The following is a 247,827-nucleotide window of genomic DNA, read 5'->3' as shown; positions in this document are numbered from 1 at the left end:
TAATACCCCACCTGCCCACCCTCACTGTCCCTCTGCCCAGAATCCGATGCCCAAACCAGGCAAGGGCTATGGCAAGGTGTGCCAGCCACGGAGAAAGAGGGCAGGCTCTACACAGCTGAGCTCTCCCTGCTGAAACTCAGGAGATTTGACTCTTAGGGGAGATTGTAGCTGCAACACAGTCAACAGCACGTCAGAACAGGGATCAGTTTTGAATACAGCAGCAATTTTAAAACAATCCCTGCACCTATCTCACCCACCATGTTTTATAATGCAGTGTTCGTCCCAGAAAGCAGCAAGATGCTTGGTACTGGCAGCTGGTGACAGACAATTAACTGCAGGATATTAACTGCAAAGGAAAAATTAATTTAGAGAATAACAGATACTGGGGAGTGAGTTACAGACTGGAATCTAATCGAGGGTTCGAGGGGGTTTATATATAGAATAACAGATACCCGGGAGTGAGTTACAGACTGGAATCTAATCGAGGTGTTCGGGTGGTTTATATATAGAATAACAGATACCCGGGAGTGAGTTACAGACTGGAATCTAATCGAGGTGTTTCGGGTGGTTTTATATATAGAATAACAGATACCCGGGAGTGAGTTACAGACTGGAATCTAATCGAGGTGTTCGGGTGGTTTTATATATAGAATAACAGATACCCGGGAGTGAGTTACAGACTGGAATCTAATCGAGGGGTTCAGGGTTGTTTATATATAGAAATAACAGATACCCGGGAGTGAGTTATAAACTGGAATCTAATCGAGGGTTCGGGTGGTTTATATATAGAATAACAGATACCCGGGAGTGAGTTACAGACTGGAATCTAATCGAGGGGTTCAGGGTGTTTATATATAGAATAACAGATACCCGGGAGTGAGTTACAGACTGGAATCTAATCGAGGGGTTCGGGGGTTTTATTTATATAATAACAGATACCCGGAGTGAGTTACAGACTGGAATCTAATCGAGTGTTCGGGTGGTTTATATATAGAATAACAGATACCCGGGAGTGAGTTATAAACTGGAATCTAATCGGGGGGTTCGGGGGGTTTATATATAGAATAACAGATACCAGGGAGTGAGGTACAGACTGGAATCTAATCGAGGGTCGGAGGTTTATAGATAGAATAACAGATACCCGGGAGTGAGTTACAGACTGGAATCTAATCGAGGTGTTCGGGGGTGGTTTATATATAGAATAACAGATACCCGGGAGTGAGTTATAACTGGAATCTAATCGGGGGGTGTCGGGGGGTTTATATATAGAATAAACAGATACCCGGGAGTGAGTTATCAGACTGGAATCTAATCGAGGGGTTCGGAGGTTTATATATAGAATAACAGATACCCGGGAGTGAGTTACAGACTGGGAATCTAATCGAGGGGTTCGGAGGTTTATATATAGAATAACAGATACCCGGGAGTGAGTTATAACTGGAATCTAATCGAGGGTTCAGGGTTGTTCTATAAATAGAATAACAGATACCCAGGGACGTGAGTTACAGACTGGAATCTAATCGAGGTGTTCTGGAGGTGGCATTATATATAGAATAACAGATACCCGGGAGTGAGTTACAGACTGAATCTAATCGAGGTGTTCGGGTGGTTATATATAGAATAACAGATACCCGGGAGTGAGTTACAGACTGAATCTAATCGAGGGTTCGGATGTTTATATATAGAATAACAGATACCCGGGAGTGAGTTATAAACTGGAATCTAAGCGAGGGTTCAGGGTTGTTTATATATCGAATAACAGATACCGGGAGTGAGTTAGACTGGAGATCTAATCGAGGGTTCGGGTGTTTATATACAGAATAACAGATACCCGGGAGTGAGTTACAGACTAGAATATAATCGAGGGGTTCGGGGGGTTTATATATAGAATAACAGATACCCGGGAGTGAGTTACAGACTAGAATCTAATCGAGGGGTTCGGGGGTTTATATATAGAATAACAGATACCCGGAGTGAGTTACAGACGGAATCTAATCGAGGGGCTCGGGGAGGTTTATATATAGAATAACAGATACCCGGAGTGAGTTACAGACTGGAATCTAACCGAGGGGTTCGGGGGGTTTATATGTAGAATAACAGATACCCGGGAGTGAGTTACAGACTGGAATCTAATCGAGGGGTTCGGGTGGTTATATATAGAATAACAGATACCCTGGAGTGAGTTACAGACTGGAATCTAATCGAGGGGTTCGGGTGGTTTATATATAGAATAACAGATACCCGGGAGTGAGTTACAGACTGAATCTAATCGAGGGTTCGGTCGGGGTTTATATATGGAAGTAACAGATACCCGGGAGTGAGTTACAGACTGGAATCTAATCGAGGGTTCGGGTGGTTTATATATAGAATAACAGATACCGGAGTGAGTTACAGACTAGAATCTATCGAGGGTTCGGTGGTTTATATATAGAATAACAGATACCCGGGAGTGAGTTACAGACTGGAATCTAATCTAGGGGTTCACGGGGGGTTTTATATATAGAATAACAGATACCCGGGTGTGAGTTACAGACTGGAATCTAATCGAGGGGTTCGGGGGGTTTATATATAGAATAACAGATACCCGGAGTGAGTTACAGACTGGAATCTAATCGAGGGTTCGGGGTTTATATATAGAATAACAGATACCAGGAGTGAGTTACAGACTGGAATCTAATCGAGAGGGATTCGGAGTGTTTATATATAGAATAACAGATACCCGGGAGTGAGTTACAGACTGGAATCTAATCGAGGGGTTCGGGGGGTTTATATCTCGAATAACAGATACCCGGAGTGAGTTACAGACTGGAATCTAATCGAGGGGTTCGGGGGTTTTATATATAGAATAACAGATACCCGGAGTGAGTTACAGACTGGAATCTAATCGAGGGGTTCGGGGGGTTTATATATAGAATAACAGATACCCGGGAGTGAGTTACAGACTGGAATCTAATCGAGGGGTTCGGAGGGGTTTATATATATAGAATAACAGATACTCAGGAGTGAGTTACAGACTGGAATCGTAATTGAGGGGTTCGGGGGGTTTATATCTCGAATAACAGATACCCGGGAGTGAGTTACAGACTGGAATCTAATCTAGGGGTGCTCGGGGGTTTATATATAGAATAACAGATACCCAGGAGTGAGTTACAGACTGGAATCTAATCGAGGGGTTCGGGGGGTTTATATATGGAATAACAGATACCGGGAGTGAGTTACAGACTGGAATCTAATCGAGTGGTTCGGGGTTTATATAAAGAATAACAGATACCCGAGAGTGAGTTACAGACTGGAATCTAATCGAGGGTTCGGGTGGCTTTATATATGGAATAACAGATACCCGGGAGTGAGTTACAGACTGGAATCTAATCGAGGGGTTCAGGGTGTTTATATATAGAATACCAGATACCCGAGAGTGAGTTACAGACTGGAATCTAATCGAGGGTTCGGGGGTTTATATATGGAATAACAGATACCCGGGAGTGAGTTACAGACTGGAATCTAATCGAGGGGTTCGGGGTTTATATATGGAAATAACAGATACCCGGGAGTGAGTAACAGACTGGAATCTAATCGAGGGGTTCGGGTGGTTTATATATAGAATAACAGATACCCGGGAGTGAGTTACAGACTAGAATCTAATCGAGGGCTTCGGGTGGTTTGTATATAGAATAACAGATACCCAGTGAGTGAGTTACAGACTGGAATCTATCGAGGGGTTCGGGGGGTTTATATATAGAATAACAGATACCCGGAGAGTGAGTTACAGACTGGAATCTAATCGAGGGGTTCGGGTGGTTTATATATAGAATAACAGATACCCGGGAGTGAGTTACAGACTGGAATCTAATCGAGGGTTCGGGTGTTTATAGAGAGAATAACAGATACCCCGGGAGTGAGATACAGACTGGATCTATCGAGGGTTCGGGTGGTTTATATATGAATAACAGATACCCGGAGTGAGTTACAGACTGGAATCTAATCGAGGGGTTCGGGGGTTTATATATAGAATAACAGATACCCGGGAGTGAGTTACAGACTGGAATCTAATCGAGGGGTTCGGGGGGGTTTATATATAGAATAACAGATACCCGGAGAGTGAGTTGCAGACTGGAATCTAATCGAGGGGTTCGGGTGGTTTATATATAGAATAACAGATACCCGGGAGTGAGTTACAGACTGGAATCTAATCGAGGGGTTTGGTGGTTTATATATAGATAACAGATACCCGGGAGTGAGTTACAGACTGGAATCTAATCGAGGGGTTCGGGGGGTTTATATATGGAATAACAGATACCCGGGAGTGAGTTACAGACTGGAATCTAATCGAGGGGTTCGGGGGGTTTATATATAGAATAACAGATACCCGGGAGTGAGTTACAGACTGGAATCTAATCGAGGGGGTTCGGGTGGTTTATACATAGAATAACAGATACCCGGAGTGAGTTACAGACTGGAATCTAATCGAGGGTTCGGTGGTTTATAAATAGAATAACAGATACCCGGGAGTGAGTTACAGACTGGAATCTAATCGAGGGGTTCGGGTGGTTTATATATAGAATAAACAGATACCCGGGAGTGAGTTACAGGCTGGAATCTAATCGAGGGGTTCGGAGGTTTATATATAGAATACAGATACCCGGGAGTGAGTTACAGACTGGAATCTAATCGGGGTGTTCGGGTGTTTATATATAGAATAACAGATACCCGGAGTGAGTTACAGACTGGAATCTATCGAGGGGTTCGGGGGTTTATATATAGATAACAGATACCCGGGAGTGAGTACAGACTGGAATCTAATCGAGGGGTTCGGGTGGTTTATATATAGAATAACAGATACCCGGGAGTGAGTTACAGACTGGAATCTAATCGAGGGTTTGGGTGGTTTATATATAGAATAAACAGATACCCGGGAGTGAGTTGCAGACTGGAATCTAATCGAGGGGTTCGGGGGTTTATATTTGGAATAACAGATACCCGGAGAGTAGTACAGACTGGAATCTAATCGAGGGGTTCGGGGGGTTTATATATAGAATAACAGATACCCGGGAGTGAGTTACAGACTGGAATCTAATCGCGGGGTTCGGTGGTTTATACATAGAATAACAGATACCCGGGAGTGAGTTACAGACTGGAATCTAATCGAGGGGTTCGGGTGGTTTATATATAGAATAACAGATACCCGGGAGTGAGTTACAGACTGGAATCTAATCGAGGGGTTCGGGTGGTTTATATATAGATACCCGGGAGTGAGTTACAGACTGGAATCTAATCGAGGGGTTCGGGGGGTTTATGTATAGAATAACAGATACCCGGGAGTGAGTTACAGGCTGGAATCTAATCGAGAGGTTCGGGGTGGTTTATATATAGAATAACAGATACCCGGGAGTGAGTTACAGACTGGAATCTAATCGAGGGGTTCGGGTGGTTTATATATAGAATAACAGATACCCGGGAGTGAGTTACAGACTGGAATCTAATCGAGGGGTTCGGGTGGTTTATATATAGAATAACAGATACCCGGGAGTGAGTTACAGACTGGAATCTAATCGAGGGGTTCGGGGGGTTTATGTATAGAATAACAGATACCCGGGAGTGAGTTACAGGCTGGAATCTAATCGAGGGGTTCGGGGTGGTTTATATATAGAATAACAGATACCCGGGAGTGAGTTACAGACTGGAATCTAATCGAGGGGTTCGGGTGGTTTATATATAGAATAACAGATACCCGGGAGTGAGTTACAGACTGGAATCTAATCGAGGGGTTCGGGTGGTTTATATATAGAATAACAGATACCCGGGAGTGAGTTACAGACTGGAATCTAATCGAGGGGTTCGGGGTGGTTTATATATAGTATAACAGATACCCGGGAGTGAGTTACAGACTGGAATCTAATCGAGGGGTTCGGGGTGGTTTATATATAGTATAACAGATACCCGGGAGTGAGTTACAGACTGGAATCTAATCGAGGGGTTCGGGTGGTTTATATATAGAATAACAGATACCCGGGAGTGAGTTACAGACTGGAATCTAATCGAGGGGTTCGGGTGGTTTATATATAGAATAACAGATACCCGGGAGTGAGTTACAGACTGGAATCTAATCGAGGGGTTCGGGGTGGTTTATATATAGTATAACAGATACCCGGGAGTGAGTTACAGACTGGAATCTAATCGAGGGGTTCGGGGTGGTTTATATATAGTATAACAGATACCCGGGAGTGAGTTACAGACTGGAATCTAATCGAGGGGTTCGGGTGGTTTGTATATAGAATAACAGATACCCGGGAGTGAGTTACAGACTGGAATCTAATCGAGGGGTTCGAGGGATTTATATATAGAATAACAGATACCCGGGAGTGAGTTACAGACTGGAATCTAATCGGGGGTTCGGGGAGGTTTATATAGAGAATAACAGACACCCGGGAGTGAGTTACAGACTGGAATCTAATCGGGGGTTCGGGGGGGTTTATATATAGAATAACAGATACCCGGGAGTGAGTTACAGACTGGAATCTAATCGGGGGTTCGGGGGGGTTTATATAGAGAATAACAGACACCCGGGAGTGAGTTACAGACTGGAATCTAATCGAATATAAAAGCAAAATACTGCGGATGCTGGAAATCTGAAATAAAAACAAGAAATGCTGGAACCACTCCGCAGGTCTGGCAGCATCTGTGGAAAGAGAAGCAGAGTTAACGTTTCGGGTCAGTGACCTGAGACTGGCTGCTTTTTTTTGGGAATCCTGCTGATGAAATGTGACTGCCTGCCGATTGCAACAATTCCTCAGTACTGACCCTCCGACATTGGAGCAGATGGGAGTGATGGAAACGGGAGGGTGGGGAGGAGAAGAGGGGAGATAATAGATCGAGAGGGGAGCGGAAAGGCGACAGGTGAGGGGAGGGAGGGACTGGGAGAGTTATGGGGAGGGTGGCTGGGAAGAAGGGAGGGGAACCAGCTGGAGGAGAGGGGAGAGGGAGAATGAGGGTGCGGTGAGCAACGGAGTTGAGGGGCTGGAGGGGAGAGGGTGAAATGGATAAGGGGAGGGTCGAGGGGATGGGGGATGATTGCTTGGGAGGGGATGTGGGAATAGGGGGTGATAGGAGAGGGAGGATTGGTTCCCTCAGTCGGGGGACTGGGATAGAGCACTGATGATGAAATGATAAGCTTTCAGGTGATGGAGGAGGATGTGGTCAGCTCAGAGCAGCTGCAGTCTCACAGTTTCCTGCACACATAGTCACAGACGTCCCCATGTAGGAAGATAGAAACAGGAGATGGGCCTCAAAGCTACTTCCTCTGTTCAAGGGAGCACTGCACTGTCAGAGGGTCAGTACTGAGGGAGCGCCGCACTGTCAGAGGGTCAGTACTGAGGGAGTGCCGCACTGTCGGAGGGTCAGTACTGAGGGAGTGCCGCACTGTCAGAGGGTCAGTACTGAGGGAGCGCCGCACTGTCAGAGGGTCAGTACTGAGGGAGCGCCGCACTGTCAGAGGGTCAGTACTGAGGGAGTGCTGCACTGTCGGAGGGTCAGTACTGAGGGAGTGCCGCACTGTTGGAGGGTCAGTACTGAGGGACACCGCACTATCGGAGGGTCAGTACTGAGGGAGCGCCGCACTGTCAGAGGGTCAGTACTGAGGGAGCGCCGCACTGTCAGAGGGTCAGTACTGAGGGAGTGCTGCACTGTCGGAGGGTCAGTACTGAGGGAGTGCTGCACTGTCGGAGGGTCAGTACTGAGGGAGTGCTGCACTGTCGGAGGGTCAGTACTGAGGGAGTGCTGCACTGTCAGAGGGTCAGTACTGAGGGAGCGCCGCACTGTCGGAGGGTCAGTACTGAGGGAGCGCCGCACTGTCAGAGGGTCAGTACTGAGGGAGTGCTGCACTGTCGGAGGGTCAGTACTGAGGGAGTGCTGCACTGTCAGAGGATCGGTACTGAGGGAGTGCCGCACTGTCGGAGGGTCAGTACTGAGGGAGTGCCGCACTGTCGGAGGGTCAGTACTCAGGGAGCGCCGCACTGTCGGAGGGTCAGTACTGAGGGAGTGCCGCACTGTCAGAGGGTCAGTACTGAGGGAGCGTCGCATTGACGGAGGGTCAGTACTGAGGGAGTGCCGCACTGTCAGAGGGTCAGTACTCAGGGAGTGCCGCACTGTCAGAGGGTCAGTACTGAGGGAGCGCCGCACTGTCGGAGGGTCAGTACTGAGGGAGTGCTGCACTGTCAGAGGATCAGTACTGAGGGAGTGCCGCACTGTCGGAGGGTCAGTACTGAGGGAGTGCTGCACTGTCGGAGGGTCAGTACTGAGGGAGTGCTGCACTGTCGGAGGGTCAGTACTGAGGGAGTGCTGCACTGTCAGAGGGTCAGTACTGAGGGAGCGCCGCACTGTCGGAGGGTCAGTACTGAGGGAGCGCCGCACTGTCGGAGGGTCAGTACTGGGGGAGTGCTGCACTGTCGGAGGTGCCGTCTTTCAGATGAGACATTAAACCGAGGCCCCCGTCTGCCCTCTCGGGTGGGTGTAAAAGATCCCACGGCCACTATTGGAAGAAGAGCAGGGGAGTTCTCCCCGGTGTCCTGGGGACAATATTTATCCCTCAACCAACATCAGTAAAAACAGATGATCTGGGTCATTATCACATTGCTGTTGGTGGGATCTTGCTGTGCACAAATTGGCTGCCTCTATTTATTGGTATTACTTGTTGGTCATTCTGTTGCTGGGGAGCTTTAACCTTTACCCTTTGAACCCAGCCTCCTTCCATAGAGAGTTGCTGACTCCCTCTCTCCCCTCGTTCCCTCCCTGCCCAGAAATGGCCGACTTTTCACATCTCCGTCCTTCACACATCACCCTCTGTCCATCAACACCTCCATTTAAAAATTCTCATCCTTGTGTTCAAATCCCTCTGTAACCTCCTCCAGCCCCTACAACACTCCCTATCTCTGTAACCTTCTCCAGCCCCTACATCCCTCCCTATCTCTGTAACCTCCTCCAGCCCCTACAACCCTCCCTATCTCTGTAACCTCCTCCAGCCCCTACAACCCTCCCTATCTCTGTAACCTCCTCCAGCCCCTACAACCCTCCCTATCTCTGTAACCTCCTCCAGACCCTAAAACCCTCCCTATCTCTGTAACCTCCTCCAGTCCCTACAACCCTCACTATCTCTGTAACCTCCTACAGCCCTTACAACCGTCCCTATCTCTGTAACCTCCTCCAGCCCCTACAACCCTCCCTATCTCTGTAACCTCCTCCAGACCCTACAACCCTCCCTATCTCTGTAACCTCCTCCAGCCCCTACAACCCTCCCTATCTCTGTAACCTCCTCCAGCCCCGACAACCCTCCCTATCTCTGTAACCTCCTCCAGCCCCTACAACCCTCCCTATCTCTGTAACCTCCTCCAGACCCTACAACCCTCCCTATCTCTGTAACCTCCTCCAGACCCTACAACCCTCCCTATTTCTGTAACCTCCTCCATTCCCTACAACCCTCCCTATCTCTGTAACCTCCTCCAGCTCCTACAACCCTCCCTATCTCTGTAACCACCTCCAGCCCCGACAACCCTCCCTATCTCTGTAACCTCCTCCAGCCCCTACAACCCTCACTATCTCTGTAACCTCCTCCAGCCTCTTCAACCCTCCCTATCTCTGTAACCTCCTCCAGTCCCTACAACCCTCCCTATCTCTGTAACCTCCTCCAGCTCCTACAACCCTCCCTATCTCTGTAACCTCCTCCAGCCCCTACAACCCTCCCTATCTCTGTAACCTCCTCCAGCCCCCTACAACCCTCCCTATCTCTGTAACCTCCTCCAGCCCCCTACAACCCTCCCTATCTCTGTAACCTCCTCCAATTCCGCCCTCTTGTCCATCCCCCGATTCCCATCGCTCCACCATTGGAGGCCGTGTCTCCAGCTGCTTGGGGCCCTCAGCTCCCCACACGGCCTCTTCGCTGCTCACAATCTTCACACAGTCAGCAGGAGATGAACACTGAAGCACTTAAGTGAAATAAAATGTAGTGATGACTCACCGGCAGCCTTGTATTAATAGCTGGTGAATGTGATCCAGGGTCTGTGCTGTGTGAGGCCGTCAAAGTTAATGGAAGCGTTTGCTTCCCATCCTGTGTTTTAATTCGCTCCCTGTTCCCTCTTGGAGGTAAACCTGCCCCAACTCCTTGCTGCATCTGACTGAGTGCCTCAGTAACCATCTCACCTACACTGTGGGTGCTGGGGGAGGGGGTCCGTCAGGACAGCTCTGCTTCTTCACCCTCACTCTCTGAACCCAGCCCCTCTCCTCTTCCTCTTCAGTCATCAGGATCCCTCTGAAACCTTGGCCAATCAGCCCATCACTTGTCTGCTAGTCCTGATAGAACATTTGCCAACTCTGCCTGGGTTATTCCAGATTACAGAGTAAAGCTCCCTCTACACTGTCCCCATCAAACACTCCCAGGACAGGTACAGTACGGGGGTTAGATACAGAGTAAAGCTCCCTCTACACTGTCCCCATCAAACACTCCCAGGACAGGTACAGTACGGGGGTTAGATACAGAGTAAAGCTCCCTCTACACTATCCCCATCAAACACTCCCAGGACAGGTACAGGGGGTTAGATACAGAGTAAAGCTCCCTCTACACTGTCCCCATCAAACACTCCCAGGACAGGTACAGTACGGGGGTTAGATACAGAGTAAAGCTCCCTCTACACTGTCCGCATCAAACACTCCCAGGACAGGTACAGTACGGGGGTTAGATACAGAGTAAAGCTCCCTCTACACTGTCCCCATCAAACACTCCCCAGGACAGAGACAGTACGGGGGTTAGATACAGAGTAAAGCTCCCTCTACACTGTCCCCATCAAACACTCCCAGGACAGGTACAGTACGGGGGTTAGATACAGAGTAAAGCTCCCTCTACACTGTCCCCATCAAACACTCCGAGGACAGGTACAGTACGGGGGTTAGATACAGAGTAAAACTCCCTCTACACTGTCCCCCATCAAACACTCCCAGGACAGGTACAGTACGGGGGTTAGATACAGAGTAAAGCTCCCTCTACACTGTCCCCATCAAACACTCCCAGGACAGGTACAGTACGGGGGTTAGATACAGAGTAAAGCTCCCTCTACACTGTCCCCATCAAACACTCCCAGGACAGGTACAGTACGGGGGTTAGATACAGAGTAAAGCTCCCTCTACACTGTCCACATCAAACACTCCCAGGACAGGTTTGGATTTGATTGCAAATTGATTTTGTTCTTTTTCTGTGTTTTGCTTACATATTCAGGGTTAGAGGTCGATTGTGTGGCAGTGGGAAGATGGCGAAGGGGTGTGACCTGCTCCAAATGCTTCCGGCGGCCAGCCTCCTCTTGGTCCTACTGGGTGGCGCTCGGCTGTGCAGTGGCCAGCCCGGGAAGGCCGCGGACGGCGAGCCCCCGACCCCGGCCTCCGCTAACAATCTGAGCTGCCTGGGTCTGTACGAGTGCGAGGAGGGGGTTATCCTGCCCGTCTGGCAGCCCCAGGACCCCTCAGTGGGTGACACGGTGGCCCGAGCCATCGTGTACTTTGTGGCGATGGTCTACATGTTCCTGGGGATGTCCATCATTGCGGACCGTTTCATGGCTTCGATCGAGGTCATCACCTCGCAGGAGAGGGAGATCACCATTAAGAAGGCCAACGGGGAGACCATGACGGCCACGGTCCGGATTTGGAACGAGACGGTTTCCAACTTGACCCTGATGTCCCTTGGCTCCTCTGCCCCCGAGATCCTCCTCTCGGTCATCGAGGTCTGCGGCCACAACTTCGAGGCGGGCGTGCTGGGCCCAGCCACCATCGTGGGCAGTGCCGCTTTCAACATGTTCATCATCATCGCCATCTGCATCTACGTGGTGCCCGACGGAGAGAACCGCAAAATCAAACACTTGCGGGTCTTCTTCGTCACCGCCAGCTGGAGCATCTTCGCCTACATCTGGCTCTACCTGATCCTGGCCGTCATCTCGCCGGGCGTGGTCGAGGTGTGGGAGGGCCTCCTCACCTTTCTGTTCTTCCCCACCTGCGTCATCCTGGCGTGGATTGCTGACCGCCGACTCCTCATCTACAAGTACATGTACAAGAGATACCGAGCAGACAAGAATCGGGGGCTGATTATCGAGACGGTCGGCGAAAGGCCACTGGACAAGTTGGACGTGGAGATGGACGGGGTCTACAAGGGCTCGCAGGACGGCTTGGATTCGGAAAGCGGGGAGAAGGACCAGGACGAGGAGGCCCGGAGGGTGATGGCACGCGTCCTCAGGGAGCTGCGACAGCGTCACCCTGAGAAAGACACCGAGCAGCTCATCGAGTTGGCCAACTACCACGCTCTGACGCAGCAACAGAAGAGCCGGGCCTTCTACCGAATCCAAGCCACCCGTCTCATGACCGGGGCGGGCAACATCCTCAAGAAACACGCGGCCGAGCAGGCCCGCAAGGCCCTGAGCCTGCAGGACCTGGGGTTGGAGGTCAGCAAGCTGGGCGGGAAGGTCTCCTTCGAGCACGCGCAGTACCAGTGCTTTGAGAACTGCGGCACGCTCAAACTGGCCGTGACCCGGGAGGGCGGCGACTCCACCCGCACCGTCCAGGTGGACTACCGGACGGAGGACGGAACTGCCAACGCCGGCTCGGACTATGAGTTCGCCGAGGGCACCTTGGTCTTCAAGCCGGGTGAGATGCGGCGGGAGCTTTCGGTGGGCATCATCGACGATGACATCTTCGAGGAGGACGAGTATTTCTACGTGCGCCTGTGCAACCTGCGGGTCAGCCACTCCGAGGACGGGCACGACGCCAGGCCCCCCGGGTTCAGCCTGGGCGAGCGCAACACCGCCACTGTCACCATCTTCGACGATGACCACGCGGGCATCTTCTCCTTCGAGCACGAGTCCCAGCGGGTCAGCGAGAGCGTGGGCGTCATGAGGGCCAGAGTGCAGAGGACATCGGGGGCGAGGGGCACTGTGCACGTCCCCTTCAAGATGCTCGAGGGGGCAGCCAAAGCCAGCGAGGACTTTGAGCAGTACAGCGGGCACCTGGTCTTTGAGAACGACGAGACCCTGTAAGTCACTCTCTGCTTGATCTTTGATAAAATGTCTCACTCTTTCCTGCCCCCCCGCATTTCCATCTTCCCCCTTTACGTTCCAAACACCTGGCCATTTCCTTCTGCACCAAAGCTTAACAGAGAAGCAGCTTATTAGAGAATCCTACAGCACGAGGAGGCCCATTCGTCCCATCGTCCCTGTGCTAGCTCTCTGAAAGATCTCTCCAATCAGTCCCACTCCCCCCCTGCTCTTTCCCCCACAGCTCTGTAAATTTCTCCTTTTCAACTATTTATCCAATTCCCCTTTTGAAAGTTACTATTGAATCTGCTTCCACCGCCCTTTCAGGCAGCGCGTTCCAGATCACAACAACTCACTGTGTAAAAAAAATTCTCCTCATCTCCCCCTCTGGTTCTTTTACCAATTCTCTTCAATCTGTGTCTCTCTGGTTACCGACCCTCCTGCCACTGGAAACAGTTTCTCCTCGATTAAATCTCCCCCTTAACCTTCTCTGCTCTAAGGAGAACAATCCCAGCTTCTCCCAGTCTCTCCACATTAACTGAAGTCCCTCATCCCTGGGACCATTCCAGTAAATCTCATCCGCACCCTCTCCAAGGCCTTGACGTCCTTCCGAAAGTGCGGGGCCCGGAATTGGACACAATTCTCCAGCTGGAGCCTCTGTCAACAATTCAAATGGAGATTCCCTATGTAAACGGTTGACTGTAACGGCCCAGTTACGGGCTGTGGCCAGGAGGCGGCGCCACGGAGCACACGCCCCTGTGCGCGGAAAAACGCGTCGTGGTTGGGAATTCTCCGCACTTTCCCCGTCTCCGTAACCGTCGGTAACCTCGGTTAAGCAGGATGGATTCTCTGCCAGATTCCAGCCGAGAATTCCGATTTCTCTCCAGAATATTCTCGCCCACGTTTAAGGTTGCGCCTCCTCGTTCCGGGCCTCCCCCCTCCGCCCCACACCAGAGGAAATAGTTTCTTTGTGTCCAACTTACCAAATCCTTTTGACATTTTCTCGCACCTCAATCGAATCCATCATTAATGTTCTCAAATGTTTAGCTGGTTGCTTAATTTTGAGAAGGTTTTTCATTCGTGTCAAGTCAATAGATTTAACGCAGAACTGTATAAGAGGTTTCTTGAGTAGTATGTCAAGAAAGCTGGTTGAACTGCCAATTCCAGCCTCTTGTCCATCCCCCGATTCCTATCGCTCCACCATTGGCGGCCGTACCTTCAGCTGCCCGGGGAGCCAGTGTCGGTCAGCGAGCACCAGGGGGTAATGGGTGAACGGTACTCGGCGCGTGTGAGGACACGGTGGGTGGGGGGCAGCAGCGTTTTCGGAGACTTTCATTCCTTCTCGAAGGTCTCCACCATCCATCGACTGGTCCCTCTGGCGAGTGGGGGAATTAGCCAGCGTTTCTACATTCAAAAGGAGAAAGTTCTTCCGCGTGCAGGTAACGGACTAAAAGCAGGGGCGTGGGGCTGAACCCCGGGGCTGTTGCAACGAGCCAGCCCAGGTGTGATGGACCGAGTGGCCTCACTCAGCATGTGCTGTGAGTTTGTATGATGTGCGACGGCCTTTTGAAACTCTGCCAGGCGTACTGACGCATGGTTCTGGATTGGGTAGTCGGAGCCCAGGCAACTGCAGATGCGACTGTGGGGGAAAGTCCCTAAGGCTGTGTTGAAGGTTGTAAGTAGAGCAAGCTTCTGTGTCTGCAGTAGGTTCTGCTAGAACTGGAGACTGATTTCCAACAGGAGAAAGCGTTTCTTCCTCACTGACCTTCACAAGTTTTTATTTCCATCTTGTTCTTCAATTTCCCACTGCCAACAGAGTACAGACGTCTGGTGTACAGGAGCACAGGAATAGGATCAGGCCACTCAGCCCCTCGAACCATTCCAGCCCCTCGAGCCTGTTCCACCATTCCAATGAGATCATGGCTGATCTGCATATTAACTCTATTCACCCACCGTACAGTCCCTCAATCCCCTTGTCGAGCAAAAATCTATCGCTCTCTGATTTAAAATGATTCATTCAGCTAACACCTACTGCTTTCCATGGGACTGAGTTCCACACTCCGACCACCCTTTGTGTGAAGAATTGTTTCCTAACTTCTCTCCTGAAAGGGCTGCCTCTGATTTTCAGGAATTGTCCCCCCGTGTCCTAGACTCCCCCAAATGTTTCTCTCGATCTATCCTGTCAATTCCTTTCAAAATTCCAACAAACCTCAATCAAATCACCCCCTTCTATACTTTCCACTAGCTCAGCACTGACCCTCCGACAGTGCGGCACTCCCTCAGTACTGACCCTCCGACAGTGCGGCACTCCCTCAGTACTGACCCTCCGACAGTGCAGCACTCCCTCAGTACAGACCCTCCGACAGTGCGGCACTCCCTCAGTACTGACCCTCCGACAGTGCGGCGTTCCCTCAGTACTGACCCTCCGACAGTGCGGCGCTCCCTCAGTACTGACCCTCTGACAGCGTTCAGGTTGGGTTGAGTTGGGATGTGCTGGAGGTTCGGGTTGGGTTGAGTTGGGATGTGTTGGAGGTTCGGGTTGGGTTCAATTGGGATGTGTTGGAGGTTCGGGTTGGGTTGAGTTGGGATGTGTTGGAGGTTCGGGTTGGGTTGAATTGGGATGTGCTGGAGGTTCGGGTTGGGTTGAGTTGGGATGTGTTGGAGGTTCGGGTTGGGTTGAATTGGGATGTGTTGGAGGTTTGGGTTGGGTTGAATTGGGATATGTTGGAGGTTCGGGTTGGGTTGAATTGGGATGTGTTGGAGGTTCGGGTTGGGTTGAATTGGGATGTGTTGGAGGTTCGGGTTGGGTTGAGTTGGGATGTGTTGGAGGTTCGGGTTGGGTTGAATTGGGATGTGTTGGAGGTTCGGGTTGGGTTGAGTTGGGATGTGCTGGAGGTTCGGGTTGGGTTGAGTTGGGATGTGTTGGAGGTTCGGGTTGGGTTCAATTGGGATGTGTTGGAGGTTCGGGTTGGGTTGAGTTGGGATGTGTTGGAGGTTCGGGTTGGGTTCAATTGGGATGTGTTGGAGGTTCGGGTTGGGTTGAGTTGGGATGTGTTGGAGGTTCGGGTTGGGTTGAATTGGGATGTGTTGGAGGTTTGGGTTGGGTTGAATTGGGATATGTTGGAGGTTCGGGTTGGGTTGAATTGGGATGTGTTGGAGGTTCGGGTTGGGTTGAATTGGGATGTGTTGGAGGTTCGGGTTGGGTTGAGTTGGGATGTGTTGGAGGTTCGGGTTGGGTTGAATTGGGATGTGTTGGAGGTTCGGGTTGGGTTGAGTTGGGATGTGCTGGAGGTTCGGGTTGGGTTGAGTTGGGATGTGTTGGAGGTTCGGGTTGGGTTGAGTTGGGATGCACTGGAGGTTCGGGTTGGGTTGAGTTGGGATGTGCTGGAGGTTCGGGTTGGGTTGAGTTGGGATGTGCTGGAGGTTCGGGTTGGGTTGAGTTGGGATGTGCTAGAGGTTCGGGTTGGGTTGAATTGGGATGTGTTGGAGGTTCGGGTTGGGTTGAGTTGGGATGTGTTGGAGGTTCGGGTTGGGTTGAGTTGGGATGTGCTGGAGGTTCGGGTTGGGTTGAGTTGGGATGTGCTGGAGGTTCGGGTTGGGTTGAGTTGGGATGTGCTGGAGGTTCGGGTTGGGTTGAGTTGGGATGTGCTGGAGGTTCGGGTTGGGTTGAGTTGGGATGTGCTGGAGGTTCGGGTTGGGTTGAGTTGGGATGTGCTGGAGGTTCGGGTTGGGTTGAATTGGGATGTGCTGGAGGTTCGGGTTGGGTTGAATTGGGATGTGCTGGAGGTTCGGGTTGGGTTGAGTTGGGATGTGCTGGAGGTTCGGGTTGGGTTGAATTGGGATGTGTTGGAGGTTCGGGTTGGGTTGAATTGGGATGTGTTGGAGGTTCGGGTTGGGTTGAGTTGGGATGTGTTGGAGGTTCGGGTTGGGTTGAATTGGGATGTGTTGGAGGTTCGGGTTGGGTTGAGTTGGGATGTGTTGGAGGTTCGGGTTGGGTTGAGTTGGGATGCGCTGGAGGTTCGGGTTGGGTTGAGTTGGGATGCGCTGGAGGTTCGGGTTGGGTTGAGTTGGGATGCGCTGGAGGTTCGGGTTGGGTTGAGTTGGGATGTGCTGGAGGTTCGGGTTGGGTTGAGTTGGGATGTGCTGGAGGTTCGGGTTGGGTTGAATTGGGATGTGCTGGAGGTTCGGGTTGGGTTGAATTGGGATGTGCTGGAGGTTCGGGTTGGGTTGAGTTGGGATGTGCTGGAGGTTCGGGTTGGGTTGAATTGGGATGTGTTGGAGGTTCGGGTTGGGTTGAATTGGGATGTGTTGGAGGTTCGGGTTGGGTTGAGTTGGGATGTGTTGGAGGTTCGGGTTGGGTTGAATTGGGATGTGTTGGAGGTTCGGGTTGGGTTGAGTTGGGATGTGTTGGAGGTTCGGGTTGGGTTGAGTTGGGATGCGCTGGAGGTTCGGGTTGGGTTGAGTTGGGATGCGCTGGAGGTTCGGGTTGGGTTGAGTTGGGATGCGCTGGAGGTTCGGGTTGGGTTGAGTTGGGATGTGCTGGAGGTTCGGGTTGGGTTGAGTTGGGATGTGTTGGAGGTTCGGGTTGGGTTGAGTTGGGATGTGTTGGAGGTTCGGGTTGGGTTGAGTTGGGATGTGTTGGAGGTTCGGGTTGGGTTGAGTTGGGATGTGCTAGAGGTTCGGGTTGGGTTGAATTGGGATGTGCTGGAGGTTCGGGTTGGGTTGAGTTGGGATGTGTTGGAGGTTCGGGTTGGGTTGAGTTGGGATGTGCTGGAGGTTCGGGTTGGGTTGAATTGGGATGTGTTGGAGGTTCGGATTGGGTTGAATTGGGATGTGTTGGAGGTTCGGGTTGGGTTGAGTTGGGATGTGTTGGAGGTTCGGGTTGGGTTGAATTGGGATGTGTTGGAGGTTCGGGTTGGGTTGAGTTGGGATGTGTTGGAGGTTCGGATTGGGTTGAATTGGGATGTGCTGGAGGTTCGGGTTGGGTTGAGTTGGGATGTGTTGGAGGTTCGGGTTGGGTTGAGTTGGGATGTGTTGGAGGTTCGGGTTGGGTTGAATTGGGATGTGTTGGAGGTTCGGGTTGGGTTGAGTTGGGATGTGCTGGAGGTTCGGGTTGGGTTGAATTGGGATGTGTTGGAGGTTCGGGTTGGGTTGAGTTGGGATGTGTTGGAGGTTCGGATTGGGTTGAATTGGGATGTGTTGGAGGTTCGGGTTGGGTTGAGTTGGGATGTGCTGGAGGTTCGGGTTGGGTTGAGTTGGGATGTGTTGGAGGTTCGGGTTGGGTTGAGTTGGGATGTGTTGGAGGTTCGGGTTGGGTTGAATTGGGATGTGTTGGAGGTTCGGGTTGGGTTGAGTTGGGATGTGCTGGAGGTTCGGGTTGGGTTGAGTTGGGATGTGCTGGAGGTTCGGGTTGGGTTGAGTTGGGATGTGCTGGAGGTTCGGGTTGGGTTGAATTGGGATGTGTTGGAGGTTCGGGTTGGGTTGAATTGGGATGTGTTGGAGGTTCGGGTTGGGTTGAGTTGGGATGTGTTGGAGGTTCGGATTGGGTTGAATTGGGATGTGTTGGAGGTTCGGGTTGGGTTGAGTTGGGATGTGCTGGAGGTTCGGGTTGGGTTGAGTTGGGATGTGTTGGAGGTTCGGGTTGGGTTGAGTTGGGATGTGTTGGAGGTTCGGGTTGGGTTGAATTGGGATGTGTTGGAGGTTCGGGTTGGGTTGAGTTGGGATGTGCTGGAGGTTCGGGTTGGGTTGAGTTGGGATGTGCTGGAGGTTCGGGTTGGGTTGAATTGGGATGTGCTGGACATTGGATTGCATTGGGGGTAGGTTGTACCTCTCAGTGTTAGATTCCTTAAAGTTTGAGGAAGAAACTCTGTAATTATTCTATTTCTTTGCTTCAATTAACATTTCTCTTTCCACACGATGAAAATAATTTAACTTTTCTGACTGTTAATGAGTGATTAATTTTATCTCAAGCCCCAGGGATTTTAAAATTCATCAGTGTAAGTGACTGGATTGTGAATAAATGGAGCTGAACATTATTCAATATAATAATATTGAACTACTGTTACACAGTGAGTGAGTAATATACAGACTGGGAAGATCCAAAGTTTCATTGCTGTTCTGAATAAGTTCATCTCACCTGGGGCAGCAGCAGGGGCAACAACACAACTTGCATTTATCTAGCGCCTTTAACAGTAAAACATCCCCAAAGTGCTTCGCAGGAGCGTAAATCAGACAGAATTTGACCCCGAGCCACATCAGGCGATATTAGGGACAGGCGACCAAAAGCTCGGTCAAAGAGGTCGGTTTTTAAGGAGCGTCTTGAAGGAGGAGAGAGAGAGGCGGAGAGGTTTAGAGAGGGAATTCTAGAGCTTAGGGCCCCCAGGCAGCTGAAGGCACGGCCGCCAATGGTGGAGCGTTGGGAATCGGGGGATGGACAAGAGGCTTGTCATAGCCTCAATCTGTGGGCAGGGAACAGAGTTTGTGGTGGAGATAGGCACAGGCCATTCGGCCCATCCGCTCCGTGCTGGGGTTTCTGCTCCACACGAGCCTCCTCCCACCCCCTCTCCATCTCACCCTATCACCATCTCCTTCTATTCCTTTCTCCCTCATGTGTTTATCCAGCTTCCCCCTTAAATATATCGATAATATTCACCTCAAGCACTCCCTGTGGTAGTGAGTTCCACATTCTCCCCACTCTCTGGGGAAAGGAGATTCTCCTGAATTCCCCATTGGATTTATTACTGACTGTTTTATATTGATGGCCCCCTAGTTCTGGTCTCCCCGACAATTGGAAACATCTTCTCTACATCGACCCGATCGAACCCCCTTCATTAGTTTAAAGCCCTCGATCAGGTCACCCCCCCCCCCCCCCCCCTCAGCCTTCCCTTTCCTCGAGAAAAGACCCCCAGCCTGTCCGACGTTTTTGTCCGGTTAACGCTCTCGTGAAGCACCGAGGGATGCTTTTCTGTGTTAAAAGGCGCTATCTAAATGCAAGTTGTGCTTGCTCTCGTTGGGGTCTGTGTCAACAAACCATCCAGGGCAGAAGGTTGTAAATTGCGTCCTCCCTTCGTTCACCTGAGAACGGAGCTACGAGGCAGTGCCATGGGCAGTAACCATAGCAACGCCAGCCATCACAATGCTGACGGCAACGACTGCTTCTAGGTTATTGTAGCATTAACAATCAGGATTAAACTCAGTGTAACCTCTAATGTAAGCATCAAAGAGATTAACAGGCAAATCTGATTCTGGTCAAATAATCTACACGTATGAATATATAACTACATCTCCGTCTTTAGGGGAGGATTTTTACTGGAATATCCAGGAATTATAGAGTTAGAATTAATGGTGTAGCTTTACTCTGTATCTAACTCCCGTACTGTACCTGTCCTGGGAGTGTTTGATGGGGGACAGTGTAGAGGGAGCTTTACTCTGTATCTAACCCCCGTACTGTACCTGTCCTGGGTGTGTTTGATGGGGACAGTGTAGAGGGAGCTTTACTCTGTATCTAACCCCCGTACTGTACCTGTCCTGGGTGTGTTTGATGGGGACAGTGTAGAGGGAGCTTTACTCTGTATCTAACCCCCGTACTGTACCTGTCCTGGGTGTGTTTGATGGGGACAGTGTAGAGGGAGCTTTACTCTGTATCTAACCCCCGTACTGTACCTGTCCTGGGAGTGTTTGATGTGGACAGTGTAGAGGGAGCTTTACTCTGTATCTAACCCCCGTACTGTACCTGTCCTGGGAGTGTTTGATGGGGACAGTGTAGAGGGAGCTTTACTCTGTATCTAACCCCCGTACTGTACCTGTCCTGGGAGTGTTTGATGGGGACAGTGTAGAGGGAGCTTTACTCTGTATCTAACCCCCGTACTGTACCTGTCCTGGGAGTGTTTGATGTGGACAGTGTAGAGGGAGCTTTACTCTGTATCTAACCCCCGTACTGTACCTGTCCTCGGAGTGTTTGATGGGGACAGTGTAGAGGGAGCTTTACTCTGTATCTAACCCCCGTACTGTACCTGTCCTGGGAGTGTTTGATGGGGACAGTGTAGAGGGAGCTTTACTCTGTATCTAACCCCCATACTGTACCTGTCCTGGGAGTGTTTGATGGGGACAGTGTAGAGGGAGCTTTACTCTGTATCTAACCCCCGTACTGCACCTGTCCTGGGAGTGTTTGATGTGGACAGTGTAGAGGGAGCTTTACTCTGTATCTAGCCCCCGTACTGTACCTGTCCTGGGAGTGTTTGATGTGGACAGTGTAGAGGGAGCTTTACTCTGTATCTAACCCCCGTACTGTACCTGTCCTCGGAGTGTTTGATGGGGACAGTGTAGAGGGAGCTTTACTCTGTATCTAACCCCCGTACTGTACCTGTCCTGGGAGTGTTTGATGGGGACAGTGTAGAGGGAGCTTTACTCTGTATCTAACCCCCGTACTGTCTCTGTCCTGGGGAGTGTTTGATGGGGACAGTGTAGAGGGAGCTTTACTCTGTATCTAACCCCCGTACTGTACCTGTCCTGGGAGTGTTTGATGCGGACAGTGTAGAGGGAGCTTTACTCTGTATCTAACCCCCGTACTGTACCTGTCCTGGGAGTGTTTGATGGGGACAGTGTAGAGGGAGCTTTACTCTGTATCTAACCCCCGTACTGTACCTGTCCTGGGAGTGTTTGATGGGGACAGTGTAGAGGGAGCTTTACTCTGTATCTAACCCCCGTACTGTACCTGTCCTGGGAGTGTTTGATGGGGGACAGTGTAGAGGGAGTTTTACTCTGTATCTAACCCCCGTACTGTACCTGTCCTCGGAGTGTTTGATGGGGACAGTGTAGAGGGAGCTTTACTCTGTATCTAACCCCCGTACTGTACCTGTCCTGGGAGTGTTTGATGGGGACAGTGTAGAGGGAGCTTTACTCTGTATCTAACCCCCGTACTGTCTCTGTCCTGGGGAGTGTTTGATGGGGACAGTGTAGAGGGAGCTTTACTCTGTATCTAACCCCCGTACTGTACCTGTCCTGGGAGTGTTTGATGCGGACAGTGTAGAGGGAGCTTTACTCTGTATCTAACCCCCGTACTGTACCTGTCCTCGGAATGTTTGATGGGGACAGTGTAGAGGGAGCTTTACTCTGTATCTAACCCCCGTACTGTACCTGTCCTGGGAGTGTTTGATGGGGACAGTGTAGAGGGAGCTTTACTCTGTATCTAACCCCCGTACTGTCTCTGTCCTGGGGAGTGTTTGATGGGGACAGTGTAGAGGGAGCTTTACTCTGTATCTAACCCCCGTACTGTACCTGTCCTGGGAGTGTTTGATGCGGACAGTGTAGAGGGAGCTTTACTCTGTATCTAACCCCCGTACTGTACCTGTCCTGGGAGTGTTTGATGGGGGACAGTGTAGAGGGAGCTTTACTCTGTATCTAACCCCCGTACTGTACCTGTCCTGGGAGTGTTTGATGGGGGACAGTGTAGAGGGAGCTTTACTCTGTATCTAACCCCCGTACTGTACCTGTCCTGGGAGTGTTTATTGGGGACAGTGTAGAGGGAGCTTTACTCTGTATCTAACCCCCATACTGTACCTGTCCTGGGAGTGTTTGATGGGGGACAGTGTAGAGGGAGCTTTACTCTGTATCTAACCCCCGTACTGTACCTGTCCTGGGAGTGTTTGATGGGGGACAGTGTAGAGGGAGCTTTACTCTGTATCTAACCCCGTGCTGCACATTGTTCCAGCTCGGGATTGTTTCTCGATAACATTGAGGGAAGCAAAACAGACACTTGCCAAAAAACAAAACCACAGAAGCTCACGCCACAAACATTGGTGAATGATGTCACATCCTGCAGCTGAGAGCCATGAATAGCTTTTGGTCTGCACCTGGAGCCTACAGTTCTCCGTCTCTACCTCACTACTGCCTGCAGAGAACCACAGACTCATACAGCAAAGGAGGAGGCCATTCAGCCCATCGTCCTTGTGCTGGCTCTCTGAAAGATCTCTCCAATCAGTCCCACTCCCCCGCTGCTCTTTCCCCCACAGCTCTGTAAATTTCTCCTATTCAAATATTTATCCAATTCCCCTTTTGAAAGTTACTATTGAATCTGCTTCCACCGCCCTTTCAGGCAGCGCGTTCCAGATCACAACAACTCACTGTGTAAAAACAAATTATTCTTAAGTTGGCAGCGATCTGAGGGTGTTGGAGTGATCCTGCCCCCCTGCTCCCAACTGGGACCATCCGCTCCCTGCTGGGACCCCGGACCCCTCGCCCGAGGCCCTGCTCTTTGACTTTTGGTTACATCCCGTTTCCTCACCAGGTTGAATAGGTTCGGTGGAGGGGAGGTGCTGGTGCCTGTGGGACCCAGAGAGAATCAGTGTCACGGGACGGTGGGGGGAAGCGGTCCGCGGGAATGGGCCGTGTATAATTGGTGATGAGGTTTTCTGGCTGGAAGCTAACTGCAGCAGTAACTCTGATTGATCAGACTGGCTGCCCCTTTAGCCATTCCTCAGCTGCAGCTTAGCAATTACAGTGAAGATGGGAATGAGTGGATTTACATTCCGTCCCTCATCCCCATCATTCCTGAGGATTTTGAATGGGTTTACCAGATATTCCCCAGGGACATGCACTCAGGGCAGCTACATTACAGCCCATGTTCCAGAAATGGCGATCGAAAGCAAAGAGCGACAGAGTCAAGTAATACATCACCGTGTGGGTGTGTGTGTGTGTGTGTGTCTGAATCACAGACCCTGTCCCATCACTGTGTGTGTGTGTGTAAATCACATAAACAGAGCCTCATCCCATCACTGTGTGTGTGTGTGTGTAAATCACATAAACAGAGCCTCATCCCATCACTGTGTGTGTGTGTGTAAATCACAGAAACAGGGCCTCATCCCAACACTGTGTGTGTGTGTGTAAATCACATAAACAGAGCCTCATCCGATCACTGTATGTGTGTGTGTGTGTGTGTGTGTGACTGAATCACAGACCCTGTCCCATCACTTGGTGTGTAAATCACATAAACAGAGCCTCATCCCATCACTGTGTCTGTGTGTGTAAATCACAGAAACAGGGCCTCATCCCAACACTGTGTGTGTGTGTGTAAATCACATAAACAGGGCCTCATCCCATCACAGTGTGTGTGTGTGTGTGTAAATCACATAAACAGAGCCTCATCCCATCACTGTGTGTGTGTGTAAATCACATAAACAGGGCCTCATCCCATCACAGTGTGTGTGTGTGTGTGTAAATCACATAAACAGGGCCTCATCCCATCACTGTGTGTGTGTGTGTGTGTGTAAATCACATAAACAGAGCCTCATCCGATCACTGTGTGTGTGTGTAAATCACATAAACAGAGCCTTATCCCATCACTGTGTGTGTGTGTAAATCACATAAACAGAGCCTCATCCCATCACTGTGTGTGTGTGTAAATCACATAAACAGGGCCTCATCCCATCACAGTGTGTGTGTGTGTGTAAATCACATAAACAGGGCCTCATCCCATCACTGTGTGTGTGTGTAAATCACATAAACAGAGCCTCATCCCATCACTGTGTGTGTGTGTGTAAATCACATAAACAGAGCCTCATCCCATCACTGTGTGTGTGTGTAAATCACATAAACAGAGTCTCATCCCATCACTGTGTGTGTGTGTGTGTGTGTGTGTGTGTGTGTAAATCACATAAACAGAGCCTCATCCCCTCACTGTGTGTGTGTGTGTAAATCACATAAACAGAGCCTCATCCCATCACTGTGTGTGTGTGTGTGTAAAGCACATAAACAGAGCCTCATCCCATCACTGTGTGTGTGTGTGTAAATCACATAAACAGAGCCTCATCCCCTCACTGTGTGTGTGTGTGTAAATCACATAAACAGAGCCTCATCCCATCACTGTGTGTGTGTGTGTGTAAAGCACATAAACAGAGCCTCATCCCCTCACTCTGTGTGTGTGTGTGTAAATCACATAAACAGAGTCTCATCCCATCACTGTGTGTGTGTGTGTGTAAATCACATAAACAGAGCCTCATCCCCTCACTGTGTGTGTGTGTGTAAATCACATAAACAGAGCCTCATCCCATCACTGTGTGTGTGTGTGTGTAAATCACATAAACAGAGTCTCATCCCATCACTGTGTGTGTCTGTGTGTAAATCACATAAACAGAGCCTCATCCCCTCACTGTGTGTGTGTGAGTAAATCACATAAACAGAGTCTCATCCCATCACTGTGTGTGTGTGTGTGTAAATCACATAAACAGAGCCTCATCCCCTCACTGTGTGTGTGTGTGTAAATCACATAAACAGAGCCTCATCCCCTCACTGTGTGTGTGTGTGTAAATCACATAAACAGAGCCTCATCCCATCACTGTGTGTGTGTGTGTAAATCACATAAACAGAGCCTCATCCCATCACTGTGTGTGTGTGTAAATCAGATAAACAGAGCCTCATCCCATCACTGTGTGTGTGTGTAAATCAGATAAACAGAGCCTCATCCCATCACTGTGTGTGTGTGTGTAAATCACATAAACAGAGCCTCATCCCCTCACTGTGTGTGTGTGTGTAAAGCACATAAACAGAGCCTCATCCCATCACTGTGTGTGTGTGTAAATCAGATAAACAGAGCCTCATCCCATCACTGTGTGTGTGTGTGTAAATCACATAAACAGAGCCTCATCCCCTCACTGTGTGTGTGTGTGTGTGTGTAAATCACATAAACAGAGCCTCATCCCATCACTGTGTGTGTGTGTAAATCAGATAAACAGAGCCTCATCCCATCACTGTGTGTGTGTGTAAATCAGATAAACAGAGCCTCATCCCATCACTGTGTGTGTGTGTGTAAATCACATAAACAGAGCCTCATCCCATCACTGTGTGTGTGTGTGTGTAAATCACATAAACAGAGCCTCATCCCCTCACTGTGTGTGTGTGTGTAAAGCACATAAACAGAGCCTCATCCCATCACTGTGTGTGTGTGTAAATCAGATAAACAGAGTCTCATCCCATCACTGTGTGTGTGTGTGTGTGTGTAAATCACATAAACAGAGCCTCATCCCATCACTGTGTGTGTGTGTGTGTGTAAATCACATAAACAGGGCCTCATCCCATCACTGTGTGTGTGTGTGTGTAAATCACATACAGAGTCTCATCCCATCACTGTGTGTGTGTGTGTGTAAATCACATAAACAGAGCCTCATCCCATCACTGTGTGTGTGTGTAAATCACATAAACAGAGTCTCATCCCATCACTGTGTGTGTGTGTGTAAATCACAGAAACAGGGCCTCATCCCAACACTGTGTGTGTGTGTGTAAATCACATAAACAGAGCCTCATCCGATCACTGTATGTGTGTGTGTGTGTGTGTGTGTGACTGAATCACAGACCCTGTCCCATCACTTTGTGTGTAAATCACATAAACAGAGCCTCATCCCATCACTGTGTCTGTGTGTGTAAATCACAGAAACAGGGCCTCATCCCAACACTGTGTGTGTGTGTGTAAATCACATAAACAGGGCCTCATCCCATCACAGTGTGTGTGTGTGTGTGTAAATCACATAAACAGAGCCTCATCCCATCACTGTGTGTGTGTGTAAATCACATAAACAGGGCCTCATCCCATCACAGTGTGTGTGTGTGTGTGTAAATCACATAAACAGGGCCTCATCCCATCACTGTGTGTGTGTGTGTGTGTGTAAATCACATAAACAGAGCCTCATCCGATCACTGTGTGTGTGTGTAAATCACATAAACAGAGCCTTATCCCATCACTGTGTGTGTGTGTAAATCACATAAACAGAGCCTCATCCCATCACTGTGTGTGTGTGTAAATCACATAAACAGGGCCTCATCCCATCACAGTGTGTGTGTGTGTGTAAATCACATAAACAGAGCCTCATCCGATCACTGTGTGTGTGTGTAAATCACATAAACAGAGCCTTATCCCATCACTGTGTGTGTGTGTAAATCACATAAACAGAGCCTCATCCCATCACTGTGTGTGTGTGTAAATCACATAAACAGAGTCTCATCCCATCACTGTGTGTGTGTGTGTGTGTGTGTGTAAATCACATAAACAGAGCCTCATCCCCTCACTGTGTGTGTGTGTGTAAATCACATAAACAGAGCCTCATCCCATCACTGTGTGTGTGTGTGTGTAAAGCACATAAACAGAGCCTCATCCCATCACTGTGTGTGTGTGTGTAAATCACATAAACAGAGCCTCATCCCCTCACTGTGTGTGTGTGTGTAAATCACATAAACAGAGCCTCATCCCATCACTGTGTGTGTGTGTGTGTAAAGCACATAAACAGAGCCTCATCCCCTCACTCTGTGTGTGTGTGTGTAAATCACATAAACAGAGTCTCATCCCATCACTGTGTGTGTGTGTGTGTAAATCACATAAACAGAGCCTCATCCCCTCACTGTGTGTGTGTGTGTAAATCACATAAACAGAGCCTCATCCCATCACTGTGTGTGTGTGTGTGTAAATCACATAAACAGAGTCTCATCCCATCACTGTGTGTGTCTGTGTGTAAATCACATAAACAGAGCCTCATCCCCTCACTGTGTGTGTGTGTGTAAATCACATAAACAGAGTCTCATCCCATCACTGTGTGTGTGTGTGTGTAAATCACATAAACAGAGCCTCATCCCCTCACTGTGTGTTTGTGTGTAAATCACATAAACAGAGCCTCATCCCCTCACTGTGTGTGTGTGTGTAAATCACATAAACAGAGCCTCATCCCATCACTGTGTGTGTGTGTGTAAATCACATAAACAGAGCCTCATCCCATCACTGTGTGTGTGTGTAAATCAGATAAACAGAGCCTCATCCCATCACTGTGTGTGTGTGTAAATCAGATAAACAGAGCCTCATCCCATCACTGTGTGTGTGTGTGTAAATCACATAAACAGAGCCTCATCCCCTCACTGTGTGTGTGTGTGTAAAGCACATAAACAGAGCCTCATCCCATCACTGTGTGTGTGTGTAAATCAGATAAACAGAGCCTCATCCCATCACTGTGTGTGTGTGTGTAAATCACATAAACAGAGCCTCATCCCCTCACTGTGTGTGTGTGTGTGTGTAAATCACATAAACAGAGCCTCATCCCATCACTGTGTGTGTGTGTAAATCAGATAAACAGAGCCTCATCCCATCACTGTGTGTGTGTGTAAATCAGATAAACAGAGCCTCATCCCATCACTGTGTGTGTGTGTAAATCAGATAAACAGAGCCTCATCCCATCACTGTGTGTGTGTGTGTAAATCACATAAACAGAGCCTCATCCCATCACTGTGTGTGTGTGTGTGTGTAAATCACATAAACAGAGCCTCATCCCCTCACTGTGTGTGTGTGTGTAAAGCACATAAACAGAGCCTCATCCCATCACTGTGTGTGTGTGTAAATCAGATAAACAGAGTCTCATCCCATCACTGTGTGTGTGTGTGTGTGTGTAAATCACATAAACAGAGCCTCATCCCATCACTGTGTGTGTGTGTGTGTGTAAATCACATAAACAGGGCCTCATCCCATCACTGTGTGTGTGTGTGTGTAAATCACATACAGAGTCTCATCCCATCACTGTGTGTGTGTGTGTGTAAATCACATAAACAGAGCCTCATCCCATCACTGTGTGTGTGTGTAAATCACATAAACAGAGTCTCATCCCACCACTGTGTGTGTGTGTGTGTGTGTAAATCACATAAACAGAGCCTCATCCCCTCACTGTGTGTGTGTGTGTGTGTGTAAATCACATAAACAGAGTCTCATCCCACCACTGTGTGTGTGTGTGTAAATCACATAAACAGAGCCTCATCCTATCACTGTGTGTGTGTGTAAATCACATAAACAGAGTCTCATCCCATCACAGTGTGTGTGTGTGTGTGTGTGCAAATCACATAAACAGAGCCTCATCCCATCACTGTGTGTGTGTGTGTAAATCACATAAACAGAGCCTCATCCCATCACTGTGTGTGTGTGTAAAGCACATAAACAGAGCCTCATCCCATCACTGTGTGTGTGTGTGTGTAAATCACATAAACAGAGCCTCATCCCCTCACTGTGTGTGTGTGTGTAAATCACATAAACAGAGCCTCATCCCCTCACTGTGTGTGTGTGTGTAAATCACATAAACAGAGCCTCATCCCATCACTGTATGTGTGTGTGTGTAAATCACATAAACAGAGCCTCATCCCCTCACTGTGTGTGTGTGTGTAAATCACATAAACAGAGCCTCATCCCATCACTGTGTGTGTGTGTGTGTAAATCACATAAACAGAGCCTCATCCCATCACTGTGTGTGTGTGTGTGTAAATCACATAAACAGAGTCTCATCCCACCACTGTGTGTGTGTGTGTGTGTGTAAATCACATAAACAGAGCCTCATTTAATCACTGTGTGTGTGTGTAAATCACATAAACAGAGCCTCATCCCATCACTGTGTGTGTGTGTGTGTAAATCACAAAAACAGAGTCTCATCCCATCACTGTGTGTGTGTGTGTGTGTGTAAATCACATAAACAGAGCCTCATCCCATCACTGTGTGTGTGTGTGTAAATCACATAAACAGAGCCTCATCCCATCACTGTGTGTGTGTGTGTAAAGCACATAAACAGAGCCTCATCCCATCACTGTGTGTGTGTGTGTGTAAATCACATAAACAGAGCCTCATCCCCTCACTGTGTGTGTGTGTGTAAATCACATAAACAGAGCCTCATCCCCTCACTGTGTGTGTGTGTGTAAATCACATAAACAGAGCCTCATCCCATCACTGTGTGTGTGTGTGTGTAAATCACATAAACAGAGCCTCATCCCCTCACTGTGTGTGTGTGTGTAAATCACATAAACAGAGCCTCATCCCATCACTGTGTGTGTGTGTGTAAATCACATAAACAGAGCCTCATCCCCTCACTGTGTGTGTGTGTAAATCACATAAACAGAGCCTCATCCCATCACTGTGTGTGTGTGTAAATCACATAAACAGAGCCTCATCCCATCACTGTGTGTGTGTGTGTGTGTAAATCACATAAACAGAGCCTCATCCCATCACTGTGTGTGTGTGTAAATCACATAAACAGAGCCTCATCCCATCACTGTGTGTGTGTGTGTGTGTAAATCACATAAACAGGGCCTCATCCCATCACTGTGTGTGTGTGTGTAAATCACATAAACAGAGCCTCATCCCATCACTGTGTGTGTGTGTGTAAATCACATAAACAGAGCCTCATCCCCTCACTGTGTGTGTGTGTAAATCACATAAACAGAGCCTCATCCCATCACTGTGTGTGTGTGTAAATCACATAAACAGAGCCTCATCCCATCACTGTGTGTGTGTGTGTGTGTGTAAATCACATAAACAGAGCCTCATCCCATCACTGTGTGTGTGTGTAAATCACATAAACAGAGCCTCATCCCATCACTGTGTGTGTGTGTGTGTGTAAATCACATAAACAGGGCCTCATCCCATCACTGTGTGTGTGTGTGTGTAAATCACATAAAGAGGGCCTCATCCCATCACTGTGTGTGTGTGTGTAAATCACATAAACAGAGTCTCATCCCATCACTGTGTGTGTGTGTGTGTAAATCACATAAACAGAGCCTCATCCCATCACTGTGTGTGTGTGTAAATCACATAAACAGAGTCTCATCCCATCACTGTGTGTGTGTAAATCACATAAACAGAGCCTCATCCCATCACTGTGTGTGTGTGTGTGTAAATCACATAAACAGAGTCTCATCCCATCACTGTGTGTGTGTGTGTGTGTAAATCACATAAACAGAGCCTCATCCCATCACTGTGTGTGTGTGTGTGTGTGTGTGTGTGTGTGTGTAAATCACATAAACAGAGCCTCATCCCATCACTGTGTGTGTGTGTGTGTGTGTGTAAATCACATAAACAGAGCCTCATCCCATCACTGTGTGTGTGTGTAAATCACATAAACAGAGTCTCATCCCATCACAGTGTGTGTGTGTGTGTGTGTGTGTAAATCACATAAACAGAGCCTCATCCCATCACTGTGTGTGTGTGTAAATCAGATAAACAGAGCCTCCTCCCATCACTATGTGTGTGTGTGTAAATCACATAAACAGAGCCTCATCCCATCACTGTGTGTGTGTGTAAATCAGATAAACAGAGCCTCATCCCATCACTGTGTGTGTGTGTAAATCAGATAAACAGAGCCTCATCCCATCACTGTGTGTGTGTGTGTAAATCACATAAACAGAGCCTCATCCCATCACTGTGTGTGTGTGTAAATCACATCAACAGAGCCTCATCCCCTCACTGTGTGTGTGTGTGTAAAGCACATAAACAGAGCCTCATCCCATCACTGTGTGTGTGTGTAAATCAGATAAACAGAGCCTCATCCCATCACTGTGTGTGTGTGTGTAAAGCACATAAACAGAGTCTCATCCCATCACTGTGTGTGTGTGTGTGTGTGTAAATCACATAAACAGAGCCTCATCCCACCACTGTGTGTGTGTGTGTGTGTAAATCACATAAACAGGGCCTCATCCCATCACTGTGTGTGTGTGTGTGTGTAAATCACATACAGAGTCTCATCCCATCACTGTGTGTGTGTGTGTGTAAATCACATAAACAGAGCCTCATCCCATCACTGTGTGTGTGTGTAAATCACATAAACAGAGTCTCATCCCACCACTGTGTGTGTGTGTGTGTGTGTGTAAATCACATAAACAGAGCCTCATCCCCTCACTGTGTGTGTGTGTGTGTGTGTAAATCACATAAACAGAGTCTCATCCCACCACTGTGTGTGTGTGTGTAAATCACATAAACAGAGCCTCATCCTATCACTGTGTGTGTGTGTAAATCACATAAACAGAGTCTCATCCCATCACAGTGTGTGTGTGTGTGTGTAAATCACATAAACAGAGCCTCATCCCATCACTGTGTGTGTGTGTGTAAATCACATAAACAGAGCCTCATCCCATCACTGTGTGTGTGTGTAAAGCACATAAACAGAGCCTCATCCCATCACTGTGTGTGTGTGTGTGTAAATCACATAAACAGAGCCTCATCCCCTCACTGTGTGTGTGTGTGTAAATCACATAAACAGAGCCTCATCCCCTCACTGTGTGTGTGTGTGTAAATCACATAAACAGAGCCTCATCCCATCACTGTGTGTGTGTGTGTGTAAATCACATAAACAGAGCCTCATCCCATCACTGTGTGTGTGTGTGTGTAAATCACATAAACAGAGCCTCATCCCCTCACTGTGTGTGTGTGTGTAAATCACATAAACAGAGCCTCATCCCATCACTGTGTGTGTGTGTGTAAATCACATAAACAGAGCCTCATCCCATCACTGTGTGTGTGTGTGTGTAAATCACATAAACAGAGTCTCATCCCATCACTGTGTGTGTGTGTGTGTGTGTAAATCACATAAACAGAGCCTCATCCCATCACTGTGTGTGTGTGTGTAAATCACATAAACAGAGCCTCATCCCATCACTGTGTGTGTGTGTGTAAAGCACATAAACAGAGCCTCATCCCATCACTGTGTGTGTGTGTGTGTAAATCACATAAACAGAGCCTCATCCCCTCACTGTGTGTGTGTGTGTAAATCACATAAACAGAGCCTCATCCCCTCACTGTGTGTGTGTGTGTAAATCACATAAACAGAGCCTCATCCCATCACTGTGTGTGTGTGTGTGTAAATCACATAAACAGAGCCTCATCCCCTCACTGTGTGTGTGTGTGTAAATCACATAAACAGAGCCTCATCCCATCACTGTGTGTGTGTGTGTAAATCACATAAACAGAGCCTCATCCCCTCACTGTGTGTGTGTGTAAATCACATAAACAGAGCCTCATCCCATCACTGTGTGTGTGTGTGTAAATCACATAAACAGAGCCTCATCCCATCACTGTGTGTGTGTGTAAATCACATAAACAGAGCCTCATCCCATCACTGTGTGTGTGTGTAAATCACATAAACAGAGTCTCATCCCATCACTGTGTGTGTGTGTGTGTAAATCACATAAACAGAGCCTCATCCCATCACTGTGTGTGTGTGTAAATCACATAAACAGAGTCTCATCCCATCACTGTGTGTGTGTAAATCACATAAACAGAGCCTCATCCCATCACTGTGTGTGTGTGTGTAAATCACATAAACAGAGTCTCATCCCATCACTGTGTGTGTGTGTGTGTGTGTAAATCACATAAACAGAGCCTCATCCCATCACTGTGTGTGTGTGTGTGTGTGTGTGTGTGTGTGTGTGTAAATCACATAAACAGAGCCTCATCCCATCACTGTGTGTGTGTGTGTGTGTAAATCACATAAACAGAGCCTCATCCGATCACTGTATGTGTGTGTAAATCACATAAACAGAGCCTCATCCCATCACTGTGTGTGTGTGTGTGTAAATCACATAAACAGAGCCTCATCCCATCACTGTGTGTGTGTGTGTGTAAATCACATAAACAGAGCCTCATCCCATCACTGTGTGTGTGTGTGTAAATCACATAAACAGAGCCTCATCCCATCACTGTGTGTGTGTGTGTAAATCACATAAACAGAGCCTCATCCCATCACTGTGTGTGTGTGTGTGTAAATCACATAAACAGAGCCTCATCCCATCACTGTGTGTGTGTGTGTAAATCACATAAACAGAGCCTCATCCCATCACTGTGTGTGTGTGTGTGTAAATCACATAAACAGAGCCTCATCCCATCACTGTGTCTGTGTGTGTAAATCACAGAAACAGGGCCTCATCCCAACACTGTGTGTGTGTGTGTAAATCACATAAACAGGGCCTCATCCCATCACAGTGTGTGTGTGTGTGTAAATCACATAAACAGAGCCTCATCCCATCACTGTGTGTGTGTGTGTGTAAATCACATAAACAGGGCCTCATCCCATCACAGTGTGTGTGTGTGTGTAAATCACATAAACAGAGCCTCATCCCATCACTGTGTGTGTGTGTGTAAATCACATAAACAGAGCCTCATCCGATCACTGTATGTGTGTGTGTGTAAATCACATAAACAGAGCCTCATCCCATCACTGTGTGTGTGTGTAAATCAGATAAACAGAGCCTCATCCCATCACTGTGTGTGTGTGTAAATCAGATAAACAGAGCCTCATCCCATCACTGTGTGTGTGTGTAAATCAGATAAACAGAGCCTCATCCCATCACTGTGTGTGTGTGTGTAAATCACATAAACAGAGCCTCATCCCATCACTGTGTGTGTGTGTGTGTAAATCACATAAACAGAGCCTCATCCCCTCACTGTGTGTGTGTGTGTAAAGCACATAAACAGAGCCTCATCCCATCACTGTGTGTGTGTGTAAATCAGATAAACAGAGTCTCATCCCATCACTGTGTGTGTGTGTGTGTGTGTAAATCACATAAACAGAGCCTCATCCCATCACTGTGTGTGTGTGTGTGTGTAAATCACATAAACAGGGCCTCATCCCATCACTGTGTGTGTGTGTGTGTAAATCACATACAGAGTCTCATCCCATCACTGTGTGTGTGTGTGTGTAAATCACATAAACAGAGCCTCATCCCATCACTGTGTGTGTGTGTAAATCACATAAACAGAGTCTCATCCCACCACTGTGTGTGTGTGTGTGTGTGTAAATCACATAAACAGAGCCTCATCCCCTCACTGTGTGTGTGTGTGTGTGTGTAAATCACATAAACAGAGTCTCATCCCACCACTGTGTGTGTGTGTGTAAATCACATAAACAGAGCCTCATCCTATCACTGTGTGTGTGTGTAAATCACATAAACAGAGTCTCATCCCATCACAGTGTGTGTGTGTGTGTGTGTGCAAATCACATAAACAGAGCCTCATCCCATCACTGTGTGTGTGTGTGTAAATCACATAAACAGAGCCTCATCCCATCACTGTGTGTGTGTGTAAAGCACATAAACAGAGCCTCATCCCATCACTGTGTGTGTGTGTGTGTAAATCACATAAACAGAGCCTCATCCCCTCACTGTGTGTGTGTGTGTAAATCACATAAACAGAGCCTCATCCCCTCACTGTGTGTGTGTGTGTAAATCACATAAACAGAGCCTCATCCCATCACTGTATGTGTGTGTGTGTAAATCACATAAACAGAGCCTCATCCCCTCACTGTGTGTGTGTGTGTAAATCACATAAACAGAGCCTCATCCCATCACTGTGTGTGTGTGTGTGTAAATCACATAAACAGAGCCTCATCCCATCACTGTGTGTGTGTGTGTGTAAATCACATAAACAGAGTCTCATCCCACCACTGTGTGTGTGTGTGTGTGTGTAAATCACATAAACAGAGCCTCATTTAATCACTGTGTGTGTGTGTAAATCACATAAACAGAGCCTCATCCCATCACTGTGTGTGTGTGTGTGTAAATCACAAAAACAGAGTCTCATCCCATCACTGTGTGTGTGTGTGTGTGTGTGTGTGTGTGTGTAAATCACATAAACAGAGCCTCATCCCATCACTGTGTGTGTGTGTGTAAATCACATAAACAGAGCCTCATCCCATCACTGTGTGTGTGTGTGTAAAGCACATAAACAGAGCCTCATCCCATCACTGTGTGTGTGTGTGTGTAAATCACATAAACAGAGCCTCATCCCCTCACTGTGTGTGTGTGTGTAAATCACATAAACAGAGCCTCATCCCCTCACTGTGTGTGTGTGTAAATCACATAAACAGAGCCTCATCCCATCACTGTGTGTGTGTGTGTGTAAATCACATAAACAGAGCCTCATCCCCTCACTGTGTGTGTGTGTGTAAATCACATAAACAGAGCCTCATCCCATCACTGTGTGTGTGTGTGTAAATCACATAAACAGAGCCTCATCCCCTCACTGTGTGTGTGTGTAAATCACATAAACAGAGCCTCATCCCATCACTGTGTGTGTGTGTAAATCACATAAACAGAGCCTCATCCCATCACTGTGTGTGTGTGTGTGTGTAAATCACATAAACAGAGCCTCATCCCATCACTGTGTGTGTGTGTAAATCACATAAACAGAGCCTCATCCCATCACTGTGTGTGTGTGTGTGTGTAAATCACATAAACAGGGCCTCATCCCATCACTGTGTGTGTGTGTGTAAATCACATAAACAGAGCCTCATCCCATCACTGTGTGTGTGTGTGTAAATCACATAAACAGAGCCTCATCCCCTCACTGTGTGTGTGTGTAAATCACATAAACAGAGCCTCATCCCATCACTGTGTGTGTGTGTAAATCACATAAACAGAGCCTCATCCCATCACTGTGTGTGTGTGTGTGTGTGTAAATCACATAAACAGAGCCTCATCCCATCACTGTGTGTGTGTGTAAATCACATAAACAGAGCCTCATCCCATCACTGTGTGTGTGTGTGTGTGTGTAAATCACATAAACAGGGCCTCATCCCATCACTGTGTGTGTGTGTGTGTAAATCACATAAACAGGGCCTCATCCCATCACTGTGTGTGTGTGTGTAAATCACATAAACAGAGTCTCATCCCATCACTGTGTGTGTGTGTGTGTAAATCACATAAACAGAGCCTCATCCCATCACTGTGTGTGTGTGTAAATCACATAAACAGAGTCTCATCCCATCACTGTGTGTGTGTAAATCACATAAACAGAGCCTCATCCCATCACTGTGTGTGTGTGTGTGTAAATCACATAAACAGAGTCTCATCCCATCACTGTGTGTGTGTGTGTGTGTAAATCACATAAACAGAGCCTCATCCCATCACTGTGTGTGTGTGTGTGTGTGTGTGTGTGTGTAAATCACATAAACAGAGCCTCATCCCATCACTGTGTGTGTGTGTGTGTGTAAATCACATAAACAGAGCCTCATCCCATCACTGTGTGTGTGTGTAAATCACATAAACAGAGTCTCATCCCATCACAGTGTGTGTGTGTGTGTGTGTGTGTAAATCACATAAACAGAGCCTCATCCCATCACTGTGTGTGTGTGTAAATCAGATAAACAGAGCCTCCTCCCATCACTATGTGTGTGTGTGTAAATCACATAAACAGAGCCTCATCCCATCACTGTGTGTGTGTGTAAATCAGATAAACAGAGCCTCATCCCATCACTGTGTGTGTGTGTAAATCAGATAAACAGAGCCTCATCCCATCACTGTGTGTGTGTGTGTAAATCACATAAACAGAGCCTCATCCCATCACTGTGTGTGTGTGTGTGTAAATCACATCAACAGAGCCTCATCCCCTCACTGTGTGTGTGTGTGTAAAGCACATAAACAGAGCCTCATCCCATCACTGTGTGTGTGTGTAAATCAGATAAACAGAGCCTCATCCCATCACTGTGTGTGTGTGTGTAAAGCACATAAACAGAGTCTCATCCCATCACTGTGTGTGTGTGTGTGTGTGTAAATCACATAAACAGAGCCTCATCCCACCACTGTGTGTGTGTGTGTGTGTAAATCACATAAACAGGGCCTCATCCCATCACTGTGTGTGTGTGTGTGTGTAAATCACATACAGAGTCTCATCCCATCACTGTGTGTGTGTGTGTGTAAATCACATAAACAGAGCCTCATCCCATCACTGTGTGTGTGTGTAAATCACATAAACAGAGTCTCATCCCACCACTGTGTGTGTGTGTGTGTGTGTGTAAATCACATAAACAGAGCCTCATCCCCTCACTGTGTGTGTGTGTGTGTGTGTAAATCACATAAACAGAGTCTCATCCCACCACTGTGTGTGTGTGTGTAAATCACATAAACAGAGCCTCATCCTATCACTGTGTGTGTGTGTAAATCAGATAAACAGAGTCTCATCCGATCACAGTGTGTGTGTGTGTGTGTAAATCACATAAACAGAGCCTCATCCCATCACTGTGTGTGTGTGTGTAAATCACATAAACAGAGCCTCATCCCATCACTGTGTGTGTGTGTAAAGCACATAAACAGAGCCTCATCCCATCACTGTGTGTGTGTGTGTGTAAATCACATAAACAGAGCCTCATCCCCTCACTGTGTGTGTGTGTGTAAATCACATAAACAGAGCCTCATCCCCTCACTGTGTGTGTGTGTGTAAATCACATAAACAGAGCCTCATCCCATCACTGTGTGTGTGTGTGTGTAAATCACATAAACAGAGCCTCATCCCATCACTGTGTGTGTGTGTGTGTGTAAATCACATAAACAGAGCCTCATCCCCTCACTGTGTGTGTGTGTGTAAATCACATAAACAGAGCCTCATCCCATCACTGTGTGTGTGTGTGTAAATCACATAAACAGAGCCTCATCCCATCACTGTGTGTGTGTGTGTGTAAATCACATAAACAGAGTCTCATCCCATCACTGTGTGTGTGTGTGTGTGTGTAAATCACATAAACAGAGCCTCATCCCATCACTGTGTGTGTGTGTGTAAATCACATAAACAGAGCCTCATCCCATCACTGTGTGTGTGTGTGTAAAGCACATAAACAGAGCCTCATCCCATCACTGTGTGTGTGTGTGTGTAAATCACATAAACAGAGCCTCATCCCCTCACTGTGTGTGTGTGTGTAAATCACATAAACAGAGCCTCATCCCCTCACTGTGTGTGTGTGTGTAAATCACATAAACAGAGCCTCATCCCATCACTGTGTGTGTGTGTGTGTAAATCACATAAACAGAGCCTCATCCCCTCACTGTGTGTGTGTGTGTAAATCACATAAACAGAGCCTCATCCCATCACTGTGTGTGTGTGTGTAAATCACATAAACAGAGCCTCATCCCCTCACTGTGTGTGTGTGTAAATCACATAAACAGAGCCTCATCCCATCACTGTGTGTGTGTGTGTAAATCACATAAACAGAGCCTCATCCCATCACTGTGTGTGTGTGTAAATCACATAAACAGAGCCTCATCCCATCACTGTGTGTGTGTGTAAATCACATAAACAGAGTCTCATCCCATCACTGTGTGTGTGTGTGTGTAAATCACATAAACAGAGCCTCATCCCATCACTGTGTGTGTGTGTAAATCACATAAACAGAGTCTCATCCCATCACTGTGTGTGTGTAAATCACATAAACAGAGCCTCATCCCATCACTGTGTGTGTGTGTGTGTAAATCACATAAACAGAGTCTCATCCCATCACTGTGTGTGTGTGTGTGTGTAAATCACATAAACAGAGCCTCATCCCATCACTGTGTGTGTGTGTGTGTGTGTGTGTGTGTGTGTGTGTGTGTGTGTGTGTAAATCACATAAACAGAGCCTCATCCCATCACTGTGTGTGTGTGTGTGTGTAAATCACATAAACAGAGCCTCATCCGATCACTGTATGTGTGTGTAAATCACATAAACAGAGCCTCATCCCATCACTGTGTGTGTGTGTGTGTAAATCACATAAACAGAGCCTCATCCCATCACTGTGTGTGTGTGTGTGTAAATCACATAAACAGAGCCTCATCCCATCACTGTGTGTGTGTGTGTAAATCACATAAACAGAGCCTCATCCCATCACTGTGTGTGTGTGTGTAAATCACATAAACAGAGCCTCATCCCATCACTGTGTGTGTGTGTGTGTAAATCACATAAACAGAGCCTCATCCCATCACTGTGTGTGTGTGTGTAAATCACATAAACAGAGCCTCATCCCATCACTGTGTGTGTGTGTGTGTAAATCACATAAACAGAGCCTCATCCCATCACTGTGTCTGTGTGTGTAAATCACAGAAACAGGGCCTCATCCCAACACTGTGTGTGTGTGTGTAAATCACATAAACAGGGCCTCATCCCATCACAGTGTGTGTGTGTGTGTAAATCACATAAACAGAGCCTCATCCCATCACTGTGTGTGTGTGTGTGTAAATCACATAAACAGAGCCTCATCCCATCACTGTGTGTGTGTGTGTGTAAATCACATAAACAGAGCCTCATCCCATCACTGTGTGTGTGTGTGTAAATCACATAAACAGAGCCTCATCCCATCACTGTGTGTGTGTGTGTAAATCACATAAACAGAGCCTCATCCCATCACTGTGTGTGTGTGTGTGTAAATCACATAAACAGAGCCTCATCCCATCACTGTGTGTGTGTGTGTAAATCACATAAACAGAGCCTCATCCCATCACTGTGTGTGTGTGTGTGTAAATCACATAAACAGAGCCTCATCCCATCACTGTGTCTGTGTGTGTAAATCACAGAAACAGGGCCTCATCCCAACACTGTGTGTGTGTGTGTAAATCACATAAACAGGGCCTCATCCCATCACAGTGTGTGTGTGTGTGTAAATCACATAAACAGAGCCTCATCCCATCACTGTGTGTGTGTGTGTGTAAATCACATAAACAGGGCCTCATCCCATCACAGTGTGTGTGTGTGTGTAAATCACATAAACAGAGCCTCATCCCATCACTGTGTGTGTGTGTGTGTAAATCACATAAACAGAGCCTCATCCGATCACTGTATGTGTGTGTGTGTAAATCACATAAACAGAGCCTCATCCCCTCACTGTGTGTGTGTGTGTAAATCACATAAACAGAGTCTCATCCCATCACTGTGTGTGTGTGTGTGTAAATCACATAAACAGAGCCTCATCCCATCACTGTGTGTGTGTGTGTAAATCACATAAACAGAGCCTCATCCGATCACTGTATGTGTGTGTGTGTAAATCACATAAACAGAGCCTCATCCCATCACTGTGTGTGTGTGTGTAAATCACAGAAACAGGGCCTCATCCCAACACTGTGTGTGTGTGTGTGTAAATCACATAAACAGAGCCTCATCCGATCAATGTGTGTGTGTGTGCGTGTGTGTGACTGAATCACAGACCCTGTCCCATCACTTTGTGTGTAAATCACATAAACAGAGCCTCATCCCATCACTGTGTCTGTGTGTGTAAATCACAGAAACAGGGCCTCATCCCAACACTGTGTGTGTAAATCACATAAACAGGGCCTCATCCCATCACAGTGTGTGTGTGTGTGTGTAAATCACATAAACAGAGCCTCATCCCATCACTGTGTGTGTGTGTGTAAATCACAGAAACAGGGCCTCATCCCATCACTGTGTGTGTGTGTGTAAATCACATAAACAGGGCCTCATCCCATCACAGTGTGTGTGTGTGTGTGTAAATCACATAAACAGGGCCTCATCCCATCACTGTGTGTGTGTGTGTGTGTGTAAATCACATAAACAGAGCCTCATCCCATCACTGTGTGTGTGTGTAAATCACATAAACAGAGCCTCATCCCATCACTGTGTGTGTGTGTAAATCACATAAACAGAGCCTCATCCCATCACTGTGTGTGTGTGTAAATCACATAAACAGAGTCTCATCCCATCACTGTGTGTGTGTGTAAATCACATAAACAGGGCCTCATCCCATCACAGTGTGTGTGTGTGTGTAAATCACATAAACAGGGCCTCATCCCATCACTGTGTGTGTGTGTAAATCACATAAACAGAGCCTCATCCCATCACTGTGTGTGTGTGTGTAATCACATAAACAGAGCCTCATCCCATCACTGTGTGTGTGTGTAAATCACATAAACAGAGTCTCATCCCATCACTGTGTGTGTGTGTGTGTAAAGCACATAAACAGAGCCTCATCCCATCACTGTGTGTGTGTGTGTGTGTGTGTGTGTGTAAATCACATAAACAGAGCCTCATCCCCTCACTGTGTGTGTGTGTGTAAATCACATAAACAGAGCCTCATCCCATCACTGTGTGTGTGTGTGTGTAAAGCACATAATCAGAGCCTCATCCCATCACTGTGTGTGTGTGTGTAAATCACATAAACAGAGCCTCATCCCCTCACTGTGTGTGTGTGTGTAAATCACATAAACAGAGCCTCATCCCATCACTGTGTGTGTGTGTGTGTAAATCACATAAACAGAGCCTCATCCCCTCACTGTGTGTGTGTGTGTGTAAATCACATAAACAGAGTCTCATCCCATCACTGTGTGTGTGTGTGTGTGTGTAAATCACATAAACAGAGCCTCATCCCCTCACTGTGTGTGTGTGTGTAAATCACATAAACAGAGTCTCATCCCATCACTGTGTGTGTGTGTGTGTAAATCACATAAACAGAGCCTCATCCCCTCACTGTGTGTGTGTGTGTAAATCACATAAACAGAGCCTCATCCCCTCACTGTGTGTGTGTGTGTAAATCACATAAACAGAGCCTCATCCCATCACTGTGTGTGTGTGTAAATCAGATAAACAGAGCCTCATCCCATCACTGTGTGTGTGTGTGTAAATCACATAAACAGAGCCTCATCCCATCACTGTGTGTGTGTGTAAATCAGATAAACAGAGCCTCATCCCATCACTGTGTGTGTGTGTAAATCAGATAAACAGAGCCTCATCCCATCACTGTGTGTGTGTGTGTAAATCACATAAACAGAGCCTCATCCCATCACTGTGTGTGTGTGTGTGTAAATCACATAAACAGAGCCTCATCCCCTCACTGTGTGTGTGTGTGTAAAGCACATAAACAGAGCCTCATCCCATCACTGTGTGTGTGTGTAAATCAGATAAACAGAGCCTCATCCCATCACTGTGTGTGTGTGTGTAAAGCACATAAACAGAGTCTCATCCCATCACTGTGTGTGTGTGTGTGTGTGTAAATCACATAAACAGAGCCTCATCCCATCACTGTGTGTGTGTGTGTGTAAATCACATAAACAGGGCCTCATCCCATCACTGTGTGTGTGTGTGTGTAAATCACATACAGAGTCTCATCCCATCACTGTGTGTGTGTGTGTGTGTAAATCACATAAACAGAGCCTCATCCCATCACTGTGTGTGTGTGTGTGTAAATCACTTAAACAGGGCCTCATCCCATCACTGTGTGTGTGTGTGTAAATCACATAAACAGAGCCTCATCCCATCACTGTGTGTGTGTGTGTGTAAATCACATAAACAGGGCCTCATCCCATCACTGTGTGTGTGTGTGTGTGTGTGTAAATCACATAAACAGAGTCTCATCCCATCACTGTGTGTGTGTGTAAATCAGATAAACAGAGTCTCATCCCATCACTGTGTGTGTGTGTGTGTAAATCACATAAACAGAGCCTCATCCCATCACTGTGTGTGTGTGTGTGTGTCAATCACATAAACAGAGCCTCATCCCATCACTGTGTGTGTGTGTGTGTGTAAATCACATAAACAGAGCCTCATCCCATCACTGTGTGTGTGTGTGTGTAAATCACATAAACTGGGCCTCATCCCATCACTGTGTGTGTGTGTGTGTGTAAATCACATAAACAGAGTCTCATCCCATCACTGTGTGTGTGTGTGTGTAAATCACATAAACAGAGTCTCATCCCATCACTGTGTGTGTGTGTGTGTAAATCACATAAACAGGGCCTCATCCCATCACTGTGTGTGTGTGTGTGTGTAAATCACATAAACAGAGTCTCATCCCATCACTGTGTGTGTGTGTAAATCAGATAAACAGAGTCTCATCCCATCACTGTGTGTGTGTGTGTGTAAATCACATAAACAGAGCCTCATCCCATCACTGTGTGTGTGTGTGTGTCAATCACATAAACAGAGCCTCATCCCATCACTGTGTGTGTGTGTGTGTGTAAATCACATAAACAGAGTCTCATCCCATCACTGTGTGTGTGTGTGTGTGTAAATCACATAAACAGAGCCTCATCCCATCACTGTGTGTGTGTGTGTGTAAATCACATAAACAGAGCCTCATCCCATCACTGTGTGTGTGTGTGTGTAAATCACATAAACAGAGTCTCATCCCATCACTGTGTGTGTGTGTGTAAATCACATAAACAGGGCCTCATCCCATCACTGTGTGTGTGTGTGTGTGTGTGTAAATCACATAAACAGAGCCTCATCCCATCACTGTGTGTGTGTGTGTGTAAATCACATAAACAGAGCCTCATCCCATCACTGTGTGTGTGTGTGTGTGTGTAAATCACATAAACAGAGTCTCATCCCATCACTGTGTGTGTGTGTGTGTAAATCACATAAACAGAGCCTCATCCCATCACTGTGTGTGTGTGTAAATCACATAAACAGAGCCTCATCCCATCACTGTGTGTGTGTGTGTAAATCACATAAACAGAGTCTCATCCCATCACTGTGTGTGTGTGTGTAAATCACATAAACAGAGCCTCATCCCATCACTGTGTGTGTGTGTAAATCACATAAACAGAGCCTCATCCCATCACTGTGTGTGTGTGTGTGTGTAAATCACATAAACAGAGCCTCATCCCATCACTGTGTGTGTGTGTGTGTAAATCACATAAACAGAGCCTCATCCCATCACTGTGTGTGTGTGTGTGTAAATCACATAAACAGAGCCTCATCCCATCACTGTGTGTGTGTGTGTGTAAATCACATAAACAGAGCCTCATCCCATCACTGTGTGTGTGTGTGTGTAAATCACATAAACAGAGTCTCATCCCATCACTTTGTGTGTGTGTGTGTAAATCACATAAACAGAGCCTCATCCCATCACTGTGTGTGTGTGTGTGTAAATCACATAAACAGAGTCTCATCCCACCACTGTGTGTGTGTGTAAATCACATAAACAGAGCCTCATCCCATCACTTTGTGTGTGTGTGTAAATCACATAAACAGAGCCTCATCCCATCACTGTGTGTGTGTGTGTGTAAATCACATAAACAGAGCCTCATCCCATCACTGTGTGTGTGTGTGTGTGTAAATCACATAAACAGAGCCTCATCCCATCACTGTGTGTGTGTGTGTGTAAATCACATAAACAGAGTCTCATCCCATCACTGTGTGTGTGTGTGTGTGTGTAAATCACATAAACAGAGCCTCATCCCATCACTGTGTGTGTGTGTGTGTAAATCACATAAACAGAGCCTCATCCCATCACTGTGTGTGTGTGTGTAAATCACATAAACAGAGTCTCATCCCATCACTGTGTGTGTGTGTGTGTGTAAATCACATAAACAGAGTCTCATCCCATCACTGTGTGTGTGTGTGTGTAAATCACATAAACAGAGCCTCATCCCATCACTGTGTGTGTGTGTGTGTGTGTGTGTGTCTAAATCACATAAACAGAGCCTCATCCCATCACTGTGTGTGTGTGTGTAAATCACATAAACAGAGCCTCATCCCATCACTGTGTGTGTGTGTGTAAATCACATAAACAGAGCCTCATCCCATCACTGTGTGTGTGTGTGTAAATCACATAAACAGAGCCTCATCCCATCACTGTGTGTGTGTGTGTAAATCACATAAACAGAGCCTCATCCCATCACTGTGTGTGTGTGTGTAAATCACATAAACAGAGCCTCATCCCATCACTGTGTGTGTGTGTGTGTAAATCACATAAACAAAGCCTCATCCCATCACTGTGTGTGTGTGTGTGTAAATCACATAAACAGAGCCTCATCCCATCACTGTGTGTGTGTGTGTGTAAATCACATAAACAGAGCCTCATCCCATCACTGTGTGTGTGTGTAAATCACAGAAACAAAGCCTCATCCCATCACTGTGTGTGTGTGTGTGTAAATCACATAAACAGAGCCTCATCCCATCACTGTGTGTGTGTGTGTGTGTAAATCACATAAACAGAGTCTCATCCCATCACTGTGTGTGTGTGTGTGTGTGTGTATTGTGTTACTCTGTATTGATCCCGGTGTGTGTTCGTGTATTGTGTTACTCTGTATTGATCCCGGCATGGTGTGTGTATTGTGTTACTCTGTATTGATCCCGGTGTGTGTGTGTGTGTATTGTGTTACTCTGTATTGATCCCTGTGTGTGTGTATTGTGTTACTCTGTATTGATTCCAGTGTGTGTGTATTGTGTTACTCTGTATTGATCCCATTGTGTGTGTGTGTGTATTGTGTTACTCTGCATTGATCCCGGTGTGTGTGTGTGTGTGTATTGTGTTACTCTGTATTGATCCCGGTGTGTGTGTGTGTGTGTATTGTGTTACTCTGCATTGATCCCGGTGTGTGTGTGTGTATTGTGTTACTCTGTATTGATCCCGGTGTGTGTGTGTGTATTGTGTTACTCTGTATTGATCCCGGTGTGTGTGTGTGTGTGTATTGTGTTACTCTGCATTGATCCCGGTGTGTGTGTGTGTATTGTGTTACTCTGTATTGATCCCGGTGTGTGTGTGTGTATTGTGTTACTCTGTATTGATCCCGGTGTGTGTGTGTGTGTGTATTGTGTTACTCTGTATTGATCCCGGTGTGTGTGTGTGTATTGTGTTACTCTGTATTGATCCCGGTGTGTGTGTGTGTGTATTGTGTTACTCTGTATTGATCCCTGTGTGTGTGTGTGTGTGTATTGTGTTACTCTGTATTGATCCCTGTGTGTGTGTATTGTGTTACTCTGTATTGATCCCGGTGTGTGTGTGTATTGTGTTACTCTGTATTGATCCCGGTGTGTGTGTGTATTGTGTTACTCTGTATTGATCCCTGTGTGTGTGTGTGTATTGTGTTACTCTGTATTGATCCCGGTGTGTGTGTGTGTATTGTGTTACTCTGTATTGATCCCGGTGTGTGTGTGTGTATTGTGTTACTCTGTATTGATCCCGGTGTGTGTGTGTGTGTGTATTGTGTTACTCTGTATTGATCCCGGTGTGTGTGTGTGTGTGTATTGTGTTACTCTGTATTGATCCCGGTGTGTGTGTGTGTGTGTGTATTGTGTTACTCTGTATTGATCCCGATGTGTGTGTGTGTGTGTGTGTATTGTGTTACTCTGTATTGATCCCGGTGTGTGTGTGTGTGTGTGTATTGTGTTACTCTGTATTGATCCCGATGTGTGTGTGTGTGTGTATATTGTGTTACTCTGTATTGATCCCGGTGTGTGTGTGTATTGTGTTACTCTGTATTGATCCCGGTGTGTGTGTGTGTATTGTGTTACTCTGTATTGATCCCTGTGTGTGTGTATTGTGTTACTCTGCATTGATCCCGGTGTGTGTGTGTGTGTGTGTATTGTGTTACTCTGCATTGATCCCGGTGTGTGTGTGTGTTTTGTGTTACTCTGTATTGATCCCTGTGTGTGTGTGTGTGTATTGTGTTACTCTGCATTGATCCCAGTGTGTGTGTGTGTTTTGTGTTACTCTGCATTGATCCCGGTGTGTGTGTGTGTGTGTATTGTGTTACTCTGCATTGATCCCGGTGTGTGTGTGTGTTTTGTGTTACTCTGTATTGATCCCGGTGTGTGTGTGTGTGTGTATTGTGTTACTCTGTATTGATCCCGGCATGGTGTGTGTATTGTGTTACTCTGTATTGATCCCGGTGTGTGTGTGTGTATTGTGTTACTCTGTATTGATCCCGGTGTGTGTGTGTGTATTGTGTTACTCTGTATTGATCCCGGTGTGTGTGTGTGTATTGTGTTACTCTGTATTGATCCCGGTGTGTGTGTGTGTGTGTATTGTGTTACTCTGTATTGATCCCGGTGTGTGTGTGTGTATTGTGTTACTCTGTATTGATCCCGGTGTGTGTGTGTGTATTGTGTTACTCTGTATTGATCCCGGTGTGTGTGTGTGTATTGTGTTACTCTGTATTGATCCCGGTGTGTGTGTGTGTATTGTGTTACTCTGTATTGATCCCGGTGTGTGTGTGTATTGTGTTACTCTGTATTGATTCCAGTGTGTGTGTGTGTATTGTGTTACTCTGTATTGATTCCAGTGTGTGTGTGTGTATTGTGTTACTCTGTATTGATTCCAGAGTGTGTGTGTGTATTGTGTTACTCTGTATTGATCCCGGTGTGTGTGTGTGTGTATTGTGTTACTCTGTATTGATCCCGGTGTGTGTGTATTGTGTTACTCTGTATTGATCCCGGTGTGTGTGTGTGTGTGTGTGTGTGTGTGTGTGTGTGTGTGTGTGTGTGTGTGTGTGTGTGTGTGTGTGTGTATATTGTGTTACTCTGTATTGATCCCGGTGTGTGTGTGTGTATTGTGTTACTCTGTATTGATCCCGGTGTGTGTGTGTGTGTGTATTGTGTTACTCTGTATTGATCCCGGTGTGTGTGTGTGTGTGTGTGTGTATTGTGTTACTCTGTATTGATCCCGGTGTGTGTGTGTGTGTGTATTGTGTTACTCTGTATTGATCCCGGTGTGTGTGTGTGTGTATTGTGTTACTCTGTATTGATCCCTGTGTGTGTGTGTGTGTGTATTGTGTTACTCTGTATTGATCTCGGTGTGTGTGTGTGTGTGTATTGTGTTACTCTGTATTGATCCCGGTGTGTGTGTGTGTGTGTATTGTGTTACTCTGTATTGATCCCGGTGTGTGTGTGTGTGTGTATTGTGTTACTCTGTATTGATCCCGGTGTGTGTGTGTGTATTGTGTTACTCTGTATTGATCCCGGTGTGTGTGTGTGTGTGTGTATTGTGTTACTCTGTATTGATCCCGGTGTGTGTGTGTGTGTATTGTGTTACTCTGTATTGATCCCTGTGTGTGTGTGTGTGTGTGTATTGTGTTACTCTGTATTGATCCCGGTGTGTGTGTGTGTGTGTATTGTGTTACTCTGTATTGATCCCGGTGTGTGTGTGTGTGTATTGTGTTACTCTGTATTGATCCCGGTGTGTGTGTGTGTATTGTATTACTCTGTATTGATCCCTGTGTGTGTGTGTGTGTGTATTGTGTTATTCTGTATTGATCCCGGTGTGTGTGTGTGTGTGTGTATTGTGTTACTCTGTATTGATCCCGGTGTGTGTGTGTGTATTGTGTTACTCTGTATTGATCCCTGTGTGTGTGTGTGTATTGTGTTACTCTGTATTGATCCCTGTGTGTGTGTGTGTGTGTGTATTGTGTTGCTCTGTATTGATCCCGGGGTGTGTGTGTATTGTGTTACTCTGTATTGATCCCGGTGTGTGTGTGTGTATTGTGTTACTCTGTATTGATCCCTGTGTGTGTGTGTGTGTGTGTATTGTGTTGCTCTGTATTGATCCCTGTGTGTGTGTGTGTGTGTATTGTGTTACTCTGTATTGATCCCGGGGTGTGTGTGTGTATTGTGTTACTCTGTATTGATCCCTGTGTGTGTGTGTGTGTGTGTATTGTGTTGCTCTGTATTGATCCCGGTGTGTGTGTGTGTATTGTGTTACTCTGTGTTGATCCCTGTGTGTGTGTGTGTGTGTATTGTGTTACTCTGTATTGATCCCTGTGTGTGTGTGTGTGTGTGTGTATTGTGTTGCTCTGTATTGATCCCGGGGTGTGTGTGTATTGTGTTACTCTGTATTGATCCCGGTGTGTGTGTGTGTGTATTGTGTTACTCTGTATTGATCCCGGTGTGTGTGTGTATTGTGTTACTCTGTATTGATCCCGGTGTGTGTGTATTGTGTTACTCTGTATTGATCCCGGTGTGTGTGTGTATTGTGTTACTCTGTATTGATCCCGGTGTGTGTGTGTCTTTATTGTGTTACTCTGTATTGATCCCGGTGTGTGTGTGTGTGTTTATTGTGTTATTCTGTATTGATCCCGGTGTGTGTGTGTGTGTGTGTGTGTGTATTGTGTTACTCTGTATTGATCCCGGTGTGTGTGTGTGTGTGTATTGTGTTATTCTGTATTGATCCCGGTGTGTGTGTGTGTATTGTGTTACTCTGTATTGATCCCTGTGTGTGTGTGTATTGTGTTACTCTGTATTGATCCCGGTGTGTGTGTGTGTATTGTGTTACTCTGTATTGATCCCGTTGTGTGTGTGTATTGTGTTACTCTGTATTGATCCCTGTGTGTGTGTGTGTGTGTGTATTGTGTTACTCTGTATTGATCCCGGTGTGTGTGTGTGTGTGTATTGTGTTACTCTGTATTGATCCCTGTGTGTGTGTGTGTGTGTGTGTGTATTGTGTTACTCTGTATTGATCCCGGTGTGTGTGTGTGTATTGTGTTACTCTGTATTGATCCCTGTGTGTGTGTGTGTGTGTGTGTGTATTGTGTTACTCTGTATTGATCCCGGTGTGTGTGTGTATTGTGTTACTCTGTATTGATCCCGGTGTGTGTGTGTGTGTGTATTGTGTTACTCTGTATTGATCCCTGTGTGTGTGTGTGTGTGTGTATTGTGTTACTCTGTATTGATCCCTGTGTGTGTGTGTGTGTGTGTGTATTGTGTTACTCTGTATTGATCCCTGTGTGTGTGTGTGTGTGTGTATTGTGTTACTCTGTATTGATCCCTGTGTGTGTGTGTGTGTGTGTATTGTGTTACTCTGTATTGATCCCGGTGTGTGTGTGTATTGTGTTACTATGTATTGATCCCGGTGTGTGTGTGTGTATTGTGTTACTCTGTATTGATCCCGGTGTGTGTGTGTGTATTGTGTTACTCTGTATTGATCCCTGTGTGTGTGTGTGTGTGTGTGTGTATTGTGTTACTCTGTATTGATTCCGGTGTGTGTGTGTGTATTGTGTTACTCTGTATTGATCCCGGTGTGTGTGTATTGTGTTACTCTGTATTGATCCCTGTGTGTGTGTGTGTGTGTGTGTATTGTGTTACTCTGTATTGATCCCTGTGTGTGTGTGTGTGTGTGTGTATTGTGTTACTCTGTATTGATCCCTGTGTGTGTGTGTGTATTGTGTTACTCTGTATTGATCCCGGTGTGTGTGTGTGTATTGTGTTACTCTGTATTGATCCCGGTGTGTGTGTATTGTGTTGCTCTGTATTGATCCCTGTGTGTGTGTGTGTATTGTGTTACTCTGTATTGATCCCGGTGTGTGTGTGTGTATTGTGTTACTATGTATTGATCCCGGTGTGTGTGTGTGTATTGTGTTACTCTGTATTGATCCCGGTGTGTGTGTGTGTATTGTGTTACTCTGTATTGATCCCGGTGTGTGTGTATTGTGTTACTCTGTATTGATCCCGGTGTGTGTGTGTGTATTGTGTTACTCTGTATTGATCCCGGTGTGTGTGTGTGTGTGTGTGTATTGTGTTACTCTGTATTGATCCCTGTGTGTGTGTGTGTGTGTATTGTGTTACTCTGTATTGATCCCTGTGTGTGTGTGTGTGTGTATTGTGTTACTCTGTATTGATCTCGGTGTGTGTGTGTGTGTGTATTGTGTTACTCTGTATTGATCCCGGTGTGTGTGTGTGTGTGTATTGTGTTACTCTGTATTGATCCCGGTGTGTGTGTGTGTGTGTATTGTGTTACTCTGTATTGATCCCGGTGTGTGTGTGTGTATTGTGTTACTCTGTATTGATCCCGGTGTGTGTGTGTGTGTGTATTGTGTTACTCTGTATTGATCCCGGTGTGTGTGTGTGTGTATTGTGTTACTCTGTATTGATCCCTGTGTGTGTGTGTGTGTGTATTGTGTTACTCTGTATTGATCCCGGTGTGTGTGTGTGTGTGTATTGTGTTACTCTGTATTGATCCCGGTGTGTGTGTGTGTGTATTGTGTTACTCTGTATTGATCCCGGTGTGTGTGTGTGTATTGTGTTACTCTGTATTGATCCCTGTGTGTGTGTGTGTGTGTATTGTGTTATTCTGTATTGATCCCGGTGTGTGTGTGTGTGTGTGTATTGTGTTACTCTGTATTGATCCCGGTGTGTGTGTGTGTATTGTGTTACTCTGTATTGATCCCTGTGTGTGTGTGTGTGTGTGTGTGTATTGTGTTACTCTGTATTGATCCCTGTGTGTGTGTGTGTGTGTGTATTGTGTTGCTCTGTATTGATCCCGGGGTGTGTGTGTATTGTGTTACTCTGTATTGATCCCGGTGTGTGTGTGTGTGTGTATTGTGTTACTCTGTATTGATCCCTGTGTGTGTGTGTGTGTGTGTATTGTGTTGCTCTGTATTGATCCCTGTGTGTGTGTGTGTGTGTATTGTGTTACTCTGTATTGATCCCGGGGTGTGTGTGTGTATTGTGTTACTCTGTATTGATCCCTGTGTGTGTGTGTGTGTGTGTATTGTGTTGCTCTGTATTGATCCCGGTGTGTGTGTGTGTATTGTGTTACTCTGTGTTGATCCCTGTGTGTGTGTGTGTGTGTATTGTGTTACTCTGTATTGATCCCTGTGTGTGTGTGTGTGTGTGTATTGTGTTGCTCTGTATTGATCCCGGGGTGTGTGTGTATTGTGTTACTCTGTATTGATCCCGGTGTGTGTGTGTGTGTATTGTGTTACTCTGTATTGATCCCGGTGTGTGTGTGTATTGTGTTACTCTGTATTGATCCCGGTGTGTGTGTATTGTGTTACTCTGTATTGATCCCGGTGTGTGTGTGTATTGTGTTACTCTGTATTGATCCCGGTGTGTGTGTGTCTTTATTGTGTTACTCTGTATTGATCCCGGTGTGTGTGTGTGTGTTTATTGTGTTATTCTGTATTGATCCCGGTGTGTGTGTGTGTGTGTGTGTGTGTATTGTGTTACTCTGTATTGATCCCGGTGTGTGTGTGTGTGTGTATTGTGTTATTCTGTATTGATCCCGGTGTGTGTGTGTGTATTGTGTTACTCTGTATTGATCCCTGTGTGTGTGTGTATTGTGTTACTCTGTATTGATCCCGGTGTGTGTGTGTGTATTGTGTTACTCTGTATTGATCCCGTTGTGTGTGTGTATTGTGTTACTCTGTATTGATCCCTGTGTGTGTGTGTGTGTGTGTATTGTGTTACTCTGTATTGATCCCGGTGTGTGTGTGTGTGTGTATTGTGTTACTCTGTATTGATCCCTGTGTGTGTGTGTGTGTGTGTGTGTATTGTGTTACTCTTTATTGATCCCGGTGTGTGTGTGTGTATTGTGTTACTCTGTATTGATCCCTGTGTGTGTGTGTGTGTGTGTGTGTGTATTGTGTTACTCTGTATTGATCCCGGTGTGTGTGTGTATTGTGTTACTCTGTATTGATCCCGGTGTGTGTGTGTGTGTGTGTGTGTATTGTGTTACTCTGTATTGATCCCTGTGTGTGTGTGTGTGTGTGTATTGTGTTACTCTGTATTGATCCCTGTGTGTGTGTGTGTGTGTGTATTGTGTTACTCTGTATTGATCCCTGTGTGTGTGTGTGTGTGTGTATTGTGTTACTCTGTATTGATCCCTGTGTGTGTGTGTGTGTGTGTGTATTGTGTTACTCTGTATTGATCCCGGTGTGTGTGTGTATTGTGTTACTATGTATTGATCCCGGTGTGTGTGTGTGTATTGTGTTACTCTGTATTGATCCCGGTGTGTGTGTGTGTATTGTGTTACTCTGTATTGATCCCTGTGTGTGTGTGTGTGTGTGTGTGTATTGTGTTACTCTGTATTGATTCCGGTGTGTGTGTGTGTATTGTGTCACTCTGTATTGATCCCGGTGTGTGTGTATTGTGTTACTCTGTATTGATCCCTGTGTGTGTGTGTGTGTGTGTGTGTATTGTGTTACTCTGTATTGATCCCTGTGTGTGTGTGTGTGTGTGTGTATTGTGTTACTCTGTATTGATCCCTGTGTGTGTGTGTGTATTGTGTTACTCTGTATTGATCCCGGTGTGTGTGTGTGTATTGTGTTACTCTGTATTGATCCCGGTGTGTGTGTATTGTGTTGCTCTGTATTGATCCCTGTGTGTGTGTGTGTATTGTGTTACTCTGTATTGATCCCGGTGTGTGTGTGTGTATTGTGTTACTATGTATTGATCCCGGTGTGTGTGTGTGTATTGTGTTACTCTGTATTGATCCCGGTGTGTGTGTGTGTATTGTGTTACTCTGTATTGATCCCGGTGTGTGTGTATTGTGTTACTCTGTATTGATCCCGGTGTGTGTGTGTGTATTGTGTTACTCTGTATTGATCCCGGTGTGTGTGTGTGTGTGTGTGTATTGTGTTACTCTGTATTGATCCCTGTGTGTGTGTGTGTGTGTATTGTGTTACTCTGTATTGATCCCGGTGTGTGTGTGTGTATTGTATTATTCTGTATTGATCCCGGTGTGTGTGTGTGTGTGTATTGTGTTACTCTGTATTGATCCCGGTGTGTGTGTGTGTATTGTATTATTCTGTATTGATCCCGGTGTGTGTGTGTGTGTATTGTGTTACTCTGTATTGATCCCGGTGTGTGTGTGTGTGTGTATTGTGTTACTCTGTATTGATCCCGGTGTGTGTGTGTGTGTGTATTGTGTTACTCTGTATTGATCCCGGTGTGTGTGTGTGTGTATTGTGTTACTCTGTATTGATCCCTGTGTGTGTGTGCGTGTATTGTGTTACTCTGTATTGATCCCGGTGTGTGTGTGTGTGTGTATTGTGTTACTCTGTATTGATCCCGGTGTGTGTGTGTGTGTATTGTGTTACTCTGTATTGATCCCGGTGTGTGTGTGTGTATTGTATTATTCTGTATTGATCCCGGTGTGTGTGTGTGTGTATTGTGTTACTCTGTATTGATCCCGGTGTGTGTGTGTGTGTGTATTGTGTTACTCTGTATTGATCCCGGTGTGTGTGTGTGTATTGTATTATTCTGTATTGATCCCGGTGTGTGTGTGTGTGTATTGTGTTACTCTGTATTGATCCCGGTGTGTGTGTGTGTGTGTATTGTGTTACTCTGTATTGATCCCGGTGTGTGTGTGTGTGTGTATTGTGTTACTCTGTATTGATCCCGGTGTGTGTGTGTGTGTATTGTGTTACTCTGTATTGATCCCTGTGTGTGTGTGCGTGTATTGTGTTACTCTGTATTGATCCCGGTGTGTGTGTGTGTGTGTATTGTGTTAGTCTGTATTGATCCCGGTGTGTGTGTGTGTGTATTGTGTTACTCTGTATTGATCCCTGTGTGTGTGTGTGTGTGTGTGTATTGTGTTACTCTGTATTGATCCCGGTGTGTGTGTGTGTGTGTGTGTGTGTATTGTGTTACTCTGTATTGATCCCGGGTTGTGTGTGTGTGTATTGTGTTACTCTGTATTGATCCCTGTGTGTGTGTGTGTGTGTGTGTATTGTGTTACTCTGTATGGATCCCTGTGTGTGTGTGTGTGTGTGTGTATTGTGTTACTCTGTATTGATCCCTGTGTGTGTGTGTGTGTGTATTGTGTTACTCTGTATTGATCCCTGTGTGTGTGTGTGTGTGTGTGTATTGTGTTACTCTGTATTGATCCCTGTGTGTGTGTGTGTGTGTATTGTGTTACTCTGTATTGATCCCTGTGTGTGTGTGTGTGTGTGTATTGTGTTACTCTGTATTGATCCCTGTGTGTGTGTGTGTGTGTGTATTGTGTTGCTCTGTATTGATCCCGGGGTGTGTGTGTATTGTGTTACTCTGTATTGATCCCGGTGTGTGTGTGTGTATTGTGTTACTCTGTATTGATCCCTGTGTGTGTGTGTGTGTGTGTATTGTGTTGCTCTGTATTGATCCCGGGGTGTGTGTGTGTATTGTGTTACTCTGTATTGATCCCTGTGTGTGTGTGTGTGTGTGTATTGTGTTGCTCTGTATTGATCCCGGTGTGTGTGTGTGTATTGTGTTACTCTGTATTGATCCCTGTGTGTGTGTGTATTGTGTTACTCTGTATTGATCCCGGTGTGTGTGTGTGTGTGTGTATTGTGTTGCTCTGTATTGATCCCGGGGTGTGTGTGTGTATTGTGTTACTCTGTATTGATCCCTGTGTGTGTGTGTGTGTGTGTATTGTGTTGCTCTGTATTGATCCCGGTGTGTGTGTGTGTATTGTGTTACTCTGTATTGATCCCGGTGTGTGTGTGTGTATTGTGTTACTCTGTATTGATCCCGGTGTGTGTGTATTGTGTTACTCTGTATTGATCCCGGTGTGTGTGTGTGTATTGTGTTACTCTGTATTGATCCCGGTGTGTGTGTGTGTGTGTGTGTATTGTGTTACTCTGTATTGATCCCTGTGTGTGTGTGTGTGTGTATTGTGTTACTCTGTATTGATCCCGGTGTGTGTGTGTGTATTGTATTATTCTGTATTGATCCCGGTGTGTGTGTGTGTGTGTATTGTGTTACTCTGTATTGATCCCGGTGTGTGTGTGTGTATTGTATTATTCTGTATTGATCCCGGTGTGTGTGTGTGTGTATTGTGTTACTCTGTATTGATCCCGGTGTGTGTGTGTGTGTGTATTGTGTTACTCTGTATTGATCCCGGTGTGTGTGTGTGTGTGTATTGTGTTACTCTGTATTGATCCCGGTGTGTGTGTGTGTGTATTGTGTTACTCTGTATTGATCCCTGTGTGTGTGTGCGTGTATTGTGTTACTCTGTATTGATCCCGGTGTGTGTGTGTGTGTGTATTGTGTTACTCTGTATTGATCCCGGTGTGTGTGTGTGTGTATTGTGTTACTCTGTATTGATCCCGGTGTGTGTGTGTGTATTGTATTATTCTGTATTGATCCCGGTGTGTGTGTGTGTGTATTGTGTTACTCTGTATTGATCCCGGTGTGTGTGTGTGTGTGTATTGTGTTACTCTGTATTGATCCCGGTGTGTGTGTGTGTATTGTATTATTCTGTATTGATCCCGGTGTGTGTGTGTGTGTATTGTGTTACTCTGTATTGATCCCGGTGTGTGTGTGTGTGTGTATTGTGTTACTCTGTATTGATCCCGGTGTGTGTGTGTGTGTGTATTGTGTTACTCTGTATTGATCCCGGTGTGTGTGTGTGTGTATTGTGTTACTCTGTATTGATCCCTGTGTGTGTGTGCGTGTATTGTGTTACTCTGTATTGATCCCGGTGTGTGTGTGTGTGTGTATTGTGTTAGTCTGTATTGATCCCGGTGTGTGTGTGTGTGTATTGTGTTACTCTGTATTGATCCCTGTGTGTGTGTGTGTGTGTGTGTATTGTGTTACTCTGTATTGATCCCGGTGTGTGTGTGTGTGTGTGTGTGTGTATTGTGTTACTCTGTATTGATCCCGGGTTGTGTGTGTGTGTATTGTGTTACTCTGTATTGATCCCTGTGTGTGTGTGTGTGTGTGTGTATTGTGTTACTCTGTATGGATCCCTGTGTGTGTGTGTGTGTGTGTGTATTGTGTTACTCTGTATTGATCCCTGTGTGTGTGTGTGTGTGTATTGTGTTACTCTGTATTGATCCCTGTGTGTGTGTGTGTGTGTGTGTATTGTGTTACTCTGTATTGATCCCTGTGTGTGTGTGTGTGTGTATTGTGTTACTCTGTATTGATCCCTGTGTGTGTGTGTGTGTGTGTATTGTGTTACTCTGTATTGATCCCTGTGTGTGTGTGTGTGTGTGTATTGTGTTGCTCTGTATTGATCCCGGGGTGTGTGTGTATTGTGTTACTCTGTATTGATCCCGGTGTGTGTGTGTGTATTGTGTTACTCTGTATTGATCCCTGTGTGTGTGTGTGTGTGTGTATTGTGTTGCTCTGTATTGATCCCGGGGTGTGTGTGTGTATTGTGTTACTCTGTATTGATCCCTGTGTGTGTGTGTGTGTGTGTATTGTGTTGCTCTGTATTGATCCCGGTGTGTGTGTGTGTATTGTGTTACTCTGTATTGATCCCTGTGTGTGTGTGTATTGTGTTACTCTGTATTGATCCCGGTGTGTGTGTGTGTGTGTGTATTGTGTTGCTCTGTATTGATCCCGGGGTGTGTGTGTGTATTGTGTTACTCTGTATTGATCCCTGTGTGTGTGTGTGTGTGTGTATTGTGTTGCTCTGTATTGATCCCGGGGTGTGTGTGTGTATTGTGTTACTCTGTATTGATCCCTGTGTGTGTGTGTGTGTGTGTATTGTGTTGCTCTGTATTGATCCCGGTGTGTGTGTGTGTATTGTGTTACTCTGTATTGATCCCTGTGTGTGTGTGTATTGTGTTACTCTGTATTGATCCCTGTGTGTGTGTGTATTGTGTTACTCTGTATTGATCCCGATGTGTGTGTGTATTGTGTTACTCTGTATTGATCCCGGTGTGTGTGTGTGTGTTGTGTTACTCTGTATTGATCCCGGTGTGTGTGTGTGTATTGTGTTACTCTGTATTGATCCCGATGTGTGTGTGTATTGTGTTACTCTGTATTGATCCCGGTGTGTGTGTGTGTGTGTATTGTGTTACTCTGTATTGATCCCGGTGTGTGTGTATTGTGTTACTCTGTATTGATCCCGGTGTGTGTGTGTGTATTGTGTTACTCTGTATTGATCCCGGTGTGTGTGTGTGTGTTGTGTTACTCTGTATTGATCCCGGTGTGTGTGTGTGTATTGTGTTACTCTGTATTGATCCCGATGTGTGTGTGTATTGTGTTACTCTGTATTGATCCCGGTGTGTGTGTGTGTGTATTGTGTTACTCTGTGTTGATCCCTGTGTGTGTGTGTGTGTGTATTGTGTTGCTCTGTATTGATCCCGGGGTGTGTGTGTGTGTATTGTGTTACTCTGTATTGATCCCGGTGTGTGTGTGTGTGTATTGTGTTACTCTGTATTGATCCCGGTGTGTGTGTGTATATTGTGTTACTCTGTATTGATCCCGGTGTGTGTGTGTGTATTGTGTTACTCTGTATTGATCCCGGTGTGTGTGTGTGTGTATTGTGTTACTCTGTATTGATCCCGGTGTGTGTGTGTGTATTGTGTTACTCTGTATTGATCCCGGTGTGTGTGTGTGTATTGTGTTACTCTGTATTGATTCCAGTGTGTGTGTGTGTATTGTGTTACTCTGTATTGATTCCAGTGTGTGTGTGTGTATTGTGTTACTCTGTATTGATCCCGGTGTGTGTGTATTGTGTTACTCTGTATTGATCCCGGTGTGTGTGTGTGTGTGTGTGTGTGTGTGTATATTGTGTTACTCTGTATTGATCCCGGTGTGTGTGTGTGTATTGTGTTACTCTGTATTGATCCCGGTGTGTGTGTGTGTGTTTGTGTGTGTATATTGTGTTACTCTGTATTGATCCCGGTGTGTGTGTGTGTATTGTGTTACTCTGTATTGATCCCGGTGTGTGTGTGTGTGTGTATTGTGTTACTCTGTATTGATCCCGGTGTGTGTGTGTGTATTGTGTTACTCTGTATTGATCCCGGTGTGTGTGTGTGTGTGTATTGTGTTACTCTGTATTGATCCCGGTGTGTGTGTGTGTATTGTGTTACTCTGTATTGATCCCGGTGTGTGTGTGTGTATTGTGTTACTCTGTATTGATCCCGTTGTGTGTGTGTGTGTATTGTGTTACTCTGTATTGATCCCGGTGTGTGTGTGTGTGTATTGTGTTACTCTGTATTGATCCCTGTGTGTGTGTGTGTGTGTATTGTGTTACTCTGTATTGATCTCGGTGTGTGTGTGTGTATTGTGTTACTCTGTATTGATCCCGGTGTGTGTGTGTGTATTGTGTTACTCTGTATTGATCCCTGTGTGTGTGTGTGTATTGTGTTACTCTGTATTGATCCCGGTGTGTGTGTGTGTGTGTATTGTGTTACTCTGTATTGATCCCGGTGTGTGTGTGTGTATTGTGTTACTCTGTATTGATCCCGGTGTGTGTGTGTGTGTGTATTGTGTTACTCTGTATTGATCCCGGTGTGTGTGTGTGTATTGTATTACTCTGTATTGATCCCGGTGTGTGTGTGTATTGTGTTACTCTGTATTGATCCCGGTGTGTGTGTGTGTGTGTGTGTGTATTGTGTTACTCTGTATTGATCCGGGTGTGTGTGTGTGTATTGTGTTACTCTGTATTGATCCCGTTGTGTGTGTGTGTGTGTGTATTGTGTTACTCTGTATTGATCCCGGTGTGTGTGTGTGTGTATTGTGTTACTCTGTATTGATCCCTGTGTGTGTGTGTGTGTGTATTGTGTTACTCTGTATTGATCTCGGTGTGTGTGTGTATTGTGTTACTCTGTATTGATCCCGGTGTGTGTGTGTGTATTGTGTTACTCTGTATTGATCCCGGTGTGTGTGTGTGTATTGTGTTACTCTGTATTGATCCCGGTGTGTGTGTGTGTATTGTGTTACTCTGTATTGATCCCGGTGTGTGTGTGTGTGTGTATTGTGTTACTCTGTATTGATCCCGGTGTGTGTGTGTGTGTATTGTGTTACTCTGTATTGATCCCGGTGTGTGTGTGTGTGTGTGTATTGTGTTACTCTGTATTGATCCCGGTGTGTGTGTGTGTGTGTGTATTGTGTTACTCTGTATTGATCTCGGTGTGTGTGTGTGTGTGTATTGTGTTACTCTGTATTGATCCCGGTGTGTGTGTTTCTGTATATTGTGTTACTCTGTATTGATCCCTGTGTGTGTGTGTGTGTGTATTGTGTTACTCTGTATTGATCCCGGTGTGTGTGTGTGTGTGTATTGTGTTACTCTGTATTGATCCCGGTGTGTGTGTGTGTGTATTGTGTTACTCTGTATTGATCCCGGTGTGTGTGTGTGTGTGTGTATTGTGTTACTCTGTATTGATCCCGGTGTGTGTGTGTGTGTATTGTGTTACTCTGTATTGATCCCGGTGTGTGTGTGTGTATTGTGTTACTCTGTATTGATCCCTGTGTGTGTGTGTGTGTGTATTGTGTTACTCTGTATTGATCCCGGTGTGTGTGTGTGTGTATTGTGTTACTCTGTATTGATCCCTGTGTGTGTGTGTGTGTATTGTGTTACTCTGTATTGATCCCGGTGTGTGTGTGTGTGTGTATTGTGTTACTCTGTATTGATCCCTGTGTGTGTGTGTGTGTGTATTGTGTTACTATGTATTGATTCCGGTGTGTGTGTGTGTATTGTGTTACTCTGTATTGATTCCGGTGTGTGTGTGTGTGTATTGTGTTACTCTGTATTGATCCCTGTGTGTGTGTGTGTATTGTGTTACTCTGTATTGATCCCGGTGTGTGTGTGTGTGTGTGTATTGTGTTACTCTGTATTGATCCCGGTGTGTGTGTGTGTATTGTGTTACTCTGTATTGATCCCTGTGTGTGTGTGTATTGTGTTACTCTGTATTGATCCCTGTGTGTGTGTGTGTGTGTGTATTGTGTTGCTCTGTATTGATCCCGGGGTGTGTGTGTATTGTGTTACTCTGTATTGATCCCGGTGTGTGTGTGTGTATTGTGTTACTCTGTATTGATCCCTGTGTGTGTGTGTGTGTGTGTATTGTGTTGCTCTGTATTGATCCCGGGGTGTGTGTGTGCATTGTGTTACTCTGTATTGATCCCGGTGTGTGTGTGTGTATTGTGTTACTCTGTATTGATCCCGGGGTGTGTGTGTGTATTGTGTTACTCTGTATTGATCCCTGTGTGTGTGTGTATTGTGTTGCTCTGTATTGATCCCGGTGTGTGTGTGTGTATTGTGTTACTCTGTATTGATCCCGGTGTGTGTGTGTGTATTGTGTTACTCTGTGTTGATCCCTGTGTGTGTGTGTGTGTGTATTGTGTTACTCTGTATTGATCCCTGTGTGTGTGTGTGTGTGTGTATTGTGTTGCTCTGTATTGATCCCGGGGTGTGTGTGTATTGTGTTACTCTGTATTGATCCCGGTGTGTGTGTGTGTATTGTGTTACTCTGTATTGATCCCGGTGTGTGTGTGTATTGTGTTACTCTGTATTGATCCCGGTGTGTGTGTGTATTGTGTTACTCTGTATTGATCCCGGTGTGTGTGTATTGTGTTACTCTGTATTGATCCCGGTGTGTGTGTGTCTTTATTGTGTTACTCTGTATTGATCCCGGTGTGTGTGTGTGTGTGTATTGTGTTATTCTGTATTGATCCCGGTGTGTGTGTGTGTGTGTGTATTGTGTTACTCTGTATTGATCCCGGTGTGTGTGTGTGTGTGTATTGTGTTATTCTGTATTGATCCCGGTGTGTGTGTGTGTATTGTGTTACTCTGTATTGATCCCTGTGTGTGTGTGTATTGTGTTACTCTGTATTGATCCCGGTGTGTGTGTGTGTGTGTATTGTGTTACTCTGTATTGATCCCGGTGTGTGTGTGTGTATTGTGTTACTCTGTATTGATCCCGTTGTGTGTGTGTATTGTGTTACTCTGTATTGATCCCTGTGTGTGTGTGTGTGTGTGTATTGTGTTACTCTGTATTGATCCCGGTGTGTGTGTGTGTGTGTATTGTGTCACTCTGTATTGATCCCTGTGTGTGTGTGTGTGTGTGTGTGTGTGTGTGTGTGTATTGTGTTACTCTGTATTGATCCCGGTGTGTGTGTGTGTATTGTGTTACTCTGTATTGATCCCTGTGTGTGTGTGTGTGTGTGTGTATTGTGTTACTCTGTATTGATCCCGGTGTGTGTGTATTGTGTTACTCTGTATTGATCCCTGTGTGTGTGTGTGTGTGTGTGTGTGTGTGGTGTGTGTGTGTGTATTGTGTTACTCTGTATTGATCCCTGTGTGTGTGTGTGTGTGTGTGTGTGTGTGTGTGTATTGTGTTACTCTGTATTGATCCCTGTGTGTGTGTGTGTGTGTGTGTGTGTGTGTGTGTATTGTGTTACTCTGTATTGATCCCTGTGTGTGTGTGTGTGGGTGTGTGTGTGTGTATTGTGTTACTCTGTATTGATCCCGGTGTGTGTGTATTGTGTTGCTCTGTATTGATCCCGGTGTGTGTGTGTGTATTGTGTTACTATGTATTGATTCCGGTGTGTGTGTGTGTGTATTGTGTTACTCTGTATTGATCCCAGTGTGTGTGTGTGTATTGTGTTACTCTGTATTGATCCCGGTGTGTGTGTATTGTGTTACTCTGTATTGATCCCGGTGTGTGTGTGTGTATTGTGTTACTCTGTATTGATACCGGTGTGTGTGTGTGTGTGTGTATTGTGTTACTCTGTATTGATCCCTGTGTGTGTGTGTGTGTGTATTGTGTTACTCTGTATTGATCCCGGTGTGTGTGTGTGTATTGTATTATTCTGTATTGATCCCGGTGTGTGTGTGTGTGTGTATTGTGTTACTCTGTATTGATCCCGGTGTGTGTGTGTGTGTGTATTGTGTTACTCTGTATTGATCCCGGGGTGTGTGTGTATTGTGTTACTCTGTATTGATCCCTGTGTGTGTGTGTGTGTGTATTGTGTTACTCTGTTTTGATCCCGGTGTGTGTGTGTGTGTATTGTGTTACTCTGTATTGATCCCGGTGTGTGTGTGTGTGTGTATTGTGTTACTCTGTATTGATCCCGGTGTGTGTGTGTGTGTATTGTGTTACTCTGTATTGATCCCGGTGTGTGTGTGTGTATTGTGTTACTCTGTATTGATCCCGGTGTGTGTGTGTGTATTGTGTTACTCTGTATTGATCCCGGTGTGTGTGTGTGTGTATTGTGTTACTCTGTATTGATCCCGGTGTGTGTGTGTGTATTGTGTTACTCTGTATTGATCCCGGTGTGTGTGTGTGTATTGTGTTACTCTGTATTGATTCCGGTGTGTGTGTGTGTGTATTGTGTTACTCTGTATTGATCCCGTTGTGTGTGTGTGTGTGTGTGTGTATTGTGTTACTCTGTATTGATCCCGGTGTGTGTGTGTGTATTGTGTTACTCTGTATTGATCCCGCTGTGTGTGTATTGTGTTGCTCTGTATTGATCCCTGTGTGTGTGTGTGTATTGTGTTACTCTGTATTGATCCCGGTGTGTGTGTGTGTGTGTATTGTGTTACTCTGTATTGATCCCGGTGTGTGTGTGTGTGTATTGTGTTACTCTGTATTGATCCCGGTGTGTGTGTGTGTGTGTGTGTATTGTGTTACTCTGTATTGATCCCGGTGTGTGTGTGTGTGTGTATTGTGTTACTATGTATTGATCCCGGTGTGTGTGTGTGTATTGTGTTACTATGTATTGATCCCGGTGTGTGTGTGTGTATTGTGTTACTCTGTATTGATCCCGTTGTGTGTGTGTATTGTGTTACTCTGTATTGATCCCTGTGTGTGTGTGTGTGTGTGTATTGTGTTACTCTGTATTGATCCCGGTGTGTGTGTGTGTGTGTATTGTGTTACTCTGTATTGATCCCTGTGTGTGTGTGTGTGTGTGTGTGTGTGTGTGTGTGTATTGTGTTACTCTGTATTGATCCCGGTGTGTGTGTATTGTGTTACTCTGTATTGATCCCTGTGTGTGTGTGTGTGTGTGTGTATTGTGTTACTCTGTATTGATCCCTGTGTGTGTGTGTGTGTGTGTGTGTGTGTGTGTATTGTGTTACTCTGTATTGATCCCTGTGTGTGTGTGTGTGTGTGTGTGTGTGTGTATTGTGTTACTCTGTATTGATCCCTGTGTGTGTGTGTGTGTGTGTGTGTGTGTGTATGTGTATTGTGTTACTCTGTATTGATCCCGGTGTGTGTGTGTGTATTGTGTTACTCTGTATTGATCCCGGTGTGTGTGTATTGTGTTACTCTGTATTGATCCCGGTGTGTGTGTGTGTATTGTGTTACTATGTATTGATCCCGGTGTGTGTGTGTGTATTGTGTTACTCTGTATTGATCCCGGTGTGTGTGTGTGTATTGTGTTACTCTGTATTGATCCCGGTGTGTGTGTATTGTGTTACTCTGTATTGATCCCGGTGTGTGTGTGTGTATTGTGTTACTCTGTATTGATCCCGGTGTGTGTGTGTGTGTGTGTGTGTATTGTGTTACTCTGTATTGATCCCTGTGTGTGTGTGTGTGTGTATTGTGTTACTCTGTATTGATCCCGGTGTGTGTGTGTGTATTGTATTATTCTGTATTGATCCCGGTGTGTGTGTGTGTGTATTGTGTTACTCTGTATTGATCCCGGTGTGTGTGTGTGTGTGTATTGTGTTACTCTGTATTGATCCCGGTGTGTGTGTGTATTGTGTTACTCTGTATTGATCCCTGTGTGTGTGTGTGTGTGTATTGTGTTACTCTGTATTGATCCCGGTGTGTGTGTGTGTGTATTGTGTTACTCTGTATTGATCCCGGTGTGTGTGTGTGTGTGTATTGTGTTACTCTGTATTGATCCCGGTGTGTGTGTGTGTGTGTATTGTGTTACTCTGTATTGATCCCGGTGTGTGTGTGTGTGTATTGTGTTACTCTGTATTGATCCCGGTGTGTGTGTGTGTATTGTGTTACTCTGTATTGATCCCGGTGTGTGTGTGTGTATTGTGTTACTCTGTATTGATCCCGGTGTGTGTGTGTGTGTATTGTGTTACTCTGTATTGATCCCGGTGTGTGTGTGTGTATTGTGTTACTCTGTATTGATCCCGGTGTGTGTGTGTGTATTGTGTTACTCTGTATTGATTCCGGTGTGTGTGTGTGTGTATTGTGTTACTCTGTATTGATCCCGTTGTGTGTGTGTGTGTGTGTGTGTATTGTGTTACTCTGTATTGATCCCGGTGTGTGTGTGTGTATTGTGTTACTCTGTATTGATCCCGCTGTGTGTGTATTGTGTTGCTCTGTATTGATCCCTGTGTGTGTGTGTGTATTGTGTTACTCTGTATTGATCCCGGTGTGTGTGTGTGTGTGTGTGTGTGTGTGTATTGTGTTACTCTGTATTGATCCCTGTGTGTGTGTGTGTATTGTGTTACTCTGTATTGATCCCTGTGTGTGTGTGTGTGTGTATTGTGTTACTCTGTATTGATCCCGGTGTGTGTGTGTGTGTATTGTGTTACTCTGTATTGATCCCGGTGTGTGTGTGTGTGTGTGTGTATTGTGTTACTCTGTATTGATCCCGGTGTGTGTGTGTGTGTGTATTGTGTTACTATGTATTGATCCCGGTGTGTGTGTGTGTATTGTGTTACTATGTATTGATCCCGGTGTGTGTGTGTGTATTGTGTTACTCTGTATTGATCCCGTTGTGTGTGTGTATTGTGTTACTCTGTATTGATCCCTGTGTGTGTGTGTGTGTGTGTATTGTGTTACTCTGTATTGATCCCGGTGTGTGTGTGTATTGTGTTACTCTGTATTGATCCCTGTGTGTGTGTGTGTGTGTGTGTGTGTGTGTGTATTGTGTTACTCTGTATTGATCCCGGTGTGTGTGTATTGTGTTACTCTGTATTGATCCCTGTGTGTGTGTGTGTGTGTGTGTATTGTGTTACTCTGTATTGATCCCTGTGTGTGTGTGTGTGTGTGTGTGTGTGTATTGTGTTACTCTGTATTGATCCCTGTGTGTGTGTGTGTGTGTGTGTGTGTATTGTGTTACTCTGTATTGATTCCTGTGTGTGTGTGTGTGTGTGTGTGTGTGTGTATGTGTATTGTGTTACTCTGTATTGATCCCGGTGTGTGTGTGTGTATTGTGTTACTCTGTATTGATCCCGGTGTGTGTGTATTGTGTTGCTCTGTATTGATCCCTGTGTGTGTGTGTGTATTGTGTTACTCTGTATTGATCCCGGTGTGTGTGTGTGTATTGTGTTACTATGTATTGATCCCGGTGTGTGTGTGTGTATTGTGTTACTCTGTATTGATCCCGGTGTGTGTGTGTGTATTGTGTTACTCTGTATTGATCCCGGTGTGTGTGTATTGTGTTACTCTGTATTGATCCCGGTGTGTGTGTGTGTATTGTGTTACTCTGTATTGATCCCGGTGTGTGTGTGTGTGTGTGTGTGTATTGTGTTACTCTGTATTGATCCCTGTGTGTGTGTGTGTGTGTATTGTGTTACTCTGTATTGATCCCGGTGTGTGTGTGTGTATTGTATTATTCTGTATTGATCCCGGTGTGTGTGTGTGTGTATTGTGTTACTCTGTATTGATCCCGGTGTGTGTGTGTGTGTGTGTATTGTGTTACTCTGTATTGATCCCGGTGTGTGTGTGTATTGTGTTACTCTGTATTGATCCCTGTGTGTATGTGTGTGTGTATTGTGTTACTCTGTATTGATCCCGGTGTGTGTGTGTGTGTATTGTGTTACTCTGTATTGATCCCGGTGTGTGTGTGTGTGTGTATTGTGTTACTCTGTATTGATCCCGGTGTGTGTGTGTGTGTATTGTGTTACTCTGTATTGATCCCGGTGTGTGTGTGTGTATTGTGTTACACTGTATTGATCCCGGTGTGTGTGTGTGTATTGTGTTACTCTGTATTGATCCCGGTGTGTGTGTGTGTGTATTGTGTTACTCTGTATTGATCCCGGTGTGTGTGTGTGTATTGTGTTACTCTGTATTGATCCCGGTGTGTGTGTGTGTATTGTGTTACTCTGTATTGATTCCGGTGTGTGTGTGTGTGTGTATTGTGTTACTCTGTATTGATTCCGGTGTGTGTGTGTGTATTGTGTTACTCTGTATTGATCCCGGTGTGTGTGTGTGTGTGTATTGTGTTACTCTGTATTGATCCCGGTGTGTGTGTGTGTATTGTGTTACTCTGTATTGATCCCGGTGTGTGTGTGTGTGTGTATTGTGTTACTCTGTATTGATCCCGGTGTGTGTGTGTGTATTGTGTTGCTCTGTATTGATCCCTGTGTGTGTGTGTGTATTGTGTTACTCTGTATTGATCCCGGTGTGTGTGTGTGTGTGTGTGTGTGTGTATTGTGTTACTCTGTATTGATCCCTGTGTGTGTGTGTGTGTGTGTATTGTGTTACTCTGTATTGATCCCGTTGTGTGTGTGTGTGTGTGTGTGTATTGTGTTACTCTGTATTGATCCCGGTGTGTGTGTGTGTATTGTGTTACTCTGTATTGATCCCGCTGTGTGTGTATTGTGTTGCTCTGTATTGATCCCTGTGTGTGTGTGTGTATTGTGTTACTCTGTATTGATCCCGGTGTGTGTGTGTGTGTGTGTGTGTGTGTATTGTGTTACTCTGTATTGATCCCTGTGTGTGTGTGTGTGTGTGTATTGTGTTACTCTGTATTGATCCCTGTGTGTGTGTGTGTATTGTGTTACTCTGTATTGATCCCGGTGTGTGTGTGTGTGTATTGTGTTACTCTGTATTGATCCCGGTGTGTGTGTGTGTGTGTATTGTGTTACTCTGTATTGATCCCGGTGTGTGTGTGTGTGTGTATTGTGTTACTATGTATTGATCCCGGTGTGTGTGTGTGTATTGTGTTACTATGTATTGATCCCGGTGTGTGTGTGTGTATTGTGTTACTATGTATTGATCCCGGTGTGTGTGTGTGTGTGTATTGTGTTACTCTGTATTGATCCCGGTGTGTGTGTGTGTGTGTATTGTGTTACTCTGTATTGATCCCGGTGTGTGTGTGTGTGTATTGTGTTACTCTGTATTGATCCCGTTGTGTGTGTGTGTGTGTGTATATTGTGTTACTCTGTATTGATCCCGTTTGTGTGTGTGTGTGTATTGTGTTACTCTGTATTGATCCCGTTGTGTGTGTGTGTGTGTGTATTGTGTTACTCTGTATTGATCCCGGTGTGTGTGTGTGTATTGTGTTACTCTGTATTGATCCCGGTGTGTGTGTATTGTGTTACTCTGTATTGATTCCGGTGTGTGTGTGTGTGTATTGTGTTACTCTGTATTGATCCCGGTGTGTGTGTGTGTGTGTATTGTGTTACTCTGTATTGATCCCGGTGTGTGTGTGTGTGTGTGTATTGTGTTACTCTGTATTGATCCCGTTGTGTGTGTGTGTGTGTGTATTGTGTTACTCTGTATTGATCCCGGTGTGTGTGTGTAATGTGTTACTCTGTATTGATCCCGGTGTGTGTGTGTGTGTGTATTGTGTTACTCTGTATTGATTCCGGTGTGTGTGTGTGTATTGTGTTACTCTGTATTGATCCCGGTGTGTGTGTGTGTGTGTATTGTGTTACTCTGTATTGATCCCGGTGTGTGTGTGTGTATTGTGTTACTCTGTATTGATCCCGGTGTGTGTGTGTGTGTGTATTGTGTTACTCTGTATTGATCCCGGTGTGTGTGTGTGTGTATTGTGTTACTCTGTATTGATCCCGGTGTGTGTGTGTGTGTGTATTGTGTTACTCTGTATTGATCCCGGTGTGTGTGTGTGTATTGTGTTACTCTGTATTGATCCCGGTGTGTGTGTGTGTGTGTATTGTGTTACTCTGTATTGATCCCGGTGTGTGTGTGTGTGTGTATTGTGTTACTCTGTATTGATCCCGGTGTGTGTGTGTGTATTGTGTTACTCTGTATTGATCCCGGTGTGTGTGTGTGTGTGTATTGTGTTACTCTGTATTGATCCCGGTGTGTGTGTGTGTAATGTGTTACTCTGTATTGATCCCGGTGTGTGTGTGTGTGTGTATTGTGTTACTATGTATTGATTCCGGTGTGTGTGTGTGTATTGTGTTACTCTGTATTGATCCCGGTGTGTGTGTGTGTGTGTATTGTGTTACTCTGTATTGATCCCGGTGTGTGTGTGTGTATTGTGTTACTCTGTATTGATCCCGGTGTGTGTGTGTGTGTGTATTGTGTTACTCTGTATTGATCCCGGTGTGTGTGTGTGTGTGTATTGTGTTACTCTGTATTGATCCCGGTGTGTGTGTGTGTATTGTGTTACTCTGTATTGATCCCGGTGTGTGTGTGTGTATTGTGTTACTCTGTATTGATCCCGGTGTGTGTGTGTGTATTGTGTTACTCTGTATTGATCCCGGTGTGTGTGTGTGTATTGTGTTACTCTGTATTGATCCCGGTGTGTGTGTGTATTGTGTTCCTCTGTATTGATCCCGGTGTGTGTGTGTGTGTGTATTGTGTTACTCTGTATTGATCCCGGTGTGTGTGTATTGTGTTACTCTGTATTGATCCCGGTGTGTGTGTGTGTATTGTGTTACTCTGTATTGATCCCGGTGTGTGTGTGTTTGATCTGCCTGTGTTGCTCTCTCGGTTTGTGGATTGGAGTTTGTGGACACACCGGTCTGTCTATATTTGCTGAGGGATTTTGCTACTCTATCTTTGGCACTCAGTACCAGCTGGGTGCCATCCGCTCACTCAGGACTAGGCCGCAAATGAAGCCTGGGCCTTCCCTGCTCTCTCGGGCGTGGTTTGAGGATTGTTGTAAATTCAGTACCCCATCGGGCGTGGTGCCCATTGCTGAACATCTCTCTCACTACATTCTAGATCTCGTGTCCATACCTTGTCTACATCTGGTACCCAATCTCTTATAATTGTGAGCTTGTTGTTTTACTGTAAGACTTCTCTTTGTCTCGAATGTTTTTTTGTAGTCTTGTACATCTAACCCCGGAGGTAGTTTCGCGGCTAGAATAGGCAGTTGAGTTTTCAAACTTCTGTCCCATCATCAGCTCTGAAGGTGCAAGTCCACATAACAATGGAGTAGATTGATAATTCAGTAGTGCAGTGTGAAGTTCATCGCCCTTCTTCAACTATTTATGAGTTCAGACTCCTCTCTCTGCTTCGCTGCTCACTTGAGGCTAACAAGGGAAACCTGTGAGATGTTCGAGTCCCCACTTCCTTGCAAATTGTGGCCTGTTGTTTCACTGCAGCTCGTCAGGAATACCATGCGTTGTGAAGATCTAATCACAGATTCTGCCCTTGTGGCGCACGACCTTTTCACTTCAATCCATTGTGAAAAATAATCCATCACTATTACGTAAGATTTTCCATTGTACCTTAAATAAATCCGTTCCTATACATTCCCACACTCTGCCTGGAAATGGTGGAGTTATCAGAGGTTCTGTTCTGGTCTGCGCACCCGCACATCTCTGACGCTTCAAGATCACACTGTCCATGTCTTTCGATATTCCTGGCCACCGAACAGATGCAGTTTGTGATACTGCGTTTTGTGATTCCCATTTGGCCTTGATGAATTCGTGCCAAGATCTCTGATCGAAGAGAAATCGGATTGACCAGTCTGTCATTGTGCAACAGCAAAAGGTCAAAAGGCCTGTGATTGTGAAGTGTCTCCTGAATTCGAAGCAAATTTTCATTACCTTCCCACTCGGATGTTCCTGTGGCCAGCCTGGTGTACAATACTGGTGTCTCCCTTTACATTCCTCATCCTGCTTTTGAGTGTGATGAAATTCTTGAGGTTTCTGTGTGCTTGCCGCCCCTGTGATGCTGTGTTCTGTGAAGACAACTCCATCTCTTCAACAAGTTCATATACTGTTGTATCGGATGGTCAACAGTTGCTCTCAATAATGCATCTGCGGATCCTTGCACCATCCCCTTGTGCATGTATCATCCTGTATCTCATCAACCTCAAACGGAATCTCTGAATTCCCAGAGGTATCCCGGGCAATTTTCTTCTCCTCCTGTAAGGAAACCAAGGGTTTGTGGTCCGTCTCAGTGACCACTTCCAGGCGAGTGATATAATCTGAAAACATTTCGACAGCCCATGTGACTGTGAGAGCTTCTTTATCGATGACAGCATACCTTGTGTCAGTCGCGGACAAAGGTCTCGGTGCAGAATAGGTCGGTCTTTGACATCCATTTGACAGTTCCTGAAAGACGACTGCCCAATTCTGTAAGATGTGACATCTGCTCCAATTATAGTCAGTAACGAAGGGTTGTCCTGTGTTCATCTCTCTGGTGAAGCTAGCATCTGCTTAATTCTTCCCATTCTTGATGTGTGTTCCAACACCTTGATCTTTCTTCAGCAGTTGTCTCAATGGGTAAAAAGTTTGCCAACTGATTCACCCTTCCTAGGAATCTTTGGTGATGTTGGACTGTAGTTGGGATTGGGAACTCACTGGCTCTCGTCTTTTGCAGACCTGGCGTTACGCCTTTGCCACTCACAATGTGACCCAAGAAACGTCTGGACATTTCCGCGAATTCACGCTCATCATCAAGTGTCAGCTTTTCATCTTGAAGACGATGAGCAACTGATTTTACTCCCTGGTCCTGTTCTTTGGCTGATTCCCCGTGGATCAGGATATAGTCCACGTGGCAAATCTCCCGTTTTAGTCCTTTGGAGAATATTTTCACGGTCCTTTGGAAGATTTCCGGTGCTGATGTTGTACTGAGTGGTAAACAATTGGACGAAAATCTTCCAAATGGTGTGATGAATGTCATCCAGAATGTCTGATTGGGGTCCTTAATTTCCCCTGGGAAGTCTCCTGGTTTTTCCTCCGATGGGAATTCATTCGCAACTCTCTGTGTGAAGGATTTTCGTTTGGCACTTTCCCGACGGGAGGTCCAGTTCTGGCGCATTTCCCCATATTGACCCAGCTTGGTGCAATTGACGAGCAGGTCACTGCTCACGTCTGTGGGTCTCCGCCGCACTGTCAGGGCTTCACGGTGTCTTGCACCTTCCCCGCCCGACCCTGTGTGTGTAACCTCCTTCTCTACAGTGTTTTTTTCCCCCTTCCTTGGCCTTGAGGAAGCGTACCACTGATTTGCCCAGCTTCTGGATCATATTATTAAACTTCGCCCTTGCTTCTGAAATGAAAATATTGATCAAAAGCTTGCAACAAATCCTCAAATTTCTCCGAAGCTTCACTGATGCCTTGTTTCACAATCACCTCATCAGCTATTTCAGTTCTGGGGTTTTTTAGTGAAGTATTTACTTGCTCTTCTTCAGGTTTGGTACGTAACGGTGAGGCTGTTCGGCATCTTTGAAATCTCCTCCTCCAGATTGTCCAGTTTGGAATCTGGTTGGGCCCTTCTGAATTTTGGAAGCTTCGGGCATTTGCTATTTTGAATCCATCCTGTGCTAAACTCTTAAGGATAGTCGCTTCTTCCGTTGCCTTGCTGGAGGTTTCTTCTCACTCTTTCTTCAGGTTTCCCACTCTTTTTCGGAAGCTCCCTCACTTTCCCTCCGCGTCCTGCTCAACTCCGGACTTGCCCGCACAAGGGATCGATTCTTTTTTCCACGTCTTCCCTCGTTCCAAACCTCGCCCCAGCCATCGCTCGATACTGTGACTTGCATCCCGATCACTGGACCTGATCTCACAGACCACCACGCTTCTGTGGTGCAGCCTGAATGCCTGCGCAGCTGACTCGCTGACTTCCCGTGTCTTTTTGTGGCCTACGGAGCAGCTCTTCGCGGCCTCTCCACGAGATCTATTTTCTTTCGGTGCTACTGTACAGGTTAGGCTTCTCAAAGTCTTCTGGTTGTGGCCCCCCCGTTGTGATGTACCGCAGTCACGGTTTACCAAGTTGTCTCGTCCCACCCCTGAGCAGCCCCTTCTGTTACGCACATGCAGATTGATATTTGGGGATCTGTCAGTTCGTTGTTTAAGATTTCCAAAACAATCCCCCCTCTCCCTCCCCAGCCAAGGGCCTCCGGCTGAGAATTGGTATCTGCCAGTCCGCTATCCCAGACGCTATTTGCTACAAGGGTGGGCTAGCTGCACGGGCACCTCTTGGTACTGCGATGGGAGTGATAAACAGCCGAGGGCAGACAGCGAGGTCGAGGGTCTGTCACTCCAGTCAGATCTGGACCCAGATCTCAGCCACTGCGAGCGAGAGCACACATCAATATCATTCACACTGTCACACCCACTCAGACTGAATCACACTCACACTCCATACACACACTGCAGCAAATGAGCACACAGGTGCAAAATGGGTCTAACGTCTCTCTTTCTCTGATAGAAAAGCAAAATACTGTGGGTGCTGGAAATCTGAAATAAAAACAAGAAATGCAGGAAATACTCAGCAGGTCTGGCAGCATCTGTGGAGAGGGAAGCAGAGTTAACGTTTCAGGTCAATGACCCTTCTTCAGAACTGACCTGAAACGTTAACTCTGTTTCTCTCTCCACAGATGTTGCCAGACCTGCTGAGTATTTCCAGCATTTCTTGTTTTTATGTCTCTCTCACTCTCACTCTCTAGCACTTTCTCTCTCCCTGTTTCTTCTTCTCTCTCCATCTCTCAGTTTCTATCCCTCTCTCTGTTTCTATCCCTCTCTCTCCGTCTCTCCCTCTCTCCCCGACTCTCCCCTCTTCCCCCCTCTCCCTCTCTCCCTCACTTTCCCTCTTTCTCTCCCTCTCCTCGTCTCTCTCTCTCTCTCCCTCTCTCTGTTGCACAATCTCTCTGTCTGTCCAACTCTCTCTCTATCTCTCTTCCTCTCTAACTGTCTCTCCCTCTCTCTCTTTCTGTCTTTCTGTCTCCCTCCCTCTCTGTTTCTCTCCCACTCTCTCTGTCTTTCTGTCTCCCTCCCTCTCTGTTTCTCTCCCTCTCTCTCCCTCTCCCCCCCTCTCTCCCCCTCTCCCCCCCCCTCCCCCCCTTTCTCCCCCCCTCTCTCCCCCCCTCTCTCCCCCCCTCTCTCCCCCCCTCTCTCCCCCCCTCTCTCCCCCCCTCTCTCCCATTCTCTCCTCCCTCTCTCCCATTCTCTCCTCCCTCTCTCTCCCTTTCCCTCTCCCTCTCCCTTTCCCTCCCCCTCACTCTCTCTGACTCCCTCTCTCTGTCTTTCTCCCTCTGTCGCTCTCCCTCTGTCGCACAATCTCTCTCTCTGTCTCTATCTCTCTTCCTCTCTCACTATCTCTGTCCCTCCCTCTCTCTCTCTATCTCTGTCTCTCTCTGTCTTTCTGTCTCCCTCCCTCTCTGTTTCTCTCCCTCTCTCTCCCTCTCCGTCTCTCCCTCTGTCTCTCTCTCTTTCTCCTTTCTGTCTCTCTCTCTTTCTACCCCTCTCTCTCTCTCTATCTCTTTTCCTCTCTCCCTCTCTTTGTCTCCATCTCTGTCTCTCTCTCTCTCTTTGCCTGTTCTGTCTCTGTCTCTGTCTCTGTCTCCCTCCCTCCCTCTCTCTCTATCTCTGTCTGTCTCTCCCTCTCTCTCTCTCTATTGCAATAACAGACAGGAGGACCTCCCCTCCCCTCCCCTCCTCTCCGAATTGCAGTCTTCATGAATAATTCAGTGGCTGTAGGTTTCAGTCCTTTAGCTTTGAGAGGTTGTACACCCAACATCACCAGCACTCGGAGCCATCTCCCTGGGGAAAATACCAGCACTCGGAGCCATCTCCCTGGGGAAAATACCAGCACTCGGAGCCATCTCCCTGGGGAAAATACCAGCACTCGGAGCCATCTCCCTGGGGAAAATACCAGCACTCGGAGCCATCTCCCTGGGGAAAATACCAGCACTCGGAGCCATCTCCCTGGGGAAAGCTGAGTGCAAGTCACATGGGAATTTAATTCTGGGGGTGATGCTGGAATGTGGGGCACAGCGTTTGGGTGCTGTATTTTGATTGGGAGCAGGATAATACTCCCTTGTCTATGAGGGGAACAAACCCAAGGCCTTGGTGGACAGGCTGCAGCCTCGGTCTTGCTGTTATCTTGTGGTGCAGGTCACCGAGCACATGTGGTCCTCTTGCCTGCCCCACAGCAAGAGGCGGTGCCTGTCAGAGGAACGACTAAAAGAATAGCTGAACATTCCACTCACGCCCATTCAAATAAAACCCCACAGCGTTCCAACAAGAGAGAATCCAACCATCTCCCCTGGATGTTCAATCACTCAATCCCCCACTATCAACATCCTGGGGGTCAACATTGACCAGAAACTGAACTACACCAGCAACATAAATACTATGGCAACAAGAGCAGTTCAGAGGCTGGGAATTCTGACGGCAAGAGACTCACCTTCTGACAGCCCAAAGCCTGTCAACCATGGACAAGCTACAAGTCAGGAGTGTGATAAACAGGTGTACAGTACTGGTGGGGAAAGGTCTGTCACTGTATAACACTGGTGTACAGTACTGGTGGTGACAGGTCTGTCACTGTGTAACACTGGGGTACAGTACTGGTGGGGACAGGTCTGTCACTGTGTAACACTGGGGTACAGTACTGGTGGGGACAGGTCTGTCACTGTGTAACACTGGGGTACAGTACTGGTGGTGACAGGTCTGTCACTGTGTAACACTGGGGTACAGTACTGGTGGGGACAGGTCTGTCACTGTGTAACACTGGGGTACAGTACTGGTGGGGACAGGTCTGTCACTGTGTAACACTGGGGTACAGTACTGGTGGGGACAGGTCTGTCACTGTGTAACACTGGGGTACAGTACTGGTGGGGACAGGTCTGTCACTGTGTAACACTGGGGTACAGTACTGGTGGTGATAGGTCTGTCACTGTATAACACTGGGGTACAGTACTGGTGGGTGCAGGTCTGTCACTGTATAACACTGGGGTACAGTACTGGTGGGTGCAGGACTGTCACTGTGTAACACTGGGGTACAGTACTGGTGGTGATAGGTCTGTCACTGTATAACACTGGGGTACAGTACTGGTGGGGAAAGGTCTGTCACTGTATAACACTGGGGTACAGTACAGGTGGGGAAAGGTCTGTCACTGTATAACACTGGGGTACAGTACTGGTGGGTGCAGGTCTGTTACTGTATAACACTGGGGAACAGTACTGGTGGGGAAAGGTCTGTCACTGTATAACACTGGGGTACAGTACTGGTGGGTGCAGGTCTGTCACTGTATAACACTGGGGTACAGTGCTGGTGGGGCCAAGTCTCTCACTGTATAACACTGGGGTACAGTACTGGTGGGGACAGGTCTGTCACTGTATAACACTAGGGTACAGTACTGGTGGTGATAGCTCTGTCACTGTATAACACTGGGGTACAGTACTGGTGGGTACAGGTCTGTCACTGTATAACACTGGGGAACAGTACTGGTGGGGAAAGGTCTGTCACTGTATAACACTGGGGTACAGTACTGGTGGGTGCAGGTCTGTCACTGTATAACACTGGGGTACAGTGCTGGTGGGGCCAAGTCTCTCACTGTATAACACTGGGGTACAGTACTGGTGGGGACAGGTCTGTCACTGTATAACACTAGGGTACAGTACTGGTGGTGATAGCTCTGTCACTGTATAACACTGGGGTACAGTACTGGTGGGTGCAGGTCTGTCACTGTATAACACTGGGGTACAGTACTGGTGGGGAAAGGTCTGTCACTGTATAACACTGGGGTACAGTACTGGTGGGGAAAGGTCTGTCACTGTATAACACTGGGGTACAGTACTGGTGGGGCCAAGTCTCTCACTGTGTAACACTGGGGTACAGTACTGGTGGGTACAGGTCTGTCACTGTATAACACTGGGGTACAGTACTGGTGGGGAAAGGTCTGTCACTGTATAACACTGGGGTACAGTGCTGGTGGGGCCAAGTCTCTCACTGTATAACACTGGGGTACAGTACTGGTGGGTGCAGGTCTGTCACTGTATAACACTAGGGTACAGTACTGGTGGTGATAGCTCTGTCACTGTATAACACTGGGGTACAGTACTGGTGGGTGCAGGTCTGTCACTGTATAACACTGGGGTACAGTACTGGTGGGGAAAGGTCTGTCACTGTATAACACTGGGGTACAGTACTGGTGGGGAAAGGTCTGTCACTGTATAACACTGGGGTACAGTACTGGTGGGGCCAAGTCTCTCACTGTATAACACTGGGGTACAGTACTGGTGGGTACAGGTCTGTCACTGTATAACACTGGGGGACAGTACTGGTGGGTGCAGGTCTGTCACTGTATAACACTGGGGAACAGTACTGGTGGTGACAGGTCTGTCACTGTATAACACTAGGGTACAGTACTGGTGGTGATAGGTCTGTCACTGTATAACACTGGGGTACAGTACTGGTGGGTGCAGGTCTGTCACTGTATAACACTGGGGTACAGTACTGGTGGTGATAGGTCTGTCACTGTGTAACACTGTGGTACAGTACTGGTGGGTACAGGTCTGTCACTGTATAACACTGGGGTACAGTACTGGTGGGTACAGGACTGTCACTGTGTAACACTGGGGTACAGTACTGGTGGGGACAGGTCTGTCACTGTGTAACACTGCGGTACAGTACTGGTGGTGATAGGTCTGTCACTGTATAACACTGGGGTACAGTACTGGTGGGTGCAGGTCTGTCACTGTATAACACTGGGGTACAGTACTGGTGGGTGCAGGACTGGCACTGTGTAACACTGGGGTACAGTACTGGTGGTGATAGGTCTGTCACTGTATAACACTGGGGTACAGTACTGGTGGGTGCAGGTCTGTCACTGTATAACACTGGGGTACAGTACTGGTGGGTACAGGACTGTCACTGTGTAACACTGGGGTACAGTACTGGTGGGTGCAGGTCTGTCACTGTATAACACTGGGGTACAGTACTGGTGGTGATAGGTCTGTCACTGTATAACACTGGGGTACAGTACTGGTGGTGATAGGTCTGTCACTGTGTAACACTGGGGTACAGTACTGGTGGGTGCAGGTCTGTCACTGTGTAACACTGGGGTACAGTACTGGTGGATGCAGGTCTGTCACTGTATAACACTGGGGTACAGTACTGGTGGCAACAGGACTGTCACTGTGTAACACTGGGGTACAGTACTGGTGGTGATAGGTCTGTCACTGTGTAACACTGGGGTACAGTACTGGTGGGTGCAGGTCTGTCACTGTATAACACTGGGGTACAGTACTGGTGGGGACAGGTCTGTCACTGTATAACACTGGGGTACAGTACTGGTGGGGACAGGTCTGTCACTGTATAACACTGGGGTACAGTACTGGTGGTGATAGGTCTGTCACTGTGTAACACTGGGGTACAGTACTGGTGGGGACAGGTCTGTCACTGTATAACACTGGGGTACAGTACTGGTGGTGATAGGTCTGTCACTGTGTAACACTGGGGTACAGTACTGGTGGGTGCAGGTCTGTCACTGTATAACACTGGGGTACAGTACTGGTGGTGATAGGTCTGTCACTGTGTAACACTGGGGTACAGTACTGGTGGGTGCAGGTCTGTCACTGTATAACACTGGGGTACAGTACTGGTGGTGATAGGTCTGTCACTGTGTAACACTGGGGTACAGTACTGGTGGATGCAGGTCTGTCACTGTATAACACTGGGGTACAGTACTGGTGGCAACAGGACTGTCACTGTGTAACACTGGGGTACAGTACTGGTGGTGATAGGTCTGTCACTGTGTAACACTGGGGTACAGTACTGGTGGGTGCAGGTCTGTCACTGTATAACACTGGGGTACAGTACTGGTGGGGACAGGTCTGTCACTGTATAACACTGGGGTACAGTACTGGTGGGGACAGGTCTGTCACTGTATAACACTGGGGTACAGTACTGGTGGGTACAGGTCTGTCACTGTGTAACACTGGGGTACAGTACTGGTGGGTGCAGGTCTGTCACTGTATAACACTGGGGTACAGTACTGGTGGTGATAGGTCTGTCACTGTGTAACACTGGGGTACAGTACTGGTGGGTGCAGGTCTGTCACTGTATAACACTGGGGTACAGTACTGGTGGTGATAGGTCTGTCACTGTGTAACACTGGGGTACAGTACTGGTGGGTGCAGGTCTGTCACTGTATAACACTGGGGTACAGTACTGGTGGTGATAGGTCTGTCACTGTGTAACACTGGGGTACAGTACTGGTGGTGATAGGTCTGTCACTGTGTAACACTGGGGTACAGTACTGGTGGGTGCAGGTCTGTCACTGTATAACACTGGGGTACAGTACTGGTGGTGATAGGTCTGTCACTGTGTAACACTGGGGTACAGTACTGGTGGGTGCAGGTCTGTCACTGTATAACACTGGGGTACAGTACTGGTGGGTGCAGGTCTGTCACTGTGTAACACTGGGGTACAGTACTGGTGGTGATAGGTCTGTCACTGTGTAACACTGGGGTACAGTACTGGTGTGGACAGGTCTGTCACTGTATAACACTGGGGTACAGTACTGGTGGGTGCAGGTCTGTCACTGTGTAACACTGGGGTACAGTACTGGTGGTGATAGGTCTGTCACTGTGTAACACTGGGGTACAGTACTGGTGGTGATAGGTCTGTCACTGTGTAACACTGGGGTACAGTACTGGTGGGTGCAGGTCTGTCACTGTATAACACTGGGGTACAGTACTGGTGGTGATAGGTCTGTCACTGTGTAACACTGGGGTACAGTACTGGTGGGTGCAGGTCTGTCACTGTATAACACTGGGGTACAGTACTGGTGGGGACAGGACTGTCACTGTGTAACACTGGGGTACAGTACTGGTGGTGATAGGTCTGTCACTGTGTAACACTGGAGTACAGTACTGGTGGTGATAGGTCTGGCACTGTATAACACTGGGGTACAGTACTGGTGGGTGCAGGTCTATCACTGTATAACACTGGGGTACAGTACTGGTGGTGATGGGTCTGTCACTGTGTAACACTGGGGTACAGTACTGGTGGGGACAGGTCTGTCACTGTGTCACACTGGGGTACAGTACTGGTGGGGACAGGTCTGTCACTGTGTAACACTGGGGTACAGTACTGGTGGTGATAGGTCTGTCACTGTATAACACTGGGGTACAGTACTGGTGGGTGCAGGTCTGTCACTGTATAACACTGGAGTACAGTACTGGTGGGTGCAGGACTGTCACTGTGTAACACTGGGGTACAGTACTGGTGGTGATAGGTCTGTCACTGTATAACACTGGGGTACAGTACTGGTGGGTACAGGACTGTCACTGTGTAACACTGGGGTACAGTACTGGTGGTGATAGGTCTGTCACTGTATAACACTGGGGTACAGTACTGGTGGTGATAGGTCTGTCACTGTGTAACACTGGGGTACAGTACTGGTGGGTACAGGTCTGTCACTGTATAACACTGGGGTACAGTACTGGTGGGGACAGGTCTGTCGCTGTGTAACACTGGGGTACAGTACTGGTGGTGATAGGTCTGTCACTGTGTAACACTGGGGTACAGTACTGGTGGGTACAGGTCTGTCACTGTATAACACTGGGGTACAGTACTGGTGGGGACAGGTCTGTCACTGTGTAACACTGGGGTACAGTACTGGTGGGGACAGGTCTGTCACTGTGTAACACTGGGGTACAGTACTGGTGGGGACAGGTCTGTCACTGTGTAACACTGGGGTACAGTACTGGTGGTGATAGGTCTGTCACTGTGTAACACTGGGGTACAGTACTGGTGGGTGCAGGTCTGTCACTGTATAACACTGGGGTACAGTACTGGTGGTGATAGGTCTGTCACTGTGTAACACTGGGGTACAGTACTGGTGGTGATAGGTCTGTCACTGTGTAACACTGGGGTACAGTACTGGTGGGTGCAGGTCTGTCACTGTATAACACTGGGGTACAGTACTGGTGGTGATAGGTCTGTCACTGTGTAACACTGGGGTACAGTACTGGTGGTGATAGGTCTGTCACTGTGTAACACTGGGGTACAGTACTGGTGGGTGCAGGTCTGTCACTGTATAACACTGGGGTACAGTACTGGTGGTGATAGGTCTGTCACTGTGTAACACTGGGGTACAGTACTGGTGGGTGCAGGTCTGTCACTGTATAACACTGGGGTACAGTACTGGTGGGGACAGGACTGTCACTGTGTAACACTGGGGTACAGTACTGGTGGTGATAGGTCTGTCACTGTGTAACACTGGGGTACAGTACTGGTGGGTGCAGGTCTGTCACTGTATAACACTGGGGTACAGTACTGGTGGTGATAGGTCTGTCACTGTGTAACACTGGGGTACAGTACTGGTGGGTGCAGGTCTGTCACTGTATAACACTGGGGTACAGTACTGGTGGTGATAGGTCTGTCACTGTGTAACACTGGGGTACAGTACTGGTGGGTGCAGGTCTGTCACTGTATAACACTGGGGTACAGTACTGGTGGGGACAGGACTGTCACTGTGTAACACTGGGGTACAGTACTGGTGGTGATAGGTCTGTCACTGTGTAACACTGGGGTACAGTACTGGTGGGTGCAGGTCTGTCACTGTATAACACTGGGGTACAGTACTGGTGGTGATAGGTCTGTCACTGTGTAACACTGGGGTACAGTACTGGTGGGTGCAGGTCTGTCACTGTATAACACTGGGGTACAGTACTGGTGGGGCCAAGTCTCTCACTGTATAACACTGGGGTACAGTACTGGTGGGTACAGGTCTGTCACTGTATAACACTGGGGTACAGTACTGGTGGGGACAGGTCTGTCACTGTATAACACTGGGGTACAGTACTGGTGGGTGCAGGTCTGTCACAGTATAACACTGGGGTACAGTACTGGTGGGTGCAGGTCTGTCACTGTATAACACTGGGGAACAGTACTGGTGGTGACAGGTCTGTCACTGTATAACACTGGGGTACAGTACTGGTGGGTGCAGGTCTGTCACAGTATAACACTGGGGTACAGTACTGGTGGTGACAGGTCTGTCACTGTATAACACTAGGGTACAGTACTGGTGGTGATAGGTCTGTCACTGTATAACACTGGGGTACAGTACTGGTGGGTGCAGGTCTGTCACTGTATAACACTGGGGTACAGTACTGGTGGTGATAGGTCTGTCACTGTGTAACACTGGGGTACAGTACTGGTGGTGATAGGTCTGTCACTGTATAACACTGGGGTACAGTACTGGTGGTGATAGGTCTGTCACTGTGTAACACTGGGGGACAGTACTGGTGGGTACAGGTCTGTCACTGTATAACACTGGGGTACAGTACTGGTGGGGACAGGTCTGTCACTGTAACACTGGGGTACAGTACTGGTGGGTACAGGTCTGTCACTGTATAACACTGGGGTACAGTACTGGTGGGTGCAGGTCTGTCACTGTATAACACTGGGGTACAGTACTGGTGGTGATAGGTCTGTCACTGTGTAACACTGGGGTACAGTACTGGTGGTGATAGGTCTGTCACTGTATAACACTGGGGTACAGTACTGGTGGTGATAGGTCTGTCACTGTGTAACACTGGGGGACAGTACTGGTGGGTACAGGTCTGTCACTGTATAACACTGGGGTACAGTACTGGTGGGGACAGGTCTGTCACTGTGTAACACTGGGGTACAGTACTGGTGGGGACAGGTCTGTCACTGTGTAACACTGGGGTACAGTACTGGTGGTGATAGGTCTGTCACTGTGTAACACTGGGGTACAGTACTGGTGGGCGCAGGTCTGTCACTGTACAACACTGGGGTACAGTACTGGTGGGTGCAGGACTGTCACTGTGTAACACTGGGGTACAGTACTGGTGGTGATAGGTCTGTCACTGTATAACACTGGGGTACAGTACTGGTGGGTGCAGGTCTGTCACTGTATAACACTGGGGTACAGTACTGGTGGGTGCAGGACTGTCACTGTGTAACACTTGGGTACAGTACTGGTGGTGATAGGTCTGTCACTGTATAACACTGGGGTACAGTACTGGTGGGTGCAGGTCTGTCACTGTATAACACTGGGGTACAGTACTGGTGGTGATAGGTCTGTCACTGTGTAACACTGGGGTACAGTACTGGTGGTGATAGGTCTGTCACTGTATAACACTGGGGTACAGTACTGGTGGGTACAGGACTGTCACTGTGTAACACTGGGGTACAGTACTGGTGGTGATAGGTCTGTCACTGTATAACACTGGGGTACAGTACTGGTGGGTGCAGGTCTGTCACTGTATAACACTGGGGTACAGTACTGGTGGTGATAGGTCTGTCACTGTGTAACACTGGGGTACAGTACTGGTGGGTAAAGGTCTGTCACTGTATAACACTGGGGTACAGTACTGGTGGGGACAGGTCTGTCACTGTGTAACACTGGGGTACAGTACTGGTGGGGACAGGTCTGTCACTGTGTAACACTGGAGTACAATACTGGTGGGGACAGGTCTGTCACTGTGTAACACTGGGGTACAGTACTGGTGGTGATAGGTCTGTCACTGTGTAACACTGGGGTACAGTACTGGTGGGTGCAGGTCTGTCACTGTATAACACTGGGGTACAGTACTGGTGGGGACAGGTCTGTCACTGTATAACACTGGGGTACAGTACTGGTGGGGACAGGTCTGTCACTGTATAACACTGGGGTACAGTACTGGTGGTGATAGGTCTGTCACTGTGTAACACTGGGGTACAGTACTGGTGGGGACAGGTCTGTCACTGTATAACACTGGGGTACAGTACTGGTGGTGATAGGTCTGTCACTGTGTAACACTGGGGTACAGTACTGGTGGGTGCAGGTCTGTCACTGTATAACACTGGGGTACAGTACTGGTGGTGATAGGTCTGTCACTGTGTAACACTGGGGTACAGTACTGGTGGTGCTAGGTCTGTCACTGTGTAACACTGGGGTACAGTACTGGTGGGTGCAGGTCTGTCACTGTATAACACTGGGGTACAGTACTGGTGGTGATAGGTCTGTCACTGTGTAACACTGGGGTACAGTACTGGTGGGTGCAGGTCTGTCACTGTATAACACTGGGGTACAGTACTGGTGGAGACAGGACTGTCACTGTGTAACACTGGGGTACAGTACTGGTGGTGATAGGTCTGTCACTGTGTAACACTGGGGTACAGTACTGGTGGTGATAGGTCTGGCACTGTATAACACTGGGGTACAGTACTGGTGGGTGCAGGTCTGTCACTGTATAACACTGGGGTACAGTACTGGTGGTGATGGGTCTGTCACTGTGTAACACTGGGGTACAGTACTGGTGGGTACAGGTCTGTCACTGTATAACACTGGGGTACAGTACTGGTGGGGACAGGTCTGTCACTGTGTAACACTGGGGTACAGTACTAGTGGGGACAGGTCTGTCACTGTGTAACACTGGGGTACAGTACTGGTGGGGACAGGTCTGTCACTGTGTAACACTGGGGTACAGTACTGGTGGTGATAGGTCTGTCACTGTATAACACTGGGGTACAGTACTGGTGGGTGCAGGTCTGTCACTGTATAACACTGGGGTACAGTACTGGTGGGTGCAGGACTGTCACTGTGTAACACTGGGGTACAGTACTGGTGGTGATAGGTCTGTCACTGTATAACACTGGGGTACAGTACTGGTGGGTGCAGGTCTGTCACTGTATAACACTGGGGTACAGTACTGGTGGGTACAGGACTGTCACTGTGTAACACTGGGGTACAGTACTGGTGGGGACAGGTCTGTCATTGTGTAACACTGGGGTACAGTACTGGTGGGTACAGGACTGTCACTGTGTAACACTGGGGTACAGTACGGGTGGGGACAGGTCTGTCACTGTATAACACTGGGGTACAGTACTGGTGGGGACAGGTCTGTCACTGTATAACACTGGGGTACAGTACTGGTGGGGACAGGTCTGTCACTGTGTAACACTGGGGTACAGTACTGGTGGTGATAGGTCTGTCACTGTGTAACACTGGGGTACAGTACTGGTGGGTGCAGGTCTGTCACTGTATAACACTGGGGTACAGTACTGGTGGTGATAGGTCTGTCACTGTGTAACACTGGGGTACAGTACTGGTGGTGATAGGTCTGTCACTGTGTAACACTGGGGTACAGTACTGGTGGGTGCAGGTCTGTCACTGTATAACACTGGGGTACAGTACTGGTGGGTGCAGGTCTGTCACTGTGTAACACTGGGGTACAGTACTGGTGGGTGCAGGTCTGTCACTGTGTAACACTGGGGTACAGTACTGGTGGGTGCAGGTCTGTCACTGTATAACACTGGGGTACAGTACTGGTGGTGATAGGTCTGTCACTGTATAACACTGGGGGACAGTACTGGTGGGGACAGGACTGTCACTGTGTAACACTGGAGTACAGTACTGGTGGTGATAGGTCTGTCACTGTGCAACACTGGGGTACAGTACTGGTGGGTGCAGGTCTGACACTGTATAACACTGGGGTACAGTACTGGTGGTGATAGGTCTGTCACTGTATAACACTGGGGTACAGTACTGGTGGGTGCAGGTCTGACACTGTATAACACTGGGGTACAGTACTGGTGGGGACAGGACTGTCACTGTGTAACACTGGAGTACAGTACTGGTGGTGATAGGTCTGTCACTGTGCAACACTGGGGTACAGTACTGGTGGGTGCAGGTCTGACACTGTATAACACTGGGGTACAGTACTGGTGGTGATAGGTCTGTCACTGTGCAACACTGGGGTACAGTACTGGTGGGTGCAGGTCTGACACTGTATAACACTGGGGTACAGTACTGGTGGGTGCAGGTCTGTCACTGTATAACACTGGGGTACAGTACTGGTGGGTACAGGTCTGTCACTGTATAACACTGGGGTACAGTACTGGTGGTGATAGGTCTGTCACTGTATAACACTGGGGTACAGTACTGGTGGGTGCAGGTCTGTCACTGTATAACACTGGGGTACAGTACTGGTGGGGACAAGACTGTCACTGTGTAACACTGGGGTACAGTACTGGTGGTGATAGGTCTGTCACTGTGTAACACTGGGGTACAGTACTGGTGGGTGCAGGTCTGTCACTGTATAACACTAGGGTACAGTACTGGTGGTGATAGGTCTGTCACTGTGTAACACTGGGGTACAGTAATGGTGGGTGCAGGTCTGTCACTGTATAACACTGGGGTACAGTACTGGTGGTGACAGGTCTGTCACTGTATATCACTGGGGTACAGTACTGGTGGGTGCAGGTCTGTCACAGTATAACACTGGGGTACAGTACTGGTGGTGACAGGTCTGTCACTGTATAACACTAGGGTACAGTACTGGTGGTGATAGGTCTGTCACTGTATAACACTGGGGTACAGTACTGGTGGGTGCAGGTCTGTCACTGTATAACACTGGGGTACAGTACTGGTGGTGATAGGTCTGTCACTGTGTAACACTGGGGTACAGTACTGGTGGTGATAGGTCTGTCACTGTATAACACTGGGGTACAGTACTGGTGGGTACAGGACTGTCACTGTGTAACACTAGGGTACAGTACTGGTGGTGATAGGTCTGTCACTGTATAACACTGGGGTACAGTACTGGTGGGTGCAGGTCTGTCACTGTATAACACAGGGGTACAGTACTGGTGGTGATAGGTCTGTCACTGTGTAACACTGGGGTACAGTACTGGTGGGTACAGGTCTGTCACTGTATAACACTGGGGTACAGTACTGGTTGGTATAGGTCTGTCACTGTATAACACTGGGGTACAGTACTGGTGTGGACAGGTCTGTCACTGTATAACACTGGGGTATAGTACTGGTGGGGACAGGTCTGTCGCTGTATAACACTGGGGTACAGTACTGGTGTGTACAGGTCTGTCACTGTATAACACTGGGGTACAGTACTGGTGGGGACAGGTCTGTCACTGTGTAACACTGGGGTACAGTACTGGTGGGGACAGGTCTGTCACTGTGTAACACTGGGGTACAGTACTGGTGGGGACAGGTCTGTCACTGTGTAACACTGGGGTACAGTACTGGTGGTGATAGGTCTGTCACTGTGTAACACTGGGGTACAGTACTGGTGGGTGCAGGTCTGTCACTGTATAACACTGGGGTACAGTACTGGTGGGTGCAGGACTGTCACTGTGTAACACTGGGGTACAGTACTGGTGGTGATAGGTCTGTCACTGTATAACACTGGGGTACAGTACTGGTGGGTGCAGGTCTGTCACTGTATAACACTGGGGTACAGTACTGGTGGGTGCAGGTCTGTCACTGTATAACACTGGGGTACAGTACTGGTGGTGATAGGTCTGTCACTGTGTAACACTGGGGTACAGTACTTGTGGTAATAGGTCTGTCACTGTATAACACTGGGGTACAGTACTGGTGGGTACAGGACTGTCACTGTGTAACACTGGGGTACAGTACTGGTGGGTGCAGGTCTGTCACTGTATAACACTGGGGTACAGTACTGGTGGTGATAGGTCTTTCACTGTGTAACACTGGGGTACAGTACTGGTGGGTAAAGGTCTGTCACTGTATAACACTGGGGTACAGTACTGGTGGGGACAGGTCTGTCACTGTGTAACACTGGGGTACAACGCTGGTGGGGACAGGTCTGTCACTGTGTAACACTGGGGTACAGTACTGGTGGTGATAGGTCTGTCACTGTGTAACACTGGGGTACAGTACTGGTGGGTGCAGGTCTGTCACTGTATAACACTGGGGTACAGTACTGGTGGTGATAGGTCTGTCACTGTGTAACACTGGGGTACAGTTCTGGTGGTGATAGGTCTGTCACTGTGTAACACTGGGGTACAGTACTGGTGGGTGCAGGTCTGTCACTGTATAACACTGGGGTACAGTACTGGTGGTGATAGGTCTGTCACTGTGTAACACTGGGGTACAGTACTGGTGGTGATAGGTCTGTCACTGTGTAACACTGGGGTACAGTACTGGTGGGTGCAGGTCTGTCACTGTATAACACTGGGGTACAGTACTGGTGGTGAAAGGTCTGTCACTGTGTAACACTGGGGTACAGTACTGGTGGGTGCAGGTCTGTCACTGTATAACACTGGGGTACAGTACTGGTGGTGATAGGTCTGTCACTGTGTAACACTGGGGTACAGTACTGGTGGTGATAGGTCTGTCACTGTATAACACTGGGGTACAGTACTGGTGGGGACAGGTCTGTCACTGTGTAACACTGGGGTACAGTACTGGTGGTGATAGGTCTGTCACTGTGTAACATTGGGGTACAGTACTGGTGGTGATAGGTCTGTCACTGTGGAACACTGGGGTACAGTACTGGTGGGTGCAGGTCTGTCACTGTATAACACTGGGGTACAGTACTGGTGGTGATAGGTCTGTCACTGTGTAACACTGGGGTACAGTACTGGTGGTGATAGGTCTGTCACTGTATAACACTGGGGTACAGTACTGGTGGTGATAGGTCTGTCACTGTGTAACACTGGGGTACAGTACTGGTGGTGATAGGTCTGTCACTGTATAACACTGGGGTACAGTACTGGTGGGTGCAGGTCTGTCACTGTATAACACTGGGGTACAGTACTGGTGGTGATAGGTCTGTCACTGTGTAACACTGGGGTACAGTACTGGTGGGTGCAGGTCTGTCACTGTATAACACTGTGGTACAGTACTGGTGGGGACTGGTCTGTCACTGTATAACACTGGGGTACAGTACTGGTGGTGACAGGTCTGTCACTGTATAACACTGGGGTACTGTACTGGTGGTGACAGGTCTGTCACTGTATAACACTGGGGTACAGTACTGGTGGGGACAGGTCTGTCACTGTATAACACTGGAGTACAGTACTGGTGGTGACAGGTCTGTCACTGTATAACACTGGGATACAGTACTGGTGGGTACAGGTCTGTCACTGTATAACACTGGAGTACAGTACTGGTGGTGACAGGTCTGTCACTGTGTAACACTGGGGTACAGTACTGGTGGTGACAGGTCTGTCACTGTGTAACACTGGGGTACAGTACTGGTGAGGACAGGTCTGTCACTGTATAACACTGGGGTACAGTACTGGTGGTGACAGGTCTGTCACTGTATAACACTGGGGTACAGTACTGGTGGTGACAGGTCTGTCACTGTGTAACACTGGGGTACAGTACTGGTGAGGACAGGTCTGTCACTGTATAACACTGGGGTACAGTACCGGTGTGTACAGGTCTGTCACTGTATAACACTGGGGTACAGTACTGGTGGGGACAGTTCTGTCACTGTGTAACACTGGGGTACAGTACTGGTGGGGACAGGTCTGTCACTGTGTAACACTGGGGTACAGTACTGGTGGGGACAGGTCTGTCACTGTGTAACACTGGGGTACAGTACTGGTGGTGACAGGTCTGTCACTGTATAACACTGGGGTACAGTACTGGTGGTGATAGGTCTGTCACTGTGTAACACTGGGGTACAGTACTGGTGGGTGCAGGTCTGTCACTGTATAACACTGGGGTACAGTACTGGTGGGTGCAGGACTGTCACTGTGTAACACTGGGGTACAGTACTGGTGGTGATAGGTCTGTCACTGTATAACACTGGGGTACAGTACTGGTGGGTGCAGGTCTGTCACTGTATAACACTGGGGTACAGTACTGGTGGGTGCAGGACTGTCACTGTGTAACACTGGGGTACAGTACTGGTGGTGATAGGTCTGTCACTGTATAACACTGGGGTACAGTACTGGTGGGTGCAGGTCTGTCACTGTATAACACTGGGGTACAGTACTGGTGGTGATAGGTCTGTCACTGTGTAACACTGGGGTACAGTACTTGTGGTGATAGGTCTGTCACTGTATAACACTGGGGTACAGTACTGGTGGGTACAGGACTGTCACTGTGTAACACTGGGGTACAGTACTGGTGGGTGCAGGTCTGTCACTGTATAACACTGGGGTACAGTACTGGTGGTGATAGGTCTTTCACTGTGTAACACTGGGGTACAGTACTGGTGGGTAAAGGTCTGTCACTGTATAACACTGGGGTACAGTACTGGTGGGGACAGGTCTGTCACTGTATAACACTGGGGTACAGTACTGGTGGGGACAGGTCTGTCTCTGTGTAACACTGGGGTACAATGCTGGTGGGGACAGGTCTGTCACTGTGTAACACTGGGGTACAGTACTGGTGGTGATAGGTCTGTCACTGTGTAACACTGGGGTACAGTACTGGTGGGTGCAGGTCTGTCACTGTATAACACTGGGGTCCAGTACTGGTGGTGATAGGTCTGTCACTGTGTAACACTGGGGTACAGTACTGGTGGTGATAGGTCTGTCACTGTGTAACACTGGGGTACAGTACTGGTGGGTGCAGGTCTGTCACTGTATAACACTGGGGTACAGTACTGGTGGTGATAGGTCTGTCACTGTGTAACACTGGGGTACAGTACTGGTGGTGATAGGTCTGTCACTGTGTAACACTGGGGTACAGTACTGGTGGGTGCAGGTCTGTCACTGTATAACACTGGGGTACAGTACTGGTGGGGACAGGACTGTCACTGTATAACACTGGTGTACAGTACTGGTGGTGATAGGTCTGTCACTGTGTAACACTGGGGTACAGTACTGGTGGGTGCAGGTCTGTCACTGTATAACACTGTGGTACAGTACTGGTGGTGATAGGTCTGTCACTGTGTAACACTGGGGTACAGTACTGGTGGGTGCAGGTCTGTCACTGTATAACACTGGGGTACAGTACTGGTGGTGATAGGTCTGTCACTGTATAACACTGGGGTACAGTACTGGTGGTGATAGGTCTGTCACTGTGTAACACTGGGGTACAGTACTGGTGGGTGCAGGTCTGTCACTGTATAACACTGTGGTACAGTACTGGTGGTGATAGGTCTGTCACTGTGTAACACTGGGGTACAGTACTGGTGGTGACAGGTCTGTCACTGTATAACACTGGGGTACTGTACTGGTGGTGTCAGGTCTGTCACTGTATAACACTGGGGTACAGTACCGGTGGGGACAGGTCTGTCACTGTATAACACTGGGATACAGTACTGGTGGGTTCAGGTCTGTCACTGTATAACACTGGAGTACAGTACTGGTGGTGACAGGTCTGTCACTGTGTAACACTGGGGTACAGTACTGGTGGTGACAGGTCTGTCACTGCATAACACTGCGGTACAGCACTGGTGGTGACAGGTCTGTCACTGTGTAACACTGGGGTACAGTACTGGTGGGTACAGGTCTGTCACTGTATAACACTGGGGTACAGTACTGGTGGGGAATTGTCTGTCACTGTATAACACTGGGGTACAGTACTGGTGGGTACAGGTCTGTCACTGTATAACACTGGGGTACAGTACTGGTGGTTACAGGTCTGTCACTGTATAACACTGCGGTACAGTACTGGTGGGGAATTGTCTGTCACTGTATAACACTGGGGTACAGTACTGGTGGAGACAGGTCTATCACTGTATAACACTGCGGTACAGTACTGGTGGGGAATTGTCTGTCACTGTATAACACTAGGGTACAGTACTGGTGGGGAATTGTCTGTCACTGTACAACAGTGGGGTACAGTACTGGTGTGGACAGGTCTGTCACTGTATAACACTGGGGTACAGTACTGGTGGGTGCAGGTCTGTCACTGTATAACACTGGGGTACAGTACTGGTGGTGATAGGTCTGTCACTGTGTAACACTGGGGTACAGTAATGGTGGGTGCAGGTCTGTCACTGTATAACACTGGGGTACAGTACTGGTGGTGACAGGTCTGTCACTGTATATCACTGGGGTACAGTACTGGTGGGTGCAGGTCTGTCACAGTATAACACTGGGGTACAGTACTGGTGGTGACAGGTCTGTCACTGTATAACACTAGGGTACAGTACTGGTGGTGATAGGTCTGTCACTGTATAACACTGGGGTACAGTACTGGTGGGTGCAGGTCTGTCACTGTATAACACTGGGGTACAGTACTGGTGGTGATAGGTCTGTCACTGTGTAACACTGGGGTACAGTACTGGTGGGTGCAGGTCTGTCACTGTATAACACAGGGGTACAGTACTGGTGGTGATAGGTCTGTCACTGTGTAACACTGGGGTACAGTACTGGTGGGTACAGGTCTGTCACTGTATAACACTGGGGTACAGTACTGGTTGGTATAGGTCTGTCACTGTATAACACTGGGGTACAGTACTGGTGTGGACAGGTCTGTCACTGTATAACACTGGGGTATAGTACTGGTGGGGACAGGTCTGTCGCTGTATAACACTGGGGTACAGTACTGGTGTGTACAGGTCTGTCACTGTATAACACTGGGGTACAGTACTGGTGGGGACAGGTCTGTCACTGTGTAACACTGGGGTACAGTACTGGTGGGGACAGGTCTGTCACTGTGTAACACTGGGGTACAGTACTGGTGGGGACAGGTCTGTCACTGTGTAACACTGGGGTACAGTACTGGTGGTGATAGGTCTGTCACTGTGTAACACTGGGGTACAGTACTGGTGGGTGCAGGTCTGTCACTGTATAACACTGGGGTACAGTACTGGTGGGTGCAGGACTGTCACTGTGTAACACTGGGGTACAGTACTGGTGGTGATAGGTCTGTCACTGTATAACACTGGGGTACAGTACTGGTGGGTGCAGGTCTGTCACTGTATAACACTGGGGTACAGTACTGGTGGTGATAGGTCTGTCACTGTGTAACACTGGGGTACAGTACTGGTGTGGACAGGTCTGTCACTGTATAACACTGGGGTATAGTACTGGTGGGGACAGGTCTGTCGCTGTATAACACTGGGGTACAGTACTGGTGTGTACAGGTCTGTCACTGTATAACACTGGGGTACAGTACTGGTGGGGACAGGTCTGTCACTGTGTAACACTGGGGTACAGTACTGGTGGGGACAGGTCTGTCACTGTGTAACACTGGGGTACAGTACTGGTGGGGACAGGTCTGTCACTGTGTAACACTGGGGTACAGTACTGGTGGGGACAGGTCTGTCACTGTGTAACACTGGGGTACAGTACTGGTGGTGATAGGTCTGTCACTGTGTAACACTGGGGTACAGTACTGGTGGGTGCAGGTCTGTCACTGTATAACACTGGGGTACAGTACTGGTGGGTGCAGGACTGTCACTGTGTAACACTGGGGTACAGTACTGGTGGTGATAGGTCTGTCACTGTATAACACTGGGGTACAGTACTGGTGGGTGCAGGTCTGTCACTGTATAACACTGGGGTACAGTACTGGTGGTGATAGGTCTGTCACTGTGTAACACTGGGGTACAGTACTGGTGTGGACAGGTCTGTCACTGTATAACACTGGGGTATAGTACTGGTGGGGACAGGTCTGTCGCTGTATAACACTGGGGTACAGTACTGGTGTGTACAGGTCTGTCACTGTATAACACTGGGGTACAGTACTGGTGGGGACAGGTCTGTCACTGTGTAACACTGGGGTACAGTACTGGTGGGGACAGGTCTGTCACTGTGTAACACTGGGGTACAGTACTGGTGGGGACAGGTCTGTCACTGTGTAACACTGGGGTACAGTACTGGTGGTGATAGGTCTGTCACTGTGTAACACTGGGGTACAGTACTGGTGGGTGCAGGTCTGTCACTGTATAACACTGGGGTACAGTACTGGTGGGTGCAGGACTGTCACTGTGTAACACTGGGGTACAGTACTGGTGGTGATAGGTCTGTCACTGTATAACACTGGGGTACAGTACTGGTGGGTGCAGGTCTGTCACTGTATAACACTGGGGTACAGTACTGGTGGGTGCAGGTCTGTCACTGTATAACACTGGGGTACAGTACTGGTGGTGATAGGTCTGTCACTGTGTAACACTGGGGTACAGTACTTGTGGTAATAGGTCTGTCACTGTATAACACTGGGGTACAGTACTGGTGGGTACAGGACTGTCACTGTGTAACACTGGGGTACAGTACTGGTGGGTGCAGGTCTGTCACTGTATAACACTGGGGTACAGTACTGGTGGTGATAGGTCTTTCACTGTGTAACACTGGGGTACAGTACTGGTGGGTAAAGGTCTGTCACTGTATAACACTGGGGTACAGTACTGGTGGGGACAGGTCTGTCACTGTGTAACACTGGGGTACAACGCTGGTGGGGACAGGTCTGTCACTGTGTAACACTGGGGTACAGTACTGGTGGTGATAGGTCTGTCACTGTGTAACACTGGGGTACAGTACTGGTGGGTGCAGGTCTGTCACTGTATAACACTGGGGTACAGTACTGGTGGTGATAGGTCTGTCACTGTGTAACACTGGGGTACAGTTCTGGTGGTGATAGGTCTGTCACTGTGTAACACTGGGGTACAGTACTGGTGGGTGCAGGTCTGTCACTGTATAACACTGGGGTACAGTACTGGTGGTGATAGGTCTGTCACTGTGTAACACTGGGGTACAGTACTGGTGGTGATAGGTCTGTCACTGTGTAACACTGGGGTACAGTACTGGTGGTGATAGGTCTGTCACTGTGTAACACTGGGGTACAGTACTGGTGGTGATAGGTCTGTCACTGTATAACACTGGGGTACAGTACTGGTGGGGACAGGTCTGTCACTGTGTAACACTGGGGTACAGTACTGGTGGTGATAGGTCTGTCACTGTGTAACATTGGGGTACAGTACTGGTGGTGATAGGTCTGTCACTGTGGAACACTGGGGTACAGTACTGGTGGGTGCAGGTCTGTCACTGTATAACACTGGGGTACAGTACTGGTGGTGATAGGTCTGTCACTGTGTAACACTGGGGTACAGTACTGGTGGTGATAGGTCTGTCACTGTATAACACTGGGGTACAGTACTGGTGGTGATAGGTCTGTCACTGTGTAACACTGGGGTACAGTACTGGTGGTGATAGGTCTGTCACTGTATAACACTGGGGTACAGTACTGGTGGGTGCAGGTCTGTCACTGTATAACACTGGGGTACAGTACTGGTGGTGATAGGTCTGTCACTGTGTAACACTGGGGTACAGTACTGGTGGGTGCAGGTCTGTCACTGTATAACACTGTGGTACAGTACTGGTGGGGACTGGTCTGTCACTGTATAACACTGGGGTACAGTACTGGTGGTGACAGGTCTGTCACTGTATAACACTGGGGTACTGTACTGGTGGTGACAGGTCTGTCACTGTATAACACTGGGGTACAGTACTGGTGGGGACAGGTCTGTCACTGTATAACACTGGAGTACAGTACTGGTGGTGACAGGTCTGTCACTGTATAACACTGGGATACAGTACTGGTGGGTACAGGTCTGTCACTGTATAACACTGGAGTACAGTACTGGTGGTGACAGGTCTGTCACTGTGTAACACTGGGGTACAGTACTGGTGGTGACAGGTCTGTCACTGTGTAACACTGGGGTACAGTACTGGTGAGGACAGGTCTGTCACTGTATAACACTGGGGTACAGTACTGGTGGTGACAGGTCTGTCACTGTATAACACTGGGGTACAGTACTGGTGGTGACAGGTCTGTCACTGTGTAACACTGGGGTACAGTACTGGTGAGGACAGGTCTGTCACTGTATAACACTGGGGTACAGTACCGGTGTGTACAGGTCTGTCACTGTATAACACTGGGGTACAGTACTGGTGGGGACAGTTCTGTCACTGTGTAACACTGGGGTACAGTACTGGTGGGGACAGGTCTGTCACTGTGTAACACTGGGGTACAGTACTGGTGGGGACAGGTCTGTCACTGTGTAACACTGGGGTACAGTACTGGTGGTGACAGGTCTGTCACTGTATAACACTGGGGTACAGTACTGGTGGTGATAGGTCTGTCACTGTGTAACACTGGGGTACAGTACTGGTGGGTGCAGGTCTGTCACTGTATAACACTGGGGTACAGTACTGGTGGGTGCAGGACTGTCACTGTGTAACACTGGGGTACAGTACTGGTGGTGATAGGTCTGTCACTGTATAACACTGGGGTACAGTACTGGTGGGTGCAGGTCTGTCACTGTATAACACTGGGGTACAGTACTGGTGGGTGCAGGACTGTCACTGTGTAACACTGGGGTACAGTACTGGTGGTGATAGGTCTGTCACTGTATAACACTGGGGTACAGTACTGGTGGGTGCAGGTCTGTCACTGTATAACACTGGGGTACAGTACTGGTGGTGATAGGTCTGTCACTGTGTAACACTGGGGTACAGTACTTGTGGTGATAGGTCTGTCACTGTATAACACTGGGGTACAGTACTGGTGGGTACAGGACTGTCACTGTGTAACACTGGGGTACAGTACTGGTGGGTGCAGGTCTGTCACTGTATAACACTGGGGTACAGTACTGGTGGTGATAGGTCTTTCACTGTGTAACACTGGGGTACAGTACTGGTGGGTAAAGGTCTGTCACTGTATAACACTGGGGTACAGTACTGGTGGGGACAGGTCTGTCACTGTATAACACTGGGGTACAGTACTGGTGGGGACAGGTCTGTCTCTGTGTAACACTGGGGTACAATGCTGGTGGGGACAGGTCTGTCACTGTGTAACACTGGGGTACAGTACTGGTGGTGATAGGTCTGTCACTGTGTAACACTGGGGTACAGTACTGGTGGGTGCAGGTCTGTCACTGTATAACACTGGGGTCCAGTACTGGTGGTGATAGGTCTGTCACTGTGTAACACTGGGGTACAGTACTGGTGGTGATAGGTCTGTCACTGTGTAACACTGGGGTACAGTACTGGTGGGTGCAGGTCTGTCACTGTATAACACTGGGGTACAGTACTGGTGGTGATAGGTCTGTCACTGTGTAACACTGGGGTACAGTACTGGTGGTGATAGGTCTGTCACTGTGTAACACTGGGGTACAGTACTGGTGGGTGCAGGTCTGTCACTGTATAACACTGGGGTACAGTACTGGTGGGGACAGGACTGTCACTGTATAACACTGGTGTACAGTACTGGTGGTGATAGGTCTGTCACTGTGTAACACTGGGGTACAGTACTGGTGGGTGCAGGTCTGTCACTGTATAACACTGGGGTACAGTACTGGTGGGGACAGGACTGTCACTGTGTAACACTGGGGTACAGTACTGGTGGTGATAGGTCTGTCACTGTGTAACACTGGGGTACAGTACTGGTGGGTGCAGGTCTGTCACTGTATAACACTGTGGTACAGTACTGGTGGTGATAGGTCTGTCACTGTGTAACACTGGGGTACAGTACTGGTGGGTGCAGGTCTGTCACTGTATAACACTGGGGTACAGTACTGGTGGTGATAGGTCTGTCACTGTATAACACTGGGGTACAGTACTGGTGGTGATAGGTCTGTCACTGTGTAACACTGGGGTACAGTACTGGTGGGTGCAGGTCTGTCACTGTATAACACTGTGGTACAGTACTGGTGGTGATAGGTCTGTCACTGTGTAACACTGGGGTACAGTACTGGTGGTGACAGGTCTGTCACTGTATAACACTGGGGTACTGTACTGGTGGTGTCAGGTCTGTCACTGTATAACACTGGGGTACAGTACCGGTGGGGACAGGTCTGTCACTGTATAACACTGGGATACAGTACTGGTGGGTTCAGGTCTGTCACTGTATAACACTGGAGTACAGTACTGGTGGTGACAGGTCTGTCACTGTGTAACACTGGGGTACAGTACTGGTGGTGACAGGTCTGTCACTGTGTAACACTGGGGTACAGTACTGGTGAGGACAGGTCTGTCACTGTATAACACTGGGGTACAGTACTGGTGGTGACAGGTCTGTCACTGTATAACACTGGGGTACAGTACTGGTGGTGACAGGTCTGTCACTGCATAACACTGCGGTACAGCACTGGTGGTGACAGGTCTGTCACTGTGTAACACTGGGGTACAGTACTGGTGGGTACAGGTCTGTCACTGTATAACACTGGGGTACAGTACTGGTGGGGAATTGTCTGTCACTGTATAACACTGGGGTACAGTACTGGTGGGTACAGGTCTGTCACTGTATAACACTGGGGTACAGTACTGGTGGTTACAGGTCTGTCACTGTATAACACTGCGGTACAGTACTGGTGGGGAATTGTCTGTCACTGTATAACACTGGGGTACAGTACTGGTGGAGACAGGTCTATCACTGTATAACACTGCGGTACAGTACTGGTGGGGAATTGTCTGTCACTGTATAACACTAGGGTACAGTACTGGTGGGGAATTGTCTGTCACTGTACAACAGTGGGGTACAGTACTGGTGTGGACAGGTCTGTCACTGTATAACACTGGGGTACAGTACTGGTGGGTGCAGGTCTGTCACTGTATAACACTGGGGTACAGTACTGGTGGTGATAGGTCTTTCACTGTGTAACACTGGGGTACAGTACTGGTGGGTAAAGGTCTGTCACTGTATAACACTGGGGTACAGTACTGGTGGGGACAGGTCTGTCACTGTGTAACACTGGGGTACAACGCTGGTGGGAACAGGTCTGTCACTGTGTAACACTGGGGTACAGTACTGGTCGTGATAGGTCTGTCACTGTGTAACACTGGGGTACAGTACTGGTGGGTGCAGGTCTGTCACTGTATAACACTGGGGTACAGTACTGGTGGTGATAGGTCTGTCACTGTGTAACACTGGGGTACAGTTCTGGTGGTGATAGGTCTGTCACTGTGTAACACTGGGGTACAGTACTGGTGGGTGCAGGTCTGTCACTGTATAACACTGGGGTACAGTACTGGTGGTGATAGGTCTGTCACTGTGTAACACTGGGGTACAGTACTGGTGGTGATAGGTCTGTCACTGTGTAACACTGGGGTACAGTACTGGTGGGTGCAGGTCTGTCACTGTATAACACTGGGGTACAGTACTGGTGGTGATAGGTCTGTCACTGTGTAACACTGGGGTACAGTACTGGTGGGTGCAGGTCTGTCACTGTATAACACTGGGGTACAGTACTGGTGGTGATAGGTCTGTCACTGTGTAACACTGGGGTACAGTACTGGTGGTGATAGGTCTGTCACTGTATAACACTGGGGTACAGTACTGGTGGGGACAGGTCTGTCACTGTGTAACACTGGGGTACAGTACTGGTGGTGATAGGTCTGTCACTGTGTAACATTGGGGTACAGTACTGGTGGTGATAGGTCTGTCACTGTGTAACACTGGGGTACAGTACTGGTGGGTGCAGGTCTGTCACTGTATAACACTGGGGTACAGTACTGGTGTGATAGGTCTGTCACTGTGTAACACTGGGGTACAGTACTGGTGGTGATTGGTCTGTCACTGTATAACACTGGGGTACAGTACTGGTGGTGATAGGTCTGTCACTGTGTAACACTGGGGTACAGTACTGGTGGTGATAGGTCTGTCACTGTATAACACTGGGGTACAGTACTGGTGGGTGCAGGTCTGTCACTGTATAACACTGGGGTACAGTACTGGTGGTGATAGGTCTGTCACTGTGTAACACTGGGGTACAGTACTGGTGGGTGCAGGTCTGTCACTGTATAACACTGTGGTACAGTACTGGTGGGGACTGGTCTGTCACTGTATAACACTGGGGTACAGTACTGGTGGTGACAGGTCTGTCACTGTATAACACTGGGGTACTGTACTGGTGGTGACAGGTCTGTCACTGTATAACACTGGGGTACAGTACTGGTGGGGACAGGTCTGTCACTGTATAACACTGGAGTACAGTACTGGTGGTGACAGGTCTGTCACTGTATAACACTGGGATACAGTACTGGTGGGTACAGGTCTGTCACTGTATAACACTGGAGTACAGTACTGGTGGTGACAGGTCTGTCACTGTGTAACACTGGGGTACAGTACTGGTGGTGACAGGTCTGTCACTGTGTAACACTGGGGTACAGTACTGGTGAGGACAGGTCTGTCACTGTATAACACTGGGGTACAGTACTGGTGGTGACAGGTCTGTCACTGTATAACACTGGGGTACAGTACTGGTGGTGACAGGTCTGTCACTGTGTAACACTGGGGTACAGTACTGGTGAGGACAGGTCTGTCACTGTATAACACTGGGGTACAGTACCGGTGTGTACAGGTCTGTCACTGTATAACACTGGGGTACAGTACTGGTGGGGACAGTTCTGTCACTGTGTAACACTGGGGTACAGTACTGGTGGGGACAGGTCTGTCACTGTGTAACACTGGGGTACAGTACTGGTGGGGACAGGTCTGTCACTGTGTAACACTGGGGTACAGTACTGGTGGTGACAGGTCTGTCACTGTATAACACTGGGGTACAGTACTGGTGGTGATAGGTCTGTCACTGTGTAACACTGGGGTACAGTACTGGTGGGTGCAGGTCTGTCACTGTATAACACTGGGGTACAGTACTGGTGGGTGCAGGACTGTCACTGTGTAACACTGGGGTACAGTACTGGTGGTGATAGGTCTGTCACTGTATAACACTGGGGTACAGTACTGGTGGGTGCAGGTCTGTCACTGTATAACACTGGGGTACAGTACTGGTGGGTGCAGGACTGTCACTGTGTAACACTGGGGTACAGTACTGGTGGTGATAGGTCTGTCACTGTATAACACTGGGGTACAGTACTGGTGGGTGCAGGTCTGTCACTGTATAACACTGGGGTACAGTACTGGTGGTGATAGGTCTGTCACTGTGTAACACTGGGGTACAGTACTTGTGGTGATAGGTCTGTCACTGTATAACACTGGGGTACAGTACTGGTGGGTACAGGACTGTCACTGTGTAACACTGGGGTACAGTACTGGTGGGTGCAGGTCTGTCACTGTATAACACTGGGGTACAGTACTGGTGGTGATAGGTCTTTCACTGTGTAACACTGGGGTACAGTACTGGTGGGTAAAGGTCTGTCACTGTATAACACTGGGGTACAGTACTGGTGGGGACAGGTCTGTCACTGTATAACACTGGGGTACAGTACTGGTGGGGACAGGTCTGTCTCTGTGTAACACTGGGGTACAATGCTGGTGGGGACAGGTCTGTCACTGTGTAACACTGGGGTACAGTACTGGTGGTGATAGGTCTGTCACTGTGTAACACTGGGGTACAGTACTGGTGGGTGCAGGTCTGTCACTGTATAACACTGGGGTCCAGTACTGGTGGTGATAGGTCTGTCACTGTGTAACACTGGGGTACAGTACTGGTGGTGATAGGTCTGTCACTGTGTAACACTGGGGTACAGTACTGGTGGGTGCAGGTCTGTCACTGTATAACACTGGGGTACAGTACTGGTGGTGATAGGTCTGTCACTGTGTAACACTGGGGTACAGTACTGGTGGTGATAGGTCTGTCACTGTGTAACACTGGGGTACAGTACTGGTGGGTGCAGGTCTGTCACTGTATAACACTGGGGTACAGTACTGGTGGGGACAGGACTGTCACTGTATAACACTGGTGTACAGTACTGGTGGTGATAGGTCTGTCACTGTGTAACACTGGGGTACAGTACTGGTGGGTGCAGGTCTGTCACTGTATAACACTGGGGTACAGTACTGGTGGGGACAGGACTGTCACTGTGTAACACTGGGGTACAGTACTGGTGGTGATAGGTCTGTCACTGTGTAACACTGGGGTCCAGTACTGGTGGGTGCAGGTCTGTCACTGTATAACACTGTGGTACAGTACTGGTGGTGATAGGTCTGTCACTGTGTAACACTGGGGTACAGTACTGGTGGGTGCAGGTCTGTCACTGTATAACACTGGGGTACAGTACTGGTGGTGATAGATCTGTCACTGTATAACACTGGGGTACAGTACTGGTGGTGATAGGTCTGTCACTGTGTAACACTGGGGTACAGTACTGGTGGGTGCAGGTCTGTCACTGTATAACACTGTGGTACAGTACTGGTGGTGATAGGTCTGTCACTGTGTAACACTGGGGTACAGTACTGGTGGTGACAGGTCTGTCACTGTATAACACTGGGGTACTGTACTGGTGGTGTCAGGTCTGTCACTGTATAACACTGGGGTACAGTACCGGTGGGGACAGGTCTGTCACTGTATAACACTGGGATACAGTACTGGTGGGTTCAGGTCTGTCACTGTATAACACTGGAGTACAGTACTGGTGGTGACAGGTCTGTCACTGTGTAACACTGGGGTACAGTACTGGTGGTGACAGGTCTGTCACTGTGTAACACTGGGGTACAGTACTGGTGAGGACAGGTCTGTCACTGTATAACACTGGGGTACAGTACTGGTGGTGACAGGTCTGTCACTGTATAACACTGGGGTACAGTACTGGTGGTGACAGGTCTGTCACTGCATAACACTGCGGTACAGCACTGGTGGTGACAGGTCTGTCACTGTGTAACACTGGGGTACAGTACTGGTGGGTACAGGTCTGTCACTGTATAACACTGGGGTACAGTACTGGTGGGGAATTGTCTGTCACTGTATAACACTGGGGTACAGTACTGGTGGGTACAGGTCTGTCACTGTATAACACTGGGGTACAGTACTGGTGGTTACAGGTCTGTCACTGTATAACACTGCGGTACAGTACTGGTGGGGAATTGTCTGTCACTGTATAACACTGGGGTACAGTACTGGTGGAGACAGGTCTATCACTGTATAACACTGCGGTACAGTACTGGTGGGGAATTGTCTGTCACTGTATAACACTAGGGTACAGTACTGGTGGGGAATTGTCTGTCACTGTACAACAGTGGGGTACAGTACTGGTGTGGACAGGTCTGTCACTGTATAACACTGGGGTACAGTACTGGTGGAGACAGGTCTGTCACTGTATAACACTGAGGTACAGTACTGGTGGGGACAGGTCTGTCACTGTATAACACTGGGGTACAGTACTTGTGGGGACAGGTCTGTCACTGTATAACATTGGGGTACAGTACTGGTGGGTACAGGTCTGTCACTGTATAACACTGGGGTACAGTACTGGTGGGGACAGGTCTGTCACTGTATAACACTGGGGTACAGTACTGGTGGGGACAGGTCTGTCACTGTATAACACTGGGGTACAGTACTGGTGGGTACAGGACTGTCACTGTAACACTGGGGTACAGTACTGGTGGTGATAGGTCTGTCACTGTATAACACTGGGGTACAGTACTGGTGGGTGCAGGTCTGTCACTGTATAACACTGGGGTACAGTACTGGTGGTGATAGGTCTGTCACTGTGTAACACTGGGGTACAGTACTGGTGGGTAAAGGTCTGTCACTGTATAACACTGGGGGACAGTACTGGTGGGGACAGGTCTGTCACTGTGTAACACTGGGGTACAGTACTGGTGGGGACAGGTCTGTCACTGTGTAACACTGGGGTACAATGCTGGTGGGGACAGGTCTGTCACTGTGTAACACTGGGGTACAGTACTGGTGGTGATAGGTCTGTCACTGTGTAACACTGGGGTACAGTACTGGTGGGTGCAGGTCTGTCACTGTATAACACTGGGGTACAGTACTGGTGGTGATAGGTCTGTCACTGTGTAACACTGGGGTACAGTACTGGTGGTGATAGGTCTGTCACTGTGTAACACTGGGGTACAGTACTGGTGGGTGCAGGTCTGTCACTGTATAACACTGGGGTACAGTACTGGTGGTGATAGGTCTGTCACTGTGTAACACTGGGGTACAGTACTGGTGGTGATAGGTCTGTCACTGTGTAACACTGGGGTACAGTACTGGTGGGTGCAGGTCTGTCACTGTATAACACTGGGGTACAGTACTGGTGGGGACAGGACTGTCACTGTATAACACTGGTGTACAGTACTGGTGGTGATAGGTCTGTCACTGTGTAACACTGGGGTACAGTACTGGTGGGTGCAGGTCTGTCACTGTATAACACTGGGGTACAGTACTGGTGGGGACAGGACTGTCACTGTGTAACACTGGGGTACAGTACTGGTGGTGATAGGTCTGTCACTGTGTAACACTGGGGTACAGTACTGGTGGGTGCAGGTCTGTCACTGTATAACACTGTGGTACAGTACTGGTGGTGATAGGTCTGTCACTGTGTAACACTGGGGTACAGTACTGGTGGGTGCAGGTCTGTCACTGTATAACACTGGGGTACAGTACTGGTGGTGATAGGTCTGTCACTGTATAACACTGGGGTACAGTACTGGTGGTGATAGGTCTGTCACTGTGTAACACTGGGGTACAGTACTGGTGGGTGCAGGTCTGTCACTGTATAACACTGTGGTACAGTACTGGTGGTGATAGGTCTGTCACTGTGTAACACTGGGGTACAGTACTGGTGGTGACAGGTCTGTCACTGTATAACACTGGGGTACTGTACTGGTGGTGTCAGGTCTGTCACTGTATAACACTGGGGTACAGTACCGGTGGGGACAGGTCTGTCACTGTATAACACTGGGATACAGTACTGGTGGGTTCAGGTCTGTCACTGTATAACACTGGAGTACAGTACTGGTGGTGACAGGTCTGTCACTGTGTAACACTGGGGTACAGTACTGGTGGTGACAGGTCTGTCACTGTGTAACACTGGGGTACAGTACTGGTGAGGACAGGTCTGTCACTGTATAACACTGGGGTACAGTACTGGTGGTGACAGGTCTGTCACTGTATAACACTGGGGTACAGTACTGGTGGTGACAGGTCTGTCACTGCATAACACTGCGGTACAGCACTGGTGGTGACAGGTCTGTCACTGTGTAACACTGGGGTACAGTACTGGTGGGTACAGGTCTGTCACTGTATAACAGTGGGGTACAGTACTGGTGGTTACAGGTCTGTCACTGTATAACACTGCGGTACAGTACTGGTGGGGAATTGTCTGTCACTGTATAACACTGGGGTACAGTACTGGTGGGTACAGGTCTGTCACTGTATAACACTGGGGTACAGTACTGGTGGTTACAGGTCTGTCACTGTATAACACTGCGGTACAGTACTGGTGGGGAATTGTCTGTCACTGTATAACACTGGGGTACAGTACTGGTGGAGACAGGTCTATCACTGTATAACACTGCGGTACAGTACTGGTGGGGAATTGTCTGTCACTGTATAACACTAGGGTACAGTACTGGTGGGGAATTGTCTGTCACTGTACAACAGTGGGGTACAGTACTGGTGTGGACAGGTCTGTCACTGTATAACACTGGGGTACAGTACTGGTGGAGACAGGTCTGTCACTGTATAACACTGGGGTACAGTACTGGTGGGTACAGGTCTGTCAGTGTATAACACTGAGGTACAGTACTGGTGGGGACAGATCTGTCACTGTATAACACTGGGGTACAGTACTTGTGGGGACAGGTCTGTCACTGTATAACATTGGGGTACAGTACTGGTGGGTACAGGTCTGTCACTGTATAACACTGGGGTACAGTACTGGTGGGGACAGGTCTGTCACTGTATAACACTGGGGTACAGTACTGGTGGGGACAGGTCTGTCACTGTATAACACTGGGGTACAGTACTGGTGGGTACAGGACTGTCACTGTGTAACACTGGGGTACAGTACTGGTGGTGATAGGTCTGTCACTGTATAACACTGGGGTACAGTACTGGTGGGTGCAGGTCTGTCACTGTATAACACTGGGGTACAGTACTGGTGGTGATAGGTCTGTCACTGTGTAACACTGGGGTACAGTACTGGTGGGTAAAGGTCTGTCACTGTATAACACTGGGGGACAGTACTGGTGGGGACAGGTCTGTCACTGTGTAACACTGGGGTACAGTACTGGTGGGGACAGGTCTGTCACTGTGTAACACTGGGGTACAATGCTGGTGGGGACAGGTCTGTCACTGTGTAACACTGGGGTACAGTACTGGTGGTGATAGGTCTGTCACTGTGTAACACTGGGGTACAGTACTGGTGGGTGCAGGTCTGTCACTGTATAACACTGGGGTACAGTACTGGTGGTGATAGGTCTGTCACTGTGTAACACTGGGGTACAGTACTGGTGGTGATAGGTCTGTCACTGTGTAACACTGGGGTACAGTACTGGTGGGTGCAGGTCTGTCACTGTATAACACTGGGGTACAGTACTGGTGGTGATAGGTCTGTCACTGTGTAACACTGGGGTACAGTACTGGTGGTGATAGGTCTGTCACTGTGTAACACTGGGGTACAGTACTGGTGGGTGCAGGTCTGTCACTGTATAACACTGGGGTACAGTACTGGTGGGGACAGGACTGTCACTGTATAACACTGGTGTACAGTACTGGTGGTGATAGGTCTGTCACTGTGTAACACTGGGGTACAGTACTGGTGGGTGCAGGTCTGTCACTGTATAACACTGGGGTACAGTACTGGTGGGGACAGGACTGTCACTGTGTAACACTGGGGTACAGTACTGGTGGGTGCAGGTCTGTCACTGTATAACACTGGTGTACAGTACTGGTGGTGATAGGTCTGTCACTGTGTAACACTGGGGTACAGTACTGGTGGGTGCAGGTCTGTCACTGTATAACACTGGGGTACAGTACTGGTGGGGACAGGACTGTCACTGTGTAACACTGGGGTACAGTACTGGTGGTGATAGGTCTGTCACTGTGTAACACTGGGGTATAGTACTGGTGGTGATAGGTCTGTCACTGTGTAACACTGGGGTACAGTACTGGTGGGGACATGTCTGTCACTGTATTACACTGGGGTACAGTACTGGTGGTGATAGGTCTGTCACTGTGTAACACTGGGGTACAGTACTGGTGGGGACAGGTCTGTCACTGTATAACACTGGGGTACAGTACTGGTGGGGACAGGTCTGTCACTGTATAACACTGGGGTACAGTACTGGTGGTGACAGGTCTGTCACTGTATAACACTGGGGTACAGTACTGGTGGGGACAGGTCTGTCACTGTGTAACACTGGGGTACAGTACTGGTGGGGACAGGTCTGTCACTGTGTAACACTGGGGTACAATGCTGGTGGGGACAGGTCTGTCACTGTGTAACACTGGGGTACAGTACTGGTGGTGATAGGTCTGTCACTGTGTAACACTGGGGTACAGTACTGGTGGTGATAGGTCTGTCACTGTGTAACACTGGGGTACAGTACTGGTGGTGATAGGTCTGTCACTGTGTAACACTGGGGTACAGTACTGGTGGGTGCAGGTCTGTCACTGTATAACACTGGGGTACAGTACTGGTGGTGATAGGTCTGTCACTGTATAACACTGGGGTACAGTACTGGTGGGGACAGGTCTGTCACTGTGTAACACTGGGGTACAGTACTGGTGGGGACAGGTCTGTCACTGTGTAACACTGGGGTACAATGCTGGTGGGGACAGGTCTGTCACTGTGTAACACTGGGGTACAGTACTGGTGGTGATAGGTCTGTCACTGTATAACACTGGGGTACAGTACTGGTGGGGACAGGTCTGTCACTGTGTAACACTGGGGTACAATGCTGGTGGGTACAGGTCTGTCACTGTATAACACTGGGGTACTGTACTGGTGGGTAAAGGTCTGTCACTGTATAACACTGGGGTACAGTACTGGTGGGGACAGGTCTGTCACTGTGTAACACTGGGGTACAGTACTGGTGGGGACAGGTCTGTCACTGTGTAACACTGGGGTACAATGCTGGTGGGGACAGGTCTGTCACTGTGTAAAACTGGGGTACAGTACTGGTGGTGATAGGTCTGTCACTGTGTAACACTGGGGTACAGTACTGGTGGGTGCAGGTCTGTCACTGTGTAACACTGGGGTACAGTACTGGTGGTGATAGGTCTGTCACTGTGTAACACTGGGGTACAGTACTGGTGGGTGCAGGTCTGTCACTGTATAACACTGGGGTACAGTACTGGTGGTGATAGGTCTGTCACTGTGTAACACTGGGGTACAGTACTGCTGGTGATAGGTCTGTCACTGTGTAACACTGGGGTACAGTACTGGTGGGTACAGGTCTGTCACTGTATAACACTGGGGTACAGTACTGGTGGGTGCAGGTCTGTTACTGTATAACACTGGGGTACAGTACTGGTGGTGATAGGTCTGTCACTGTGTAACATTGGGGTACAGTACTGGTGGTGATAGGTCTGTCACTGTGTAACACTGGGGTACAGTACTGGTGGGTGCAGGTCTGTCACTGTATAACACTGGGGTACAGTACTGGTGGTGATAGGTCTGTCACTGTGTAACACTGGGGTACAGTACTGGTGGTGATAGGTCTGTCACTGTGTAACACTGGGGTACAGTACTGGTGGGTGCAGGTCTGTCACTGTATAACACTGGGGTACAGTACTGGTGGGGACAGGACTGTCACTGTATAACACTGGTGTACAGTACTGGTGGTGATAGGTCTGTCACTGTGTAACACTGGGGTACAGTACTGGTGGGTGCAGGTCTGTCACTGTATAACACTGGGGTACAGTACTGGTGGGGACAGGACTGTCACTGTGTAACACTGGGGTACAGTACTGGTGGGTGCAGGTCTGTCACTGTATAACACTGGTGTACAGTACTGGTGGTGATAGGTCTGTCACTGTGTAACACAGGGGTACAGTACTGGTGGGTGCAGGTCTGTCACTGTATAACACTGGGGTACAGTACTGGTGGGGACAGGACTGTCACTGTGTAACACTGGGGTACAGTACTGGTGGTGATAGGTCTGTCACTGTGTAACACTGGGGTACAGTACTGGTGGGTGCAGGTCTGTCACTGTATAACACTGGGGTACAGTACTGGTGGTGATAGGTCTGTCACTGTGTAACACTGGGGTACAGTACTGGTGGTGATAGGTCTGTCACTGTGTAACACTGGGGTACAGTACTGGTGGGTGCAGGTCTGTCACTGTATAACACTGGGGTACAGTACTGGTGGTGTTAGGTCTGTCACTGTGTAACACTGGGGTACAGTACTGGTGGGTGCAGGTCTGTCACTGTATAACACTGGGGTACAGTACTGGTGGGGACAGGTCTGTCACTGTATAACACTGGGGTACAGTACTGGTGGTTTCAGGTCTGTCACTGTATAACACTGGGGTACAGTACTGGTGGGTACAGGTCTGTCACTGTATAACACTGGGGTACAGTACTGGTGGGTACAGGTCTGTCACTGTATAACACTGGGGTACAGTACTGGTGGTTACAGGTCTGTCACTGTATAACACTGCGGTACAGTACTGGTGGGGAATTGTCTGTCACTGTATAACACTGGGGTACAGTACTGGTGGAGACAGGTCTATCACTGTATAACACTGCGGTACAGTACTGGTGGGGAATTGTCTGTCACTGTATAACACTGGGGTACAGTACTGGTGGAGACAGGTCTGTCACTGTATAACACTGGGGTGCAGTACTGGTGGGGACAGGTCTGTCACTGCATAACACTAGGGTACAGTACTGGTGGGGACAGGTCTGTCACTGTATAACACTGGGGTACAGTACTGGTGGGGACAGGTCTGTCACTGTATAACACTGGGGTACAGTACTGGTGGGTGCAGGTCTGTCACTGTATAACACTAGGGTACAGTACTGGTGGTGACAGGTCTGTCACTGTATAACACTGGGGTACAGTACTGGTGGGGACAGGTCTGTCACTGTATAACACTGGGGTACAGTACTGGTGGTGACAGGTCTGTCACTGTGTAACACTGGGGTACAGTACTGGTGGTGACAGTTCTGTCACTGTATAACACTGGGGTACAGTACTGGTGAGTACAGGTCTGTCACTGTATAACACTAGGGTACAGTACTGGTGGGTACAGGTCTGTCACTGTATAACACTGGCGTACAGTACTGGTGGGGACAGGTCTGTCACTGCATAACACTGGGGTACAGTACTGGTGGTGACAGGTCTGTCACTGTGTAACACTGGGGTACAGTACTGGTGGGTACAGGTCTGTCACTGTATAACACTGGGGTACAGTACTGGTGGGGAATTGTCTGTCACTGTATAACACTGGGGTACAGTACTGGTGGAGACAGGTCTATCACTGTATAGCACTGGGGTACAGTACTGGTGGGTACAGGTCTGTCACTGTATAACACTGGGGTACAGTACTGGTGGTTACAGGTCTGTCACTGTATAACACTGGGGTACAGTACTGGTGGGTACAGGTCTGTCACTGTATAACACTGGGGTACAGTACTGGTGGGTACAGGTCTGTCACTGTATAACACTGGGGTACAGTACTGGTGGGGAATTGTCTGTCACTGTATAACACTGGGGTACAGTACTGGTGGGGACAGGTCTGTCACTGTGTAACACTGGGGTACAGTACTGGTGGTGACAGGTCTGTCACTGTATAACACTGGGGTACTGTACTGGTGGGTAAAGGTCTGTCACTGTATAACACTGGGGTACAGTACTGGTGGGGACAGGTCTGTCACTGTGTAACACTGGGGTACAGTACTGGTGGGGACAGGTCTGTCACTGTGTAACACTGGGGTACAATGCTGGTGGGGACAGGTCTGTCACTGTGTAACACTGGGGTACAGTACTGGTGGTGATAGGTCTGTCACTGTGTAACACTGGGGTACAGTACTGGTGGGTGCAGGTCTGTCACTGTATAACACTGGGGTACAGTACTGGTGGTGATAGGTCTGTCACTGTGTAACACTGGGGTACAGTACTGGTGGGTGCAGGTCTGTCACTGTATAACACTGGGGTACAGTACTGGTGGTGATAGGTCTGTCACTGTGTAACACTGGGGTACAGTACTGGTGGTGATAGGTCTGTCACTGTGTAACACTGGGGTACAGTACTGGTGGGTACAGGTCTGTCACTGTATAACACTGGGGTACAGTACTGGTGGGTGCAGGTCTGTCACTGTATAACACTGGGGTACAGTACTGGTGGTGATAGGTCTGTCACTGTGTAACACTGGGGTACAGTACTGGTGGTGATATGTCTGTCACTGTGTAACACTGGGGTACAGTACTGGTGGTGATAGGTCTGTCACTGTGTAACACTGGGGTACAGTACTGGTGGGTGCAGGTCTGTCACTGTATAACACTGGGGTACAGTACTGGTGGTGATAGGTCTGTCACTGTGTAACACTGGGGTACAGTACTGGTGGGGACAGGTCTGTCACTGTATAACACTGGGGTACAGTACTGGTGGTGACAGGTCTGTCACTGTATAACACTGGGGTACTGTACTGGTGGGTAAAGGTCTGTCACTGTATAACACTGGGGTACAGTACTGGTGGGGACAGGTCTGTCACTGTGTAACACTGGGGTACAGTACTGGTGGGGACAGGTCTGTCACTGTGTAACACTGGGGTACAATGCTGGTGGGGACAGGCCTGTCACTGTGTAACACTGGGGTACAGTACTGGTGGTGATAGGTCTGTCACTGTGTAACACTGGGGTACAGTACTGGTGGGTGCAGGTCTGTCACTGTATAACACTGGGGTACAGTACTGGTGGTGATAGGTCTGTCACTGTGTAACACTGGGGTACAGTACTGGTGGTGATAGGTCTGTCACTGTGTAACACTGGGGTACAGTACTGGTGGGTGCAGGTCTGTCACTGTATAACACTGGGGTACAGTACTGGTGGTGATAGGTCTGTCACTGTGTAACACTGGGGTACAGTACTGGTGGTGATAGGTCTGTCACTGTGTAACACTGGGGTACAGTACTGGTGGGTGCAGGTCTGTCACTGTATAACACTGGGGTACAGTACTGGTGGGTGCAGGTCTGTCACTGTATAACACTGGGGTACAGTACTGGTGGTGATAGGTCTGTCACTGTGTAACACTGGGGTACAGTACTGGTGGTGATAGGTCTGTCACTGTGTAACACTGGGGTACAGTACTGGTGGGTGCAGGTCTGTCACTGTATAACACTGGGGTACAGTACTGGTGGGGACAGGACTGTCACTGTATAACACTGGTGTACAGTACTGGTGGTGATAGGTCTGTCATTGTGTAACACTGGGGTACAGTACTGGTGGGTGCAGGTCTGTCACTGTATAACACTGGGGTACAGTACTGGTGGGGACAGGACTGTCACTGTGTAACACTGGGGTACAGTACTGGTGGGTGCAGGTCTGTCACTGTATAACACTGGTGTACAGTACTGGTGGTGATAGGTCTGTCACTGTGTAACACTGGGGTACAGTACTGGTGGGTGCAGGTCTGTCACTGTATAACACTGGGGTACAGTACTGGTGGGGACAGGACTGTCACTGTGTAACACTGGGGTACAGTACTGGTGGTGATAGGTCTGTCACTGTGTAACACTGGGGTACAGTACTGGTGGGTGCAGGTCTGTCACTGTATAACACTGGGGTACAGTACTGGTGGTGATAGGTCTGTCACTGTGTAACACTGGGGTACAGTACTGGTGGTGATAGGTCTGTCACTGTGTAACACTGGTGTACAGTACTGGTGGGTGCAGGTCTGTCACTGTATAACACTGGGGTACAGTACTGGTGGTGATAGGTCTGTCACTGTGTAACACTGGGGTACAGTACTGGTGGGTGCAGGTCTGTCACTGTATAACACTGGGGTACAGTACTGGTGGGGACAGGTCTGTCACTGTATAACACTGGGGTACAGTACTGGTGGTTTCAGGTCTGTCACTGTATAACACTGGGGTACAGTACTGGTGGGTACAGGTCTGTCACTGTATAACACTGGGGTACAGTACTGGTGGGTACAGGTCTGTCACTGTATAACACTGGGGTACAGTACTGGTGGTTACAGGTCTGTCACTGTATAACACTGCGGTACAGTACTGGTGGGGAATTGTCTGTCACTGTATAACACTGGGGTACAGTACTGGTGGAGACAGGTCTATCACTGTATAACACTGCGGTACAGTACTGGTGGGGAATTGTCTGTCACTGTATAACACTAGGGTACAGTACTGGTGGTGACAGGTCTGTCACTGTATAACACTAGGGTACAGTACTGGTGGGGACAGGTCTGTCACTGTATAACACTGGGGTACAGTACTGGTGGGTACAGGTCTGTCACTGTATAACACTGGGGTACAGTACTGGTGGGGACAGGTCTGTCACTGTATAACACTGGGGTACAGTACTGATGGGGACAGGTCTGTCACTGTATAACACTGGGGTACAGTACTGGTGGGGACAGGTCTGTCACTGTATAACACTGGGGTGCAGTACTGGTGGGGACAGGTCTGTCACTGCATAACACTAGGGTACAGTACTGGTGGGGACAGGTCTGTCACTGTATAACACTGGGGTACAGTACTGGTGGGGACAGGTCTGTCACTGTATAACACTGGGGTACAGTACTGGTGGGTGCAGGTCTGTCACTGTATAACACTAGGGTACAGTACTGGTGGTGACAGGTCTGTCACTGTATAACACTGGGGTACAGTACTGGTGGGGACAGGTCTGTCACTGTATAACACTGGGGTACAGTACTGGTGGTGACAGGTCTGTCACTGTATAACACTGGGGTACAGTACCGGTGAGTACAGGTCTGTCACTGTATAACACTAGGGTACAGTACTGGTGGGGAATTGTCTGTCACTGTATAACACTGGGGTACAGTACTGGTGGTGACAGGTCTGTCACTGTATAACACTGGGGTACAGTACCGGTGAGTACAGGTCTGTCACTGTATAACACTAGGGTACAGTACTGGTGGGGAATTGTCTGTCACTGTATAACACTGGGGTACAGTACTGGTGGGAACAGTTCTGTCACTGTATAACACTGAGGTACAGTACTGGTGGTGACAGGTCTGTCACTGTATAACACTAGGGTACAGTACTGGTGGTGACAGGTCTGTCACTGTATAACACTAGGGTACAGTACTGGTGGGGACAGGTCTGTCACTGTATAACACTGGGGTACAGTACTGGTGGGTACAGGTCTGTCACTGTATAACACTGGGGTACAGTACTGGTGGGGACAGGTCTGTCACTGTATAACACTGGGGTACAGTACTGATGGGGACAGGTCTGTCACTGTATAACACTGGGGTACAGTACTGGTGGGGACAGGTCTGTCACTGTATAACACTGGGGTACAGTACTGGTGGAGACAGGTCTGTCACTGTATAACACTGGGGTGCAGTACTGGTGGGGACAGGTCTGTCACTGCATAACACTAGGGTACAGTACTGGTGGGGACAGGTCTGTCACTGTATAACACTGGGGTACAGTACTGGTGGGGACAGGTCTGTCACTGTATAACACTGGGGTACAGTACTGGTGGGTGCAGGTCTGTCACTGTGTAACACTGGGGTACAGTACTGGTGGGTGCAGGTCTGTCACTGTATAACACTGGGGTACAGTACTGGTGGTGATAGGTCTGTCACTGTGTAACACTGGGGTACAGTACTGGTGGTGATAGGTCTGTCACTGTGTAACACTGGGGTACAGTACTGGTGGGTGCAGGTCTGTCACTGTATAACACTGGGGTACAGTACTGGTGGGTGCAGGTCTGTCACTGTATAACACTGGGGTACAGTACTGGTGGTGATAGGTCTGTCACTGTGTAACACTGGGGTACAGTACTGGTGGTGATAGGTCTGTCACTGTGTAACACTGGGGTACAGTACTGGTGGGTGCAGGTCTGTCACTGTATAACACTGGGGTACAGTACTGGTGGGGACAGGACTGTCACTGTATAACACTGGTGTACAGTACTGGTGGTGATAGGTCTGTCATTGTGTAACACTGGGGTACAGTACTGGTGGGTGCAGGTCTGTCACTGTATAACACTGGGGTACAGTACTGGTGGGGACAGGACTGTCACTGTGTAACACTGGGGTACAGTACTGGTGGGTGCAGGTCTGTCACTGTATAACACTGGTGTACAGTACTGGTGGTGATAGGTCTGTCACTGTGTAACACTGGGGTACAGTACTAGTGGGTGCAGGTCTGTCACTGTATAACACTGGGGTACAGTACTGGTGGGGACAGGACTGTCACTGTGTAACACTGGGGTACAGTACTGGTGGTGATAGGTCTGTCACTGTGTAACACTGGGGTACAGTACTGGTGGGTGCAGGTCTGTCACTGTATAACACTGGGGTACAGTACTGGTGGTGATAGGTCTGTCACTGTGTAACACTGGGGTACAGTACTGGTGGTGATAGGTCTGTCACTGTGTAACACTGGGGTACAGTACTGGTGGGTGCAGGTCTGTCACTGTATAACACTGGGGTACAGTACTGGTGGTGATAGGTCTGTCACTGTGTAACACTGGGGTACAGTACTGGTGGGTGCAGGTCTGTCACTGTATAACACTGGGGTACAGTACTGGTGGGGACAGGTCTGTCACTGTATAACACTGGGGTACAGTACTGGTGGTTTCAGGTCTGTCACTGTATAACACTGGGGTACAGTACTGGTGGGTACAGGTCTGTCACTGTATAACACTGGGGTACAGTACTGGTGGGTACAGGTCTGTCACTGTATAACACTGGGGTACAGTACTGGTGGTTACAGGTCTGTCACTGTATAACACTGCGGTACAGTACTGGTGGGGAATTGTCTGTCACTGTATAACACTGGGGTACAGTACTGGTGGAGACAGGTCTATCACTGTATAACACTGCGGTACAGTACTGGTGGGGAATTGTCTGTCACTGTATAACACTAGGGTACAGTACTGGTGGGGAATTGTCTGTCACTGTACAACAGTGGGGTACAGTACTGGTGGGAACAGTTCTGTCACTGTATAACACTAGGGTACAGTACTGGTGGTGACAGGTCTGTCACTGTATAACACTAGGGTACAGTACTGGTGGGGACAGGTCTGTCACTGTATAACACTGGGGTACAGTACTGGTGGGTACAGGTCTGTCACTGTATAACACTGGGGTACAGTACTGGTGGGGACAGGTCTGTCACTGTATAACACTGGGGTACAGTACTGATGGGGACAGGTCTGTCACTGTATAACACTGGGGTACAGTACTGGTGGGGACAGGTCTGTCACTGTATAACACTGGGGTACAGTACTGGTGGAGACAGGTCTGTCACTGTATAACACTGGGGTGCAGTACTGGTGGGGACAGGTCTGTCACTGCATAACACTAGGGTACAGTACTGGTGGGGACAGGTCTGTCACTGTATAACACTGGGGTACAGTACTGGTGGGGACAGGTCTGTCACTGTATAACACTGGGGTACAGTACTGGTGGGTGCAGGTCTGTCACTGTATAACACTAGGGTACAGTACTGGTGGTGACAGGTCTGTCACTGTATAACACTGGGGTACAGTACTGGTGGGGACAGGTCTGTCACTGTATAACACTGGGGTACAGTACTGGTGGTGACAGGTCTGTCACTGTATAACACTGGGGTACAGTACCGGTGAGTACAGGTCTGTCACTGTATAACACTAGGGTACAGTACTGGTGGGTACAGTTCTGTCACTGTATAACACTGGCGTACAGTACTGGTGGGGACAGGTCTGTCACTGCATAACACTGGGGTACAGTACTGGTGGTGACAGGTCTGTCACTGTGTAACACTGGGGTACAGTACTGGTGGGTACAGGTCTGTCACTGTATAACACTGGGGTACAGTACTGGTGGGGAATTGTCTGTCACTGTATAACACTGGGGTACAGTACTGGTGGAGACAGGTCTATCACTGTATAGCACTGGGGTACAGTACTGGTGGGTACAGGTCTGTCACTGTATAACACTGGGGTACAGTACTGGTGGTTACAGATCTGTCACTGTATAACACTGGGGTACAGTACTGGTGGGTACAGGTCTGTCACTGTATAACACTGGGGTACAGTACTGGTGGTTACAGGTCTGTCACTGTATAACACTGGGGTACAGTACTGGTGGTTACAGGTCTGTCACTGTATAACACTGGGGTACAGTACTGGTGGAGACAGGTCTATCACTGTATAACACTGCGGTACAGTACTGGTGGGGAATTGTCTGTCACTGTATAACACTAGGGTACAGTACTGGTGGGGAATTGTCTGTCACTGTATAACACTGAGGTACAGTACTGGTGGTGACAGGTCTGTCACTGTATAACACTAGGGTACAGTACTGGTGGTGACAGGTCTGTCACTGTATAACACTAGGGTACAGTACTGGTGGGGACAGGTCTGTCACTGTATAACACTGGGGTACAGTACTGGTGGGGACAGGTCTGTCACTGTATAACACTGGGGTACAGTACTGGTGGAGACAGGTCTGTCACTGTATAACACTGGGGTGCAGTACTGGTGGGGACAGGTCTGTCACTGTATAACACTAGGGTACAGTACTGGTGGGGACAGGTCTGTCACTGTATAACACTGGGGTACAGTACTGGTGGGGACAGGTCTGTCACTGTATAACACTGGGGTACAGTACTGGTGGGTGCAGGTCTGTCACTGTATAACACTAGGGTACAGTACTGGTGGTGATAGGTCTGTCACTGTATAACACTGGGGTACAGTACTGGTGGGGACAGGTCTGTCACTGTATAACACTGGGGTACAGTACTGGTGGTGACAGGTCTGTCACTGTGTAACACTGGGGTCCAGTACTGGTGGTGACAGGTCTGTCACTGTATAACACTGGGGTACAGTACTGGTGAGTACAGGTCTGTCACTGTATAACACTAGGGTACAGTACTGGTGGGGAATTGTCTGTCACTGTATAACACTGGGGTACAGTACTGGTGGGTACAGGTCTGTCACTGTATAACACTGGGGTACAGTGCTGGTGGGGACAGGTCTGTCACTGTATAACACTAGGGTACAGTACTGGTGGGGAATTGTCTGTCACTGTATAACACTGGGGTACAGTACTGGTGGGTACAGGTCTGTCACTGTATAACACTGGGGTACAGTACTGGTGGGTACAGGTCTGTCACTGTATAACACTGGGGTACAGTACTGGTGGTGATAGGTCTGTCACTGTGTAACACTGGGGTACAGTACTGGTGGTGATAGGTCTGTCACTGTATAACACTGGGGTACAGTACTGGTGGGTGCAGGTCTGTCACTGTATAACACTGGGGTACAGTACTGGTGGTGATAGGTCTGTCACTGTGTAACACTGGGGTACAGTACTGGTGGGTAAAGGTCTGTCACTGTATAACACTGGGGTACAGTACTTGTGGGGACAGGTCTGTCACTGTGTAACACTGGGGTACAGTACTGGTGGGGACAGTTCTGTCACTGTATAACACTGGGGTACAGTACTGGTGGGGACAGGTCTGTCACTGTATAACACTGGGGTACAGTACTGGTGGTGATAGGTCTGTCACTGTGTAACACTGGGGTACAGTACTGGTGGGGACAGGTCTGTCACTGTGTAACACTGGGGTACAGTACTGGTGGTGATAGGTCTGTCACTGTGTAACACTGGGGTACAGTACTGGTGGGTGCAGGTCTGTCACTGTATAACACTGGGGTACAGTACTGGTGGTGATAGGTCTGTCACTGTGTAACACTGTGGTACAGTACTGGTGGTGATAGGTCTGTCACTGTGTAACACTGGGGTACAGTACTGGTGGGTGCAGGTCTGTCACTGTATAACACTGGGGTACAGTACTGGTGGTGATAGGTCTGTCACTGTGTAACACTGGGGTACAGTACTGGTGGTGATAGGTCTGTCACTGTGTAACACTGGGGTACAGTACTGGTGGGTGCAGGTCTGTCACTGTATAACACTGGGGTACAGTACTGGTGGGGACAGGACTGTCACTGTGTAACACTGGGGTACAGTACCGGTGGGTACAGGTCTGTCACAGTGTAACACTGGGGTACAGTACTGGTGGGTGCAGGTCTGTCACTGTATAACACTGGGGTACAGTACTGGTGGGTGCAGGTCTGTCACTGTATAACACTGGGGTACAGTACTGGTGGGTGCAGGTCTGTCACTGTATAACACTGGGGTACAGTACTGGTGGTGATAGGTCTGTCACTGTGTAACACTGGGGTACAGTACTGGTGGGTGCAGGTCTGTCACTGTATAACACTGGGGTACAGTACTGGTGGGGACAGGACTGTCACTGTGTAACACTGGGGTACAGTACTGGTGGTGATAGGTCTGTCACTGTGTAACACTGGGGTACAGTACTGGTGGGTGCAGGTCTGTCACTGTATAACACTGGGGTACAGTACTGGTGGTGATAGGTCTGTCACTGTGTAACACTGGGGTACAGTACTGGTGGTGATAGGTCTGTCACTGTGTAACACTGGGGTACAGTACTGGTGGTGACAGGTCTGTCACTGTATAACACTGGGGTACAGTACTGGTGAGTACAGGTCTGTCACTGTATAACACTAGGGTACAGTACTGGTGGGTACAGGTCTGTCACTGTATAACACTGGCGTACAGTACTGGTGGGGACAGGTCTGTCACTGCATAACACTGGGGTACAGTACTGGTGGTGACAGGTCTGTCACTGTGTAACACTGGGGTACAGTACTGGTGGGTACAGGTCTGTCACTGTATAACACTGGGGTACAGTACTGGTGGGGAATTGTCTGTCACTGTATAACACTGGGGTACAGTACTGGTGGAGACAGGTCTATCACTGTATAGCACTGGGGTATAGTACTGGTGGTTACAGGTCTGTCACTGTATAACACTGGGGTACAGTACTGGTGGTTACAGGTCTGTCACTGTATAACACTGGGGTACAGTACTGGTGGGTACAGGTCTGTCACTGTATAACACTGGGGTACAGTACTGGTGGTTACAGGTCTGTCACTGTATAACACTGGGGTACAGTACTGGTGGGTACAGGTCTGTCACTGTATAACACTGGGGTACAGTACTGGTGGTTACAGGTCTGTCACTGTATAACACTGGGGTACAGTACTGGTGGAGACAGGTCTATCACTGTATAACACTGCGGTACAGTACTGGTGGGGAATTGTCTGTCACTGTATAACACTAGGGTACAGTACTGGTGGGGAATTGTCTGTCACTGTATAACACTGAGGTACAGTACTGGTGGTGACAGGTCTGTCACTGTATAACACTAGGGTACAGTACTGGTGGTGACAGGTCTGTCACTGTATAACACTAGGGTACAGTACTGGTGGGGACAGGTCTGTCACTGTTTAACACTGGGGTACAGTACTGGTGGGGACAGGTCTGTCACTGTATAACACTGGGGTACAGTACTGGTGGGGACAGGTCTGTCACTGTATAACACTGGGGTACAGTACTGGTGGAGACAGGTCTGTCACTGTATAACACTGGGGTGCAGTACTGGTGGGGACAGGTCTGTCACTGTATAACACTAGGGTACAGTACTGGTGGGGACAGGTCTGTCACTGTATAACACTGGGGTACAGTACTGGTGGGGACAGGTCTGTCACTGTATAACACTGGGGTACAGTACTGGTGGGTGCAGGTCTGTCACTGTATAACACTAGGGTACAGTACTGGTGGTGATAGGTCTGTCACTGTATAACACTGGGGTACAGTACTGGTGGGGACAGGTCTGTCACTGTATAACACTGGGGTACAGTACTGGTGGTGACAGGTCTGTCACTGTGTAACACTGGGGTCCAGTACTGGTGGTGACAGGTCTGTCACTGTATAACACTGGGGTACAGTACTGGTGAGTACAGGTCTGTCACTGTATAACACTGGGGTACAGTACTGGTGGGTACAGGTCTGTCACTGTATAACACTGGGGTACAGTGCTGGTGGGGACAGGTCTGTCACTGTATAACACTAGGGTACAGTACTGGTGGGGAATTGTCTGTCACTGTATAACACTGGGGTACAGTACTGGTGGGTACAGGTCTGTCACTGTATAACACTGGGGTACAGTACTGGTGGGTACAGGTCTGTCACTGTATAACACTGGGGTACAGTACTGGTGGTGATAGGTCTGTCACTGTGTAACACTGGGGTACAGTACTGGTGGTGATAGGTCTGTCACTGTATAACACTGGGGTACAGTACTGGTGGGTGCAGGTCTGTCACTGTATAACACTGGGGTACAGTACTGGTGGTGATAGGTCTGTCACTGTGTAACACTGGGGTACAGTACTGGTGGGTAAAGGTCTGTCACTGTATAACACTGGGGTACAGTACTGGTGGGGACAGGTCTGTCACTGTAACACTGGGGTACAGTACTGGTGGGGACAGGTCTGTCACTGTGTAACACTGGGGTACAATGCTGGTGGGGACAGGTCTGTCACTGTGTAACACTGGGGTACAGTACTGGTGGTGATAGGTCTGTCACTGTGTAACACTGGGGTACAGTACTGGTGGGTGCAGGTCTGTCACTGTATAACACTGGGGTACAGTACTGGTGGTGATAGGTCTGTCACTGTGTAACACTGTGGTACAGTACTGGTGGTGATAGGTCTGTCACTGCGTAACACTGGGGTACAGTACTGGTGGGTGCAGGTCTGTCACTGTATAACACTGGGGTACAGTACTGGTGGTGATAGGTCTGTCACTGTGTAACACTGGGGTACAGTACTGGTGGTGATAGGTCTGTCACTGTGTAACACTGGGGTACAGTACTGGTGGGTGCAGGTCTGTCACTGTATAACACTGGGGTACAGTACTGGTGGGGACAGGACTGTCACTGTGTAACACTGGGGTACAGTAACGGTGGGTACAGGTCTGTCACTGTGTAACACTGGGGTACAGTACTGGTGGGTGCAGGTCTGTCACTGTATAACACTGGGGTACAGTACTGGTGGGTGCAGGTCTGTCACTGTATAACACTGGTGTACAGTACTGGTGGTGATAGGTCTGTCACTGTGTAACACTGGGGTACAGTACTGGTGGGTGCAGGTCTGTCACTGTATAACACTGGGGTACAGTACTGGTGGGGACAGGAATGTCACTGTGTAACACTGGGGTACAGTACTGGTGGTGATAGGTCTGTCACTGTGTAACACTGGGGTACAGTACTGGTGGGTGCAGGTCTGTCACTGTATAACACTGGGGTACAGTACTGGTGGTGATAGGTCTGTCACTGTGTAACACTGGGGTACAGTACTGGTGGTGATAGGTCTGTCACTGTGTAACACTGGGGTACAGTACTGGTGGGTGCAGGTCTGTCACTGTGTAACACTGGGGTACAGTACTGGTGGGTGCAGGTCTGTCACTGTATAACACTGGGGTACAGTACTGGTGGGGACAGGACTGTCACTGTGTAACACTGGGGTACAGTACTGGTGGTGATAGGTCTGTCAATGTGTAACACTGGGGTACAGTACTGGTGGGTGCAGGTCTGTCACTGTATAACACTGGGGTACAGTACTGGTGGTGATAGGTCTGTCACTGTGTAACACTGGGGTACAGTACTGGTGGGGAATTGTCTGTCACTGTATAACACTGGGGTACAGTACTGGTGGGGACAGGTCTGTCACTGTATAACACTGGGGTACAGTACTGGTGGTGACAGGTCTGTCACTGTATAACACTGGGGTACTGTACTGGTGGTGACAGGTCTGTCACTGTATAACACTGGGGTACAGTACCGGTGGGGACAGGTCTGTCACTGTATAACACTGGGGTACAGTACTGGTGGGTGCAGGTCTGTCACTGTATAACACTGGAGTACAGTACTGGTGGTGACAGGTCTGTCACTGTGTAACACTGGGGTACAGTACTGGTGGTGACAGGTCTGTCACTGTGTAACACTGGGGTACAGTACTGGTGAGGACAGGTCTGTCACTGTATAACACTGGGGTACAGTACTGGTGGTGACAGGTCTGTCACTGTATAACACTGGGGTACAGTACTGGTGGTGACAGGTCTGTCACTGCATAACACTGGGGTACAGTACTGGTGGTGACAGGTCTGTCACTGTGTAACACTGGGGTTACAGTACTGGTGGGTACAGGTCTGTCAATGTATAACACTGGGGTACAGTACTGGTGGTTACAGGTCTGTCACTGTATAACACTGGGGTACAGTACTGGTGGGTACAGGTCTGTCACTGTATAACACTGGGGTACAGTACTGGTGGTTACAGGTCTGTCACTGTATAACACTGCGGTACAGTACTGGTGGGGAATTGTCTGTCACTGTATAACACTGGGGTACAGTACTGGTGGAGACAGGTCTATCACTGTATAACACTGCGGTACAGTACTGGTGGGGAATTGTCTGTCACTGTATAACACTAGGGTACAGTACTGGTGGGGAATTGTCTGTCACTGTACAACAGTGGGGTACAGTACTGGTGGGTACAGGTCTGTCACTGTATAACACTGAGGTACAGTACTGGTGGTGACAGGTCTGTCACTGTATAACACTAGGGTACAGTACTGGTGGTGACAGGTCTGTCACTGTATAACACTAGGGTACAGTACTGGTGGGGACAGGTCTGTCACTGTATAACACTGGGGTACAGTACTGGTGGAGACAGGTCTATCACTGTATAACACTGCAGTACAGTACTGGTGGGGAATTGTCTGTCACTGTACAAGAGTGGGGTACAGTACTGGTGGGTACAGGTCTGTCACTGTATAACACTGAGGTACAGTACTGGTGGTGACAGGTCTGTCACTGTATAACACTAGGGTACAGTACTGGTGGTGACAGGTCTGTCACTGTATAACACTAGGGTACAGTACTGGTGGGGACAGGTCTGTCACTGTATAACACTGGGGTACAGTACTGGTGGGGACAGGTCTGTCACTGTATAACACTGGGGTACAGTACTGGTGGAGACAGGTCTGTCACTGTATAACACTGGGGTGCAGTACAGGTGGGGACAGGTCTGTCACTGTATAACACTAGGGTACAGTACTGGTGGGGACAGGTCTGTCACTGTATAACACTGGGGTACAGTACTGGTGGGGACAGGTCTGTCACTGTATAACACTGGGGTACAGTACTGGTGGGTAAAGGTCTGTCACTGTATAACACTAGGGTACAGTACTGGTGGTGACAGGTCTGTCACTGTATAACACTGGGGTACAGTACTGGTGGGGACAGGTCTGTCACTGTATAACACTGGGGTACAGTACTGGTGGGGACAGGTCTGTCACTGTGTAACACTGGGGTACAGTACTGGTGGTGACAGGTCTGTCACTGTGTAACACTGGGGTACAGTACTGGTGGTGACAGGTCTGTCACTGTATAACACTGGGGTACAGTACTGGTGAGTACATGTCTGTCACTGTATAACACTAGGGTACAGTACTGGTGGGGAATTGTCTGTCACTGTATAACACTGGGGTACAGTACTGGTGGGTACAGGTCTGTCACTGTATAACACTGGGGTACAGTACTGGTGGGGACAGGTCTGTCACTGTATAACACTAGGGTACAGTACTGGTGGGGAATTGTCTGTCACTGTATAACACTGGGGTACAGTACTGGTGGGTACAGGTCTGTCACTGTATAACACTGGGGTACAGTACTGGTGGGTACAGGTCTGTCACTGTATAACACTGGGGTACAGTACTGGTGGTGATAGGTCTGTCACTGTGTAACACTGGGGTACAGTACTGGTGGTGATAGGTCTGTCACTGTATATCACTGGGGTACAGTACTGGTGGGTACAGGACTGTCACTGTGTAACACTGGGGTACAGTACTGGTGGTGATAGGTCTGTCACTGTATAACACTGGGCTACAGTACTGGTGGGTGCAGGTCTGTCACTGTATAACACTGGGGTACAGTACTGGTGGTGATAGGTCTGTCACTGTGTAACACTGGGGTACAGTACTGGTGGGTACAGGTCTGTCACTGTATAACACTGGGGTACAGTACTGGTGGGGACAGGTCTGTCACTGTGTAACACTGGGGTACAGTACTGGTGGGGACAGGTCTGTCACTGTGTAACACTGGGGTACAATACTGGTGGGGACAGGTCTGTCACTGTGTAACACTGGGGTACAGTACTGGTGGTGATAGGTCTGTCACTGTGTAACACTGGGGTACAGTACTGGTGGGTGCAGGTCTGTCACTGTATAACACTGGGGTACAGTACTGGTGGTGATAGGTCTGTCACTGTGTAACACTGGGGTACAGTACTGGTGGTGATAGGTCTGTCACTGTGTAACACTGGGGTACAGTACTGGTGGGTGCAGGTCTGTCACTGTATAACACTGGGGTACAGTACTGGTGGTGATAGGTCTGTCACTGTGTAACACTGGGGTACAGTACTGGTGGTGATAGGTCTGTCACTGTGTAACACTGGGGTACAGTACTGGTGGGTGCAGGTCTGTCACTGTATAACACTGGGGTACAGTACTGGTGGTGATATGTCTGTCACTGTGTAACACTGGGGTACAGTACTGGTGGGTGCAGGTCTGTCACTGTATAACACTGGGGTACAGTACTGGTGGGGACAGGTCTGTCACTGTGTAACACTGGGGTACAGTACTGGTGGGTGCAGGTGTGTCACTGTATAACACTGGGGTACAGTACTGGTGGTGATAGGTCTGTCACTGTATAACACTGGGGTACAGTACTGGTGGGGACAGGACTGTCACTGTGTAACACTGGGGTACAGTACTGGTGGTGATAGGTCTGTCACTGTGTAACACTGGGGTACAGTACTGGTGGGTGCAGGTCTGTCACTGTATAACACTGGGGTACAGTACTGGTGGTGATAGGTCTGTCACTGTGTAACACTGGGGTACAGTACTGGTGGGTGCAGGTCTGTCACTGTATAACACTGGGGTACAGTACTGGTGGTGACAGGTCTGTCACTGTATAACACTGGGGTACTGTACTGGTGGTGACAGGTCTGTCACTGTATAACACTGGGGTACAGTACCGGTGGGGACAGGTCTGTGACTGTATAACACTGGGATACAGTACTGGTGGGTACAGGTCTGTCACTGTATAACACTGCAGTACAGTACTGGTGGTGACAGGTCTGTCACTGTGTAACACTGGGGTACAGTACTGGTGGTGACAGGTCTGTCACTGTGTAATACTGGGGTACAGTACTGGTGAGGACAGGTCTGTCACTGTATAACACTGGGGTACAGTACTGGTGGTGACAGGTCTGTCACTGTATAACACTGGGGTACAGTACTGGTGGTGACAGGTCTGTCACTGCATAACACTGGGGTACAGTACTGGTGAGGACAGGTCTGTCACTGTATAACACTGGGGTACAGTACTGGTGGTGACAGGTCTGTCACTGTATAACACTGGGGTACAGTACTGGTGGGTGCAGGTCTGTCACTGTATAACACTGGGGTACAGTACTGGTGGTGATAGGTCTGTCACTGTGTAACACTGGGGTACAGTACTGGTGGGTGCAGGTCTGTCACTGTATAACACTGGGGTACAGTACTGGTGGTGACAGGTCTGTCACTGTATAACACTGGGGTACAGTACTGGTGGGGAATTGTCTGTCACTGTATAACACTGGGGTACAGTACTGGTGGAGACAGGTCTATCACTGTATAGCACTGGGGTACAGTACTGGTGGGGAATTGTCTGTCACTGTATAACACTAGGGTACAGGACTGGTGGGTACAGGTCTGTCACTGTATAACACTGGGGTACAGTACTGGTGGGTACAGGTCTGTCACTGTATAACAATGGGGTACAGTACTGGTGGTTACAGGTCTGTCACTGTATAACACTGCGGTACAGTACTGGTGGGGAATTGTCTGTCACTGTATAACACTGGGGTACAGTACTGGTGGAGACAGGTCTATCACTGTTTTGCACTGGGGTACAGTACTGGTGGGGAATTGTCTGTCACTGTATAACACTAGGGTACAGTACTGGTGGGTACAGGTCTGTCACTGTATAACACTGGGGTACAGTACTGGTGGGTACAGGTCTGTCACTGTATAACACTGCGGTACAGTACTGGTGGGGAATTGTCTGTCACTGTATAACACTGGGGTACAGTACTGGTGGAGACAGGTCTATCACTGTATAGCACTGGGGTTCAGTACTGGTGGGGAATTGTCTGTCACTGTACAACAGTGGGGTACAGTACTGGTGTGGACAGGTCTGTCACTGTATAACACTGGGGTACAGTACTGGTGGAGACAGGTATGTCACTGTATAACACTAGGGTAAAGTACTGGTGGGGAATTGTCTGTCACTGTACAACAATGGGGTACAGTACTGGTGTGGACAGGTCTGTCACTGTATAACACTGGGGTACAGTACTGGTGGAGACAGGTCTGTCACTGTATAACACTGGGGTACAGTACTGGTGGGTACAGGTCTGTCACTGTATAACACTGAGGTACAGTACTGGTGGTGACAGGTCTGTCACTGTATAACACTAGGGTACAGTACTGGTGGTGACAGGTCTGTCACTGTATAACACTAGGGTACCCTACTGGTGGGTGCAGGTCTGTCACTGTATAACACTAGGGTACAGTACTGGTGGGGACAGGTCTGTCACTGTATAACACTGGGGTACAGTACTGGTGGGGACAGGTCTGTCACTATAACACTGGGGTACAGTACTGGTGGGGACAGGTCTGTCACTGTATAACACTGGGGTACAGTACTGGTGGGGACAGGTCTGTCACTGTATAACATTGGGGTACAGTACTGGTGGGGACAGGTCTGTCACTGTATAACACTAGGGTACAGTACTGGTGGGGACAGGTCTGTCACTGTATAACACTGGGGTACAGTACTGGTGGGGACAGGTCTGTCACTGTATAACACTGGGGTACAGTACTGGTGGTGACAGGTCTGCCACTGTATAACACTAGGGTACAGTACTGGTGGGTACAGATCTGTCACTGTATAACACTGGGGTACAGTACTGGTGTGGACAGGTCTGTCACTGTATAACACTAGGGTACAGTACTGGTGGTGACAGGTCTGTCACTGTATAACACTGGGGTACAGTCCTGGTGGGGACAGGTCTGTCACTGTATAACACTGGGGTACAGTACTGGTGGTGACAGGTCTGTCACTGTGTAACACTGGGGTACAGTACTGGTGGGGAATTGTCTGTCACTGTATAACACTGGGGTACAGTACTGGTGGGTACAGGTCTGTCACTGTATAACACTGGGGTACAGTACTGGTGGGTACAGGTCTGTCACTGTATAACACTGGGGTACAGTACTGGTGGGGACAGGTCTGTCACTGTATAACACTAGGGTACAGTACTGGTGGTGACAGGTCTGTCACTGTCTAACACTGAGGTACAGTACTGATGGTGACAGGTCTGTCACTGGATAACACTGGGGTACAGTACTGGTGGGGAATTGTCTGTCACTGTATAACACTGGGGTACAGTACTGGTGGAGACAGGTCTGTCACTGTTTTACACTAGGGTACAGTACTGGTGGTGACAGGTCTGTCACTGTCTAACACTGAGGTACAGTACTGGTGGTGACAGGTCTGTCACTGGATAACACTGGGGTACAGTACTGCTGGGGAATTGTCTGTCACTGTATAACACTGGGGTACAGTACTGGTGGTGACAGGTCTGTCACTGTATAGCACTGGGGTACAGTACTGGTGGAGACAGGTCTGTCACTGTATAACACTGGGGTACAGTACTGGTGGGGACAGGTCTGTCACTTTATAACACTGGGGTACAGTACTGGTGGGGAATTGTCTGTCACTGTATAACACTGGGGTACAGTACTGGTGGGGAATTGTCTGTCACTGTATAACACTGGGGTACAGTACTGGTGGGTACAGGTCTGTCACTGTATAACACTGGGGTACAGTACTGGTGGGGACAGGTCTATCACTGTATAGCACTGGGGTACAGTACTGGTGGGGAATTGTCTGTCACTGTATAACACTAGGGTACAGTACTGGTGGGTACAGGTCTGTCACTGTATAACACTGGGGTACAGTACTGGTGGGTGCAGGTCTGTCACTGTATAACACTGTGGTACAGTACTGGTGGGGACAGGTCTGTCACTGTATAACACTGGGGTACAGTACTGGTGGTGACAGGTCTGTCACTGTATAACACTGGGGTACTGTACTGGTGAGGACAGGTCTGTCACTGTATAACACTGGGGTACAGTACTGGTGGTGACAGGTCTGTCACTGTATAACACTGGGGTACAGTACTGGTGGTGACAGGTCTGTCACTGTGTAACACTGGGGTACAGTACTGGTGAGGACAGGTCTGTCACTGTATAACACTGGGGTACAGTACCGGTGTGTACAGGTCTGTCACTGTATGACACTGGGGTACAGTACTGGTGGGGACAGTTCTGTCACTGTGTAACACTGGGGTACAGTACTGGTGGGGACAGGTCTGTCACTGTGTAACACTGGGGTACAGTACTGGTGGGGACAGGTCTGTCACTGTGTAACACTGGGGTACAGTACTGGTGGTGACAGGTCTGTCACTGTATAACACTGGGGTACAGTACTGGTGGTGATAGGTCTGTCACTGTGTAACACTGGGGTACAGTACTGGTGGGTGCAGGTCTGTCACTGTATAACACTGGGGTACAGTACTGGTGGGTGCAGGACTGTCACTGTGTAACACTGGGGTACAGTACTGGTGGTGATAGGTCTGTCACTGTATAACACTGGGGTACAGTACTGGTGGGTGCAGGTCTGTCACTGTATAACACTGGGGTACAGTACTGGAGGTGATAGGTCTGTCACTGTGTAACACTGGGGTACAGTACTTGTGGTGATAGGTCTGTCACTGTATAACACTGGGGTACAGTACTGGTGGGTACAGGACTGTCACTGTGTAACACTGGGGTACAGTACTGGTGGGTGCAGGTCTGTCACTGTATAACACTGGGGTGCAGTACTGGTGGTGATAGGTCTTTCACTGTGTAACACTGGGGTACAGTACTGGTGGAAAAAGGTCTGTCACTGTATAACACTGGGGTACAGTACTGGTGGGGACAGGTCTGTCACTGTGTAACACTGGGGTACAGTACTGGTGGGGACAGGTCTGTCACTGTGTAACACTGGGGTACAGTACTGGTGGGTGCAGGTCTGTCACTGTATAACACTGGGGTACAGTACTGGTGGTGATCGGTCTGTCACTGTGTAACACTGGGGTACAGTACTGGTGGTGATAGGTCTGTCACTGTGTAACACTGGGGTACAGTACTGGTGGGTGCAGGTCTGTCACTGTATAACACTGGGGTACAGTACTGGTGGTGATAGGTCTGTCACTGTGTAACACTGGGGTACAGTACTGGTGGTGATAGGTCTGTCACTGTGTAACACTGGGGTACAGTACTGGTGGGTGCAGGTCTGTCACTGTATAACACTGGGGTACAGTACTGGTGGGGAAAGGACTGTCACTGTGTAACACTGGGGTACAGTACTGGTGGTGATAGGTCTGTCACTGTGTAACACTGGGGTACAGTACTGGTGGGTGCAGGTCTGTCACTGTATAACACTGGGGTACAGTACTGGTGGTGATAGGTCTGTCACTGTATAACACTGGGGTACAGTACAGGTGGTGATAGGTCTGTCACTGTGTAACACTGGGGTACAGTACTGGTGGGTGCAGGTCTGTCACTGTATAACACTGTGGTACAGTACTGGTGGTGATAGGTCTGTCACTGTGTAACACTGGGGTACAGTACTGGTGGTGACAGGTCTGTCACTGTATAACACTGGGGTACTGTACTGGTGGTGTCAGGTCTGTCACTGTATAACACTGGGGTACAGTACCGGTGGGGACAGGTCTGTCACTGTATAACACTGGGATACAGTACTGGTGGGTACAGGTCTGTCACTGTATAACACTGGAGTACAGTACTGGTGGTGACAGGTCTGTCACTGTGTAACACTGAGGTACAGTACTGGTGGTGACAGGTCTGTCACTGTGTAACACTGGGGTACAGTACTGGTGAGGACAGGTCTGTCACTGTATAACACTGGGGTATAGTACTGGTGGTGACAGGTCTGTCACTGTATAACACTGGGGTACAGTACTGGTGGTGACAGGTCTGTCACTGCATAACACTGCGGTACAGCACTGGTGGTGACAGGTCTGTCACTGTGTAACACTGGGGTACAGTACTGGTGGGTACAGGTCTGTCACTGTATAACACTGGGGTACAGTACTGGTGGGGAATTGTCTGTCACTGTATAACACTGGGGTACAGTACTGGTGGGTACAGGTCTGTCACTGTATAACACTGGGGTACAGTACTGGTGGTTACAGGTCTGTCACTGTATAACACTGCGGTACAGTACTGGTGGGGAATTGTCTGTCACTGTATAACACTGGGGTACAGTACTGGTGGGGACAGGTCTGTCACTGTATAACACTGGGGTACAGTACTGGTGGAGACAGGTCTATCACTGTATAACACTGCGGTACAGTACTGGTGGGGAATTGTCTGTCACTGTATAACACTAGGGTACAGTACTGGTGGTGACAGGTCTGTCACTGTATAACACTGGGGTACAGTACTGGTGGAGACAGGTCTGTCACTGTATAACACTGGGGTACAGTACTGGTGGGTACAGGTCTGTCAGTGTATAACACTGAGGTACAGTACTGGTGGTGACAGGTCTGTCACTGTATAACACTGGGGTACAGTACTGGTGGGTACAGGACTGTCACTGTGTAACACTGGGGTACAGTACTGGTGGTGATAGGTCTGTCACTGTATAACACTGGGGTACAGTACTGGTGGGTGCAGGTCTGTCACTGTATAACACTGGGGTACAGTACTGGTGGTGATAGGTCTGTCACTGTGTAACACTGGGGTACAGTACTGGTGGGGACAGGTCTGTCACTGTGTAACACTGGGGTACAGTACTGGTGGGGACAGGTCTGTCACTGTGTAACACTGGGGTACAATGCTGGTGGGGACAGGTCTGTCACTGTGTAACACTGGGGTACAGTACTGGTGGTGATAGGTCTGTCACTGTGTAACACTGGGGTACAGTACTGGTGGGTGCAGGTCTGTCACTGTATAACACTGGGGTACAGTACTGGTGGTGATAGGTCTGTCACTGTGTAACACTGGGGTACAGTACTGGTGGTGATAGGTCTGTCACTGTGTAACACTGGGGTACAGTACTGGTGAGGACAGGTCTGTCACTGTATAACACTGGGGTACAGGACTGGTGGTGACAGGTCTTTCACTGTATAACACTGGGGTACAGTACTGGTGGTGACAGGTCTGTCACTGCATAACACTGGGGTACAGTACTGGTGGTGACAGGTCTGTCACTGTGTAACACTGGGGTACAGTACTGGTGGGTACAGGTCTGTCACTGTATAACACTGGGGTACAGTACTGGTGGGGAATTGTCTGTCACTGTATAACACTGGGGTACAGTACTGGTGGAGAGAGGTCTATCACTGTATAGCACTGGGGTACAGTACTGGTGGGTACAGGTCTGTCACTGTATAACACTGGGGTACAGTACTGGTGGTTTCAGGTCTGTCACTGTATAACACTGGGGTACAGTACTGGTGGGTACAGGTCTGTCACTGTATAACACTGGGGTACAGTACTGGTGGGTACAGGTCTGTCACTGTATAACACTGGGGTACAGTACTGGTGGTTACAGGTCTGTCACTGTATAACACTGGGGTACAGTACTGGTGGGGAATTGTCTGTCACTGTATAACACTGGGGTACAGTACTGGTGGAGACAGGTCTATCACTGTATAACACTGCGGTACAGTACTGGTGGGGAATTGTCTGTCACTGTATAACACTAGGGTACAGTACTGGTGGGGAGTTGTCTGTCACTGTACAACAGTGGTGTACAGTACTGGTGGGAACAGTTCTGTCACTGTATAACACTGAGGTACAGTACTGGTGGTGACAGGTCTGTCACTGTATAACACTAGGGTACAGTACTGGTGGTGACAGGTCTGTCACTGTATAACACTAGGGTACAGTACTGGTGGGGACAGGTCTGTCACTGTATAACACTGGGGTACAGTACTGGTGGGTACAGGTCTGTCACTGTATAACACTGGGGTACAGTACTGATGGGGACAGGTCTGTCACTGTATAACACTGGGGTACAGTACTGGTGGGGACAGGTCTGTCACTGTATAACACTGGGGTACAGTACTGGTGGAGACAGGTCTGTCACTGTATAACACTGGGGTGCAGTACTGGTGGGGACAGGTCTGTCACTGTATAACACTAGGGTACAGTACTGGTGGGGACAGGTCTGTCACTGTATAACACTGGGGTACAGTACTGGTGGGGACAGGTCTGTCACTGTATAACACTGGGGTACAGTACTGGTGGGTGCAGGTCTGTCACTGTATAACACTAGGGTACAGTACTGGTGGTGACAGGTCTGTCACTGTATAACACTGGGGTACAGTACTGGTGGGGACAGGTCTGTCACTGTATAACACTGGGGTACAGTACTGGTGGTGACAGGTCTGTCACTGTGTAACACTGGGGTACAGTACTGGTGGTGACAGGTCTGTCACTGTATAATACTGGGGTACAGTACTGGTGAGTACAGGTCTGTCACTGTATAACACTAGGGTACAGTACTGGTGGGTACAGGTCTGTCACTGTATAACACTGGCGTACAGTACTGGTGGGGACAGGTCTGTCACTGTATAACACTGGGGTACAGTACTGGTGGTGATAGGTCTGTCACTGTATAACACTGGGGTACAGTACTGGTGGTTACAGGTCTGTCACTGTATAACACTGGGGTACAGTACTGGTGGTGATAGGTCTGTCACTGTATAACACTGGGGTACAGTACTGGTGGTGACAGGTCTGTCACTGTGTAACACTGGGGTACAGTACTGGTGGGTACAGGTCTGTCACTGTATAACACTGGGGTACAGTACTGGTGGGGAATTGTCTGTCACTGTATAACACTGGGGTACAGTACTGGTGGAGACAGGTCTATCACTGTATAGCACTGGGGTACAGTACTGGTGGGTACAGGTCTGTCACTGTATAACACTGGGGTACAGTACTGGTGGTTACAGGTCTGTCACTGTATAACACTGGGGTACAGTACTGGTGGGTACAGGTCTGTCACTGTATAACACTGGGGTACAGTACTGGTGGGTACAGGTCTGTCACTGTATAACACTGGGGTACAGTACTGGTGGTTACAGGTCTGTCACTGTATAACACTGCGGTACAGTACTGGTGGGGAATTGTCTGTCACTGTATAACACTGGGGTACAGTACTGGTGGAGACAGGTCTGTCACTGTATAACACTGCGGTACAGTACTGGTGGGGAATTGTCTGTCACTGTATAACACTAGGGTACAGTACTGGTGGGTAATTGTCTGTCACTGTACAACAGTGGGGTACAGTACTGGTGGGAACAGGTCTGTCACTGTATAACACTGAGGTACAGTACTGGTGGTGACAGGTCTGTCACTGTATAACACTAGGGTACAGTACTGGTGGTGACAGGTCTGTCACTGTATAACACTAGGGTACAGTACTGGTGGGGACAGGTCTGTCACTGTATAACACTGGGGTACAGTACTGGTGGGGACAGGTCTGTCACTGTATAACACTGGGGTACAGTACTGGTGGAGACAGGTCTGTCACTGTATAACACTGGGGTGCAGTACTGGTGGGGACAGGTCTGTCACTGTATAACACTAGGGTACAGTACTGGTGGGGACAGGTCTGTCACTGTATAACACTGGGGTACAGTACTGGTGGGTGCAGGTCTGTCACTGTATAACACTAGGGTACAGTACTGGTGGTGATAGGTCTGTCACTGTATAACACTGGGGTACAGTACTGGTGGGGACAGGTCTGTCACTGTATAACACTGGGGTACAGTACTGGTGGTGACAGGTCTGTCACTGTGTAACACTGGGGTCCAGTACTGGTGGTGACAGGTCTGTCACTGTATAACACTGGGGTACAGTACTGGTGAGTACAGGTCTGTCACTGTATAACACTAGGGTACAGTACTGGTGGGGAATTGTCTGTCACTGTATAACACTGGGGTACAGTACTGGTGGGTACAGGTCTGTCACTGTATAACACTGGGGTACAGTGCTGGTGGGGACAGGTCTGTCACTGTATAACACTAGGGTACAGTACTGGTGGGGAATTGTCTGTCACTGTATAACACTGGGGTACAGTACTGGTGGGTACAGGTCTGTCACTGTATAACACTGGGGTACAGTACTGGTGGGTACAGGTCTGTCACTGTATAACACTGGGGTACAGTACTGGTGGTGATAGGTCTGTCACTGTGTAACACTGGGGTACAGTACTGGTGGGTAAAGGTCTGTCACTGTATAACACTGGGGTACAGTACTGGTGGTTACAGGTCTGTCACTGTATAACACTGCGGTACAGTACTGGTGGGGAATTGTCTGTCACTGTATAACACTGGGGTACAGTACTGGTGGGGACAGGTCTGTCACTGTATAACACTGGGGTACAGTACTGGTGGAGACAGGTCTATCACTGTATAACACTGCGGTACAGTACTGGTGGGGAATTGTCTGTCACTGTATAACACTAGGGTACAGTACTGGTGGTGACAGGTCTGTCACTGTATAACACTGGGGTACAGTACTGGTGGAGACAGGTCTGTCACTGTATAACACTGGGGTACAGTACTGGTGGGTACAGGTCTGTCAGTGTATAACACTGAGGTACAGTACTGGTGGTGACAGGTCTGTCACTGTATAACACTGGGGTACAGTACTGGTGGGTACAGGACTGTCACTGTGTAACACTGGGGTACAGTACTGGTGGTGATAGGTCTGTCACTGTATAACACTGGGGTACAGTACTGGTGGGTGCAGGTCTGTCACTGTATAACACTGGGGTACAGTACTGGTGGTGATAGGTCTGTCACTGTGTAACACTGGGGTACAGTACTGGTGGGGACAGGTCTGTCACTGTGTAACACTGGGGTACAGTACTGGTGGGGACAGGTCTGTCACTGTGTAACACTGGGGTACAATGCTGGTGGGGACAGGTCTGTCACTGTGTAACACTGGGGTACAGTACTGGTGGTGATAGGTCTGTCACTGTGTAACACTGGGGTACAGTACTGGTGGGTGCAGGTCTGTCACTGTATAACACTGGGGTACAGTACTGGTGGTGATAGGTCTGTCACTGTGTAACACTGGGGTACAGTACTGGTGGTGATAGGTCTGTCACTGTGTAACACTGGGGTACAGTACTGGTGAGGACAGGTCTGTCACTGTATAACACTGGGGTACAGGACTGGTGGTGACAGGTCTTTCACTGTATAACACTGGGGTACAGTACTGGTGGTGACAGGTCTGTCACTGCATAACACTGGGGTACAGTACTGGTGGTGACAGGTCTGTCACTGTGTAACACTGGGGTACAGTACTGGTGGGTACAGGTCTGTCACTGTATAACACTGGGGTACAGTACTGGTGGGGAATTGTCTGTCACTGTATAACACTGGGGTACAGTACTGGTGGAGAGAGGTCTATCACTGTATAGCACTGGGGTACAGTACTGGTGGGTACAGGTCTGTCACTGTATAACACTGGGGTACAGTACTGGTGGTTTCAGGTCTGTCACTGTATAACACTGGGGTACAGTACTGGTGGGTACAGGTCTGTCACTGTATAACACTGGGGTACAGTACTGGTGGGTACAGGTCTGTCACTGTATAACACTGGGGTACAGTACTGGTGGTTACAGGTCTGTCACTGTATAACACTGGGGTACAGTACTGGTGGGGAATTGTCTGTCACTGTATAACACTGGGGTACAGTACTGGTGGAGACAGGTCTATCACTGTATAACACTGCGGTACAGTACTGGTGGGGAATTGTCTGTCACTGTATAACACTAGGGTACAGTACTGGTGGGGAGTTGTCTGTCACTGTACAACAGTGGTGTACAGTACTGGTGGGAACAGTTCTGTCACTGTATAACACTGAGGTACAGTACTGGTGGTGACAGGTCTGTCACTGTATAACACTAGGGTACAGTACTGGTGGTGACAGGTCTGTCACTGTATAACACTAGGGTACAGTACTGGTGGGGACAGGTCTGTCACTGTATAACACTGGGGTACAGTACTGGTGGGTACAGGTCTGTCACTGTATAACACTGGGGTACAGTACTGATGGGGACAGGTCTGTCACTGTATAACACTGGGGTACAGTACTGGTGGGGACAGGTCTGTCACTGTATAACACTGGGGTACAGTACTGGTGGAGACAGGTCTGTCACTGTATAACACTGGGGTGCAGTACTGGTGGGGACAGGTCTGTCACTGTATAACACTAGGGTACAGTACTGGTGGGGACAGGTCTGTCACTGTATAACACTGGGGTACAGTACTGGTGGGGACAGGTCTGTCACTGTATAACACTGGGGTACAGTACTGGTGGGTGCAGGTCTGTCACTGTATAACACTAGGGTACAGTACTGGTGGTGACAGGTCTGTCACTGTATAACACTGGGGTACAGTACTGGTGGGGACAGGTCTGTCACTGTATAACACTGGGGTACAGTACTGGTGGTGACAGGTCTGTCACTGTGTAACACTGGGGTACAGTACTGGTGGTGACAGGTCTGTCACTGTATAATACTGGGGTACAGTACTGGTGAGTACAGGTCTGTCACTGTATAACACTAGGGTACAGTACTGGTGGGTACAGGTCTGTCACTGTATAACACTGGCGTACAGTACTGGTGGGGACAGGTCTGTCACTGTATAACACTGGGGTACAGTACTGGTGGTGATAGGTCTGTCACTGTATAACACTGGGGTACAGTACTGGTGGTTACAGGTCTGTCACTGTATAACACTGGGGTACAGTACTGGTGGTGATAGGTCTGTCACTGTATAACACTGGGGTACAGTACTGGTGGTGACAGGTCTGTCACTGTGTAACACTGGGGTACAGTACTGGTGGGTACAGGTCTGTCACTGTATAACACTGGGGTACAGTACTGGTGGGGAATTGTCTGTCACTGTATAACACTGGGGTACAGTACTGGTGGAGACAGGTCTATCACTGTATAGCACTGGGGTACAGTACTGGTGGGTACAGGTCTGTCACTGTATAACACTGGGGTACAGTACTGGTGGTTACAGGTCTGTCACTGTATAACACTGGGGTACAGTACTGGTGGGTACAGGTCTGTCACTGTATAACACTGGGGTACAGTACTGGTGGGTACAGGTCTGTCACTGTATAACACTGGGGTACAGTACTGGTGGTTACAGGTCTGTCACTGTATAACACTGCGGTACAGTACTGGTGGGGAATTGTCTGTCACTGTATAACACTGGGGTACAGTACTGGTGGAGACAGGTCTGTCACTGTATAACACTGCGGTACAGTACTGGTGGGGAATTGTCTGTCACTGTATAACACTAGGGTACAGTACTGGTGGGTAATTGTCTGTCACTGTACAACAGTGGGGTACAGTACTGGTGGGAACAGGTCTGTCACTGTATAACACTGAGGTACAGTACTGGTGGTGACAGGTCTGTCACTGTATAACACTAGGGTACAGTACTGGTGGTGACAGGTCTGTCACTGTATAACACTAGGGTACAGTACTGGTGGGGACAGGTCTGTCACTGTATAACACTGGGGTACAGTACTGGTGGGGACAGGTCTGTCACTGTATAACACTGGGGTACAGTACTGGTGGAGACAGGTCTGTCACTGTATAACACTGGGGTGCAGTACTGGTGGGGACAGGTCTGTCACTGTATAACACTAGGGTACAGTACTGGTGGGGACAGGTCTGTCACTGTATAACACTGGGGTACAGTACTGGTGGGTGCAGGTCTGTCACTGTATAACACTAGGGTACAGTACTGGTGGTGATAGGTCTGTCACTGTATAACACTGGGGTACAGTACTGGTGGGGACAGGTCTGTCACTGTATAACACTGGGGTACAGTACTGGTGGTGACAGGTCTGTCACTGTGTAACACTGGGGTCCAGTACTGGTGGTGACAGGTCTGTCACTGTATAACACTGGGGTACAGTACTGGTGAGTACAGGTCTGTCACTGTATAACACTAGGGTACAGTACTGGTGGGGAATTGTCTGTCACTGTATAACACTGGGGTACAGTACTGGTGGGTACAGGTCTGTCACTGTATAACACTGGGGTACAGTGCTGGTGGGGACAGGTCTGTCACTGTATAACACTAGGGTACAGTACTGGTGGGGAATTGTCTGTCACTGTATAACACTGGGGTACAGTACTGGTGGGTACAGGTCTGTCACTGTATAACACTGGGGTACAGTACTGGTGGGTACAGGTCTGTCACTGTATAACACTGGGGTACAGTACTGGTGGTGATAGGTCTGTCACTGTGTAACACTGGGGTACAGTACTGGTGGGTAAAGGTCTGTCACTGTATAACACTGGGGTACAGTACTGGTGGGGACAGGTCTGTCACTGTGTAACACTGGGGTACAGTACTGGTGGGGACAGGTCTGTCACTGTGTAACACTGGGGTACAATGCTGGTGGGGACAGGTCTGTCACTGTGTAACACTGGGGTACAGTACTGGTGGTGATAGGTCTGTCACTGTGTAACACTGGGGTACAGTACTGGTGGGTGCAGGTCTGTCACTGTATAACACTGGGGTACAGTACTGGTGGTGATAGGTCTGTCACTGTGTAACACTGGGGTACAGTACTGGTGGTGATAGGTCTGTCACTGTATAACACTGGGGTACAGTACTGGTGGAGACAGGTCTGTCACTGTATAACACTGGGGTGCAGTACTGGTGGGGACAGGTCTGTCACTGTATAACACTAGGGTACAGTACTGGTGGGGACAGGTCTGTCACTGTATAACACTGGGGTACAGTACTGGTGGGTGCAGGTCTGTCACTGTATAACACTAGGGTACAGTACTGGTGGTGATAGGTCTGTCACTGTATAACACTGGGGTACAGTACTGGTGGGGACAGGTCTGTCACTGTATAACACTGGGGTACAGTACTGGTGGTGACAGGTCTGTCACTGTGTAACACTGGGGTCCAGTACTGGTGGTGACAGGTCTGTCACTGTATAACACTGGGGTACAGTACTGGTGAGTACAGGTCTGTCACTGTATAACACTAGGGTACAGTACTGGTGGGGAATTGTCTGTCACTGTATAACACTGGGGTACAGTACTGGTGGGTACAGGTCTGTCACTGTATAACACTGGGGTACAGTGCTGGTGGGGACAGGTCTGTCACTGTATAACACTAGGGTACAGTACTGGTGGGGAATTGTCTGTCACTGTATAACACTGGGGTACAGTACTGGTGGGTACAGGTCTGTCACTGTATAACACTGGGGTACAGTACTGGTGGGTACAGGTCTGTCACTGTATAACACTGGGGTACAGTACTGGTGGTGATAGGTCTGTCACTGTGTAACACTGGGGTACAGTACTGGTGGGTAAAGGTCTGTCACTGTATAACACTGGGGTACAGTACTGGTGGGGACAGGTCTGTCACTGTGTAACACTGGGGTACAGTACTGGTGGGGACAGGTCTGTCACTGTGTAACACTGGGGTACAATGCTGGTGGGGACAGGTCTGTCACTGTGTAACACTGGGGTACAGTACTGGTGGTGATAGGTCTGTCACTGTGTAACACTGGGGTACAGTACTGGTGGGTGCAGGTCTGTCACTGTATAACACTGGGGTACAGTACTGGTGGTGATAGGTCTGTCACTGTGTAACACTGGGGTACAGTACTGGTGGTGATAGGTCTGTCACTGTGTAACACTGGGGTACAGTACTGGTGGTGACAGGTCTGTCACTGTATAACACTGGGGTACAGTACTGGTGAGTACAGGTCTGTCACTGTATAACACTAGGGTACAGTACTGGTGGGGAATTGTCTGTCACTGTATAACACTGGGGTACAGTACTGGTGGGTACAGGTCTGTCACTGTATAACACTGGGGTACAGTGCTGGTGGGGACAGGTCTGTCACTGTATAACACTAGGGTACAGTACTGGTGGGGAATTGTCTGTCACTGTATAACACTGGGGTACAGTACTGGTGGGTACAGGTCTGTCACTGTATAACACTGGGGTACAGTACTGGTGGGTACAGGTCTGTCACTGTATAACACTGGGGTACAGTACTGGTGGTGATAGGTCTGTCACTGTGTAACACTGGGGTACAGTACTGGTGGGTAAAGGTCTGTCACTGTATAACACTGGGGTACAGTACTGGTGGGGACAGGTCTGTCACTGTGTAACACTGGGGTACAGTACTGGTGGGGACAGGTCTGTCACTGTGTAACACTGGGGTACAATGCTGGTGGGGACAGGTCTGTCACTGTGTAACACTGGGGTACAGTACTGGTGGTGATAGGTCTGTCACTGTGTAACACTGGGGTACAGTACTGGTGGGTGCAGGTCTGTCACTGTATAACACTGGGGTACAGTACTGGTGGTGATAGGTCTGTCACTGTGTAACACTGGGGTACAGTACTGGTGGTGATAGGTCTGTCACTGTATAACACTGGGGTACAGTACTGGTGGAGACAGGTCTGTCACTGTATAACACTGGGGTGCAGTACTGGTGGGGACAGGTCTGTCACTGTATAACACTAGGGTACAGTACTGGTGGGGACAGGTCTGTCACTGTTTAACACTGGGGTACAGTACTGGTGGGTGCAGGTCTGTCACTGTATAACACTAGGGTACAGTACTGGTGGTGATAGGTCTGTCACTGTATAACACTGGGGTACAGTACTGGTGGGGACAGGTCTGTCACTGTATAACACTGGGGTACAGTACTGGTGGTGACAGGTCTGTCACTGTGTAACACTGGGGTCCAGTACTGGTGGTGACAGGTCTGTCACTGTATAACACTGGGGTACAGTACTGGTGAGTACAGGTCTGTCACTGTATAACACTAGGGTACAGTACTGGTGGGGAATTGTCTGTCACTGTATAACACTGGGGTACAGTACTGGTGGGTACAGGTCTGTCACTGTATAACACTGGGGTACAGTGCTGGTGGGGACAGGTCTGTCACTGTATAACACTAGGGTACAGTACTGGTGGGGAATTGTCTGTCACTGTATAACACTGGGGTACAGTACTGGTGGGTACAGGTCTGTCACTGTATAACACTGGGGTACAGTACTGGTGGGTACAGGTCTGTCACTGTATAACACTGGGGTACAGTACTGGTGGTGATAGGTCTGTCACTGTGTAACACTGGGGTACAGTACTGGTGGGTAAAGGTCTGTCACTGTATAACACTGGGGTACAGTACTGGTGGGGACAGGTCTGTCACTGTGTAACACTGGGGTACAGTACTGGTGGGGACAGGTCTGTCACTGTGTAACACTGGGGTACAATGCTGGTGGGGACAGGTCTGTCACTGTGTAACACTGGGGTACAGTACTGGTGGTGATAGGTCTGTCACTGTGTAACACTGGGGTACAGTACTGGTGGGTGCAGGTCTGTCACTGTATAACACTGGGGTACAGTACTGGTGGTGATAGGTCTGTCACTGTGTAACACTGGGGTACAGTACTGGTGGTGATAGGTCTGTCACTGTGTAACACTGGGGTACAGTACTGGTGGGTGCAGGTCTGTCACTGTATAACACTGGGGTACAGTACTGGTGGTGATAGGTCTGTCACTGTGTAACACTGGGGTACAGTACTGGTGGTGATAGGTCTGTCACTGTGTAACACTGGGGTACAGTACTGGTGGGTGCAGGTCTGTCACTGTATAACACTGGGGTACAGTACTGGTGGGGACAGGACTGTCACTGTGTAACACTGGGGTACAGTACCGGTGGGTACAGGTCTGTCACTGTGTAACACTGGGGTACAGTACTGGTGGGTACAGGTCTGTCACTGTATAACACTGGGGTACAGTACTGGTGGGTGCAGGTCTGTCACTGTATAACACTGGTGTACAGTACTGGTGGTGATAGGTCTGTCACTGTATAACACTGGGGTACAGTACTGGTGGGGACAGGAATGTCACTGTGTAACACTGGGGTACAGTACTGGTGGGTGCAGGTCTGTCACTGTATAACACTGGGGTACAGTACTGGTGGGGACAGGAATGTCACTGTGTAACACTGGGGTACAGTACTGGTGGTGATAGGTCTGTCACTGTGTAACACTGGGGTACAGTACTGGTGGGTGCAGGTCTGTCACTGTATAACACTGGGGTACAGTACTGGTGGTGATAGGTCTGTCACTGTGTAACACTGGGGTACAGTACTGGTGGTGATAGGTCTGTCACTGTGTAACACTGGGGTACAGTACTGGTGGGTGCAGGTCTGTCACTGTATAACACTGGGGTACAGTACTGGTGGTGATAGGTCTGTCACTGTGTAACACTGGGGTACAGTACTGGTGGGTGCAGGTCTGTCACTGTATAACACTGGGGTACAGTACTGGTGGGGACAGGACTGTCACTGTGTAACACTGGGGTACAGTACTGGTGGTGATAGGTCTGTCAATGTGTAACACTGGGGTACAGTACTGGTGGGTGCAGGTCTGTCACTGTATAACACTGGGGTACAGTACTGGTGGTGATAGGTCTGTCACTGTGTAACACTGGGGTACAGTACTGGTGGGGAATTGTCTGTCACTGTATAACACTGGGGTACAGTACTGGTGGGGACAGGTCTGTCACTGTATAACACTGGGGTACAGTACTGGTGGTGACAGGTCTGTCACTGTATAACACTGGGGTACTGTACCGGTGGGGACAGGTCTGTCACTGTATAACACTGGGGTACAGTACTGGTGGGTGCAGGTCTGTCACTGTATAACACTGGAGTACAGTACTGGTGGTGACAGGTCTGTCACTGTGTAACACTGGGGTACAGTACTGGTGGTGACAGGTCTGTCACTGTGTAACACTGGGGTACAGTACTGGTGAGGACAGGTCTGTCACTGTATAACACTGGGGTACAGTACTGGTGGTGACAGGTCTGTCACTGTATAACACTGGGGTACAGTACTGGTGGTGACAGGTCTGTCACTGCATAACACTGGGGTACAGTACTGGTGGTGACAGATCTGTCACTGTGTAACACTGGGGTTCAGTACTGGTGGGTACAGGTCTGTCAATGTATAACACTGGGGTACAGTACTGGTGGGGAATTGTCTGTCACTGTATAACACTGGGGTACAGTACTGGTGGAGACAGGTCTATCACTGTATAGCACTGGGGTACAGTACTGGTGGGTACAGGTCTGTCACTGTATAACACTGGGGTACAGTACTGGTGGTTACAGGTCTGTCACTGTATAACACTGGGGTACAATACTGGTGGGTACAGGTCTGTCACTGTATAACACTGGGGTACAGTACTGGTGGTTACAGGTCTGTCACTGTATAACACTGCGGTACAGTACTGGTGGGGAATTGTCTGTCACTGTATAACACTGGGGTACAGAACTGGTGGAGACAGGTCTATCACTGTATAACACTGCGGTACAGTACTGGTGGGGAATTGTCTATCACTGTATAACACTGCGGTACAGTACTGGTGGGTATAGGTCTGTCACTGTATAACACTGGGGTACAGTACTGGTGGGTACAGGTCTGTCACTGTATAACACTGAGGTACAGTACTGGTGGTGACAGGTCTGTCACTGTATAACACTAGGGTACAGTACTGGTGGTGACAGGTCTGTCACTGTATAACACTAGGGTACAGTACTGGTGGGGACAGGTCTGTCACTGTATAACACTGGGGTACAGTACTGGTGGAGACAGGTCTATCACTGTATAACACTGGGGTACAGTACTGGTGGAGACAGGTCTGTCACTAAATAACACTGGGGTGCAGTACAGGTGGGGACAGGTCTGTCACTGTATAACACTAGGGTACAGTACTGGTGGGGACAGGTCTGTCACTGTATAACACTGGGGTACAGTACTGGTGGGGACAGGTCTGTCACTGTATAACACTGGGGTACAGTACTGGTGGGTGCAGGTCTGTCACTGTATAACACTAGGGTACAGTACTGGTGGTGACAGGTCTGTCACTGTATAACACTGGGGTACAGTACTGGTGGGGACAGGTCTGTCACTGTATAACACTGGGGTACAGTACTGGTGGTGACAGGTCTGTCACTGTGTAACACTGGGGTACAGTACTGGTGGTGACAGGTCTGTCACTGTATAACACTGGGGTACAGTATTGGTGAGTACAGGTCTGTCACTGTATAACACTAGGGTCCAGTACTGGTGGGGAATTGTCTGTCACTGTATAACACTGGGGTACAGTACTGGTGGGTACAGGTCTGTCACTGTATAACACTGGGGTACAGTACTGGTGGGGACAGGTCTGTCACTGTATAACACTAGGGTACAGTACTGGTGGGGAATTGTCTGTCACTGTATAACACTGGGGTACAGTACTGGTGGGTACAGGTCTGTCACTGTATAACACTGGGGTACAGTACTGGTGGGTACAGGTCTGTCACTGTATAACACTGGGGTACAGTACTGGTGGTGATAGGTCTGTCACTGTGTAACACTGGGGTACAGTACTGGTGGTGATAGGTCTGTCACTGTATATCACTGGGGTACAGTACTGGTGGGTGCAGGTCTGTCACTGTATAACACTGGGGTACAGTACTGGTGGTGATAGGTCTGTCACTGTATAACACTGGGGTACAGTACTGGTGGGTGCAGGTCTGTCACTGTATAACACTGGGGTACAGTACTGGTGGGGACAGGAATGTCACTGTGTAACACTGGGGTACAGTACTGGTGGTGATAGGTCTGTCACTGTGTAACACTGGGGTACAGTACTGGTGGGTGCAGGTCTGTCACTGTATAACACTGGGGTACAGTACTGGTGGTGATAGGTCTGTCACTGTGTAACACTGGGGTACAGTACTGGTGGTGATAGGTCTGTCACTGTGTAACACTGGGGTACAGTACTGGTGGGGAATTGTCTGTCACTGTATAACACTGGGGTACAGTACTGGTGGGGACAGGTCTGTCACTGTATAACACTGGGGTACAGTACTGGTGGTGACAGGTCTGTCACTGTATAACACTGGGGTACTGTACCGGTGGGGACAGGTCTGTCACTGTATAACACTGGGGTACAGTACTGGTGGGTGCAGGTCTGTCACTGTATAACACTGGAGTACAGTACTGGTGGTGACAGGTCTGTCACTGTGTAACACTGGGGTACAGTACTGGTGGTGACAGGTCTGTCACTGTGTAACACTGGGGTACAGTACTGGTGAGGACAGGTCTGTCACTGTATAACACTGGGGTACAGTACTGGTGGTGACAGGTCTGTCACTGTATAACACTGGGGTACAGTACTGGTGGTGACAGGTCTGTCACTGCATAACACTGGGGTACAGTACTGGTGGTGACAGGTCTGTCACTGTGTAACACTGGGGTTCAGTACTGGTGGGTACAGGTCTGTCAATGTATAACACTGGGGTACAGTACTGGTGGGGAATTGTCTGTCACTGTATAACACTGGGGTACAGTACTGGTGGAGACAGGTCTATCACTGTATAGCACTGGGGTACAGTACTGGTGGGTACAGGTCTGTCACTGTATAACACTGGGGTACAGTACTGGTGGTTACAGATCTGTCACTGTATAACACTGGGGTACAGTACTGGTGGGTACAGGTCTGTCACTGTATAACACTGGGGTACAGTACTGGTGGTTACAGGTCTGTCACTGTATAACACTGCGGTACAGTACTGGTGGGGAATTGTCTGTCACTGTATAACACTGGGGTACAGTACTGGTGGAGACAGGTCTATCACTGTATAACACTGCGGTTCAGTACTGGTGGGGAATTGTCTATCACTGTATAACACAGCGGTACAGTACTGGTGGTGATAGGTCTGTCACTGTGTATCACTGGGGTACAGTACTGGTGGGTATAGGTCTGTCACTGTATAACACTGGGGTACAGTACTGGTGGGTACAGGTCTGTCACTGTATAACACTGAGGTACAGTACTGGTGGTGACAGGTCTGTCACTGTATAACACTAGGGTACAGTACTGGTGGTGACAGGTCTGTCAATGTATAACACTAGGGTACAGTACTGGTGGGGACAGGTCTGTCACTGTATAACACTGGGGTACAGTACTGGTGGAGACAGGTCTATCACTGTATAACACTGCAGTACAGTACTGGTGGGGAATTGTCTGTCACTGTACAACAGTGGGGTACAGTACTGGTGGGTACAGGTCTGTCACTGTATAACACTGAGGTACAGTACTGGTGGTGACAGGTCTGTCACTGTATAACACTAGGGTACAGTACTGGTGGTGACAGGTCTGTCACTGTATAACACTAGGGTACAGTACTGGTGGGGACAGGTCTGTCACTGTATAACACTGGGGTACAGTACTGGTGGGGACAGGTCTGTCACTGTATAACACTGGGGTACAGTACTGGTGGAGACAGGTCTGTCACTATATAACACTGGGGTGCAGTACAGGTGGGGACAGGTCTGTCACTGTATAACACTAGGGTACAGTACTGGTGGGGACAGGTCTGTCACTGTATAACACTGGGGTACAGTACTGGTGGGGACAGGTCTGTCACTGTATAACACTGGGGTACAGTACTGGTGGGTGCAGGTCTGTCACTGTATAACACTAGGGTACAGTACTGGTGGTGACAGGTCTGTCACTGTATAACACTGGGGTACAGTACTGGTGGGGACAGGTCTGTCACTGTATAACACTGGGGTACAGTACTGGTGGTGACAGGTCTGTCACTGTGTAACACTGGGGTACAGTACTGGTGGTGACAGGTCTGTCACTGTATAACACTGGGGTACAGTATTGGTGAGTACAGGTCTGTCACTGTATAACACTAGGGTACAGTACTGGTGGGGAATTGTCTGTCACTGTATAACACTGGGGTACAGTACTGGTGGGTACAGGTCTGTCACTGTATAACACTGGGGTACAGTACTGGTGGGGACAGGTCTGTCACTGTATAACACTAGGGTACAGTACTGGTGGGGAATTGTCTGTCACTGTATAACACTGGGGTACAGTACTGGTGGGTACAGGTCTGTCACTGTATAACACTGGGGTACAGTACTGGTGGGTACAGGTCTGTCACTGTATAACACTGGGGTACAGTACTGGTGGTGATAGGTCTGTCACTGTGTAACACTGGGGTACAGTACTGGTGGTGATAGGTCTGTCACTGTATATCACTGGGGTACAGTACTGGTGGGTACAGGACTGTCACCGTGTAACACGGGGGTACAGTACTGGTGGTGATAGGTCTGTCACTGTATAACACTGGGGTACAGTACTGGTGGGTGCAGGTCTGTCACTGTATAACACTGGGGTACAGTACTGGTGGTGATAGGTCTGTCACTGTGTAACACTGGGGTACAGTACTGGTGCGTACAGGTCTGTCACTGTATAACACTGGGGTACAGTACTGGTGGGGACAGGTCTGTCACTGTGTAACACTGGGGTACAGTACTGGTGGGGACAGGTCTGTCACTGTGTAACACTGGGGTACAATACTGGTGGGGACAGGTCTGTCACTGTGTAACACTGGGGTACAGTACTGGTGGTGATAGGTCTGTCACTGTGTAACACTGGGGTACAGTACTGGTGGGTGCAGGTCTGTCACTGTATAACACTGGGGTACAGTACTGGTGGGGACAGGTCTGTCACTGTATAACACTGGGGTACAGTACTGGTGGTGATAGGTCTGTCACTGTGTAACACTGGGGTACAGTACTGGTGGTGATAGGTCTGTCACTGTGTAACACTGGGGTACAGTACTGGTGGGTGCAGGTCTGTCACTGTATAACACTGGGGTACAGTACTGGTGGTGATAGGTCTGTCACTGTGTAACACTGGGGTACAGTACTGGTGGGTGCAGGTCTGTCACTGTATAACACTGGGGTACAGTACTGGTGGGGACAGGACTGTCACTGTGTAACACTGGGGTACAGTACTGGTGGTGATAGGTCTGTCACTGTGTAACACTGGGGTACAGTACTGGTGGGTGCAGGTCTGTCACTGTATAACACTGGGGTACAGTACTGGTGGTGATAGGTCTGTCACTGTGTAACACTGGGGTACAGTACTGGTGGTGATAGGTCTGTCACTGTGTAACACTGGGGTACAGTACTGGTGGGTGCAGGTCTGTCACTGTATAACACTGGGGTACAGTACTGGTGGTGATAGGTCTGTCACTGTATAACACTGGGGTACAGTACTGGTGGGGACAGGACTGTCACTGTGTAACACTGGGGTACAGTACTGGTGGTGATAGGTCTGTCACTGTGTAACACTGGGGTACAGTACTGGTGGGTGCAGGTCTGTCACTGTATAACACTGGGGTACAGTACTGGTGGTGATAGGTCTGTCACTGTGTAACACTGGGGTACAGTACTGGTGGGTGCAGGTCTGTCACTGTATAACACTGGGGTACAGTACTGGTGGGGACAGGTATGTCACTGTATAACACTGGGGTACAGTACTGGTGGGGACAGGTCTGTCACTGTATAACACTGGGATACAGTACTGGTGGGTACAGGTCTGTCACTGTATAACACTGCAGTACAGTACTGGTGGTGACAGGTCTGTCACTGTGTAACACTGGGGTACAGTACTGGTGGTGACAAGTCTGTCACTGTGTAATACTGGGGTACAGTACTGGTGAGGACAGGTCTGTCACTGTATAACACTGGGGTACAGTACTGGTGGTGACAGGTCTGTCACTGTATAACACTGGGGTACAGTACTGGTGGTGACAGGTCTGTCACTGCATAACACTGGGGTACAGTACTGGTGAGGACAGGTCTGTCACTGTATAACACTGGGGTACAGTACTGGTGGTGACAGGTCTGTCACTGTATAACACTGGGGTACAGTACTGGTGGGTGCAGGTCTGTCACTGTATAACACTGGGGTACAGTACTGGTGGTGATAGGTCTGTCACTGTGTAACACTGGGGTACAGTACTGGTGGGTGCAGGTCTGTCACTGTATAACACTGGGGTACAGTACTGGTGGTGACAGGTCTGTCACTGTATAACACTGGGGTACAGTACTGGTGGTGACAGGTCTGTCACTGTATAACACTGGGGTACAGTACTGGTGGGGAATTGTCTGTCACTGTATAACACTGGGGTACAGTACTGGTGGAGACAGGTCTATCACTGTATAGCACTGGGGTACAGTACTGGTGGGGAATTGTCTGTCACTGTATAACACTAGGGTACAGGACTGGTGGGTACAGGTCTGTCACTGTATAACACTGGGGTACAGTACTAGTGGGTACAGGTCTGTCACTGTATAACACTGGGGTACAGTACTGGTGGTTACAGGTCTGTCACTGTATAACACTGCGGTACAGTACTGGTGGGGACAGGTCTGTCACTGTATAACACTGGGGTACAGTACTGGTGGGTACAGGTCTGTCACTGTATAACACTGCGGTACAGTACTGGTGGGGAATTGTCTGTCACTGTATAACACTGGGGTACAGTACTGGTGGAGACAGGTCTATCACTGTATAGCACTGGGGTTCAGTACTGGTGGGGAATTGTCTGTCACTGTACAACAGTGGGGTACAGTACTGGTGTGGACAGGTCTGTCACTGTATAACACTGGGGTACAGTACTGGTGGAGACAGGTATGTCACTGTATAACACTAGGGTAAAGTACTGATGGGGAATTGTCTGTCACTGTACAACAGTGGGGTACAGTACTGGTGTGGACAGGTCTGTCACTGTATAACACTGGGGTACAGTACTGGTGGAGACAGGTCTGTCACTGTATAACACTGGGGTACAGTACTGGTGGGTACAGGTCTGTCACTGTATAACACTGAGGTACAGTACTGGTGGTGACAGGTCTGTCCCTGTATAACACTAGTGTACATTACTGGTGGTGACAGGTCTGTCACTGTATAACACTAGGGTACAGTACTGGTGGGTGCAGGTCTGTCACTGTATAACACTAGGGTACAGTACTGGTGGGGACAGGTCTGTCACTGTATAACACTGGGGTACAGTACTGGTGGGGACAGGTCTGTCACTATAACACTGGGGTACAGTACTGGTGGGGACAGGTCTGTCACTGTATAACACTGGGGTACAGTACTGGTGGGGACAGGTCTGTCACTGTATAACATTGGGGTACAGTACTGGTGGGGACAGGTCTGTCACTGTATAACACTAGGGTACAGTACTGGTGGGGACAGGTCTGTCACTGTATAACACTGGGGTACAGTACTGGTGGGGACAGGTCTGTCACTGTATAACACTGGGGTACAGTACTGGTGGGTACAGGTCTGTCACTGTATAACACTGGGGTACAGTACTGGTGGGTACAGGTCTGTCACTGTATAACACTGGGGTACAGTACTGGTGGGGACAGGTCTGTCACTGTATAACACTAGGGTACAGTACTGGTGGTGACAGGTCTGTCACTGTCTAACACTGAGGTACAGTACTGATGGTGACAGGTCTGTCACTGGATAACACTGGGGTACAGTACTGGTGGGGAATTGTCTGTCACTGTATAACACTGGGGTACAGTACTGGTGGAGACAGGTCTGTCACTGTATAACACTAGGGTACAGTACTGATGGTGACAGGTCTGTCACTGTCTAACACTGAGGTACAGTACTGGTGGTGACAGGACTGTCACTGGATAACACTGGGGTACAGTACTGCTGGGGAATTGTCTGTCACTGTATAACACTGGGGTACAGTACTGGTGGTGACAGGTCTGTCACTGTATAACACTAGGGTACAGTACTGGTGGTGACAGGTCTGTCACTGTATAGCACTGGGGTACAGTACTGGTGGAGACAGGTCTGTCACTGTATAACACTGGGGTACAGTACTGGTGGGGACAGGTCTGTCACTTTATAACACTGGGGTACAGTACTGGTGGGGAATTGTCTGTCACTGTATAACACTAGGGTACAGTACTGGTGGGTACAGGTCTGTCACTGTATAACACTGGGGTACAGTACTGGTGGGTACAGGTCTGTCACTGTATAACACTGCGGTACAGTACTGGTGGGGAATTGTCTGTCACTGTATAACACTGGGGTACAGTACTGGTGGAGACAGGTCTATCACTGTATAGCACTGGGGTTCAGTACTGGTGGGGAATTGTCTGTCACTGTACAACAGTGGGGTACAGTACTGGTGTGGACAGGTCTGTCACTGTATAACACTGGGGTACAGTACTGGTGGAGACAGGTATGTCACTGTATAACACTAGGGTAAAGTACTGGTGGGGAATTGTCTGTCACTGTACAACAGTGGGGTACAGTACTGGTGTGGACAGGTCTGTCACTGTATAACACTGGGGTACAGTACTGGTGGAGACAGGTCTGTCACTGTATAACACTGGGGTACAGTACTGGTGGGTACAGGTCTGTCACTGTATAACACTGAGGTACAGTACTGGTGGTGACAGGTCTGTCACTGTATAACACTAGGGTACAGTACTGGTGGTGACAGGTCTGTCACTGTATAACACTAGGGTACAGTACAGGTAGGGACAGGTCTGTCACTGTATAACACTAGGGTACAGTACTGGTGGGGACAGGTCTGTCACTGTATAACACTGGGGTACAGTACTGGTGGAGACAGGTCTGTCACTGTATAACACTGGGGTACAGTACTGGTGGGGACAGGTCTGTCACTATAACACTGGGGTACAGTACTGGTGGGGACAGGTCTGTCACTGGATAACACTGGGGTACAGTACTGGTGGGGACAGGTCTGTCACTGTATAACATTGGGGTACAGTACTGGTGGGGACAGGTCTGTCACTGTATAACGCTAGGGTACAGTACTGGTGGGGACAGGTCTGTCACTGTATAACACTGGGGTACAGTACTGGTGGGGACAGGTCTGTCACTGTATAACACTGGGGTACAGTACTGGTGGGTGCAGGTCTGTCACTGTATAACACTAGGGTACAGTACTGGTGGTGACAGGTCTGTCACTGTATAACACTGGGGTACAGTCCTGGTGGGGACAGGTCTGTCACTGTATAACACTGGGGTACAGTACTGGTGGTGACAGGTCTGTCACTGTGTAACACTGGGGTACAGTACTGGTGGGGAATTGTCTGTCACTGTATAACACTGGGGTACAGTACTGGTGGGTACAGGTCTGTCACTGTATAACACTGGGGTACAGTACTGGTGGGTACAGGTCTGTCACTGTATAACACTGGGGTACAGGACTGGTGGGGACAGGTCTGTCACTGTATAACACTAGGGTACAGTACTGGTGGTGACAGGTCTGTCACTGTGTAACACTGGGGTACAGTACTGGTGGGGAATTGTCTGTCACTGTATAACACTAGGGTACAGTACTGATGGTGACAGGTCTGTCATTGGATAACACTGGGGTACAGTACTGGTGGGGAATTGTCTGTCACTGTATAACACTGGGGTACAGTACTGGTGGAGACAGGTCTGTCACTGTATAACACTAGGGTACAGTACTGGTGGTGACAGGTCTGTCACTGTCTAACACTGAGGTACAGTACTGGTGGTGACAGGTCTGTCACTGTATAACACTGGGGTACAGTACTGCTGGGGAATTGTCTGTCACTGTATAACACTGGGGTACAGTACTGGTGGTGACAGGTCTGTCACTGTATAACACTAGGGTACAGTACTGGTGGTGACAGGTCTGTCACTGTATAGCACTGGGGAACAGTACTGGTGGAGACAGGTCTGTCACTGTATAACACTGGGGTACAGTACTGGTGGGGACAGGTCTGTCACTGTATAACACTGGGGTACAGTACTGGTAGGGACAGGTCTGTCACTGTATAACATTGGGGTACAGTACTGGTGGGGCCAAGTCTGTCACTTTATAACAGTGGGGTACAGCACTGGTGGGGACAGGGCTGTCACTGTGTAACATGGGTACAGTACTGGTGGAGACAGTTCTGTCACTGTATAACACTGCGGTACAGTACTGGTGGGTACAGGTCAGTCACTGTATAACACTGGGGTACAGTACTGGTGGAACAGGTCTGTCAGTGTATAACACTGAGGTACAGTACCGGTGGGGACAGGTCAGTCATTGTATAACACTGCGGTATAGTACTGGTGGAACAGGTCTGTCAGTGTATAACACTGGGGTACAGTACTGGTGGCTTCAGGCCTGTCACTGTATAAGACTGGGGTACAGTACTGGTGGGTGCAGGTCTGTCACTGTCTAACACTGGGGTACAGTACTGGTGGGTGCAGGTCTGTCACTGTCTAACACTGGGGTACAGTACTGGTGGGTACAGGTCAGTCACTGTATAACACTGGGGTATAGTACTGGTCGGTGTAGGTCTGTCACTGTATAACATTGGGGTACAGTACTGGTGGAGAAAGGGATGTCACTGTATTTCACTGGGGTACAGTACTGGTGGGGAAAGGTCTGTCACTGTATAACACTGGGGTACAGTACTGGTGGGTGCAGGTCTGTCACTGTATAATACTGGGGTACAGTACTGGTGGGGACAGATCTGTCACTGTATAACACTGGGGTACAGTACTGGTGGGGAAAGGTCTGTCATTGTATAACACTGGGGTACAGTACTGGTGGGGACAGGTCTGTCACTGTATAACACTGGGGTACAGTACTGGTGGGGACCGGTCTGTCATTGTATAACACTGGGGTACAGTACTGGTAGGGACATGTCTGTCACTTTATAACACTAGGGTACAGTACTGGTGGATGCATGTCTGTCACTGTATAACACTGGGTTACAGTACTGGTGGGGACAGGTCTCTCACTGTTTAACACTGGGGTACAGTCCTGGTGGGGACAGGTCTGTCACTGTATAACACTGGGGTACAGTACTGGTGGGTACAGGTCTGTCACTGTATAACACTGGGGTACAGTACTGGTGGGTACAGGTCTGTCATTGTATAACACTGGGGTACAGTACTGGTGGGGACAGGTCTGTCACTTGATAACACTGGGGTACAGTACTGGTGTGGACAGGTCTGTCACTGTATAACACTGGGGTGCAGTACTGGTGGGGCCAAGTCTGTCACTGTGTATCACTGGGGAACAGTACTGGTGGGGACAGGTCTGTCACTGTATAACACTGGGGCTCAGTACTGGTGGGGACAGGTCTGTCACTGTATAACACTGGGGTACAGTACTGATGGGGACAGGTCTGTTACTGTATAACACTGGGGTACAGTACTGGTAGGGACAGGTCTGTCACTGTATAACATTGGGGTACAGTACTGGTGTGGACAGGTCTGTCACTGTATAACACTGGGGTGCAGTACTGGTGGGGACAGGTCTGTCACTGTATAACACTGAGGTACAGTACTGGTGGGGACTGGTCTGTCACTGTGTAACACTGGGGTACAGTACTGGTGGTTACAGGTCTGTCACTGTTTAACACTGGGGTATAGGACTGTTGGATACAGGTCTGTCACTGTATAACACTGGGGTATAGCACTGGTGGTTCCAGGTCTGTCACTGTATAACACTGGGGTATAGGACTGTTGGATACAGGTCTGTCACTGTATAACACTGGGGTTCAGTACTGGTGGTGACAGGTCTGTCACTGTATAACACTGGGGTACAGTACTGGTGGGTACAGGTCAGTCACTGCATAACACTGGGGTACAGTGCTGGTGGGGACAGGTCTGTCACTGTATAACACTGGGGTACAGTACTGGTGGGGCCAGGTCTGTCACTGTATAACACTGGGGTACAGTACTGGTGGGGACAGGTCTGTCACTGTATAACACTGGGGTACAGTACTGGTGGGGACAGGTCTGTCACTGTATAACACTGGGGTACAGTACTGGTGGGGACAGGTCTGTCACTGTATAACACTGGGGTACAGTACTGGTTGGTACAGGTCTGTCTCTGGATAACACTGGGGTACAGTACTGGTGGGGACAGGTCTGTCACTGTATAACACTGGGATACAGTAATGGTGGGGACTGGTCTGTCACTGTATAACACTGGGAAACAGTACTGGTGGGGACTGGTCTGTCACTGTATAACACTGAGGTACAGTACTGGTGGGGACAGTTCTGTCACTGTGTAACACTGGTGTGCAGAACTGGTGGGTGCAGGTCTGTCACTGTATAACCCTGAGGTATAGCACTGGTGGGGACAGGTCTGTCACTGTATAACACTGGTGTGCAGAACTGGTGGGGACAGGTCTGTCAGTGTAGAACACTGGGGTACAGTACTGGTGGGGACAGGTCTGTCACTGTATAACACTGGGGTACAGTACTGGTGTGGACAGGTCTGTCACTGTATAACACTGGGGTACAGTACTGGTGGGGACAGGTCTCTCACTGTATAACACTGGAGTACAGTACTGGTGGGTACAGGTCTGTCACTGTATAACACTGGCGTACAGTACTGGTGGGGACAGGTCTGTCACTGTATAACACTGGGGTACAGTACTGGTGGGGACAGGTCTGTCACTGTATAACACTGGGGTACAGTACTGGTGGGGACAGGTCTGTCACTGTATAACACTGGCGTACAGTACTGGTGGGGACAGGCCTGTTACTGTATAACACTGGGGTACAGTACTGGTGGGGACAGGTCTGTCACTGTATAACACTGGGGTACAGTACTGGTGGGGACAGGTCTGTCACTGTATAACACTGGCGTACAGTACTGGTGGGGACAGGCCTCTTACTGTATAACACTGGGGTACAGTACTGGTAGGGACAGGTCTGTCACTGTATAACATTGTAGTACAGTACTGGTGGGGACAGGTCTGTCACTGTATAACACTGGGGTACAGTACTGGTGGGGACAGGTCTGTCACTGTATAACACTGGGGTACAGTACTGGTGGGGACAGGTCTGTCACTGTATAACACTGGGGTACAGTACTGGTGGGGACAGGTCTGTCACTGTATAACACTGGGGTACAGTACTGGTGGGGACAGGTCTGTCACTGTATAACACTGGGGTACAGTACTGGTGGGGACAGGTCTGTCACTGTATAACACTGGCGTACAGTACTGGTGGGGACAGGCCTGTTACTGTATAACACTGGGGTACAGTACTGGTGGGGCCAAGTCTGTCACTGTATAACACTGGGGTACAGTACTGGTGGGGAAAGGTCTGTCACTGTATAATCACTGGGGTACAGTACTGGTGGGTGCAGGTCTGTCACTGTATAACACTGGGGTACAGTACTGGTGGGTGCAGGTCTGTCACTGTATAACACTGGGGTACAGTACTGGTGGGTTCAGGTCTGTCACTGTATAACACTGGGGTACAGTACTGGTGGGGACATGTCTGTCACTTTAAAACAGTGGGGTACAGTACTGGTGGGTGCAGGTCTGTCACTGTATAACACTGGGGGACAGTACTGATGGGGAAAGGTCTGTCACTGTGCAACACGGGTACAGTACTGGTGGGGACAGGCCTGTTACTGTATAACACTGGGGTACAGTACTGGTAGGGACAGGTCTGTCACTGTATAACATTGTGGTACAGTACTGGTGGGGACAGGTCTGTCACTGTATAACACTGGGGTACAGTACTGGTGGGGACAGGTCTGTCACTGTATAACACTGGGGTACAGTACTGGTGGGGACAGGTCTGTCACTGTATAACACTGGGGTACAGTACTGGTGGGGACAGGTCTGTCACTGTATAACACTGGGGTACAGTACTGATGGGGACAGGTCTGTCACTGTATAACACTGGGGTACAGTACTGGTGGTGACAGGTCTGTCACTGTATAACACTGGCGTACAGTACTGGTGGGGACAGGCCTGTTACTGTATAACACTGGGGTACAGTACTGGTAGGGACAGGTCTGTCACTGTATAACACTGGGGTACAGTCCTGGTGGGGACAGGTCTGTCACTGTATAACACTGGGGTACAGTACTGGTGAATGCAGGTCTGTCACTGTATAACACTAGGGTACAGTACTGGTGGTGACAGGTCTGTCACTGTATAACACTGGGGTACAGTACTGGTGGGGACAGGTCTGTCACTGTATAACACTGGGGTACGGTACTGGTGTGGACAGGTCTATGACTGTATAACACTGGGGTACGGTACTGGTGTGGAGAGGTCTGTCACTGTATAACACTGGGGTACAGTACTGGTGGTGACAGGTCTGTCACTGTATAACACTGGGGTACAGTACTGGTGGAGACAGGTCTATCACTGTATAACACTGGGGTACAGTACTGGTGGTGACAGGTCTGTCACTGTATAACACTGGGGTACAGTACTGGTGGGGACAGGTCTATCACTGTATAACACTGGGATACAGTCCTGGTGGAGACAGGTCTGTCACTGTATAACACTGGGGTACAGTCCTGGTGTAGACAGGTCTGTCACTGTATAACACTGGGGTACAGTACTGGTGTGGACAGGTCTGTCACTGTATAACACTGGGGTACAGTACTGGTGTGGACAGGTCTGTCACTTTATAACACTGGGGTACAGTACTGGTGTGGACAGGTCTATCACTGTATAACACTGGGGTACATTACTGGTGTGGACAGGTCTGTCACTGTATTACACTGGGGTACAGTACTGGTGGGGACAGGTCTGTCACTGTATAACACTGGGGTACAGTACTGGTGGGGACAGGTCTGTCACTGTATAACACTGGGGTACAGTACTGGTGGGGACAGGTCTATCACTGTATAACACTGGGATACAGTCCTGGTGGGTGCAGGTCTGTCACTGTATAACACTAGGGTACAGTACTGGTGGTGACAGGTCTGTCACTGTATAACACTGGGGTACAGTACTGGTGGGGACAGGTCTGTCACTGTATAACACTGGGGTACAGTACTGGTGGGTACAGGACTGTCACTGTATAACACTGGGGTACAGTACTGGTGTGGACAGGTCTGTCACTGTATAACACTGGGGTACAGTATTGGTGGGTACAGGTCTGTCACCGTATAACACTGGGGTACAGTCCTGGTGGGGACAGGTCTATCACTGTATAACACTGGGATACAGTCCTGGTGGAGACAGGTCTGTCACTGTATAACACTGGGGTACAGTCCTGGTGTAGACAGGTCTGTCACTGTATAACACTGGGGTACAGTACTGGTGTGGACAGGTCTGTCACTGTATAACACTGGGGTACAGTACTGGTGTGGACAGGTCTGTCACTTTATAACACTGGGGTACAGTACTGGTGTGGACAGGTCTATCACTGTATAACACTGGGGTACATTACTGGTGTGGACAGGTCTGTCACTGTATTACACTGGGGTACAGTACTGGTGGGGACAGGTCTGTCACTGTATAACACTGGGGTACAGTACTGGTGGGGACAGGTCTGTCACTGTATAACACTGGGGTACAGTACTGGTGTGGACAGGTCTGTCACTGTATAACTCTGGGGTACAGTACTGGTGGGGACAGGTCTGTCACTGTATAACACTGGGGTACAGTACTGGTGTGGACAGGTCTGTCACTGTATAACACTGGGGTACAGTATTGGTGGGTACAGGTCTGTCACCGTATAACACTGGGGTACAGTACTGGTGGGGACAGGTCTGTCACTGTATAACACTGGGGTACAGTACTGGTGGATACAGGACTGTCACTGTATAACACTGGGGTACAGTACTGGTGTGGACAGGTCTGTCACTGTATAACACTGGGGTACAGTATTGGTGGGTACAGGTCTGTCACCGTATAACACTGGGGTACAGTACTGGTGGGGACAGGTCTGTCACTGTATAACACTGGGGTACAGTACTGGTGGGGACAGGTCTGTCACTGTATAACACTGGGGTACAGTACTGGTGGGGACAGGTCTGTCACTGTATAACACTGGGGTACAGTACTGGTGGGGACAGGTCTGTCACTGTATAACACTGGGGTACAGTACTGGTGGGGACAGGTCTGTCACTGTATAACACTGGGGTACAGTACTGGTGGGTGCAGGTCTGTCACTGTATAACACTGTGGTACAGTCCTGGTGGGTACAGGTCTGTCACTGTATAACACTGGGGTACAGTACTGGTGGGGACAGGTCTGTCACTGTATAACACTGGGGTACAGTACTGGTGGGGACAGGTCTGTCACTGTATAACACTGGGGTACAGTACTGGTGTGGACAGGTCTGTCACTGTATAACACTGGGGTACAGTACTGGTGGGTACAGGTCTGTCACTGTATAACACTGGGGTACAGTACTGGTGGGTACAGGTCTGTCACTGTATAACACTGGGGTACAGTACTGGTGTGGACAGGTCTGTCACTGTATAACACTGGGGTACAGTACTGGTGTGGACAGGTCTGTCACTGTATAACACTGGGGTACAGTACTGGTGGGTACAGGTCTGTCACTGTATAACACTGGGGTACAGTACTGGTGGGTACAGGTCTGTCACTGTATAACACTGAGGTGCAGTACTGGTGGGGACAGGTCTGTCACTGTATAACACTGGGGTACAGTACTGGTGGGGACAGGTCTGTCACTGTGTAACACTGGGGTACAGTCCTGGTAGGGACAGGTCTGTCACTGTCTAACACTGGGGTACAGTGCTGGTGGGGACTGGTCTGTCACTGTATAACACTGGGGTACAGTACTGGTGGGGACAGGTCTGTCACTGTATAACACTGGGGTACAGTACTGGTGGGTACAGGTCTGTCACTGTATAACACTGGGGTACAGTACTGGTGGGTACAGGTCTGTCACTGTATAACACTGGGGTACAGTACTGGTGGGTACAGGTCTGTCACTGTATAACACTGGGGTACAGTACTGGTGGGGACTGGTCTGTCACTGTATAACACTGGGGTACAGTCCTGGTGTGGACAGGTCTGTCACTGTATAACACTGGGGTACAGTACTGGTGGGTACAGGTCTGTCACTGTATAACACTGGGGTACAGTACTGGTGGGTACAGGTCTCTCACTGTATAACACTGGGGTACAGTACTGGTGGGGACTGGTCTGTCACTGTATAACACTGGGGTACAGTACTGGTGGGTACAGGTCTGTCACTGTATAACACTGGGGTACAGTACTGGTGGGTACAGGTCTGTCACTGTATAACACTGGGGTACAGTACTGGTGGGTACAGGTCTCTCACTGTATAACACTGGGGTACAGTACTGGTGGGGACTGGTCTGTCACTGTGTAACACTGGGGTACAGTACTGGTGGGTACAGGTCTGTCACTGTATAACACTGGGGTACAGTACTGGTGGGTACAGGTCTCTCACTGTATAACACTGGGGTACAGTACTGGTGGGGACTGGTCTGTCACTGTATAACACTGGGGTACAGTACTGGTGGGTACAGGTCTGTCACTGTATAACACTGGGGTACAGTACTGGTGGGGACAGGTCTGTCACTGTATAACACTGGGGTGCTGGGACTTTGATTTGAATCTGTTTTGCAGTCTGAACCAGTTTAAGTTGAGGGTTGGGACTGTGGTGTAGCATTCATTTAATATTCATTAAGTCTTTTTTAAACTGGCACAGTTATGTATATGTTCGAATGTATATTCGCACAGCACTGATTTATTCTGGAAGGTGTCATTTGATGTAAGTGGTGAGAGTACAGTTCAGTGTGAGAGATTATCTTGGCTGAACAATACACACAGACCGAGGGGATGTTTTTTAATTCAGCAGACAGAATGATCAGTATGAAGCTTGAAACACACAGGAAACCGACACTCTGGTGTATCAGTGTATGTGTCGGGCTCTGTGTCAGAGTGTGTGGCGAGTTTATGTGTGATTGTGAGTCTTTCTGTCTGTGTATGGGGGTGTATGTGAGTCTTTGTGCATGTGGGGTGTCTGACTGTGTGTGAGTTCATGTGTTATACAGTGAGTTTGTCCGATCTCTGTAACCTCCTCCAGCCCCTACAACCCTCCCTATCTCTGTAACCTCCTCCAGCCCCTACAACCCTCACTATCTCTGTAACCTCCTCCAGCCCCGACAACCCTCCCTATCTCTGTAACCTCCTCCAGCCCCTACAACCCTCCGAGATCTCTGCGCTCCCTCCAATTCCGGCCTCTTGTCCATCCCCCGATTCCCATCGCTCCACCATTGGCGGCCGTGCCTTCAGCTGCCTGGGGGCCCTAAGCTCTGGAATTCCCTCCCTAAACCTCTCCGCCTCTCTCTCTCCTCCTTTAAGACGCTCCTTAAAAACCGACCTCTTTGACCGAGCTTTTGGTCGCCTGTCCCTAATATCTCCTGATGTGGCTCGGGGGTCAAATTCTGTCTGATTTACGACCCTGTGAAGCACCTTGGGGACGTTTTTCAACATTTCAAGGCGCTAGAGAAATGCAAGTTGTTACTGAGTCCGTTCAAACGGGAGCAGTTAAAATTGTCCAGATAAATTTCACAGTGGAAGTATAATCCGGCAGGGATCAGTAATACCCTCTTTCATTAACATGCAGAGCTTTTAATGGATGTCAGGAGCTGGGTATGTTTTATGTGAATTATACTGAACACAGTGGGACACTGATGGTGCATCAGTGAGTTGGACCAGAATGTAATCTTTAGCACAGTGAGATTCTGGCTGCATGGCCAAGAAACTAGCAACCGGTCAGTGATCATCGTTATCATAAAAGCAAAATACTGCGGATCCTGGAAATCGGAAATCAAAGCAAAAAGTGCTGGCAATACTCAGCAGGTCTGGCAGCATCTGTGGAGAGAGAAGCAGAGTTAACGTTTCAGGTCAGTCACCTTTCATCAGAACTGACAGAGGCTAGAAATGTAATAGGTTGTAAGGAAGTAAAGTGGGGGTGGGGCAAGAGAGAACAGAAGGGAAGGTGTTGATAGGACAGAGGGTCACAGAGAATAACTAACAAGGAGGTCATGGGGCAAAGACAAACAGTATGTTAATGGTGTGCTGAAAGACAAAGCCTTAGTGCAGAGAGGGTGTTAAATGACAGAAAAATGAACAGCCCTGGCCCAAAGCGAAACATGGAAAAGTAGGCAGGCACATCGTTTAAATAAAAGTGTAATGTTGGAATAAACTAAAATAAAATGAAATAAAAATAAAAAATACAAAGTAAAACTAAAAAAAAAAAAGGGGGGGGCCCGTCATGCTCTGAAATGATTGAACTCGATGTTCAGTCCGGCAGGCTGTCTTGTGCCTAATCGGTAAATGAGATGCTGTTCCTCGAGCTTGCGTTGATGTTCACTGGAACATTGCAGCAATCCCAGGACAGAGATGTGAGCATGAGAGCAGGGGGGAGTGTTGAAATGGCAAGCAACCGGAAGCTCAGGGTCCTGCTTGCGGACTGAGCGGAGATGTTCCGCAAAGCGGTCACCCAGTCTGCGTTTGGTCTCCCCAATGTAGAGGAGACCACATTGTGAGCAGCGAATACAGTATACTACATTGAAAGAAGTACAAGTAAATCGCTGCTTCACCTGAAAGGAGTATTTGGGGCCTGGGATAGTGAGGAGAGAGGGGGTAAATGGGCAGGTATTACACCTCCTGCGATTGCAGGGGAAGGTGCCATTGGACGGGGACGAGGTGGTGGGGGTAATGGAGGAGTGGACCAGGGTGTCGCGGAGGGAACGATCCCTTCGGAATGCTGACAGGGGAAGGGAGGGGAAGATGCGACTGGTAGTGGCATCACGCTGGAGGTGGCGAAAATGGCGGAGGATGATCCTTTGGATATGGAGGCTGGTGGGGTGGAAAGTGAGGACAAGGGGAACCCTGTCACGGTTCTGGGAGGGAGGGGAAGGGGTGAGGGTAGAGGCGTGGGAAATGGGCCGGACACGGTTGAGGGCCCTGTCAACCACAGTGGGGGGGGAATCCTCGGTTGAGGAATAAGAAAGACATATCAGGGGCACTGTTGTGGAAGGTAGCATCATCAGAGCAGATGCGATGGAGATGGAGAAACTGGGAGAATGGAATGGAGTCCTTACAGGAGGTAGGGTGTGAAGAAGTGTAGTCGAGGTCGCTGTGGGAGTCGGTGGGTTTATAATGAATATTAGTAGCAAAGATCATTATTGCTGCTTTCTGCTTAGTAACTCCTGCTTCACCACCCAGAAGCTAACATCATCAATCACAGTACGACAAAACCAACACTTTCCTATTTAGATCACATCATCCCAGGGCAGGTACAGCATGGGTTAGATAAAGAGTAAAGCTCCCTCTACAAAAAGAAAGAAAAAAATGGGGTAGATACAAAGCACTGAGGGAGCGCCGCACTGTCGGAGGGTCAGTACTGAGGGAGTGCCGCACTGTCGGGGGGTCAGTACTGAGGGAGCGCCGCACTGTCGGAGGGTCAGTACTGAGGGAGTGCCGCACTGTCGGAGGGTCAGTACTGAGGGAGTGCCGCACTGTCGGAGGGTCAGTACTGAGGGAGCGCCGCACTGTCGGAGGGTCAGTACTGAGGGAGTGCCGCACTGTCGGAGGGTCAGTACTGAGGGAGTGCCGCACTGTCGGAGGGTCAGTACTGAGGGAGCGCCGCACTGTCGGAGGGTCAGTACTGAGGGAGTGCCGCACTGTCGGAGGGTCAGTACTGAGGGAGTGCCGCACTGTCGGAGGGTCAGTACTGAGGGAATGCTGCACTGTCGGAGGGTCAGTACTGAGGGAGCACCGCACTGTTGGAGGGTCAGTACTGAGGGAGCGCCGCACTGTCGGAGGGTCAGTACTGAGGGAGTGCCGCACTGTCAGAGGGTCAGTACTGAGGGAGTGTGGCACTGTCGGAGGGTCAGTACTGAGGGAGTGCCGCACTGTCGAAGGGTCAGTACTGAGGGAGTGCTGCACTGTCGGAGGGTCAGCACTGAGGGAGTGCCGCAATGTCGGAGGTGGAGGGTCAGTACTGAGGGAGTACCGCATTGTCGAAGGGTCAGTACTGAGGGAGTGCTGCACTGTCGGAGGGTCAGCACTGAGGGAGCGCCGCACTGTCGGAGGGGCAGTACTGAGGGAGTGCTGCACTGTCGGAGGGTCAGCACTGAGGGAGTACCGCACTGTCGGAGGGTCAGTACTGAGGGAGTGCTGCACTGTCGGAGGGTCAGTACTGAGGGAGCGCCGCACTGTCGGAGGGTCAGTACTGAGGGAGTGCCGCACTGTCGAAGGGTCAGTACTGAGGGAGTGCTGCACTGTCGGAGGGTTAGCACTGAGGGAGTGCCGCAATGTCGGAGGTGAAGGGTCAGTACTGAGGGAGTACCGCACTGTCGAAGGGTCAGTACTGAGGGAGTGCCGCACTGTCGGAGGGTCAGTACTGAGGGAGCACCGCACTGTCGGAGGGTCAGTACTGAGGCAGTGCTGCACTGTCAGAGGGTCAGTACTGAGGGAGTGCCGCACTGTCGGAGGGTCGGTACTGAGGGAGTGCCGCACTGTCGGAGGGTCAGTACTGAGGGAGTGCCGCACTGTCGGAGGGTCAGTACTGAGGGAGTGCTGCACTGTCGAAGGGTCAGTACTGAGGGAGTGCTGCACTGTCGGAGGGTCAGTACTGAGGGAGTGCCGCACTGTCGGAGGGTCGGTACTGAGGGAGTGCCGCACTGTCGGAGGGTCGGTACTGAGGGAGTGCCGCACTGTCGGAGGGTCGGTACTGAGGGAGTGCCGCACTGTCGGAGGGTCAGTACTGAGGGAGTGCCGCACTGTCGAAGGGTCAGTACTGAGGGAGTGCTGCACTGTCGGAGGGTTAGCACTGAGGGAGTGCCGCAATGTCGGAGGTGAAGGGTCAGTACTGAGGGAGTACCGCACTGTCGAAGGGTCAGTACTGAGGGAGTGCCGCACTGTCGGAGGGTCAGTACTGAGGGAGCACCGCACTGTCGGAGGGTCAGTACTGAGGCAGTGCTGCACTGTCAGAGGGTCAGTACTGAGGGAGTGCCGCACTGTCAGAGGGTCAGTACTGAGGGAGTGCTGCACTGTCAGAGGGTCAGTACCGAGGGAAAGCCGCACTGTCGGAGGGTCGGTACTGAGGGAGCGCCGCACTGTCGGAGGGTCAGTACTGAGGGAGTGCTGCACTGTCAGAGGGTCAGTACTGAGGGAGTGCTGCACTGTCGGAGGGTCAGTACTGAGGGAGTGCCGCACTGTCGGAGGTGCCGTCTTTCAGATGAGACATTAAACCGAGGCCCCCGTCTGCCCTCTCGGGTGGGTGTAAAAGATCCCACGGCCACTATTGGAAGAAGAGCAGGGGAGTTCTCCCCGGTGTCCTGGAGCCAATATTTATCCCTCAACCAACATCACTAAAAACAGATGATCCGGGTCATTATCACATTGCTGTTTGTGGGATCTTGCTGTGCACACATTGGCTGCTGCGTTTCCTGCATTACAACAGTGACTGCACTTCAGAAAGTACTTCATTGTCTGTGAGGGGCTGTGGGACGTCCTGAGGGGGTGAAAGGAGCTGGAGAGATCTGAATCCTGTTTGTCTTTCTGTGGTTAGATTGTACCTGCTGTGTACCGTGTGTTGTTTTTTGGGTCTGATCCCCGGGGATGGAATGAGGCGAAAAGCTGTGAAAGTGCCAGCTGTCACTCAGACCATATTCAGAATGAAAAACAAACGCTGTTAATTCAGGAGCAGGTGCTCCCTCTCGCTCTCTGTGTTGACAAACTGAATTTGCACCCTGACCCGATGTCCAACAGACAATGCGCTCCTGGGCTCTTCATCTCCACTCTCCCCCTCACTCCCCGCACCCTTTAATATCCCACCCAGTCTAATCCCACTCTCCCCCTCACTCCCCACACCATTTCATATCCCACCCAGTCTAATCCCACTCTCCCCCCTCAGTCCCCACACCCTTTAATATCCCACCTAGTCTAATCCCACTCTCCCCCTCACTCCCCACACCCTTTAATATCCCACCCAGTCTAATCCCACTCTCCCCCCTCCCCGCACCCTTTAATATCCCACCCAGTCTAATCCCACTCTCCCCCCTCCTCGTACCCTTTAATATCCCACCCAGTCTAACCCCACTCTCCCCCTCACTCCCCACACCCTTTAATATCCCACCCAGTCTAATCCCACTCTCCCCCTCACTCCCCACACCCTTTAATATCCCACCCAGTCTAATCCCACTCTCCCCTCACTCCCCACACCCTTTAATATCCCACCCAGTCTAATCCCACTCTCCCCCCTCCTCGTACCCTTTAATATCCCACCCAGTCTAATCCCACTCTCCCCCCTCCTCGTACCCTTTAATATCCCACCCAGTCTAATCCCACTCTCCCCCCTCCTCGTACCCTTTAATATCCCACCCAGTCTAATCCCACTCTCCCCTCACTCCCCACACCCTTTAATATCCCACCCAGTCTAATCCCACTCTCCCCTCACTCCCCACACCCTTTAATATCCCACCCAGTCTAATCCCACTCTCCCCCCTCCTCGTACCCTTTAATATCCCACCCAGTCTAATCCCACTCTCCCCCCTCCTCGTACCCTTTAATATCCCACCCAGTCTAACCCCACTCTCCCCCTCACTCCCCACACCCTTTAATATCCCACCCAGTCTAATCCCACTCTCCCCCCTCCTCGTACCCTTTAATATCCCACCCAGTCTAATCCCACTCTCCCCCTCACTCCCCACACCCTTTAATATCCCACCCAGTCTAATCCCACTCTCCCCCTCACTCCCCACACCCTTTAATATCCCACCCAGTCTAATCCCACTCTCCCCCCTCACACCCCACACCCTTTAATATCCCACCCAGTCTAATCCCACTCTCCCCCTCACTCCCCTCATCCTTTAATATCCCACCCAGTCTAATCCCACTCTCCCCCTCACTCCCCACACCCTTTAATATCCCACCCAGTCTAATCCCACTCTCCCCCTCACTCCCCACACCCTTTAATATCCCACCCAGTCTAATCCCACTCTCCCCCCTCACTCTGTGCACAGTTCCCATCTCCATATTGGAAATAGATATAGAGGCACTGTAGAAGGTGTAAAATAAGATTCACATGGATGATCCCAGAACTGTGAGGTTATAACTATCAGGAAAGATTGAACAGGCTGGGGATGTTTTCTCGAGGAAAGAGAAGGCTGAGGGGGGTGACCTGATCGAGGGCTTTAAAATGATGAAGGGGGTTCGATAGGGTCAATGTATGGGAAGATGTTTCCACTTGTCGGGGAGACCAGAACTAGGGGAACATCAATATAAAACAGTCAGTAATAAATCCAATGGGGAATTCAGGAGAAACTCCTTTCCCCGGAGAGTGGGGAGAATGTGGAACTCACTATCACAGGGAGTGGTTGAGGTGGATTGTATCGATATATTTAAGGGGGAAGCTGGAGAAACACATGAGGGAGAAAGGAATAGAAGGAGATGGTGATAGGGTGAGATGGAGAGGGGGTGGGAGGAGGCTCGTGTGGAGCAGAAACCCCAGCATGGAGCAGATGGGCCGAGTGGCCTGTTTCTGTGCTGTACATTCTGCGACAGAATCATTTAACAGCTCTGTGAAAACGTGGCATCTATTTAGCTGGAGGTGTTCAAAATGGAGTAAATAAGGAGAAACTGTTCCCGGTGGCAGGAGGGTCGGTAACCAGAGAGACACAGATTGAAGAGAATTGGTAAAAGAACCAGAGGGGGAGATGAGGAGAATTTTTTTTACACAGTGAGTTGTTGTGATCTGGAACGCGCTGCCTGAAAGGGCGGTGGAAGCAGATTCAATAGTAACTTTCAAAAGGGAATTGGATAAATAGTTGAAAAGGAGAAATTTACAGAGCTGTGGGGGGGGGAGTGGGACTGATTGGAGAGATCTTTCAGAGAGCTAGCACAGGGACGATGGGTCGAACGGCCTCCTCCTGTGCTGCACGACTCTGTAAAGCTGAGTCCAAGTCAGGCCCGAGGTTCTATTCATGTAATAAGAGCAGTCGCATGCTCGGAAATTATTCTCAGCGCTCGCTTCCGAACTTCTGGCACTGCAAGTCTCAGTAGGCCGATACTTTTTTGACAATGACTAATTCCATGACTGAACTCCAGTCGCAGCAGACCGAGAGGCTGAAAAATCATTCATCTCCTTGGACAGTCCGCAAGAACGATGAGTCCTTGCTGCCAGGAATAGCTCTGTTTGCTAACTGCTTGTCTCGTCATTTTGCTCGACTGTGTATCCTTCGGGTTTACACTGTTTCCAATGGTTTTCTTCATGAAAAGCTGTCGAGTTTACCTTAATTTTAGCCCCCACCCCCTAGTGGCAGAGAGACTTCAGAAACTCGCCCCTAGTGGCCAGGGCCTGTAACTACACCGTGACTGTTGACATAGCAAAATTGAATGGGTATTTGGTGGCAGAGTGTGACCCCACCCCCCCCCCCAACCTGTGACAACAGCAAGGCGCCAAGCCCAAGCGAGGTTTTTGATGATATAGACATCAAACATTGCTAAAATGGGCTTGGATCAGCGGACCTTTGATAGGAAGCAGCAGACACGTACCTTATCTACAAAATGGAACAAAGACTTACACTTTCTCACATCTTAGAAAGAGGCCAAAGCTACTCACTCTCTGCCTCTGTCAGCCTTTCTCTCTCTCTCTCTGCACCTTTCTCTCTCTCTGCACCTCTCTCTCTCTCTGCACCTCTCTCTCTCTCTGCACCTCTCTCTCTCTACACCTCTCTCTCTCGACACCTCTCTCTCTCTCTCTACACCTCTCTCTCTCTCTACACCTCTCTCTCTGCACCTCTCTCTCTCTCTGCACCTCTCTCTCTCTCTGCACCTCTCTCTCTCTCTACACCTCTCTCTCTCTACACCTCTCTCTCTCGACACCTCTCTCTCTCTCTCTGCACCACTCTCTCTCTCTGCACCCCTCTCTCTCTCTACACCTCTCTCTCTCTCTCTACACCTTTCTCTCTACACCTCTCTCTCTCTCTACACCTCTCTCTCTCTGCACCCCTCTCTCTCTCTGCACCCCTCTCTCTCTGCACCCCTCTCTCTCTGCACCCCTCTCTCTCTCTGCACCCCTCTCTCTCTCTGCACCCCTCTCTCTCTCTGCACCCCTCTCTCTCTGCACCCCTCTCTCTCTCTGCACCCCTCTCTCTCTCGACACCTCTCTCTCTACACCTCTCCCTGTCTACACCTCTCTCTGTCTACACCCCTCTCTCTGTCTACACCCCTCTCTCTCTGCACCCCTCTCTCTCTGCACCCCTCTCTCTCTCTACACCTCTCTCTCTCTACACCTCTATCTCTCTCTCTACATCTCTCTCTCTCTACATCGCTCTCTCTACACCTCTCTCTCTCTACATCTCTCTCTCTCTACATCTCTCTCTCTCTACATCTCTCTCTCTCTACACCTCTCTCTCTCAACACCTCTCTCTCTGCACCCCTCTCTCTCTCTGCACCCCTCTCTCTCTCTGCACCTCTCTCTCTCTACACCTTTCTCTCTACACCTCTCTCTCTCTCTACACCTCTCTCTCTCTCTATACCTCTCTCTCTCTCTCTACACCTCTCTCTCTCGACACCTCTCTCTCTCTCTCTACACCTCTCTCTCTCTGCACCACTCTCTCTCTCTGCACCCCTCTCTCTCTCTGCACCCCTCTCTCTCTGCACCCCTCTCTCTCTCTACACCTCTCTCTCTCGACACCTCTCTCTCTCGACACCTCTCTCTCTACACCTCTCTCTCTCTACACCTCTCCCTGTCTACACCTCTCTCTGTCTACACCCCTCTCTCTGTCTACACCCCTCTCTCTCTGCACCCCTCTCTCTCTGCACCCCTCTCTCTCTGCACCCCTCTCTCTCTCTACACCTCTCTCTCTCTACACCTCTATCTCTCTCTCTACACCTCTCTCTCTCTACATCTCTCTCTCTCTACATCTCTCTCTCTCTACATCTCTCTCTCTCTACACCTCTCTCTCTCAACACCTCTCTCTCTGCACCCCTCTCTCTCTCTGCACCCCTCTCTCTCTCTGCACCCCTCTCTCTCTCTGCACCTCTCTCTCTCTACACCTTTCTCTCTACACCTCTCTCTCTCTCTATACCTCTCTCTCTCTCTCTACACCTCTCTCTCTCGACACCTCTCTCTCTCGACACCTCTCTCTCTCTCTCTACACCTCTCTCTCTCTGCACCACTCTCTCTCTCTGCACCCCTCTCTCTCTCTGCACCCCTCTCTCTCTGCACCCCTCTCTCTCTCTACACCTCTCTCACTCTACACCTCTCTCTCTCGACACCTCTCTCTCTCGACACCTCTCTCTCTCTCTCTACACCTTTCTCTCTACACCTCTCTCTCTCGACACCTCTCTCTCTCTGCACCACTCTCTCTCTCTGCACCCCTCTCTCTCTCTGCACCCCTCTCTCTCTCTGCACCCCTCTCTCTCTCTACACCTCTCTCTCTCTCTACACCTTTCTCTCTACACCTCTCTCTCTACACCTCTCTCTCTACACCTCTCTCTCTCGACACCTCTCTCTCTCTCTCTATACCTCTCTCTCTCTCTGCACCACTCTCTCTCTCTGCACCACTCTCTCTCTCTGCACCACTCTCTCTCTCTGCACCCCCTCTCTCTCTGCACCCCTCTCTCTCTCTGCACCTCTCTCTCTCTCTCTACACCTTTCTCTCTACACCTCTCTCTCTCTCTACACCTCTCTCTCTACACCTCTCTCTCTCGACACCTCTCTCTCTCTACACCTCTCTCTCTCTCTACACCTCTCTCTCTCTGCACCACACTCTCTCTCTGCACCCCTCTCTCTCTCTGCACCTCTCTCTCTCTCTACACCTTTCTCTCTACACCTCTCTCTCTCTCTACACCTCTCTCTCTCTATACCTCTCTCTCTCTCTACACCTCTCTCTCTCTCTACACCTCTCTCTCTCTGCACCACTCTCTCTCTCTGCACCACTCTCTCTCTCTGCACCCCTCTCTCTCTCTGCACCACTCTCTCTCTCTCTGCACCCCTCTCTCTCTGCACCCCTCTCTCTCTGCACCCCTCTCTCTCTCTACACCTCTATCTCTCTCTCTACACCTCTATCTCTCTCTCTACACCTCTCTCTCTCTCTACACCTTTCTCTCTACACCTCTCTCTCTCTCTACACCTCTCTCTCTCTATACCTCTCTCTCTCTCTACACCTCTCTCTCTCTCTACACCTCTCTCTCTCTGCACCACTCTCTCTCTCTGCACCACTCTCTCTCTCTGCACCCCTCTCTCTCTCTGCACCACTCTCTCTCTCTCTGCACCCCTCTCTCTCTGCACCCCTCTCTCTCTCTACACCTCTATCTCTCTCTCTACACCTCTATCTCTCTCTCTACACCTCTCTCTCTCTCTACACCTCTCTCTCTCTTTACACCTCTCTCTCTCTACACCTCTCTCTCTACACCTCTCTCTCTCTCTACACCTCTCTCTCTCTCTACACCTCTCTCTCTCTCTACACCTCTCTCTCTCTGCACCCCTCTCTCTCTCTACACCTCTATCTCTCTCTCTACACCTCTATCTCTCTCTCTACACCTCTCTCTCTCTCTACACCTTTCTCTCTACACCTCTCTCTCTCTCTACACCTCTCTCTCTCTATACCTCTCTCTCTCTCTACACCTCTCTCTCTCTCTACACCTCTCTCTCTCTGCACCACTCTCTCTCTCTGCACCACTCTCTCTCTCTGCACCCCTCTCTCTCTCTGCACCACTCTCTCTCTCTCTGCACCCCTCTCTCTCTGCACCCCTCTCTCTCTCTACACCTCTATCTCTCTCTCTACACCTCTATCTCTCTCTCTACACCTCTCTCTCTCTCTACACCTCTCTCTCTCTTTACACCTCTCTCTCTCTACACCTCTCTCTCTACACCTCTCTCTCTCTCTACACCTCTCTCTCTCTCTACACCTCTCTCTCTCTCTACACCTCTCTCTACACCTCTCTCTCTCTACACCTCTCTCTCTCTCTCTACACCTCTCTCTCTCTACACCTCTCTCTCTCATTCTGTTACTTTCAGTCTGTCTGCTTTTCTGTTGTCTCTCTTTCTCACACTCTCTCCCTTGTCTCTCTCTCCCCGCCTCGCCTGCCTCATTCATTCTTTCTGTCTCTCTCTGTCTCACTGTCTGTCTCTATCTCTCGCTTTCTGAATATCTTTTTGTGTGTGTCTCTGTATCTCCCTGGCCCTGTCACTCTTTCTGGTTCTTGCTGTCTCTCTCTCACTTGCTCCCCCTCACTCTATTGATCTCTGTCTCGATCCATTTCTTTTACTCCTCAGCCTCTTTGTCTCTCCTTCTCTCTCTAACTCCCTCTCTCTCTTTAGCCTTGTGTCTCACTACTGTTGTCTCTTTCTCCCTTGACGTGTTTTACACTCCCCCTGTCTCCTTACCTCTTCATGCTCAGAGAGACAGAATGCAGTCCGAGATGCAAAAAAAACCAACGGATCTGAGATGAGAATCACAAGTACATTCGCAGAGAGCACGTGAAATGAAATCAGTCATTATCCCCGACAATCCCACTGACACCCAGAATGAAGAGAATAGTTTCTGAGTGGATTTGTCAGATAGCATTATAGACTCATTTAATCTATCAGCTCCATAGTATAGTCTCACTGGGGTACGGGTCCCACACACACTGACTCTCACTGGGGTACGGGTCCCACACACACTGACTCTCCCTGGGGTACGGGTCCCACACACACTGACTCTCACTGGGCCACACTGACTCTCCCTGGGGTATGGGTCCCACACACACTGACTCTCACTGGGGTACGGGTCCCACACACACTGACTCTCACTGGGGTACGGGTCCCACACACACTGACTCTCACTGGGGTACGGGTTCCACACACACTGACTCTCACTGGGGTACGGGTTCCACACACACTGACTCTCACTGGGGTACGGGTCCCACACACACTGACTCTCACTGGGGTACGGGTTCCACACACACTGACTCTCACTGGGGTACGGGTCCCACACACACCGACTCTCACTGGGGTACGGGTCCCACACACACTGTAAAACATCTCAAGGTGCTTCACTAGGACATTATTGGTCAAAATCTGCCGCATAACATGTTAGGGACAGGCGACCAAAAGCTCGGTCAAAGAGGTCGGTTTTTAAGGAGCGTCTTAAAGGAGGAGAGAGAGAGGCGGAGAGGTTTAGGGAGGGAATTCCAGAGCTTAGGGCCCCAGGCAGCTGAAGGCACGGCCGCCAATGGTGGAGCGATGGGAATCGGGGGATGGACAAGAGGCCGGAATTGGAGGAGATTACAGAGATCTCAGAGAGTTGTAGGGGCTGGAGGAGGTTACAGAGATAGGGAGGGTTGTAGGGGCTGGAGGAGGTTACAGAGATAGGGAGGGTTGTAGGGGCTGGAGGAGGTTACAGAGATGGGGAGGGTTGTAGGGGCTGGAGGAGGATACAGAGATAGGGAGGGTTGTAGGGGCTGGAGGATGTTACAGAGATAGGGAGGGTTGTAGGGGCTGGAGGAGGTTACAGAGATAGGGAGGGTTGTAGGGGGCTGGAGGATGTTACAGAGATATGGAGGGTTGTAGGGGCTGGAGGAGGTTACAGAGATAGGGAGGGTTGAGGGGCTGGAGGAGGTTACAGAGATAGGGCGGGTTGTAGGGGCTGGAGGATGTTACAGAGATAGGGAGGGTTGAGGGGCTGGAGGAGGTTACAGAGATAGGGAGTGTTGTAGATTACGGAGATGGGAGGGGGGGTGCGTGAGGAGGTCATGGAGGGATTTGAACAGGAGGATGAGAATTTTAAAATCGAGGCGTCGCCGGACCGGGAGTCAGTGTGGGTCAGCGAGCACAGGGGGTGAGGGATGAGCGGGACTCGGAGTGAGTTAGGACACTGGGGGCAACAGAGGTTGGGTTGAGCTCATGCGCCAGGTGAGGGGCAGGATAGTGTTCGCCTGTTGGAGGCTGGAGGGCCTGAGCCGTCAGTTGACGGAGTGAGTCCCACTCTTGATTGGGACGGGCCCGTGACCCTGTCTTTCGAGAAGCAGTTGTGAATAGAGTGTTTGTTATTATCAGATATTAATATTATCAAAACAGCAGTGTTCATACTGGTACAGACTGACCCACCGAATCTGAGTCCTGAACATCCCAGCTGATTCTCTTCAATCCGTGAGTGCATTTGGGCTCTGAATGGGGCCTCGGATACGCGCAACACACACGCACGTGCACACAGACACACCCCGAACACAAACACATGCACACTGAGATAGACTGGGGATAACTGCTCCAGATCTCTGTTCCATGATACCTGCTGATTGCTATCCAGTTATTTGGCTGCAGAGGGCCTCACAGCCAATCCTGACCTCACCAACTGCACCCTAAAGCTCATCCTGCACTAAAGAGCAAAGAACAGTACAGCACAGGAACAGGCCATTCGGCCCTCCAAGCCTGCGCCGATCTTGATGCCTGCCTAAACTCAAACCTTCTGCACTTCCGGGGTCCATGTCCCTCTATTCCCTTCCTATTCATATATTTGTCAAGATGCCTCTTAAACGTCGCTATCGTATCTGCTTCCACCACCTCCCCCGGCAGCAAGTTCCAGGTACTCACCACCCTCTGTGTAAAGAACTTGCCTCGCACATCCCCTTTAAACTTTGCCCCTCTCACCTTAAACCTATGTCCCCTAGTAACTGACTCTTCCACCCTGGGAAAAAGCTTCTGACAATCCACTCTGTCCATGCCGCTCATAACTTTGTAAACCTCTATCATGTCGCCTCTCCACCTCCGTCGTTCCAGTGAAAACAATCCGAGTTTATCCAACCTCTCCTCACAGCTAATGCCCTCCAGACCAGGCAACTAGCCCTGGGAGTGTTTGATGGGGACAGTGTAGAGGGAGTTTTACTCTGTATCTAACCCCGTGTTGTACCTGTCCTGGGGAGTGTTTGATGGGGGACAGTGTAGAGGGAGCTTTACTCTGTATCTAACCCCCGTACTGTACCTGTCCTGGGAGTGTTTGATGGGGACAGTGTAGAGGGAGCTTTACTCTGTATCTAACCCCCGTACTGTACCTGTCCGAAGTTGGGAAACCACTGTTCCCAATGTCAGCACCTGTCAGCTGTGAAACTGACAGTGTGATTTTATTTTAAAAAGCCGGTCTGGAAGAAGAAGACAATGGGAAATTTCTCATCTCTAAATACATCTGCGGGCCGGATGGAAACCTTTGGTGGGCCAGCACAGGCCGTATGTTGAACAATCCTGTTCTAGAACTTTTCCCACCACTGAAGTTAAACTGACTGGCCTGCAGTTGCTGGGATTTTCTTTGCACCTTTTTTTGAACAAGGGTGTAACGTTTGCAATTCTCCAGTCCTCTGGCACCACACCCGAGTCTAAGGAAGACTGAAAAATTATGGTCAGTGCCTCTGCGATTTCCACTCTCACTTCCCTCAGGAACCTTGGATGCATTTCATCTGGTCCTGGTGTTTTATCCACAGACAGCCTATCTAATACTGCCTCTTTATCAATTTTAAACCCCTCTAGTGTCTGACTTACCTCCTCTTTCAACATTGCCTGGGTTGCATCTTCTTCCTTGGTAAAGACAGATGCAAAGTATTCATTTAATACCTCAGCTATGCCCCCTGCCTCCGTGTGTAAATCCCCTTTCTGGTCCCTAATCGGCCCCACTCCTCCTTTTACCACCCATTTACTATTTATATGTCTATAGAAAACTTTGGGATTTTCTTTAATGCTAGCTGCCAGTCTCTTTTCATGCTCTCTCTTTGCTTCTCTTATTTGCTTTATCAGTTCCCCTCTGGACCTTCTATATTCAGCCTGGTTCTCAATAGCCTGGTTCTACCTGGCATCTGTCATAAGCACACTTTTTCTTCTTTATCTTAATCTCTGCCTCTTTTGTCATCCAGGGAGCTCTAGATTTGTTTGCCCTACTTTTCCCCTTCGAGGGAACATACCTTGACTGTGCCCGAACTATCTCTTCTTTGAAGGTGATCCATTGTTCATCTACCGGTTTTCCTGCCAACCTTTGACTCCCAATTTATTCTCCCCCAGCTCCATTCTTACCCCATTGAAGTTGGCCTTCCCCCAGTTAATTATTCTTACCCTGGATTGCTCTTTGTCCTTTTCCATAGTCAGCCTAAACCTTATGATACAATGATCACGGTCCTCTAAATGCTCTGCTACTGATACTTGATCCATTTGGCCCACCTCATTCCCAAGAACCAGATCCAGTGTCTCCTTTCTCGTTGGACGAGCAGCAGACTGTTGTGGATTAATTTTCCTGAACACACTCTCGGAACTCTTGCTCCTCACTGCCCTTTACACGACTATTATCCCAGTCTATGTTTGGCTAATTAAAGTCCCCCATTATGACAACCCTATAAGTTTTGCACCTCTCTGTAATTTCCTTGCAAATGTGTTCCTCCACGTCCTTCCCACTATCTGGTGGCCTCTAGACAACATCGAGCAATGTCACTGCACCTTTTTTGGTTCCTTAGCTCCGGCACAAATGAGTTACGTTTTGTGCCAGATTGTGTCTCGCCTGTACTCAGCGTGTACTAATCAGAGTGTAAATTGGTGGAAATCAGGAAAAGTAGCCCCTTGTGCTACATCAGCGACAAGCTGACACCTCCTGGATGCAGACACTGACATTTTACAGTGATTTTTATTTAAATCAGTAATTAATCGGCAGCTCCCATTGATTGCACAGTACGTTCAGAGCAGATCTGACAGTGATGTTGAAAATTTACCAGAAGTTTTAAAACAAATTTGTCCCACAAACAGCAATGTGATAATGACCCGGATCATCTGTTTTTACTGATGTTGGTTGAGGGATAAATATTGTCCCCAGGACACCGGGGAGAACTCCCCTGCTCTTCTTCCAATAGTGGCCGTGGGATCTTTTACACCCACCCGAGAGGGCAGACGGGGGCCTCGGTTTAATGTCTCATCTGAAAGACGGCACCTCCGACAGTGCGGCACTCCCTCAGTACTGACCCTCCGACAGTGCGGCGCTCCCTCAGTACTGACCCTCCGACAGTGCGGCGCTCCCTCAGTACTGACCCTCCGACAGTGCGGCGCTCCCTCAGTACTGACCCTCCGACAGTGTGGCGCTCCCTCAGTACTGACCCTCCGACAGTGCGGCACTCCCTCAGTACTGACCCTCCGACAGTGCGGCGCTCCCTCAGTACTGACCCTCCGACAGTGCGGCACTCCCTCAGTGCTGACCCTCCGACAGTGCGGCACTCCCTCAGTACTGACCCTCCGACAGTGCAGCACTCCCTCAGTACTGACCCTCCGACAGTGCGGCACTCCCTCAGTACAGACCCTCCGACAGTGCAGCACTCCCCCAGTGCTGACCCTCCGACAGTGCGGCGCTCACTCAATGCCACCCACTTCGGACCCGAGGGGGGGGGGGGGGGGTGCAGGGGTGGGGTGTTGTTGGCGGTTCCTGATAGTGGGGGAACGGCAGGTGTGGGTGGAGTGAGTCGAAGCAGGATTGGTGAAGGGCTGTGATGCCCCCCAAGGTCGAATATCCGGCCACTCTTCATTGGGTAGCCTCGCAGGAGGAAAAGGCAGCGTCCATGGGACCTTTGACCCAGGGCAAGGCAAGGGTGGCGAAGAGGTGGAAAAGAATGAACCAGCGCCTGCAAAATATCAGGTCAAGTTCCGAAACATTGTTCTCACTGCTCGAGGCTGAGGTGCACTCAGTCCCTGCAATAGTGTGACGTCCTATCACTGCCTGGGAGTTATTCACACTCCATTAAATCAATGATTTTCTCCCCTTCATATTTGTAAATTAAAATTAAGCTCACAACTTCAGAACTGTGATGTTCCCAACGTTAAAATTCGCAATGGAAATGATTCATTTTCACAATCATTCCCAAATCCACCCCCGTACTGTACCTGTCCTGGGAGTGTTTGATGGGGGACAGTGTAGAGGGAGCTTTACTCTGTATCTAACACCCGTACTGTACCTGTCCAGGGAGTGTTTGATGAGGACAGTGTAGAGGGAGTTTTACTCTGTATCTAACCCCCGTACTGTACCTGTCCTGGGAGTGTTTGATGGGGGACAGTGTAGAGGGAGCTTTACTCTGTATCTAACCCCCGTACTGTACCTGTCCTGGGAGTGTTTGATGGGGGACAGTGTAGAGGGAGCTTTACTCTGTATCTAACCCCCGTACTGTACCTGTCCTGGGAGTGTTTGATGGGGACAGTGTAGAGGGAGCTTTACTCTGTATCTAACCCCCGTACTGTACCTGTCCTGGGAGTGTTTGATGAGGACAGTGTAGAGGGAGCTTTACTCTGTATCTAACCCCGTACTGTACCTGTCCTGGGGAGTGTTTGATGGGGACAGTGTAGAGGGAGCTTTACTCTGTATCTAACCCCCGTACTGTACCTGTCCTGGGAGTGTTTGATGGGGACAGTGTAGAGGGAGCTTTACTCTGTATCTAACCCCCGTACTGTACCTGTCCTGGGAGTGTTTGATGGGGACAGTGTAGAGGGAGCTTTACTCTGTATCTAACCCCGTACTGTACCTGTCCTGGGAGTGTTTGATGGGGACAGTGTATAGGGAGCTTTACTCTGTATCTAACCCCCGTGCTGTACCTGTCCTGGGAGTGTTTGATGGGGGACAGTGTAGAGGGAGCTTTACTCTGTATCTAACCCCGTACTGTACCTGTCCTGGGAGTGTTTGATGGGGACAGTGTAGAGGGAGCTTTACTCTGTATCTAACCCCCGTTCTGTACCTGTCCTGGGAGTGTTTGATGGGGACAGTGTAGAGGGAGCTTTACTCTGTATCTAACCCCCGTACTGTACCTGTCCTGGGAGTGTTTGATGGGGACAGTGTATAGGGAGCTTTACTCTGTATCTAACCCCCGTACTGTACCTGTCCTGGGAGTGTTTGATGGGGGACAGTGTAGAGGGAGCTTTACTCTGTATCTAACCCCGTACTGTACCTGTCCTGGGAGTGTTTGATGGGGACAGTGTATAGGGAGCTTTACTCTGTATCTAACCCCCGTGCTGTACCTGTCCTGGGAGTGTTTGATGGGGACAGTGTAGAGGGAGTTAGAGGGACCTCCCCCAGATACAGGAGTGTGAGAGAGGGGTTAGAGGGATCTCCCCCAATACAGGAGTGTGAGAGAGGGGTTAGAGGGATCTCCCCAGATACAGGACTGTGAGAGAGGGGTTAGAGGGATCTCCCCCAATACAGGAGTGTGAGAGAGGGGTTAGAGGGATCTCCCCCGATACAGGAGTGTGAGAGAGGGGTTAGAGGGATCTCCCCAGATACAGGAGTGTGAGAGAGGGGTTAGAGGGATCTCCCCCGATACAGGAGTGTGAGAGAGGGGTTAGAGGGATCTCCCCAGATACAGGAGTGTGAGAGAGGGGTTAGAGGGACCTCCCCCAATACAGGAGTGTGAGAGAGGGGTCAGAGGGACCTCCCCCAATACAGGAGTGTGAGAGAGGGGTCAGAGGGACCTCCCCCAGATACAGGAGTGTGAGAGAGGGGTTAGAGGGACCTCCCCCAATACAGGAGTGTGAGAGAGGGGTTAGAGGGACCTCCCCCAATACAGGAGTGTGAGAGAGGGGTTAGAGGGATCTCCCCAGATACAGGAGTGTGAGAGAGGGGTTAGAGGGATCTCCCCCGATACAGGAGTGTGAGAGAGGGGTTAGAGGGATCTCCCCCAATACAGGAGTGTGAGAGAGGGGTTAGAGGGACCTCCCCCAATACAGGAGTGTGAGAGAGGGGTTAGAGGGATCTCCCCAGATACAGGAGTGTGAGAGAGGGGTTAGAGGGACCTCCCCCAATACAGGAGTGTGAGAGAGGGGTTAGAGGGACCTCCCCCGATACAAATGAAGGATGGATTAGATGATGGGTTTGCGTACCAGTCTGGAAGCATCAATGACGGTGACAGTAGCACAGAATGAATGATCTGTGACAAAACCCCTTTCCCTGTGATTGTGCTCCTGAAGAAATACTGGTCCCGATCCGGAGTGCGATGTGCTGGTGGGTCCAGAATTCAGTAACAATTTCTTGTGTGCAGTTTGCCAGCACCTGGTCTGACTGCCACAGCGCAAGTGTACCGCTGAGTGAGTCACAGCGCCCTGTGTGTTAGCTCAAAGCAGCTCCGTCAAGGGGCTGTGAGCAAGCTGGGAACAGTCAGGGATATGTTACACAGTGGGTTTTGTAGCCTGATCCTTCATTAGACAGGGATTCATGAAGAATGTATGAAGGAACGCTAATAATCAGGGAGTGTTGACAAAGCCTGCACAGCTAAATAGTCATTCCCAATGTTAAACCATCTCAGTGAAGGATTTGTCACCCAGTCTGTTGGACTTTCCATCTGTTTATGTCTGTCTCTGTCTCTTTCTCTTTCTCTTTTCTCTGTCTCTGTCTCTCTATCTCTAGCCCTGTCTCTCTCGATCTCTCTTTCTCTGTTGCACTCACTCCCTCTCTCTCAGTCTCGCTGTCTCTCTATCCCTGTCTCTCTCTATCTCTCTTTCTCACTGTCACACTCTCACTCTCCCTCTGTCTCCTTCTCTGTCTCTCTATCCCTGTCTCTCTCTATCTCTCTTTCTCTCTGTCACACCCTCACTCTCTGTCCCTCTATCGCTATCCCTGTCTCTCTCTTTCTCTCTGTTACACTCACTCCCCCTCTCAGTCTCTCACTCTCTCTCTCTATCTCTCTTTCCCACTGTCACACTCTCACTCTCTCTCTGTCTCCTTCTCTGTCTCTCTATCCCTGTCTCTCTCTATCTCTCTTTCTCTCTGTCACACTCTCACTCTCTCTGTCTCTTTCTCTGTCTCTCTATCCCTGTCTCTCTCTATCTCTCTTTCTCTCTGTCACACTTTCGCTCTCTCTGTCTCCGTCTCTGTCTCTCTATCCCTGTCTCTCTCTATCTCTCTTTCTCTCTGTCACACTCTCACGCCCTCCCTCTCTCACTCTCCCTCTCTCTATTTCTCTGATTCTCTCTCCATGTCTGTCTCTCTGTCTCTCTATCAGACTCTCTCTCTCTCTTTCTCCCTGTCTCTGTCTCTCACTCTTTGTATCTCTCTCCCTCTCACTTCTCAGTCAGGAGGTTCAGAGTTTGAGTTCCACTCGAGAGACATGAGCTCCATAATCCAGGCCGACACCCCCAGTACAGTACTGAGGGAGTGCTGCACTGTCGGAGGGTCAGTACTGAGGGAGTGCCGCACTGTCGGAGGGTCAGTACTGAGGGAGTGCCGCACTGTCGGAGGGTCAGTACTGAGGGAGTGCCGCACTGTCGGAGGGTCAGTACTGAGGGAGTGCCGCACTGTCGGAGGGTCAGTACTGAGGGAGTGCCGCACTGTCGGAGGGTCAGTACTGAGGGAGCGCCGCACTGGCGGAGGGTCAGTACTGAGGGAGTGCCGCACTGTCGGAGGGTCAGTACTGAGGGAGGGTCGCACTGTCGGAGGGTCAGTACTGAGGGAGGGTCGCACTGTCGGAGGGTCAGTACTGAGGGAGCGCCGCACTGGCGGAGGGTCAGTACTGAGGGAGTGCCGCACTGTCGGAGGGTCAGTACTGAGGGAGGGTCGCACTGTCGGAGGGTCAGTACTGAGGGAGGGTCGCACTGTCGGAGGGTCAGTACTGAGGGAGGGTCGCACTGTCGGAGGGTCAGTACTCCCTCAGTACTTCCACCGCCCTTTCAGGCAGCGCGTTCCAGATCACAACAACTCACTGTGTAAAAAAAATTCTCCTCATCTCCCCCTCTGGTTCTTTTACCAATTCTCTTCAATCTGTGTCTCTCTGGTTACCGACCCTCCTGCCACTGGAAACAGTTTCTCCTTATTTACTCCATTTTGAACACCTCCAGCTAAATAGATGCCACGTTTTCACAGAGCTGTTAAATGATTCTTTCGCAGAATGTACAGCACAGAAACAGGCCACTCGGCCCATCTGCTCCATGCTGGGGTTTCTGCTCCACACGAGCCTCCTCCCACCCCCTCTCCATCTCACCCTATCCTTCTATTCCTTTCTCCCTCATGTGTTTATCCAGCTTCCCCCTTAAATATATCGATACTATTCACCTCAACCACTCCCTGTGGTAGTGAGTTCCACATTCTCACCACTCTCTGGGGAAAGGAGATTTCTCTCACTGTGTTCTGTTGGGAGTCATTTAACATCTCAGTTCCTCACACTTGAGTACGTGAGTCCGAGCCTGAACATGTTATCAGTGAGTCGTGAGGCCCAGCTAGGATTGCAGCAGTAGCATTGATTTCTGGAACATTCCCTAATGCTCAGACCATTTAAGAGCTTCTGTGGCTGCAGCTGAAATCTCCAATATTGATTCTGTGTGGAAATATACATTTCATTTGGACAGGAAAATAAATAATTACTCAATCCATCGTCCTCAAGAGCCTGAGTCCAGTAAAAACACTGACGGAAATATATACATCGATTCCAACTCCCTCCAACACTGAAAACAACAACTCTCACCGGGGTACGGGTCCCACACACACTGACTCTCACTGGGGTACGGGTCCCACACACACTGACTCTCACTGGGGTACGGGTCCCAAACACACTGACTCTCACTGGGGTACGGGTCCCACACACACTGACTCTCACCGGGGTACGGGTCACACACACACTGACTCTCACTGGGGTACGGGTCCCACACACACTGACTCTCACCGGGGTACGGGTCCCACACACACTGACTCTCACCGGGGTATGGGTCCCACACACACTGACTCTCACTGGGGTACAGGTCCCACACACACTGACTCTCACTGGGGTACGGGTCCCACACACACTGACTCTCACTGGGGTACGGGTCCCACACACACTGACTCTCACTGGGGTACGGGTCCCACACACACTGACTCTCACTGCAGTACGGGTCCCACACACACTGACTCTCACTGGGGTACGGGTCCCACACACACTGACTCTCACTGGGGTACGGGTCCCACACACACTCTCACTGGGGTACGGGTCCCACACACACTGACTCTCACTGGGGTACGGGTCCCACACACACTGACTCTCACTGCAGTACGGGTCCCACACACACTGACTCTCACTGGGGTACGGGTCCACACACACTGACTCTCACTGGGGTACTGGTCCCACACACACTGACTCTCACTGGGATACGGGTCCCACACACACTGACTCTCACTGGGGTACGGGTCCACACACACTGACTCTCACTGGGGTACTGGTCCCACACACACTGACTCTCACTGGGGTACGGGTCCCACACACACTGACTCTCACTGGGGTACGGGTCCCACACACACTGACTCTCACTGGGGTACGGGTCCCACACACACTGACTCTCACTGGGGTATGGGTCCCACACACACTGACTCTCACTGGGGTACGGGTCCCCCACACACACTGACTCTCACTGGGGTACGGGTACCACACACACTGACTCTCACTGGGGTACGGGTCCCACACACACTGACTCTCACTGGGGTACGGGTCCCACACACACTGACACTCACTGGGGTACGGGTCCCACACACACACTGACTCTCACTGGGGTACGGGTCCCACACACACTGACTCTCACTGGGGTACGGGTTCCACACACACTGACTCTCACTGGGGTACGGGTCCCACACACACTGACTCTCACTGGGGTACGGGTCCCACACACACTGACTCTCACTGGGGTACGGGTCCCACACACACTGACACTCACTGGTGTACGGGTCCCACACACACTGACTCTCACTGGGGTACGGGTCCCACACACACTGACTCTCACTGGGGTACGGGTCCCACACACACTGACACTCACTGGTGTACGGGTTCCACACACACTGACTCTCACTGGGGTACGGGTCCCACACACACTGACTCTCACTGGGGTACGGGTCCCACACACACTGACTCTCACTGGGGTACAGGTCCCACACACACCGACTCTCACTGGGGTATGGGTCACACACACACTGACACTCACTGGTGTACGGGTCCCACACACACTGACACTCACTGGTGTACGAGTCCCACACACACTGACTCTCACTGGGGTACGGGTCCCACACACACTGACTCTCACTGGGGTACGGGTCCCACACACACTGACACTCACTGGGGTACGGGTCCCACACACACTGACTCTCACTGGGGTACGGGTCCCACACACACTGACTCTCACTGGGGTACGGGTCCCACACACACTGACTCTCACTGGGGTACAGGTCCCACACACACCGACTCTCACTGGGGTATGGGTCACACACACACTGACACTCACTGGTGTACGGGTCCCACACACACTGACACTCACTGGTGTACGAGTCCCACACACACTGACTCTCACTGGGGTACGGGTCCCACACACACTGACACTCACTGGTGTACGGGTCCCCCACACACTGACTCTCACTGGGGTACGGGTCCCACATATGCACACACATCGCAGAAACAGTTTCTCCTTATTTACTCCATCAAAACCCTTCCTGATTTTGAACGCCTCGATTAAATCTCCCCCTTAACCTTCTCTGCTCGAAGGAGAACAATCCCAGCTTCTCCCAGTCTCTCCACATTAACTGAAGTCCCTCATCCCTGGGACCATTCCAGTAAATCTCCTCCACACCCTCTCCGAGGCCTTGACATCTTTCTATCCGCGAATCGAATTTAATTAAAACATTTTCAGTCTCAAGTCGCTCATTTTGTTATAACTTGCATATGCTAATATTTAAAATGTAATATCCATACCATATGATGTATATTTAAATACTTTTAACAGTTCCATTAATATCTGAGATAACGATTTGAAACCAGCTCCCTCACACTGTCACTCAGTAACCCCTCTCTCCCCAGTGCCCTGTGTTACTGACTGTATCTCTACTGATGTTAATCCAGCTCCCTCACACTGTCACTCAGTAACCCCTCTCCCCCCAGCGCCCTGTGTTACTGACTGTATCTCTACTGATGTTAATCCAGCTCCCTCACACTGTCACTCAGTATCCCCTCTCCCCCCAGCGCCCTGTGTTACTGACTGTATCTCTACTGATGTTAATCCAGCTCCCTCACACTGTCACTCAGTAACCTCTCTCCCCCCAGTGCCCTGTGTTACTGACTGTATCTCTACTGACGTTAATCCAGCTCCCTCACACTGTCACTCAGTAACCCCTCTCCCCCCAGCGCCCTGTGTTACTGACTGTATCTCTACTGATATTAATCCAGCTCCCTCACACTGTCACTCAGTAACCCCTCTCCCCCCAGCGCCCTGTGTTACTGACTGTATCTCTACTGATGTTAATCCAGCTCCCTCACACTGTCACTCAGTATCCCCTCTCCCCCAGGGGCCCTGTGTTACTGACTGTATCTCTACTGATGTTAATCCAGCTCCCTCACACTGTCACCCAGTAACCCCTCTCCCCCCGGCGCCCTGTGTTACTGACTGTATCTCTACTGATATTAATCCAGCTCCCTCACACTGTCACTCAGTAACCCCTCTCTCCCCAGCACCCTGTGTTACTGACTGTATCTCTACTGATGTTAATCCAGCTCCCTCACAGTGTCACTCAGTAACCCCTCTCCCCCCGGCGCCCTGTGTTACTGATTATATCTCTACTGATATTAATCCAGCTCCCTCACACTGTCACTCAGGAACCCCTCTCCCCCAGTGCCCTGTGTTACTGACTGTATCTCTACTGATATTAATCCAGCTCCCTCACACTGTCACTCAGTAACCCCTCTCTCCCCCAGTGCCCTGTGTTACTGACTGTATCTCTACTGATATTAATCCAGCTCCCTCACACTGTCACTCAGTAACCCCTCTCCCCCAGTGCCCTGTGTTACTGACTGTATCTCTACTGATATTAATCCAGCTCCCTCACACTGTCACTCAGTAACCCCTCTCCCCCCAGCGCCCTGTGTTACTGACTGTATCTCTACTGATATTAATCCAGCTCCCTCACACTGTCACTCAGTAACCCCTCTCCCCCCAGCGCCCTGTGTTACTGACTGTATCTCTACTGATGTTAATCCAGCTCCCTCACACTGTCACTCAGTAACCCCTCTCCCCCCAGCACACTGTGTTACTGACTGTATCTCGACTGATATTAATCCAGCTCCCTCACCCTGTCACTCAGTAACCCCTCTCCCCCCAGCGCCCTGTGTTACTGACTGTATCTCTACTGATATTAATCCAGCTCCCTCACACTGTCACTCTACAACCCCTCTCCTCCCAGTGCCCTGTGTTACTGACTGTATCTCTACTGATATTAATCCAGCTCCCTCACACTGTCACTCAGTAACCCCTCTCTCCCCAGCGCCCTGTGTTACTGACTATATCTCTACTGATATTAATCCAGCTCCCTCACACTGTCACTCAGTAACCCCTCTCCCCCCAGCACCCTGTGTTACTGACTGTATCTCTACTGATGTTAATCCAGCTCCCTCACACTGTCACTCAGTAACCCCTCTCTCCCCAGCACCCTGTGTTACTGACTGTATCTGTACTGATGTTAATTCAAAATGCTGTTTACTGTGCCCCACTCTACCCAGCTGATTTCTATAAACAGAACTGTATTTAGAAATTGCAGAAATAAACTGGAAAACCACAAATATTTTTCATGTTAACATGTTTGAATTTTAAAAAGGCAGGGAGTCCTTGTTTAAGTGTTCTTTGACAGCAACCGCAGAGCTTCGGGCCCCAGGCAGCTGAAGGCACGGCCGCCAATGGTGGAGCGATGGGAATCGGGGGATGGACAAGAGGCTGGAATTGGAGGGAGCGCAGAGATCTCGGAGGGTGGTAGGGGCTGGAGGAGGTTACAGAGATAGGGAGGGTTGTAGGGGCTGGAGGAAGTTACAGAGATAGGGAGGGTTGTAGGGGCTGGAGGAGGTTACAGAGATAGGGTGGGTTGTAGGGGCTGGAGGAGGGTACAGAGATAGGGAGGGGTGTAGGGGCTGGAGGAGGTTACAGAGATAGGGAGGGTTGTAGGGGCTGGAGGAGGGTACAGAGATAGGGAGGGTTGTAGGGGCTGGAGGAGGTTACAGAGATAGGGAGGGTTGTAGGGGCTGGAGGAGGTTACAGAGATAGGGAGGGTTGTAGGGGCTGGAGGAGGGTACAGAGATAGGGAGGGTTGTAGGGGCTGGAGGAGGTTACAGAGATAGGGAGGGTTGTAGGGGCTGGAGGAGGTTACAGAGATAGGGAGGGTTGTAGGGGCTGGAGGAGGTTACAGAGATAGGGAGGGTTGTCGGGGCTGGAGGAGGTTACAGAGATAGGGAGGTTTGTAGGGGCTGGAGGAGGTTACAGAGATAGGGAGGGTTGTAGGGGCTGGAGGAGGTTACAGAGATAGGGAGGTTTGTTGGGGCTGGAGGAGGTTACAGAGATAGGGAGGGGTGTAGGGGCTGGAGGAGGTTACAGAGATAGGGAGGGTTGTAGGGGCTGGAGGAGGGTACAGAGATAGGGAGGGTTGTAGGGGCTGGAGGAGGTTACAGAGATAGGGAGGGTTGTAGGGGCTGGAGGAGGTTACAGAGATAGGGAGGGTTGTCGGGGCTGGAGGAGGTTACAGAGATAGGGAGGGTTGTCGGGGCTGGAGGAGGTTACAGAGATAGGGAGGGTTGTCGGGGCTGGAGGAGGTTACAGAGATAGGGAGGGTTGTCGGGGCTGGAGGAGGTTACAGAGACAGGGAGGGTTGCCGGGGCTGGAGGAGGTTACAGAGATAGGGAGGGTTGTCGGGGCTGGAGGAGGTTACAGAGACAGGGAGGGTTGCCGGGGCTGGAGGAGGTTACAGAGATAGGGAGGGTTGTCGTGGCTGGAGGAGGTTACAGATGTAGGGAGGGGAGTGAGGAGGTCATGGAGGGATTTGAACAGGAGGATGAGAATTTTAAAATCGAGGTGTTGCCGGACCGGGAGTCAGTGTTGTTCAGTGAACACAGGGGGAGACGGTGTGAACACAGGGGGACTCGGAGTGAGTCCGGGAGGGGCTGAATTGCAGGAGGAATCTGTGATATTCCATTGTAATGTGTCAGTGTGCCATTCTGCTTTAAGTAGGAGAAGACTGTGAGTCTGCTGGACATACAGAGTACGCACACTGGGACACTTATTTTTAAATCCGCAAACAGTCGCTTGTGGATTTTTCTTCCCACCAGCTCCAGTTTTCCAGCATTTGGGGGAAGATTGCTGCAACTGGTCGTGAATGGGTTTTATTCATGTTAACAGGAGCCTGTGTTTACTGTGTGCTTGCTTCCACTGTCCTTCAGTTCTGATGCCAGTTGCTTTGGAAACTGCCTCACTCTCTCCCACAGCATCTTTCACAGCCCACTGACAACTGTCCTTGAATTGGGACAGAGCCCTCACAGCATTGGGTGACATATCTGTAGCAACCGTCTCCACTCTGCATTGAGTCAGTGAGAGAGCTCTCACTCGCTCGTCTGGACACACAACTGCAGGGGTTCGAGCCCTTACTACAGCCGTCAGACCCATAATCCAGGCTGGCACTGTCAGAGGGTCAGTACTGAGGGAGTGCCGCACTGTCGGAGGGTCAGTACTGAGTGAGTGCCGCATTGTCGGAGGGTCACTACTGAGTGAGTGCCGCACTGTCGGAGGGTCAGTACTGAGTGAGTGCCGCATTGTCGGAGGGTCACTACTGAGTGAGTGCCGCACTGTCGGAGGGTCAGTACTGAGAGAGTGCCGCACTGTCGGAGGGTCAGTAGTGAGGGAGCGCCGCACTGTCGGAGGGTCAGTACTGAGGGAGTGCCGCACTGTCGGAGGGTCAGTACTGAGGGAGTGCTGCACTGTCGGAGGGTCAGTACTGAGGGAGTGCCGCACTGTCGGAGGGTCAGTACTGAGGGAGCGCCGCACTGTCGGAGGGTCAGTACTGAGGGAGTGCCGCACTGTCGGAGGGTCAGTACTGAGGGAGTGCCGCACTGTCGGAGGGTCAGTACTGAGGGAGCGCTGCACTGTCGGAGGGTCAGTACTGAGGGAGTGCCGCACTGTCGGAGGGTCAGTACTGAGGGAGTGCCGCACTGTCGGAGGGTCAGTACTGAGGGAGCGCTGCACTGTCGGAGGGTCAGTACTGAGGGAGTGCCGCACTGTCGGAGGGTCAGTACTGAGGGAGTGCTGCACTGTCGGAGGGGTGGGACAGCCCAGTGCCTGTCAGTCATTGCCCGTGCTGTTGTGATTGGCCAAGCATATCGGAAGATGGTGTTTGGGCACTTAGCAAAGTTCGTACAGCTCCCTGGGGTTTATTGAGGAATCTCCCAGCGGAGTACCGATAACTGGTAAACAACAGGGGGATAGAGAGAGAGAGAGAGACAGAGGAAGAGAGAGAGGCAGGGAGAGAGAGAGAGTGAGACAGAATTAGAGTGAGATAGCCAGTTTGAGAGAGAGACAGAGAGAGGGAGGCAGAGAGAGAGACAGGAAGAGAGAGAGAGTGGGAGAGACAGAGCGAGGGAGGTAGAGAGACAGGAAGTGAGAGAGAGAGAGAGAGAGAAAGACAGAGAGACAAACAGAGGGAGGCAGAGAGAGAGAGAGAGTGATGGAGGCAGGCAGAGATAGAGAGACATAGGCAGAGAGAAAGAGATAGACAGAGAGAGAGAGAGAGACAGACAGAAAGAAAGAGATAGACAGAGGGAGAGACAGAGAGAGAGAGAGAGGTGATGCCTTGTTGTGCTACAAGTGGGACATTAGGTGAGAGCCATTTCTTGTCCACTGTCCGACAGCTCCCCCTGCAGGCTGTACTCCTGCCCTACGCCAAAGTGACTACAGTTGGCCTCAGTGCCCCTCGACTGGAAGGGGGGGAGAGGTGGGTAAAACATTTTGGGTTCCAGCTCCAGATTCCTGTCCACTCACCACCCAGTCCCACCGTCAGCAACACCCCCCCGCCCGCCACAATGGGAGAAGTGCTTGTGGACAGGATGGGGCGCAACCGCGATGCCCCGCATGGTGGAATATCCAGCCGGTGCTTGTGATAAATGGCCACTTGGGGCAGGTGAGCTAGAGCAGGGCAGCCTGTGCTCAAGGGACAGGATATCGCGCGGTTACAGCATGTGTGAGTGCTGCAGGAACCTGGAGCCCATGGTAACGGGATCTTGCTGTGCGTGATTTGACTGCTGCGTTTCCTACATTACAACAGTAACTTCACGCACCCTCCCCCTCCTCCTCCTCAAAACCCAGGACATCAAACAGCAGCTAGCATGACTGTAATACCGATTTGAATAGCTTAGCATGGGGTGCAATTCAAATCAGCCTTTTCATGACCGGATGTGCAGCAGCCAATTTGTACACAGTCCGATCCCACAAACAGCAATGTGATAACAACCCGGATCATCTGTTTTTAGTGATGTTGGTTGAGGGATAAATATTGGCCCCAGGACACCGAGGCGAACTCCCCTGCTCTTCTTCCAATAGTGACCGTGGGATCTTTTACACCCACCCGAGAGGGCAGACGGGGGCCTCGGTTTAATGTCTCATCTGAAAGACAGCACCTCCGACAGTGTGGCACTCCCTCAGTACTGACCCTCCGACAGTGCAGCACTCCCTCAGTGCTGACCCTCCGACAGTGCGGCGCTCCCTCAGTGCTGACCCTCCGACAGTGCGGCGCTCCGTCAGTACTGACCCTCCGACAGTGCGGCACTCCCTCAGTACTGACCCTCCGACAGTGCGGCACTCCCTCAGTACTGACCCTCCAACAGTGCAACACTCCCTCAGTACTGACCCTCTGACAGTGCGGCACTCCCTCAGTACTGACCCTCCGACAGTGCGGCGCTCCCTCAGTACTGACCCTCCGACAGTGCAGCACTCCCTCAGTACTGACCCTCCGACAGTGCGGCACTCCCTCAGTACTGACCCTCCGACAGTGCGGCACTCCCTCAGTACTGACCCTCCGACAGTGCAGCACTCCCTCAGTACTGACCCTCCGACAGTGCGGCACTCCCTCAGTACTGACCCTCCGACAGTGCGGCGCTCCCTCAGTACTGACCCTCCGACAGTGTGGCACTCCCTCAGTACTGACCCTCCGACAGTGCGGCACTCCCTCATTACCGGCACTGGGAATGTCGGACTGGATTATGGTGCTCGAATCTCTGGAGTGGGGGGCTTTGAGCCCTCACCTCATGACGCTATGCTGTTTGTTCTGATTGTGTGTTATTTTGACCCCTCTCTCTCATTCCCTTCCCGTTTTAGGCAAATGATTGAAATCCAGATCATCGATGATGAAGAATACGAGAAGAACAAAAATTTTTTCGTTGAGCTGGGTGAACCAGTGCTGGTTGCAATCGGAAAGAAACGAGGTGAGCTGCCATTTCTGTCCAGAAGTAGGCCTGAGGCCTGAGGCCTGCACTGTGTAGACGTGTGGGGTTAGCGAGAGTATCGGAGAAGGCATGGAGAATTAGGGAAACGGCTTGAGTCTTTCCAAAGTCTGTAGACCGTAGAGGCGAGGCTGAGGGAGGAGACGGGGTAGAGGCGAGGCTGAGGGAGGAGACGGATTCGAGGCGAGGCTGAGGGAGGAGACGGGTTCGAGGCGAGGCTGAGGGAGGAGACGGGTTCGAGGCGAGGCTGAGGGAGGAGACGGGTTCGAGGCGAGGCTGAGGGAGGAGACGGGTTCGAGGCGAGGCTGAGGGAGGAGACGACTAAGATCATTCTGCATTTCATCAAAGGGAAAAATTCCTCATCTCTCCAGCACCTTTCACCCCCTCGGGACGTCCCAAAACCCCTCACAGACAATGAGGGACTTTTTGAAGTGTGGTCACTGTTGTAATGGAGGAAACGCAGCAGCCAATTTGTGCACAGCAAGATCCCACAAACAGCAATGTGATAATGACCCGGATCATCTGTTTTTACTGATGTTGGTTGAGGGATAAATATTGTCCCCAGGACACCGGGGAGAACTCCCCTGCTCTTCTTCCAATAGTGGCCGTGGGATCTTTTACACCCACCCGAGAGGGCAGACGGGGGCCTCGGTTTAATGTCTCATCTGAAAGACAGCACCTCTGACAGTGCGGCACTCCCTCAGTACTGACCCTCCGACAGTGCGGCGCTCCCTCAGTGCTGACCCTTAGACAGTGCAGCACTCCCTCAGTACTGACCCTCCGACAGAGTGGCACTCCGTCAGTACTGCCCCTCCGACAGTGCAGCACTCCCTCAGTACGGACCCTCCGACAGTGTAGCCCTCTCTCAGTACTGACCCTCTGACAGAGCGGCACTCCCTCAGTACTGACCCTCCGACAGTGCGGCACTCCCTCAGTACAGACCCTCCGACAGTGCGGCACTCCCTCAGTACTGACCCTCTGACAGTGTGGCACTCCCTCAGTACTGACCCTCCGACAGTGCGGCACTCCCTCAGTACTGACCCTCTGACAGTGTGGCACTCCCTCAGCACTGACCCTCTGACTGTGCAGCGCTCCCTCAGTACTGACCCTCCGACAGTGCAGCACTCCCTCAGTACTGACCCTCTGACAGTGTGGCACTCCCTCAGCACTGACCCTCTGACTGTGCAGCGCTCCCTCAGTACTGACCCTCTGACAGTGCAGCGCTCTCTCAGTACTGACCCTCCGACAGTGCAGCACTCCCTCAGTACTGACCCTCCAACAGTGCGGCACTCCCTCAGTACTGACCATCCGACAGTGCGGCACTCCCTCAGTACTGACCCTCTGACAGTGCGGCACTCCCTCAGCACTGACCCTCTGACAGTGTGGCACTCCCTCAGCACTGACCCTCTGACAGTGCAGCGCTCTCTCAGTATCCCACTTGGAGTGTCGGACTCAAGTCTCTGGGGTCGGAGGTCAAACTCAGCACCTTGTGACTCAGAGGCAAGAGAGGGTGCTGCCATCTATGTGCTGGGTTCCAGACCGTCTCCATCCTCTGGGTGAAAAGGTTTTTCCTCATCTCCTCTCTAAGTTCTCTCCTAATCACTTTAAATCTCTGCTCCCTCGTCACTGACCTCTCTGCTAAGGTGAATCGACCCTTCACCTCCACTCTATCCAGTCCCCTCAACATTTTGTACATTTCAATCAGATCTCCCCTCAGCCTTCTCTGTTCCAGGGAGAACAACCCCAGCCTATCCAATCTTTCCTCATAGCTGCATTTTTCCAGTCCTGGCAACATCCTCGTGAATCTCCTCTGTCCCCTCTCTAGTGCAATTACATCCTTTCTGTAATGAGGTGACCAGAACTGCACACAATACTCAAGTTGTGGTCTAACCAATGAGTTATACAGTTCCAGCATAACATCCCTGATCTTGTATTCTGTACCTCGGCTAATAAAGGAAAGGATTCCATTTGCCTTCTTAACCACCTTATCGACCTGTCCTGCTACTTTCAGGGATCTGTGGACATTCACTCCAAGATCCCTCACTTCCTCTACACTTCTCAGTATTTTCCCATTAATCGTGTATTCCTTTGCCTTGTTTGACCTCCCCAAATGCATCACCTCACACTTCTCCAGGTTGAATTCCATTTGCCACATTTCTGCCCATCTGACCAGACCATCAATATCTTCCTGCAGCCTACAGCAATCCTCCTCACTATTTACCACACGGCCAATCTTTGTGTCGTCTGCAAACTTCTTGATCATGTCCCCTACATTTACATCCAAATCGTTAATATATATCACAAATAGCAGGGGACCGAGTACTGAGCCTTGCGGAACACCACTGGAAACAGCTCTCCAGTCACTAAAACACCCGTCAACAATTACCATTTGTTTCCTGCCACTGAGCCAATTTTGTATCTACCTTGCTGCATTTCCCTGGATCCCATGGGATGTTATTTTTTTTACCAGTCTGCCATGTTGGACCTTGTCAAAAGCCTTGCAAAAATCCATGTGGACCACATCAACTGCACTACCCTCATCTATCTTCCTTGTTACTTCTTCAAGTTGGTCAAACAAGATCTTCCCTTAACAAATCCACACTGACTGTCCTTGATTAACCTGTACCTTTCTAAGTGACAGTTTATCCTGTCTCTCAGAATAGATTCCAATAATTTGTTCACGACTGAGGTTAGACTGACTGGCCTGTAATTAAATCGGTCTATCCCTCACTCCCCTTTTTAAACAGAGGTACAATGTTAGCAATTCTCCAATCCTCCGGCACCACACCTGTATCCAGTGAGGACTGGAAAATGATGGTCAGACCCTCTGCTATTTCCTCTCTTGCTTCTTTTAACAGCCTAGGGTACATTTCATCCGGCCCTGGTGATTTATCAACTTTCAGGGATACTAATCCCATTAATACTTCCTCTCTCCCCATGTTTATCACATCCAATACTTCACAATATCTGCATCGTCCCCCTCTTTTGTGAAGATAGACGCAAAGTATTCATTAAGAACCACACCAACATCTTTCACCCCAACACATAGGTTCCCTTTTTGATCTTTTATGGGCCCTACTCTCTCCTTAGTTATCCTCATACTCTTAATGTATTGATAAAACATCATTGGGTTCACTTTGATTTTAATCCAGAGTCAGTGACAGAGACCATAAATCTGTCAGATCATCATTAAAAACCCAGCCAGTTCAGTGATGTCCTTTCGGGAAGGGAACCTGTCGTTCTTACCCGGTCTGGGCCTATATGTAACTCCAGTCCGCACACCGACGTTAAGTCTTCCCTGCCCAGTGATGTGGCCGAGCGAGGTTTGATCTTTGCGCCTTTCCCCGCGTTTTGCCGTCTTGACCTGTAACCTTTGAACTCTTGTCCTCAGGCGATTCCAACGACAACAGGCCCGTCACCGTGGAGGATGAGGAGGAGACAGTCGCCAAGTTGGGGTGTCCATGCCTGGGAGAGGTGGTCAAGATGGAGATCGTCATTGAGGAATCGTACGAGTTCAAGGTGAGCAGGCCTGCATCGTATCTGCAGGGGCCGAGGTGGGAGCAGTAACAGTCGGCCTCAGAACCCCCTGCATTTGGGCGAGGTGGGGGGGGTGGGGGGGGATAGCAGGGACGTAATTGGCCTGCCTTCGCACTCCTGACTGATGTCCAGCAAACTCCTGCTGTGTCGGGCACGTGTTGGGGGGGGGGGGGGGGGGGGGGCGGGTGCTGCAATTGTGCTTAGGTGCAGCGCACCTCAAGGTCGAATAGCCCGCCAAAGGAGTGACCCCTTGATTGAGGTCCCAAGGGTGGGTGGGTGGCAGCCCGTGAATGGGGAGACAGTTTTGAGAGGGGCTGAATGGCCTTCTCCTATTCCTGTGTGACAGGCTAAAGGAGGGGCTGAATGGCCTCCCCCTGTTCCTGTGTGTGTTTTTTTTTCACAGTCTAATGGAGTAACTAAAGCAGCCATTTTCTCTCCTCTTGCTCTGGATGTTATTTTGACAGAGCACCGTGGACAAGCTGATTAAGAAAACAAACCTCGCCTTGGTGGTGAGCAGCAGTAGCTGGCGGGAGCAGTTTGTCAACGCTGTGACAGTCAGTGCCGGTATGTACTGGGACGACCAACGTGTACCGCCTTCAGGGACGGTTGGTGTGGGGCAGGTTTGGGCACGAGGCACAGTCCCCGGGATCGCCCCTAACAGAAGAATGACCCTTACTACCCCTCAGGAAGTCCAATAATGCTTCATAGCCAATGGAATACTTCCTGATCAGTCCCAACGTGCGCACAGCAAGATCCCACAAACCGCAATGTGACAGCGACATGTCATCTGCTTTTTTTTTTCAAGAGATATTTGTTGAGGGGATAAATATTGTCCCCAGGACACCGGGGAGAACTCCCCTGCTCTTCTTCCAATAGTGGCCGTGGGATCTTTTACACCCACCCGAGAGGGCAGACGGGGGCCTCGGTTTAATGTCTCATCTGAAAGACGGCACCTCCGACAGTGCGGCACTCCCTCAGTACTGACCCTCCGACAGTGCAGCACTCCCTCAGTACTGACCCTCCGACAGTGCGGCACTCCCTCAGTCCTGACCCTCCGACAGTGCAGCGCTCCCTCAGTACTGACCCTCCAACAGTGCGGCACTCCCTCAGTACTGACCCTCCGACAGTGCGGCATTCCCTCGGTACTGACCCTCCGACAGTGCGGCACTCCCTCGGTACTGACCCTCCGACAGTGCGGCACTCCCTCAGTACTGACCCTCTGACAGTGCGGCGCTCCCTCAGTACTGACCCTCCGACAGTGCGGCACTCCCTCAGCACTGACCCTCCAACAGTGCGGCACTCCCTCAGTAGTGACCCTCCGACAGTGCGGCATTCCCTCAGTACTGACCCTCCGACAGTGCGGCACTCCCTCGGTACTGACCCTCCGACAGTGCAGCGCTCCTCAGTACTGACCCTCCGACAGTGCGGCACTTCCTCAGTCCTGACCCTCCGACAGTGCGGCACTCCCTCAGTCCTGACCCTCCGACAGTGCAGCGCTCCCTCAGTACTGACCCTCCAACAGTGCGGCACTCCCTCAGTACTGACCCTCCGACAGTGCGGCATTCCCTCAGTACTGACCCTCCGACAGTGCGGCACTCCCTCGGTACTGACCCTCCGACAGTGCAGCACTCCCTCAGTACTGACCCTCTGACAGTGCAGCGCTCCTCAGTACTGATCCTCCGACAGTGCGGCACTCCCTCAGTCCTGACCCTCCGACAGTGCAGCGCTCCCTCAGTACTGACCCTCCAACAGTGCGGCACTCCCTCAGTACTGACCCTCCGACAGTGCGGCATTCCCTCAGTACTGACCCTCCGACAGTGCGGCACTCCCTCAGTACTGACCCTCTGACAGTGCGGCGCTCCCTCAGTACTGACCCTCCGACAGTGCGGCACTCCCTCAGTAGTGACCCTCCGACAGTGCGGCATTCCCTCAGTACTGACCCTCCGACAGTGCGGCACTCCCTCGGTACTGACCCTCCGACAGTGCAGCGCTCCTCAGTACTGACCCTCCGACAGTGCGGCACTCCCTCAGTCCTGACCCTCCGACAGTGCAGCGCTCCCTCAGTACTGACCCTCTGACAGTGCAGCGCTCCTCAGTAGTGACCCTCCGACAGTGCGGCACTCCCTCAGTCCTGACCCTCCGACAGTGCAGCGCTCCCTCAGTACTGACCCTCCAACAGTGCGGCACTCCCTCAGTACTGACCCTCCGACAGTGCGGCATTCCCTCAGTACTGACCCTCCGACAGTGCGGCACTCCCTCAGTACTGACCCTCTGACAGTGCGGCGCTCCCTCAGTACTGACCCTCCGACAGTGCGGCACTCCCTCAGTAGTGACCCTCCGACAGTGCGGCATTCCCTCAGTACTGACCCTCCGACAGTGCGGCACTCCCTCGGTACTGACCCTCCGACAGTGCAGCGCTCCTCAGTACTGACCCTCCGACAGTGCGGCACTCCCTCAGTCCTGACCCTCCGACAGTGCAGCGCTCCCTCAGTACTGACCCTCTGACAGTGCAGCGCTCCTCAGTACTGACCCTCCGACAGTGCGGCACTCCCTCAGTCCTGACCCTCCGACAGTGCAGCGCTCCCTCAGTACTGACCCTCCAACAGTGCGGCACTCCCTCAGTACTGACCCTCCGACAGTGCGGCATTCCCTCAGTACTGACCCTCCGACAGTGCGGCACTCCCTCGGTACTGACCCTCCGACAGTGCAGCACTCCCTCAGTCCTGACCCTCCGACAGTGCAGCGCTCCCTCAGTACTGACCCTCCAACAGTGCGGCACTCCCTCAGTACTGACCCTCCGACAGTGCGGCATTCCCTCAGTACTGACCCTCCGACAGTGCGGCACTCCCTCAGTACTGACCCTCTGACAGTGCGGCGCTCCCTCAGTACTGACCCTCCGACAGTGCGGCACTCCCTCAGTACTGACCCTCCGACAGTGCGCACTCCCTCAGTACTGACCCTCCGACAGTGCGGCACTCCCTCAGTACTGACCCTCCGACAGTGCGGCACTCCCTCAGTACTGACCCTCCGACAGTGCGGCGCTCCCTCAGTACTGACCCTCCGACAGTGCGGCGCTCCCTCAGTACTGACCCTCCGACAGTGCGGCACTCCCTCAGTACTGACCCTCCAACAGTGCGGCACTCCCTCAGTACTGACCCTCCGACAGTGCGGCACTCCCTCAGTACTGACCCTCTGACAGTGCGGCACTCCCTCAGTACTGACCCTCCGACAGTGCAGCGCTCCCTCAGTACTGACCCTCCGACAGTGCGGCACTCCCTCAGTACTGATCCTCCGACAGTGCGGCGCTCCCTCAGTACTCACCCTCCGACAGTGCAGCGCTCCCTCAGTACTGACCCTCCGACAGTGCGGCACTCCCTCAGTACTGATCCTCCGACAGTGCGGCGCTCCCTCAGTACTCACCCTCCGACAGTGCAGCGCTCCCTCAGTACTGACCCTCCGACAGTGCGGCACTCCCTCAGTACTGACCCTCTGACAGTGCAGCGCTCCCTCAGTACTGACCCTCCGACAGTGCGGCACTCCCTCAGTACTGACCCTCCGACAGTGCGGCACTCCCTCAGTACTGACCCTCCGACAGTGCAGCGCTCCCTCAGTACTGACCCTCCGACAGTGCGGCACTCCCTCAGTACTGACCCTCCGACAGTGCGGCACTCCCTCAGTACTGACCCTCCGACAGTGCGGCACTCCCTCAGTCCTGGCAGTGTGGACTGTCAGCCTGGATTATGGGACTGAGGTCTCTGGGGTGGGAGCTCGTACCCACTGCCTCCTGACTCTGTCAGACAGTGAGACCGAGTTACCCACTGATCCTCGACTGACACCAAGATAAAGTGGGCTTATATTTCCTGGAAGACAGAAGGTTAATGGGGTGATTTGATTGAGGTTTTTCGGAATATGGAAAGGAATTAGCAGGGTAGATGAGAGTCGTAGAATCATTTATGGAGTAGAAGTTGGCCCTTCGGCCCATCAGTTCCCTGGCAGCTCTTCACAGAACAATCCAGTCTGTCCCACTCGGGCCCCGTAGTTCTGTAAGTTTATCCAATTTCCTTTTGAAATCACTGATTCTCTTCACTTCCACCATCCTCATGGGCAGTGAGTTCCAGGTCATTCTCACGCACTGTCTATAAAAAAAAAGTGCTTCCTCATATTCCCCCCTGCATCTCTTGTCCAAATCTTCAATCTGTGTTCCCTGGTCCTTGTACCATTAGTTAATGGGAACAGTTTTCTTTTGTCTAATGTCTCTACACCTGTCATAATCTTGTACACCTCTATCAAATCTCCCCTCAATGTCCTGTGCTCCAAGAACAACCCCTGCTTCTCCAACCTCACCCTGTAACTAAAATCCCTCATCCCGGGAACCATTCCGGTAAATCCCCTCTGCACCCTCTCAAGGACCCTCACATCCTTCCACCAGTGTGGTGACCAGAACTGGACACAATACACCAGTTGGGGCCTAACCAGAGCTTTATAAAGATTCAGCATAACTTCCCTGCTTTTGTACTCAATGTCTCTGTTTCTGAAGCCCAAGATCCCAAACGCTTTACTAACCACTTTCTCAATATGTCACCTTCAGAGATCGATGCACATGTACCCCCAGGTCCCTCTGATCCTGCACACTCTTTCGAACTGTGTCATTAACTCTATATTGCCTCTCCCTAATCCTTCTGTCAAAAAGCATCACCTCACACTTGTCAGTATTAAATTCCATCTGCCACCTCTCTGCCCATTCTGCTAGTCTGTCTATGTCCAGTTGCAGGCGGTTTGCATCATCCTCACTGTTTGCCCGGCCATTATCTGTCTGCCTCGGCTGTTTTCTGGAATCTGCCCCATTTCATGACGAAATCCCCAGTCCCTGCGCACCCCGCCCCACCACACCGGCCGGGCTGGTCATAAATTCAGTATTTAACGCAGTATTTCAGTGTCAAGCTGCTTGTGTAGTCGATAATTACTACTTCTGGTTGACTGAACACTTCACTAAGCACCAGCTGACGAGAGAGCGAGAGAGAGTGAGAGCGGGATTGAGGCCTGGGTCAGGACTGAGTAACTGCAAAGCTTCTGGAAAGATCTTGTGTTTAGTTCCCACCCCCTCCCCACTTCTCTCCCAAAGTGGGGCAGCCTCCTTCTGGGGTAACTGGGTTCAGGTGGGTACCAAAAAGTCCCATTTCTCTGGAACGAGCCTGAGCAGCTATTCGACCACGTGGGTCCTCATCCAGCAGCGATCAGAAGCGGGACACATACCCACCCCAGGCCCCCAGCTCCCCTCCACTGCCTAGGGTGGGGGGGGGGCGGTGCCTATAAATTTACCCCAGTGTCTTCTCCCCGACCCCACCCCATTCCCCACCCTCCAGTCAGTGGCCAGGGAGGGTTTGGGGCGGGGGTTTACAGGCTCCAGAGGAGGTATCTGTCCTCCTGCACCCCAATTCCCCCACGTGCATCCCCACTGCACCCCCACCCCCCTGCCAATCCTCAGACACCGAGCACGGGCGGGCTGCTCAACTGAGTGAGGCGGCACGGCCTCACCCAAAATCTGCTTTTGACGGCGGTGGGGTTGCAAGAGTGAGGGTTAGGAATAGAGAGGGAGGACTCGGGTTACAGAGCAATGCAGCGCACAGGGGTGAGACCATTCAGGCCACCGTGCCTGTGCCGGCTCCTCGAAAGAGCTATCCGATTTGTCCCACGAGCAACCCCCTCTGCCCCCAAGCCCGTTGCATGTCCCACAACCCTGCAATACTTCCCTCTTCGAGTGTTTATCCGATTCACGGGACTGCGAGGGGTAAAGCGGAGGAGGGGAGGGATTATTCCAAGGCGGTTGTGCAGTTGCTGTGTGTTTAGCTTGACATAATGGGAGAGACTGGGAGAGAGCGAGAGAGAGAGAGAAAGACATTTATCACCTCTTTACAATGAAGAGCGAGTGTCTTTGCCATCTGTGACAGGAGTCACGAGACACTGTCATCCATCCCTGGCCAGATGGCACTGAGTCACTCCCCATTCCCATCCCTTCTGTATAAGTAAGCACCAATCTGGTGGGCCCCACAGGCTACAGCCCTGCAACACAATAGCAGCTCTTTTAAAAGGGCACTGTCGGCTTCTGTTTTGGTGGGGACTGCCTGTCTCTCGGGAGATGTCGCTCAAAACATCAGCTGCTCCCGTCCCTCGTCTGGCACTGGTTCAAAAACCTTCTACTGGCAGTAAGTGCATTTATCTAGCGCCTTTAACAGTAAAACGCCCCCACGGTGCTTCCCAGGGGCGTAAATCAGACAGAATTTGACCCCGAGCCACACAAGGAGATATTAGGGACAGGTGACCAAAAGCTCGGTCAAAGAGGTGGGTTTTTAAGGAGCGTCTTAAAGGAGGAGAGAGAGAGGCGGAGAGGTTTAGGGAGGGAATTCCAGAGCTTAGGGCCCCCAGGCAGCTGAAGGCACGGCCGCCAATGGTGGAGCGTTGGGAATCGGGGGATGGACAAGAGGCTTGTCATAGCCTCAATCTGTGGGCAGGGAACAGAGTTTGTGGTGGAGATAGGCACAGGCCATTCGGCCCATCCGCTCCGTGTTGGGGTTTCTGCTCCACACGAGCCTCCTCCCACCCCCTCTCCATCTCACCCTATCACCATCTCCTTCTATTCCTTTCTCCCTCATGTGTTTATCCAGCTTCCCCCTTAAATATATCGATACTATCCACCTCGAGCACTCCCTGTGGTAGTGAGTTCCACATTCTCCCCACTCTCTGGGGAAAGGAGATTCTCCTGAATTCCCCATTGGATTTATTACTGACTGTTTTATATTGATGGCCCCCCTAGTTCTGGTCTCCCTCACAAGTGGAAACATCTTCTCCACGTCGACCCTATCGAACCCCCTTCATTAGTTTAAAGCCCTCGATCAGATTTCTGACAGACAGATGGTGTACCGTTAATCTGTAACTCTCTCCAAGTGCTTTAATGATATTCTTTGTCATTGCCATGTGCCCATTACCAAAATGAAATTAATATAATTACTGAATTAGGCAGCAGATTGATCTAACAGAGATTAAATATAGTCATGGCAGCTGAGGTAATGAGTATGTCTCATTCTGCACTGCCTCAGCAGCTGACTGACAGAGCAACCTCGGAACCAACCCTACAATTCACAGTCTCTGTCAATCAGGCAGACTGATTTATTCCAGCACAAAATTCCCCCGTACTGTACCTGTCCTGGGAGTGTTTGATGGGGGACAGTGTAGAGGGAGCTTTACTCTGTATCTAACCCCCGTACTGTACCTGTCCTGGGAGTGTTTGATGGGGACAGTGTAGAGGGAGCTTTACTCTGTATCTAACCCCCGTACTGTACCTGTCCTGGGAGTGTTTGATGGGGACAGTGTAGAGGGAGCTTTACTCTGTATCTAACCCCCGTACTGTACCTGTCCTGGGAGTGTTTGATGGGGACAGTGTAGAGGGAGCTTTACTCTGTATCTAACCCCTGTACTGTACCTGTCCTGGGAGTGTTTGATGGGGACAGTGTAGAGGGAGCTTTACTCTGTATCTAACCCCCGTACTGTACCTGTCCTGGGAGTGTTTGATGGGGACAGTGTAGAGGGAGCTTTACTCTGTATCTAACCCCTGTACTGTACCTGTCCTGGGAGTGTTTGATGGGGACAGTGTAGAGGGAGCTTTACTCTGTATCTAACCCCCGTACTGTACCTGTCCTGGGAGTGTTTGATGGGGACAGTGTAGAGGGAGCTTTACTCTGTATCTAACCCCCGTACTGTACCTGTCCTGGGAGTGTTTGATGGGGACAGTGTAGAGGGAGCTTTACTCTGTATCTAACCCCCGTACTGTACCTGTCCTGGGAGTGTTTGATGGGGACAGTGTAGAGGGAGCTTTACTCTGTATCTAACCCCTGTACTGTACCTGTCCTGGGAGTGTTTGATGGGGACAGTGTAGAGGGAGCTTTACTCTGTATCTAACCCCTGTGCTGTGCCTGTCCTGGGAGTGTTTGATGGGGACAGTGTAGAGGCAGCTTTACTCTGTATCTAACCCCCGTACTGTACCTGTCCTGGGAGTGTTTGATGGGGACAGTGTAGAGGGAGCTTTACTCTGTATCTAACCCCCGTACTGTACCTGTCCTGGGAGTGTTTGATGGGGACAGTGTAGAGGGAGCTTTACTCTGTATCTAACCCCCGTTTTTTTTTTTTATAAATGGGTGGTTGATGGTCGGCACAGACTCGGTGGGCCGAAGGGCCTGATTCAGTGCTGTATCTCTAAATAAATAAATAAAAGTTGTTGGGAGTGTTTGATGCTGACAGTGTCGAGGGAGCTTTACTCTGTATCTAACCGCTGTGCTGTGCCTGTCCTGGGAGTGTTTGATGGGGACAGTGTAGAGGGAGCTTTACTCTGTATCTAACCCCCGTACTGTACCTGTCCTGGGAGTGTTTGATGGGGGACAGTGTAGAGGGAGCTTTACTCTGTATCTAACCCCGTACTGTACCTGTCCTGGGAGTGTTTGATGGGGACAGTGTAGAGGGAGCTTTACTCTGTATCTAACCCCCGTTCTGTACCTGTGCTGGGAGTGTTTGATGGGGACAGTGTAGAGGGAGCTTTACTCTGTATCTAACCCCCGTACTGTACCTGTCCTGGGAGTGTTTGATGGGGACAGTGTAGAGGGAGCTTTACTCTGTATCTAACCCCCGTACTGTACCTGTCCTGGGAGTGTTTGATGGGGACAGTGTAGAGGGAGCTTTACTCTGTATCTAACCCCCGTACTGTACCTGTCCTGGGAGTGTTTGATGGGGACAGTGTCGAGGGAGCTTTACTCTGTATCTAACCCCCGTACTGTACCTGTCCAGGGAGTGTTTGATGAGGACAGTGTAGAGGGAGTTTTACTCTGTATCTAACCCCCGTACTGTACCTGTCCTGGGAGTGTTTGATGGGGGACAGTGTAGAGGGAGCTTTACTCTGTATCTAACCCCCGTACTGTACCTGTCCTGGGAGTGTTTGATGGGGACAGTGTAGAGGGAGCTTTACTCTGTATCTAACCCCCGTACTGTACCTGTCCTGGGAGTGTTTGATGGGGACAGTGTAGAGGGAGCTTTACTCTGTATCTAACCCCCGTACTGTACCTGTCCTGGGAGTGTTTGATGGGGACAGTGTAGAGGGAGCTTTACTCTGTATCTAACCCCCGTACTGTACCTGTCCTGGGAGTGTTTGATGGGGACAGTGTAGAGGGAGCTTTACTCTGTATCTAACCCCCGTACTGTACCTGTCCTGGGAGTGTTTGATGGGGACAGTGTAGAGGGAGCTTTACTCTGTATCTAACCCCCGTACTGTACCTGTCCTGGGAGTGTTTGATGGGGACAGTGTAGAGGGAGCTTTACTCTGTATCTAACCCCGTACTGTACCTGTTCCCCACAGGTGAGGATGATGATGAAGTCGCTGTCAGTGAGGAACGTCTGCCCTCCTGCTTCGATTACATCATGCATTTCCTGACGGTGTTCTGGAAAGTTCTCTTTGCCTTCGTACCTCCGACAGAGTACTGGAACGGTTGGGCCTGTTTTGCCGTTTCTATTATTTTGATCGGACTGTTGACAGCACTGACAGGAGACCTGGCCACTCATTTCGGATGCACCATTGGACTGAAGAATTCCGTCACTGCCATTGTCTTTGTGGCGCTGGGGACGTCAGTTCCAGGTGAGGGTCACTCCCCACCCCCACCCCCCTTCCTCCTGTCCCCCGATCTGTACACAGCAAGCTCCCACAAACTGGGATGTGATAATGAGCAAATAATAGGAGCAGCATTCCCTCAGTACTGACCCTCCGACAGTGCGGCATTCCCTCAGTACTGACCCTCCGACAGTGCGGCACTCCCTCAGTACTGACCCTCCGACAGTGCGGCACTCCCTCAGTACTGACCCTCCGACAGTGCGGCACTCCCTCAGTACTGACCCTCCGACAGTGTGACACTCCCTCAGTACTGACCCACCGACAGTGCGGCACTCCCTCAGTACTGACCCTCCGACAGTGCGGCACTCCCTCAGTACTGACCCTCCGACAGTGCGGCACTCCCTCAGTACTGGCCCACCGACAGTGCGGCACTCCCTCAGTACTGACCCTCCGACAGTGCAGCACTCCCTCAGTACTGACCCTCCGACAGTGCAGCACTCCCTCAGTACTGACCCACCGACAGTGCGGCACTCCCTCAGTACTGACCCACCGACAGAGCGGCACTCCCTCAGTACTGACCCTCCGACAGTGCAGCACTCCCTCAGTACTGACCCACCGACAGTGCGGCACTCCCTCAGTACTGACCCTCCGACAGTGCAGCACTCCCTCAGTACTGACCCTCCGACAGTGCAGCACTCCCTCAGTACTGACCCTCCGACAGTGCAGCACTCCCTCAGTACTGACCCACCGACAGTGCGGCACTCCCTCAGTACTGACCCTCCAACAGTGCGGCACTCCCTCAGTACTGACCCACCGACAGTGCGGCACTCCCTCAGTACTGACCCTCTGACAGTGCGGCACTCCCTCAGTACTGACCCTCCGACAGTGCTGCGCTCCCTCAGTACTGACCCACCGACAGTGTGGTTCTCCCTCAGTACTGACCCTCCGACAGTGCGGTTCTCCCTCAGTACTGACCCACCGACAGTGCGGCACTCCCTCAGTACTGACCCTCCGACAGTGCTGCGCTCCCTCAGTACTGACCCTCCGACAGTGCTGCGCTCCCTCAGTACTGACCCTCCGACAGTGCAGTTCTCCCTCAGTAATGACCCACCGACAGTGCGGCGCTCCCTCAGTACTGACCCACCGACAGTGCGGCGTTCCCTCAGTACTGACCCTCCGACAATGCGGCACTCCCTCAGTACTGACCCTCCGACAGTGCGGCACTCCCTCAGTACTGAGCCTCCGACAGTGCGGCGCACCCTCAGTACTGACCCTCTGACAGTGCGGCACTCCCTCAGTACTGACCCTCTGACAGTGCAGCACTCCCTCAGTACTGACCCTCCGACAGTGCTGCGCTCCCTCAGTACTGACCCTCCGACAGTGCGGTTCTCCCTCAGTACTGACCCTCCGACAGTGCGGCACTCCCTCAGTATTGACCCTCCAACAGTGCGCCGTTCCCTCAGTACTGACCCTCCGACAGTGCGGCACTCCCTCAGTACTGACCCTCCGACAGTGCGGCGCTCCCTCAGTACTGACCCGCTGACAGTGCGGCACTCCCTCAGTACTGACCCTCTGACAGTGCAGCACTCCCTCAGTACTGACCCTCCAACAGTGCGGCACTCCCTCAGTACTGACCCTCTGACAGTGCAGCACTCCCTCAGTACTGACCCTCCGACAGTGCGGCGCTCCCTCAGTACTGACCCTCTGACTGTGCGGCGTTCCCTCAGGACTGACCCTCCGACAGTGCGGCGCTCCCTCAGTACTGACCCTCCGACTGTGCGGCGTTCCCTCAGTACTGACCCTCCGACAGTGCGGCACTCCCCCAGTACTGACCCTCCGACAGTGCCGCGCTCCCTCAGTACTGACCCTCCGACAGTGCGGCACTCCCTCAGTACTGACCCTCCGACAGTGCGGCGCTCCCTCAGTACTGACCCTCTGACAGTGCGGCACTCCCTCAGTACTGACCCTCTGACAGTGCAGCACTCCCTCAGTACTGACCCTCCGACAGTGCTGCGCTCCCTCAGTACTGACCCTCCGACAGTGCGGTTCTCCCTCAGTACTGACCCTCCGACAGTGCGGCACTCCCTCAGTATTGACCCTCCAACAGTGCGCCGTTCCCTCAGTACTGACCCTCCGACAGTGCGGCACTCCCTCAGTACTGACCCTCCGACAGTGCGGCGCTCCCTCAGTACTGACCCGCTGACAGTGCGGCACTCCCTCAGTACTGACCCTCTGACAGTGCAGCACTCCCTCAGTACTGACCCTCCAACAGTGCTGCGCTCCCTCAGTACTGACCCTCCGACAGTGCTGCGCTCCCTCAGTACTGACTTGCCGACAGTGCGGTTGTCCCTCAGTACTGACCCTCCGACAGTGCGGCGCTCCCTCAGTACTGACCCTCTGACTGTGCGGCGTTCCCTCAGGACTGACCCTCCGACAGTGCGGCGCTCCCTCAGTACTGACCCTCCGACTGTGCGGCGTTCCCTCAGTACTGACCCTCCGACAGTGCGGCACTCCCCCAGTACTGACCCTCCGACAGTGCGGCGCTCCCTCAGTACTGACCGTCCGACAGTGCGGCACTCCCTCAGTACTGACCCTCCGACAGTGCGGCGATCCCTCAGTACTGACCCTCCGACAGTGCGGCTTTCCCTCGGGACTGACCCTCCAACAGTGCGGCGCTCCCTCAGTACTGACCCTCCGACAGTGCGGCACTCCCTCAGTACTGACCCTCCGACAGTGCGGCGCTCCCTCAGTACTGACCCTCTGACTGTGCGGCGTTCCCTCAGTACTGACCCTCCGACAGTGCGGCGCTCCCTCAGTACTGACCCTCCGACAGTGCGGCGCTCCCTCAGTACTGACCCTCTGACTGTGCGGCGTTCCCTCAGTACTGACCCTCCGACAGTGCGGCGCTCCCTCAGTACTGACCCTCCGACAGTGCGGCACTCCCTCAGTACTGACCCTCCGACAGTGCGGCGCTCCCTCAGTACTGACCCTCTGACTGTGCGGCGTTCCCTCAGTACTGACCCTCCGACAGTGCGGCGCTCCCTCAGTACTGACCCTCCGACAGTGCGGCGCTCCCTCAGTACTGGGGGTGTCTCTGGAGTGGGTCTCAAGCCCATAACCTTGTGACTCAGGGGCGAGTGAGATGGAGAAAGCGAGTGAGCTGCCCATTGAGCCAGGGATAACAGCTGATCGGGACAGAAGTGGGTGCAGGAAGCTGTGGGACCTGTAAACACCCCACTCCCTCCCCGGCGAGAATCAGCACTGGCGACCCTATCCTTCCTGAAAGTGTGTTAGGATGTGAAATCTCCTGAAGGGCATTCGCAGCTCAGGCACATTTCACACCTTGCCCAGTTTCCACCCTGCCTGGGACACTGTGCCCTAGTTCCTGAAGGACAGATTGAAGCTTTGGGATACATATAAATATCAACCGCCTGTGAAAATTGCAATGACCTGCAATTCTTTTCAGGGTGACTCGGTTATTTCTGCTTTGAAGCCACTGCAGAATCACACAGAACAGGAGGAGGCCATTCAGCCCATCGTCCCTGTGCTGGCTCTCTGAAAGATCTCTCCAATCAGTCCCACTCCCCCCCCTGCTCTTTCCCCCACAGCTCTGTAAATTTCTCCTTTCCAACTATTTATCCAATTCCCCTTTTGAAAGTTACTGTTGAATCTGCTTCCACCGCCCTTTCAGGCAGCGCGTTCCAGAATGCCACGATTAAATCTCCCCAGCTCCAATGAGAACCGTCGCAGCCGGAAGAGATCTCTGTCCGAGATCCCAGTCACTAACCCTCTCCTCTCTCTCTCCTCTCTCTGGACAGACACGTTTGCGAGTAAGGTTGCTGCTATTCAGGACCAGTACGCTGACGCATCCATTGGTAATGTGACCGGGAGCAACGCAGTCAATGTGTTCCTGGGGATCGGTGTGGCCTGGTCCATGGCTGCCATCTATTGGGCCAGCAAGGGGAAGAAGTTCTACGTGAACCCAGGGAACCTGGCCTTCTCTGTCACTCTCTTCACCATCTTCGCCTTTATATCCATCGCCATCCTGATGTACCGGCGACGACCAGAGGTCGGAGGTGAACTGGGAGGTTCGAGGACAGCCAAGGTCTTCACCTCCATCTTCTTTGTGACTCTGTGGTTGCTCTACGTCATCCTCTCCGCCCTCGAGGCCTACTGTCACATAAAGGGGTTCTGAGACCTGGTCATGTGGGTCCCTGAGGCATGGTCAGATGGGTCCCCGAGGCCTGGTCAGATGGGTCCCCGAGGCCTGGTCAGATGGATCTCTGAGGCCTGGTCACGTGCATCTCTGAGGCCTGGTCACGTGGATCTCTGAGGCCTAGTCATGTGGATCTCTGAGGCCCGGTCACGTGGATCTCTGAGGCCTGGTCACGTGGGTCCCTGAGGCCCGGTCACGTGGATCCCTGACGCCCGGTCACGTAAGTCCCTGAGGCCCGGTCACGTGGATCTCTGAGGCCCGGTCTCGTGGATCCCTGAGGCCCGGTCACGTGGGTCTCTGAGGCCCGGTCACATGGATCCCCGAGGCCCGGTCACGTGGGTCCCTGAGGCCCGGTCACGTAGGTCCCTGAGGCCCGGTCACGTAGGTCCCTGAGGCCCGGTCACATGGATCCCTGAGGCCTGGTCACATGGATCCCTGAGGCCTGGTCACGTGGATCTCTGAGGCCCGGTCTCGTGGATCTCTGAGGCCCGGTCACGTGGGTCCCTGAGGCCCGGTCACGTGGATCCCTGAGGCCCGGTCACGTGGGTCCCTGAGGCCCGGTCACGTGGATCCCTGAGGCCCGGTCACGTGGATCCCTGAGGCCCGGTCACGTGGATCCCTGAGGCCCGGTCACGTGGGTCCCTGAGGCCCGGTCACATAGGTCCCTGAGGCCCGGTCACATGGATCCCTGAGGCCTGGTCACGTGGGTCTCTGAGGCCTGGTCACATGGATCCCTGAGGCCTGGTCACATGGATCCCTGAGGCCCGGTCACGTGGGTCTCTGAGGCCTGGTCACGTGGGTCCCTGAGGCCTGGTCACGTGGATCCCTGAGGCCCGGTCACATGGATCCCTGAGGCCCGGTCACGTAGGTCCCTGAGGCCCGGTCACATGGATCCCTGAGGCCTGGTCACGTGGGTCCCTGAGGCCCGGTCACGTAGGTCCCTGAGGCCCGGTCACATGGATCCCTGAGGCCTGGTCACGTGGGTCCCTGAGGCCTGGTCACGTGGGTCCCTGAGGCCTGGTCACGTGGGTCCCTGAGGCCTGGTCACATGGATCCCTGAGGCCTGGTCACGTGGGTCCCTGAGGCCTGGTCACGTGGGTCTCTGAGGCCCGGTCACGTAGGTCCCTGAGGCCCGGTCACATGGATCCCTGAGGCCTGGTCACGTGGGTCCCTGAGGCCCGGTCACGTAGGTCCCTGAGGCCCGGTCACATGGATCCCTGAGGCCCGGTCACGTGGGTCCCTGAGGCCTGGTCACGTGGGTCTCTGTGGCCTGGTCACATGGATCCCTGAGGCCTGGTCACATGGGTGTTTGTGGCCTTCTGATTCTTGGACTGCTGCATATTTCCTATGTGTCAGTTGCCAAAGGGGTGAGGGGGGAGGGTGGGGCTATCTTATTGGACATTGAGACCATGAAATGTCAAAACCCTCTCTTGACCCACAACCCCCCCTCGCTGCTTGGCACTGCAGGCACAAGGCATGTGCCTGGCCCAGGACTCTGGCCCCCACGGTCTGAAGGCCGGAAGCTAGTACTCCGGGCACGAGGTTCCCCATACGCACTCTCCTCTCCACCCACCGCCCCACCCCATCCTGCTCCCCCACCGCATGTTCACATCTGGCTCTTCTCAACCCCAGACCACCCACCCCGTCTCCTTCTGACTCTCCTCATTCTTCACCCAAACCCCATTTATCATTGATAGACTAATGCATGAACACCGAGCGTGTGACAGACCAGGCTGATCCACCCCCATCCCCAATCTCAGTGGCTGGGGGGGGCTGGGGGAGGAGCGGGGTTACAAGTTGGCCTCAGTGCCCCAGGCTTGGAGGGGGAGGGTTGTACAAGGAGAAACCACCACATCCCAGTCACTGCCCCGCGACACCCGAGCTAAACGCGCCCGCAGACAATGCTGTGATGCCTCCCATGGTGTCTAAGCTGGCTGATAATTTCAGGCCTTGCGTCAGTAGAAGCCTGAGTTGAAAACCACACCACCAACACCCCTCCTACATGGAAGTGGTACACTCTGTCGCCCTCCCCTTAAAGGGGCAGTGGGATTGGAATGATGGGTTAGGTTCCCTAGTCACCCACGTTATGGGGTTAGTTGAGTCCGCCTCCCTCGCCTCCTTTGATGTTTCTGCATTGCCGAGGTAACGGCCTGTGCATGATTGGTAGTGTGGACAGCCATTGGCTCAGTATCAGAAACTCCCAACTGCTGAACACAAGGCCTGGGCTTAGCCTTGGTGGGGGGGGGTGGGGGTTGTCGGAGTGGGTGGAATGGAAAGGATCTACTCTGAATTCCTCGGACCTCACCCCTCTGTCCCAATTACCCCCCGCACCCCGGGGAGGCTGGGGAAGGAGGACAGGAACTAAACACTAAGGCTCAGAAACTTCATGACATTGATGGGCCGAAGAGGTGAAGACCGGGGCCTTTTGCTCTTCAAACGCACGAATATCCAAGGATCGGTTGGCCCTTGGGGTCGAGGGTGGTAGTCAGGCACCGATCAACTCTCCGGGTCTGACGGTCACGCGAGGAGGCGGCCATCTTGTCCTCGGCCTCTATGGGAACGGATTGGACCTGGTGTTGAGTTGCCGTGACAACGCCTCTGCTCCTCAGACTCTTGAATAAACTGTCCCGAATGAATGATTTTTTTTTTCTTTTAACTTCCAGCTCGAATTGTCTGGTGTTTTAGGTCAGGTGTAGTTTTCATTTGGCTTTTATTCGCACTATTAGCTGAAAGGATGGTGCCCCTCCTTCGCGCTGAGAGGCAGCACAGCATGGAGGGAGACTCCTCACAACCGTCCCACGGTCAAAACCCGAGAGAACCTGCATGTTGACATTGTAAAATGCCACAGCTCACCTTCTTCTTTTCTGGTTTGCTGTGCGCCCTGGTGTGACCACTTCCGAGCTTGTCTGCACTCAATCTCTTGACGTCCGTGATTCAGGGCTCTGGTGAGGGCAGGGACAGAGCCGCCCACCATGGCGCACGAGATCGGGCCGATGGTGGGGGGGAACAGGCCTCAAGTCGACAGGGTAGCCGTGAAGGAGCTGCCGGCTTTGACGGGCAAGGTTGGGCCTAGATTTTGAGGCTTAACGCCAATGGGGGTAGGGAAGGAGTTGGATGGGGCCTAGGAATGAGGCTCCACACCAATAGCAGCTCCTTACACCAAGGCGGGCAGCTTGTTTACAGTGCATGTCAATCAGTTCAACATGTAAAAATATAAACTTATGGGCCAGAGTGGAACAAAATCGAGGGCCACGCCCCCAGGGGATCACATGTCAGTGTTGAGATCGTTGCTGGTTGAGGGAACAAGTTTCTACCATTGGGATGAAGTTGTGACACAGCAGACAAAAGATTGTCAAAGGTTTGTAAAGATGGTTAGGCCAGAGAGAAGGTGTACATGTCCTGGGAGTGTTTGATGGGGACAGTGTAGAGGGAGCTTTACTCTGTATCTAACCCCCGTACTGTACCTGTCCTGGGAGTGTTTGATGGGGACAGTGTAGAGGGAGCTTTACTCTGTATCTAACCCCCGTGCTGTACCTGTCCTGGGCAGTGTTTGATGAGGACAGTGTAGAGGGAGCTTTACTCTGTATCTAACCCCCGTGCTGTACCTGTCCTGGGCAGTGTTTGATGGGGACAGTGTAGAGGGAGCTTTACTCTGTATCTAACCCCCGTACTGTACCTGTCCTGGGAGTGTTTGATGGGGACAGTGTAGAGGGAGCTTTACTCTGTATCTAACCCCCGTGCTGTACCTGTCCTGGGAGTGTTTGATGGGGACAGTGTAGAGGGAGCTTTACTCTGTATCTAACCCCTGGGCTGTTCCTCGCACAAGTTGAACACAAAGAGCACTAATTTAACCAACATGACATACAACACAATATCTGCTCTTTTAATGAAAACTGCTTTCAGCAAAGGGAAATGCTTCTGACACTAGCATAATGATGTATGATCAATATTTGAGCGGATCCCGATATCACCATGGACTGTAGACTAGCATTTATTCAATCTTACATTCCCTCAGGGTCTCATGGCAAATGCATTTGATGTGCTCCAAGTTGTACTGGACTGCTGGCTCTGCACATCAGCTGAGGTCTGTATCACTGAATTGGGCCCTTGGCAAAGGCCTGAAACACTAGGCCGGTGGGTTAACACAAAACTGAGGGACTGAACTTTGACATGTTATGTTTGAATTCATTTTAATTTATAAATTATTTATTCATTCACTGACTTTTGGAAATCTCGCTCTCCAGAAAGACTTCGGCCTTCCACAGAATCGAACTGGCTACGCATCCCTCCAACCCACCCTTTAATTTATTGTATCTATTAGTTAGTCCAAAGCTTAAGTTGTCTGTTTGTGTCTCATGGAGATTTTTATTTTGTGTGTATATTTGTTCAGTATAATTCCTTTTAACCCTCATTTGTGATGTCTCGCAGTAATTTACTCCCTGGCCTGTGCCTAGGCCTCAAACCCTAGGCCAAAGGCTTCTCCCAAGCACTAGGCCGAGAGGCTTGCTGGTGGCTTGTGTGTGTGTGTCTGTGTCTTTGTGTGTGTGTTTGTGTATGTCTGTGTGTCCGTGTCTGTCTGTTTGTGTGTGTATGTGTGTGAACAAAGGGGAATGGGAGAGGGTTTCTTCTCCATTGTCCCCTGACCTGAAACATCCACGCTTCAGGAATACGTGACAGTGGGGGAACGCGCCATCAAGATTTCACCAACTCTGGTTGGACGTATTCCTGAAAAGGTTTCTTCTCAAGACCTCTGACATTCAAGCCATTTGGGAAGGTCAATCGTTGAGCAGCCCTCTGCAGCATTACAGGACCCAAAGGACTCCTGCTGTCTTAAAATTGGACAACGACTGTCAAGGCAAGCAGTCATGTTCCAATGGGAGTGTTTGATGGGGGACAGTGTACAGGGAGCTCTACTCTGTATCTAACCCCGTACTGTACCTGTCCTGGGAGTGTTTGATGGGGACAGTGCAGAGGGAGCTTTACTCTGTATCTAACCCCCGTACTGTACCTGTCCTGGGAGTGTTTGATGGGAACAGTGTAGAGGGAGCTTTACTCTGTATCTAACCCCCGTACTGTACCTGTCCTGGGAGTGTTTGATGGGGACAGTGTAGAGGGAGTTTTACTCTGTATCTAACCCCCGTACTGTACCTGTCCTGGGAGTGTTTGATGGGGACAGTGTAGAGGGAGCATAACTCTATATCTAACCCCGTGCTTTGTGGTTTGTGGATTTCTGCTGCCTTTTCCTGATCTCTGTGCAAATGGTTCTCAGAGCAATTTAAACAACTGATGATGCTTTACTGTCCGGAGAATTGGATACCGAGAGTGAGTTACAGACTGGAATCTAATCGAGGGGTTCAGGTGGATTATATATAGAATAACAGATACCTGGGAGTGAGTTACAGACTGGAATCTAATCGAGGGGTTCAGGTGGATTATATATAGAATAACAGATACCTGGGAGTGAGTTACAGACTGGAATCTAATCGAGGGGTTCGGGTGATTTATATATAGAATAACAGATACCTGGGAGTGAGTTACAGACTGGAATCTAATCGAGGGGTTCGGCTGGTTTATATATAGAATAACAGATACCCGGGAGTGAGTTACAGACTGGAATCTAATCGAGGGGTTCGGGTTTTTTATATATAGAATAACAGATACCCGGGAGTGAGTTACAGACTGGAATCTAATCGAGGGGTTCGGGTGGTTTATATATAGAATAACAGATACCCGGGAGTGAGTTGCAGACTGGAATCTAATCAAGGGGTTCGGGGGGTTTATATATAGAATAACAGATACCAGGGAGTGAGTTACAGACTGGAATCTAATTGAGGGGTTCGGGTTTTTTATAAAAAGGATAACAGATACCCGGGAGTGAGTTCCAGACTGGAATCTAATCGAGGGGTTCGGGTTTTTTATATACAGAATAACAGATACCCGGGAGTGAGTTACAGACTGGAATCTAATCGAGGGGTTCGGGGGGTTTATATATAGAATAACAGATACCCAGGAGTGAGTTACAGACTGGAATCTAATCGAGGGGTTCGGGTTTTTTATATATAGAATAACAGATACCCAGGAGTAAGTTACAGACTGGAATCTAATCGAGGGGTTCGGGTGGTTTATATATAGAATAACAGATACCTGGGAGTGAGTTACAGACTGGAATCTAATCGAGGGGTTCGGGTTTTTTATATATAGAATAACAGATACCCGGGAGTGAGTTACAGACTGGAATCTAATCGAGGGGTTCAGGTGGATTATATATAGAACAACAGATACCCGGGAGTGAGTTACAGACTGGAATCTAATCGAGGGGTTCGGGTGGTTTATGTATAGAATAACAGATACCCGGGAGTGAGTTACAGACTGGAATCTAATCGAGGGGTTCGGGTGGTTTATATATCGAATAACAGATACCCGGGAGTGAGTTACAGACTGGAATCTAATCGAGGGGTTCGGGTTTTTTATATATAGAATAACAGATACCCGGGAGTGAGTTACAGACTGGAATCTAATCGAGGGGTTCGGGGGGTTTATATATAGAATAACAGATACCAGGGAGTGAGTTACAGACTGGAATCTAATTGAGGGGTTCGGGTTTTTTATATATAGAATAACAGATACCCGGGAGTGAGTTACAGACTGGAATCTAATTGAGGGGTTCGGGTTTTTTATATATAGAATAACAGATACCCAGGAGTGAGTTACAGACTGGAATCTAATCGAGGGGTTCAGGTGGATTATATATAGAATAACAGATACCTGGGAGTGAGTTACAGACTGGAATCTAATCAAGGGGTTCAGGTGGTTTATATATAGAATAACAGATACCAGGGAGTGAGTTACAGACTGGAATCTAATTGAGGGGTTCGGGTTTTTTATATATAGAATAACAGATACCCGGGAGTGAGTTACAGACTGGAATCTAATCGAGGAGTTCGGGTGGTTTATATATAGAATAACAGATACCCGGGAGTGAGTTACAGACTGGAATCTAATCGAGGGGTTCGGGGGGTTTATATATAGAATAACAGATACCCGGGAGTGAGTTACAGACTGGAATCTAATCGAGGGGTTATGGGGTTTATATATAGAATAACAGATACCCGGGAGTGAGTTACAGACTGGAATCTAATCGAGGGGTTCGGGGGGTTTATATATAGAATAACAGATACCCGGGAGTGAGTTACAGACTGGAATCTAATCGAAGGGTTCAGGTTTTTTATATATAGAATAACAGATACCCGGGAGTGAGTTACAGACTGGAATCTAATCGAGGGGTTCGGGTTTTTTATATATAGAATAACAGATACCCGGGAGTGAGTTACAGACTGGAATCTAATCGAGGGGTTCGAGTGGTTTATATATAGAATAACAGATACCCGGGAGTGAGTTACAGACTGGAATCTAATCGAGGGGTTCGGGTTTTTTATATATAGAATAACAGATACCCGGGAGTGAGTTACAGACTGGAATCTAATCGAGGGGTTCGGGGGGTTTATATATAGAATAACAGATACCCGGGAGTGAGTTACAGACTGGAATCTAATCGAGGGGTTCGGGTTTTTTATATATAGAATAACAGATACCCGGGAGTGAGTTACAGACTGGAATCTAATCGAGGGGTTCGGGGGTTTATATATAGAATAACATACCCGGGAGTGAGTTACAGACTGGAATCTAATTGAGGGGTTCGGGTTTTTTATATATAGAATAACAGATACCCGGGAGTGAGTTACAGACTGGAATCTAATCGAGGGGTTCGGGGGATTTATATATAGAATAACAGATACCCGGGAGTGAGTTACAGACTGGAATCTAATCGAGGGGTTCGGGTGGTTTATATACAGAATAACAGATACCCGGGAGTGAGTTACAGACTGGAATCTAATCGAGGGGTTCGGGTTTTTTATATATAGAATAACAGATACCCGGGAGTGAGTTCCAGACTGGAATCTAATCGAGGGTTTCGGGGGGTTTATATATAGAATAACAGATACCCGGGAGTGAGTTACAGACTGGAATCTAATCGAGGGGTTCGGGTTTTTTATATATAGAATAACAGATACCCGGGAGTGAGTTACAGACTGGAATCTAATCGAGGGGTTCGGGTTTTTTATATATAGAATAACAGATACCCGGGAGTGAGTTACAGACTGGAATCTAATCGAGTGGTTCAGGTGGATTATATATAGAATAACAGATACCCGGGAGTGAGTTACAGACTGGAATCTAATCGAGGGGTTCGGGTTTTTTTATTTATAGAATAACAGATACCCGGGAGTGAGTTACAGACTGGAATATAATCGAGGGGTTCTGGTTTTTTATATATAGAATAACAGATACCCGGGAGTGAGTTCCAGACTGGAATCTAATCGAGGGGTTCGGGGGGTTTATATATAGAATAACAGATACCCGGGAGTGAGTTACAGACTGGAATCTAATCGAGGGGTTCGGGTTTTTTATATATAGAATAACAGATACCCGGGAGTGAGTTACAGACTGGAATCTAATCGAGTGGTTCAGGTGGATTATATATAGAATAACAGATACCCGGGAGTGAGTTACAGACTGGAATGTAATCGAGTGGTTCAGGTGGATTATATATAGAATAACAGATACCCGGGCGGGAGTTACACACTGGAATCTAATCGAGGGGTTCGGGTGGTTTATGTATAGAATAACATACCCGGGAGTGAGTTACAGACTGGAATCTAATTGAGGGGTTCGGGTTTTTTATATATAGAATAACAGATACCCGGGAGTGAGATACAGACTGGAATCTAATCGAGGGGTTCAGGTGGATTATATATAGAATAAAATACCCGGGAGTGAGTTACAGACTGGAATCTAATCGAGGGGTTCGGGTGGTTTATATATAGAATAACAGATACCCGGGAGTGAGTTACAGTCTGGAATCTAATCGAGGGGTTCGGGGGGTTTATATATAGAATAACAGATACCCGGGAGTGTGTTACAGACTGGAATCTAATAGAGGGGTTCGGGTGGTTTATATATAGAATAACAGATACCCGGGAGTGAGTTACAGACTGGAATCTAATCGAGGGGTTCAGGTGGATTATATATAGAATAAAATACCCGGGAGTGAGTTACAGACTGGAATCTAATCGAGGGGTTCGGGTGGTTTATATATCGATTAACAGATACCCGGGAGTGAGTTACAGACTGGAATCTAATCGAGGGGTTCGGGGTGGTTTATATATAGAATAACAGATACCCGGGAGTGAGTTACAGACTGGAATGTAATCGAGTGGTTCAGGTGGATTATATATAGAATAACAGATACCCGGGCGGGAGTTACACACTGGAATCTAATCGAGGGGTTCGGGTGGTTTATGTATAGAATAACAGATACCCGGGAGTGAGTTACAGACTGGAATCTAATTGAGGGGTTCGGGTTTTTTATATATAGAATAACAGATACCCGGGAGTGAGATACAGACTGGAATCTAATCGAGGGGTTCAGGTGGATTATATATAGAATAAAATACCCGGGAGTGAGTTACAGACTGGAATCTAATCGAGGGGTTCGGGTGGTTTATATATAGAATAACAGATACCCGGGAGTGAGTTACAGTCTGGAATCTAATCGAGGGGTTCGGGGGGTTTATATATAGAATAACAGATACCCGGGAGTGTGTTACAGACTGGAATCTAATAGAGGGGTTCGGGTGGTTTATATATAGAATAACAGATACCCGGGAGTGAGTTACAGACTGGAATCTAATCGAGGGGTTCAGGTGGATTATATATAGAATAAAATACCCGGGAGTGAGTTACAGACTGGAATCTAATCGAGGGGTTCGGGTGGTTTATATATCGATTAACAGATACCCGGGAGTGAGTTACAGACTGGAATCTAATCGAGGGGTTCGGGGTGGTTTATATATAGAATAACAGATACCCGGGAGTGAGTTACAGACTGGAATCTAATCGAGGGGTTCAGGTGGATTATATATAGAATAACAGATACCCGGGAGTGAGTTACAGACTGGAATCTAATCGAGGGGTTCGGGAGGTTTATATATAGAATAACAGATACCCAGGAGTGAGTTGCAGACTAGAATCTAATCGAGGGATTCGGGGGTTTATATATAGAATAACAGATACCCGGGAGTGAGTTACAGACTGGAATCTAATCGAGGAGTTCGGGTGGTTTATATATAGAATAACAGATACCCGGGAGTGAGTTACAGACTGGAATCTAATCGAGGGGTTCGGGGGGTTTATATATAGAATAACAGATACCCGGGAGTGAGTTACAGACTGGAATCTAATCGAGGGGTTCGAGGGATTTATATACAGAATAACAGATACCCGGGAGTGAGTTACAGACTGGAATCTAATCGAGGGGTTCGGGTGGATTATATATAGAATAACAGATACCCGGGAGTGAGTTACAGACTGGAGTCTAATCGAGGGGTTCGGGGGGTTTATATATAGAATATCAGATACCCGGGAGTGAGTTACAGACTGGAATCTAATCGAGGGGTTCAGGTAGATTATATATAGAATAACAGATACCCGGGAGTGAGTTACAGACTGGAATCTAATCGAGGGGTTCGGGTGGTTTATATAAAGAATAACAGATACCCGGGAGTGAGTTACAGACTGGAATCTAATCGAGGGGTTCGGGGGGTTTATATATAGAATAACAGATACCCGGGAGTGAGTTACAGACTGGAATCTAATCGAGGGGTTCGGGTGGTTTATGTATAGAATAACAGATACCCGGGAGTGAGTTGCAGACTGGAATCCAATCGAGGGGTTCGGGTGTTTATATATAGAATAACAGATACCTGGGAGTGAGTTACAGACTGGAATCTAATCGAGGGGTTCGGGTGGTTTATATATAGAATAACAGATACCCGGGAGTGAGTTACAGACTGGAATCTAATTGAGGGGTTCCGGTTTTTTATATATAGAATAACAGATACCCGGGAGTGAGTTACAGACTGGAATCTAATCGAGGGGTTCAGGTGGATTATATATAGAATAACAGATACCCGGGAGTGAGTTGCAGACTGGAATCTAATCGAGGGGTTCGGGTGGTTTATATATAGAATAACAGATACCCGGGAGTGAGTTACAGACTGGAATCTAATCGAGGGGTTCAGGTGGTTTATATATAGAATAACAGATACCCGGGAGTGAGTTACAGACTGGAATCTAATCGAGGGGTTCAGGTGGATTATATATAGAATAACAGATACCCGGGAGTGAGTTACAGACTGGAACCTAATCGAGAGGTTCCGGTTTTTTATATATAGAATAACAGATAGCTGGGAGTGAGTTACAGACTGGAATCTAATCGAGGGGTTCGGGGGGTTTATATATAGAATAACAGATACCCGGGAGTGTGTTACAGACTGGAATCTAATCGAGGGGTTCGGGTTTTTTATATATAGAATAACAGATACCCGGGAGTGAGTTGCAGACTGGAATCTAATCGAGGGGTTCGGGTTTTTTATATATAGAATAACAGATACCCGGGAGTGAGTTACAGACTGGAATCTAATCGAGGGGTTCGGGGTGGTTTATATATAGAATAACAGATACCCGGGAGTGAGTTACAGACTGGAATCTAATCGAGGGGTTCAGGTGGATTATATATAGAATAACAGATACCCGGGAGTGAGTTACAGACTGGAATCTAATCGAGGGGTTCGGGAGGTTTATATATAGAATAACAGATACCCAGGAGTGAGTTGCAGACTAGAATCTAATCGAGGGATTCGGGGGTTTATATATAGAATAACAGATACCCGGGAGTGAGTTACAGACTGGAATCTAATCGAGGAGTTCGGGTGGTTTATATATAGAATAACAGATACCCGGGAGTGAGTTACAGACTGGAATCTAATCGAGGGGTTCGGGGGGTTTATATATAGAATAACAGATACCCGGGAGTGAGTTACAGACTGGAATCTAATCGAGGGGTTCGAGGGATTTATATACAGAATAACAGATACCCGGGAGTGAGTTACAGACTGGAATCTAATCGAGGGGTTCGGGTGGATTATATATAGAATAACAGATACCCGGGAGTGAGTTACAGACTGGAGTCTAATCGAGGGGTTCGGGGGGTTTATATATAGAATATCAGATACCCGGGAGTGAGTTACAGACTGGAATCTAATCGAGGGGTTCAGGTAGATTATATATAGAATAACAGATACCCGGGAGTGAGTTACAGACTGGAATCTAATCGAGGGGTTCGGGTGGTTTATATAAAGAATAACAGATACCCGGGAGTGAGTTACAGACTGGAATCTAATCGAGGGGTTCGGGGGGTTTATATATAGAATAACAGATACCCGGGAGTGAGTTACAGACTGGAATCTAATCGAGGGGTTCGGGTGGTTTATGTATAGAATAACAGATACCCGGGAGTGAGTTGCAGACTGGAATCCAATCGAGGGGTTCGGGTGTTTATATATAGAATAACAGATACCTGGGAGTGAGTTACAGACTGGAATCTAATCGAGGGGTTCGGGTGGTTTATATATAGAATAACAGATACCCGGGAGTGAGTTACAGACTGGAATCTAATTGAGGGGTTCCGGTTTTTTATATATAGAATAACAGATACCCGGGAGTGAGTTACAGACTGGAATCTAATCGAGGGGTTCAGGTGGATTATATATAGAATAACAGATACCCGGGAGTGAGTTGCAGACTGGAATCTAATCGAGGGGTTCGGGTGGTTTATATATAGAATAACAGATACCCGGGAGTGAGTTACAGACTGGAATCTAATCGAGGGGTTCAGGTGGTTTATATATAGAATAACAGATACCCGGGAGTGAGTTACAGACTGGAATCTAATCGAGGGGTTCAGGTGGATTATATATAGAATAACAGATACCCGGGAGTGAGTTACAGACTGGAACCTAATCGAGAGGTTCCGGTTTTTTATATATAGAATAACAGATAGCTGGGAGTGAGTTACAGACTGGAATCTAATCGAGGGGTTCGGGGGGTTTATATATAGAATAACAGATACCCGGGAGTGTGTTACAGACTGGAATCTAATCGAGGGGTTCGGGTTTTTTATATATAGAATAACAGATACCCGGGAGTGAGTTGCAGACTGGAATCTAATCGAGGGGTTCGGGTTTTTTATATATAGAATAACAGATACCCGGGAGTGAGTTACAGACTGGAATCTAATCGAGGGGTTCGGGTGGTTTATATATAGAATAACAGATACCCGGGAGTGAGTTACAGACTGGAACCTAATCGAGGGGTTCCGGTTTTTTATATATAGATTAACAGATACCCGGGAGTGAGTTACAGACTGGAACCTAATCGAGGGGTTCCGGTTTTTTATATATAGATTAACAGATACCTGGGAGTGAGTTACACACTGGAATCTGATCGAGGGGTTCGGGGGTGTTTATATATAGAATAACAGATACCCGGGAGTGAGTTACAGACTGGAATCTAATCGAGGGGTTCGGGTGGATTATATATAGAATAACAGATACCCGGGAGTGAGTTACAGGCTGGAATCTAATCGAGGGGTTCGGGGGATTTATATATAGAATAACAGATACCCGGGAGTGAGTTACAGACTGGAATCTAATCGAGGGGTTCGGGTGGTTTATATACAGAATAACAGATACCCGGGAGTGAGTTACAGACTGGAATCTAATCGAGGGGTTCGGGGGATTTATATATAGAATAACAGATACCCGGGAGTGAGTTACAGACTGGAATCTAATCGAGGGGTTCGGGGGATTTATCTATAGAATAACAGATACCCGGGAGTGAGTTACAGACTGGAATCTAATCGAGGGGTTCGGGTTTTTTATATATAGAATAACAGATACCCGGGAGTGAGTTACAGACTGGAATCTAATCGAGTGGTTCAGGTGGTTTATATATAGAATAACAGATACCCGGGAGTGAGTTACAGACTGGAATCTAATCGAGGGGTTCGGGGGTGTTTATATATAGAATAACAGATACCCGGGAGTGAGTTACAGACTGGAATCTAATCGAGGGGTTCTGGTGGTTTATATATAGAATAACAGATACCCGGGAGTGAGTTACAGACTGGAATCTAATCGAGGGGTTCGGGGGTGTTTATATATAGAATAACAGATACCCGGGAGTGAGTTACAGACTGGAATCTAATCGAGGGGTTCGGGGGTGTTTATATATAGAATAACAGATACCCGGGAGTGAGTTACAGACTGGAATCTAATCGAGTGGTTCAGGTGGTTTATATATAGAATAACAGATACCCGGGAGTGAGTTACAGACTGGAATCTAATCGAGGGGTTCGGGGGTGTTTATATATAGAATAACAGATACCCGGGAGTGAGTTACAGACTGGAATCTAATCGAGGGGTTCGGGGGTGTTTATATATAGAATAACAGATACCCGGGAGTGAGTTACAGACTGGAATCTAATCGAGTGGTTCAGGTGGTTTATATATAGAATAACAGATACCCGGGAGTGAGTTACAGACTGGAATCTAATCGAGGGGTTCGGGGGTGTTTATATATAGAATAACAGATACCCGGGAGTGAGTTACAGACTGGAATCTAATCGAGGGGTTCTGGTGGTTTATATATAGAATAACAGATACCCGGGAGTGAGTTACAGACTGGAATCTAATTGAGGGGTTCGGGTTTTTATATATAGAATAACAGATACCCGGGAGTGAGTTACAGACTGGAATCTAATCGTGGGTTTCGGGTGGTTTATATATAGATTAACAGATACCCGGGAGTGAGTTACAGACTGGAATCTAATCGAGGGGTTCGGAGGGTTTATATATAGAATAACAGATACCCGGGAGTGTGTTACAGACTGGAATCTAATCGAGGGGTTCGGGTGGTTTATATATAGAATAACAGATACCCGGGAGTGAGTTACAGACTGGAATCTAATCGAGGGGTTCAGGTGGATTATATATAGAATAAAATACCCGGGAGTGAGTTACAGACTGGAATCTAATCGAGGGGTTCGGGGGGTTTATATATAGATTAACAGATACCCGGGAGTGAGTTACAGACTGGAATCTAATCGAGGGGTTCAGGTGGATTATATATAGAATAAAATACCCGGGAGTGAGTTACAGACTGGAATCTAATCGAGGGGTTCGTGTGGTTTATATATAGAATAACAGATACCCGGGAGTGAGTTACAGACTGGAATCTAATCGAGGGGTTCGGGGTGGTTTATATATAGAATAACAGATACCCGGGAGTGAGTTACAGACTGGAATCTCATCGAGGGGTTCGGGTGGTTTATATATAGAATAACAGATACCCGGGAGTGAGTTACAGACTGGAATCTAATCGAGGGGTTCAGGTGGATTATATATAGAATAACAGATACCCGGGAGTGAGTTACAGACTGGAATCTAATCGAGGGGTTCGGGAGGTTTATATATAGAATAACAGATACCCGGGAGTGAGTTGCAGACTAGAATCTAATCGAGGGGTTCGGGGTGGTTTATATATAGAATAACAGATACCCGGGAGTGAGTTCCAGACTGGAATCTCATCGAGGGGTTCGGGTGGTTTATATATAGAATAACAGATACCCGGGAGTGAGTTACAGACTGGAATCTAATCGAGGGGTTCAGGTGGATTATATATAGAATAACAGATACCCGGGAGTGAGTTACAGACTGGAATCTAATCGAGGGGTTCGGGAGGTTTATATATAGAATAACAGATACCCGGGAGTGAGTTGCAGACTAGAATCTAATCGAGGGGTTCGGGGGTTTATATATAGAATAACAGATACCCGGGAGTGAGTTACAGACTGGAATCTAATCGAGGGGTTCGGGTGGTTTATATATAGAATAACAGATACCCGGGAGTGAGTTACAGACTGGAATCTAATCGAGGGGTTCGGGGGGTTTATATATAGAATAACAGATACCCGGGAGTGAGTTACAGACTGGAATCTAATCGAGGGGTTCGGGTGGATTATATATAGAATAACAGATACCCGGGAGTGAGTTACAGACTGGAGTCTAATCGAGGGGTTCGGGGGGTTTATATATAGAATATCAGATACCCGGGAGTGAGTTACAGACTGGAATCTAATGGAGGGGTTCAGGTGGTTTATATATAGAATAACAGATACCCGGGAGTGAGTTACAGACTGGAGTCTAATCGAGGGGTTCGGGGGGTTTATATATAGAATATCAGATACCCGGGAGTGAGTTACAGACTGGAATCTAATCGAGGGGTTCGGGTGGTTTATATAAAGAATAACAGATACCCGGGAGTGAGTTACAGACTGGAATCTAATCGAGGTGTTCGGGTGGTTTATATATAGAATAACAGATACCCGGGGGTGAGTGACAGACTGGAATCTAATTGAGGGGTTCGGGGGGTTTATATATAGAATAACAGATACCCGGGGGTGAGTGACAGACTGGAATCTAATTGAGGGGTTCGGGAGGTTTATATATAGAATAACAGATACCCGGGAGTGAGTTGCAGACTAGAATCTAATCGAGGGGTTCGGGGTGGTTTATATATAGAATAACAGATACCCGGGAGTGAGTTCCAGACTGGAATCTCATCGAGGGGTTCGGGTGGTTTATATATAGAATAACAGATACCCGGGAGTGAGTTACAGACTGGAATCTAATCGAGGGGTTCAGGTGGATTATATATAGAATAACAGATACCCGGGAGTGAGTTACAGACTGGAATCTAATCGAGGGGTTCGGGAGGTTTATATATAGAATAACAGATACCCGGGAGTGAGTTGCAGACTAGAATCTAATCGAGGGGTTCGGGGGTTTATATATAGAATAACAGATACCCGGGAGTGAGTTACAGACTGGAATCTAATCGAGGGGTTCGGGTGGTTTATATATAGAATAACAGATACCCGGGAGTGAGTTACAGACTGGAATCTAATCGAGGGGTTCGGGGGGTTTATATATAGAATAACAGATACCCGGGAGTGAGTTACAGACTGGAATCTAATCGAGGGGTTCGGGTGGATTATATATAGAATAACAGATACCCGGGAGTGAGTTACAGACTGGAGTCTAATCGAGGGGTTCGGGGGGTTTATATATAGAATATCAGATACCCGGGAGTGAGTTACAGACTGGAATCTAATGGAGGGGTTCAGGTGGTTTATATATAGAATAACAGATACCCGGGAGTGAGTTACAGACTGGAGTCTAATCGAGGGGTTCGGGGGGTTTATATATAGAATATCAGATACCCGGGAGTGAGTTACAGACTGGAATCTAATCGAGGGGTTCGGGTGGTTTATATAAAGAATAACAGATACCCGGGAGTGAGTTACAGACTGGAATCTAATCGAGGTGTTCGGGTGGTTTATATATAGAATAACAGATACCCGGGGGTGAGTGACAGACTGGAATCTAATTGAGGGGTTCGGGGGGTTTATATATAGAATAACAGATACCCGGGGGTGAGTGACAGACTGGAATCTAATTGAGGGGTTCGGGGGGTTTATATATAGAATAACAGATACCCGGGAGTGAGTTACAGACTGGAATCTAATCGATGGGTTCGGGGGGTTTATATATAGAATAACAGATACTGGGGAGTGAGTTACAGACTGGAATCTAATCGAGGGGTTCGGGGGGTTTATATATAGAATGACAGATACCTGGGAGTGAGTTGCAGAATGGAATCTAATCGAGGGGTTTATATATAGAATAACAGATGGCCGGGAGTGAGTTACAGACTGGAATCTAATCGAGGGGTTCGGGGGGTTTATATGTCGAATAACAGATACCTGGGAGTGAGTTACAGACTGGAATCTTTTTGAGGTGTTCGGGAGGTTTATATATAGAATAACAGATACCCGGGAGTGAGTTACAGACTGGAATCTAATCGAGGGGTTCGAGGGATTTATATATAGAATAACAGATACTGGGGAGTGAGTTACAGACTGGAATCTAATCGAGGGGTTCGGGGGGTTTATATATAGAATAACAGATACTGGGGAGTGAGTTACAGACTGGAATCTAATCGGGGGGTTCGGGGGGGGTTTATATATAGACTAACAGATACCCGGGAGTGAGTAACAGACTGGAATCTAATCGAGGGGTTCGAGGGATTTATATATAGAATAACAGATACCCGGGAGTGAGTGACAGACTGGAATCTAATCGAGGGGTTCGAGGGATTTATATATAGAATAACAGATACCCAGGAGTGAGTGACAGACTGGAATCTAATCGAGGGGTTCGGGTGTTTTATATATAGAATAACAGATACCCGGGAGTGAGTTACAGACTGGAATCTAATCGAGGGGTTCGGGTGGTTTATATATAGAATAACAGATACCCGGGAGTGAGTGACAGACTGGAATCTAATCGAGGGGTTCGGAGGGTTTATATATAGAATAACAGATACCTGGGAGTGAGTTACAGACTGGAATCTAATCGAGGGTTTCTTGGGGTTTATATATGGAATAACAGATACCTGGGAGTGAGTTACAGACTGGAATCTAATCGAGGGGTTCGGGTGGGTTTATATATAGAATAACAGATACCCGGGAGTGAGTTACAGACTGGAATCTAATCGAGGGGTTCGGGTGGGTTTATATATAGAATAACAGATACCCGGGAGTGAGTTACAGACTGGAATCTAATCGAGGGGTTCGGAGGGTTTATATATAGAATAACAGATATCCGGGAGTGAGTTACAGACTGGAATCTAATCGAGGGGTTCGGGTGGTTTATATAAAGAATAACAGATACCCGGGAGTGAGTTACAGACTGGAATCTAATCGAGGTGTTCGGGTGGTTTATATATAGAATAACAGATACCCGGGAGTGAGTTACAGACTGGAATCTAATCGAGGGGTTCGGGTGGTTTATATATAGAATAACAGATACCCGGGGGTGAGTGACAGACTGGAATCTAATCGAGGTGTTCGGGTGTTTTATATATAGAATAACAGATACCCGGGAGTGAGTTACAGACTGGAATCTATTCGAGGGGTTCGGGTGGTTTATATATAGAATAACAGATACCCGGGAGTGAGTGACAGACTGGAATCTAATCGAGGGGTTCGGAGGGTTTATATATAGAATAACAGATACCTGGGAGTGAGTTACAGACTGGAATCTAATCGAGGGTTTCTTGGGGTTTATATATGGAATAACAGATACCTGGGAGTGAGTTACAGACTGGAATCTAATCGAGGGGTTCGGGTGGGTTTATATATAGAATAACAGATACCCGGGAGTGAGTTACAGACTGGAATCTAATCGAGGGGTTCGGGTGGGTTTATATATAGAATAACAGATACCCGGGAGTGAGTTACAGACTGGAATCTAATCGAGGGGTTCGGAGGGTTTATATATAGAATAACAGATATCCGGGAGTGAGTTACAGACTGGAATCTAATCGAGGGGTTCGGGTGGTTTATATAAAGAATAACAGATACCCGGGAGTGAGTTACAGACTGGAATCTAATCGAGGTGTTCGGGTGGTTTATATATAGAATAACAGATACCCGGGAGTGAGTTACAGACTGGAATCTAATCGAGGGGTTCGGGTGGTTTATATAAAGAATAACAGATACCCGGGAGTGAGTTACAGACTGGAATCTAATCGAGGGGTTCGGGGAGTTTATATATAGAATAACAGATACCCGGGGGTGAGTGACAGTCTGGAATCTAATCGAGGGGTACGGGTGGTTTATATATAGAATAACAGATACCCGGGAGTGAGTTACAGACTGGAATCTAATTGAGGGGTTCGGGGGGTTTATATATAGAATAACAGATACCCGGGGGTGAGTGACAGACTGGAATCTAATTGAGGGGTTCGGGGGGTTTATATATAGAATAACAGATACCCGGGGGTGAGTGACAGACTGGAATCTAATTGAGGGGTTCGGGGGGTTTATATATAGAATAACAGATACCCGGGGGTGAGTGACAGACTGGAATCTAATTGAGGGGTTCGGGGGGTTTATATATAGAATAACAGATACCCGGGAGTGAGTTACAGACTGGAATCTAATCGAGGTGTTCGGTGTGGTTTATATATAGAATAACAGATACCCGGGAGTGAGTTACAGACTGGAATCTAATCGAGGGGTTCGGGGGGTTTATATATAGAATAACAGATACCTGGGAGTGAGTTGCAGAATGGAATCTAATCGAGGGGTTTATATATAGAATAACAGATGGCCGGGAGTGAGTTACAGACTGGAATCTAATCGAGGGGTTCGGGGGGGTTTATATGTCGAATAACAGATACCCGGGAGTGAGTTACAGACTGGAATCTTTTCGAGGGGTTCGGGTGGTTTATATATAGAATAACAGATACCCGGGAGTGAGTGACAGACTGGAATCTAATCGAGGGGTTCGGGGGGGTTTATATATAGAATAACAGATACCCGGGAGTGAGTTACAGACTGGAATCTTTTCGAGGTGTTCGGGAGGTTTATATATAGAATAACAGATACCCGGGAGTGAGTTACAGACTGGAATCTAATCGAGGGGTTCGGGGGGTTTATATATAGAATAACAGATACTGGGGAGTGAGTTACAGACTGGAATCTAATCGGGGGGTTCGGGGGGGGTTTATATATAGACTAACAGATACCCGGGAGTGAGTTACAGACTGGAATCTAATCGAGGGGTTCGAGGGATTTATATATAGAATAACAGATACCCGGGAGTGAGTTACAGACTGGAATCTAATCGAGGGGTTCGGGTGGTTTATATATAGAATAACAGATTCCCGGGAGTGAGTTACAGACTGGAATCTAATCGAGGGGTTCGGGTGGTTTATATATAGAATAACAGATACCCGGGAGTGAGTTACAGACTGGAATCTAATCGAGGGGTTCGGGTGGTTTATATACAGAATAACAGATACCCGGGAGTGAGTTACAGACTGGCCTCTAATCGAGGGGTTCGGGTGGTTTATATATAGAATAACAGATACCCGGGAGTGAGTTACAGACTGGCCTCTAATCGAGGGGTTCGGGTGGTTTATATATAGAATAACAGATACCCGGGAGTGAGTTACAGACTGGCCTCTAATCGAGGGGTTCGGGTGGTTTATATATAGAATAACAGATACCCGGGAGTGAGTTACAGACTGGAATCTCATCGAGGGTTTCTTGGGGTTTATATATAGAATAACAGATACCCGGGAGTGAGTTACAGACTGGAATCTAATCGAGGGGTTCGGGTGGTTTATATATAGAATAACAGATACCCGGGAGTGAGTTACAGACTGGAATCTAATCGAGGGGTTCGGGTGGTTTATATATAGAATAACAGATACCCGGGAGTGAGTTACAGACTGGAATCTAATCGAGGGGTTCGGGTGGTTTATATATAGAATAACAGATACCCGGGAGTGAGTTACAGACTGGAATCTAATTGAGGGTTTCTTGGGGTTTATATATAGAATAACAGATACCCGGAGGTGAGTGACAGACTGGAATCTAATCGAGGTGTTCGGTGTGGTTTATATATAGAATAACAGATACCCGGGAGTGAGTTACAGACTGGAATCTAATCGATGGGTTCGGGGGGTTTATATATAGAATAACAGATACTGGGGAGTGAGTTACAGACTGGAATCTAATCGAGGGGTTCGGAGGGTTTATATATAGAATAACAGATGGCCGGGAGTGAGTTACAGACTGGAATCTAATCGAGGGGTTCGGGGGGTTTATATATAGAATGACAGACGCTCGGGAGTGAGGTACGGACTGGAATCTAATCGAGGGGTTCGGGGGGTTTATATGTCGAATAACAGATACCTGGGAGTGAGTTACAGACTGGAATCTTTTCGAGGTGTTCGGGAGGTTTATATATAGAATAACAGATACCCGGGAGTGAGTTACAGACTGGAATCTAATCGAGGGGTTCGGGGGGTTTATATATAGAATAACAGATACTGGGGAGTGAGTTACAGACTGGAATCTAATCGGGGGGTTCGGGGGGGGTTTATATATAGACTAACAGATACCCGGGAGTGAGTTACAGACTGGAATCTAATCGAGGGGTTCGGGGTGGTTTATATATAGATTAACAGATACCCGGGAGTGAGTAACAGACTGGAATCTAATCGAGGGGTTCGAGGGATTTATATATAGAATAACAGATACCCGGGAGTGAGTGACAGACTGGAATCTAATCGAGGGGTTCGGGGGGTTTATATATAGAATAACAGATACCCGGGAGTGAGTTACAGACTGGAATCTAATCGAGGGGTTCGAGGGATTTATATATAGAATAACAGATACCCGGGAGTGAGTGACAGACTGGAATCTAATCGAGGGGTTCGGGGGGTTTATATATAGAATAACAGATACCCGGGAGTGAGTTACAGACTGGAATCTAATCGAGGGGTTCGGGTGGTTTATATATAGAATAACAAATACCTGGGAGTGAGTTACAGACTGGAATCTAATCGAGGGGTTCGGGGTGGTTTATATATATAATAACAGATACCCGGGAGTGAGTTACAGACTGGAATCTAATCGAGGGGTTCTGGTGGTTTATATATAGAATAACAGATACCCGGGAGTGAGTTACAGACTGGAATCTAATCGAGGGGTTCTGGTGGTTTATATATAGAATAACAGATACCCGGGAGTGAGTTACAGACTGGAATCTAATCGAGGGGTTCGGGGGGTTTATATATAGAATAACAGATACCCGGGAGTGAGTTACAGACTGGAATCTAATCGAGGGGTTCGGGTGGTTTATATATAGAATAACAAATACCTGGGAGTGAGTTACAGACTGGAATCTAATCGAGGGGTTCGGGGTGGTTTATATATATAATAACAGATACCCGGGAGTGAGTTACAGACTGGAATCTAATCGAGGGGTTCTGGTGGTTTATATATAGAATAACAGATACCCGGGAGTGAGTTACAGACTGGAATCTAATCGAGGGGTTCTGGTGGTTTATATATAGAATAACAGATACCCGGGAGTGAGTTACAGACTGGAATCTAATCGAGGGGTTCTGGTGGTTTATATATAGAATAACAGATACCCGGGAGTGAGTTACAGACTGGAATCTAATCGAGGGGTTCTGGTGGTTTATATATAGAATAACAGATACCCGGGAGTGAGTTACAGACTGGAATCTAATCGAGGGGTTCTGGTGGTTTATATATAGAATAACAGATACCCGGGAGTGAGTTACAGACTGGAATCTAATCGAGGGGTTTGGGGGGTTTATATATATAATAACAGATACCCGGGAGTGAGTTACAGACTGGAATCTAATCGAGGGGTTCTGGTGGTTTATATATAGAATAACAGATACCCGGGAGTGAGTTACAGACTGGAATCTAATCGAGGGGTTTGGGGGGTTTATATATATAATAACAGATACCCGGGAGTGAGTTACAGACTGGAATCTAATCGAGGTGTTCGGGTGGTTTATATATAGAATAACAGATACCCGGGCGTGAGTTACAGACTGGAATCTAATCGAGGTGTTCGGGTGGTTTATATATAGAATAACAGATACCCGGGAGTGAGTTACAGACTTGAATCTAATTGAGGGTTTCTTGGGGTTTATATATAGAATAACAGATACCCGGGGGTGAGTGACAGACTGGAATCTAATCGAGGTGTTCGGGTGGTTTATATATAGAATAACAGATACCCGGGAGTGAGTTACAGACTTGAATCTAATTGAGGGTTTCTTGGGGTTTATATACAGAATAACAGATACCTGGGAGTGAGTTACAGACTGGAATCTAATTGAGGGGTTCGGGGGGTTTATATATAGAATAACAGATACCCGGGAGTGAGTTACAGACTGGAATCTAATCGAGGTGTTCGGGGTGGTTTATATATAGAATAACAGATACCCGGGAGTGAGTTACAGACTGGAATCTAATCGAGGGGTTCGGGTGGTTTATATATAGAATAACAGATAGCCGGGGGTGAGTGACAGACTGGAATCTAATTGAGGGGTTCGGGGGGTTTATATATAGAATAACAGATACCCGGGAGTGAGTTACAGACTGGAATCTAATCGAGGTGTTCGGGGTGGTTTATATATAGAATAACAGATACCCGGGAGTGAGTTACAGACTGGAATCTAATCGAGGGGTTCAGGGTGGTTTATATATAGAATAACAGATACCCGGGAGTGAGTTACAGACTGGAATCTAATTGAGGGATTCGGGTGGTTTATATATAGAATAACAGATACCCGGGAGTGAGTTACAGACTGGAATCTAATCGAGGGGTTCGGTGGGGGTTTATATATAGAATAACAGATACCCGGGAGTGAGTTACAGACTGGAATCTAATCGAGGGGTTCGGGTGGTTTATATATAGAATAACAGATACCCGGGAATGAGTTACAGACTGGAATCTTTTCGAGGTGTTCGGGAGGTTTATATATCGAATAACGGATACCCGGGAGTGAGTTACAGACTGGAATCTAATCGATTGGTTCGGGGGGATTAAAAATAGAATAAAAGATACCCGGGAGTAAGTTACAGACTGGAATCTAATCGAGGGGTTCGGGTGGTTTATATGTAGAATAACAGATACCCAGGAGTGAGTTACAGACTGGAATCTAATCGAGGGTGTTGGGGGGTTTATATATAGAATAACAGATACCCGGGAGTGAGTTACAGACTGGAATCTAATCGAGGGGTTCGGGGGGTTTATATATAGAATAACAGATACCCGGGAGTGAGTTACAGACTGGAATCTAATCGAGGGGTTCGGGAGGTTTATATATCGAATAACAGATACCTGGGAGTGAGTTACAGACTGGAATCTAATCGAGGGGTTCGGGGTGGTTTATATATAGAATAACAGATACCCGGGAGTGAGTTACAGACTGGAATCTAATCGAGGGTGTTGGGGGGTTTATATATCGAATAACAGATACCCAGGAGTGAGTTACAGACTGGAATCTAATCGAGGGGTTCGGGGGGTTTATATATAGAATAACAGATACCCGGGAGTGAGTTACAGACTGGAATCTAATCGAGGCTGTTGGGGGGTTTATATATAGAATAACAGATACCCGGGAGTGAGTTACAGACTGGAATCTAATCGAGGTGTTCGGGGAATTTATATATCGAATAACAGATACCCGGGAGTGAGTTACAGACTGGAATCTAATCGAGGGGTTCGGGAGGTTTATATATCGAATAACAGATACCCGGGAGTGAGTTACAGACTGGAATCTAATCGAGGTGTTCGGGGGGTTTATATATAGAATAACAGATACCCGGGAGTGAGTTACAGACTGGAATCTAATCGAGGGGTTCGGGTGGTTTATATATAGAATAACAGATACCCGGGAGTGAGTTACAGACTGGAATCTAATCGAGGGGTTCGGGTTTTTTATATATCGAATAACAGATACCCGGGAGTGAGTTACAGACTAGAATCTAATCGAGGGGTTCGGGGGGGTTTATATATAGAATAACAGATACCTGGGAGTGAGTTACAGACTAGAATCTAATCGAGGGGTTCGGGAGGTTTATATATAGAATAACGGATACCCAGGAGTGAGTTACAGACTGGAATCTAATCGAGGGATTCGGGGGGTTTATATATAGAATAACAGATACCTGGGAGTGAGTTACAGACTGGAATCTAATCGAGGGTGTTGGGGGGTTTATATATCGAATAACAGATACCCAGGAGTGAGTTACAGACTGGAATCTAATCGAGGGGTTCGGGAGGTTTATATATCGAATAACAGATACCCGGGAGTGAGTTACAGACTAGAATCTAATCGAGGGGTTCGGGGGGGTTTATATATAGAATAACAGATACCTGGGAGTGAGTTACAGACTAGAATCTAATCGAGGGGTTCGGGAGGTTTATATATAGAATAACGGATACCCAGGAGTGAGTTACAGACTGGAATCTAATCGAGGGATTCGGGGGGTTTATATATAGAATAACAGATACCCGGGAGTGAGTTACAGACTGGAATCTAATCGAGGGGTTCTGGTGGTTTATATATAGAATAACAGATACCCGGGAGTGAGTTACAGACTGGAATCTAATCGAGGGGTTCGGGTGGTTTATATATAGAATAACAGATACCCGGGAGTGAGTTGCAGAATGGAATCTAATCGAGGGGTTTATATATAGAATAACAGATGGCCGGGAGTGAGTTACAGACTGGAATCTAATCGATTGGTTCGGGGGGATTAAAAATAGAATAAAAGATACCCGGGAGTAAGTTACAGACTGGAATCTAATCGAGGGGTTCGGGTGGTTTATATGTAGAATAACAGATACCCAGGAGTGAGTTACAGACTGGAATCTAATCGAGGGTGTTGGGGGGTTTATATATAGAATAACAGATACCCGGGAGTGAGTTGCAGACTGGAATCTAATCGATTGGTTCGGGGGGATTAAAAATAGAATAAAAGATACCCGGGAGTAAGTTACAGACTGGAATCTAATCGAGGGGTTCGGTGGGGGTTTATATATAGAATAACAGATACCCGGGAGTGAGTTACAGACTGGAATCTAATCGAGGGGTTCGGGTGGTTTATATATAGAATAACAGATACCCGGGAATGAGTTACAGACTGGAATCTAATCGAGGGGTTCGAGGGATTTATATATAGAATAACAGATACCCGGGAGTGAGTTACAGACTGGAATCTAATCGAGGGGTTCGGGTGGTTTATATATAGAATAACAGATACCCGGGAGTGAGTGACAGACTGGAATCTAATCGAGGGGTTCGGGTGGTTTATATATAGAATAACAGATACCCGGGAGTGAGTTACAGACTGGAATCTAATCGAGGGTTACGGATGGTTTATATATAGAATAACAGATACCCGGGCGTGAGTTACAGACTGGAATCTAATCGAGGTGTTCGGGTGGTTTATATATAGAATAACAGATACCCGGGAGTGAGTTACAGACTGGAATCTAATCGAGGTGTACGGGTGGTTTATATATAGAATAACAGATACCCGGGAGTGAGTTCCAGACTTGAATCTAATTGAGGGTTTCTTGGGGTTTATATATAGAATAACAGATACCCGGGAGTGAGTTACAGACTGGAATCTAATCGAGGGGTACGGGTGGTTTATATATAGAATAACAGATACCCGGGAGTGAGTTACAGACTGGAATCTAATCGAGGGGTACGGGTGGTTTATATATAGAATAACAGATACCCGGGGGTGAGTGACAGACTGGAATCTAATTGAGGGGTTCGGGGGGTTTATATATAGAATAACAGATACCCGGGAGTGAATTACACACTGGAATCTAATCGAGGTGTTCGGGGTGGTTTATATATAGAATAACAGATACCCGGGAGTGAGTTACAGACTGGAATCTAATCGAGGGGTTCAGGGTGGTTTATATATAGAATAACAGATATCCGGGAGTGAGTTGCAGACTGGAATCTAATTGAGGGATTCGGGTGGTTTATATATAGAATAACAGATACCCGGGAGTGAGTTACAGACTGGAATCTAATCGAGGGGTTCGGGGGGGGTTTATATATAGAATAACAGATACCCGGGAGTGAGTTACAGACTTGAATCTAATCGAGGGGTTCGGGTGGTTTATATATAGAATAACAGATACCCGGGAATGAGTTACAGACTGGAATCTAATCGATTGGTTCGGGGGGATTAAAAATAAAATAAAAGATACCCGGGAGTAAGTTACAGACTGGAATCTAATCGAGGGGTTCGGGTGGTTTATATGTAGAATAACAGATACCCATGAGTGAGTTACAGACTGGAATCTAATCGAGGGGTTCGGGAGGTTTATATATCGAATAACAGTTACCTGGGAGTGAGTTACAGACTGGAATCTAATCGATTGGTTCGGGGGGATTAAAAATAGAATAAAAGATACCCGGGAGTAAGTTACAGACTGGAATCTAATCGAGGGGTTCAGGTGGTTTATATGTAGAATAACAGATACCCAGGAGTGAGTTACAGACTGGAATCTAATCGAGGGTGTTGGGGGGTTTATATATAGAATAACAGATACCCGGGAGTGAGTTACAGGCTGGAATCTAATCGAGGGGTTCGGGGTCCTTTATATATAGAATAACAGATACCCGGGAGTGAGTTACAGACTGGGATCTAATCGAGGGGTTCGGCTGGTTTATATATGGAATAACAGATACCTGGGAGTGAGTTACAGACTGGAATCTAATCGAGGGGTTCGGGTGGATTAGATATAGAATAACAGATAGCCGGGGGTGAGTGACAGACTGGAATCTAATCGAGGGGTTCGGGTGGTTTATTTATAGAATAACAGATACCCGGGAGTGAGTTACAGACTGGACACTAATCGAGGGGTTCGGGGGGATTAAAAATAGAATAAAAGATACCCGGGAGTAAGTTACAGACTGGAATCTAATCGAGGGGTTCGGGTGGTTTATATATAGAATAACAGATACCCGGGAGTGAGTTACAGACTGGAATCTAATCGAGGGGTTCGGGGGGTTTATATATAGAAAAGCAGATACCCGGGAGTGAGTTACAGACTGGAATTTAATCGAGGGGTTCGGGTGGTTTATGTATAGAATAACAGATACCCGGGAGTGAGTTACAGACTGGAATCTAATCGAGAGTTCGGGTGGTTTATATACAGAATAACAGATACCCGGGAGTGAGTTACAGACTGGAATCTAATCGAGGGGTTCGGGGGGGTATATATATAGAATAACAGATACCCGGGAGTGAGTTACAGACTGGAATCTAATCGAGGGGTTCAGGTGGTTTATATGTAGAATAACAGATACCCAGGAGTGAGTTACAGACTGGAATCTAATCGAGGGTGTTGGGGGGTTTATATATAGAATAACAGATACCCGGGAGTGAGTTACAGGCTGGAATCTAATCGAGGGGTTCGGGGTCCTTTATATATAGAATAACAGATACCCGGGAGTGAGTTACAGACTGGGATCTAATCGAGGGGTTCGGCTGGTTTATATATGGAATAACAGATACCTGGGAGTGAGTTACAGACTGGAATCTAATCGAGGGGTTCGGGTGGATTAGATATAGAATAACAGATAGCCGGGGGTGAGTGACAGACTGGAATCTAATCGAGGGGTTCGGGTGGTTTATTTATAGAATAACAGATACCCGGGAGTGAGTTACAGACTGGACACTAATCGAGGGGTTCGGGGGGATTAAAAATAGAATAAAAGATACCCGGGAGTAAGTTACAGACTGGAATCTAATCGAGGGGTTCGGGTGGTTTATATATAGAATAACAGATACCCGGGAGTGAGTTACAGACTGGAATCTAATCGAGGGGTTCGGGGGGTTTATATATAGAAAAGCAGATACCCGGGAGTGAGTTACAGACTGGAATTTAATCGAGGGGTTCGGGTGGTTTATGTATAGAATAACAGATACCCGGGAGTGAGTTACAGACTGGAATCTAATCGAGAGTTCGGGTGGTTTATATACAGAATAACAGATACCCGGGAGTGAGTTACAGACTGGAATCTAATCGAGGGGTTCGGGGGGGTATATATATAGAATAACAGATACCCGGGAGTGAGTTACAGACTGGAATCTAATCGAGGGGTTCGGGGGGGTATATATATAGAATAACAGATACCCGGGAGTGAGTTACAGACTGGAATCTAATCGAGGGGTTCGAGGGGTTTATATATAGAATAACAGATACCCGGGAGTGAATTACAGACTGGACTCTAATCGAGGGGTTCGGGGGTTTATATATAGAACAACAGATACCCGGGAGTGAGTTACACACTGGAATCTAATCGAGGGGTTCGAGGGGTTTATATATAGAATAATAGATACCCGGGAGTGAGTTACAGACTGGAATCTAATCGAGGGGTTCGGGGGGTTTATATATAGAATAACAGATGGCTGGGAGTGAGTTGAAGACTGGAATCTAATCGAGGGGTTCGGGGGGTTTATATGTAGAATAACAGATACCCGGGAGTGAGTTACAGACTGGACACTAATCGAGGGGTTCGGGGGGTTTATATATGGAATAACAGATACCCAGGAGTCAGTTACAGACTGGAATCTAATCGAGGGGTTCGGGTGGTTTATTTATAGAATAACAGATACCCGGGAGTGAGTTACAGACTGGACACGCATCGAGGGGTTCGGGTGGTTTATATACAGAATAACAGATACCCGGGAGTGAGTTACAGACTGGAATCTAATCGAGGGGTTCGGTGGGTTTCTATATAGAATAACAGATACCCGGGAGTGAGTTACAGACTGGAATCTAATCGAGGGGTTCGGGTGGTTTATATATAGAATAACAGATACCCGGGAGTGAGTTGCAGACTGGAATCTAATCGAGGGGTTCTGTGGGTTTATATATAGAATAACAGATACCTGGGAGTGAGTTGCAGAATGGAATCTAATCGAGTGGTTTATATATAGAATAACAGATGGCCGGGAGTGAGTTACAGACTGGAATCTAATCGAGGGGTTCGGGGGGTTTATATATAGAATGACAGACGCTCGGGAGTGAGTTCCGGACTGGAATCTAATCGAGGGGTTCGGGGGGTTTATATATAGAATAACAGATACCCGGGGGTGAGTGACAGACTGGAATCTAATCGAGGGGTACGGGTGGTTTATATATAGAATAACAGATACCCGGGGGTGAGTGACAGACTGGAATCTAATTGAGGGGTTCGGGGGGTTTATATATAGAATAACAGATACTGGGGAGTGAGTTACAGACTGGAATCTAATTGAGGGATTCGGGTGGTTTATATATAGAATAACAGATACCCGGGAGTGAGTTACAGACTGGAATCTAATCGGGGTGTTCGGGGGGTTTATATATAGAATAACAGATACCTGGGAGTGAGTTACAGACTGGAATCTAATCGGGGGGTTCGGGTGGTTTATATATAGAATGACAGATACCCGGGAGTGAGTTACAGACTGGAATCTAATCGAGGGGTTCGGGTGGTTTATATATAGAATGACAGATACCCGGGAGTGAGTTACAGACTGGAATCTAATCGGGGGGTTCGGGTGGTTTATATATAGAATGACAGATACCCGGGAGTGAGTTACAGACTGGAATCTAATCGAGGGGTTCGGGTGGTTTATATATTGAATGACAGATACCCGGGAGTGAGTTACAGACTGGAATCAAATCGAGGGGTTCGGGTGGTTTATATATAGAATAACAGATACCCGGGAGTGAGTTACAGACTGGAATCTAATCGAGGTGTTCGGGGTGGTTTATATATAGAATAACAGATACCCGGGAGTGAGTTACAGACTGGAATCTAATCGAGGGATTCGGGTGGTTTATATATAGAATAACAGATACCCGGGAGTGAGTTACAGACTGGAATCTAATCGAGGGGTTCGGGTGGTTTAGATATAGAATAACAGATACCCGGGAATGATTTACAGACTGGAATCTTTTCGAGGTGTTCGGGAGGTTTATATATAGAATAACAGATACCCGGGAATGAGTTACAGACTGGAATCTAATCGAGGGGTTCGGGTGGTTTATATATAGAATAACAGATACCCGGGAGTGAGTTACAGACTGGAATCTAATCGAGGGGTTCGGGAGGTTTATATATCGAATAACAGATACCCGGGAGTGAGTTACAGACTGGAATCTAATCGATTGGTTCGGGGGGATTAAAAATAGAATAAAAGATACCCGGGAGTAAGTTACAGACTGGAATCTAATCGAGGGGTTCGGGTGGTTTATATGTAGAATAACAGATACCCAGGAGTGAGTTACAGACTGGAATCTAATCGAGGGGTTCGGGTGGTTTATATATAGAATAACAGATACCCGGGAGTGAGTTACAGACTGGAATCTAATCGAGGGGTTCGGGTGGTTTATATATAGAATAACAGATACCCGGGAGTGAGTTACAGACTGGAATCTAATCGAGGAGTTCGGGGGGTTTATATACAGAATAACAGATACCTGGGAGTGAGTTACAGACTGGAATCTAATCGAGGGGTTCGGGGGGTTTATATACAGAATAACAGATACCCGGGAGTGAGTTACAGACTGGAATCTAATCGAGGGGTTCGGGTGGTTTATATATAGAATAACAGATACCCGGGAGTGAGTTACAGACTGGAATCTAATCGAGGGGTTCGGGTCGTTTATATATAGAATAACAGATACCCGGGAGTGAGTTACAGACTGGAATCTAATCGAGGGGTACGGGTGGTTTATATATAGAATAACAGATACCCGGGGGTGAGTGACAGACTGGAATCTAATTGAGGGGTTCGGGGGGTTTATATATAGAATAACAGATACTGGGGAGTGAGTTACAGACTGGAATCTAATTGAGGGATTCGGGTGGTTTATATATAGAATAACAGATACCCGGGAGTGAGTTACAGTCTGGAATCTAATCGGGGTGTTCGGGGGGTTTATATATAGAATAACAGATACCTGGGAGTGAGTTACAGACTGGAATCTAATCGGGGGGTTCGGGTGGTTTATATATAGAATGACAGATACCCGGGAGTGAGTTACAGACTGGAATCTAATCGAGGGGTTCGGGTGGTTTATATATAGAATGACAGATACCCGGGAGTGAGTTACAGACTGGAATCTAATCGGGGGGTTCGGGTGGTTTATATATAGAATGACAGATACCCGGGAGTGAGTTACAGACTGGAATCTAATCGAGGGGTTCGGGTGGTTTATATATTGAATGACAGATACCCGGGAGTGAGTTACAGACTGGAATCAAATCGAGGGGTTCGGGTGGTTTATATATAGAATAACAGATACCCGGGAGTGAGTTACAGACTGGAATCTAATCGAGGTGTTCGGGGTGGTTTATATATAGAATAACAGATACCCGGGAGTGAGTTACAGACTGGAATCTAATCGAGGGATTCGGGTGGTTTATATATAGAATAACAGATACCCGGGAGTGAGTTACAGACTGGAATCTAATCGAGGGGTTCGGGTGGTTTAGATATAGAATAACAGATACCCGGGAATGATTTACAGACTGGAATCTTTTCGAGGTGTTCGGGAGGTTTATATATAGAATAACAGATACCCGGGAATGAGTTACAGACTGGAATCTAATCGAGGGGTTCGGGTGGTTTATATATAGAATAACAGATACCCGGGAGTGAGTTACAGACTGGAATCTAATCGAGGGGTTCGGGAGGTTTATATATCGAATAACAGATACCCGGGAGTGAGTTACAGACTGGAATCTAATCGATTGGTTCGGGGGGATTAAAAATAGAATAAAAGATACCCGGGAGTAAGTTACAGACTGGAATCTAATCGAGGGGTTCGGGTGGTTTATATGTAGAATAACAGATACCCAGGAGTGAGTTACAGACTGGAATCTAATCGAGGGGTTCGGGTGGTTTATATATAGAATAACAGATACCCGGGAGTGAGTTACAGACTGGAATCTAATCGAGGGGTTCGGGTGGTTTATATATAGAATAACAGATACCCGGGAGTGAGTTACAGACTGGAATCTAATCGAGGAGTTCGGGGGGTTTATATACAGAATAACAGATACCTGGGAGTGAGTTACAGACTGGAATCTAATCGAGGGGTTCGGGGGGTTTATATACAGAATAACAGATACCCGGGAGTGAGTTACAGACTGGAATCTAATCGAGGGGTTCGGGTGGTTTATATATAGAATAACAGATACCCGGGAGTGAGTTACAGACTGGAATCTAATCGAGGGGTTCGGGTCGTTTATATATAGAATAACAGATACCCGGGAGTGAGTTACAGACTGGAATCTAATCGATTGGTTCGGGTGGTTTATATATAGAATAACAGATACCCGGGAGTGAGTTGCAGGCTGGAATCTAATCGAGGGGTTCGGCTGGTTTATATATGGAATAACAGATACCCGGGAGTGAGTTACAGACTGGAATCTAATCGAGGGGTTCGGGTGGTTTATATATAGAATAACAGATACCTGGGAGTGAGTTACAGACTTGAATCTAATCGAGGGGTTCGGGGGGTTTATATATAGAAAAGCAGATACCCGGGGGTGAGTGACAGACTGGAATCTAATCGAGGGGTTCGGGTGGTTTATATATAGAAAAGCAGATACCCGGGAGTGAGTTACAGACTGGAATCTAATCGAGGGGTTCGGGGGGTTTATATATAGAAAAGCAGATACCCGGGAGTGAGTTACAGACTGGAATTTAATCGAGGGGTTCGGGGGGATTAAAAATAGAATAAAAGATACCCGGGAGTAAGTTACAGACTGGAATCTAATCGAGGGGTTCGGGTGGTTTATATATAGAATAACAGATACCCGGGAGTGAGTTACAGACTGGAATCTAATCGAGGGGTTCGGGGGGTTTATATATAGAAAAGCAGATACCCGGGAGTGAGTTACAGACTGGAATCTAATCGAGGGGTTCGGGGGGTTTATATATAGAAAAGCAGATACCCGGGAGTGAGTTACAGACTGGAATTTAATCGAGGGGTTCGGGTGGTTTATGTATAGAATAACAGATACCCGGGAGTGAGTTACAGACTGGAATCTAATCGACGGGTTCGGGTGGTTTATGTATAGAATAACAGATACCCGGGAGTGAGTTACAGACTGGAATCTAATCGAGGGGTTCGGGGGGGTATATATATAGAATAACAGATACCCGGGAGTGAGTTACAGACTGGAATCTAATCGAGGGGTTCGGGGGGTTTATATATAGAATAACAGATACCCGGGAGTGAATTACAGACTGGCCTCTAATCGAGAGTTCGGGTGGTTTATATATAGAATAACAGATACCCGGGAGTGAGTTACAGACTGGAATCTAATCGAGAGTTCGGGTGGTTTATGTATAGAATAACAGATACCCGGGAGTGAGTTACAGACTGGAATCTAATCGAGGGGTTCGGGGGGGAATATATATAGAATTACAGATACCCGGGAGTGAGTTACAGACTGGAATCTAATCGAGGGGTTCGGGGGGGTATATATATAGAATAACAGATACCCGGGAGTGAGTTACAGACTGGAATCTAATCGAGGGGTTCGGGGGGTTTATATGTAGAATAACAGATACCCGGGAGTGAGTTACAGACTGGAATCTCATCGAGGGGTTCGGGGGGTTTATATATAGAATAACAGATACCCGGGAGTGAGTTACAGACGAGAATCTAATCGAGGGGTTCGGGTGGTTGAGACATAGAATAACAGATACCCGGGAGTGAGTTACAGACTGGAATCTAATCGAGGGGTTCGGGTGGTTTATATATAGAATAACAGATACCCGGGAGTGAGTTATAGACTGGAATCTAATCGAGGGGTTCGGGGGGTTTATATATAGAATAACAGATACCCGGGAGTGAGTTACAGACTTGAATCTAATTGAGGGTTTCTTGGGGTTTATATATAGAATAACAGATACCCGGGAGTGAGTTTCAGACTGGAATCTAATCGAGGGTTTCAGGTGGTTTTTTCATAGAATAGCAGATACCCAGGAGTCAGTGAAAGACTGGAATCTAATCGAGGGGTTCGGGTGGTTTATATATAGAATAACAGATACCTGGGAGTGAGTTACAGACTGGAATCTAATCGAGGGGTTCGGGGTGTTTATATATAGAATAACAGATACCCAGGAGTCAGTTCCAGACTGGAATCTAATCGAGGGGTTCGGGGAGTTTATATATAGAATAACAGATACCCGGGAGTGAGTTACAGACTGGACACTAATCGAGGGGTTCGGGGGGATTAAAAATAGAATAAAAGATACCCGGGAGTAAGTTACAGACTGGAATCTAATCAAGGGGTTCGGGTGGTTTATATATATAATAACAGATACCCGGGAGTGAGTTACAGACTGGAATCTAATCGAGGGGTTTGGGTGGTTTATATGTAGAATAACAGATACCCAGGAGTGAGTTACAGACTGGAATCTAATCGAGGGTGTTGGGGGGTTTATATATAGAATAACAGATACCCAGGAGTGAGTTACAGACTGGAATCTAATCGAGGGTGTTGGGGGGTTTATATATAGAATAACAGATACCCGGGGGTGAGTGACAGACTGGAATCTAATCGAGGGGTCCGGGTGGTTTATATATAGAATAACAGATACCCGGGAGTGAGTTACAGACTGGAATCTAAACGAGGGGTTCGGGTGGTTTATATATAGAATAACTGATACCCGGGAGTGAGTTACAGACTGGAATCTAATCGAGGGTGTTGGGGGGTTTATATATAGAATAACAGATATCCAGGAGTGAGTTACAGACTGGAATCTAATCGAGGGTGTTGGGGGGTTTATATATAGAATAACAGATACCCGGGAGTGAGTTACAGACTGGAATCTAATCGAGGGTGTTGGGGGGTTTCTATATAGAATAACAGATACCCGGGAGTGAGTTCCAGACTGGAATCTAATCGAGGGTGTTGGGGGGTTTATATATAGAATGACAGATACTCGGGAGTGAGTTACAGACTGGAATCTAATCGAGGGGTTCGGGGTCCTTTATATATAGAATAACAGATACCCGGGAGTTAGTTACAGACTGGAATCTAATCGAGGGGTTCGGGGTGGTTTATATATAGAATAACAGACACCCGGGAGTGAGTTACAGAATGGAATCTAATCGAGGGGTTCGGGGTCCTTTATATATAGAATAACAGATACCCGGGAGTTAGTTACAGACTGGAATCTTATCGAGGTGTTCGGGTGGTTTATATATAGAATAACAGATACCCGGGAGTGAGTTACAGAATGGAATCTAATCGAGGGGTTCGGGTGTTTTATATATAGAATAACAGATACCCGGGAGTGAGTTACAGTCTGGAATCTAATCGAGGGGTTCGGGGGGTTTATATATAGAATAACAGATACCGGGGAGGGAGTTACAGTCTGGAATCTAATCGAGGGGTTCGGGGTGGTTTATATATAGAATAACAGACACCCGGGAGTGAGTTACAGACTGGAGTCTTATCGAGGTGTTCGGGTGGTTTATATATAGAATAACAGATACCCGGGAGTGAGTTACAGAATGGAATCTAATCGAGGGGTTCGGGAGGGTTTATGTATAGAATAACAGATACCCGGGAGTGAGTTACAGACTGGAATCTAATCGAGGGGTTCGCGTGGTTTATATATAGAATAACAGATACCCGGGAGTGAGTTACAGACTGGAATCTAATCGGGGGGTTCGGGTGGTTTATATACAGAATAACAGATACCCGGGAGTGAGTTACAGACTGGAATCTAATCGAGGGGTTCGGGGGTTTATATATAGAATAACAGATACCCGGGAGTGAGTTACAGACTGGAATCTAATCGAGGGGTTCGGGTGGTTTATATATAGAATAACAGATACCTGGGTGTGAGTTCCAGACTGGAATCTAATCGAGGGGTTCGGGGGGTTTATATATATAATAACAGATACCCGGGAGTGAGTTCCAGACTGGAATCGAATCGAGGGGTTCGGGTGGTTTATATATAGAATAACAGATACCCGGGAGTGAGTTGCAGACTGGAATCTAATCGAGGGGTTCGGGGGGGTATATATATAGAATAACAGATACCCGGGAGTGAGTTACAGACTGGAATCTAATCGAGGGGTTTGGGGGGTTTATATATAGAATAACAGATACCCGGGAGTGAATTACAGACTGGCCTCTAATCGAGGGGTTCGGGGGTTTATATATAGAATAACAGATACCCGGGAGTGAGTTACACACTGGAATCTAATCGAGGGGTTCGGGTCGTTTATATATAGAATAACAGATACCCGGGAGTGAGTTGCAGGATGGAATCTAATCGAGGGGTTCGGGTGGTTTATATATAGAATAACAGATGCTCGGGAGTGAGTTACAGACTGGAATCTAATCGAGGGGTTCGGGGGGTTTATATATAGAATAACAGATGGCTGGGAGTGAGTTGCAGACTGGAATCTAGTCGAGGGGTTCGGGGGGTTTATATGTAGAATAACAGATACCCGGGAGTGAGTTACAGACTGGAATCTCATCGAGGGGTTCGGGGGGTTTATATATAGAATAACAGATACCCGGGGGTGAGTGACAGACTGGAATCTAATCGAGGGGTCCGGGTGGTTTATATATAGAATAACAGATACCCGGGAGTGAGCTACAGACTGGAATCTAATCGGGGGGTTCGGGTGGTTTATATATAGAATGACAGATACCCGGGAGTGAGTTACAGACTGGAATCTAATCGAGGGGTTCGGGTGGTTTATATATAGAATGACAGATACCCGGGAGTGAGTTACAGACTGGAATCTAATCGAGGGGTTCGGGAGTTTTTGTTTCGAATAACAGATACCTCGGAGTGAGTTACAGACTGGAATCTAATCGATTGGTTCGGGGGGATTAAAAATAGAATAAAAGATACCCGGGAGTAAGTTACAGACTGGAATCTAATCGAGGGGTTCGGGTGGTTTATATGTAGAATAACAGATACATGGGAGTGAGTTACAGACTGGAATCTAATCGAGGGGTTCGGGTGGTTTATATATAGAATGACAGATGCCCGGGAGTGAGTTACAGAATGGAATCTAATCGAGGGGTTCGGGAGGGTTTATGTATAGAATAACAGATACCCGGGAGTGAGTTACAGACTGGAATCTAATCGAGGGGTTCGCGTGGTTTATATATAGAATAACAGATACCCGGGAGTGAGTTACAGACTGGAATCTAATCGGGGGGTTCGGGTGGTTTATATACAGAATAACAGATACCCGGGAGTGAGTTACAGACTGGAATCGAATCGAGGGGTTCGGGGGGTTTATATATATAATAACAGATACCCGGGAGTGAGTTACAGACTGGAATCGAATCGAGGGGTTCGGGTGGTTTATATATAGAATAACAGATACCCGGGAGTGAGTTGCAGACTGGAATCTAATCGAGGGGTTCGGGGGGGTATATATATAGAATAACAGATACCCGGGAGTGAGTTACAGACTGGAATCTAATCGAGGGGTTCGGGGGGTTTATATATAGAATAACAGATACCCGGGAGTGAATTACAGACTGGCCTCTAATCGAGGGGTTCGGGGGTTTATATATAGAATAACAGATACCCGGGAGTGAGTTGCAGGCTGGAATCTAATCGAGGGGTTCGGGTGGTTTATATATAGAATGACAGATGCTCGGGAGTGAGTTACAGACTGGAATCTAATCGAGGGGTTCGGGGGGTTTATATATAGAATAACAGATGGCTGGGAGTGAGTTGCAGACTGGAATCTAATCGAGGGGTTCGGGGGGTTTATATGCAGAATAACAGATACCCGGGA

At 49.0% G+C, this 247,827-nt stretch overlaps 1 protein-coding gene across 2 annotated transcripts; it reads left to right on the top strand.

The window, feature by feature from the left end:
- The first annotated feature begins 11,335 nt into the window (after positions 1-11,335).
- LOC137366371 (sodium/calcium exchanger 1-like) lies at positions 11,336-208,862 on the top strand. 2 transcript variants are annotated; one of them, XM_068028268.1, is made up of 6 exons: positions 11,336-13,054; positions 191,041-191,147; positions 194,557-194,684; positions 195,167-195,266; positions 204,100-204,375; positions 208,167-208,862. In XM_068028268.1, exons 1-6 carry the CDS (start codon positions 11,544-11,546, stop codon positions 208,541-208,543), a joined length of 2,499 nt encoding a protein of 832 aa, XP_067884369.1. In that variant the 5' UTR covers positions 11,336-11,543; the 3' UTR covers positions 208,544-208,862. The 2 variants fall into 2 exon arrangements, with proteins under 2 accessions (XP_067884369.1, XP_067884368.1); XM_068028267.1 differs by lacking the exon at positions 204,100-204,375 and having other exon boundaries at positions 11,456-13,054.
- The last annotated feature ends 38,965 nt before the right edge of the window (positions 208,863-247,827 follow it).

Source organism: Heterodontus francisci, unplaced genomic scaffold (assembly GCF_036365525.1).
Source record: "Heterodontus francisci isolate sHetFra1 unplaced genomic scaffold, sHetFra1.hap1 HAP1_SCAFFOLD_869, whole genome shotgun sequence".
Lineage (NCBI taxonomy): Eukaryota > Metazoa > Chordata > Chondrichthyes > Heterodontiformes > Heterodontidae > Heterodontus > Heterodontus francisci.
This window is presented reverse-complemented; position numbering and strand designations above follow the sequence as displayed.

Excerpts from the sequence above, each read along its gene's own strand:
- LOC137366371 (XM_068028268.1), top strand. The coding sequence starts at position 11,544 with ATGGTCTACATGTTCCTGGGGATGTCCATCATTGCGGACCGTTTCATG. Across the intron at positions 194,685-195,166 it reads AGGAATCGTACGAGTTCAAG|AGCACCGTGGACAAGCTGAT; the intron begins GTGAGCAGGCCT and ends TTATTTTGACAG. Across the intron at positions 195,267-204,099 it reads CGCTGTGACAGTCAGTGCCG|GTGAGGATGATGATGAAGTC; the intron begins GTATGTACTGGG and ends TGTTCCCCACAG.